The sequence below is a fragment of the Gossypium arboreum genome, chromosome 5 (genome assembly GCF_025698485.1).
Source record: "Gossypium arboreum isolate Shixiya-1 chromosome 5, ASM2569848v2, whole genome shotgun sequence".
Lineage (NCBI taxonomy): Eukaryota > Viridiplantae > Streptophyta > Magnoliopsida > Malvales > Malvaceae > Gossypium > Gossypium arboreum.
The window spans coordinates 11,443,684-11,655,334 of record NC_069074.1 but is presented as its reverse complement, the minus strand read 5'-3'; the positions used below and the strand labels follow the sequence as shown (position 1 = coordinate 11,655,334).

At 33.2% G+C, this 211,651-nt stretch overlaps 24 protein-coding genes, 6 long non-coding RNA genes, 2 other non-coding genes and 1 pseudogene across 49 annotated transcripts; 19 read left to right on the top strand and 14 right to left on the bottom strand.

Annotated features, from left to right (window-relative positions):
- Window positions 1-250: 250 nt before the first annotated feature.
- Window positions 251-1,568, bottom strand: LOC128292612 (proteasome subunit alpha type-5-like; annotated as a pseudogene).
- Window positions 1,569-2,885: 1,317 nt separating this feature from the next.
- On the bottom strand, window positions 2,886-5,308 carry LOC128293238 (uncharacterized). The gene is made up of 3 exons (XR_008283382.1): window positions 5,227-5,308; window positions 4,657-4,742; window positions 2,886-3,256 (listed from the first exon to the last, which is right to left on the bottom strand). It is a non-coding gene; the product is annotated as an uncharacterized LOC128293238 (long non-coding RNA).
- A 5,165-nt stretch (window positions 5,309-10,473) lies between these two features.
- On the top strand, window positions 10,474-14,931 carry LOC108452342 (protein LURP-one-related 11). 2 transcript variants are annotated; one of them, XM_053027743.1, is made up of 6 exons: window positions 10,474-10,823; window positions 10,932-11,171; window positions 11,256-12,317; window positions 13,601-13,748; window positions 14,184-14,456; window positions 14,550-14,931. In XM_053027743.1, exons 1-3 carry the CDS (start codon window positions 10,581-10,583, stop codon window positions 11,388-11,390), a joined length of 618 nt encoding a protein of 205 aa, XP_052883703.1. In that variant the 5' UTR covers window positions 10,474-10,580; the 3' UTR covers window positions 11,391-12,317; window positions 13,601-13,748; window positions 14,184-14,456; window positions 14,550-14,931. The 2 variants fall into 2 exon arrangements, with proteins under 2 accessions (XP_052883703.1, XP_017605607.2); XM_017750118.2 differs by lacking the exons at window positions 10,474-10,823; window positions 10,932-11,171; window positions 14,184-14,456; window positions 14,550-14,931 and having other exon boundaries at window positions 11,412-12,317; window positions 13,601-13,893.
- Window positions 13,887-14,755, top strand: LOC128279327 (uncharacterized). The gene is made up of 3 exons (XM_053027468.1): window positions 13,887-14,010; window positions 14,184-14,456; window positions 14,550-14,755. The coding sequence occupies exons 1-3, from the start codon at window positions 13,887-13,889 to the stop codon at window positions 14,753-14,755; spliced, it is 603 nt and encodes a 200-aa protein (XP_052883428.1).
- A 9,733-nt stretch (window positions 14,932-24,664) lies between the features above and the next one.
- LOC108453200 (subtilisin-like protease SBT1.5) lies at window positions 24,665-27,805 on the top strand. Its single transcript, XM_017751166.2, has one exon. The coding sequence runs from the start codon at window positions 25,046-25,048 to the stop codon at window positions 27,362-27,364; it is 2,319 nt and encodes a 772-aa protein (XP_017606655.1). The 5' UTR covers window positions 24,665-25,045; the 3' UTR covers window positions 27,365-27,805.
- A 10,385-nt stretch (window positions 27,806-38,190) lies between these two features.
- LOC108453457 (ethylene-responsive transcription factor RAP2-12-like) lies at window positions 38,191-40,819 on the top strand. Of its 2 annotated transcripts, none has more exons than XM_017751565.2 (2): window positions 38,191-38,724; window positions 39,876-40,819. In XM_017751565.2, exons 1-2 carry the CDS (start codon window positions 38,286-38,288, stop codon window positions 40,724-40,726), a joined length of 1,290 nt encoding a protein of 429 aa, XP_017607054.2. In that variant the 5' UTR covers window positions 38,191-38,285; the 3' UTR covers window positions 40,727-40,819. The 2 variants fall into 2 exon arrangements, with proteins under 2 accessions (XP_017607054.2, XP_017607053.1); XM_017751564.2 differs by having other exon boundaries at window positions 38,289-38,724; window positions 39,843-40,819.
- Window positions 40,820-42,000: 1,181 nt separating this feature from the next.
- Window positions 42,001-43,185, top strand: LOC108450930 (uncharacterized). 2 transcript variants are annotated; one of them, XM_053027981.1, is made up of 3 exons: window positions 42,001-42,637; window positions 42,785-42,874; window positions 42,978-43,185. In XM_053027981.1, the coding sequence occupies exons 1-3, from the start codon at window positions 42,080-42,082 to the stop codon at window positions 43,038-43,040; spliced, it is 711 nt and encodes a 236-aa protein (XP_052883941.1). In that variant the 5' UTR covers window positions 42,001-42,079; the 3' UTR covers window positions 43,041-43,185. The 2 variants fall into 2 exon arrangements, with proteins under 2 accessions (XP_052883941.1, XP_017604184.2); XM_017748695.2 differs by having other exon boundaries at window positions 42,785-43,185.
- A 3,126-nt stretch (window positions 43,186-46,311) lies between these two features.
- On the top strand, window positions 46,312-49,129 carry LOC108453169 (GDSL esterase/lipase 5). Its single transcript, XM_017751116.2, has 5 exons — window positions 46,312-46,703; window positions 46,885-47,006; window positions 47,576-47,806; window positions 47,988-48,243; window positions 48,785-49,129. Exons 1-5 carry the CDS (start codon window positions 46,427-46,429, stop codon window positions 49,030-49,032), a joined length of 1,134 nt encoding a protein of 377 aa, XP_017606605.1. The 5' UTR covers window positions 46,312-46,426; the 3' UTR covers window positions 49,033-49,129.
- A 4,332-nt stretch (window positions 49,130-53,461) lies between these two features.
- LOC108453170 (GDSL esterase/lipase 1-like) lies at window positions 53,462-55,265 on the top strand. Its single transcript, XM_017751118.2, has 5 exons — window positions 53,462-53,900; window positions 53,997-54,118; window positions 54,214-54,444; window positions 54,531-54,789; window positions 54,944-55,265. The coding sequence occupies exons 1-5, from the start codon at window positions 53,654-53,656 to the stop codon at window positions 55,177-55,179; spliced, it is 1,095 nt and encodes a 364-aa protein (XP_017606607.1). The 5' UTR covers window positions 53,462-53,653; the 3' UTR covers window positions 55,180-55,265.
- A 1,234-nt stretch (window positions 55,266-56,499) lies between these two features.
- Window positions 56,500-58,502, top strand: LOC108453171 (GDSL esterase/lipase 2-like). Its single transcript, XM_017751119.2, has 5 exons — window positions 56,500-56,945; window positions 57,037-57,158; window positions 57,342-57,572; window positions 57,662-57,920; window positions 58,068-58,502. Exons 1-5 carry the CDS (start codon window positions 56,699-56,701, stop codon window positions 58,301-58,303), a joined length of 1,095 nt encoding a protein of 364 aa, XP_017606608.1. The 5' UTR covers window positions 56,500-56,698; the 3' UTR covers window positions 58,304-58,502.
- LOC108453168 (developmentally-regulated G-protein 2) lies at window positions 58,442-62,678 on the bottom strand. Of its 5 annotated transcripts, none has more exons than XM_053028155.1 (13): window positions 62,549-62,678; window positions 61,983-62,060; window positions 61,815-61,882; window positions 61,336-61,412; window positions 60,866-61,046; window positions 60,515-60,571; window positions 60,348-60,422; window positions 59,994-60,125; window positions 59,736-59,906; window positions 59,276-59,389; window positions 59,015-59,185; window positions 58,736-58,856; window positions 58,442-58,650 (listed from the first exon to the last, which is right to left on the bottom strand). In XM_053028155.1, exons 2-12 carry the CDS (start codon window positions 62,050-62,052, stop codon window positions 58,761-58,763), a joined length of 1,212 nt encoding a protein of 403 aa, XP_052884115.1. In that variant the 5' UTR covers window positions 62,053-62,060; window positions 62,549-62,678; the 3' UTR covers window positions 58,442-58,650; window positions 58,736-58,760. The 5 variants fall into 5 exon arrangements, with proteins under 5 accessions (XP_052884115.1, XP_017606604.1, XP_052884114.1 ...); XM_017751115.2 differs by having other exon boundaries at window positions 60,006-60,125; XM_053028154.1 differs by having other exon boundaries at window positions 58,442-58,856.
- A 1,949-nt stretch (window positions 62,679-64,627) lies between these two features.
- On the top strand, window positions 64,628-68,554 carry LOC108450184 (uncharacterized). 2 transcript variants are annotated; one of them, XM_017747693.2, is made up of 9 exons: window positions 64,629-64,919; window positions 64,993-65,085; window positions 65,183-65,238; window positions 65,410-65,505; window positions 65,631-65,708; window positions 66,313-66,375; window positions 66,465-66,638; window positions 67,237-67,332; window positions 68,143-68,554. In XM_017747693.2, exons 1-9 carry the CDS (start codon window positions 64,739-64,741, stop codon window positions 68,215-68,217), a joined length of 912 nt encoding a protein of 303 aa, XP_017603182.1. In that variant the 5' UTR covers window positions 64,629-64,738; the 3' UTR covers window positions 68,218-68,554. The 2 variants fall into 2 exon arrangements, with proteins under 2 accessions (XP_017603183.1, XP_017603182.1); XM_017747694.2 differs by lacking the exon at window positions 67,237-67,332 and having other exon boundaries at window positions 64,628-64,919.
- A 2,126-nt stretch (window positions 68,555-70,680) lies between these two features.
- LOC108450506 (protein ELF4-LIKE 4) lies at window positions 70,681-72,656 on the bottom strand. 2 transcript variants are annotated; one of them, XM_017748162.2, is made up of 2 exons: window positions 72,154-72,656; window positions 70,681-71,287 (listed from the first exon to the last, which is right to left on the bottom strand). In XM_017748162.2, exon 2 carries the CDS (start codon window positions 71,255-71,257, stop codon window positions 70,913-70,915), a length of 345 nt encoding a protein of 114 aa, XP_017603651.1. In that variant the 5' UTR covers window positions 71,258-71,287; window positions 72,154-72,656; the 3' UTR covers window positions 70,681-70,912. The 2 variants fall into 2 exon arrangements, with proteins under 2 accessions (XP_017603651.1, XP_017603652.1); XM_017748163.2 differs by lacking the exon at window positions 72,154-72,656 and adding an exon at window positions 71,560-71,840.
- A 3,205-nt stretch (window positions 72,657-75,861) lies between these two features.
- Window positions 75,862-76,963, bottom strand: LOC108451939 (transcription factor MYB114-like). Its single transcript, XM_017749656.2, has 2 exons — window positions 76,675-76,963; window positions 75,862-76,594 (listed from the first exon to the last, which is right to left on the bottom strand). Exons 1-2 carry the CDS (start codon window positions 76,805-76,807, stop codon window positions 76,146-76,148), a joined length of 582 nt encoding a protein of 193 aa, XP_017605145.1. The 5' UTR covers window positions 76,808-76,963; the 3' UTR covers window positions 75,862-76,145.
- Window positions 76,964-81,537: 4,574 nt separating this feature from the next.
- On the top strand, window positions 81,538-95,274 carry LOC128293107 (uncharacterized). Of its 6 annotated transcripts, none has more exons than XR_008283164.1 (6): window positions 81,538-81,674; window positions 82,142-82,225; window positions 83,589-84,645; window positions 87,837-87,895; window positions 88,357-88,440; window positions 93,799-94,154. It is a non-coding gene; the product is annotated as an uncharacterized LOC128293107 (long non-coding RNA). The 6 variants fall into 6 exon arrangements; XR_008283165.1 differs by lacking the exon at window positions 93,799-94,154 and adding an exon at window positions 89,814-89,841; XR_008283163.1 differs by lacking the exon at window positions 93,799-94,154 and adding an exon at window positions 89,805-89,834.
- A 2,601-nt stretch (window positions 95,275-97,875) lies between these two features.
- On the top strand, window positions 97,876-100,100 carry LOC128292843 (uncharacterized). 2 transcript variants are annotated; one of them, XR_008282792.1, is made up of 3 exons: window positions 97,876-97,981; window positions 98,449-98,532; window positions 99,754-100,100. It is a non-coding gene; the product is annotated as an uncharacterized LOC128292843 (long non-coding RNA). The 2 variants fall into 2 exon arrangements; XR_008282791.1 differs by having other exon boundaries at window positions 99,745-100,100.
- Window positions 100,101-101,177: 1,077 nt separating this feature from the next.
- LOC108465606 (uncharacterized) lies at window positions 101,178-102,690 on the bottom strand. The gene is made up of 3 exons (XM_053027467.1): window positions 102,535-102,690; window positions 101,400-101,583; window positions 101,178-101,182 (listed from the first exon to the last, which is right to left on the bottom strand). Exons 1-3 carry the CDS (start codon window positions 102,688-102,690, stop codon window positions 101,178-101,180), a joined length of 345 nt encoding a protein of 114 aa, XP_052883427.1.
- Window positions 102,691-106,686: 3,996 nt separating this feature from the next.
- LOC108465605 (leucine-rich repeat extensin-like protein 3) lies at window positions 106,687-108,101 on the top strand. Its single transcript, XM_053028194.1, has one exon. The coding sequence runs from the start codon at window positions 107,168-107,170 to the stop codon at window positions 107,651-107,653; it is 486 nt and encodes a 161-aa protein (XP_052884154.1). The 5' UTR covers window positions 106,687-107,167; the 3' UTR covers window positions 107,654-108,101.
- A 1,583-nt stretch (window positions 108,102-109,684) lies between these two features.
- Window positions 109,685-113,561, bottom strand: LOC108465607 (probable GTP diphosphokinase RSH2, chloroplastic). 2 transcript variants are annotated; one of them, XM_017765977.2, is made up of 6 exons: window positions 112,253-113,559; window positions 111,974-112,159; window positions 110,938-111,398; window positions 110,650-110,808; window positions 110,211-110,562; window positions 109,685-110,091 (listed from the first exon to the last, which is right to left on the bottom strand). In XM_017765977.2, the coding sequence occupies exons 1-6, from the start codon at window positions 112,925-112,927 to the stop codon at window positions 109,783-109,785; spliced, it is 2,142 nt and encodes a 713-aa protein (XP_017621466.1). In that variant the 5' UTR covers window positions 112,928-113,559; the 3' UTR covers window positions 109,685-109,782. The 2 variants fall into 2 exon arrangements, with proteins under 2 accessions (XP_017621466.1, XP_052884153.1); XM_053028193.1 differs by having other exon boundaries at window positions 110,650-111,398; window positions 112,253-113,561.
- Window positions 113,562-129,152: 15,591 nt separating this feature from the next.
- LOC128293145 (uncharacterized) lies at window positions 129,153-131,202 on the top strand. The gene is made up of 3 exons (XR_008283222.1): window positions 129,153-129,249; window positions 129,715-129,798; window positions 131,168-131,202. It is a non-coding gene; the product is annotated as an uncharacterized LOC128293145 (long non-coding RNA).
- Window positions 131,203-135,320: 4,118 nt separating this feature from the next.
- Window positions 135,321-137,678, top strand: LOC128293159 (uncharacterized). The gene is made up of 3 exons (XR_008283242.1): window positions 135,321-135,417; window positions 135,881-135,964; window positions 137,325-137,678. It is a non-coding gene; the product is annotated as an uncharacterized LOC128293159 (long non-coding RNA).
- Window positions 137,679-153,701: 16,023 nt separating this feature from the next.
- Window positions 153,702-155,915, top strand: LOC108451210 (putative receptor-like protein kinase At1g72540). Its single transcript, XM_017748930.2, has 5 exons — window positions 153,702-154,267; window positions 154,370-154,505; window positions 154,618-154,754; window positions 154,848-154,971; window positions 155,050-155,915. Exons 1-5 carry the CDS (start codon window positions 153,887-153,889, stop codon window positions 155,613-155,615), a joined length of 1,344 nt encoding a protein of 447 aa, XP_017604419.1. The 5' UTR covers window positions 153,702-153,886; the 3' UTR covers window positions 155,616-155,915.
- A 2,585-nt stretch (window positions 155,916-158,500) lies between these two features.
- On the bottom strand, window positions 158,501-159,214 carry LOC108452227 (uncharacterized). Its single transcript, XM_017749992.2, has one exon. The coding sequence runs from the start codon at window positions 159,110-159,112 to the stop codon at window positions 158,663-158,665; it is 450 nt and encodes a 149-aa protein (XP_017605481.1). The 5' UTR covers window positions 159,113-159,214; the 3' UTR covers window positions 158,501-158,662.
- An 8,958-nt stretch (window positions 159,215-168,172) lies between these two features.
- On the bottom strand, window positions 168,173-168,254 carry TRNAS-GCU (transfer RNA serine (anticodon GCU)). Its single transcript has one exon. It is a non-coding gene; the product is annotated as a tRNA-Ser (tRNA).
- Window positions 168,255-168,643: 389 nt separating this feature from the next.
- LOC128292713 (uncharacterized) lies at window positions 168,644-169,765 on the top strand. Its single transcript, XR_008282645.1, has 2 exons — window positions 168,644-168,829; window positions 169,599-169,765. It is a non-coding gene; the product is annotated as an uncharacterized LOC128292713 (long non-coding RNA).
- An 882-nt stretch (window positions 169,766-170,647) lies between these two features.
- Window positions 170,648-170,729, bottom strand: TRNAS-GCU (transfer RNA serine (anticodon GCU)). The gene has a single exon. It is a non-coding gene; the product is annotated as a tRNA-Ser (tRNA).
- A 469-nt stretch (window positions 170,730-171,198) lies between these two features.
- Window positions 171,199-174,367, bottom strand: LOC108489918 (subtilisin-like protease SBT1.4). Its single transcript, XM_017794663.2, has one exon. It carries the CDS (start codon window positions 173,697-173,699, stop codon window positions 171,393-171,395), a length of 2,307 nt encoding a protein of 768 aa, XP_017650152.1. The 5' UTR covers window positions 173,700-174,367; the 3' UTR covers window positions 171,199-171,392.
- Window positions 174,368-175,010: 643 nt separating this feature from the next.
- Window positions 175,011-177,823, bottom strand: LOC108450134 (cation/calcium exchanger 4-like). Its single transcript, XM_017747623.2, has one exon. It carries the CDS (start codon window positions 177,523-177,525, stop codon window positions 175,549-175,551), a length of 1,977 nt encoding a protein of 658 aa, XP_017603112.1. The 5' UTR covers window positions 177,526-177,823; the 3' UTR covers window positions 175,011-175,548.
- A 9,737-nt stretch (window positions 177,824-187,560) lies between these two features.
- Window positions 187,561-190,308, top strand: LOC108452591 (protein NEGATIVE GRAVITROPIC RESPONSE OF ROOTS-like). 2 transcript variants are annotated; one of them, XM_053029053.1, is made up of 7 exons: window positions 187,561-187,686; window positions 188,017-188,105; window positions 188,260-188,332; window positions 188,977-189,536; window positions 189,632-189,812; window positions 189,920-189,959; window positions 190,035-190,308. In XM_053029053.1, the coding sequence occupies exons 2-6, from the start codon at window positions 188,100-188,102 to the stop codon at window positions 189,937-189,939; spliced, it is 840 nt and encodes a 279-aa protein (XP_052885013.1). In that variant the 5' UTR covers window positions 187,561-187,686; window positions 188,017-188,099; the 3' UTR covers window positions 189,940-189,959; window positions 190,035-190,308. The 2 variants fall into 2 exon arrangements, with proteins under 2 accessions (XP_052885013.1, XP_017605879.1); XM_017750390.2 differs by lacking the exon at window positions 187,561-187,686 and having other exon boundaries at window positions 187,956-188,105.
- Window positions 190,309-192,052: 1,744 nt separating this feature from the next.
- LOC108453260 (sm-like protein LSM1B) lies at window positions 192,053-194,913 on the top strand. The gene is made up of 5 exons (XM_017751266.2): window positions 192,053-192,597; window positions 193,329-193,397; window positions 193,482-193,597; window positions 193,706-193,768; window positions 194,587-194,913. Exons 1-5 carry the CDS (start codon window positions 192,537-192,539, stop codon window positions 194,662-194,664), a joined length of 387 nt encoding a protein of 128 aa, XP_017606755.1. The 5' UTR covers window positions 192,053-192,536; the 3' UTR covers window positions 194,665-194,913.
- Window positions 194,914-196,053: 1,140 nt separating this feature from the next.
- On the top strand, window positions 196,054-199,370 carry LOC108453259 (uncharacterized). Its single transcript, XM_017751265.2, has 5 exons — window positions 196,054-196,453; window positions 196,960-197,878; window positions 197,961-198,056; window positions 198,304-198,440; window positions 198,854-199,370. The coding sequence occupies exons 1-5, from the start codon at window positions 196,260-196,262 to the stop codon at window positions 199,029-199,031; spliced, it is 1,524 nt and encodes a 507-aa protein (XP_017606754.1). The 5' UTR covers window positions 196,054-196,259; the 3' UTR covers window positions 199,032-199,370.
- A 491-nt stretch (window positions 199,371-199,861) lies between these two features.
- Window positions 199,862-202,669, bottom strand: LOC108450734 (exocyst complex component EXO70A1-like). The gene has a single exon (XM_017748485.2). The coding sequence runs from the start codon at window positions 202,078-202,080 to the stop codon at window positions 200,230-200,232; it is 1,851 nt and encodes a 616-aa protein (XP_017603974.1). The 5' UTR covers window positions 202,081-202,669; the 3' UTR covers window positions 199,862-200,229.
- A 4,725-nt stretch (window positions 202,670-207,394) lies between these two features.
- On the bottom strand, window positions 207,395-209,656 carry LOC108451209 (pollen receptor-like kinase 3). The gene is made up of 2 exons (XM_017748929.2): window positions 208,270-209,656; window positions 207,395-208,147 (listed from the first exon to the last, which is right to left on the bottom strand). The coding sequence occupies exons 1-2, from the start codon at window positions 209,549-209,551 to the stop codon at window positions 207,567-207,569; spliced, it is 1,863 nt and encodes a 620-aa protein (XP_017604418.1). The 5' UTR covers window positions 209,552-209,656; the 3' UTR covers window positions 207,395-207,566.
- Window positions 209,657-211,651: the final 1,995 nt, after the last annotated feature.

Genomic DNA, 211,651 nt, shown 5'->3' with positions numbered 1-211,651 from the left:
ATGATGGAGGAAATGGAGAGAGAGAATGAGTAAATGGCAGCACAAGGCGATATGCATCCCTATCAGTAGTTCAGTACCATGGCAGTCAAAATTTTGAATTGCGTTTACCAGGAACCTTATGCTGCTTTCTCACGTGTTTTCTGTAACTTACAAGCTTGCGATCAATTATCCCTACACATGTTTAACAGAAATGTCAGTCCTAAAGGTTTAACCATTTATCTTTCTCTTGTGTTGTTAAATAATTGCATACTTACAAGCTTGGCCCATTCTCATCATGACCAGCAATGAGAGGAGATACCCCAAATGGTCGGGACTGCAAAGAAAAATGTTATTGTACGTGAATTAAGTATTTTCAGATAAAGCTATTGGAACAACCCTATATTAAATGGCAAAAGACACTGAATGCATACAAATAGATGTCATACGGGGGGTAGCCCCGTCTTTATTGGTTGCTAAGGTGAGCAAAAAAGAGCATAGACCAAAAAATCAAAATAGTTGCAATCATACAGAGAAAAAGATATGCAGCTGCACCATGGATTCTTCATCTCGAAGGGCCAGATCACAACGAGCTTTTTGTTGGGTTATTGGCCCACCATATGAGAATTTATGGTTCCGCGTGAATCAAAGAGATATCAGCATAAAGGTTCATTGAATTACAAATAAAAGGATAACGGCAATAACAACTATAGTACCTGAGTCTCGACTAGTGCATCAGTAATTAACCTACTCATAGCACATCCTATATACTCATCAATTTCCATAATCTTACTCAACAATGCTGGGTTCCTGAAATAGAATCCAGTAGCTAAGTGGTCTGAGATAAGTTGCAACCACTACATTCCTACAAATTCTAATATGCGTGAACATGCTTCATACCGAAAGAGATTTCAGTACCTATGAGGTCTGGGCTAAGTTTCAATCCTAGAGTGTTGACCCAACCACTGAAATGTTTGCAACTGAGGTCTTAGTAATTTGTTAAAGCAAACCCCCTAAGAGCCTAACAGCTAATCATCATTTCATTATTATTCATGGAACTCTACATCTTAAAAACGCTTCCTTTATAGTAAATGAATAACATTAGATAAAGTAAGAGTGCAGAGTAACAGTGGTGAAGGACTGCACTTCTCGACGGCCAGAACGACACCGTCTTTGGTCTTTATTCCAATTGCAGTTGAACCCAGCTGCCGTTCATTAAAAAAAAAAAAACCCATTTACATTAAAACACGAGTAAAAGCAAAAGACTACACTTAGCTAGCTGACATAAATATGATAATAAAAAACAAAATTTTCCCTTGAGAGAACTTTAATCAGTAAAGTGATTTTCCAAAGAAACAAATAGAAAAAAAAGTAGTTTTACATTGATGGCCTCCATAGCATATTCCACCTTCCCTGTTCACCCCACCGTCCTACTCACTCCTTCAGTTCAGACAACAATTACCAAAAGAAATTTATGAAAATTTAACAGTAAATAAATATGCTTCCATTTGGTGAGAAACATGTCGGATCGATTAGATTTAGACCTAATCCAACGAAAAACTACTACATGCCCATACAAAAGAGGGAGACATTCGTGCTTGCTTTTGTCATGAAAACAAGCCAGGTTAAAGCCGACACCGTTTTAATATAGATAGGATTCCCGTAACATTAAAGTATTTTAAAAGTAGGGAATAATAAAAATTTTGAACAAAAATAACAATTTCTACGTTGATATACAAACGGAGAGATGTACCGGTTTAACTAATAAGTGGTTAAGGGAATGGAAAAGGCTGAAAAAATATGTTGGCAGAAGTCATTTTCTTTCCATCTTTTAACTAACCTTATTTATACATTATAGAGAATTTAATTATATTATATACTACATATAGTTTAACCATCTAATTAAATACTAGAAAATTTTGGTTTGCGGTTGATTCAGAGATTTTTTTTTTATTTAAAAATTTTAATATGTAAAATTGAGAATTAAACCTTTTAAATAACTTATCAGATAATAAAAATATCTATTTACATTTCTAAAACCAGCCTTAAATGTTAAACCTTTAATAATAATAGAACTAAAACTAATTTTTAGTTTCTAGCTTAATCATTAGATTAACAATTTTTATTTATTTATCATTCATACCAAGTAAGGGTATCTGATTCATGAAATATAAAATTATATCCGGTAATAGAATTACTAAAATATAATATTACTTAATATATTACTGGACTTGTTATATTAATTATTTTATTGAAATGTAAAATTTTATTATTAATTGATGGAGTATAAGATTATCTAGTATCACATTTTACTAAATTACTCTTATACAATTTACTTTTTTTTTTGGTTTATTTACACAAATATTGTAACGCCCCCTTACCCGAGACCGTCGCCGGAGTCGAGCACGAGGCATTACTAAACTTATTTGAGCACTTAAACAAATTCGGACAAGCTGTCCAACTGCGTCATAGTTACTTAAAAATTCATATCTCGAGTTCTGAAACTCGAAATCAAATTCTGTAAATTTTTCCTTAAACTAGACTCATATATATATCTACTAATTTTTTTCTAGAATTTTTGGTCAGGCCAATTAGTACAGTTTATTAGTTAAAGTCTCCCCTGTTTTAGGGTTCGACTGCTCTGACCTCTGTGTATTACGAATTAGATATCTCCCTGTACAGAGTTTAAATAACTATGTCGTTTGTTTCTAATTAAACTAGACTCAATAAGGAATCTTTACATATAAAGCATGACTTCTAATTATCTTTTTACAATTTATGGTGAATTTCCAAAGTCAGAACAGGGGATCCAAAAATCGCTCTGTCCCTGTTTCACAAAAATTTAAACTTCTCATAAAATATAACTCATATACCTGTTTTGTCCCATCCATATGAAAATAGACTCATAATTCTTCAATTCCATATTTTATTCATCATCTAATTGTATCTCTACTATTTTTAATGATTTTTCAAACTCACGTCACTGCTGCTGTCTGAATCTATTTTATGGTAAATTTTGCCTATTTCATGGTTTCCATGGATTAGCTAGCAATTTAGCATACATAACACCAAATATGATCATTATTAGCCATTCCAATGGCTAATCATTACCAAGCATTTCCATACCACTCATTATCCATATCATATGACCATATATACAAAATGATTATAATGCTATACATGCCATACTCAAAATATACAAGCCATTATGCCAAGATGGTATACGGATAGTGTGAGTGGGCCTTCGACCGTTCCCGATTTCTGAGCTGGCTTGTTAAAACTACAAGGAATGAAAAGGAGGGAGTAAGCATAAATGCTTAGTAAGTCCATATGAAATTAATAAGCAATTACCAACATGCTTTTAAGATAAAACACCACAATTGTACAATTATACATACTCAGCTTAAACTGTTTTATCGAGATATATTTACTAAATAATTTATTTCTGGAGCTAAGAAACTCCAAATTAAGTTCCGTTAATTTTCATTGAAACTAGATTCATATACCTTTCTCCCATAAAATTTCCAGAATTTTTGGTTTAGCCATTTAGTACAGTTTATTCATTAAAGTTTCCCCTGTTTCGCTATCCAACAGTTCTGATCTCTCTTCACTAAAAATTATTTATCTCATAATTCGGGACTTGGATGATGTTCCCGTCTATCCCTCTTGAAAATAGACTCGATAAGGATTTTAAATATATAAATTAAAACTCATAATTATTTTTTTACAATTTCTAATGATTTTATAAAATCAGAACAGGGGATCTCGAAGTCATTCAAACTCTGTCTCAGAATAATTTAAATATCTTATAACATAAAATCCAATTGCATGCACCGTTTCCTCTATATGAAACTAGACTCATCAGGCTTTAATCTCATATTTTATTCAGCCCTTAACTCAATTTCCACAATTTATGGTGAATTTTAAAAGTTACACTACTGCAGTAACCCAAAACTGCCAAGGCTATATTTATTCATTCACCACTATTATTCACTAAATCCATACAATATCATTTCATCCATCATCGTAAGAACACATAATTATGCTTCATAAGCATAGATCCATAACCTCAATGTCATCAAGTATCAAGAACTTATTCCAAATTGTGTCATTTTCATAGTATTCACCAATTCTTAATCTTTTCGGGCCATTTTACATTTTCGTTCATAATCAAATTAGGGAACGATTACGGAATTGAGTACCTCATTATCACAATGCCATAGTAAAACTATGGTCTTGCACATAGTCACATATCACATACCGAGGCCATAACCCAGCCATGGTCTTACACGGATCACATATCACACTGATGCCATATCCCAAATATGGTCTTATACAGTAGCACATATCACACCGATGCCATATCCCGGATATGGTCTTATACGGAAGCACATATCACATTTGTCCGAAGCCATAGCCCAGCTATGGTCTTATACGGAAATCACATTTCACATGCTGTCATGGTCCAACCATGGTCTTTTCCGTCAATTCGTCTTAGCCACTGAATGAAAGTACTCAAGTCCGTTGTTCCATTTAATTTGTACTTTTATTCAAATATCATTTTACAATTATCACAGTTTAATGACATTTTATATGTAATAATATACTATATCATTCATGAAATTTTCATTTCAAAACATTAAATTACACATTGCATTATTAAAAATCATATGAACTTACCTCGATATAAAATATTAGCAATCGAGCCTATTCCTCGTAAACTTTATTTTTCCCTCGATCACGACTTGAATCTCGTTTCTCTTGATCTATAATATAAATTATTTCTACTCATTAGCATTTATTTGATTTATATTTCACTTCACAATTTATGCTGTTCAAATTTTAAAATTACACTTTTACCCCAAAATTTATAATTTTTACAATTTAGTCCCTGCTCAATTCACCCATCAATTGAACTAATTTTTTTCTCAATTAACACTTTTATTTTATCATTATAAACTAATTCACAACCTTTGATATTCTGAATTTCAACACCAGCATCTAATTCACAACTTTTTCACAATTAGGTCCTAAATACCATTTTCTATCAAAATGACTTAATAAAACAACCTTAATATGAAATTAGAACTTAAATTTCATAATAATTCATCATATACTGCCCTTACTCATCCAGGGTAACTTCCAATTTCACCCACCAAATCAAAAACTAATGAATTAGATGATTGGACCTAATTGCAAAAGTCTTAAAAATACAAAAAAAATATAAGAAAGGGCAAGAAATAGACTCACATGCAGTGAAATTGTGCAAAACCAGCTTAAAAGCTCTCTCCCATGGCTGTCTGGCTGAAATTATGAGAAGAATGGCCTAGAAATCTCTTTCAATTTCAATTTATTTGTTTAATTTTGTGAAATTTACCATTTTACCCTTAGCTCACCTGATTCCAGATTTTTTTTTTCTTGCTTATGCCGCCTCATCCATTCCCTTTTTGCTAATTTTCCTTTTAAGTCCTCCCTCATTTAACACTTGAGCTATTTAATCATTTTTTTCAAGTTTTGTACCTTTTTCAATTTAGTCATTTTTAATTAATTGACTATCCAAACGTTAAAATTTTCTAACGAAACTTTAATAATAATTTATTTACACTCCATAAATATTTTTAAAAATATTTATTGCTCGAATTATGCATTCGAGGTCTTGATACCTCGTTTTAGACCCAATTTATTTATGAAATTCTTTTCTCTCTCTCTTTTTTTTTTAACACAAAATTCACTAATTCAAAATTCTTCTAAATTCACACTTGACTCATAATTATTAATTTATTAAATTTTCAAACATACTTGTCGGGTTTAGTGATCTCAAATCACTGTTCCGATATCACTGAAATTTGGGTCGTTACAAATATTGAAGTTTGTAATTTTTTATGTCTTTCTTTAGTAAATTATTTAATATCCTTTTTTTTTCAAATAAATAAATTGGAATTGAGGAAGAGAGATAAGTATTTAGGATTTCTATTTTAATCAAACTTAGGGTCAAACTTAGGGTGGGAGAAAGAAGAAAATTAGAGTTTTTACATGTGTTATGGTTTAAGAGTAAATTTGATGGAAATGATTTAAAATTTGATAAATTTATTATTAAAAAGTAATATTCAAAACATAAATTAATAAACAAAACATTATATAATGGACTAAATATTAACTTTTCTCAACTTATAATATAATACATAAATATATAATTGAAGTTTTACTTAAAAATGTGTGACTCGAATAATTTAATTCATTAGGATTTATTATTATTATTTTATTTTGATTGAAGTAAATGGAATTAATTTCATTAAAAATGAGTTAAAATTATAAATATCACATTATCACCCGAACGTATAATTACTTAAGCAAATATGATTACTAGCTTAAGAAAATGTTTAAAATCTCATATTACAAAACCTTGCATTCCTGAGATTAAACACAACCTTAAAACAAACTAACTTCAAAAATACATATAATTGGACAACATACACGCAATTCTATACGACAGAAAGAGAAACAAATATAATTTATTGTAATAATTGAGTTGCAAAATATATATTTTGAGTCTCAATAATTTGATTAAAAATGTTACCAGAAAAATAATTTTGATTAAAAAACATTTATTATTAGGCCCTCGAATTCCACCTTTCAGTTATCTCTACTAAATACAGAAGTTTGAGGACATTTTCCTTGTTTATAAATATTAATACTTGAGAGAAAAATGTTAAATAATCAAAAACATGAGGTGGGTTTAAGATTGGATAAGACGAAATCCAAATATATAAAATCTGTTGAACCTAAATTCTTATCTGAATTGGATTGATATATCTATCAACCAAAATTCGAGACGTACGTGCTAATGATAATGGATTAAAGTTTATTATCTTCAAACCCTGACCTAATTAATGCCGATTGATGATGGCCATGGTCGTGGAGCAATGCCTTGTTGCGATCTCTAATCATCATAACCACGTACTTAGGGTTTAATTAATTAATCAATTTAATGAGGTAATGCTGCAGGGTTTCAGGTAAGGGATAGACATGGTTTTCCAGTTAAAGTCGAAGCGTGATTCACATTCCTCTTTTCTTTTTTGGCTACTACATTATTCTTCTTATTGTTAGTATTAAAAAATGGACATAGGATTTCAGACAAAGAATCTACTGTTTTTTTGGCAGTATCAGATGATCAAATTGGTTAACACAGCAACTACGAGTACGCTTTATTCCGCCCTCTAAATGCTGATTGAGGTGTAACGCACTTCTGCTTTTAATCTTAAGTTTTGGGATTAGGAGTTAGTTTCCAACATGTTTTTCTTTTGGGTAAATATCACATACAGTCATCCAACTATAAAAAATTTTCATTTTAGGCACCCCAAGTAAAATGTTTGCAATTTAAGCACCCACGTTATATAGTTCGGTCATTTTGGTCGCTCCCGTTAAAATCACAAGCGGCAAGCTGATGTCGCAGTTAAAAAATTTGGTATAATAACAAATTTAACCTTCAACTTTTACATATTATATCAATTTAGTCATAATTTTATAAAATTAACCTTCAAAATTATAAATATTCTCAATTTGATCCTAATTCTAAAAATTCAAGAAAAATACATAAATATTTTCCACAAATATAATAATAAATTTAAATTTTATATTAATATTAAAAAAATAATTATATTAAAATAAAATAAAAATATTCTCACTTCTTCCCCCTCCCCCTGAAAAAATCCGAGTTCGAAATGAAATATCATGAAAATGTACTTGAAATACATTGGTATGTCTTGTATATGTTATTTGAATTCATAAATGTAGAAAGTAAATGTATGTGAAAATATGAGATGATGATATCTGTACATAGAATTTATTGATGAATACGTACATCCAAATTTATATGATAGATTTTAGTGAACATTGAAATTGGGCTCAATAAGTGATTTGGTAATTTAAATCGTGATTGGTAGGAAGAGTTAATGAATTGTATATTTATGAATTGTTACACGTATTTGTCTGAAATACGAGGAAGTGATGGTAATTGATACATGAAAATATGAAACTATGATATATATAAAAATATGGAATATGTTTGATAAATGTGTTCATTCATAATTATGGAATTATGTACCTCATGTGTGCTATTTGCATAAAGATAATATTTCAAATACTTTAGTGAATAAAGCTTAAATATGAAATAGTATGAAATCGAAACAAATTGTTATGAAAATGTATTTAAATTATCTGTAAGTGTTTCGTGCTTCTCGATAATGCCTCGTACTCTATTCCGGTGACGGATACGGGTAGGAGGTGTTACACCCCCACCGAACCTCATCCACACATATGAAAGAAAAATTAAAGTCAAATAAAGCATAAAGTTTTACAATTCGAAGCAAAGTTTTTTTTTTTTTTTATCTTCATTCCTCTTCAAATATGAAACAACCAACATTACAAATCATGTCTCATTTCCACCCCTTCTTTTTCCCATTCACAATCTTCAATGCCCCAACCATATCGACTTTTGTAATGGCAATTCTAACCATTGCCTCGGCGCAGGTTAGTGAGGCGCCATCACCGTCGTTGGATGCTGGAGCTGGACTCTCTGTCGGCATTTCTACAGCCGCCATTGGCTTCTCTTTGATCATTTATTTTCTTGCTTTCTTCAAGTATTAAATTTATGGGCTTGTTTGGCTCTCCTCTCCAGTGGCAAGAACTAGGGGACCATGGCCCCTAAGGTCTAAGATTTTTCAATTACCCCATTTATATACATATTATAACCCTCTCAAATATAGAAGTAGGCTCCTTTAATAATTTTATACTATTAAAAGAATTATCCTTGATAAAAATATAGAGAATCTTTTTGAAGAAGTTAAAATTGAGGAGTAAAAATTGGAATATGAAAAGAGATATTTCACTCTTGGCACTCAAACTATTTTCCTCGTCCCTTCTCTTTGTAGCTGTCTCCACTTGCAAGTTGTGGAGATTTCGTCCCCACCTTAGCCTTCTCAAAGTTAACATTTTAACTCCACCATTGCCTTTTTTTGTGTGGTTTTCTTATATATATTTCATTATATGTATACTTATGATACTAATTTTTTACTTCGTTAGATTTATTGTAATAAAGTTGATTCTTTGAATAAAATGTTTACGTTATTATTTGTCTTTTTTATTGAATTTCTTTATTTTTGCAACGTGAAAGAATTTATTCTAATTTAGCGCAATAAAAGCAGAAATTTAAATAAAAGCAAGATTCCATTATGAGAGTAGATTGACGAGGGAGAGAGACGGTGGTCGGGAGTTCGGGAGGGGATTCTTATTTTCTTTAATATTAATATAATTATATTTATTTAATATTTATATAAATTTTAATATAAAATTTAAATTTATTACTATATATTTTTGAAAATATTTATATATATTTTAAATTTATTAGAATTAAGATTAAATTAAAATATTTATAAATTTTGAGAGTTAATTTTTAAAATTATGACTAAATTAATATAATATGTAAAAATTAAGGGCTAAAATTATTATATCAATTTTTAACTATCACGTAATTTTGTCGTTTGTGACTTTTATCCGGAGTGACCGTAATGACCTAATTATGTAATGTGGATGCTCAAGTTATAAATTTTTATTCTAAGTGCCTAAAGTAATTTTTGTATAACTGAACGATTATATGTATATTTTACTTTTTATTTTACAATTATAATTCCAACTAAACGTTTTTTTGAAAGGTGAATACTCAATTAATAAGATAAATACTCTAGGTTCTCAAACTTTTTTTTAATGTTTGAATAGGACGAATGGTTGATAAAATTTTACATGAATTTAATTATATAAAATAAAAATTATTAGAGCTGTAATAGAAACATTAAATAAAAAATAATTTAATTCAAATTAAAATTTTTGATATCATAATAAATTTAGTAATTAATTTAAATATTTCAATTCGAGGAATTTTGAGAGTCGTGCGAGTTGATTTTCAAGATAAAATAGTAAAAACGTTACCTTTATGAAATTTGATGCATCTGTGAAAAGTAAAATTATTTAAATCAGCTCGAACAAACAGGTCAATTCAGGAATCGATCGAGATATTAATTTAAAATATATTTTTAAACCGATTAGACCAAGAACCGACACGAAATAGTTGAATCAATTAAAAATAGGTTCAATAGGTAAAATATGCTAAAATTCATTGAGTTGAAATATTTTAAATTTTTTACATTGAACTGATTGAAGTAAAAACTTAATAACTTGACTAGTTGAACCTGTTTAAGAAAGATCAGTGAAAAGATAAGGTCGAAAAGAATAAAATATATATGTAAACATTCATGAATCTTAATTATATCACATTTTTTGAAGCTTTATCTCTTAAATGTTTAAAGAATATAAGTCAAGAAACAGAAAAACAATCTCTGAAATTTAATATACTTGATAGGGCAAAGTTGAGTTTGAACTCAAATCATTTATATATATATATTTAAAAGATACTTGCATTTTTTGAAACTATATATATAGGTATTTTCCTATATAATAATCATTAACCCCACGAACCAGTGCTCTAAAATCTGTATAAAACGTCGAGAGGTTTTTAGGACAGAAAATCCAAACCAGTAATTTTATTGCAGATGTTAAAGATCCATCCCCAACATGTCCCATATGTTCCTCTGGTCTCTGTTCCTTTCACCACATCAACGGAAGAAACTTTCACGATTTGGATGAAATCTCTGATTCTTAGCGGCAAAGGCTGCACCGTGTTCGACTCAAACGGCCGGATCGTTTATCGTGTTGATAATTACAATCGCAAGTACTGCAATGAAGTTTACCTAATGGATTCTGCCGGAAAAGTTTTGTTCACCATTCGAAGAAAGGTGAAGCATTATTTTCTCAGAATCATATTCAAAATCGTTGGACAAATGATTTTCTGAAAACTATATATAATATGGAAATCAATTAAGTTATTTCTTTTTGGGTTGCAGAAATTTAGGTTGATTAAAATCTGGGAAGGATTTGGAACATTCAGTGGAAAAGTTAACGATGAAGATAAAAACCCAGGTTTTGAAGTACGAAAAAGTTGCAGGATTTTAAGGTGCGACTCGATCTGTGAAGTTATTGTCGGGTTACATAGAGATCAACCGTGTCAACATTACCGAATTGAAAGCTGTCCAGGCAAATCAACGTTCCAGATTGTTGACAAGCTCGGCAGGCTTATTACGGAGGTAAAACTGATAACAATAGCTATAATTATTGAATGCTTTAAAGTATTGTTGACTAAATGGTGTTATTGCATGACGATGAAACAGGTGAAAAGAAAGCAATCTAAAAGTGGAGTTAGTTTAGGAGAAGTTGTATTGACAATGGTGGTGGAACCCCATATCGATCACTCTCTTGTAATGGGCCTTGTTGTAGTTTATAGTCTCATCAATGGTACAATGTGAAGTAGTCAAAACTTTACCCATTCCGACTCTTGCTGATGTACATCTTACTAATGTTTTATATATCTAAATAAAATCCAAATTACAGTGGTTATTGTGATTGATTATCACTTAATCTTCTATTATTCTATCCAAATCTACCTTTTGTTTAAAATTATGTAATAATTACTAATACTAGCGAATTATCATACTTTAATTTTAAATCTAATAATAACATAAATAATCGACTGATTACCTCTCCTAAACAGTAAACAGGCGCATAGTCAGTCTCTCTCTCGCTGCCTTTGCAGCTTTGCCGATAAGAGAGCCTAGTTTTTTTTTTCTTAAATCTCCCTAATTTTCCTTAAAATTTTCCGGAGAAACTAACGCTTGCAAATACCAAAAAGAAAAGACAAAAAAAAAAAATTTTAGTAACGGCCTTAAAAATACGTATCGAACAGAACACACGAATTTTATTCAATGTGGTGAAGATCGGCTTCTTTCATTCTGGACAGACAGCAACATCAAAACGACACCGTTGCACCGAGTCCCGAATCCTTCCTCCTGTCATCTCCTCCTCCCATGGCTGGTTCTCCCCTAAATCCTAAATCTAACATTTCTGCCTATTACCGGACCCGTGCCGCCCACCACGCCGTTGTAACGACCGATTGGCTTGCTCAGGCCCAGGCGGCTGTTGGCCGTCATTCCAGCGAAGATGGTTCGCTGGGAGGTGATAAGGGAGCTGCCCCAATTGGAGGAGGAGGAGGAGGAGAAGAAGGAAGCGGGAAGGCGTTTAGTGTTATTGATGAGTTCAATAGCTGGAGGAAACAGCCTGCTTTGGCTGAGGCTGTGTCGGCTATTCGCGCCCTTGCGGCGGTTATTAGGACGAGTGAGGCTACCACTATGATGGAGCTTGAAATTGAGCTTAAAAAGGCTTCTGATTCGCTTAAAGTGAGTATTTTGGTTATTATTTTCATTTTTTTAAAATGCTTTAGACAGTGGCCATTGTTTTAATCATGTCTGATGGATTTAATTATATTGCGAAATTTCGTGAAATGATAAATTTTAGTTTAGCTTTGCTTGTTTGAATAATTTTTAAGCTTATTATATTTATCGTGCTTTTATAAATCTTTCAGTGGCATTTTTTTTTATTATTTCGTCACCGATAGGTACATTAGGATCTTAAGAGAATTATATCTATATTTATGTTCCTCGTGGAGGTACAGTCAACATTGATTTATCCGTTGGCACATTAATCCGTAGACAGTTTTCACTCATAATTTCTATGTAAAGGAAGGTGCTTTTTGCTAGTTTTCTGTGTCTATTGTTTATTGTATTTTCAGGAGTTAGGACGCTGAAATTTGCAAGAGTCACAATTTTTTTTTTTTTTTTTTGTGTGTGTTTCTACTTCCCAAAGCAATAAAATGGTAACACCATGATGCAGTATGCTTGTCAAGGCCTAATAATTATACATTTTTGAGTTTATTCTTGAGTTCCCCATGGACATTATGAGTTGTATTGGCACCCTAGTTTCAGGAGTATATTATAAGTTGTTTGTGTTTCTTGATACAAAAGCAATTCTCTTTGTGATTTTTTTACCTTTGGCAATAGGCTTAAGTCCTTTAGAGTGGCTGGATAGATCTGGTACTGTTTGGCCAAAAGGATATGCATGTGACTAGTCCGCAAGCAATTCTTTTATGCTACTTCCAAATCTTAAATAATTGTTTGCTTAATCATGTTGTTAATTATCCTGTTAAAGAATGCCTTTTTAGGTGTTGAGCATTTTCTAGTGTTGAAGGGATGTTTTTGGTGGCATGCTATATCTATGAGGAAGCTTTGCACACATCTGTTGCCAATACTTGTAGTTATGAGTTATTGTATGCCATTGAATTTGTGTTAGATACATGTTATATGCTAACTCACTATGTTTTGGAGAATTTTAATGTCATGGTAATCAAAGAAGCAAAGCATTTTAATGGCATCAATTTTTTTACAATTAAAATGTCCACAAGCCAATGTGTATGAACTTGGGATGTGGAGTTCAGCTTATTGGGATATGGAAACTGATTAGTAAAATGTGGAAATTGTCCCAGGTAATACCACATTACGTTTGGTTTCCATGTTACAATACGAAATCTGATGGGAAAATTAAATTGCTGTCTGCTAATCATTTTCATTTAGTTTGCTGTTTAAATAATGTTGCCTCACTCTCAAGCTTATGTTTGCTTTGGCAGTCGTGGGACACAACCTCTATCTCGTTGACAGCTGGTTGTGATCTCTTCATGTTGTATGTATCAAGAACATCAGCTTTAGAGTATGAGGACTTTAATTCAGCTAAGTCTCGCCTGATCGAACGTGAAGAGAAGTTTGGGGAAATATCTTGTATGGCATTTCAGATAAATTGTGGCTTTTCTAGTAAATTGCTTCTCTACTGTTTCATTTCATTTTAATTATACTTGAAGCATTCCTGTTGTTGAAAGACATTATTGCCAAACATTGAAGGCTCGCAGGATTATTACAATGCTAAGTCAAGATTTTATTTTTGATGGTTGTACCATTTTGGTACATTGTTTCTCTAGAGTTGTTCTCGAAGTATTGAGGACAGCAGCTGAAAACAAGAAACACTTTAGAGTTTTCTGCACAGGTTTTACTTTCTATGTACCTTGTCATGTGCATGCAACTATTTCTTAACAGGATTAAACCAAATGTGCTGTCATCAAAAAAGAAGTCTAGTCATTTTATCTTTTTTTGCATATGTTCTACTAAGTTGTATCATATGGCGGTGTTTATGAACGAGTTCACATTGTTTTAATACAGAAGGAAGGCCAGACAGAACTGGATTACGATTTACTAACGAGCTGGCCAAGCTTGATGTTCCCGTAAAGCTTTTAATAGACTCTGCTGTGGCATACACTATGGATGAGGTGGACATGGTACTCTTTCGAGCTGATGGAGTGGTTGAAAGTGGAGGTATCATAAACATGATGGGGACATTCCAGATTGCATTGGTGGCACATAGCATGAACAAGCCTGTTTATGTGGCTGCAGAAAGCTACAATATAACTAAAAAGTTTCATTTCTTGCTCTCAGGTATTTGAATCCGAACAAAGAAATAGAACCTAGAAAGAAGGGTTCAGACTACCGGCTAGCATAACTCAGTTGTGAATTTCTTCTTCCTTGTAGTTTGCTCGACATTATCCTTTGGACCAAAAAGATATGAGTCCTGCACGACTCCCCATGATTTTGGGGTACCAATCCCATCCAAGGTTGAGGTAGAAACATCGGCTCGAGATTACACTCCTCCTCAATATCTTACTCTACTCTTTACAGATTTGGGTGTGCTTACTCCTTCCGTGATTAGTGATGAGCTCATTCAACTATATTTATAGTGACGCTTCAATGTAACTTCTTATTCTCAATTTGAATGTTTGTATTCAATGCTTTAGAATTCATTTTGGGGCTTTTATTTTTTTTATGTATTTGTCGATTGTATTTTGAGCAAAACAGTAAAAATTTTGTTTAATCCTTATAATGTTGACAATTTTATTTTGGTTTTCTATGAAAATTAGTCTTGTACGTGTTAAGTAAAAAAAAAAAATCTATTTGGTTTTCTATCAAAGGAATCAAGTTCAAGATGAGTCTGGATGAATAGTTGTCTAGATTCAAACGAATGTGGATAGTTGTTTATTCAGATTCATTTTAGATATGTTATTTTAAATAATTATTTTTTAAAAAATGTATCTATTTGTTAACGATTTTTTAAATATTTGCTTGATGCGGCAAAAATGTCATGTCAATATGCAGTCCATGTGATATGTTATGTATCACTATTTTAGTCAAAGTCAGTAAAAAATGTTGCGATCAATGTTAGTTAAAGGTTTCATGGATTAATTTTTTTTGCTACAAGAGTTAGAATTGAAAGTTTAATTGATATTTTTATTTGTTATTGATGGTGTTTTTTTTACTATTACTCCATAAACTATCTTTGAGGGGTGATTAGACCAGAAGAAATAGAAAGGGTGGTATTTTAAAATGATGCTCTAAAGCTGCCGGGATTGATAGCATGTTGTGGGATATTGTAGGTCCTCTCATAACTCAAGCATGCTTTGGTTTTTTATTGAAAGAATTTAAGACCGTAGATCACTCGTATTGTGAAAAATAAAATAGAATAAAATAAATAAAAATAAAGAACACATAAATTTTACGTGGAAACCCTTTCGGGAAAAAAACCACGGGCAGAGGAGAAGAAAATTCACTATGTCGAAAAATTTTTACTCAAATACAAGAGGAATAGACTATGTCTATTTATAGGCTTGCAAAGCCATATTCTAGTAGGATTGAAACACCTTATCCTAATCAATATAAAATAGATGGAGTTTAATAAGGTTTAAAACCTTATTCTAAAATAAAATAAAAGAAGTCTAGTTCTATATGGATTTTACTTTTATTTTATTTTCCATCGTATTTTATTTAAATAAGAATTTGGGTCACTTAATTCTAACAATCTCCACCTTGACACAAATTCTCAATGAACAAGTTCTTCATCGCGAACTTTCAATAAACAAGTTCTTCACCTCTTCCAAAAACCCCTTAAGGGTTTAACTTCAACAATGAACACCAACCAAGTCTAAGCAATGCTCAAACTTGGTTATAGGAAGTGACTTAGTCATCATATCTGCAGGATTTTCATGAGTGCTAATTTTGCTCACAACAATATCACCACGAGCAATAATATCACGAACAAAATGATACCGAATATCAATGTGTTTTGTTCTCTCATGAAACATTTGATCTTTTGTAAGAAAGATGGCACTGATTGTCACAAAATATCGTCTTTGATTTGAAGGTCTTCATTGAGTTCACTAAATAGTCCCTTCAACCAAATAGCTTCTTTACAAGCCTCAAGAATCGCCATGTACTCAACCTTCTTGGTAGACAAAGCGATCGTAGTTTGCAAAGTGGCTTTCCAACTAATTGCACAACTTCCGATTGTAAAGACGTAACTCGTGAGAGATCTTCTTCTATCAAGGTCTCCAGAAAATCAGCATCAACATACCCTATAACTCCATCTTTAGTTCTTCCAAACTGTAAGCAAACATTAGTAGTGCCTCGTAAGTATCTTAAAATCCATCGAATCGCTTTCCAGTTGTTCTTTACCGAGATTCGCCATGTATCGCTAACTGACCGATCGCATATGATAAATCGGACGTGAACAAACCATAGCATACATGAGAGATCCTCTCGCACTAGAGTATGGAACATGTGACATGTACTCAATCTCATTATCGATTGAGGAGATAAGGCCGATGAAAGTCCGAAATGGTCGCTAAAGGAGTACTAACGAAGCTTAGCACTCGCATATTGAACTCGCAAAGAACTTTCTCAATGTACCCTTCCGACTTAGGTACAATTTACTTGCTTTTCTATCTCGAGAATCTCCATACCAAGTATCTTCTTTGCTGGTCCTAAATCTTTCATCTCAAATTCTTCACTTAGTTGGGCTTTAACCTTTCTTATCTCTCTTTTATCTTTTGTCGCTATCAACATGTCATCAACATAAAGAAGTAGATACACAAAAGAACCATCACTATTTTTCTTAAAGTAGACACAACTGTCAAAACTACTTCTTTTGAAATCATGAGAAGTCATAAAGGAATCAAACCTCTTGTACCATTGTCTTGGTGATCTGTTTCAAACCGTAAAGGGACTTTTTTCAAAGAAGCAAACATAGTCCTCTTTTTCGAGTCTATAAAACCCTCTGGTTGTTGCATGTAAATATCTTCCTCAAGTTCTCCATGCAAAATGCGGTTTTACATCTAACCGCTCAAGCTCCAAATCATGCATGGCCACAATACCAAGCAAAGCTCGAATCGAACTATGCTTAACAACCTGGAGAGAACACATCTGTGAAGTCCACTCTTGGAATTTGATGTAACCCTTTGCAACAAGCCTTGCTTTATATCCGGGTTCTTCAACTCCGGAGTCCCTTCTTTCTTTTTAAACACCCATTTACAACGAATGCCTTTTTAACTTTAGGAAGTTTTACAAGATCCCATGTTCTGTTTTTGTGGAGTGATTCCATCTCCTCTTGCATAGCAAACATCCACTTTTCTCGAGTCTTCACACTAATCGCCTCGAATAATTAAATGGCTCTTGATTCGCATCTATATCTTCACCACATTTAAAGCATAAGCAACTAGATCAACCTCGGCATACTTCTTTGGAGGTTTAATTTCTCTTCTTGTCCTGTTTTTGGCGATAGAGTATTGCGGTGAAGAAGCAACTCTATTCTCAATTTTGTCTTGGCTTGAGGAGTTGATTCAGATTAACTCGATGCTCCACCGCTTTTGGTTTTCTTTATTGGAAGAGTCTTTAAGAGATAAGTTAGGTAGCATAGCAGTTTCATCAAAAACAACATCTCTGCTAATCACAACTTTTCTATTTTCGGACACCATAACTTATAGCCTTTTACACCACTTTATAACCAAGAAAACGCATTTAATGGATCTCGGTTCCAATTTTCCATTATCAACATGAGCATACGCAGACACCCAAAATCTTTAAATCGAATAATTAGCGGGATTACGGACCATACCTCTTGTGGAGTCTTTTTCTCAATGGCAACGGATGGAGATCGGTTGATCAAAAACATGCAGATGAGGTCGCTTCGCCCAAAATGACTTGGTAAGTTGGCATTTGACAACATACATCGAACCTTTTCCATGATCGTTCGTTCATTCGTTCGCAACGCCGCTTTTTGTGGAGTATGACGAACGTCAAGTGTCTCATGATCCTTCCGACTTGCACAATCTATTAAACTCATCGTAACGTAACTCTAAGCCATTGTGCATGCGGAGGTATTTTATCTGTTTTCCGTCTGCTTTTCAATCATAATTTTCCAAGACTTAAATGTGGAAAACACATCGCTTTTCGCTTGGGAAGAACGCCCAAACTTTTTCGGAAAAATCATCAATAAAGGTTAGCATATAATTAGCTCCACCTCTCGAAGGCACTCTAGACGGCCCCACGATCGAATGGATATACTCCAATGTTTCCTTCGTGTTATGGATTCCTCTAGTGAATCGAACTCTCTTTGCTTCCCAAAACACAGTGCTCACAGAAATTCGGTTTGCAAATTCCTTGCCCATTAAGAAGTCCTCTTTTGCTTAATTCTGCCATGCCATTCTCACTCATATGCCCTAGGCGCATATGCCAAAGTTTAGTAATATCATCATCTGACAAGGAAGAGGAAGCGACAATTGCATCACCGATATGAAGAGAACCTCAGAAAACATATAACTTGGCAATCTTTCTTTGCCCTTTCATCACAACAAGGGACCCTTTGGATATCTTTAAAACCCCACTTTCATTTGTGTATCTGCACCTTTTGAATCAAGAGTACTCAACGAAATTAAATTTCTTTTCAATTCGGAACATGCCGCACGTCACTAAGTGTTCGACAACTCCATCAAACATCTTAACTTTAATTGTTCCAACACTGCGATTTTACATGAAGCATTATTTCCCATCAAAACAACACCTTGACATCTTGTTTCATAAGTTGTAAACCAATCCCGATTGGGACTCATGTGGAAGGTGCAGACTGAATCAAGTATCCACTCCTCGCCACTTTAGAATCATTGATGAAGCAACTAGAAGTTCACCATCGCTGTAGTCTTCTACAACATCGACTTCACCGAATTTTCCGTTTGTTTTCCTTTTGATTCGCAGACCTCCTTTTAATCTTATTTTGTAGCTTATAGCACTCAGATTTAATGTGCCCTTTCTTCTTGCGAAGTTGCAAGTTTTACCTCTGTTTGAAGATTTCGATCTACCCTTAGATTTACCACGAGGATTCCGTTCTGTGTTCTACCACGATCATCATCAACATTCCGGTCTTGTCTCCCACGAACAATGAGACCCTCTCCCGAGAGTTGGGTTTAACCACAAGATGCTTCATCTTATCATACGAGGTTAAAGAATCATAAACCTCATCAACTGTGAGAGACTCGCGGCTATATAAAATCGTGTCTCTAAAGGTTGAATAAGACGGGCAACGAACAAAGTAGAATCAACCCTAGATCTTCCTTATCATCTTGAACCTCCATGGCCTCCATGTTTGAGAGAATTTCTTTAAACACATGTTAAGTGTTCGTGTATGACGCACCTTCCTCCAAACGATGAGCATAAAGACGCCGCTTCATATGCAACTTGCTTGTTAGAGTTTTCGACATACATATTTGTTCTAGCCTCTTCCATAATGCAATGGCGGTTTTCTTTTTCATCACATCCCGCAAAATTTCGTTGGACAAATGCGGATGTAATTGTGTTAATGCCTTTCGATCCTTACGCTTCTTCTCATCTCGTTAATGTCGAAGGCATCTTATCTATCCTAGCAGGGCATCCTCTAGATCCATCTGTGCAAGAAGCGCTTGCATCTTAATTTGCCACAACGCAAATCGGTGTTGCGATCCAACAATGAATTTCATACTTCAAAGATGCCATTACCGTGATCGAGATGAATAACCCTAAGCTCGATACCAATTTGTGAAAAATAAAATAGAATAAAATAAATAAAAATAAAGAACACATAAATTTTACGTGAAACCCTTTCGGAAAAAAACCACGGCAGAGGAGAAGAAAATTCACTATGTCGAAAAATTTTTACTCAAATACAAGAGGAATAGACTATGTCTATTTATAGGCTTGCAAAGCCATATTCTAGTAGGATTGAAACACCTTATCTAATCAATATAAAATAGATGGAGTTTAATAAGGTTTAAAACCTTATTCTAAAATAAAATAAAAGAAATCTAGTTCTATATGGATTTTACTTTTATTTTATTTTCCATCGTATTTTATTTAAATAAGAATTTGGGTCACTTAATTCTAACACGTATCTTGAGGATGAACGTAATGTCCAATTAGCCTTTATAATGTGGTTTATAAAATTTGAACAAAAGTTTTAGTGAGTAGATTGAAGGGCTAAGTCAAGATTGATTACACCATAAGGGAGACATATTATTGATAATCTTTTCTTAGGGGTTGAACTTATGCATGCAATTAGGAATACAAAATAAGGGAAGGGAATTTTGGAGGAATATCAAGTTTGTCCATGAATTATGGAAAAATCTTTATTTATATCTTAGTCCATCAAGTAGGAATCAATAAAAGCGGTGGTTTTCGAATATGTAGGAATCAAAAGAGTAGAGCGACCCCAAAACTCTTGGAATCTAGTTGGGATCCCTTTGTAACAAGAAAGTTTTTCCAACCCCTATTGATATATTGCAAAAATAAATTAGCACATTGGAAACCTTTATGTTTAACAGCAGGCAATGGTTGTAACACCTTGCACCCGACCTAATCGTTGGGTCCGAAACATGAAATGCCACATTTGTTGTCAAAGTAATTATGATTTCGTCTTTAATATCTAATCGACGATTCATACAAGCAAATAGGTTTCCAAAACTTAATTGAAATACATTAATTAAAACTCTTTTCAAATTAATGGTTAAATAACCGTTTGGTCCTTTGACTAATTGTTAATTTGGTCTTCAAGCATTTTTCAATTTAAAATTCAATAATGATTGGACTTTTACAATTTAGCCCCTGAGCTTTAATTAATGGTTTTCTCGGTTAAATTACTTAACCAATCTTTAATATATTTCCTACTAACTCTATAAATAGTTTTATTTTATCTTTTCGGACTCAGTTTACAGAAAAAGAGTTTCAAAATTGTATTTTCTGACATCAACTAATGTCGGGTCGTTACAATGGTATAGTCTCAATTTGCATCTCTCCCTTTGTATTGATTGTCTTATGTTAAAGCCCCAAAGTGTATCAATCAAGTGCTTTGAATGGTTAGGGTAAGGAACTAAGTATTCTCCTAGTGAAGGGAAAGATGAATTCATTTGAACACATTCATTGATATTCCTTATGAATCCATATGAAGTCAGTGTACACAAGCTTAGACAATTTGAAGAATACAAGGCATAGAAACTACACTTAACTTTGATTGGAAGTGGTTGTGGAATCGTGATATTCCTTATGAAATTGTGATTTTTCTTTAGCACTTCTTACAAAATGTAAAACTTATTTGTCAACTATGTAAGCAGAAGGATGAGGATGTGAATCACTTATTCATTAAAGGTTTGTTCGCACGCGCTGTATAGTTTGGACTGGGTTTAGACATTAGAATGAGAAGTATAAACGTAGGCAATGTAAAGAATTGGATATTATGGAAAGGGGTAGATGATGCAACTTGTATATTTAGTATTGGTGCGAAGACTATGTGGTTGATATGGAAATCAGGAATGAGGTGATATTTAAAGTTGCGAAACTTGATCTTTATAAACAAGGAATGAGGTTCAGAAATTGTCTACTACACCTATAGAGGTATTTCAAAATAGAAGTAGTAGAAAAAGGAAGGTAGTTTGGTTATAAAAGGATGCTCTAGTCATAGCAACTCCAGTATAGGTTGGTCAGGAATGAGTAGTAGTGATATTTGTTTAGTTGGCAAGAATAAGATGGTGCTACGGTAGGGATATATAATAATTGCTCTTAGAGATTTCAAGGATCATGTAATTGTTTGTCGATCTTTTTCTTAGAAAACTTAACGTTGATTGATGTGTTTGTTATGATTTTCACAATCGATGAAGGAGGGTTTATTGGGCAAGTGTCAAGGTACATTGGAAGTTAAAGCCGATTAGCTTGGATGTTTGCCGACTTAGTCAACAAATAAGGGTTGTGATATAATAAAGACAACATCCATTATCAGAGTCTATGTATGGATCAACCTCTTTCACAATTGATAAAAAAAATATGTTTTTTAGTCTACCTATGTAATAGAGTGATATTTATTACTATCTATTGCATGCTTCTGTCTTTTTATAATAAAAAAATCAAAATTATAACTAATTGTGGAATTTAAATGTTAGATTAAGGAATTCCATCTCCCTGATGCCATTGAAATATGGAACATTTGACCTTTTTAGTTGTTAATTAAGATGGAAAATGGTGAATTATAAATGAATCCTTCCCTTTAGTAGTATATATAATATGTTATTCCGCTAATAGTGAGGAATAGGCGACAATAATTGAAGGAAAGATTACTATATACAGACAGCTTTTGTCCCTTCAATGTTCAGACACTCTAAAATAACACTTGTCATTTCAAAAGGAATAGCTCTAGGGATAAGACCATGACCATGCAAATAATATAAATTTAAAAGCAAGATTTGTCTTAATCATAAGCTTATGAAATGCTTTTAGGTTGCTTTAATTTAGATTCATAACAAAACCCCTTTTTGACTTGAGGCCCATAACCCACATTCGTCTCCCTTTTTTATACTAATATGTTGAAGTTTAATAATAATAATTGCATTTGCATGTGATGTTTACCAAACCCCACTTCTCTCAACCTTTGTTTCAAATTGTTTTTAGCATTCCATTGGGGCCTCAATGTCTCTCATTTATCCCTTGTTAATGGCAATTAAGATGCACGTAGCCGACATGCTTTATCCAAAATCAATAACACTACTCAGCTCATGGACTGGGTAAACACCTCCATCCTTAGTAATTAAACCTTTATTAAAAGACTAAACTTAAGGTGTTATATAGAGGAAGTGAACACGTGGAATGCCACTTTGTTAATTTTTGCATCGTTCTTATCTTTTTTACTTTTTTCATTATGACTGTAGATGGGAAAGAAAAAGGGCATATAAAAATAGAAAAAGTGGTGATTATATTATATGGTTGGAATTGAAAGCAGAAATATTGAAATAATGGAAACTTTGTCTTGTGCACTGAAGAAAGTCAGATGAGTCCCCACCCAATGCCTTGGCTGTGCTGTGCTGTGCTGTGCTGTGCCTCACAGAATGTGCATTTCAACCCCCACATTTTACCACTCCCTCAACTATCCATAGATTTTAATTCATAACGCAACAAAAAAGTTTTGGTTTCATTATTTTTGTATTTTTCATTATGATCTCACACTGTCACTGACCTTTGATTAAAGGCATAAAAGAAATGATTCCAGATCCACTCACTTGGCTTTCTTTTTTATTTTCATTATTCTAAATTTTGATTCATTTCATCCACTTTTATCGTATACATCAATATCTTAAAAGTGCAGATTTGTTAAAGTAGATTTAAATACATTTGCTGTATCAGGCTGTAGCATGAACAAGGCGTAACCTAATCTCCCCACGTATGTCTATCAGCTTTTAAAGATGAAAACAAAAACAAAAAACTTTAAGCTATTATATAAAAACAATTTGATTAGTTATTGGAAAGTGTGAGGTTAATTAATAAAATAAAAAAATTCATTAATTTATTCCTATTCTACAATTTAGTAGAAGAAAATAATAAATTTTTGTCTTAAGTGATAAAAGATAAGTTCTATTAATACAACAAATACTTCTAATGAGTATTATAATTAGTTCTATTAATTTTATCACAACTCAAATATGATATATTTAGAGTGATTACAAATCTTAATATGATAAAAAATTAACTTGAATGGTTCAAGATGATGGGAAAAAACAATAAAAGAGCAGAGAATCTATTAAATTGGAAAAGATAATGACAAAACTATCTCTAAAATTATTTGTAAAAATAAGAGTACATGCCTAAGCAAAATTAAGAAATGTGCTATATGAACAGATAAAAATTTTAAAATAAATACTTATTAAATAATAAAAAAATAAAATTTAAGAAAATATGAGTTTAAAGTTACTAATAAAATTATTTATTATTCTAAAATATTATTAAAATAAAAGCATATTACTAAACAGAGCAGAGAGCTTTCTAAGAGAAATTGTCAAAGATTAATAGAATTTTAATAATGACAGACATCATCATTTATACATCATAAATTGTGAAGGTAATAAATATACTCATAAAATAAATGGGTAAAGTAAAAAGAAAAAAATAATGTGAAATGAATGAAAAAGAAAAAAAAGAGAGAATTGGTGGAAGAAAAAGAGGAGTAAGACTAACAGCTGTTGGAAAAAACAGAAGTGAAGAAGCAAAAAGAGAAAAAAGAAAATGAAATTTTATTAATTAAGATTATATATTAATATTAGTTTACCTACCAGTGTCACGGACCAAACTTCTGTTATCGTTACTAAATAAAATTTATCATTTATTAATTAATAGCAAGCAAGCAACGTAGGTGAAATATAAGGGGACTGTGAAGTCACGTAAACATAGTACATGATGACATGTAAAATGCGGGTCATTTCTTAATACAATGCAACATTATTTATTAATTGCATTTTTATTTTCTTTTTCGAAAAATGACAACCAATAAGACTTATTTAATAAGAATTTGAATAAATTATAGTGATAGAAAATAATGATTTTTCTTGGCAAGAAATCAATGAAATTTTGTTGGATTTATCTCAAAACGTTTATGGCATTACGAAGATTTGTCATTGTTTTTGTAGTAGGGACATTGGAATGTCAAAGTTTACCGACAAAACAACCATAGCAGCACAGCACAGCAAAGCCAAACCCCACCGCCATTACTGTTTCACTGCTTGCCCTACTGGATTCTGTATAGTAACGGCCACACAGTTCAAATCTCTCTCCTTTTTATGTAAGTTTTTGGTCCTCCCTCACTCTCCCCACTTCTCCATTAACGGACGGTCTCAAAGCTCCAACCTTTCGCCCACCAAATGGGGTTCTTTCTTTTCTTTTTCCTTTCGCTTCTCTCTTTAGCTTCTTCAGCTTCCAGAGTGGATCAGAAAACCTTCATCGTTAGAGTCCAAAACGAAGCCAAGCCTTCCGTTTTCACCACTCACAAGCACTGGTATGAATCTTCACTTTCCTCTGTTCTCTCCCCATCAACTCCTACCCAACTTCTTCACGTCTACGACAGCGTTTTCCACGGTTTCTCGGCTAAGCTTTCGCCGACTGAAGCCCTCAAGCTTCAAACGCTTCCCCATGTCATCGCCGTCATACCCGAACAAGTCCGGCACTTGCAAACCACGCGTTCTCCTCTCTTCTTAGGTCTCAAAACCACCGACAGTGCTGGCCTTTTGAAAGAATCCGACTTTGGGTCGGATCTTGTTATCGGAGTCATCGACACGGGTATTTGGCCCGAGCGTCAAAGCTTCAACGACCGTAACTTGGGTCCTATTCCTTCTAAATGGAAAGGCCAATGTGTTACGACAAATGATTTCGGCTCCAATTCTTGTAATAAAAAGCTTATTGGAGCAAGGTATTTTTGCAGTGGTTATGAAGCAAGTAACGGCAAAATGAATGAGACCTCGGAGTTTCGTTCCCCACGAGACTCGGACGGCCACGGGACCCACACTGCTTCCATTGCCGCTGGAAGGTATGTGTTTCCAGCTTCTACATTAGGTTATGCTAAAGGAGTGGCTGCAGGGATGGCACCTAAGGCAAGGCTTGCAGCTTACAAAGTATGCTGGAATGCTGGTTGTTATGACTCTGATATTCTCGCCGCCTTTGATTCCGCCGTGGCTGATGGCGTTGATGTGATTTCGTTGAGTGTTGGTGGTGCTGTGGTGCCTTATTATCTTGACGCCATTGCGATTGGTGCTTACGGTGCTGCTGAGAAAGGGATTTTTGTGTCGGCCTCTGCTGGCAATGGAGGTCCTGGTGGACTGACTGTTACCAATGTGGCTCCATGGGTGGCTACCGTTGGTGCTGGGACGATTGATCGGGATTTTCCTGCTGATGTTAAGCTTGGAAATGGGAAAGTGGTGACTGGAGCGGGGGTGTACAATGGGCGGGGCTTGTCTCCGGGTCGGATGTACCCGTTGGTTTATGCCGGATCCGGTGGTGGTGATGGGTATTCTTCTTCTTTGTGTTTGGAAGGTTCTTTGGATCCCGACTTCGTGAAAGGCAAAATCGTTTTGTGTGATAGAGGGATTAATTCCAGGGCTGCTAAAGGGGAAGTTGTAAAGAAAGCTGGAGGGATTGGAATGATTTTGGCTAATGGGGTTTTCGACGGTGAAGGCCTAGTTGTCGATTGCCATGTGTTGCCAGCTACTGCTGTTGGTGCATCAAATGCAGATGAGATTAGGCAATACATTGATTCCGCATCGAAGTCCAAATCATCAGCCACTGCCACTATTCTCTTTAAAGGGACTCGGTTAGGGGTGAGGCCAGCTCCGGTTGTGGCCTCATTTTCAGCTCGAGGGCCTAATCCCGAGACCCCAGAAATTTTAAAGCCTGATGTGATTGCTCCTGGATTGAACATCCTTGCTGCCTGGCCTGATAAAGTTGGTCCTGCTGGGATTCCATCTGATAACCGAAGGACAGAGTTTAATATTCTTTCAGGCACTTCAATGGCTTGCCCTCATGTTTCAGGATTGGCTGCTTTGTTGAAGGCAGCTCATCCTGATTGGAGCCCTGCAGCCATTAAGTCTGCCCTCATGACCACTGCTTACACAGTTGATAACCGTGGGGAAACTATGGTTGATGAATCCAACGGGAATACTTCAACAGTTTTGGATTTTGGATCAGGTCATGTTCACCCCACAAAGGCTATGAATCCCGGTCTGGTTTACGATATAACTCCGATGGATTACGTGGACTTCTTGTGCAATTCAAACTATACGATTAACAACATTCAAGTGATCACCAGGAGGAATGCAGATTGCAGTGGGGCAAAAAGGGCTGGCCATGTTGGGAATCTTAATTACCCATCATTTTCTGCTGTTTTCCAACAATATGGCAAGCACACGATGTCGACACATTTCATTAGGCAAGTGACTAATGTTGGGGACCCAAATTCAGTGTACAAAGTTACAGTCAGGCCACCTAGTGGCACACTGGTGACGGTAGAACCAAAGCAACTTGTTTTTAGGAGGGTAGGCCAGAAATTAAATTTCCTTGTAAGAGTGGAGGCCATGGCAGTGAAGCTCGCTCCTGGAAGCACTAACATGAAAAGTGGTTCAATTGTGTGGTCTGATGGGAAGCACAATGTCACTAGTCCCATAGTCGTGACAACGCAGCAACCTCTATAGTAATGAGATTGTGCTGCCGTTTTCCTTCTATAGAACTCTCTCTATATAAATATGTAATGAGACTGTGCTGTCGTTTTCCTTATCACAAAACGGGTGGTGCTTGCTTGTAATGCAAAGGAGAAGTTATAATCTGCAGAGTCTACTGGACGGTGCAGGTCTAATATATATATATATATATCTTTATTGTAGATCCAGAAGAAAGAATGTTTTGTAGAAATCGTGTCTTGAGAAGATGCCGAGGATAATGAATGAAAAAAGTTTCCCTCTTTTTTCATTTTTGGGACTCAATTCAGTTTTTTATTTTGATGTAAATTTGTGTATTGCTTACGTTGGTGAATGCACGTGGGAAGTGGGGAAGGTGTGTCTAGGTAGGTAATTGTCATGTACTATTGCCGGTCAAAAGTAATATAATGCATGTAAATTTTAACCGCTCTACAGAAAGGCCATCATAACAATGACCATGGTTAAGACAAAAATCATGTGGGTGGTTTTGAGCATATAGGTTTGTCTGCAGGTATTGGTGTGGGTGTAATTTGAAACCAAAGAAGATGACGAGCAAAAATGAAACATCCTTCTCAAACTGACACCGCCTTTAGCTGCTCATCATATTTCAATCATTATCAATTGAAATTAGAAAGCATTGCAGATGAACTATTTGGGAAATTTTCTGTTTTAAATGTTATGCATTAGTAGCACGCATGGAGCAAACCAAAAATGTGGAAACAAGCAAGTGTATTTTCCAAATATAGGAAGATCAAAACCAATTACTTGAGCAGGAGTGTTTCTTCTTCTTCTTCTTCTTTAAACAAAGTAACAAGGTGTATGTTGAGTTTGTCAAAATCCATGGTGTTAAATTGGCAGCACGATCTATTAGGCTGCCTTTCTAAAAGCCCACATAGTTAAGAGGATGTTTTTAACGCAATCGGGCGTTTAGAAACATCATAATTCTATATACCATTAAAATGAAAAGATTATACGGATGCAACTCAAATACACTAATGAATGGTGAGACCTATCGAAATGGAAACCGGTGACCTTAGATGGTGGGGGTATGACCATGACCGGAACAGTCAACACGTACAAAACAAGGTCCACACTCACATCCGTTAATTTAGAAATTTAAATTTTATATAAATCATAATCTGTAATCGTGATGTTAACAATGGATGGGGAAGATTTTGGACCAGACTTAGCATTATAGTTATAAAGAAGGCTGCTTAATGTAAAACCAAGCCCATGCAGAGCCTACATTGCTCCAATATCCCAATGAATTAATGCCTCTTGGAACGTAAATAATTGAATCCACCACATCACTTTATATCTAAATTGGGCCAAATCCAAGCGATTGGCTATTTTTCTAATCTTCATATCTTTTTTTTTTTTCAAATGATACTTAGATTACTTTTTTTCTTAAGTCGGTGTTTTCGTTAATCAGTTAATTAAATCTATTCTTTTTAAAATGATTAATTCACAAATTGATATTTAAATTATACATTTTTTTCTTTTTGGTATCTAAATTTTTTTTTTCAAATTGATACTTTTATTAATTAAATCGGTTGTTAAACCGATAAGACCTTTTTAATTTTAAATAACCAAATAAAAATTGGCATGTAGCAAACAAGACAAAAAATATTATTTTCTCTTAGATATATTCTTCTTTTTCTTTCTTCAAAACTAGACCGATTGTCAAACCAGTCAAGCCACTAGTTCTCAACTTGATCAGTTCACTCGGTTTAATCAAATAAATTATATGAAAAATTCATAAAAAATAAAAATATATATTTAAAAAATAGAAAAACCGGTTCAATTGTTTTTTTTCAGTTTGGTTCAATTAGTCTACACTAATTCGCAAGTCAATCAATCGGGCAAGAATTTTTCTCAACGAATATAATATTTTGATGAAAAATGAATAATGGAAGAATAATTGAAGTACCAAAATAATTGAAATACCACTCATAACAAAATAAAAAAATATATAGGTAGCAATTTAGGAAAAATATAATCTAGGTACTAATTTGAGAGTTAAGACATTTTTAAAATAAATTTAACGATTTAACTACAATTAAACTAATACAGGTATTAAATTAAAAAAATAGGTTAAGTTCTACTTGTGATAAAAAATTTAGATATCGCTAATGACAATAAATACTATAATTTTAACCCAAAAAAGAGAAAAATATAATTTAAATTCTAATTTATGATTTAAGCCTTCTATCTTTAATGTTTATTTAAATATAAATTCATCAAATAAACATCAGTGAAAAGACTTGGAATGGTAGTTTTCCTCTTCTCATCAATTGGACTTGGGGAAATCGCTTTGAAAACAGCAACGAAAGTTCCATCATACCATGCATTTTTGTCTGTTTAAGTAGATATTTTCCTCGTATATATCAACATTTTGATGTTGCAAAGCCGCCTTAAAAAATTACAAGTATTGCTGATTGCCGATCCTTTTGCCCAATTACCGTCAAAGAGTTTAAAGAAAACAAAGTTGAATGCAAATTCTAGAGCTTGGATTAATCAGTCAAGCGGGTACATATTCATGGCAAGTTTTTCTTATTTAATATTAATATTTATTTATTTATATATATTTTTGAAGTTTTAGAATTAAGATTAAATTGAGAATATTTATAAATTTTGAGAGTTAATTTTTAAAATTATGATTAAATTGATATAATATGTAAAAGTTGAGAGTTAAATTTAAATTTATTATTATATTGATTTTCTTTTATAGTCACATCAACTTATCATTTGTGATTTTAATAGAACTGATCAAAATAATTAAACTATATAATGTGGGTGCTTAAATTATAAATTTTATTTTAGGATTCTAAAATAATCAGTCAAGCGGGTATATATTTAGTGACGCATGGCAAGTTTTTTATTATTATTTAATATTAATATTTATTTATTTATATATATATATATATATTAGTTTTAGAATTAAGATTAGATTGAGAATATTTGTACATTTTGAGAGTTAATTTTTAAAATTACGACTAAATTAATGTAATATGTAAAAGTGTAGAGCTATATTTATTATTATATTGATTTTCTTTAATAGTTACGTCAACTTGTTATTTGTGATTTTAATGGAAGTGACTAAAATAATTAAACTATGTAACGTGGGTGCTTAAATTGTAAATATTTATTTTAGGTGTCTAAAATAAAAGTTTTAATAGTTGAATGATTATCTATATTAATTTATTTAAAATTAAATTATGTTGTCCAAAAAAATTGTAAAAAATATATATAATTTTAAATTTAAATGAATATTAGTTTTAAAAGTTGTCTTTGAAACTATTTAAAATTTTTATTAAGAAAAATGGATACATTAAATAACACAAATACTCTATAATTAATAATTTATAGAAAAATAGTTTTCAGCTCTGGTTAATTCGTTGATACTAAACTGAATCAAAAGCTTAAAAATATTTAGAGTGCACTCATTTAATAAAATTCATATTTATGGAAGCAACAACGGGACGAAAACTTGAAGAAATAAACTAAAAGCCGTAGTTTGACATGTGAAGAAGACTCGGCAGTCTTATCCATCCAGATGTTAGATAAGATCAAAGGGAATAATAAATTTCTCCAGTATCTCTCATGTCGTCGGCGAAGAGACAGCTCCAAAAGCGATACCCACCCTGTTCTGGTCCTACCTTAAACACTAAAAAACAAATTGATGAAGTTTATTGCCCACTTGCTCTCGCAGGGCTCGGTGGCGTCATTTCTTTAGCTGTCGAATGGTCATCACTCGACTCTAATTGGCGAGTCTTAGCTTCAATTTCAATGCTCTCCTCCAACCTATTATTAATTTTCATCACCAAAGCTTTGCTTTGCTGCAACTTGGATTTTAATTCATTGTATCATTAATCAAGAATAAAATATGGGTCCGCTGGATGTAACGTGTTGGTTATGTACTTTTCTTTAACCAATATTAACAATACTTCTTTTGTTAAAGTGAAGCATTAGGTAACAAGCTTTGCTCAAACTATTCCTTTCAACTTTTTAATTAAGGTTGTTAATTGGATTAAGTTACTTGAAAGGATAATCTTTTTTTTTTACCATTAAAGTAATTAATCTACCCGTGGTAGATAAACGAAGAGGAAGACTTCATGGCTATTAAGCCTTTTGAAAGGTCACTCCTAATTATGACTAGTCTGTTAATTAATAATAAAGAATTGAAACAACTTGTGTTCAGTGGCTGAACCCTTTCTTTCGACACCAAGAAGGAAAATATTGTTTTGTTGAGAAAATAATATCAATTAGCAATAAGGATAAGAAAAATAAAGATGCTGATTACGGATAATATATTATAGGATTTGGTTATACCAAATATTGAATTACGATCGTGGTATGATGAAAAGTTTTTGTTTTTTATTTTTTTTATTGAATTTAATTGGTTGATATAGAAATGAGGGGTGCTTTCTTTGCAAAATAGAAATTGTGGCTAAAATAATTCTTGAAACCGTAACCACAGTTTCAATCCCGAAATTAAAAGTGTGTAAAAGATAAAGATAAACATTGAGATTCTTTATGCAGTTTGATATTAGTTTACGTTTATGGGGCCTTATCCAGAATAATGATTCATTATTTTTCTCTTAATATAACCAATTATTTAAGTCTTAACCCTGTCCAACTTAGCGACTTCACAATTGTATAAAGACTAGACCACTCTCCCACTAAGCTTCTCCCTCGAAAGCTTAGTTTTGCAACTCAAGAGCTTGCTTACAAGAACAATACGCACATACACATTCTTAGCTTGAATAAATTTGTGCTCTCTCAAATTTTAGGTCTCTTGGTTACTCTCTATATTCACATCAACCTAAACAAAACTTAAGTTTTGCTTACATAAGTGTAATAATCTAATCAATTTCTATAAAGTAAAGTTAAAAATTAGCATAATATTATATTTTCATAAGAGTGTTGATGTGATCCAATGTTTTCAACTATAAAAAGTGATTTTACTAATTCAGCAAGTAACCTAATTTAATCCGCAAGAAATCAATTTTCAAGTCTTCAATTTCAACTCAATTGGTCTTCATGTTAGGGGTTCTGATTTGTCCAAATAACTGCACAACATATAGTTCAATACTTTTTTTTTCTAAAAAAAAAACAGCCTCAAAATTAACCTTACCTTTAAATGTGTCGAACAATCTTCACTTTTGGTAATTTTTGAACAAAACATATACAAGGAAAATAGAGCATCACAATCACATATTTTCCCTCAAAGTAACTCTCCCTTAGTAAAAACAATTTTCATTAAAATATGCATTAAGTACAAACTTGTTAATGTGATCCAAAACATGTAAGGGTACAAGATTATTAGATTGAGTGAACATTTGAACAAACAAAAGAAGAATCATCATACCAAATTAACGAGAATTGAAACCCTAAGTTTGTGGTTATTGTTGCCCAAAAAACCATCATACCACCACCACAACCATCATCACCATACGAACACCATATTACTCCTCCCTTTTTGTTCAATTATTGCAAAAGGATCACTGAAACTACCTGGCTAAAATATCTAGCTTCATGGCCAATAGTTTGTTGTTGCGAGCATTGAGGTCCTTCATCTACCTCTTATTGGCAACAATCTCATCAGAAAGCAAATTAAGGATCCTTTGAACAATAACAGTTGATGTGCTTGAGGAACAAGAAAATGTGTCAACATTTGTGCCAACGGTTTCAAGCACTATTATGTTTTCAGTAAGGGCTTCTTCCGTTTCAACATTCCCCAGGTTTAGGGGAGCATTTTTGCTTCTAATCACTTATGTGAGAACTTCAGCTTAGGAGGTAACTTCTCATACTTCTTAGTAGATTTAACAATTTTGTTATTTTGCAAAAACATGATGTGAAATATGAGAGATGGTTAAGGGAGACTAAGCTTACTATAAACCTTTTCAGCATGTTGATATATCTGAGTAAAGATCAAGTCTCTAATATCGAATTGGATTCCAACTCCCACCTTCCTCAGTAAGGCAATCATCTTCTTTGCCATATTATGCCTTTGACTGTTAGGAAGCCAATTCCTTGTGGCTTTGCCATAGAGGGCAACATAGGTTGGTTCCAGGGTAGAAGAATGAAGTTTGAAACCAGCAAGCCATGTGAGATGGACACCATTTGTAATCTGGGCAGCTATAGGTTAGGACATTAACATGATTTCTCGAACTGAGTTAGGACTCAGTTGATGGGTGACATCAACTCGATAAAAGACTTTATAAATAGTATAAATTATTAAAATAATACAAAAAATCTGATCACATATGTATACAAATAAAAATTACAAAATCTAAATACAAATGTAACATATTATTTTTTATAATAGATTATAAAAATTGATCCAATTTTTTGTTTCTCTATTTCAAAGCTATATATTTTAATTAAAATAATATAAAATCAGTAATTGTTAAAAGTAAGTGAACAGATAAATTTCAACTATCCAAAGCTTGAACCTTCAACAAGTGGATTCTTCTTTTCTTTCAAGTTTTGGATTCCCATATGTTTTTATTATTATTTTATTAGAGTCATTTTATTTCCATTTGAATACGTTGATATTAAGATTGTAACGGAATTAATTGTTAATATATCATAATATTTTATTAATATTGAAGTTAAAATTTTATCAGTTTATCTTTCATTGTTTATAAAAAATATATTATTATTTTCTTAAATTATATGATTCAATTCATAAAATAAATTAATAAATTTTCATTTTTAAATTATATGCAAGACGTTGGATCTTTTGACCAACGAAGTTACTGATTCATTCTTTGAGACTACGTATTTTTACGTTAAATGAGAAAAACGTTAAATAATAAAATGTACAATAAAAGTTTAAACACGTGTCCGCATAAATAGAGTATGAGAGTGGCACCTGATTTTTGTTCATGACTTTGGGTCTTAAATAGTTAAGTTCAAGACATTTTTATAATTTCATAATTAAATTGATAGTTTAGTTAAAATGATATAAATAAATTAAAGTACTTAAATATAATATATATAATTGAGCCGGTCACTAATTAAGAGCCACACTAATTCGATAAAGAGTTTAAATATAATATTTTTAAATTTAATTTTTCTTGTCAATAAAAATAATATATATTCTTACCATTTTACTTTTCTCTTCATTCTTTCCAAAACAATATATCAGATTAAACAAAGCCATAGATTATAAATACTATGAAAGGTATTGCATGATATTTATGACATCATTCTCGTTAAATACATTATAATTCCTAGGAAAAAATACATTATAAATTTATATCACGTTGAAAATGATTAAAGTTATATCATAAATTCAAATGTAATACTGATAAAGTCAAATCTGGCTAGAGCAAATCGTGTCGAAAATTCTATAGGTAGAGTGTAAACAGTAGCCTTTGAAATCAGAAGCTTCTGAAGACAACTAATTTTTCGATAATTGAAAGAGGGTATAGAATTGTTTGAGATCCAACTTAAAATTATCATGTTTATAATATAATATACTTTCAATTGGGATAAAAATGTTGTCGGTGGTAATTAATTAAATACTAGTCATACAATAAGTAATAAAATATATGAATTGAAATTAAAATTAAATAAATTAATTGAAAAAGTGCATATGCACTCCAATTACATTTCAATTTGTAGAATCATGTTTTATAAAAAAATTAAAATACTACAACATTAGATTAGAAAGTGGTTAACTATATAAATATTTAGGATTAGATGTGAAAAACGTAGAAACCCAGATTTTGTTTTGTAATTTTCAAAAGGCTAGAGAAATAATTACCACATTCCCACTACTTTTTTTCTCGGCCCGACATGCAATTTTGAAATATGAAATTTACCTGCCCCCTTAAGACTAGAGGATTTATCCAAATAAATAAAGGAAAAGTCATGTTTTTGCAACTACAACCCCCCTTTGACTTGCAGATCTCACCAAAATTTTCCTTCATCTGCTTTTATGGATATTATAATTTTCTAATTTCTTTAACACTAATAAATAAATCTTTATCCATTATTTATTCATACTGTCGTTTTAAATATTCAATGTTCAACTATCAGCCATTAGTAAACTTTTTTTTGATATTCACATATATATATATATATATATTATTTTTTGCAAAAAAATATGATTGTTGGTATTACCCCAAGTATGTGAAAGATTAGAACGAGCAAAGAGAAAAGAGTATAAATCAACAGTAGTTTGTTTCACTGAGAATGATTTGGAAAATAATTTTAGAAAATAATTTATTTTTCTAGAAAAGTTAATATTTTTATTGTTTGGCGATTTATTAAAAATATTTCATAAAAATTGTTTTCAATAAAACAAATATACATTTGAGATTTATGATAAAGAGTTTAAATGAATTAGTGAATTGATTACAAAGTGATGGTAAGGTGAAATTATAGTAAGTAATGAATCTTCATGATGTTAACGATTAAATTGTAAACTTTGTGAAATTTAAAATTGAAACAAGAGAAGTGATATGCATGAAAATTTGTTATGTGATATAAGATATTATAATGAATTATTTGATTAAAGTGCTTATATGATGAAAACTAAATTACATGGCAATAGGGACTAAATTGAAAAATGTACAAAAGTTTAAGTATGAAACAATTTAATATGTGAATAAGGAGATTATGATAAAAGTTTAATGAATGTGCTATGAGATAATGAAATATGCATGAAGTATTGTAAAAGTGAAATCGTGGAAAAATATGAAATTTCTATGATGACAATGACTAAATTGTTAAACTTGAGAAAATATGTGGATGAAATAAAAGAAGTGAAATACATAGAAATTTGATATGTGAAACAAAATATTGAGATAAATATGTGATCAAAGGGTAACAAAAAGAAAATTATTTAATATGATTAATTAGTGAATATTGAACTTTTATGACAAAAATTGACTAAATTGAAAAGTTATGAAAGTTTATAAGAAAATATTTGATAAGTGAAGAATGTAACAGAGAATGTAACATTTCGGTGTTTTGACCCAACGTTCGAGTCGGTATGGAGGTGTTACAGTGAACCTCTCCTTATCAGTTTGGAAAATATCTTACAGAAAAAATTTGGCTTAATGACTAATTTGGGCACTAACGTTTACATATTTTGTCAAAATAACCCTAATTGTATTTTTGAGCCTTTTTTTTTACTATCTACCTTTATTATTTTTTTTCAAAATGCTTTTTTCAACAGATTTTATGAAAATACTGTTAAAAAAGTTAGTGGGATGATGTGAAATTTCATATGTGAAACATTTTTAATGAGATGTAATCTATTACTTAGTAATTCAATAAAACAATTACATGTGAAAATAATAAAATAAATAAACTATACATGAAATAAAAAAAATAACTATTAATTTAAAGAAAATAAACGTAATTATCTAAAAAAATTCAAAAGAATGCACACATTCAAGTATTTTCAATTTGGTTTATTAATTATCTTTATAAAACCTCTCGATAAACAAATGCATGCATTCATTTTGAAACTTTTTTAGATAATTATGTTTATTTTCTTTAAATTAAGAGTTATTTTTTTATTTCATGTATGGTTTATTTATTTTATTATTTTTATATGTAATTATTTTATTGGGTTATTTAAGTGATAAACTATATCTCATCAAAAATATTTCACATATGAAACTTCATATCATTCCGTTAACTTTTTTAACGGTACTTTCATCAAATCTGTTAAAAAAGCAGTTTGAAAAAAAAGTTGGTAGCAAAAAAAAAAAGGATTATTTTGATAAACATGTAAACATGTAAATGTCTAAATTTATTAATCATTACCTAATAATTACTTTGATTTTAATGGGACAGTAAAATTTTGTGCCACAATACAAACAACTCAACACCCATTGTCGATGTAGTCTTTCTAAGAGTTGCTAAATGGAATAAAAAAATCTATTTATAATTGAAGTATTTGTTGTAACTTGTAAGTTGGCATTACTGATTAAGATTAAAATAGTAAAGATTTGTTAAGATTAAAATAGTAAAGATTTGTTCGGATCGAAATATCAAAATTTGAATTACAGTTAAATAAAAATTTCTAAACTAAATTAATATTGTATAATAAATATTGAAAAAATATATATTTTTAATTTAACTAAAGATAAAAATGTTAAATTAAGAGTTATTTAGTCATTTAGTTAAGGGCCAAGCCTTTGCCTACCTATTTAGTTACATCGTTGGTGAGTAACTTAACTCCCGTTTTCGAATTTATAATATATCAAAAATAAAATTTAATTTTACTAATTATTATTGTTGAGGCCACGAAAGTGTAAAAAAGAGAAGATTCACAAGAGCTAAGAGAGATTTCATGCCGAGAATTATGTTTCTCATGAGAGTTGGATAGGGTTTTAGCATCAGAGAGAATCACTCAAGTTTAGTGAAGGATACAATAGTTATAGGTAATGCGTGCGGCCAGCTATCCCCAAGCTTGGACACGTACCCGCGTGGGTCTGTCTTGGTATGCCATTTAAGTGGGCATGATAGCTTCCCAGTCATATAACGTAGGCTTTCTTGTTAGGTAAGAAATGCCTGATAATTTAGATTGGTGTTATCACTTGATGTAATCGAGATGCAGATAATGGTAAAACCAAAAATTGTTTTTGAAATGAATTTAAATTAAATTGTAATTTTTTATGAAATATAAAAATAAGTTAAAGTTTGAACAATAAATATAGTTGAAGTAATGAACATCTTAATTATCAGATTATTATATGAGATTTTAAATTGTATATTTTCGTAAGAATTAAAATAGATATTATATTAATTTATATATTTTTAATTTTTTAAAGAATTAATCTAGAATCTAATATTTTTGGATCAAAGTTCAATTTCCTCATCTCAAATTTGTAATTTTCACAAAAAGTATGGACGTAAAAGTAAAGTTACAACTCATACCCACCTCTGCATGAAATATAAATCGCCCACCATTGGAAATGAAGGCATCCATTTCAGTTCACTACCCCAACAACCCAAACAAGCCAAAACAAAAAGGAATCGTCTCTACTTCTACTTTTTACATAATCCTCACTTTCAATTCCCTCACTCTGATCAAGCCGCCATGTGTGGAGGTGCTATAATCTCTGATTTTATTGGTCCGGTGCGGTCGCGTCGGCTGACGGCTGACTACTTGTGGCCCGATCTGAGAAAATCGCAATCGAAAAAGGCTTCCAGTAATAGGTACTCGAAGCCGGCGATCGATTTCACCGATAATTTCGAGGCCGACTTTCAAGACTTCAAGGATGATGAATCCGATATCGAAGACTATGACGTTGATGATGTTTTGGCTGATGCCAGGCCCTTTGCATTCTCTGCCACAAAGAAAGCATCTTCTACTGTTTCTCATGGTAAGCAATGACAGCAATAATAATCTCTCTTTTTTTTTTTTGACCTTTGATTTTTTTTATTCTTTTGTAACAAATAGGTCCTTTTGCTCAAGCTCAGTCCTTTTGCTTTGTTGTATTTTTTTTTCTAGATTCTACTCGTTGCAGGATATTTTTTTTTTAAAAAGAAAGTTAAAACTAAAATTTTATAAATTTTTTGAAAAGCTCTTTTTTTTTTTTTAAAGTTAAAACTAAAATTTTATAAATTTTTTGAAAAGCTCTTTTTTTTTAACTGATTTTTTCCAATTGCTGGTAGGTTTTGTCTCTGGCTATGTGTATGAGATTTTTCCCTTTTCCTGCTGTATTTCTGTGTTTTATCTGCTTTAGAAAGGTAATTATTTTCATTTGCTGTTTAAAATTTGTTTGTAAGCAGAAAGGCATGAGGAAGAAAAAAATTATTTGTAGTTGGATCATAAATCTTAGCAACTTAACGTTTATTCAACTTGCAAAAAAAAGGAGGCCAAAAAAGAAATTTGAATAATTAAAGATCTGCAAGAACAGTGTCTTTTACCATAAAGCCCAAATCAGCTGAGTTTGAAGTTTCTCTATTGAGAATGATATTCCCTTTATAATTCTGGATGTTTTGGTTCTTGGGAATCTTGTTCGTTTTTCATTGTGCTGTTTGTTTTTGGTCATTATTGTCACCTTTCCTCGAGGGGTTAAAAAGAGGAAACTGTAATCTTATGTTTTTCAACCATTAGTCGTTTTTTGGACCTTTTGCTGAAATTAACTTCTAATTTATATTAAAAATGGAATTTAAACTGTGCTTTTTTCTTATTGTTTCAGTCTGACCGATCTGAATGGTTCTTAGATATCTACTTCCCTTTTGTCTTTTGGCGTTTGAAGTCATTTTTTTGTTCCTAAAATTTGTAGGAAACTGAGTTTCAAACCTCAAGTAATAGTTTTGTGGATCATAATTTCAAAAATATTTTTCTCATGATGTCCTTACTCTTGAAGTTCCTATGTTTTGTTGCCTGGTGGAAGTTTTCTTATGATTTATTGTTTTCATCAACTATAACATGTATTATAAGGTTCATGCATGTGTGTATTAGTCTTAAAACTTTTTGTTTTCAATTGTGAAGGTTCTAACTCTGTAAAATCTGTGGAATTCAAAGGTCAAGCTGAGAAGTCTGCAAAAAGAAAGAGGAAGAGCCAATATCGAGGAATTCGACAGCGTCCATGGGGTAAATGGGCTGCTGAGATCCGAGACCCGAGGAAAGGGGTTAGGGTCTGGCTAGGAACTTTCAATACTGCTGAAGAAGCTGCAAGAGCTTATGATTCTGAGGCACGAAGAATTCGGGGTAAGAAAGCAAAGGTGAACTTCCCTGATGAGATGCCACGCACCTCTCCAAAACGTGTGATTAAGACAAATGATGAGAAACCACTTCCCATGTCAAATTTGAGCCCTGTTGAACCAAATATCTACCAGAATTTCAATTGCTTGAACAAACCAGAGCAGGTCTTCTATGATACCGTGGGTTTCGTTGAAGAGAAGGCACCAATGGATCCATTTGCTTATGTGGACACTGTTCCTGCTGCTGTTGATGTTGGATTGAAACCCTTTGGCCAATCTGACAATACCCCCTTGTATTTCAGCTCAGACCGGGGAAGTACTTCCTTTGACTGTTCTGACTTCGGCTGGGGAGAACATGGTGCAAAGACTCCGGAAATATCATCTGCTCTTGAAGCTACTATGGAGGGTGATGATTTTTTGGAGGATGCAAACCCTAAGAAGAAGCTGAAACCAAGCTCTGAGAATGTCATGTCTATTGAGGATAATTCAGCAAAGAGTTTGTCTGATGAGCTACTGGCTTTGGACGATCAGATGAAGTACCCATTTCTTGAGGGCAACTGGGATGCCACCCTTGATGCCTTACTCAATGGAGATGCAAGTCAGTATGGTGGAGCTCTAACGGATCTTTGGAGCTTTGGGGACTTCCCTGCCGTGGCTGGTGGTCTTTTCTGAGAACATACTCTTACTAGTTTTTGTAAATAAGGCATGTTAGCCGGTTTTACCAATTGTGTTAATCTCTAACAACTTTTCTTTTTTCTGGATAAATTCAGTAATTTATATCTTGCCTTTTTTTTTTCTTGTTTACTGCACTTAAGGAATTGGTCAATCTGTTATGGAGTAAAACAGCTATACAATGCTTGACCCAAGTTACAATGGACTTTAAATTTGAGTGACTATCAGTGACCATGTGTGATTTAGGATGGAAGACTGAAAGCAGATGAAGGTGTAACCCTTGCTATTTGTTTCTCCCATAGTCCCGTTCCGGTACATTAAAATCGATCCTTGTAGGTTTGGCATCACATATATGTACGTGTATATAAAAAACTACGAAAATATAGCATATAAATTTAGAGCTTTGTTAAATTTGGAATCTAGTAGTAGGAAATTTCGTGTAGAATAGCCACGTGAAGCCATATACCTCGCAATGGAATCTGAAGCAGGAAAGATTGGGCAAAAAGAGGGAAAATATTCAATCTTCTGCTCTTTCTATCTCTCTTGCATGTGGGGAGCATCGCCAGTTTATTCTCTACATGGAACGTGTCGACACGTTAGGGTCAATTGTCTGTCATGGGATTTTGTTTGGTAGCTGAAGGTCAAGGGATTTAGCTATAAATTTTGTTTATTTAATTTAGCTATAATTGTGAGGTCAGCTTTGCTGGTGAGCTGGGTCCCAGTATCATGGGTTTATAGGGGGTGGCAGCCATAGGAAGATGAGCCCCCACTTCCCTGCCTGCATAGCAGGAATACTTTGTGAAGGACATGGTGAAAAAGGACATGAATGAAAGTAAGCTTGTAAGATGTCTGATTTTCCATAATAATGGCTGCAAAAGCAGCCCAGTAGCACACCACCACGACGCACCAGCATCCGCGGCCCTTTTTGCCCATACCAATAATACCCACTAAACAAACAAACAAAAAAACGTGGCCTAGTTCAAGTGCCTATGGGGATATCTGTTTAGTCATTACATTTCAGCTCCCTAGACATATCTCGGTCTTTCAACAATGGAGGCTGTACGGAATCGACATGTCCAATTATTAAGTTCATGCGGGAGGGAAACTTCAATAAAAGGATATACTTAAGACTGAATTTTTTGTTTTTGAGTCATTTCTTTGCATTCAATCTACCTCTGAAATCTATTCGTGGCTTTGGGATCCCATTAAGAAAGGAATAATAGAATGCTATAGTTAAAAGGAAAACATCAAATTCCTTCTTAATCTCCAAGTTGCAGCAACAATAAACTAAAGGTTAAATCAACACTTAAACTGTTCCATTAGTTTAACATAGTCCAAAAATGCAGGCTTATCATGCATGCACCAATGAACCATTCAGGTTGTTTACATTTCCGCCAACCATTCAAACAAGAATGTTTTCTCAGGAGCTGCTGTTTCTTTCTCTCCGTATATCTTCTAATCATAGTTTCCACCGTAGGTTTGGGTGGATTGCTTGTCGTATTCGTTTTGAAGCCTCAAAAGCCGGTGTTTTCAATCCAAACCGTAAGATTAGATGCGTACCAGTTGAACGTTTATTCCAACACAACCCTGTTTGTCTCGGCTGTTGCATCCATGGTTCTAAATGCTAGCAATCCTAACAAAATTGGCCTCAGATACAGCCCTTCAAGGCTTCAACTCTACTCAGAAGGACTTCCGATGGCGGTTATCCGAGTTCCCGGGTTCTTTCAACCCGCTCATAGTAACAATGTCAGTTTGACGACAAGGGTTTTGATTCCTTGTGTGAATGTTACCCAAATTCTGGGCGGGGCTTGGTTGCAAGACCAGCAGGGGCACAACATTGTTCCAATGAAACTATCAGGTGACATTAGAGTGAACCTCCATTTTACACACATAACCCTGCCAAAGATCAAGGTTTGTACTTGTAAATCTTTCACCTTGGATGATCATTTACCTTATGAATTTCTTGTTTCTCAAGTCATTCAAATGAGATGAAACTTAAATTTGCGAACCCTAAATCTTTTTTTTCTGACGTAGTGATTATGCATTATCATGTTACAGGTGGCCTTGGATTGTGACATAAGTTTCGAGTATAAGGAATTGGCCTTCTTAAACGAAGCTTATATCAAGAAACCACCTAAAGATCTACTTGTAAGTGTTGCTTCAGATATAAAATTATTTACGCAGTTTCCCTTGATTAACCATCAAGCTCTCTTGGATGCTATTTTGTTTAAAAAAATTCTCGACTTTGCAGGCATCTTTTTCAAATGATTCCAACTCCTTTCTCAAGAGATGTGCTTTGGCTATCTACGTATAAAAGAAATCGGCAGTTTCCTTGATAAGGAAGTTTCTTTTTTTTCCCCTGAATGTATAGAAGCTTTAGATAATGAGGCTGTGTATAATATTATATTAAGCCAAGAAAGATGTTGGGCAGAATGAAAGAATAAAAAGTTGTGTGGAAAGTCATTTAAAGAGTTTGGCATTAATTTTAAGGAAGTTTGTATAATTAAGATAGCATCATTTCGCACAATTAATTTAGAATAAATTTAGGTGTTAATGATGAATTTTTTAATTTTATATTTAATTTGTCAAATGTAGTTTTATAAATGTGTTTTAATTGAGTTTTAAGGTTGATTTTGTAAAATTAATTGTTAATATTATTAGTTAATTATAAATTTTATTAAAATAATTATAAAACTTGAATTAAACATTAAAAAGTTAATCTGTTAATTTAAGATACCAAAACGTATAACTTTTGTTAAATACAAGTGTCACATTGGACTAAAATAAACACAAAATTTAAAAAAAGTATCAAACTCATGTGCCAAATAATATATTAAATCTAATAATAAAAATAGAACCCATCTCTTAAATTCCAAGATAATTGAAAAATGAAAACATTCTAAATAAATTTAAAATTTGACTTTGTACGTATTATTTGGTATTTGAAAATTATATATATATATATATATATATATTCTAAATTAAAATGTAATTGAGGTTTTTATTTAAAATACTATTTGGAATTTTCAAAAGTTACAATTTTTTTATACAATATTAATGATAAGAGATGAGATAATACGATATGAATCTATGCAAAATGTGTCTGATAAAATTTTAATTACCGTTCTATTTAAATCAAGACCAAACATTACACATTAATCCAAATAATTGATACCAACATATTATTCCAATTTGACTTAGGGTTTAAGAGAGAAAATATAAAAGAAAAAGTATTTACTTCAAATGGAAGTTACTCAAAATTTATTAAAAGAAAATCATTTACTTAAATTAATAATATGCTGACACCAATTTTGAGGTGCTTACATTTTAATTGCCATCCCTCTAGGGAACCTTCCTCTTCTTTTTTTTTTCTTTTGCAAAATTTTTAAAATTTATTAGTGTATCTTTATTTTAATATTCGAATTTTTTTAACATCATTCATATATCTTTTATAATTCATTTTCGATGTCTATTATATCTAACATTTTCTCTTTGATCTCAGTCATTTATTATGTATACACAAATTTAAATTAGTCAATATTATCAATTACATCAAAGCTCTCCACTTCAAACTTAAAAATACTTCACCAAACCTCTGATCTATTATAAAACCTAAGTTATTTCTGTTCTTATCACACATGTCATCAACTGTTGTTTCTTAAAATTTGTGTCTAGATCAACAACTACCATTTTATGAATATTATGAGGGAGCTCGAGGTCTTTATAATGCTTTCCAAGATCCATAACTCCATTATTAGAGCCTTCAAACTACCATGGTAGTAAATAGAGTATCCTTTTCCATATCAGATAAAATAGTAGTGGCCTATACCACTACTTATGTAGCATTTCATCGTCGACGATTGCATTACAGGATCTTGACCTTATAGACTAGATTTTATTAACTTCTAAAGCATGCTTTATTGAGCCCTCATCACTACTCACTAGTGCCTGTTGTTGCTTTACCAGTAGGTTCTGCAGATAGAACTTGTTTGTAAGTTATGGAGTTACCATTTTTCTCCGCAGGCACTCTTATGTACATCCCCAAGAACCCTCCTAGCTCCAAAATGATCATCTTTATCCATATATGGTCACAGGTTAACACCAACTCGATAATATAAAAACCACATATACCATTGAGATTATGAACTACTCTCCCTACATTAGATAATGTTTGGCACCTCATGGAGTCGAATTTCAACCCCTGGTACTCCTCTTTTTGGGTATGAAATCGTCAGCAACATTCTCATGGATATTGTACGTACTCTTCAACCATTAATGAACTTGGGACAGAATGTTATTAACAAACGGTTAGTGGTGGAGAGAAGATGAGAGGAAATTCATGGGGTTGGAGCATGAAAACAAGAGGAGGCAAAACCAGTTGAATTGATGAAGAAGATGTAGTGATTCATGAACTTGAGGGTTGAAGGGAGTAATAAGAGAAAGGAGAGGGGGGAGGGAAAGGTCTTAACTTTCAATTGTTAGTGTCAACGAACAAAGAACGACTTAAACAGTCATTTTACAAGTGGATTTTACTCATAATCTTTTGAGGTAGATGGAGGGCTTAATCTAATGGAGCAAATATTATGGCAAAGACCCCTAGATTTCATCAACATCAAGTATGGTACCTCGCTTGATGGCTAAGGGATGGTCGAAATTGTAGTTGTGTGCAGAGTTGGTTGGTGGCTTACTAGTATTATAGATGAAAATTGGCAATTTCTGTCTACTCCTCATCATCTTCTGTTTTCATTTGTTGCTAACAAACTAGCTGCTAGAGTTGGTAAATGTAAAAACAGAAAATCATGCAATTCAGAAAATGAAAATTTTGTTTCAGGTATCCAGAGCAAGTGTATTTGGACAGGAATGGGCATTTAATAACCATCCATATTTCATAAGCTCATATATCATCCATTTTAAAAAATAAATAAATTATGAGTTTACTTTTGAAAACCCCTTAAATACGGAATATTATTTTAATTAAAAATACCCCTTTTGTCTCGCTTTCATAACATGGCCGCGAGCAACTGCCAAAAAATAAAAAAAAATCTTATATAAACATGACTACCTTCAATCTTCTTACTTTAATCAAAATATTCATTACTTTTATTAGTCAAAAATTGACGCTGGCATTTTATTTTTTAAAAACTATTTCCCCCTTCTTTTTTTTCACCTAAGAGTAGGTCATAATTCGTAAAGATGCAAAACCATGATTGTTCACATAGTCGGCTAAATGTGAAATTTTTTGTTCACTAAAAATCTCAACTTTATTCACATCAACCTTGCAATCTATTATTTCCTTTACTAATGTTGAACTTTAATGATTTTTTCCTGGGGGTTTTAATTCATTTTAATGTGAATTCCTTGGAAGAATATGTTTTAATTTATCAGAGTCCATAAAAAAAAATTTAGCCATTTATTTCAGTTTGAAGTTTAAATCTATAAGGAAAAAACTATTAATGTATGCTGTAGAATCTTTTTCTTTATCAAACTCACCAAAATGCAAACAGATATTATTATTATTATTATTATTATTATTATTATTATTATTATTATATTTGCATCTCATTTGAAAATTATGGTCTACCCCTTGCTATCACGCACATATATAGTTTAGTCATTTTCATACATCAAACAGAGACAAAGGCGATATAATTTAAAGACGGCAACTGCGTGATTAATGAAGCCAAAGGGAAGGCTTTAATCATGGCGAGACTTAGCTCTTTCTTCATCTTCAGCTTCTTCCTTCAAGTAGCACTCTTTGCAACATGTTGCAGAGGGGAATTAAAGGAGCAGCAGCATCAGCTTCCAAAGAAACACGTGCCTTTCTTCATCTTCGGTGATTCAATCCTCGATGCCGGAAACAACAACTATATCAACACTTCAACTCTTGACCAAGCGAATTTCTGGCCTTATGGACTAACTTTTTTCAACTACCCCACCGGAAGGTTCTCTGATGGCCGTTTAATACCTGACTTTATTGGTGAGTGAGAATATCGAGTTCTCCTTTTTCTTTCCCTTTGTTTTTGTTGTTTGTAAAAATGTTCAGTTTGGTTAACTAACAAATATTCTTTTTGCCTAACATGATCTTCTTTCTTGTCTCATCTTGAGTGTCTGCATTTTCTTCATTTTTTTAATACATATGTGTTTGTTTTGTATTGCAGCTAAATATGCAAAGTTGCCATTGATTCCACCATTTCTGCAACCGGGTTTTCGACAATATTACCTTGGGGTCAATTTTGCTTCTGCTGGAGCTGGAGCTCTTGTTGAAACATTTCAAGGATTCGTACGTCTTATCTTCTTCCTTATATTCCCTTTACTAGTGCATTTCAGTTGCATATAACAGTCTTATACATTTATCTATTTTTCTTAAACATTTAAAGATCGATCTGCTATGATGTATATAAGTAGAAGACATAAATCTATATTTATTGTAATGAAATTTTAGGAATCAAAATCAATGATATCCACAGGTTTGAATGTATAGAAACTGGAGATAGTCCTGACAAAAAACCTTATGGTGATAGTGAAATCATTTACTTTAATTGGCTGGATGCACCAACTGGCTTAGGGTCCACTAACCAATCCATTGATTTGCCAAAGTGAGGTCCAAAGATAACTTATTGGTACCCTGTCCCATCTTTACAAACACATCAAAGTAGAAACTTTGATTGTACATACATTTCCGAGGTCAACTTGTATATATATGCACACCAGCTGAGAGGCTCAGTGATGTATCAAACGTATGGCCATTAATTTTGTGAAAGGTTTTGATTGCAGGGTAGAAAAAAGTGTTTTTTTTTTTTCCTGCTGTCCTTTCTTTGGTAAATGGTTACTCCATTTTCACCTTTTCAGGTCATCGATCTTAAGACACAGTTAAGGTACTATTACAAAGTAGATAGTTGGTTGAGACATAAACTAGGAAATGATGAAGCGAAGGCGACCATGTCAAGAGCTGTTCACTTGTTCAGCATCGGAACCAATGATTACGCGAGCCCTTTCTTGACCAATTCTACTATCTTAAACAACTACAATAAGTCCACTTATGTTGGGATGGTAATCGGCAACCTTACAACAGTCATTAATGTAAGTAATTCTTCTTTGTCTCAATTGGATATGGTAGATGTTGTCCAAAATCAACATGGTTAACAAAGTTGTCTACCTTTTCGGGGTTATCATCCATCATGTTGTTTTCTTTTAAAAGTGATTGCATGAATTCAAAAACTGCGGAAAAGTTGTAAGCATCTTTGGTACTTAAAATTGATAGGGAATATATAAAAGAGGAGGTCGAAAATTCGCGTTCATCAACTTACCGGATTTAGGTTGTGTTCCGGGGATGAGGATAATCAAGTCCGGAAACAACGGAAGCTGCTTCGAAGAAGTGACGAGACTTGCAAGTTTGCATAACAAAGCTCTTTCCAAGCTCCTCTATGGGTTAGAAAAACGATTGAAGGGTTTCAAGTATTCGCTTTTTGACCTAAACAGTAATCTCAGACAGAGAATGGAACATCCTTCTAAATATGGTACGTACGGAACAGACATAAACATGCAAATTAAAGCAAACATTGCTTATTAAAAGCTATAGATTTTGCCTAAATTCTAAAAGGGCTTGATCATAGGGGGACCATCAATTAACATACATCTATGGTTTTCATGATTATATATTTTTAAGTTTGAACATGCTGTCAAAAAATTAAATTAAAAAGGCATTGAACATTGATTATTGACACCTAAAAGAAGATATGATGATTGGTCAAAAGAAATTTTCTAGAGGGGAAAAAGGCATAATTTAACAGCTTATTTGAAACCTCGAGATCTTGCGAAAGCTTGAGAGCTTATATATAGCCCAAAGCTCAAGGGGTAAATCATAATTTGGTAACCTTTTTCTAAAGGGTTCTTCATAAAGAGCCTATAGTAAAACCTTTTTTAATTATCATAATTAATTTTGGACTGCATGCATTACACAGTATATGTTTGTCTCCCGAGAAAAAATTTCTTACTGACTTCATAGAAATATAGAAAATTGCAAGTAATATTGGGTGGAAAATTTTTGTTGTGATGAAGGTTTCAAGGAAGGGGAGACAGCATGCTGTGGAACTGGGGAATATAGAGGAGTACTCAGCTGTGGGGGAAAAAGGCCAGTGAAGGAGTTTCAACTTTGTAAGCATCCCCAAAAGTATGTGTTTTGGGACTCTTTGCATCTCACTGAAAGCACTTACAAACAATTGGCAGATCAAATGTGGGGCGGAACAACAAGTGATTCTCATGATGTTGGACCTTACAATATCAAGCAACTATTTCGAATTCATTAAATCACATACATAATTAATTCTATATATAAATCACTGGGTTCATTTCATCAAATAAAATGTTCACTTCGGTCAGCATTTTTTTTTTTGACATATTAAAGATCTGTCTTTGCATTTTTTACAGCTTTTTTTTTTTGTTTGTCAAATTCACCTTTTTTTTTCTTTATTGGTTAATTTCAGAGAAGAGGTTTAGACTTGGGAGTCTAGTAATATTAACTAGAAAGGCTCATATATACCATGAAGTTGAGATTCATGTATTGCGTACCTTCAAATACTTCATGATAATGTACCATTAACCAAATAATTAAATATATGTAGATACATGTATGTGCAGTGTTTATCACTTTGTTTCCCAGTTACATGCTCTCCTCTGTGGAGAACAAGGCCTGTATGATGTGTTATTGGCAGCCTTAAATCCCAATTCGGTGCTGCAACTCCCAACTACTAATGCCGAGGATAAATTTTCAAGTATATCTCTTAACGCTATCACTTATGGTTAAAATTATGTGGAAAATAAGCAATCAATTTTTTATTCTATATTTTTATCTCCAACAATTAAATAGTTAATTATCACCAACAATTATATAGTTAATGAAAAGATGACATGACAACTTTTAAAATTAGGATAATAATAAGTTTAGCACATCATTTAAAAATTGTTTCAATTAACCTTAGTTCTAAAATAAATTCGCCATCAACGTTTACACATATACTAATTTAGTCGTTTGTTATAATTTTGCTTTTCTTTGAGACCCTTTTACCTAAAAAGTTAAAAAAAAAAACCTTAATATCATATTTTTACATTTTCTCGTGATACTCTCGTTTCTCCATCATTAGATTGAAAATTAATGACTAAGATGACTCAATCCTCACTAGCTTACTCTTAACCAATTTCACAATATTTGCGTTTGTGTTTTTTTACATAGGTTATGCGAGTAGCTTTTTTTATTGTTGTTGTTGTAATAGTTTTCGATAAACATACAAAGCCTCGTCGCTCATTCAATTACCCTACTATTAAAAGGAAAATGAACAGAACTTTTGAAATCATCAACGTTCGAAGTTGGAGTCACAATAAACTTAGTCGAGTCCGAGGATTAAATAAGTTGAATGACTTGGGGAGTTGGGAGTTCAAACTGAGTCATGAATTGAACTCACTTCATCCCTTTACGATGTCGTCTTTACATTTTTCTCCATGGTAAAATGAAGACCAACAACAAATATGTAGAAACAATGGGGTACTTGCTTTGCAAAACAAAAATCGTGACTACAATAGTGCTTGGAAGTTAGAATTGTGGTCGTAGTTTTAACCACGAAACTAAAAGTACAAAAACAATAAAGAAAAACATCAAAATTGTTTATGCAATTCAATCTTAGTCTACGCTGTGGGTTTTTACCTAGAGTAATGACTCATTATCTTTCTCACAGTACAACCAATGATTTAAATCCTAACATTAGTCTAACACTTAACCAATTTAGCAATCTCACCGTTGTTCAAATACTAGATCACTCTCCCACTAAGCTTTTCCCTCGAAAGTTTAGTTTTGCTGCTTAAGAGACTTTCTTGATTGCATACAGCAATAATGCACATACACGTTCCTAACTTGAACAAATTGTGCTTATCAAACTCTCAAAGTCTCAGTTTACTTTTAACCTAGACAAAATTAAAGTTTATATACCACTTAAGTTTTGTTTACATAAGAATTATAATTTAATTTCTTCTTTATAAAGAAGGTTAAAATCAACACAAGATACTACTTCCATAAGAATTTCGATTTAATTCAATACCTTCAAAGATAGAAAACGATTTTACTTATTCTCCAAGTAACCAATCTTAATTTACAAGAAACCAATATTCAATTCTTCAACTTCAACTCATTTAGTTTTCATGTTACGGGCTTTACTCATCCAATATCATAAAAAATAAACAGCCCAAAGTTTTTGTTCTAAAATTTGCAAACTCTGAAAATATTAAGTAAGGCAATAAAATAGTGCATAGTACTTGAAAATGTGGCCACTGTTTCATCTATAGAAGCAACCACGAAAATTAGCTTGCTTTCAAATGTCTCGATAAAATAAAACAACTCAAAATTTGAAAAATGCCCAATTCAATTGCTTCAAAATAAAAAGTTCCTGCTTTGTTAATTCAACCCAATTTTAAGTTTAGCAACTTCATATTTTTTAAGCTTTGATTTGTTTCATCAATGGTGGTAACTCAAGCTAACAAAAAATTAGATAATCGTCTTTGAGAGATATTAAATTCTCTTCCATTTGAAGTATAAGAAAAACAACGAAGTTGGGGATTATCTAGTTTAATAATAATTTTTTCAAAAAAAATTACTTTTTTTACCTAATTTACAAATTATGAATTGAATTACATTTTCATGTAAAAAATAGAATAAGTTAAGGTAATGTGTAAATATTAAGGGTTAAATTTTTTAAAAATTAAAATTTAATTGACACTATATATAAATATTGAGAGTTAAATTTATTATTATATCAATTTGAAAACTACGATATCATCATTCAATTAACGATTTAACGATTCATGACAACAAAAAAGGACAAATAGTTATATTTGTTTTTAAAGTATAAAAATGATATTTTAGTTATAGTTATATTTGTTATTTATTTATGTTTAATATTTATATTTTAAAAATATATAAAAGAAAAAGGAAAAGCTAATACGCGCGAGGAAATTGTGGGAAATTTTCTATTTAATCCTTGGATTGTGCATGAGAACCTCAATTCAGCATGTTCTGCTACAGATTTGGGTTTACGATGCTGTCATGTTTGATTCTGATAGAATAAATGTATCATTGTCACCCAAAATCATGGCAATTTCTTTCAGTAATTAATTTTTTTTCTATATTATTCTAAAAAAAAGAGAGCTGCAGAAGAAGCATATTTAAGTCAAGGGACAAGCACTAAAGAATTCTACTTGATCCCTAATGATACCTACTGACTAAAGTGTAAAATATGTAATGTTTAATTATGTTAATCACATGAAATGGTATATAAATTATATACATGAACGATTATATTCATACATGATTAAAATGGAAAAGAAAATAAGTGAAGTAATGAACTAAGGAAACTAGAGTGAAAGAGGTTGTGAAATTATGATATAACAGTATATTAATTTTTAAGTGTGGTAAAATGTTATGAAAATATGAAAATTTGTGCAACAATAATATTATGAATGGTATACGTGAAATTCGTGTTAATGAATTGTTTATGTAGACGAGATTTGAACTTGTTGAATATAGTTGACATGTTATACGAATATTTAAGTGCTCCTGTGTTTTCTTGCATTTCGATGCCTATGTTAATTACACTTCAGTGCTCGTGTGTCTAGCACTCCAGTGCCCATCTTACTAGCACTTTTGTGCTTCGTGAATCTCGTGTTGTATTCCGTGTATCCATCTTATTCATTCATGTCTACTATGAGGTAAGTAAAAATGATAAGTGAAAATGTGATCATGTCGTGTTTATAAGTTTTATTTTAAGTTAAATCTGTATAGTTTATTAATTGTGTTTATATATTTATTTAATTAAAGATATAGGTAAGATATGAATTTTTTTAAATACTTACTAAGCTATTCATGTTGCTTAATACGTTTGTTGTTTTAAACTTATAAATGAAAGACTGAGTTTGGGAAGTTTATTTTCAAGTAGATCAACTTCGCTCACATCTCATTAACTTATGCTCCAAATTTTAAGCCCCATTTTTAGTCAATCCAATTTTAAATCTAACATCTTCAAATTTTTTTTAAGTTTTGATTTGTTTTATCAAACTAATAAAAAAGAAAAAGAAAATAGTGATCGAGATATTAAGTTGTCAACCAATTGAGGTATATGAAAAACAACATAGTTGGGATTATCTAGTTTAATAATAAATAAATATTTTAAAAATATATTTTTTATGTTAATTTACAAATTGTGAATCAAATTATTTTTTGTGTAAAAATCGGATAAATTAAGGTGATGTGTAAATGTTGAAGGCTAATTTTTAAAAAATAAGGCTTAATTAACACAATTGAGGGATAAATTTATTATTATGTAATCTATGACATTATCTTCCCGTTAACCATTAATTTTAAAATCTATGACATCATCTTTCCGTTAACCATTAATTTTAAAATCTATGACATCATCTTCCTGTTAACCAATCAATAAAATGAAAAAAATGAATAATTAAGTAATTATTTCATAAAAGATTGGTTAACAATATAATTTAGAGAAGAAAATAGCCCAGTTGCCAATAAACTTCATTGGTTAAACATATTCCTCAATGTTGATAAAAATTGAAAAGTTAGTGAAATACAAAATAGTTGTTGAATTGAAAAGTGAAGGAAGTAGAAAGATAATGGTTATATTTAGTCAATGGATACATATCCAAATGAAGCCACCAAAATTTTCGTCCTATCACAATCCTTTCAATCTTATCACTGTTATATAGTTGAAATGTGTCATTGGTCGCTTTGAAATTTCAATTTGCAACTCTTTCTTCTTTTCTTTTCTTGAAAGCCACGCCTTAATCCGGTGAGGAATTTCTAGCATCTCACAGGACTGAAGCAGGCGGCTATATAAATGTCATGCAACCTGCAAAGAATAGAACATAAAAATGGCTAGTTTGAGGTTGTTCTTGTGTTTCTTTCTCTTTACTGCAATTTCTGTCAACATTGTATGCAGCCGTAGTCTGCAAAAAGATCATATCGCCTTGTTTATCTTTGGGGATTCAGTGTATGATCCTGGAAATAATAACTACATCGACACGACTGCTCGGGCAAATTATTATCCATATGGTGAAACCTTCTTCAAATACCCCACTGGGAGGTTTTCTGATGGTCGTTTAACTTCAGACTTCATTGGTATGACACAAATATATCTCAATTTTTTGTATTCCTTTTTCCTTTTTACTGAAATTATGAGTGTGGTCTTAGTGTTGTGGTTAATTTATGTTGCAGCCGAGTATGCAAATTTACCACTAATTCCACCATATCTTCAACCTGGGAATCATGAATTTACTGCTGGGGTCAACTTTGCTTCAGCTGGAGCTGGTGCTTTGTCTGAAACTAATCAAGGATTCGTAAGGGCTCTGGCAGTTTGGCTAACAATAAGTTGTATTTCAATTTCAGAGGATGTTGTTCGACATTGATTTCTTCCATCTTTAATTCAATCCAGGTGATAGATTTGAAAACCCAGCTAAGTTATTTCAAGAAGGTGGCAAAGCAGTTGAGACAGGAACTAGGTGATGCGGAAGCCATGGCCTTCCTCTCCAAAGCTGTTTACTTAATTAACGTTGGAAGCAATGATTACGTATTACCTTTCACCACAAACTCCACCGTCTTTCAGTACTTCTCCAAACAACAATATGTTGGAATGGTGATTGGCAATCTAACTGAGACTATCAAAGTAAGTTGCCCATAGTTCAAGCCTTCCCGGTTATGGAAGCTAAGATTCATGAACCCACTGTATATTTGATTCTGATGATGTTCCAGGAAATACATAAGGAAGGAGGAAGGAAATTCGGGTTTCGAAACTTTGGGTCAATGGGATGTATCCCATTACTGAAAGCACTTGTACCTGGAAATACAACAGGTTCCTGCTTTGAACAAGCAAATGAACTAGCCAAACTACACAACGCAGCTTTCACTAAAGCCCTGGAAGAGATGGAGATCAAACTAGTACAATTCAAATACTCAATGCATCATTTGAATATTTATCTTAGTGAACTGACGAAAAATCCCAGAAGATTTGGTATGCATCCAGCTATTTAAATTGAAGTTTCATGATTTTGACATTGAAGCATCAATGATGTTTATGAAAAAGCGACACAACCCCAATGTCAAGTAATAAAGGGAAAATGAAGCATATTCTAATGTAGATGTTTGTACTGATTTTGTTTTACAAGGTTTCAAGGAGGTAAATAAAGCATGTTGTGGAAGCGGTCCTTACAGAGGAATTTCGAGCTGTGGGGGGAGGAGGGGTGTGACAGAATACGAATTATGTTCAGACCCCACTCAATATTTTTACTTTGACTCGAGCCATGTTTCTGAAAAGGCCAACAGACAGATTGCTCAGCTGATGTGGAGTGGACCACCTAATATTACGGGGCCTTACAATCTAAAAGCATTGTTTCAACCATAATCATTTGATTTCATCCAACATCATCTTTACATAATTATTTAGTACAAATGAATAAAGCCATAGAAAAAGAGTGCCTAAAGCTAAAATCTTCTTGTACATATTCCAACAGCCTTATCTCCTTGCAAACTATGATTTAGGCAAATTTTAATCTGGATTTCTTTTTTTTTTTTTCTCTCTTCTTTCACACTTTCTTCGGACGTCAAACAATATATAATTAATTTTATTTATAATATACCATCAATGAAGCTCAAGGTTTTGTGAATTGGACCAGTAGGCAAATTGGTTAGACTATGAATTTTCGGTTCAATTGATTCGATTAGTTCAATCGGTTCAATGAAATAAATTAATAAAAATAAAAAAATATTAAGAAAAGATCAAACTAGTTCGACTGTCGATTTGGCCGATTCGATTGATTTATGAGTCAACCAATTTAACCCCTTATTTCGAACTGATGCCTTGACCGATTCCTGATCCAATCAGTCTAACTGATCAATTCGATCCAGTTCTGAGAATAATGACAAAACTTCATGCATTTAATTTAATATGGTATAAATATTCAAAAATTTCATTTATATCATAATTTCTACAATTTTAATTTTAAATCCTTGATTTTTAATTTACACCTAAGTAAACTTATGCCTAGTGCAACCGGTGGTTGAACTAATTAGATATCGGTTTGCTAGTCCAATTGGTTTGATTGGTTTGGTTGGTACGATCAATTCGACAGTAACTTTCGGATCTATTAAATAAATCATTAAAAAATAATATATTTTAAAAAAAATGGTTCAATCGGTTCTATCGCCCAATCAACCAGTTCGCATCGATTCTCGGGTCAACTGGTTTAATGCTTTTCTCCATACCGATAGCATAGTTGGTCTTCGATTCAAACAACAATGTTCAAAATCCTCCTACATAATTATTTTTTTTTAAAAAAAATAAAGGCTTAGAATTAGTTTAAATCCAAATCTAAATTTGAATTATCAAAACAATAAATTTGAATTATTTTAAAATCTTAAATTTCAAATATTTTAATTCTCAAATTTGGAAATAATTGAAATTTTGACTGTGATAACGAGGAGAGAAAATATATAATTATAATTAAATAAAATGATCAATTTTTATTCATAAGCTTACTAGTCAATGAGATGATATCGTTATTTATTGAATTAAGTGCATAAATATAAAGGCCTTAATAAGATATACTTAGTCGAATATTGACCTACAACAGCCACAGAAATCTTTTCATCCGTTGAATTTGCCACGAAATAAAGGAACCAAATCCTTTCAATCTTATCAATGTTTAATAGTTGAGTTGAAAAGTAAATAAGCTGCCATTCGTCCCTTCAAAATTTCATTCGCCCCCACCCTTTTTCCTTCTTTTCTTTCTTGCAAGTTGAAGTCATAATCTGGCGAAGTAACAGGGAAATTTCTTGCATCTCATGGATAGGACTGAATCTCCCTTCATTGGCAGCAGGCAACTATATAAATACCATGCAAGCTATAATTATTATGACATAAAATGGCACGTTTAGTGTTGTTGTGGTGTTTCTTTATTTTCACTGCAACTTCTGTCAACCTCGTATGCAGCCGTAGTCCGCAAAAATACCATACCGCCTTGTTTGTCTTTGGGGATTCGCTGTATGATCCTGGAAACAATAACTACATAGATACACTTATTAAGGCAAATTATTATCCATATGGTGAAACTTTCTTCAAATACCCTACAGGGAGGTTTTCTGATGGTCGTATAATTGCTGACTTCATTGGTATGACACAAATATATCCCCTCTTTTTTTTTTTTTTTTTTTACTGAAATTATGAGTGTGGTCTTAGTGTTCTAGTTAATTTATGTTGCAGCTCAGTTTGCAAATTTACCACTCATTCCACCATATCTCCAACCTGGTAATCATGAATTTACTTATGGGGTCAACTTTGCTTCAGCTGGAGCTGGTGCTTTGTCCGAAACTTATCAAGGATTTGTATGGCTCCTGATCTTAGTCTTTACTTTGGCACTCAGTCTGACTATTTGCTAATGCTTAAACAATAAATCAGCTTAATACAGGCTAAAATGTCCTCAAACTTGTTCTATTTCACTTTGTGAGGTTCTTGTTCGACATTGATTTCTTTTATCTTTTACAAGTTGCGGGTTTAATTCATTCCAGGTGATAGATTTGAAAACTCAGTTAGGTTATTTCAAGAAAGTGGTAAAGCTGATGAGAAAGGAACTAGGTGATGCAGAAGCCACGGTCATATTCTCCAAAGCCGTTTACTTAATTAACATTGGAGGCAATGATTACATATCATTTTTAACCTCAAACTCCACCGTATTTCAGTCCTCCTCCAAACAAGAATATGTTGCAATGGTGATGGGCAATCTAACTGAGACTATCGAAGTAAGTTGCATATGGTTCATCCTTCCCTGTTATGGAAGCTAAGATTCATGGACCAACTCACTGTATATTTGATTCTGATGATGTTCCAGGAAATATATAAGAAAGGAGGAAGGAAATTTGGGTTTCTAAACATGGGGTCATTGGGATGTGTCCCATCCATGAAAGCACTCGCACCTGGAAATACAACAGGTTCCTGCTTTGAACAAGTTAATGAAATAGCAAAACTGCACGATGCAGCTCTGCCTAAAGCCCTGGAAGAGTTGGAGACCAAACTAGTACAAGTTAAATATTCAATGCATTATTTGAATATTTCTTATAGTAAAAGAAGGAACAATCCCGAAAAATATGGTATGCATCAAGCTATTTTATTACGGTGCTTGATAGAATTTAGATAACCATCAAAAGAGAAAAGAAATAGAATCTTACAAAATCTCAAATATTGATACAAGGTAAAATGAAGCATATTCTAACGTAGATGAGAATTTTCTTTTCAAGGTTTTAAGGAGGCAAATATGGCATGTTGTGGAAGCGGCCCATACAGAGGAATGTTTAGCTGTGGGGGGAGGAGGGGTGTGACAAAATATGAATTATGTTCAGACCCTAATGACTATTTGTTCTTCGACTCTGACCATCTTACTGAAAAGGCAAACAAGCAGATTGCCCAGCTCATGTGGAGTGGAACACCCAATATCACGGGACCTTACAATCTGAAAGCATTGTTTGAAGTATGATATTTGATTTGATCCAATATCATCTCAACAAGATTACTTGTTTGTTGTTTACCTAAATAAAGCCTTAGCATGATTACTTGTTTGTTGTTTACCTAAATAAAGCCTTAGAAAGAGTGCCAAAATGCGAAATTTAGCTACTTGTTTCTTAACAGAGATTTCATAAGATTTATAAGACAAGACAAATCTCCTTGGTATACAATCTAGGCCTTCTTGTCTTTGAAGACTGCCCATGTTTTTTCTTTCAGAATACTGGTTTATAGTGTAAATGACCAAAATTTGCATCCAAGTACGTACTAAAATACAGCTACTTAATGGCAATATAATTAAGAAGTGAAAAATGAGGGAAGCTGGAAGAAATGGGAAACAGAATAAATCAGCCAGACAATACTAGTTGATAATATTACTTATACAACAAAAAAGGGCAACTCTTACTTCCTGCCGACATCTTTTGTCATGGTTAGGTCTTCAATGGAGCCTTTTTCTCTCTATCGGATATTCGTGCAGGACCTGTCGTATGTGATTTGAAGCGGCCTCTCCCTCCTTCCTCTTTTTCCTGGAAAAATCCGTATTCATATCGTTCAATTTTGTTTTACATTAAAAATACACTGGTGCATGCCCACAGCCAAGCAAGTTCTTAAATTGTTGGAATTATTATGAAGCCGTTCAGACAGCATTATATTAGTATGAACACGAGTTTACAGTTTCTAATACCTTTTTCTTGACAATCTGAACAACATCTTCATCCTGCAAGGAATGGCCAAGGCCACAGTGTTGAGGATAATGCCTTGCACTTGAGCCCCAGACCAGAACATATTTCACATCCTTTATCAAACTCCTATGAATGTGATTGCAGAAATCTTCCACCGAACAGCCACCCCTATCCTATCTCATCAGTCAGGCAAACCTCCAGCATTAATTTAAAGTATTAGACTATTATAGGTAAATGAAATTTCAAGAACATATGTGACATACAGCAGATAGAACCACAGGATCACTGAAATCAGGTTGCTGGCCTTGTGGCTTTGTATATACTCTCACAAGGCCCATCTCTTCCCACATCTTTGAAAGTAGTCTATCTAAGTTCAGCTGCACAAGCGACAGGCATATAGGTCAACATTTTTGTCAAATGCACCAAATATGGAACTAATAAACAATAATTAATCTGCAACTAATTCCGCCTTGTATTGTGTTCTTGATGTGTCGTAGACAGCATTATAGTGTCCTTTTAACATGGAATGGACAATGAACTTCATAAAAGCAAGAGGAAGGAAATCAAAGCAAGCATCATATCATATCAAAAAGTCATTGTCTTCTGCTCATATCACTGAAGATACTATCATTTTAAAACTATTAGCAGACTCCTTAACTTTGCTTCGATGTATTTATTATTGCCAAAAGCCCTTAATATTTAAAATAAGTTAGAAGAACATGCCTTCAGGTTGCAGCTGATTACAACAGAATTAGGCTGCCGGGCTAACTTATCCACATCATCAATACCAATGACATCTATCTTGTTGTAAACATATACACATTTGATGTATTTGCGGTTTCCTTCGATGACATCTATAAGATCATCCACTGTTGCATCCTCACGAAATAGAACCTGAAAAGAATTCATCAGGAATACCTCCAAGTAAGGAAACACCATTTGAAAGAATGAATAAATCAAATCTGAAGTTTAAAACATTACAAGACTGCAGACCTCTGCATTGTGAATTTTGTATTCATGTAGGATTTGATAACAGAGTTTTTCATCCACATGAGTTAAAGGTAATGTACTGTTGAAAGAGATGCCTCCAGTTTTCTTCTTTTTGAAATATATCTGCAAGAAACCCAAAATGAAGCAGACAGCAGTAATACAGAATTAAAAATTAATTTACTAGAATTTTCATATAACTTGAACGAGTTACTGTTATACAGTTCGTAATGTGCAAATTATTCATTTTTTCTTGAGGCAAACAGCAATGCAATATTTTTAAACACAGAAATGCACCTAATGCAGTAATAATGATACGACATATACAATGGTTACTGATGTACTTACTTGAGGCGGTCTCTTGTTTAAACGCAATCCCACAGCTTCCAGTTCCTTTGTTAATATTTGGCGATGACCCTCACTCTGGGATTTATAGTAGAATACACAGACACATGAGAACAAAACTCATAAAAGTCTTGAATTCAGAAAACTGCTCTTATGATATAGATACTTACTTTAGAGGCATCCAGAACCATAAGCACAAGATCCGATGACTTGGCAACAGCAATAACCTGAGAAATGAGCAGGCTCGTGAAAAATCTTGATTCCAAGAAACTACTCAACCAAACTAAGCAGAAGATTGGAGAGAACAAATCATAGATATGAACAGAGAGCAAACGAAAGACATAATATGATCTTATCATTTTGCTTAGTATGAACTCTGAATGCATGGGTTCACTGCCCTTTTTAAGCAAACAACATTCGGCAACAATTTTACCAATTACCTCATTTGGCTTACAATAGGTTCCATACCCACAGATGACAATACATATCACCAGGAAAAACAAGAAGCTGCAAAATTTTACCTGCCTCCCACGTCCTTTGCCTTCAGAAGCACCTTCAATAATTCCAGGAAGATCGAGCAGTTGAATCTTAGTATCATTGTAATGTATGATACCAGGAATGCATGTAAGTGTTGTAAACTCATAAGATGCAGCTTCTGAATGAGTTCCAGTTAACATAGTCAAAAGGGTAGATTTCCCCACACTGCAGTTGCATTACAAGGCAATAGTTAGCTCCCTTTTCAAAAAACAAATGTCCACATAGAGCATAAATGCATGTCTGTAAGTATATTCTCTTACAAATGGATGTTTGTACTGAAAGCATGGGATATATTTTCCTACACAGTTGTGCAAGTAGATGGAGCATGTAGGCTAGAGAAGGACGGCAGAAAGAAGGTACTGTGCTTTCTACGTTTGCAAATACATGTGTTGCTAATATTTCTTAATAACTTAATCCAAAAAAATAAGGAAAAGCATTCAAATGATAAAGGTACCTCGGAAATCCTATTAGTGCAACACGTCCATGACCAAATTTTGTAACTTCAAAACCGTCTCCACCTCCACTAGAACCCTGACCATAGATTCAAAAGGCAGCTTTAAGGAAAAAGAAAAGGAGAAAGGATATTGCATGACAAGTGCACAGAAAAACTACTGCAATTATAATAGGTTACCAGCCAGGCCATGAGCAACATTATCATTTAGATCACTTACAATATATCATATCATATATCTAGCCACCCAAGCAAGAAAAAAAGAACAACTTTGTAAAATAATTAAAATAATAGGAAACTGATAGGCCATTCAAGACTTGGGAAATATTAAAAAGACATAAAGATTGATTGTAACACCATTTGCAGGCACATTAAAATGTAGCAAATAAGAAATTGGAGAAAATCCAAATACGTATAGATCATATGCATATAAAAACAACAAATTTTAGAATCCATTCATGTTACATAAGAAATATTCCTACTTTCGGTGGCTCGAGTAATTGTGTCCTTAGCTTAGCAATCTTTGCTTTGAGCTGACCAAGATGGTACTCTGTGTATTCAGTAAAAATAAAATAATAGTTAACAGATTCAGTTTTTTGCATAGGATCAATAATTATAAAATATGCATTTAAGGAGATACAATCATATACCTGTGGCCTTATTTTTCTGGGTTCGAGCCATCTCGGCTTCGATTTCTTTAATCCTCTCAATAATCCCCATCTTTTTTCCTGATTTCAATGGCACAGATTTAGCTCCCAAAAGTGTGATTATAGATTTGTATAGACAGGATATCTGTAAAAAGGCTAAATTCTAACAATCATCCAAAACCAGTACACATTAAAGAAAAGCAAACTTTGACAAGAACCCGATTACACCACGAGACAAAAAAAGAACAATTTGGAACAAAAACAGAAGTACACTGTTTGGATAATGAGAAAATGAAGGGAAAAGAGAGAGAAACAATAGAATGTTGGAAGTAATTCAGTTCCCTTATCTTCTTTTCTCCCGATATCTCAATCAGTGAACCAAAGATTATGAGAGGAAAAGAAGCTGATTGCTGATTATACCCGATTAAAAGCAAGTTGGTATTAGAAACATCGAAATAGTAGTGCAAAAGAAAATTTACAACTTTCTGAAGCATGTGAAAGTAAGTTTATGAGCCATACAGAACTGATGGAAACAAAAAGAGAGAAAATTTGCCGAATGAATGACTCACCAGAACTGAGTGAAACGCGATCTCAATAGCTGAAAGGGGAAGAAAGAGAGAAAAAAGAAAAGGAAGAAGAATATCAAGTGGGAGCAGACAAATAGTAGGGCTTTGAAGTATGAAAAAGATGAAAATTGATGGACTTCACTTTGAAAGCCCAATTCTGGTATTAAAGAAAAGTACACTTGCTTTTTGGGCCAAAATAGTTTTCTCCAGTTAGCAAGTATCAAGCCCAGTAGTGATTATGTGGGTTTAACTCGCTGAACACTTAAGCCAGCGGTTTAAAAAATTCAGTCCAATTATGGTAATAATACCATGATGTCCTTATTTTAAAAGTTTTACTTTATTCAAAAAACTGTGCAAATTAATTTTTATACGTTAAATTAAAAAAGCAAACAGATTTTTTTGTTAAAAAATTTCATTTATTTTTACTGTTAAAAACTTGGGTCAATCAAACAATTATATGTGGCACATTTTACTTTTTTTAATCTAATATATAATGACTAATTTACTCATTTTTAAAGTAAAAAAGACAAAATACATTTTGCCTTGTAGTAGACTTTTACCGTCCAATTATACAATCAGCTATACTGTGTAAGGTGTAAACTTCTCTGCAAGTGACTATCATAGGCCTTACTGGGATTGGAGGAAAGCATTATGGAAAATCAACAGTTCTTCCCAAATTAAAAATTTATTATGGATAACGTGTTATAATCTTAACCCAACTCTTGAAATTTTATTTAAATGTCGATCTTAATCCAAAATTGAGTCAATGGAATATATTCTCTTCTTTTGTCCTTTTGCCAAAGCTTTTTAGGAGGTCTTAACCTTAGTGGAAACGAGGTTGCTTGCATTTTCTGCCTCTCGAAATGGCTGGATGAAATCTAAGCCAAATGTGTTTAAAATTAACTGTGATGCCTCATGTGAAAATCGAATGGTTGGTACTGCTGCTGTTATGAGAGATTACAATGGCTGGATGAAATCTAATATAGAAGTGCTATAGACTTTATGCTTCTTCAGCGGAAGCCTTGGCGGTATGCCTTGGAGCTTTCATTGCTGAAAATCTTATTTCTCCTCTTAACCCTAGTTTTTGTAATTATTGGAAATGTTATGCTGTGGAAATGGATATTGTCTCCTGGAGTGGTGAATGTTAATAGAGAGCAGCTGATTGGGTTGCGAACCCTGGGATCCCATCACACTATGTTACTCAAAAAGTCCCAATTTTTTCCCCTAATTTCCCAAAATCTCAAGTATGATGTTTACATGGTGGGATTTCATATCCTCCAGGAAGAATCAATTGTTTCCCCCATTTAATTTTATTACTTGTTTATGCGAGAATGAAATCGAACATTCCTTTAAGAAAATAATAAAAATAATAAAAGAAACTGGTCCTTGTGATTTAATATCCATCCTCTAAACTTCATGCTTCATGGACAATTTGCAAAGCTAACTTTAATAAAGGTAAATTGGATAAGTTTTTCTTCTCTTTTTTTTTTTTTTTTTTTAAATCCATAGCACAATATAAACAGATCATTCAAGAAAAATACAGAAACCATTTCCAATTGAAAACTTCAACAACAGATTTACATGCAATTGCAAAGCCAGATAAAAGGAAATATGGAAATTTAGGAGTTCCCGAACTCCAAGAACTAGAATCAACAGTTCAGAGAGACTAACAAAACTCCCATCTTTTAATATAAGCATCACTGAGATCCGCTTAACCCATCATTACTGGGCAAGGGAAGAGTAATACACGATGCTAACAAGGAGAGAATGCAGGTACATGAAATCAAAATTCCAATTACAGCAATATCTACTCATGCATGAAACTAAATACGGGGGAAATTCCTTAAGGATTAACTCCTGTTATAAAACATGAGCTGAATTTAAAAAGCTTTGATCTTCCATTTTTGCTGATCTAGGTGGCCAATTTACCACACAGTGGATCAACCTAGAAGACCAGAGAATCGAATATAAAAAAACCTAGAAAAATTGAAGCAGGTTATGATTTTATTTATAGAAAGATTGGACGGCAGGGATCTCGAATTTGAGAATCCAATGGTTCTGATAAAAATTTGACTTTACCAGGGATATACAAGGAATTTCAGCTATGGAAATAGAGAGTTATCGCTTACCCATGCAACGATTGGTCGAGGAAAGAAAAGAGAAAAGAAAAAATCAAAGGAAACGATAAGGAAAATGGCGGGTACTCTGTCTTCTTCAACTCTCCATTGCCAAACTTGTCTAGTTTTCACTTCCCAGAATCCATTGAGAACCTTGAATTCTTCTTTCCTCATAAACATCGAGAAGCGAGCTCTTATCCGTTGCTCCACCAAGAAGAAAATTGGATTCGTGGATCAAATTCTCGATTATATTGAAGGTTCTCCTACTGCCCTTCTTTCCAAATTAATTTTTACAATATTGTTTCATTTAGAGTTCTGCATTGATTTCAGGGGGTCCTAAGTTAAGAAAATGGTATGGGGCACCTGAACTACTACCAAAAGATGGACCGATCGTGGAAGATCAGGAGGAGGAGGACTATCCAGGTTATTTGTTATGGAAACTGGAAAGATATATCAGTATGCTTATAGTTCTTGGAGAGGATGAACCATTGATGAACTATTAATCTTTTTGAGTTTTCAGAAGATGAAGTCAGGGATGCAGTTTTAGTAACAGATGGGGATAGTGAAATTGGACAGGCAAGTTATCTTACTGATGATCGTAGATAATGGCCAAGTCTGTGGAATGCCTCCTGACTGAGCATGAACCGATAGTGCTAAGCCTGGACTTTTTTTTCCCTTATAGTCTCTTAAACTCTCTACTGGTTAAAGCAAATTGAGCTTATTGTAACTGTTTATTTATGAATGCAGATGATGATATTGTCATTGATTATTAAACGAACTAGAGTAAAGGCATTAGTGAAGGATAAACGCTCAGCTAATGAAGCTTTTGGAACTTATGTTGAAGTGAGTTCATGTTCTTTCAATGAAGTAGCGTTTAGAAAGGCATTTATATATGATTCACGTCATCGGCTTATTTAAATGATTCTTTATTCTTATACATGTTATATTTTGTTCTGCTGTGTTTGCAGTCAATATCTGGAGATACAAGTAACAAGGTATTTGTAAAGAAAGCTCTTCGTGGAGTTCGTGCAATCATATGCCCAAATGTATGTGAATCTCTGACCTGTCTTGTTCTAGATTTCTACTAAATCAGCATCTTGATGAATGGATGCTATAGTCTTAACAGTTTCTACTGTTGGGCTTTTGATTTTTGAAATCTGATCTTTTTGTTATTATTTGAATTAGTTGCTGGTTTTTAGGAGTAATGCCATCCTAGCTTCAACTAGCTATTTCCGAGGAGTGGGATTCTTTAATGTCGTTGAACTTTTCTGTATTTAAGCATGCAATTTCTTCAATAAAATTCAGCATTCATTTTATCTCCATCCAAACTTCTATAATGGCCAGTTTCTCCATCCTCTCTAGTAGCATGCTAAATGCTGCATTTACACATAGTTACTTGGATCAGAAAAACGTGAAGGATAACTAGAGAATCAACATGGTTGTGTGAAGGCTTGCAGATTATACATGCTTGGCAAGACTCCAGCCTGATATTTGTCGGAAAACTGTAAAGAAATCTAAACAAATAAAGGATTATCATTTTCCTAAGATAGTGAAAACAACTTATTGCAAAGTCTTTTATTGCTTTAGCATTGCTACTTTTGCTCTGGTTGCAATAAAGATTTTGAAAATTTTATTTATCTCGTCTTGCAGGAAGGTTTTTTATCAAGTATTGAGAGCTTTAAAGGTGTTGAACATATAGTTCTCTTGTCTCAGGTACTCTCTCTCCCTCTTCCCTGATGTTGCGTGTAAGCGAAAGGCTTTGGACAGTGATTATACATGATTGTGGTTTACAAAGGTTGCAGTTGTTTGTTTATAGAGCAAGCAGTGGTATTCAGGCTATTATGAAAAACAATCAAAGAAAGTTAGCTGAGAAAGATGAATCAGTACTGATGGCTTCAGGAATTCCATACACCATAGTTAGAGCAGGAATGTTGCAAAAAACTCCTGGAGGAACTCAAGGTTTCAGTTTTGAAGAGGTACGTCATTTTAGTCTTTTAAATAGACCAAACAATGCTACTTACACTAAGGTAATCCACTTTAGGGTTAGTTTGGCCAGACTTTTAACGTGGAAAAGGGCTTAATTAGAATACATAAACTATATTTTAAATATTTAAATATAACCATTAAATATTTGTAATTGGTATTTAAAAAAAAATTATTTTTAATTAATAATTTTAACATATTTGTAAGAAAAAAAAAGGAAAGAAAAGTACTATGTTATTAAGGGGTTTAGCACAGCCTATTTTAGTAACTCAGCCTATTTTCTTTTTGGCTTGTTCCTGGAAGAGGGCAATCCTGAGAAACTTAAGACAATGCTTATGGAACTCTAGAAATTGAGACAATTCAAGGTCGATATTATAGTATCTGGATTCATATATTATTGCTTAGCATCAACAAAAGAGAAACTTTAAAGGTTTCTCAGATGCTCTTTCCAATCACTCAATGAAGCTTGGTTCTTGATTCTTTGACTTCTAGAAACCAGAAAAGATATGTTTGTTGAATTTGAGAACACGAGAAACAACCATATTCATTGTAACAGTTACTAACAGTTCCTACTAACGCCACCATTAACAGGGCTGTTCAGCAAGTGGAAGCCTCAGCATGGAGGATGCTGCCTCTGTATGTGTGGAAGCACTTAAAGTAGTTCCACAAGCAAGGTTCACATTTGAGGTCTGTGAATAATCACGTCTGCATCTATAAGTGGAAAAAGAAAAAGAACCCCTACAATATCTAATTATTCACTGAATAATTCATCCTACTGCAACTTTCTAGTCAAAAGTTCAAGGCCACTCTGCCATTTTTCATTCTTTTATTCCTGGATTAAAAGATAAGACTAGTTTGAGTTATCTTGGTATCCTGTACCGATTAGTGGTGTCAAATTTATCTTTTGACATTCTTCGGCAAGCTGCTCTTTTCAAATGCATGTACAGGATATAGGTCCACGTGTCTGAACGGATATTAACAACTTTAGTGGTGTCAAATTTATCTTTTGACATTCTTCGGCAAGCTGCTCTTTTCAAATGCATGTACAGGATATAGGTCCACGTGTCTGAACGGATATTAACAACTTATTCCTTACATTTAGATCATACTCTCATACCCGTATCCATATATGTGCCCGACACATGCTGGGATGCAAACTTTGTTTAAGAAAAGATGAAGGTAACACAGACTGTTTAGTTAAAAGTCGCTTAAAAACAAAATAAGCAAAAAGATTTACTCCTTGGAATAAATATAGTCATCAACAACATGATGTCTGAAGTGACATGGGAACAGAGAGTGTCTGTACAAAGTGAAGTGGAACCGTTCAAAAGGCAATGTAAGAAAAGAAATAGAACAATACGTAATTGTTTACACAAAAACATTTCAATTCAAAACCACCTTTTCTTTTTTTATTTATTTTCTGTTTGCCATTTGTCTTATATTCCTTTCCATTCAAGTTATTGATATCTACTACAACTTTGTTTGTGTGAACCATAGGTTGTCAATGGAGGAGAGAAAGTTTCAGATTGGAAAGAGTGTCTGACTAGATTGATAGGAAAAACAGAGCAGTAGCTGCCATGACAGTGGCACCATATCCAAGCAAACACACAATGACAAAAGTGCACCCATTTGTTTCTTTTTCTCCCATCATGCGTTAAATTATTTGGTCATATTAAAATATGTTTGCCTGCATCTGAACTGAAAATGTTTCTATAAAGTTCTTCTGGGCAAACTGAAAGATTTCAACTGCAACAGCTATGTTGAATTTCAGGACAGGTTCATGTTCAACATCATGCTATATAGATATTACTTCTATTTTAAGATTTAAATGAAAGTTCACTTCTTTTATTGACATTCTGTATGAGATTTTTCAATTAGAAATCTTAAGTTTCAGTGGGTTTTATTTTAATTTACTTGTTTATAGAAATTATTCACAGAATAGTCGTGGAATGATGAAATAGTAGAAATAGTGCATGTGTGAGGAGTTGTTGCATGATTAACAAAGCCATGGGATCACAGCATTTTGGTGCTTAATTTGTTGGGGGGGAAAATTGTAGGCAAGATGTTGGGGCAGCAATGGACATGATTTTGGGTAGATCTAAACGTTAAGATTGCTTTAAATATAATAAAAATACAAAAACTGATCTGCATAAATTATTAAAATTCAAGAATATAATGCCAACATTTAACAAACATGATCTCTTCTTTTTAGTGCAATAAATCAATTAGTAGATTAAAATTAAAAAATGGAAGAGAACATAAACATAGAAAGCATACATTGGAGTACGGACACAATCTTACATTCTTTATTGTCTGATTCCTCCACTTCATGTGCAGAGTTGACTTGACTTGTCCAGACCCAATAGATACTATAAAATTCATCACTCCAATTATATTTGTGAAACATTTTTTTTATTTTTGATAATAAATTTAACTCAAACTCATGAATAAATATAAAAAAGCATGGCCAGCACTTAAACTTAAACCTCATTCTTAAAATAATAATATTTTCCATCTCTCCCCCCATCTATCCTTTTCAAAAGCCCTTTAGATTCTTTGGTTTTTTTTTCACATTGCAGAAAGAAAAGAAAATTATGTTATCTTTGGAATATAATTTATTCAGTTGATCACATTTGATTAGGTTAGGAGGTGACCCCATACTTTAAAGTCCACAAAAACTTACTGCTCCCGTTTGATGGCACTCTTAAAAGCAATCACATGAATGATGAATCCAATGCATCCTTTTCATTTTAATCATTCCAAATTCAATCCTTGTATAACTCACTAGCAAAACTCCAAATCAATAACTTGGCCTCAGGACATGATTCACGTTGAGGCAATGATTGATAAGGTCAAGATTAATCAGAAAATTTTGAGAATAAGTACCCAAATGGAATACCAGGCTGATGACCCAGATAGTGCTAATCAGCCTAATTTTTTTTCATTTAAATATTGCCCCAGATGTAGTAATTTATGGTTCAGGAATAAAGCTATGGCATAGTTTAACATATCTGTGATCCACTATCTAAAATTAATTCCTTTTTCTAAATATCACCAAAAAGGCTTTAGACATTATTGTTATGATATGAAGAGGCTAAATTGATTAAGTAGTATATAGTATTGGATTTATCTATTCCAAGCACATGTTTCAGACAGTTTGTGTCTGCTTTTGTCCTAGCTGTCACCAAAAACTATAATTAAACCATACAACCTGCCTTTAGTTTATGAGCCATTGAAGATGCAAGAAAACAAACGAGATTTCATATTTGCCATGATTGATTGTACAAGAAAACCCCAAAAAATCAAAGCCTATCTGATAAATCTCATTTGTTTTGTTACATTATATCTTTTTCTCTTTCTATAAGCATCTGTGCTTTCTCTTAAGAAACTTCTCAATTATTAGCACTTAATTTTCCTTTAAGTTCATCTTTTTTTGGAGAGGTTTATAAAAGAAAGTCATCATCCCCAACTTGAGGTTTAAGCTTATGGTGTTGTTTCAATCAAAATAAATTGAAATAAACTCGAAGCAAAAGCTGCTTTCTTCAGTTTGTCCCACAGCATCTTCAACCCCAAAAAGGCATGCATAATTACCAAATATGACTGCAGAATATATATATTGCTAGTATTTTCTCAGTTTCCCACAGCGACACAACTGAGAGAATTTATCCTCGAATATTATTCATTGTCTCGACATAGATGTTAGATAAGATTACTTATGAAGAACACAAGAGCTTCTAAACTTAAAAAGAAGCTACAAAAAGATGGGTTGTAAGAAAACAGTATATACCAACCCTTTACTACATGGGAAAAGAATAAAGTGTGGTTGTTGGTAGTTCCTATCAAAACTCTCTTAACAAATGAACATAAAGAGATCATTGGAAACCGGAAAATGCTCCAAAACTGTTTTATTTAATGACAGTTAAAGCACTCACAGACTTGCCTCATTAAACAAACAATTAAAGATGCAGACCAAGTACAGATAAGATAACCCTATACTCATTTATTAATAAAAAGAGGGGGGATTCCAGGCCATGATTTGCAGATGTTAAACAAAGATAATGCTTGATTTCCACAAGGCAGCATAGTGATACATTATTATGATGAAGCTTCAAGCTCTCAAAACACATTTCATACTCGCATTGAAAGAGTTAAAACAGAATACTTCCTCTTTTTTTTCGCTTGACTAAAATATCAAAACACCCCCTCCCTTTATTCCACAGCGAAAGGGAACATAATTTATGCCAAAAGTTTCAGTTTGATCAAATTTTTACCCAGATCTAATTCTCTTCTGACTAGCTTTTCCATCAGGTTCGTACATCCCGGCGGAATCACCTTCGGACGAAGCTTCCATCGACCTGGTGAAAGAGCTGGAGAGGTCAGCATAGAGATCAGCTACTCTTCTAATATTGTTATTCAACTCTTTAATTAACCCCACATTCCGACTCAAGTTATCAGGAATCTTTGACTCATGGTTTTGGTTAATCTCGTTGATTAGCAGCCTGTTTTGGTCTAGGATGTCTTGAACTTGAACAAAACTCTTTTGAAATGTTTGCAAAACCTTGCCATCCACTTGACCTCCATTACCAAAACCCGAACATATATCACCTTCCATTCCAACAGTTGCTTCTCACTTCAATCAATCCTGCATGAAAACAACAACAATAATAATGCACATCCAAATTAAGGCAAAGAAAAGGATAAATAGTTATGATGGCACTCGTTATTGTTAATCTAATACTCTAATACAGACAATTACTATAGGTTAAAAATAAATTAAAATGCAACATGGAAAGGCAAGGAATATATAGTCTCTCTATTTGGTTGCTGAAGAAAATGAATGCAAAAGAAAGATAAAACTACAGTTTTAAGACCTTAACTTTCTAATTGGGACTAATGGGAGGGAGAACATCTCACCAAAGGAAGATAAGTCAAAGAGTTTTAACAGCTTGGCTTTGGATAAAATGTCTGCAAAAGGATTTTCCTTTTGCTTTTCTCCACCTTTCTTAGCAACCAAGCAGAGATTCAGAGAGTGTGTGTGCGCGCGCATGTGAGGCAATGTATTAATCACAAAAAACAAAACAAAAAAAAAAGGGTTCTGTTCTGTTTTGTTTTGTTTTGTTGTTTAAAAGGAAAATCACTCCTTTGCCCAAAAAAATCAACTTTTTTACCCAAGTTCTTATTTTGAGAGACCCCAACAAAATCATACCCCTAATCTAAAAACACATCATTAAAAAAAAAAAAAAGGAAAGAGAAACAAATCTTTGGTGTAAAAAAGGGAAGAGACTGTAAGGAACTAGGGAGCAATTTCTTCGGCTGTTGCTCCAAATATAGAGTTATAAAGAGATGCCCATTTCCCTCAAAAAAAGAAGTCACCTTAAAAGGCAGGTAAGTGTATAATTATATATCAACATAATAAAGGAAAAAAAAATTTAAGTACCATTAAAAAGTTTAAAACAACATAAACAAAGAATACCAAAATCTGGGTTGATATGCATTTTCCATATTTACCTTGAAACAACAAGACATGTCGAGGGGTAAAAACCAGCAGAATTGGAATCTCTTCTTCAGCAAAATATGGGATTTTGGTATATTTTTTCTTCTGACAAAAAAGAAGAAGAAGATATGGGTAGTCTTTAAGAAAAGATTGGGATGGAATCTTCTTCTTATTGCTTGTGGAGAGATGGCTGAGAAAGATAGCAGAGATTGGATTAGATTCAACACAAAGGCCCTGAAAACATGAAACCAAGAAAGAAAGAGAATATAAGAATGAAAGATTTGATGAATTTGATTGATATGCTCTTTCTCTCTCTCTATCTCTCTATTAACGTTGTTGTAATGTTGGTTGCTCTCTCTTCTCTCTATGTTTTGTCTCTTTCTCTAGACTTTTAAAGACCAGTTAGGCAGAGTTTTTCCCTATTACCTCTTTCTTCTTTCTTTTTTCTTTTTTTCTTTTTTTGAAAAAAAAAATCTGGTTTTATTTGTCCTCTCCTCGTTTACTTCGCCTGCTGGCTGCTGCTGTCCTTTACTATATTTTTAGTTTGCCAGGTAGAATAACATTTACAATGCAATAATTACTAAAACAATCTCATAAAAATGTTGTACATTTTGAACTAAATAAATAAATCCCAATCAGTAAAGATTTTTGAAATTTTAAGTTGATGTCTTTTTCCCTAATTTTCTCTGAATTTTTAATCCAGATTTATTATAGTTCTAAGTTTGGTTTGGTAGATTATTTTTAAATTTATTTTGGTTTAGATTTGAGGTGATATTATTTTAATTAAGTTATTAATTATGAAATTATAAAATATTATTTTTATAATTAAAATTAAAATTATTATGATATCACTTTTATCTTTTTATATTTTTATATTATTATTGAATAAAATATTTATAAATTTAATTATTAAATACGTATTCAATAGATATTAAGACATAAGTTGGTTACCACTTCATTTAAATTTATTATTAAATATAATTTAAAGGCAAATATGTTTAGCGTAAAAACTTTTTTCACTTAGTGTAATAAAATTTAATTTTTATTACTGTATTGATTGTAATTTAATTTTATTTATATACTGTATTGATTAACTTTTATTGAAATTTTTTAAAAAAAACACATAATTCAATTCATATTACACAAATATGTTAGCATGTATGTGTATTTCCTTGTATTATTTTTAAGGGGGCTGGGGATTTTGATGCTTGTATTGGATTGGTTGAGCCCAAAATGATTTTTTTGGCTATTTAAAATATCAATACTAAAAAAAAGTTTTAGCGTATTAAAAGGTCTGGGCTAAGCCATCAAATCTCAGGCCCAATACATGGCCCATGAATATCTGATGCGAAAACCGAGTATCAATTTTATAATAAGCTAACTACAGACTAATGGGCCGACATGCGGCCTTCACTGTTTCATATCCTTTAATTTAGCCTCTCGTTATTTTTTTTTCGCTTGATCCCCGTTTTCCTCCTACGTTAAAGAAGCCATTTCCTCTTTAATAGTGTCGTGTTGGGTTGATTATGTGTAATTGTGTAAAAGTAAATATTAAAAAAAAAAAAAAGAAAAAAGAAGAAGTGCTTTTCAGTTTTCTGCACTTGGATTCAAATGGAACCCATTGCTGCCGTATGTGCAATAGACGGGGAAGGTGACATAAGATGAAAACTTTCACAGGGGGAATGCATAGTTTGAAACTAAATTGAAGTGATCGTAAATCATGAAACTTGACAAGGATGAGATATTCAGCAGTCCCACTAAGAATATCAAACCAGCGTGGGAGAGGGAGAGTGTAGCTAAATGATTAATACCCGTACTACTAAAATTCAGCTCCAAAACAATTTTAGATGATGAAAAACACGTGTGTGTTTGTCCTAGCAGATATCTTCCATGAATGAAATTATTATCTTGCTGGTAAGGTTGACCCTGGTAGCTTTTGTCTTTTGACAGTGTTTTTGTGTTGAGTTTCGTTGAAAGAATCTAAATTTGCAGGGGCATTAAAATAACACAAAAAAAAAGAGACAAAGGGAAAAGGTGATGAAAACGGGCTTATAGTAGTTTGGAATAGATGGGGATGGGACTAAAAGCCAATCTTTCCACTAAAGCACGGGCTAAGCCTCCGCAGCCGCAGGGCTGCTTTGCAGGCTATCTAGTATCTACTCATCTTGCACTAAATCCACCCCTATAAAAGATGGGAAAAGGGTGAATATGGAAAAGTTTAAACAACGGGAATAGATGGCCCATTATTCTGTACAACAATCTTTGTCATTTTCAAAAACTCCCACGAGCCTATTAAAGTTTAATGTCGATGCTTGCAGTTAAGAACATGATGGTATAGTGGGGTTTGCTTCCATTATCCGAGATAGTTGAGGTCATGTGATCAGGTGTCTTTCTGGCTTTTAAAAAGCGCTTTTAAATTATTGTTTAGCTAAGGCGTTTGCTATTTGGGAGGCTCTTTCGTGGCTAAAGTTATTACGTGTAGAGAATGTTATGATTGAATCGAATTATCAAGTGGTTGTGAATGCTATGACATGTCCTTTGGATGATGTGTCTAAGCTAAGTATGTTGGTTAATGATAGTTTGATGCTAAAGGAGTAGTGTCAGCAGTTGTCCTTCTATTGGACACATAGGGGTGCTAATAACGCGGCTTATTCTCTTGTTCAGATTGGCTCTCAAAATCAAAAGGAACTCATTGCCGTCGTATGTGCAATAGATGGAGAAGGAGACATAAGAAGAAAATTTCACGAGGGGATGCATAGTTTGAAACTAAATTGAAGCAATCGTAAATCATGAAACTTGACAAGGATCAGATATGCAGCACCTTCACTATCAATATATCAAACTTCCAGCATGGGAGAGTATAGCTAAATGATAAAAATCCGTACTACTGAAATTCAGCTCCAAAACAATTTAAGATGATGAAAAACACGTGTGTGTGTGTGTGTGTCAGATATCACCCCTTGTCCTAGATGAAATCTTTCATGAATGAAATTATCATCTTGCTCGTAAGTTCACCGTGGTAGCTTTTCGCCTTTTGGCAGTGTTTTTGCTGCTGTTGTTGAGTAGTCGTTGAAAGGATCTAAATTTGCAGGGCATCAAAATAGTCCTAACAAAGAGACAAAGGGAAAAGGCGATGTAAAAGGGAGTTTGGAATAGATGGGGATGGGAAAAAAGCCAATCCTATCCACTAAAGCATGGATTAAGTCTCCGCAGGACTGCTTTCCAGACATTTTAAGGTTATCTAGTGTGTACTTATCTTGCACTAAATCTGCCCCCAGAAAGGAAGGGAAAAGGGGGGGGGGGATATGGAAAACTTGGAACAACAACAGGAATCGATGCCCATTTTCCTGTACAATACAATCTTTTTCATCCTTAAAAGTTCAGTATAGTTTATGCCCTGTTACTTGAGTGGTTTATATGTTGTATTAGACTCTCTCCATTTTACAAGTTAGCTTTTGAAAATGCATATATTTGAAAATTGAGTATTGTTTATGTCTCGAAAGTGGCCTATACATATATACCCTAATAGGTTCTCTCTCCACCTTACAGTTCAGCTTTCGAGGTCGGATTTTACATGAGAATGTAATGAACCAAATGCCAATGGGTCATCATATTGGCTCAGCAGACTAACTGATAAAATCGAATCGGTAATGGTCTGAACCAAAGTTCTTTTGTTTGCTAGCTACCATATGAATGTTATTGTGAGATGAAAGAAGACTCCCTTTTTGTTTATTTTTCCAAAAGTCTCTTTGCTATATTAGACAACAATAGTAAGGGGTTCAACTTGTTGGTCTAATTGATTGACACCAATAACAAGAGTCTGTGCTACAGTTCACTATGTCGGCAACTAGGGCATATAGCCGACACAAAAAACGTATGTAGCCAAATTCAGGGAAGATAACAAGGTTTTACATATTAACATGGATTGCATCAAATTCATGAATCATGATGATAGAAGATAAACAAACAACAGAAAGCTCTTGGGGTTCCATCCATAAAGCTTCAGTTAAAACTTAAAACCGTCGTCAACTTCAAGAAACCTGTTCACCCACTCAAAGTTCCGGGTATCCACATTGGAGAAATCAAAGAAGTCATCCACATCGAAGCTTATATTCGACTCCCCAAATCCAGTAGATGTATTCTCTTCTCTCACTTGTTCTTTGGCATTCTCCACCAATCTCTGTTGAGCAAATTTGCAGCCTTGCCTAGCTGATGCTCCTCTGTGTTTCTCCTTCTGGTTCACTTTCTTGCTCAAATGAGAATTCCAGTAGTTCTTGATCTCATTATCTGTTCTTCCTGGTAACCTTCCTGCAATCAAAGACCACCTGTTCCCAAGGAGTTTATGAAGCCTAAGTATCAAGTCCTCTTCTTGGTCTGATATATTTCCTCTCTTGATGTTAGGCCTAAGATAATTCATCCATCTCAGCCTGCAACTTTTACCACACCTATTTAAACCTGCAATAAACAAAATAGGAAATAGACTTCAGTTCAGCCGACGTGTAGGTTATAAACAGTGACACTCAGAATGTTTTTACCTGCTATGGATGGAATTGTCTTCCACCTTTTAGCACCATGAACTGTAATAACCTCAGCCAATTTTCTATCTTCTTCAGCTGTCCATGCTCCCTTGTTGACGTCGAATCTCTTAAGGGACAAATTTTGCTCCATTCTTTAGTGGCCCAGATTTTTTCACGGGAGCATGTATAAAATTCCTTTGGATCCACTAATGCTTATATATGGACCATAAAGGGAAAGGGCGGTGTTTGTTCGGGGTTCACTGTGTTATCTACCCTTCTTGGTGTTTGAGAAGAATCTCAACTACCTCTTAAATATGTATTTATGCATGTATGCATGTATGCAGACATCAAGAGATGAAGGATGTAAGACAAATATGAAAAGGACCGCAGCGATGGCTGTGATGATTGAGTAATGAAAATGCTGTAAAGTTTGTAGAAAGCTGCACATATTTACGGCAAAGGCTGCAATATTACTGGATACTCGCATAGTGCGCCTGTGACTGATTTTAGAGGGGAAAAGAAACTAAATGGCAAGATGGCATTGGCATTTGACTCTTTGGGTGAAAAACTGAGTGTAAGTTAGATGGCTACAGAATAGTAATAGGCATGTGTGCTGCAATTGTACGAGAAAATTTTAATGACGAAAGGATAAAAACTATGGACACAGAAGTAAAAGCCAGATAAAGGAGGTGGTGAATATAGCAATTATTGGTTAATTAATAATCAAAAGTGCTAAAAGATTAGGAGCCTAATTTTGTCTTTATATTTACTTTTTCAAATTAATGAAGGTAGAGTGGGAAAAAGAATACTCCCATCTTAATTATTAGAGTGAGTGCTCCGCATAAACAAATTTTGTGATTGGCTGCTACTATGACTTGCTTTAGCTACCTTTATTTCCTTTTTATCTTATTCCATTTGTAGCATTCTCTGCTTTCATGTGTTTTTTATCTTCTTTATTATAATTAAAACTATTCTTTCCTTTTTCTTCTTCTTTTTTTCTTTTTGTTGTTAATCATGAAAAAAATTTATTACTATTTAAAGAAATTTATTACTTTGCTTGTACGAGGTGTCACTTCGTTGAATTTCTTTTATTTTCAAATAATCTATCATAATTCTCATTGATTGTCGATTTTTTTAATATTAGATCAAATTAATTTTATTTTATGGTTCAAATTCTTTCTCATAAATATTTTTAAACATAATAAATTTCTAATAAATAAAAAATAACGTGATATTTAAAAAACATTTTTATTTAGAATTTTAATTATCTGAGCTACTTTAAATATGAAATGTTTTTTATATCATAAAAATAAAATTAATTATAAATTAAATAAAATAAAATTCAATTGATTTCAATTAACCATAATTTTTAAATTTAATACTTGATTTAGATCAAATTTTTTATTTTTCTCAACCACACATCAATCAGGAGATCACATGTGAATGGGCAAGAAATGACATCAAAGTTTACCCAAAAACTTCTGCTGCAACATTCTATAATATCTGCAAAAACTCTAACAGGGCCCTCGCCTAGCTCCAAGCTCTTCCGCCGTACAAACTCAATCTATCTTCAAGACGAGTCCAAGTATAGCAAAAACTATCGACAGTCTTCCAAACCTACTCTAAGCACTCTCTCATCATTACTAACGACTCTCTACCCTTATACGAGTTGTCTCTCACTTCTTTATTTATTTTTACTGTTGATTAACATTTTAGACTATTGAATTTAAGATTAATTTTTTACAAGTCAAAATTCTTTAATTTCATTAATCTTATTCTTAACAAAAATCAAATCATTTATACTAATTTTGTTAATGTTTTTTAATATAAATTTGTCTTAATATGTTATTTATTTTCAAAATAGATTCATATCGAGTTAAGCACTTTAAGTCAATATTTTCATAAGAACTACTTAATAAAATTAGCAAAAGTGAACTAATTTATTAATTATAGAAGTTTTGTACTGTAAATTAATAAATTTTAAAGTTTGTAACCAATATAAAATTTGATACTAATGATTAAAACTACTGATATAATTTTATTTTAATTTTTAAAATTATTACTTACTTAAAAGACCTAAAATATAAATTACTCCTAAAAATTAATTAAAAATTCTATTATTCACACCATATACTAAAATAAAGGTTTTATATAAGATTTGGTAAGGTCATTTTCTTAATTTGACATTTAAGCTTTTTTAAGTCTAATTTAGTACATAAATTTAACATTTTTTTCCTAATTTGACACTTGGGCTTTTTTTTGGATCCAATTTGGTACCCGTACATGACAATTTATTTCTAATTGGGTACTTAAGCTCTTTTTTCTTGTCTAATTTGATATTTAATTTTGTTAAATGTTATATAATTTTTTTAACTGTTTTAGTTTCTATGAGGGAACAAAAATCATTAATGATGTATGATCAACATATGGCTAATACATGGAATCTAACGGCAAGAACAATTATATTTATTTGGAGTTTCCTTTGTTTCTCTAAACAATATGTCCAAATTTTACTCTTTTTTTTTATTGGGATTGAGATTACTTTGACAATTAAAGGTAGAAATGATTCAAGAGGGCACATGCTTAAAGCATGACCTGGTCTTCACAAAGGTCTCAATTTCACAAAATGCTGATTATACATTAATTATTTTTGCTACCTTATAAAATTAGCACGATTAGTATATTAAAATAAATTGTTTAACATGTGACAAATTTAGGTACCAACAAAATTTAGACATCAAATTAAAAAAAATCAAATTAAAGTACCAAATTGAATAAAAAAAACTTACCAAATTAAGTTGAATTCATATACCAAATGTTATATTAAGCATAAACTTCCAACTATAAACTTGTTTGACTTAATCACAATTTTCTTTAAAAAATTTTGTTGATTTATAAAAATGGCTATAATTAAATCTTCCTTGTAACGCCCCAATTTTCGGGAATCCTGTGAATGTTGGCATAGGTTTAATTATGTTAGTGGGCCTCTAGAAGGCCCAAGCTTAAGATAGAACCTGGTAATTTTAGTTAATTTTTGTTCCATAAGAAAAAGGGAGTGAAATTATGAAATAGGACCTATGTGAAAATGTTTGAAAATGCTATAGGCTAAATTGAAGTGGCCAAATAAATAGGAGTGCAAAATAGGAGGATTTGCATGACAAACCTCCCATTTTACATGAAGTGGCCAGCCATCATGTTGTTGTAGACAAAATGTGCACTTGATATCCATAATTTATGGTACAAATTGATACAAATTGATAATAAGTTAGGTAAATGTTCCATGATAATAGGTTAGGTAAATGTTCCATGATAATGGGTTAGGTAAATGTTTCATGATAAGAATTTCATGTCTTTTGTATTAAAGAATTAAATGGATGAAATGTGAAGTTTTATTAAAAGAAAAAGGGGTGAAAAGAACAAAGTTTTGTCCATCTTTGTTCATCATAGCTGAAAGTTAGAGAAGAGAAAGGAGAGGAGAAAGCTCTTGAGTATTCGGTCATTAGGAGGAGGAAAATTGAAGGTAAGTTCTTGGTACCTTGTTTCTATTTTGAGGTTCATGAGTTCTTCTTGATTCTACCTTAACTCTTGAAGCATATTTTGATTTTTAGTTGTGTTGTGAGCATTTAGTCATGAATTAAAATGAAGGAAATGGTTGTTGTTTCATGTTCTTTTGATGAAAAATGGAAGATAGGTGAAGTTGAGCCAAACAAATGAGCATGCATGTGCCTTAGATGCTAAGGGGAAAAATTGGCTAACATGTTGTGCTTTAGAATGATGAAATGGAGATTATACTTAAGTAAAATCATAGATATGTGATGATTGATTGGTGATATACATGTTTAAATAACAAGCATGCAAGTTAGGTGTGAAAGAGTGAATTTGGTAATAAATCTGCTTGGGACAGCAGCAGTAATGTGACTTTGGAAAATCACCATAAATTGTGAGAGATGAATTAGAAGCTGAATAAATTATGTAATTAAAGCTTGTTGAGTCTAGTTTCAAATGGAATAAACTAGAACATATTTTGAATTCTGTACAATGAGAATTTTGATTCGTAATGAAGAGTGGTCAGATTAGCCAAACAGTGAAACATGCGAAACTTTGAGAAAAATCTGGTATTGATTGGCCAAACCAAAAATTCTGAAAATCTTATGGATATAAGCTATATGAGTCTATTTTCAGGGAAAATTAACGGTACTTGATTTGGAGTTTCGTAGCTCTAGTTATAAATGATTTAGTGACTGTTGCTCAGGAAGACAACTTGCAGTGAAATTATTATTATGTGGTAAACATTGACAAAAATTTGTTAATGAGTTGCTTATTGATTTCTTATAAGCTTACTATGATCTGTAGGTGTGGTTGGCCGAATATTGTAAGGGGTTAATCGTAGTTCAGTATTTGAATAGTTAGATTAACGTGTTAGTAATCCAATTGTAGGCGGTTCGTGTGTGGATCTCGTCAAGATATATCGCAAAACAGTGTGTAACTAACACCCTCTTTCTTAGTCTGGATCGGCAAAAGTCGAAAAGCTGAAATGCCGAAAACCGGTATTGTAATAGCCCGATTTTGGGTCTAGTAGGAATAGTGGTTTCGGGACCACAAACCCGACGAAAAAAAAAATTATTTTTATTATATTTTTATAGTCTATAAATTTATGAAAATATTTCGTAAAAATTTCATTCGAAAATTTTGACGTTTGAGCACTCAATTTAGTCAAAAGGACTAAATTGTAAAAAGTGCAAAAGTTGAGTTCTTTATATATGAGGTGCCTAATTGTTGAGTTTCAAATTGAAAGTCCTTATGTGACAATTATTCCTTTAATAAGTTAGTGAATGGATATTTGTTTGGTATTTTTGAAATTTGGTTGAAATAAAAAGGGTAATTTTGTAAATTAATTAAAATAACCTAATAAGACAAATGATAGCTTGTTTCATTCTTTCTTCTTCAACCGTGGGAAAGAACTGAAAATGGCAGCCATGGATGAGCTCCATTCAGCCAAGCTTCTACGGATTATATAGGTACGGTTTTTGTCCCGTTTTTAATGATTTTCGTATTTTTGAGATCCCCGAAGCTTAAATTTTCTATTTCTACCAATTGATTGAAGAGAAATTAGAGTTTAAAAATTTACCCATTCATGATATGGTTGTGTTTTGATGATTTATAGTGGATAATGAATGTTTGATGTGTTAAATATGAGTTTTATTCAATGAATTTCGGTAAAAATGTCAAAAAGGGGCTAAATTGTAAAAGTTATAAATTGGTCATAAGTGTGTGAATTAGTGAAAATTTGGAGTTGCCATAGAAGAGAAAAATGTTCAGCATGTTTTAAACCTTATAGAAATTGAATAAAAATTAATTTACGAGCATTGGGGCAAAAATGCAAATATGCAAAAGTTTAGGGGTCAAAATGAAAATTTGTAAAAATATGATTTTTAGACCCATATGAATATTGTGACTGATTGGTAGGCTAAATGTGATGTTATAGATGATGAAAATTGAGACTTGGACCTAGAACGGAAAGAAATCGATTTATGGACGAGTACGTCCTTTTCACATTTGTGGTATCGAGGTAAGTTCATGTGTAAATAATGTAGCATAATGGTTATTTTTAAGTTATTGATGTTAATTATATGTTATGCTGAATTTTATTATGAAATATATGCTTTGTGGTTATTTTCGAATAAAATGCAAATTAAGTGTATTATTTGTTAAATATAAAGTGCTACCGAGTATTGGTTTCGGTATTTTACGGAAGATAGCAAGGAGACGTGTTCGAGGAAAATCCCGTTTGAACCTTAGGAATAGATTAGGATACAAGTGACATGTCACTAGAATGGTTGAGCATCCGAACTCGTTGAGTTGAGTCCGAGTTCACTTATGGATGTGGAATGTCCGAACTCGTTGAGTTGAGTCCGAGTTCGTGAGATGTAACTAGGCATCCGAACTCGTTGAGTTGAGTCCGAGTTCACTTATGGATGCGAACGCCCGAGCTCGTTGAGTTGAGTCCGAGTTCACTTATGGGCGGGTTACATGGTAGCTTGGCTACAAATATGGCACTTATGTGCAAATTATCCATGTATCCGAGTTATATTCCGATGTGTTCAACGGGTAAAATTTCTAGTGGAATGGAAGAACACTTAAGATGTAGGTGACGTATTGGTAAGTATTGTGAAATGGACATTTTGGACAGGTATGTACTTAACCTCGGGTTGAAAATAGATACAACAACGATAAGGTGGTAAGATCATGAATGAGTAATTTAGCCTTGATAGATTTGAGTTACTGCAGTAGTGTAACTTTGAAAATACACTAAAAATAGTAGAAAATGAGTTAGAGGCAGAATAAAATATGGGATTAAAGCTTAATGAGTCTATTTTCATATGAAAGAAACAGAGGAAGAAAAAGAATTCCATATTGTTTGATATTTGAATTCTTATGAAACAGGGTCTGAATGAATTCGAGATCCCCTGTTATAACTTTAGAAATTCACCAAAAATTGTACAAAAATTATTAAGAGTTATACCTTACATGAATGGATTCCTTATTGAGTCTATTTTTATGAGAAATAAACGGAATGGTCGTTGGAATTTTGTACAGGGAGAAATTCGGTTTGTAGTGCACAGGGGTCAGAGTGGTCATACCCTGAAACAGGGGAGACTTTAACTAATAAACTGTACCATTTGGCTTAACCAAAAATTCTGGAAAATATATGGAAGAAAGGAAAATAAGTCTAGTTTCAGGAAAAATTAACGGAACTTAATTCGGAGTTTCGTAGCTCCAGATATAAATAATTTAGTGACTGTTGCTCAGAAAGACAGCTTGTAGTGAACTTGAAAATATGTTGTAAACATTGATAAAACAAGTTAATGAGTTGCTTATTGTTTTCATATGAACTTACTAAAGCTTACCCCCTTCTTTCCCATGTTTTCTAGAGTTTCCAGGTTAGCTCGGGTTGGAGGCCGTCAGAGATATTATCACCCTATCGAGTTAACGTTATCGGAGTAAGTAAACTCAAGTGATTCGAGTCTATGGCATGTATAGGGTTTTAATGTGAGTATGTAATATTATGATTTAGCCAAAGGCATTGGCTTGTTATTAAGGTAGTATTAGTCATGTAAATTGGCCTATGTCGCTAATGACATTATGGGCCCATATGATTATTCTTATGCATGTATGTTATTATCTCTTGTAATGTGGCTTACAACATGTATGCCTAGACATTGAATTGAGATTCATGGATGAGCTAGTAACTAATGCAGGATTAAGTGATTGGTAAATAGTTAATAATGCTTCATGAATGGTTTGTGATGTAATGATAGTTATGTCTAGTATGTGGTAATGATATGGGCAAATTCTATAATATTTATTACATAAGAAAATAACTTGAGCATATCATGTTTGTAGATGTTTAAGAGCTCATTTATGCCACGTTGTATGTTATTGGATAAGTATGTATCTATGCATGTGGTGTGAGAGTGACAAAAGGCTTGATAATTAGACTATTTCGCCACACGGCCGAGCACATGGGCGTGTGAAGCCTTAACGCAAGAGATTTTCTAAGTTTTCATGAGTTCTCGATTGGGTCCCGAACCGCCTGAATGCATGTATTGGGCCTCGTAAGCTCGCATAAGGGACAAATTGCATGTGAAAAGAAAAGTTTTAATTATTTGAGATTTCATAGTACATTTAGTATGGAAGTGTTAGTAAAAGTCGGTAGCACCTCGAACCCCGTCCCGGCGTCGGATGCGGGCGAGGGGTGTTACATTTAGTGGTATCAGAGCATGGTTTAGTCGGTTCTCGGACTAACCTAGCGTAAGAGAGTCTTGTTATACATGCCATAGTATTACTCGTGATAGTGTGATATCTCTCGGCCCTAACAAAATTGTTGATTAAGACAGGAATGAGTTCCAACCGAGCAAATCTTGATAGAGATAAGAGTAAAGTTGAGATTATTGAATCATGCTTATGATATGCTGAAAATTTGGAAAGGTATGAAAAGAAATCCATGATTTTTTTTTTATATGAACTAGTTTTCATTATGTGATACTCTTGAGATAAAGTATGTGAAATAGTGGAGTAAAACACAGTTAAGTTGTGAAAAGCGCTTTTATGCATGTTAGTATTCATACGATGTTAAATGTCCAACTTGATTTGGCCAAGTGTTTAGGAAAAGAAAGAAATTTGCTTGAAATGACAGAATGTATGTATGAATGCTTTTATTGCATGATTAATAATCAGTATATACATGAGGTTGACATTTATGTCTAGATTGATGAAGTCAATATGCAATAATGTTATGCTTTATAATCTCAGTTACAGAATCATAAATGTCACAATAGCATGAAAGTTGTAATGAAAGATCAAATTGGGTGGAACGCAGGAATGAGTACGATCGTTCACTAATGAATTGACGGAAAAGACTATGGTTGGACCATGGCAATACATGAGATTTGTGTGCGGTGTAAGACCATGTATGAGACATGGCATCGGCATTGAGGCGAGGGCTAGTGTAAGACATGTCCAGGACATGCATCACCACAAGATGAGAGCGATGTAAGACATGTCAGGACATGCATCGGCCTCGAGATGATAGCCGATGTCGGACATGTCCGGGACATCGTCACTACGAGATGTGCTAGTGTAAGACATGTGCGGGACATGCGTCAAGACGGTTACATGTGTCGATGTAAGACACATGCAGGACACGGCATCGACACGAGATGGATGAGAGCTAGTACAAGACCATAGTTGAACTATGGCATCAAGTAGCGATGTACTCAAAACCATAAGACGTTCTCCAATTTGATAAATATTGGCAAGTGATTAAGACTAAATATGGGAATTTGATAAAACATTAAGGGTAATTTGAGAAAAGAAATGAAAGTTTGAGTTATGATAAATTCACTTATGTTTAGCTAATATTCGCATGAAATAAAGTTACATGTATTCTTGAGATATGTGAAAATGTGTTTATAACAAGTTGGAAATTTGAAATGTTTGAATCAATATGCGTAAAGTTATCTTTGTTGTTGAATATGTATTTGCTTGAGAGTCAAAAGTTTAGAGGCTTTACAATCTTTGCCCTTACGAATAGATTTATCGATGAGATTCTCGAGAGATATGTTGCATAAGATTGCAAAAGTGAAACTGAAGAGTACAAAAATGGAATAGTATGAGATTAGCGAAGACAGAATTAGTTAGAGGAATAATGTCGGACTTGCACAGATGTCTGAGTATGACGATTTCAATTAAACAAAAGTGATGGCTATCTTTCTCTTCTGAGTATTCTATGTTTTCCTCTATTCTGGGGAATACGTATGGTTATCCCTTTCTAGTGGGAATTCTATTATGTGAGGATGCTGGAGACTGTGATATTAGATGAAAAGTTCTATTGGTCCAGTTAGTTATGATCTACATTTCCCCATCTCTTCAGATTTCTATTCTGATATATTGGAATGAAGTTGACAGTAAAAATCTATGTAAGATTATTCTGATGTTCTATTGATTATGGTTTATATATGCGAGAATTATATTATCTCTATTATGAGAAATTCTAAAGCATACAGACAGTAGTTTCCTTCTGGTTTTCTCTGAGGGATTTTTCGGATCATCTTTATTATTTTCTTCTGGATTATATTCTCAGATTTCTAGTATAGTCTTTATATCTTGGAATTTCTTATATTAGCTTTTCTATCGTTCTTGTTTCGAGAATTATCAAGCATGGTTTATCTTTACGAGTAATCTTTGACTTGCGATATTAGAATCATTATGATTAAGCTTACGGCTCGACCATAGAAGTGTGGGGATTTCAAGTGTCGAGATTTCTTTAAAATTTCGGGGTAAAGAATGGTTATTCTACAAAAGTAAATCGAGTTATGTGCATTTAAGTTTATTCTCCGGTTCGAGAATACCGTTACGTGTTCTTTGGTAAGTAGTCGTACAGTTAGAAATGATGGGGTTTTATTCTTGAAAGTATGTTATGGAAACATATTAGTTGGATTTCTCTTGTTCGAGAGATGTTATAAGTATAGTTATCCTGATTAATAAAAAGACCACATCTATGAAGTTGGAATCATTTGATTCATGTTAGTAAAGTTTCTAAACAGTTGATGATCAGAGTATAGAAATGTGGCTATAAGTGGTAAATTAAACAAGTACAGCATGATTCGACTTTTAATTTGGAATTGCAGGGAGGATTTGATTTCTGGTTTCTATTACTATTAATTCAGAGTAAGATTTCAGTACTGAGAAACTCTGGGTATACAGAGAATTGAGTACAGAGTTCACAGCAGTATCTTGTTTATTCGTTCAAAGGATGTCGAATTGTCTATAGGGTAAAGCCGAATATCAAATGTATTCGAGATTATTATTGTCAGTGATGACAATGGGAAGAAAATGAGAAAGGACTGTTATGAATTTCGTATCGGGATGTCTCTCATTTCCAGGAAAAATGAGAGATGCAAGTTGAATTGTGAAAGATTGATGATGGAAGTCTGCATGATTATTTTAGTATGTACAGATATATTATTCAACAGATATGACTGAGTTGTATGTTTCTAAGTTTATGGTTCCAAGAATGTCAGTCTCCAGTGTTTCAAATTGAGCTCCGAGGTTTATACCTCAACTATGGAAAAGCTATAGGAAATCTTGAGTATGAGCTTGTGTGGAGTTGTTTTGTAAGTTGTGAGAAAAAGATATAAGTGACTCGAGAAAGTAGAGAACAACTTTTTCTGGTAAGATTTTCGGGGACGAAAATCCCTAAAGGGGGGAAGAAATGTAATAGCCCGATTTTGGGTCTAGTAGGAATAGTGGTTTCGGGACCACAAACCCGACAAAAAAAAAATTATTTTTATTATATTTTTATAGTCTATAAATTTATGAAAATATTTCGTAAAAATTTCATTCGAAAATTTTGACGTTTGAGCACTCAATTTAGTCAAAAGGACTAAATTGTAAAAAGTGCAAAAGTTGAGTTCTTTATATATGAGGTGCCTAATTGTTGAGTTTCAAATTGAAAGTCCTTATGTGACAATTATTCCTTTAATAAGTTAGTGAATGGATATTTGTTTGGTATTTTTGAAATTTGGTTGAAATAAAAGGGTAATTTTGTAAATTAATTAAAATAACCTAATAAGACAAATGATAGCTTGTTTCATTCTTTCTTCTTCAACCGTGGAAAGAACTGAAAATGGCAGCCATGGATGAGCTCCATTCAGCCAAGCTTCTACGGATTATATAGGTACGGTTTTGTCCCGCTTTTAATGATTTTCGTATTTTGAGATCCCGAAGCTTAAATTTTCTATTTCTACCAATTGATTGAAGAGAAATTAGAGTTTAAAATTTACCCATTCATGATATGGTTGTGTTTTGATGATTTATAGTGGATAATGAATGTTTGATGTGTTAAATATGAGTTTTATTCAATGAATTTCGGTAAAAATGTCAAAAAGGGGCTAAATTGTAAAAGTTATAAATTGGTCATAAGTGTGTGAATTAGTGAAAATTTGGAGTTGCCATAGAAGAGAAAAATGTTCAGCATGTTTTAAACCTTATAGAAATTGAATAAAAATTAATTTACGAGCATTGGGGCAAAAATGCAAATATGCAAAAGTTTAGGGTCAAAATGAAAATTTGTAAAAATATGATTTTAGACCCATATGAATATTGTGACTGATTGGTAGGCTAAATGTGATGTTATAGATGATGAAAATTGAGACTTGGACCTAGAACGGAAAGAAATCGATTTATGGACGAGTACGTCCTTTTCACATTTGTGGTATCGAGGTAAGTTCATGTGTAAATAATGTAGCATAATGGTTATTTTAAGTTATTGATGTTAATTATATGTTATGCTGAATTTTATTATGAAATATATGCTTTGTGGTTATTTTGAATAAAATGCAAATTAAGTGTATTATTTGTTAAATATAAAGTGCTACCGAGTATTGGTTTCGGTATTTTACGGAAGATAGCAAGGAGGCGTGTTCGAGGAAAATCCGTTTGAACCTTAGGAATAGATTAGGATACAAGTGACATGTCACTAGAATGGTTGAGCATCCGAACTCGTTGAGTTGAGTCCGAGTTCACTTATGGATGTGGAATGTCCGAACTCGTTGAGTTGAGTCCGAGTTCGTGAGATGTAACTAGGCATCCGAACTCGTTGAGTTGAGTCCGAGTTCACTTATGGATCTGACGCCCGAGCTCGTTGAGTTGAGTCCGAGTTCACTTATGGGCGGGTTACATGGTAGCTTGGCTACAAATATGGCACTTATGTGCAAATTATCCATGTATCCGAGTTATATTCGATGTGTTCAACGGGTAAAATTTCTAGTGGAATGGAAGAACACTTAAGATGTAGGTGACGATTGGTAAGTATTGTGAAATGGACATTTTGGACAGGTATGTACTTAACCCTCGGGTTGAAAATAGATACAACAACGATAAGGTGGTAAGATCATGAATGAGTAATTTAGCCTTGATAGATTTGAGTTACTGCAGTAGTGTAACTTTGAAAATACACTAAAAATAGTAGAAAATGAGTTAGAGGCAGAATAAAATATGGGATTAAAGCTTAATGAGTCTATTTTCATATGAAAGAAACAGAGGAAGAAAAAGAATTCCATATTGTTTGATATTTGAATTCTTATGAAACAGGGTCTGAATGAATTCGAGATCCCCTGTTATAACTTTAGAAATTCACCAAAAATTATACAAAAATTATTAAGAGTTATACCTTACATGAATGGATTCCTTATTGAGTCTATTTTTATGAGAAATAAACGGAATGGTCGTTGGAATTTTGTACAGGGAGAAATTCGGTTTGTAGTGCACAGGGGTCAGAGTGGTCATACCCTGAAACAGGGGAGACTTTAACTAATAAACTGTACCATTTGGCTTAACCAAAAATTCTGGAAAATATATGGAAGAAAGGAAAATAAGTCTAGTTTCAGGAAAAATTAACGGAACTTAATTCGGAGTTTCGTAGCTCCAGATATAAATAATTTAGTGACTGTTGCTCAGAAAGACAGCTTGTAGTGAACTTGAAAATATGTTGTAAACATTGATAAAACAAGTTAATGAGTTGCTTATTGTTTTCATATGAACTTACTAAGCGAAAGCTTACCCCCCTTCTTTCCCATGTTTTCTAGAGTTTCCAGGTTAGCTCGGGTTGGAGGCCGTCAGAGATATTATCACCCTATCGAGTTAACGTTATTGAGTAAGTAAACTCAAGTGATTGAGTCTATGGCATGTATAGGGTTTTAATGTGAGTATGTAATATTATGATTTAGCCAAAGGCATTGGCTTGTTATTAAGGTAGTATTAGTCATGTAAATTGGCCTATGTCGGCTAATGACATTATGGGCCCATATGATTATTCTTATGCATGTATGTTATTATCTCTTGTAATGTGGCTTACAACATGTATGCCTAGACATTGAATTGAGATTCATGGATGAGCTAGTAACTAATGCGGATTAAGTGATTGGTAAATAGTTAATAATGCTTCATGAATGGTTTGTGATGTAATGATAGTTATGTCTAGTATGTGGTAATGATATGGGCAAATTCTATAATATTTATTACATAAGAAAATAACTTGAGCATATCATGTTTGTAGATGTTTAAGAGCTCATTTATGCCACGTTGTATGTTATTGGATAAGTATGTATCTATGCATGTGGTGTGAGAGTGACAAAAGGCTTGATAATTAGACTATTTCGCCACACGGCTGAGCACATGGGATGTGAAGCCTTAACGCAAGAGATTTTTCTAAGTTTTCATGAGTTCTCGATTGGGTCCCGAACCGCTTGAATGCATGTATTGGGCCTCGTAAGCTCGCATAAGGGACAAATTGCATGTGAAAAGAAAAGTTTTTAATTATTTGAGATTTCATAGCCCATTTAGTATGGAAGTGTTAGTAAAAGTCGGTAGCACCTCGAACTCGTCCGGCGTCGGATCAAGGCGAGGGTGTTCTGGTATTTTGTAGATTTGCGAGTGTGCGAATGCTCGTGAGGTAAATCGATTAATGTTTTGGTAAACTGCAAAATTTGGACTGCAAAGTGCATGATTTACGTGCCCTCGATATTTTTGGGCTTAATGGGCCAAAATTGGAATGATGGGCCAACATGCCCAATTCGGTAAGAACCCTCGGTAGTGATTACATTAGTACGTGAAAAGTAGGAATATGCATGAAAACCCTAAAATAGATAAATTCTTGAAATACCTTTAAAAGTGAAAATTTACGTTTACCCCTAGAGATAAATTACCAAATACCCCAAGGTTAAATTGACCTAAATGCATGTTTGATTGTTGTTATTTCTTGCATGCCATGTTGTTATTATCGATGCATGGGATTGAGATATTGACAAAGGAAGTCTTGAAAGTGGCTTGTCCACGTCTTGGAGGCTTTGCCTCAACTTATGATAAGCGAGCGACAAGGTGCATTTGTGGAGTGTTGAAATTTGGGTGGGTTGAGCTATTCCCACATGGAGTGTAGGGCTGATGCAGGTGGAGTGTAGTGGTTGGTGGGTTGAGTAGTCTCCCAAATGGGCTTGCATATGTTATTGATGTTGCATGTATTTTGAAATGGGCCTATGGGCCATATCATTATCTGAATAAGGGCTCAGCCTAGTTTATTGTAATCTGAAAAGGGCTCGGTCCAGTACCACTTTATTACTGAATGGGCTTGAGCTGACTTGGGCTTTGAATGGGTTTTCCTTACACATCGAGTTTCCCAAACTCACCCTTTTATTTTCATCCACGCAGAAATCCCCAACCATAGTGGGCTTGGAGTCGTGAGGGAATTCGGAGTGGCCACCCGCTCTGAAAGTTTGATTTTCTTCTGGTGAACTGGACATCCTTTTAATTACGTTTGAGGTTTTGGGCTTTTAAATGTAATAAGGCCTGTAATAGCCCGATTTTGGGTCTAGTCGGAACAGTGGTTTTGGGACCACAAACCCGACGAGAAAAAAAAAATATTTATTTTTATTATATTTTTATAGTCTATAAATTTATGAAAATATTTCGTAAAAATTTCATTCGAAAATTTTGACGTTTGAGCACTCAATTTAGTCAAAAGGACTAAATTGTAAAAAGTGCAAAAGTTGAGTTCTTTATATATGAGGTGCCTAATTGTTATGAGTTTTAAATTGAAAGTCCTTATGTGACAATTATTCCTTTAATAAGTTAGTGAATGGATATTTGTTTGGTATTTTTGAAATTTGGTTGAAATAAAAAGGGTAATTTTGTAAATTGATTAAAATAACCTAATAAGACAAAAATATAAAAGCTATCATTTTTTTTCATTCTTTCTTCTTCAACCGTGGAAAGAACAGAAAATAGCAGCCATGGATGAGCTCCATTCGGCCAAGCTTTTATGGCTTATATAGGTACGGTTTTTGTCCCGCTTTTAATAATTTTCATATTTTGAGATCCCGAAGCTTAAATTTTCTATTTCTACCAATTGATTGAAGAGAAATTAGAGTTTAAAATTTACCCATTCATGATATGGTTGTGTTTTGATGATTTATAGTGGATAATGAATGTTTGATGTGTTAAATATGAGTTTTATTCAATGAATTTGGTAAAAATGTCAAAAGGGGTTAAATTGTGAAAGTTACAAATTGGTCATAAGTGTGTGAATTAGTGAAAATTTGGAGTTGCCATAGAAGAGAAAATGTTCAGAATGTCTTAAACCTTATAGAAATTGAATAAAAATTAATTTAAGAGCATTGGGGCAAAAGTGCAAATATGCAAAAGTTTAGGGTCAAAATGAAAATTTGTAAAAATATGATTTTTAGACCCATATGAATATTGTGACTGATTGGTAGGCTAAATGTGATGTTATAGATGATGAAAATTGAGACTTGGACCTAGAACGGAAAGAAATCGATTTATGGACGAGTATGTCCTTTTCACATTTGTGGTATCGAGGTAAGTTCAGTATGTAAACAATACCATGCTATACATGTATTTAAATGTTATCATTACATGAATTGTACAGATATTAATGTGTATGTAATTAATAGAAATATGATAAGACAAAGCCTTAATAGGCGAGGAAAAATCCCGTTTGAACCTTAGGAATAGAATAGGATCTGAGTGACATGTCACTAGGAATTATGAGTCTAGATGACTAGCTCGAGAATGAGCATTGAAATGTCATGAGATATGAGGTAGCTTTAGCTACAATTGAGGCACTTATGTGCAAAGGCTTTTCCGAGTATCTAATTAGTATTCCAAGTGTTCAACGGGCAATCCAAGGAAAGAGTTAATGATGGTCCCAATGAGGTAAGTCATTGGTGAGTATGCACTCGAGTTATGTTACGAGTTGTGCAAGTATGTATACTAATCCTATGAGAATGCCTTGATATGTGTGATGATCTATGATGCATAATATGTGTTCTTGCCATGATGGATAAAATGGTGTTGTATTAATATTATGAACAATGATCATGAATGAGTAATTTAGCCTTGACAGATTTGAGTTACTGCAGTAGTGTAACTTTGAAAATACACTAAAAATAGTGGAAAATGAGTTAGAGGCAGAATAAAATATGGGATTAAAGCTTAATGAGTCTATTTTCACATGAAAGAAATAGAGGAAGAAAAAGAATTCCATATTGTTTGATATTTGAATTCTTGTGAAACAGGGTCTGAATGAATTCGAGATCCCTGTTCTAACTTTAGAAATTCACCAAAATTGTACAAAAATTATTAAGAGTTATACCTTACATGAATGGATTCCTTATTGAGTCTATTTTTATGGGAAATAAACGGCATGGTCGTTGGAATTTTGTACAGGGAGAAATTCGGTTTGTAGTGCACAGGGGTCAGAGTGGTCATACCCTGAAACAGGGGAGACTTTAACTAATAAACTGTACTATTTTCCTTAACCAAAAATTCTGGAAATTTTATGGAAGAAAGGAAAATAAGTCTAGTTTCAGGAAAATTAACGGAACTTAATTCGGAGTTTCGTAGCTCCAGATATAAATAATTTAGTGACCGTTGCTTAGAAAGACAGCTTGTAGTGAACTTGAAAATATGTTGTAAACATTGATAAAACAAGTTAATGAGTTGCTTATTGTTTTCATATGAACTTACTAGCTTAAAGCTTACCCCCTTCTTTCCCATGTTTTCTAGAGTTTCCAGGTTAGCTCGGGTTGGAGGCCGTCAGAGATATTATCACCCTATCGAGTTAACGTTATCGGAGTAAGTAAACTTAAGTGATTCGAGTCTATGGCATGTATAGGGTTTTAATGTGAGTATGTAATATTATGATTTGGCCAAAGGCATTGGCTTATTATTAAGGTAGTATTAGTCATGTAAATTGGCCTATGTCAGCTAATGACATTATGGGCCCATATGATTATTCTTATGCATGTATGTTATTATCTCTTGTGATGTGGCTTACAACATGTATGCCTAGAGATTGAATTGAGATTCATTGATGAGCTAGTAACTAATGCAGGATTAAGTGATTGGTAAATAGTTAATAATGCTTCATGAATGGTTTGTAGATGTTTAAGAGCTCATTTATGTCATGTTGTATGTTATTGGATAAGTATGTATCTATGCATGTGGTGTAAGAGTGACAAAAGGGTTGATAATTAGCCTATTTCTGGCCACACGGCCTGAGCACATGGGCGTGTGAAGCCTTAACGCAAGAGATTTTCTAAGTTTTCATGAGTTCTCGATTGGGTCCCGAACCGCCTGAATGCATGTATTGGGCCTCGTAAGCTCGCATAAGGGACAGATTGCATGTGAAAAGAAAAATTTTTAATTATTTGAGATTTCATGGCCCTGTTTAGTATGGAAGTGTTAGTAAAAGTCAGGTAGCACCTCGAACCCCGTCCCGGCGTCGGATGCGGGCGAGGGGTGTTACATTTAGTGGTATCAGAGCATGGTTTAGTCGGTTCTCGGACTAACCTAGCGTAAGAGAGTCTTGTTATACATGCCATAGTATTACTCGTGATAGTGTGATATCTCTCGGCCCTAACAAAATTGTTGATTAAGACAGGAATGAGTTCCAACCGAGCAAATCTTGATAGAGATAAGAGTAAAGTTGAGATTATTGAATCATGCTTATGATATGCTGAAAATTTGGAAACGTATGAAAAGAAATCCATGATTTTTTTTTTATATGAACTAGTTTTCATTATGTGATACTCTTGAGATAAAGTATGTGAAATAGTGGAGTAAAACACAGTTAAGTTGTGAAAAGCGCTTTTATGCATGTTAGTATTCATACGATGTTAAATGTCTAACTTGATTTGGCCAAGTGTTTAGGAAAAGAAAGAAATTTGCTTAAAATGACAGAATGTATGTATGAATGCTTTTATTGCATGATTAATAATCAGTATATACATGAGGTTGACATTTATGTCTAGATTGATGAAGTCAATATGCAATAATGTTATGCTTTATAATCTCAGTTACAGAATCATAAATGTCACAATAGCATGAAAGTTGTAATGAAAGATCAAATTGGGTGGAACGCAGGGAATGAGTACGATCGTTCACTAATGAATTGACGGAAAAGACTATGGTTGGACCATGGCAATACATGAGATTTGTGTGCAGTGTAAGACCATGTATGAGACATGGCATCGGCATTGAGACGAGGGCTAGTGTAAGACATGTCAGGACATGCATCGGCCTCGAGATGATAGCGATGTCGGACATGTGCAGGACATGCGTCGGCTACGAGATGTGCTAGTGTAAGACATGTCCGGGACATACGTCAAGACGGTTACATGTGTCGATGTAAGACTTATGCAGGACACGGCATCGACACGAGATGGATGAGAGCTAGTACAAGACCATAGTTGAACTATGGCATCAAGTAAGCGATGTACTCAAAACCATAAGACGTTCTCCAATTTGATAAATATTGGCAAGTGATTAAGACTAAATATGGGAATTTGATAAAACATTAAGGGTAATTTGAGAAAAAGAAATGAAAGTTTGAGTTATGATAAATTCACTTATGTTTAGCTAATATTTGCATGAAATAAAGTTACATGTATTACTGAGATATGTGAAAATGTGTTTATAACAAGTTGGAAATTTGAAATGTTTGAATTAATATGCGTAAAGCTATGCTGTTGTTAAATATGTATTTGCTTGAGAGTTAAAAGTTTAGAGGCTTTACAATCTTCGCCCCTTACCAGAATAGATTTATACGATGAGATTCTCGAGAGATATGTTGCATAAGCTTGCAAAAGTGAAACTGAAGAGTACAAAAATGAAATAGTATGAGATTAGTGAAGACAGAATTAGTTAGAGAAATAATGTCGGACTTGCACAGATGTCTGAGTATGACGAATTCAATTAAACAAAAGTGATGGCTATCTTTCTCTTCTGAGTATTCTATGTTTTCCTCTATTCTGGGGAATACGTATGGTTATCCCTTTCGAGTGGGAATTCTATTATGTGAGGATGCTGGAGACTGTGATATTAGATGAAAAGTTCTATTGGTCCAGTTAGTTATGATCGACATTTCCCATCTCTTGATTTCTATTCGATATATTGGAATGAAGTTGATGATAAAAATCTATGTAAGATTATTCTGATGTTCTATTGATTATGGTTTATATATGCGAGAATTATATTATCTCTATTATGAGAAATTCTAAAGCATACAGATAGTAGTTTCCTTCTGGTTTTCTCTGAGGGATTTTTCGGATCATCTTTATTATTTTCTTCTGGATTATATTCTCAGATTTCTAGTATAGTCTTTATATCTTGGAATTTCTTATATTAGCTTTTCTATCGTTCTTGTTTCGAGAATTATCAAGCATGGTTTATCTTTACGAGTAATCTTTGACTTGCGATATTAGAATCTGTTATGATTAAGCTTCTGGCTCGACCATAGAAGTGTGGGGATTTCAGTGTCGAGATTTCTTTAAAATTTCTGGGGTAAAGAATGGTTATTCTACAAAAGTAAATCTGAGTTATGTGCATTTAAGTTTATTCTCTGGTTCGAGAATACCGTTACGTGTTCTTTGGTAAGTAGTTAAATGCAGTTAGAAATGATGGGGTTTTATTCTTGAAAGTATGTTATGGAAACATATTAGTTGGATTTCTCTTGTTCGAGAGATGTTATAAGTATAGTTATCTGATTAATAAAAGACCACATCTATGAAGTTGGAATCATTTGATTCATGTTAGTAAAGTTTCTAAACAGTTGATGATCGAGTATAGAAATGTGGCTATAAGTGGTAAATTAAACAAGTACAACATGATTCGACTTTTAATTTGGAATTGTAGGAGGATTTGATTTCGGTTTCTATTACTATTAATTGAGTAAGATTTGATCTTGAGAAACTCGGGTATCTGAGAATTGAGTCTGAGTTCACAAAGATATCTTGTTTATTTGTTCAAAGGATGTCTAATTGTCTATAGGGTAAAGCCGAATATCAAATGTATTCGAGATTATTATTGTCATGATGATGATGGGAAGAAAATGATAAAGGGACATTATGAATTTCAGATCGGGATGTCTCTCATTTCCGTGAAAAAGGAGAGATGCAAGTTGAATTGTGAAAGATTGATGATGGAAGTCTGCATGATTATTTTAGTATGTACAGATATATTATTCAACCGATGTGACTGAGTTGTATGTTTCTAAGTTTATAGTTCCAAGAATGTGGGTCTCGGTGTTTCAAATTGAGCTCGAGGTTTATACCTCAACTATGGAAAAGCTATAGGAAATCTTGAGTATGAGCTTGTATGGAATTGTTTTATAAGTTGTGAGAAAACGATATAAGTGACTCGTGAAAGTAGAGAACAACTTTTTCTGGTAAGATTTTCGGGGACGAAAATCCCTAAAGGGAAGAAATGTAATAGCTTGATTTTGGGTCTAGTCGAACGATGGTTTTGGGACCACAAACCCGACGAGAAAAAAAAAATATTTATTTTATTATATTTTTATAGTCTATAAATTTATGAAAATATTTCGTAAAAATTTCATTCGAAAATTTTGACGTTTGAGCACTCAATTTAGTCAAAAGGACTAAATTGTAAAAAGTGCAAAAGTTGAGTTCTTTATATATGAGGTGCCTAATTGTTATGAGTTTTAAATTGAAAGTCCTTATGTGACAATTATTCCTTTAATAAGTTAGTGAATGGATATTTGTTTGGTATTTTTGAAATTTGGTTGAAATAAAAAGGGTAATTTTGTAAATTGATTAAAATAACCTAATAAGACAAAAATATAAAAGCTATCATTTTTTTTCATTCTTTCTTCTTCAACCGTGGGAAAGAACAGAAAATAGCAGCCATGGATGAGCTCCATTCGGCCAAGCTTTTATGGCTTATATAGGTACGGTTTTTGTCCCGTTTTTAATAATTTTCATATTTTTGAGATCCCCGAAGCTTAAATTTTCTATTTCTACCAATTGATTGAAGAGAAATTAGAGTTTAAAAATTTACCCATTCATGATATGGTTGTGTTTTGATGATTTATAGTGGATAATGAATGTTTGATGTGTTAAATATGAGTTTTATTCAATGAATTTCGGTAAAAATGTCAAAAAGGGGTTAAATTGTGAAAGTTACAAATTGGTCATAAGTGTGTGAATTAGTGAAAATTTGGAGTTGCCATAGAAGAGAAAAATGTTCAGAATGTCTTAAACCTTATAGAAATTGAATAAAAATTAATTTAAGAGCATTGGGGCAAAAGTGCAAATATGCAAAAGTTTAGGGGTCAAAATGAAAATTTGTAAAAATATGATTTTTAGACCCATATGAATATTGTGACTGATTGGTAGGCTAAATGTGATGTTATAGATGATGAAAATTGAGACTTGGACCTAGAACGGAAAGAAATCGATTTATGGACGAGTATGTCCTTTTCACATTTGTGGTATCGAGGTAAGTTCAGTATGTAAACAATACCATGCTATACATGTATTTAAATGTTATCATTACATGAATTGTACAGATATTAATGTGTATGTAATTAATAGAAATATGATAAGACAAAGCCTTAATAGACGAGGAAAAATCCGTTTGAACCTTAGGAATAGAATAGGATACGAGTGACATGTCACTAGGAATTATGAGTCTAGATGACTAGCTCGAGAATGAGCATTGAAATGTCATGAGATATGAGGTAGCTTTAGCTACAATTGAGGCACTTATGTGCAAAGGCTTTTCCAGTATCTAATTAGTATTCCAAGTGTTCAACGGGCAATCCAAGGAAAGAGTTAATGATGGTCCCAATGAGGTAAGTCATTGGTGAGTATGCACTCGAGTTATGTTACGAGTTGTGCAAGTATGTATACTAATCCTATGAGAATGCCTTGATATGTGTGATGATCTATGATGCATAATATGTGTTCTTGCCATGATGGATAAAATGGTGTTGTATTAATATTATGAACAATGATCATGAATGAGTAATTTAGCCTTGACAGATTTGAGTTACTGCAGTAGTGTAACTTTGAAAATACACTAAAAATAGTGGAAAATGAGTTAGAGGCAGAATAAAATATGGGATTAAAGCTTAATGAGTCTATTTTCACATGAAAGAAATAGAGGAAGAAAAAGAATTCCATATTGTTTGATATTTGAATTCTTGTGAAACAGGGTCTGAATGAATTCGAGATCCCCTGTTCTAACTTTAGAAATTCACCAAAAATTGTACAAAAATTATTAAGAGTTATACCTTACATGAATGGATTCCTTATTGAGTCTATTTTTATGGGAAATAAACGGCATGGTCGTTGGAATTTTGTACAGGGAGAAATTCGGTTTGTAGTGCACAGGGGTCAGAGTGGTCATACCCTGAAACAGGGGAGACTTTAACTAATAAACTGTACTATTTTCCTTAACCAAAAATTCTGGAAATTTTATGGAAGAAAGGAAAATAAGTCTAGTTTCAGGGAAAATTAACGGAACTTAATTCGGAGTTTCGTAGCTCCAGATATAAATAATTTAGTGACCGTTGCTTAGAAAGACAGCTTGTAGTGAACTTGAAAATATGTTGTAAACATTGATAAAACAAGTTAATGAGTTGCTTATTGTTTTCATATGAACTTACTAAGCGAAAGCTTACCCCCCCTTCTTTCCCATGTTTTCTAGAGTTTCCAGGTTAGCTCGGGTTGGAGGCCGTCAGAGATATTATCACCCTATCGAGTTAACGTTATCGGAGTAAGTAAACTTAAGTGATTCGAGTCTATGGCATGTATAGGGTTTTAATGTGAGTATGTAATATTATGATTTGGCCAAAGGCATTGGCTTATTATTAAGGTAGTATTAGTCATGTAAATTGGCCTATGTCAGCTAATGACATTATGGGCCCATATGATTATTCTTATGCATGTATGTTATTATCTCTTGTGATGTGGCTTACAACATGTATGCCTAGAGATTGAATTGAGATTCATTGATGAGCTAGTAACTAATGCAGGATTAAGTGATTGGTAAATAGTTAATAATGCTTCATGAATGGTTTGTAGATGTTTAAGAGCTCATTTATGTCATGTTGTATGTTATTGGATAAGTATGTATCTATGCATGTGGTGTAAGAGTGACAAAAGGGTTGATAATTAGCCTATTTCTGGCCACACGGCCTGAGCACATGGGCGTGTGAAGCCTTAACGCAAGAGATTTTTCTAAGTTTTTCATGAGTTCTCGATTGGGTCCCGAACCGCCCTGAATGCATGTATTGGGCCTCGTAAGCTCGCATAAGGGACAGATTGCATGTGAAAAGAAAAATTTTTAATTATTTGAGATTTCATGGCCCTGTTTAGTATGGAAGTGTTAGTAAAAGTCAGGTAGCACCTCGAACCCCGTCCCGGCGTCAGATGCGGGTGAGGGGTGTTACAAGGCCGCTTATTTATTTTTGATGGTTTTTATATGTTTTATTAAGATAGGTAATATTTATATTTAACTGTTGAAATTGGATAGGTTTAGGGCGTTTTCAAAAAGCAAGAATTGATTTCAAAATAACACGAAAAACAGCAAAGCTTCCATAATGAAGATATTTTCCAAAATTAATCATTTTTCCTAAAAAGGACTTAATCAAATCAGTTTCCTAGAAATATACATGACGTTAAGGTATGGCAATGGCGGTTTGCATGTCTAGGATTGGATCCGAAGGGAGTTTGGTACTTAAGCAGTCCGATGGACTCACCTCCTCTTTTCCGGTTTCCTACCTGGTGCACACCTTCCATTCACTTTAACCTATAATGAAATCATCTTTTAAAACACTCAGTAAGTTTTCTTTCTGGATCGGAAATGTTTTGAATGCTTCGATGTGGCATGTCGGATTCGGCCATAACGTCTGGGCCGGGTTTGGGGTGCTACATTCCTCTTCCCCTCAAGGAATAAAACAAAAAAAAAATTAAAGGGATAAATATCGAAACTATACATGAATTTAATCTAAAATGTAATATTATACAAAAATTTTGATTTTATATAATTTTATATATGGAATTTTAACTTGATTCAATTTTCACAAATCATTAATAACATTCTTGAATTACATAATATTACATAGACAAAAATTTATATTAATCTAATATAAAGAAAATAAATATATGTATTCATTTATTTAAATGTTTACAATTAAACCAAAAAAATATTTATACATATAAACCAAAATAAAAATTCGTGAGTATAATTGTACAAAATAAAAATAAAAATCACTTATCAAATTGTATATTAAATCAAAATTTATTTATAATTTTTTTTCATTTTTCTTAAAATTCTTAGGATTTTGGGAAATATTATACAGAGAAGATCTGCTGAAGTCAGAAACTTCGAACCTCTTCTCCACTTCATGTTCTTACCCAACTCCACCACCATAATATCTTCCCTCGGTCTCCCGAGTCTCGCCTTCCCCAGATTTCGGAACTCACTGCACGAGATTCCGGCATGCCATGCAACCCTGCATTGCGCGCAGAACAGCCTATGAAAATTCGGATTTCAGACGCTCTGATTTCATCACAACATCAGGCCCTCCTCCATGTATCCGTTTGAGTCCGAGTCATGTTAATAGGGGTAAATATAGGTATAAAATAACTGATTATTACTGAATAATTGATATTCGGATAATTGATCATTCTTGGATATTAGATTCTTGAATAATCGAATATTCTTGAATAATTGATCATTCTTGAATAACTGATTGTCACTGAATGAATGACTGCTACTGAATAACTTAATAATTACTGCATATCTGATTTCACTGAATAATTGATATTCTATGGATAACCGATCAATTGATCGATACTGAATAACTAATTATTATTGAATAATTGATTGTTACCGAATAATCGATTCTTGAATAAATAATTATTCTGAGTGTTAATGAACATTACTGATTGATTAATTGCTATTGAAAAATAACAAATGATTTGAAATTTAAAGTAGACCAAAACATTGGTTGGAAAGTGAATGTTTGAATTCTCATTGAGTTTGAATAGTTTAATATATATAAATTAATATGTTTTATAATTGTTTAAGTGTTTAGATTATAGAAATACCACTGAGTGTATACTTAGCGTGCAGTTTATTTCCGTGCGCAGGTTAAGTTAAGGCTAGACTGTTGAATCAACATTTCAGGCCGATCCCGAATTCAATGAGGTAAAGTATGTTGAGTATTGATAATGGCATGTACCTAGGATGTTTAATGAGAGTCATTTAGGTTGTAAAAGTATTGATGAAATAAGTAAATTATGATTGGCAACAGTATATAGTATGAATTTTAAAATTTATAAAAAAATTTGTATTGATTCTAAATTAGTTTCAAATTGAATTTACTGTCCACTAACAGGGAAAGAAATCCTGGAAAGGGCAGTAAAAACTCTGTGATCCGAGAACCAGCAATTCGCAAAGTGCGTTCTCTCATTGGTCGAACACTTGTACAAGAACAATCGAACGGCAAAATTGTGGTTCTAAAGCAGCATTGCAGTTCACATCAGGGCATTTAACCATTGCTATGTTTTCGTGGATTTTGGCCTTTACGTATTTGCCAATGCAATCATTGCAGAACGAATGGGAGCAAGGGTTGCTTATAAACATCTCCTCGAATTGCAGAATGAAGGACTAATTAATGTTACCGAGGAGATGCGGTGTTTGGATTATGAAAAATCGAAATCCCATGCATTTTTCTTCCATGGGAAGATTAAATGACTTTTATTTTTTCTTTTTTCAAGAAACAGATTTCAACTTGGAGACTAACGATTTTGGATTATTAACGCCCATTCATATTCTATAGAAGATACTGTTTTTTTTTTCTTTTTTTCTAGCAAAAATTAACTCATTCTTTTAGACGTGTAAAAATGCGACACAAACTCATTACTGTCTCAGCAATCCATATAATATCGAATTAGATAACACTATTCTTGATGTTATGAAAATTACAGGAATGTGGATTATTTATTTTATGTGGAATCCAGATCAGTAAAAGCACTCGAAATGTAATTAGTTGTCTAATAATAGATATGATTTGTAAATGAGTAAAATAGAAAATGAATACACACTAAAGCGACAGCAGTTTGAGCCAGAAGCAAGTATAAGGAATAAAATAAATTTGTCATGTTTTTCAGTTTCATCTCTTAACTTAGATTTAGGTACGGTGGCGTTACACTCTAAAATTTTGCCATCTCATTATTTTTTTTAAATCATAATCTTTTTTATAATTTATAATAATTTTAGTGATGCACAATATCAATGAAAGTGGAGAAGAATGAGAGGCGGTGCTAAAGGAGACCAGTTCACCAATTCTAAGATTGAGAGCCGAACAAATAGAAAGACTCAAGATGAACGCTCGGCGTGTTAGGGTTTTAAGTGGGAATGAGTCCCCCTACGAAGTGGTATCTTGAGGTATTTATAGGAAAGATAAGGGCCTAATGAAGGGCCTAAGTCCAACCAGGTCCAAATTGAGCTAAGGATATAACAATAGTTCTCTCTAGTCAAGAGGTAGATTATATGGTGACTGTGTCTCGAGACCATCTATAAACTGCCCCCATGAGTGGTAGTTGTTGCAAATAAAGTAGCGGGGTGAAGGGGACAATTTATTGGTTGAATGACTAGGGAATATACGATGCGTTGTAAGGTTATTAAATTCATGTCTACCCCCTTTAGTAATACACTTTGCAGATGGTATAAATTTCGCTTTATAATTTATTGGATGGCATGCCCATTAGCTCGACAATCTGAAAATGTAAAACATATACTTGAGTGGTGCAATTGTCACTTAAAGAATCCGAATTTATACAATGGAAATGTGTCGTATATATATCGTGGAAGTGATTATTGAAAATGTAAAATAGAGGAGGTTCAAGTCATCCGTTTGTAATATAAAATGTAAGAGATGCAACCTTTCATTGATAATATGAAACATAAGAAAATGCATACTATCCGTAGGCAATATAAAACGTAAGATCTTGCTCCTAGATCCATGGGGAGGTTTGCGGTAAAAAATCACTGGTTGATGGCACTACCATAAGCCATCGCAACACAAGTATGTGGAGAATGAAGTCCTGCAGCGTCAAATCACAACCCTAGGCCAAGTTTACTTGGCTTAGATTTACGTGATGAATACAAAATCATAAGTATAACATGTAAAATTTATAGATTTAATATAAATATAAATAGTGAATGTGACCATTCAAGGGAGTCCTTTGCAGGTTCCCTTTCTAACAGTAATCATTATATGAACATACATATATGCAATGGGGTATAACCACCCATGAGAACCCTCAGGAATTCTCTTCCTCAAACTCATAGATATGCATATATAGGCAAGTATAAATAAGCATACCGAATGTTTACCGTTCGTGTGGTGTAGCCGCCTATGGGTGTGAGAACATAGACATTTGGTATCTTTATCTTTTAGGCTTTTGGTCGGATTATACAAGTAACAACAAGTTTCCTAAACAAGTTATCTCATTTCACACTTTTCATTAAATCAATTGAAGCAGATTTACAAGGAGCTAAAACCAACCGAAAATTAGAGATAACCAATGGAAATCCAAATTAGCAAAGTTGAAAGAGAAGGGCGTCGATTGAAGGCCGAAACAGCAGCAAACTTGAAGAAATTGCAACAACTTTGGAAGGAAATGAGCACGAGTTGTTCAAACTGTATGATTGCACTTAACAAGGACATCCCGGAGTCATTATTTGGCCAATATCATTTTAGGGAATTCATGCATCAAAATAAAAATGAAAAAAAGAAAATAATCACTTGATTGTTCTCACATTATTCAATCAGTGTCATTTTAGGCATTTCATCTACTTAGTTAAACAATGATATGCCATGTTCACATTTTACATTAACTACAAGTCATTGTTAGATGAATCCCATCACAGGATTCAAGTTTAAACTTATAATTAATAATGGTATAGAAATGATGGAAGGTATTTGCTCTATCTCATTTCATTATGCTGAATCTGAGAAAAACATGTCTATATATTCAGCCTTTAATCCACCCTTCAACCTGCAATCTAAATTTTAGTTATCAAGAACCAAATTCCTGCACCAAGCAACCTTACACAGTTGAAGTAACACGAACACCATAGAAATAAACAGAGTAATTTAACGAGAAATTAAGCGAAATGGCTCATCGTTATCATAATTTAATGAGAAATTAAATGGCCCACAGTTATCATACCTGCTACAGGAACATTATCAAAACTCTTTTGGTATTTGATCAACAGCTCTTCAATACTGATCTCAGCGTAGATTTCTGTAGCCAGTGCCTCTAAAGCTCGATTCCCATCTCTCAAAGGCTTCAAATACCTTGATGAACAGAAATTAGCTTAGTGTTTGGCCCAACGCACCCAAAGGCTTCAAATACCTTGATGAACAGAAATTAGCTTGGTGTTTGGCCCAACGCACCATAGTATCAATTAAAGTAGAAAAGAACCAGGGGCGGTGTCGAAAGTGGCCGGTTGACTTTAAGATGAATGTTTAGTGTATTAGACTTTTGAGTAGGGAAGAGTCCAATATCTTGACATTTATGGCAGACTTGAGAGAGTTCAAGTTTGATCAGGTCCATATTAAAGTAGGAATATAACAAATTTTTTAATATTTTTTGCATTATATATATTAATTACGAGAATCTAAATTCAAATATGAAATTGAAAAAAAAAAGTAAAATTCTGAAATTAATATGAAAGAAATAAAAAAATTAAATTCAAAAACTAAATATTATTTTAAGCCTAATAATTATTACCCAACAACAAAGGTGAAACCCAAAATTAAGCCCTCTCGCTCTTGTGCTGTACCATATGCCCATATGATTTGAGTGAGATGGTGAGAAAATAAATAAATAAATAACAAAAAGAAGACCCTTTTTAATGTTTCCCCAATCTGTCACCAACCTGTTTGACCCATTCCACGTACTAGCCCAAAAAAATTCTATCTATTATTGTTTTTAGTATTTTCCAAGAATTTAATAATATTATTATGTTAAAATATATCATAAGTCCTTATATTTTTTATAAAATTAAAATTTAATTTTTATACTTTTTATTTTTAAAAATTTAATCTCTATATTTTTCAGATTTTAAAATTAAATTGCACTGTTAATTTTTTTGTTTAATTTAGTAGTTTAATCACGTAATTAAATAAAAGGTAAACTATAGTAGAGGTTACCCAATTATAAAAAGTTATAAAATGGTCACTTAACTATTTAATTTTGTCTTTTTTAGTCATCAGCTAGCTGATATAAAAAATAAGAATACCTAAAAATCCAAGATAGTTGGGTGATCAAAAAAGACAAAATTAAATAGTCGAATGATCATTTTGCAACTTTTAATAGTTAGATGACAAAAAAAGAAAAAAAATTATAATTGGGTAACTACTAATGTAGTTTACCTCTAAATAAATAATATTGTAATGAACTTGAATTTAATAGAATAACTTTAACAATGTTAACCATTGAACTGGAATTTTGAAATTTGAAAAGTAAAGAGACTAAATTCAAAGAAATAAAAGTATAGGACTAAATTTTTAAATTTGTAAAGTGTACAAGGCTTATAGCATATTTTAACCATATTATGTTTATCCTTGTAAAAACCTCAAGTTTTGGTTGTCCAAATCCAAAATCCCCCTGTTTCTTTTGAATCTTCGCGAAAGAAAAAGACAAGCACAGGAGAAAACCCCATATTTCGATTCATTTCGTCGATCCTTCAAAACAGGGGGAGGAATCAGAAATACCCCTATTCATAAAAACCTATCTTTCTTAGCCTGAACCATAAAGTCTTGGTCTTTGGGGAAAAAGCCCTAGATTTTGAATTGGGAAGCAGAAGTTGATTACGTCAAGAATTTGGTAGATACTCATTGTGACTTATGTGCTTGATTTCTCAAAGAAAAGCAGTGATGCAAAAATCCAGCTCATATTGAAAGCCTAGTCCTTTCTTCTTCTTCTTCCCCTTTTTTGAAAGCTGAAAAGCAAAGGCAGGAATTTTTAATCGTACCCAAAAGCAAAAATGCATCAAAATCCTTGATTTTAAACCCAAAAGAGGTTGCATATTTGCTTGTCTTTTTGTTATGATGGAACCGCCGTTATCTCGATTGGTGATCTTAAGTTTCGGCCTTCTGTTTACAGTTTTTGCTTGTTTTGTTGAATCACAACCATCTAATGTAAGTGCGCCACCGCCGCCATCAGTTCCTCCTCCACCGCCGCCCCCGCCCCCTCCCCCGCCACAATCAGTTCCTCCACCACCGCCACCGGTTTCTCCGCCGTCGCCGCCGCCACCTTCACCATCACCTCCCCTAGCGCCTTCTCGCCCACCACCACCGCCGGCAGATCACCACCGGAATCATACTCATCATCCTAGACGGCGGCCACCACAATATTCACAAAATCACAAGCCTAGTACTGCGAACAAGCTCAATACTGGGAAAAAGCTTGGGCTTTTGTTCATCGGAATTGTTATCATCCTGCAATTTGGTGTTGCTGGGTTCTTGGTTTTCAAGAGAAGGCAGCTCTTGAAAGTTAATGGCACATACGAGACTTGCTCTTCTTCTTCATGAAATCACCGCCAAGTTTTTGGGTCTGCAATTCAATTCATTTTAGGGAGTTCTTTTATTGGATTGAGAAAAAAGAGTTATCTGCTGAGCTTAGAAAGGGATTACGTTTATTGTGGATATGGGTCCTTGTTGAGATCTTCTGTAAATGGGTAGTTCTTTTATTGACTTTTTTCTTTCCTCTTCTTTCCATCTTGTTGTTGTCGTTGTTTTGAATGTTGATTCTTTCCCTGGGTTTTTTAGTTCTGTCTACACGGCTTGTAATGCTACATAGAAGAAAAGCTTTCAACTTTTGCCCCAACTTTTCTTTAAATCTTTCCCTAACTTGTTTGACACTGTAACAATGTTAGAAATCATGGAAGAAAATGTAATGATTCGGTTAACATTTTCTTTTATCTTTTCCTTGTTTATCATGTACCTTGCCAACATGATTATATTGTTGTGTGATGCAAAATTTATTGGTTTAGTTGCTTCTGCTGCTCTTTGGAATATATGATAGAAGATATAATAGATTCAGCATAAGCTTCAAGGAAAGAGTAATGTTGTCTTAATGTAATAAATGATAAGTTTTCATGGTTTTTGTTTTCCTCATCTGGAACGGTTCTAAGATGAAACTCCCTTAGATACCTTGTTGTATGTTTCATAAGCATGGATATTACATAATTCAATAGGCCTTTTCCCCCCAAAGAGATGCTTTTGAGACTGATTTGTAGAATAATTAAGAATTTGTTAACATTAATAGAAGCACTAAGAACTGGCCTTTTGGATTAAATATATGAATGCTAGATCTGGGATGCTTGTTTATGACACTTCCTTCCCTCTGTGATGTATTGTTGTCTGGTTGCTCGTTTATATGGTTTTGAATATATGTACCATATGAATTGATGATATTACTGAATAAGTTTTCTATAACTGCACTGTTCGGTAATATCCATATGAAATGGTGTGCTTTCTCTTTCTGTGGTTTGGGATGTGAAGGTGGGTGATGAGATGAAGATACTTTTTGGTATTGGGAATTTCTAATTGGGAATTTCGAAGGTTGTGATTTGTTGCGTACTATTCATGAAGTTGAATTGTATTCATTAATTCTTTATAAGCTTACATCAAGAAATCTGCAACATACCTAGAATATAGCTGTTACATTTCAGTTGTCACTTGGCAACAGTCTACTTGTCCAAGTCAAACAGGCAAAACTGCTACATCCATTCACGTTGGTGGTCATCTAGGTCCAGTTACCTTTTCTGGCTGGAACAGTGCTATATGAATATGATGGAACTCTTTTTGAACCAGAATGGTTGGCTAGAGTGGGGTGGTAGCTCAATAACTAGCTTGATTATTAACCATGTTAGTTTTGATGTTATTGAAAGCTGAAACTACACTTTGGTTTTGCTATGCTAAGAATTTACTTTTTCAAAATTTAAAAGCTTGAGCTATACTGCTGCTGAGATGATTGATGATAATCTTGGCTTGTTTGGTGGATGGAACAAATAGCAAGTACTAACTCTATTTCGTTTGGTAATTTGGTTAGCCTTCAAGTTAGTCAATAGAGTGGTTAAGCCTTTAAAGGTAGCCAATGACTGTAAATTTGAAGAAGAAAAGCTTTTCAGGATTGGGGGAGTTTGCTTTTAAATTAGTTTTGGCATCCCACTTTTAAATCTTTTAATACCAACGAGGGTCAAATATTAGCAAGTATGAGCTGGTGTGTTGAGAAAAGAGTAGATTATCTTTTGTTGATGACAACCAATAAGTAACCCAGTCATCCAAGTTTATTCTTTGCCCCATTGCTTCTCTGGACATGATATTTAATTTATTATTATGTTGTTAATAACACTTAATGGAGAAGTCATGGTCATCAGGTGTCAATGACATGACGCCTAATTCATGTTTTAACATCAATGCCCCATTAACTCATTTTAAGTTTTCACATTAGAACACCTAATTCAGGTTTTAACAGCAAATCTATTCTGGGATTGCATATGGAGGACAGGATTGAGAAATCAATTGTTATAATTCGTTGTTGAAACCAGTTAGCAAATGTTTCCAGTAACTTGTTCCATATTATTTACCATTTATGCACAACGGGGAAAAAAAACCCTTCTTCTTTTTGCATTTATAAAGAAACAATCAAAACAGGGTCAAGTTCTTGAGGCAATCATACTACTAGCCGAACTGCCGGCACTGGAAACAGGGAGACCACTATTATACATGCGTTGGATCTCTTCCCTATACTCTGTCAAAGACTTGTCAGGAATGGCTGGTGTTAACTCCACTACATCACCCATCTTCAGCCTGCATGTAGGATCGTTTACTGGCTCATGGTTCAGCCTTGGCCTCAACTCTTCCTTCACGGTAAACCCAAATGGAGACCATCTTGAGTTCCCCAGCCCAGCTCTTTCCAGCAAATCCATCATTGTTGAGTTTGCAGGAAACTCTTGCACCGACATCTGCAAATAGGTGATGCATGAATTGTCATTTCTTTCTGGCACAGGTTCATCTCCCATGTTTACATTTAAGTGCGTGGCACATAAAGACCATGCCAACATGAAAGTTTATAGAAACATACCTTGTCATTTTCAATCATGATAACAAAGACAGGTCCATCGTCACAGCAGTGAGGCTTATAAGAAAATGGGCAATCATCCGAATGTGTAGGAAATGAGCAGGGAGGTTTGAAGGAATCATTATAGGCAATTGAAGATTGGTCCTTGCTCATTGTTTCACAGTGCCAAGTTACAACCCACCGAGCCCACTCAACCATCTGAAGTACAAATGAAGAGTGCTTGCAGTCACCCTCCTTATATCTCCAATGAGCTGCAAAGCCAAACTCAGCTTGCAAATGCATCTCCTTTGTTCGAATTTGAACTTCAAGTGGAACTCTGCCATCACCCATCACTACTGTGTGCAAGGACTGATACCTGCAGATTAAGATGGTGTTAGAAGGAACTTCTGCATTTATTGATTTCATCTACAAACAATTCCAGGGCATATAAGCTATAACACACCCATTAAATTTAGGGCGAGTTACATAGTCCTTCAGCTTTCCAGGTACTTCAGACCACAACTGATGAACTACTCTCAGTGCCTTGTAACAGTCATCCACATTTTCTACAATAACACGTAGTCCGCAGATATCATGGATCTCATCCATGGTCAACTTTTTCCTGCAAAAACAAAATAGTCTTATACAAACATAAAGATAGTCTCCATGTTCCTCTGACATCTTAGGGTGTTCATGCTCGTACAGTAAGATAGATAGATATACATAGCGAGGGAGAGAGACGAGAACATACTTCAACATCTTTGAATAAATGCTATATAAACTTTTATGTCGTCCAGAGATAACATGATAAGGAATTTCTTCATCCCTGAGCACTCTCTCGAGTTTCTCTATAGCAGAAGTAATCAATGCCTCATCAAAGGAGTCCACAACCCTGGAGGACAGCTCTTTGTGCTGATCTGGATCGAGATGCTTGAAGCATAGATTCTCTAGTTGCTCCTTCCAATTAGAGATTCCTAAACGATTGGCTAAAGGTGCAAATATTTCCAAAGTCTCCTTAGCGAACCTTTGCTGCTTGAGCAAAGGCAATGCATCTAGCGTCATCATGTTATGCAACCGATCTGCCAATTTAATGAGAACAGCTCTTGCATCCGCCATGGCAAGGAACATGGTGTGCATCCGATCTGCTTCAGCAGTCCTGCTAGCAGTATTGTTTTCTCGTGCTAGCTTACTCAGTTGGCTAAGCTTGGAGACCTATGTGAATGTCATAATAGAATAAGTAGAAGCTTATAATATCAAAGCTTTACTCAAAAGAATGTTGACTGAAATATGCAAGAAAATTACAAGGAACTTAAAATAACCAAGCTGCAGAGATGAGTATGCTGCCTATAATGTTCTCGATTGGAGAAGCTCATGCTTAGACCTAGATATTTTTACTTTTAACTAGGAAGCTAAGAACAAACTAAAAGATGAGAGTCCAGTGTTAATTGAATTACTGAGAAGTCCTAAGAACAACATATGCTACAACCACTGCCCAAAAGCCGAGTCAGTTCAACAGCTTCCACAATTATTCATTCATGGCAACCATAAAGCTATAGATATTTGCCCATTCAAATATGGTAATAGACTAATCAATCATATGAATGTCCTATGATAAGAGAAATTAATTAAACATAGCATCACAAATAATCTTTCATTCTTGTACCACCAGATTACCAATTGAACATACCAAAAATTTCAATGCCAGACAAAGCAATCCTAACAGTAAAAAGCATTTTGGCTAGTATAAACATGAGTAACGCATTACACAATGGAAATTCATGTCTCACCCCTTCAACTAAATCAGCAACAGCGGCACCAAATGTCCTACAGATATACTCATAGCTCAAACACGAGTCATCAACGGTGTCATGCAAAAGCCCTGCAGCAACTACATCAGAATTGGCACCAATGGAGGCCAACAACACTGCAGTTTCCACACAATGTTGCAAATAAGGATCACCACTTGCGCGCATCTACAAGACAAACAACTTCATATCACCTTTCAAACAATCTGAAAACAACAGAAAGTCAGGATCAAGAATAAAGTTTAATTTCTTTGTTTGTACCTGCCCTCTATGCGCCTTCTCCGCTTCATAAAATGCCTTCACTACCAGATCTTCACGGAAGATTTTGTGCCTCATTTGTGCACCTAAAAGCAACTCCGAATTCCCTTCCTCTGTGAAATTATCCTCCATAGTAAACGGTAATTCATCGGCAATACTTTGCGCCTCAAAACTAGTGGAATCATAATCAATGCAAGAACCTAAAGCACCCCTAATGAATCCATTGAACAACCCATTAGTCCCACTACGGAACGAGCCCTGAAAATTCCCATCTCCACCCTTTTCGCGCGCACTTCTCATAGGAGGACTGCTGCTACTACACAATACAGGGCCCTGAAACACCGATACCGGGCTCTGATTGGTTTTAAAAGAAGAAGCGCCGAATTTGTTGGTTGAATAACAAAATGAACAGCTTAAGTCCTTCAACTCTTCCCCTCTATAGGACCCTAAATCCTCTCCACCGCTGGAAAAGCTTGATTTTACCGAATGTGAGGAGAAGAGGCAGGATAGGCCACCGAGAATGGGTCTCTGGGACGACGTGGAAGCCGCCGTAGAGGAAGTTGAAGATGAAGATCTTGAATTCAAGTCGAAATCACAGGAATTAATGTTGATATGGTGTGGCGTGGAGCATACGCTGCCCGGTGGACTCGCGTAAAGAGCTATTGTTGAAACCGCCATGACCCAGGTACAAGCAGATCGTCTCCAAAAGAAATGTCCTGCTTTGTTTTCTAAATCAAACCCCGATCTTTCACTCCAGGGAAACAATGGTCTTCTCAGACACCAAACAAACCCACTAGTTTTCTCGAGAAAATAATCAAACCCAGAAATTTTATCTGGAACCAAATAATTTCTGCAATGAAAAAATTAAATTTTAATTTCCCCTTAAGAAAACAGTAAATTTCTCTAAAAAAAAAAGCCCAACAATTATCCCAGCACAAGGGTTTTTCTACTAACAAAAACCAGTTAATTTTATTAAAAGAGACCCAATTGAATCTCAAGTCAGAACTAAAAGGCAAAGAAATTTCATTAATTCTAGGGTAAATCTATATATAAAATATATACAGAGAAACCCCAGAGAATCAAGATGAATAATTTGAGTGAAAATCACAAATTTTGAAGCTACAGTATTTGCAAATATATATAGTCAATTTGACTATGTACAATTTACAAATTAGGAAAATATCACAATTTTTTTTCTTTTTTTGTAAAACGAAACAGTCAAAGACGCTTGAGATTGTTGAAATGAAGGCTTGAAAGAGAGAGCTTTCGATTCTTTTCCTTTGAATTTTCCTTTGAGGCGCTCTTTTTTTCTTTTTATCTGATTCCCTCTCCGCAGTTTCTTATTATAGAAAATTGCTTTGAGGCCAGGGGGAAGTAACAGTTAAATTACAATTGTATCCTTACAAATTAACGGAATTAACTGAATGGGGACAATGTGACAAGTCCCACTGTCCACGTTAAACTATATTTTTCGCTTTGGATAATCTAATGTTCTGGATTTTGGTTAATTAGGAAATTAATAGAAATGTAGAATTTTATAAAACAAAAGGCTTAAATTACATTTGGTCCCTGAAATTTACATTTTCTCCTATTTATCATTGTTTTATTAATCTAAAAGTGTCGCGTGTCTCTGTCATTAATAGTGTTGCAAAAAAGTACGAATTTTGTTGACGGGATGAAAATTCAAATATTACGTTGAAAAAAATACCATAAATACTAACTTAGAAAAAATGCAAAATTTAAAAGTGATTAAAGAAAATAAGGGCATGTGATCATGTTTATACTTTAATAATTTATATCTAACTTCTAGTCCAAATAAAAGATGGTTGACTTCATAAATATCCATAGTTATTGATTAAGGATTATTTTGTTTTCTGTTATTCATTGTATTGTCTTTACTAAATAATTTAATATTTATATAAACTTTTGTACAAACATTAAAGATAGATAAGATTATATGTCTGTATGTGTGTACAACCTTGCACTTTGTTCTTATCCCTTTGATATTGTTTTTAATCATGATTGAATTAAATTATTATATACTATAAAGGTAGTGTTGGAAAGGACAATGGCATTGGAGCTCAAAGTCAAGTGTTATTGCTTTGCAAGAAACAGCAAACCCCATGATTGTACAGCTTCTCAATGGCTGCCTACTTGCTTTTGGATGTCTACAACAGCGTCGACTGCACCATTCGTTTCGTACTTTTATATGTCAAAAAAAAAATCTCTTAAAGAAAATATAGTTTTTTTTAAATTTATACATTAAATTCTCGTTAATTAAAATAATTAATTAAAATTTTTCTCTGCAAATCTTTTATAATTAATCACGTTAATTATTAAAATAAATTTATGGACCAATCAAATGATAACATGTGACAGTTTATGATTTAATATAATATATTTTATAAAAATATTAAAAATCAGGAAAAAAATAAACATTAAAAATAATATTAAAATTGATATAAAAATATAAAATAATTTATAAAACTTTTAAGAAATATATAAAATTCTAACAATTTACATAAAAAATATAAAATTCTAATGAATTTTAAAAATTTTAAAAATTAATAACTCTTATCTACAATATTTAAATTTTTCTAAAAAGTATTAGAATTCTTAAAAAATATTAAAATATTAAAAAAATTAAAATTGATATCAACTTATAAAAATTATAAAAATTCATAAAAACTTGAATTGGACCGATTAGCCGAAATAAGTAAGGGTACCAATCCGGAAAAGTCATTAGACCAGTAAACTTGGAACTAGGCATTGAACCAATTTTTTTTAAATATTTTTATCGAATAAATATTTCATTATCTAATTATTAGCATATGTTAGAATGAAATATTCTAACCAAGGTTTTAGAACCGGACCGGTGGTCGAACCAATTAGGCCATCAATTTGCTAGTTTGACTAATTTGTCCAATTCAATTAAATAAAACGTTAAAAATATTAAAAATAAAAAATCGATTTAACCATCCCGTTCTCAGATCAACTACTCTAATGGCTTTCTCCGAACTGAAACTCTGGTTGATTTTTGCCTAATTGATCCAACCGACTCATCCGATCTAGTTTAAGTTTTATAATTTTTCTAAAATTTTTGTAAGTGTATATCAATTTTAATACCTTTGTATAATTTTCATGATTTTTATAGAATTTTAATACGCTTTTATAAATTTTAAATAGTTTAAATATGTTATATCAAATTTAATTTTGTAAATATTTAATAAATTTAATTTTTATAATTTTTATGATTTTTATAATTTATGAGAAAAATATTAGATTAAACCAAAAAGTACCACATATCAAGATCGATTAATCCGTCAATTTATTTTAATGACAAATATAGTCAATAACATAAACCGTCAACAAAAAAACTTAATTAATTGTTTTAATTAACGACAAATGTTTAATCGAGCACAAACTTAATACAAAGATTTAATTAATTTTTTGACACATTTTCTTACATATAAACCTTCTTTTTTATATATATTTTTATACCACCAATCCAATTTTGTTAGGAAGATGTAAACATATTTTTAGAATCAATTAATGTATTATTTTTGGAATGTAAAGGAATTAAAAATAAAGATAGAGGAAAAATGAACTTAAAGTTATTGTGAAACTGGGACAAAAAAAAATAACTACGAACTAAAAAATATGAATCACTATTAATAAAGATATTAACCAAATCATTAACAACCCAACGTCTGCAAACCATCTATTTTGACTCAATCAAACCCACATACAACCTTAACAATTATTTATTATAGTAGTATAATGGATGATTATCATATGAGGATTTTGTTATATTGTCACTATTTAATTATCAGACCAATGCATGTGAGCTTTAATTGAAATGGTTTTCGAATAGAAGAATGTGAGAATTTGAGTTTTATCGCATGTATCTTTTTTAGATTTATTTTAATTTAAAATTTTATTTATTTAAATATATTTTGTAATGGCAACTGTATTTATTCTTGTAACTTCAGAATAGATTTTTAGTTTATATTTTATCATAATAATAAAATACATTATTATTTTTAAATATCACCTCAATTAAAATAATAGCCTAAACTCCTTTTTCATATAAAATAAAATAAAGCGTCGATAAATATTTTATATATCAATGGTGAACTTTTTTAATTCCTTAATTAATATTTAAAAGAAAAATTATACCACACACAAAATGAAAACTTTCTTAAATTTCATGACCAGATATAATATATATATATATATATATATATATAAAGGATACTCATCATATTTTCAACTAGAAAAGTCAAAAATTATTTTTTGAAATAAATAATTGTTTGTTAATCTTACTTAAAAACAAATTTTAATATATCAAATAATAATTTATAAATTGTAAAATATCAATAAATGTGGAGCACAATGCTAAAGTACATTGCACTTTCAAGAGAGTGTAGGTATCAACCTGAAGACGATAATGTTGAGAGAGATAATTAGAAACCCCATACATGAATTGTGAAATGGACATAAAAATGCTCAAAAATTTTATGCATTGAGAATATTTTCTTATCCTTTATTTTATTAAAATATATAGATTAAAAGAATTCTATTTATTAGCAACATCGGTAATCTAATACCTATATTTAAATATTTTATTAAATTAATGTCACTCTTAACCGAATCACAAATTAAATTAAGAAATTACGAAATATTATTTCTTTAAATTATAATTAAAATTATTATATTGATACTTTTTATTTGTTCACACTTTTATATCATCTTTAAATAAAAAGAATTATAAATTATAAATCGTTGAATAATAAAAGAATTCATTATTACTCTACGTATATTTGTTATATAATAAAATTTAAAATAATTTTTTAACATAAATTACATTTTTTCACCTCACGAAGACAAAATCTAATTTCTTTAGCACAGGTTATTTATATTAAAAGGTTTGAAGATCTTGGCTTCATGGCAACTAGCAAGTAGCAAAGTAATTATTTTAAAATTTAAAATTTTTATTATAATTTATTGTATAAATAATTTAAAAAATCAAGCTAAATCACTTCTTGTCGTGTAAAAGTCAATGTAAATATTAATACCATTAACAGTTAAACACATAAACGTGATTGAATTATTCAAATTTAAAGGATACAATTTTAAATTATGAAACTAACGACGGATTACATTAAAAAATAATTTTTATATATTAGATTAAAATTAAATTAATATTTATGATAATAGTTTCATTTATTTTTATTAGTAAAAGGTACATATAATATTTGATTATTCCATCAGTTATGCTAATTTTAACGATATAAATAAATGAATATTTTTACAAAAAATAAATTTACTCTTTAACTAAATATATAGAAATTAATTTATTTATTTTCTAAATAGAAGAGATAAAATAAAATTTAATTCTTATTAAAAAAATTTCATGATACTTTTATCAAAATATTTTGATGAATTAAAACCTATCTCTAAGCTATACGACTTAATCAAGGAAAATAAAAAAATATAATTGATGATTTTCTAGAAAGGGCGGAATGGGAAATTAACAGTGAAGTGATTTTGTTGTGATGAATTCTTTGAACAAACTCAAGTCCACGATAAGGACTTCCCAGCTTCCAGCACACGATTTCCTCCGCATTTTTCTTTCTTTTATTAAAATTTTGGCTAAAACATTGTATTGTGATATTGAGAATTGGTTGGCCGCGCGTGGCGAGTCACCGGCAGCTGGCGTGTCCTCATAGTCAGTTTATGCGGCTGGCACATGTTGTTTATGCGTAAGGTAGGTTGGGGCACGGTCACGTCTGTGACTGGCTGCTTCTGTCCACGTGTCGTCTCGTGTGTCGATTCAATTCCGTGAATTTAGGGAGTTCCGTCCAGTATCTGGATCTCGCGAAATAAATGTATAAATATAAAAAGAACGTATATATTTTAGAGCAATCACGAATGTAACTGAAGATGATGCACCCGAAATATTCGATAATTATTATGGTTACAGCCACACCGCAGTTGAATTAGATGAATAACCCAATGTTTGACCCCAAAAGGGAAAACTTGCTTTATATTTGAATAGATTTGGTGCTGAGATATAACAGTTCAAAACTTGGTTGTGTTTTAATTTAAATGTAAAAACAAGGTTAGATTTGTAAATTGAGTGGATGGTTTTAATTTTGGATGGATTATTAGAGCTTTTACTATGGTATTTAATTAGGTTTTATCATGGTGATTTTAATTAGCTTCCATGTTTCCTTAACTTCCAAAGGAGCACTTTGCGCGCATGTATTCTCGAAGTAGTATCGTTTAGGAAGACCACTTTAAGGCGGTTCGTAATTTATAAAAGAAAAAAAAAATTTATAAAAGAAAAAAAAAAGAAGAAGAAGGTTAAATTCTGTTATTAGTCCCTAAAAATATTGTAAATATAAATTCTTGTCATTTATTTTACCAAGTTTTAGTTCTTACACTTTTTTAAATTTCAAAATTTTAATTATCACCAAATGATAACGGTTGAATTCATTAAGTTCTGCTATTTTAAATATTTGATACGGTAAACATATTATCATATCTCTATTATCATGTCAACTTATTATTTTCACGTATTACTCACTAAAAGTTAAATTAATGAATTAATACTATCATTTACGTTAAGTTTGAAATTTCAAATTTTAAAAATATAGGACTTGGAATGATCTAATTGGAGAATACAGACTAAATCTTAAAATGTACACATAATACATGACTAGTAATTGAAATTAATTGTTACTATTCGAGTTAGGACTAAATTTTCAAATTATACAAAAACTAAAATTGATAAAATTAAAATATAAAAACTAAATCCATTACTTTTGCATAATATAGAGTAACCATTATTTTTTTTTAAAAAAAAAGAAAGTATGGTTGGAATAAGTTGTATGTAATGTGGATGTTTGGAATGTGCATATAGAAATTATGTTGGGTCAAACAAAAGTAGTTAAACGCCGCGAAGAAATGTGATACAAGCAGGAGTTACTTGTGAAACACCAACACTCTTGGGTTTGTTTGGGATCTCCCTGGATTGGGTGTCAAACAACATAAGCCGCCGGCCCTCCATGAAAATCAGCTTCAAAATCCCAACTATATTTTCAGTTTGTGTTTATTAATTTGCTGCCAAAAGAAATAGTAAACCCTCCTATTAATTGCTGATTGCTGGTAGGACCTGAACCCATCATTATGATTTGATTTCAACTCATTTTCATCATTTACAATTTTATTCATCACCTAAAGGATTGGACGTTTTAAAGTTGTAGTATGATGAGCCCTGTAAAATGATATGCTCCAAGGGGAGATCTAAATGGATGGTCTTAACGCCTTTTTATTAGCTATCTAATGTAGAAGCCCAAATTGCCCGGGCCCGATTATATCAAAACCCAACTAAACCTCTAAACCCACTAAAACCCTTAACCCATGACCCATTTACATCTACCCAAACCCATTACAAAACCCAATTATTAAACCCAATTCAAAAGCCCATTAAGTCCCCCCAAAAAAACCTAACCCTAAAAAAAAAGAAAAAAGAAAAACCTAACCCAAAAAAAAAGAAGAAAAAAAAAAAAACCTAACCAAAAATAAAATAAAAAAACCTAGCCACCTAACCACTTTCCCACTTGCCCCATTTTTCCTCCCATTGTCTACCACCACCACCTACAAAATAGAAAAAAAAATAGAAAATCATGTAAAGATGGCTATAAAAAGCCATTCAAAAATCATGTAAAAGAGGAGGAGGATTTTACAAAGATTGAAAAAAAACAAAAATCCTTCAAATTTTGAACACAAAAGAAACATCAATAAAAGGTTGCATCTTTTCTTTTTTCCTTCTTTCGAATCTTTTTTTTTTTTTTTGTGTTGTTTTTCTTTCTTTATATATACATATATTGTTAAAAAAATTTTACCTTTTCCCGCCACTGTATGTGGTGGCGGTGGTCGACGACGGCGGAGATCGACGATCGACCGATGAATCGCCCCCTTGGCCGGATTTCCTTTCCCCTCCCTTCTCTCTTCTTTCCCTTCTTTTTTTTAGGTATTTTATATATATTATGTATATATTTTTAATGCCATTAGTTATATATTTCTTATGTATATATTCTTAAATACTATTATATACGTATATATATATATTTTAAATACCATATTGTGTATATATTATTATTACAAATTATTACTATTGTTAGTATTATTATAACTATTATTATATTAGTGTATATTTTATGTACATATGTATATATATATATTTTTGCACATATCATTATTTTATATTATTGTTGTAAATTTTTATGTATATATTTTTTATGTACGTTTCCTAATATTTTCTTTTATTGTAGATATTATTATTATTATTACATACTTTTATTATATGCATATATATATATATATGTATTTTATGTACATATTATTATTTTATATTATTATTACCAAATATATCATTTTTCCTATTTTATTATTAGTACATGATTTGTTTTTATTTTGTAAATATCATTATTATTGTTATTCTAATATTCTAGTATTCCATGTTAATATTTTTCATTAATGATATCATTTTTTTAAGTCCTTTATCTATTTTAATTTCTCACTTTAGGAATATTTTTCTCATGTTTTAATTAATTTCAAAAATAAGACAATGTACCAATTTAATATTAAGCCATCGATTTCATCGCTATGTTGGGTGAAATTAAATTGGCTTGTGTTAAAAACAGGACACCCTTTCTAAAAAAAATCGAAAACTAAAATTCTCATTTTTCAATCGGATCACGATTAAATATTATATTGAACTCGTATTTTTGAAAATCAAGTCAACACATGTTTGTGAGATACCAATTTTGGGCGTTGCGAGGTGCTAATACCTTCCTCACAGAATCGACTCGAACCCCAATTTTTATCTGGACTTTCACGTAGACCTAAATTTGGCCTTCTTTTGTTTTAAAATAATTAGGTGTCCGATCACACCTATAAAAAGGATCGGTGGCGACTCCTTTGTTAATAAAATCGAAAGTTGGTTTTCAAATGTTTAATAAATCGCCACAATTAGCGACTGCGAAACAAATTTTTTTACGTCGCTACATATTGGCGACTCCATCGGGGACAAAACTTGCGAGTCGAGTCGAATTAAACACGTTTTGTCAAAATTTTCAAATTTCCTTGTTCAAAGTAAATATTTGGTCGTGATCCGAAAATCTCGTTTTCAAAATTCATGCATTTGTATCGTGTTGTAAATATTTCTTCTAACTTGTTATTTGGTTGTTTTTCGTTTTCAATTTTTATGGTTTTAATTTTGGTTTAGTTTCTTTAAGTAAAACGTAAAGGTTTATGAGTTTTTTCCCACACACCGTGCACTTGCATTTTCGCATAACATGAGCTCTCTACCCGGGCTCCGTCCGTTTAAGTGAAAGTAAACGCTACGCCTTCGTGAGTTAACTTGTCCCTCCGCATAGGCATAAGTAAATGTAATCCTCGAATTGAACTCGTGAGCTGTGATGGGTTATGATCGAGGCTTCAGACTAATCTTAGCAGATGACAAGACGGACAATTCGAGTACCTATCTAGACCAAAACCGCATATAATAAACTATACGAGCCACCTAACTAGAGCCATGCCGAACCTCCGCTCGTTTAGTAGTCACCAAATAAGTACACGGAAAAGCACATCTTACCTTCTATTTCTTTTACATTTGTGCTTTCTAAGCAAGGGAATCGAGTCCATTGGACCAAGTAGCTTAATTTGTTAGATTTTCCACAGCTTTTTCTCTGTTTATATGTGTTGCGCTAACCAAGGTCGTTTATCGTATTTTATTTTTATCATGCATCGAAGGCATCTTGTTAGGAAGGTGTTGATTAAAGATTGGTTGCCAAAACGGGTTTCTAATGGAGGAGTCAATTATACGAGTGGACCAAACGTTGTGTAATACTCCTTTGATTAAGGAAATGCCTAAATAGGGCTATCTTGAAATTAACACCAAATTTTTGCATATTCATTCATGATGACATTCATTTAACATTCATGCATTCATTTATGCATTCATTCATTCATTGCATATTCCATACTCGTCATTGAGGTTAAAACATACAATTCGCTAGTTGTGCATACCATACGGAAACCGTGGACATTCCACGGAAAAGCGCCTAGCCTTTAAGAGAAGAGTTCAGGACTCATTGATGCAGGTATCCTATGATTCGATAGTTCCAGTAATGCAACTGGGAACCCATTCCCTAACCATACCGAAAGGGATATGAGCATAGTGGGGAAAGTGGACGAATGGAAAGTCAGAAGATGGATTACTGAAATAAAAACACCTCTGCAGAGAATCTGGGAGGTACTAGTTGAAAAAGGGTTGCTCTGTCGTTTTAACGGAATATTTGAAGGAAAATATGCAAAAGGTCACAGTTTTTGTGAGTTCCATGGCATTGAAGGGCACGACATTCAGTCCTGCGAGGAATTCAGAAATTTACTGCAAAATATGATGGATAACAAGGAGATTGGGATTTTTTGTAAAGCCAAAGAGGCCAATAGTGGAGAAATATGTGCCTCTGACAATTAATCATCAAGTTTCCCGTATAGCGCCGACCGACCGTTAATAATTTATTATGACGCGAAGAAGGAGCCGGTGAAACCAAAAATGATAATCGAAGTACCATCTCCTTTCCCTTATAAGGACAATAAAGCAATCTGGTGGAAGTACAATGTCAACATCGTTACACGAAGGTGAAAAGCTTGAAGCCTGGCGAAGACATTGGGGAAGTAGGTCATTTTACCCGCGATTGGATTGCTATTCTAAAGAAGTTGAACCAATAAAGAAAAGTAGCGACTTGAAGCAAAAAGGAAAGCGATGATGCACGAAGTCGAAGTCGAGCAAGAAATTCCACCGTGCAAGAAACTAAAAAGCACGTGAATGAGGAAGAAGCTCTAGAATTCTTGAAATTTATTAAGCCTGGTAGTATAGTGTGGTGGAACAATTGAGCAAGTAGCCGTAGCGAATCTCGGTTCTATCTCTTCGTTAAATTGAGCCACACCGAATGCTTTATTGAAGGTGTTAAATCAAGCTTATGTGGCCAACAACATATCGTCGAAAAGCTTGATATGTGGGTAAACAATCTGAATGCGGACAATTTCATCTCTTTTAGTGACGATGAGATACCGCCAAATGGTAGAGGCTTGGTGAAAGCGCCGCATATCACGACTCGTTGCAAGGGATACATAATACCAAACGTACTCATCGATAATGGGTCACGTTAAATGTCATGCCATTAGCCACGCTTTCCGAATCACCGATGGATTTGTCCTACTTAAGGCCTGTCATTCTATGGTAAGGGCATTCGACGGGACGAGGCGAAGTCATGGAAAAGATCGAAATCCCTTTGGAAGTGGGCCCTTACATTTATGATATCGAGTTCCAAGTCATGGACATTACACCCTCTTATAACTGCCTTTTAGGAAGACGGATCCATTCTCTTTGAGCGATTCGTCCTCTCTCCATCAAAAAGTAAAGTTCATCATGGATGGCTGTTTGGTCACAATCGAGGGCGAAGAAGACATTGTTGCATCTATCTCTGCTGATGCGCCATACCTGGAAGTAAGCAAGGACGCAGTGGAATGTTCCTTTCGATCTCTTGAATTCGCCAATGCCACTTTCGTCATTGAGGAAAGTAATTCGATACCAAAACTATCGAGAAATACCAGAATGGGCGTCAAGTTGACCGTAGGAAAGGGAGCTCGTGCGAGAAGAGGTTTAGGGAGACATCTGCAAGGAATAGTTAGGGCTTTAAAGCCAGTGCACCACAAGGCCCGATATGGTTTGGGGTTTCAGCCTGACATACGTCGAAGAAGAAGACAGTGGAAGAAGGATCAAGAAAGAAGAATTGCGAGAACTTTGGGCCGAGAAATAGAATGGAAGCCCATAACGTTCCCTCCTTTGTCAAGAATATTTACGTTTGCGGGAATGATATACCCAGAGCAGTATAGTGCACAAAGCACAATGATAATGATCGAAGAGGGTTTTCAGAATATCAGTATAAATGTCATTGATAAAGGAGTTGACGCGAGTAAAGACGTCTCAAGGATACGCCCTTGTCCCCCGGGTTTCAGGTTGAACAATTGGACTCCTGAGGACCTTCTTGTAGTTTATAAGTCTTCAGAGTAATGCTCAAACATTAACCCTCTATTGTGTCCTTAGATATAATAGAACTCTTTTGTAAGAGCTTGCATTCACTCTTTATCATTTAAATGAATATCAATGAAGATGCATTTTATCACGATCTTTCGCATTATCACTAATTTCATAATCTTCTCCTCATTTCATATCCTATCTGTACATTTGCCTCATACCATGCCAAAACATTTCGTTTGTTGGTTCCAATACTTGGATGCCCCTCTATAGTTTCCTTTTCCATTCAACTTTCAGGTGCTCAGATATCAATGGCATGAACAAACCCGTTACGAGTCCTGAAATCGATTTTGAGAAGGCTATTTGTTTAGGAGAATTCGAAGCCGAAGAAAATGCTGAAGACTATGTCTCGTCTCCTGACTTGCTAAGAATGGTGGAACAAGAGGATAAACAGATTTTGCCTCATCAGGAATCTGTTGAAACAATAAATCTAGAAACTGAAGAAAGGAAGCAAGAAGTGAAGATTGGGACTTCTATTTCAGGGGGCACCAGGCATAATTTGATTGCTTTGCTCCGCGAGTACAAAGATGTATTCGCATGGTCATATCAGGACATACCAGGATTGGATGAAGATGTAGCGGACCATAAGCTTCCATTAAAGCCAGAATGCAAGCCCATTCAACAAAAGCTAAGACGGATGAAGCACGAGATGTTGTTGAAGATAAAAGAGGAAGTCAAGAAGCAATTTGATCTTTGGTTTCCTACAAGCCCAAATATCCGAATGGGTGGCTAACATAGTCCGGTGCCAAAGAAAGACGGTAAAGGACGAATGTGCATGGATTATCGTGACCTAAATCGAGCAAGTCCTAAAGATAATTTTCCTTACCACACATTGATACGTTGGTGGATAACACGACAAAACATTCATTGTTTTCTTTCATGGATGGATTCTCGGGTATAATCGGATCAAGATGGCCCCGAGGATATGGAGAAAACTACCTTCGTAACAATGTGTGGAACATTCTGCTACAAGGTGATGCCATTTGGGTTAAAGAATCTTTGGAGCAACATATCGGAGGCTATGGTGACATTATTCCATGACATGATGCATAAAGAAATAGAGGTCTACGTCGACGACATGATTGTTAAATCTCGAGGGGAAGAAGAGCATGTAGTGAACCTCAAGAAGTTGTTCGAAAGGCTGAGAAAGTTTCAGCTAAAGCTTAATCCAGCCAAATGTACGTTTGGGGCTACCTCGGGGAAGTTGCTAGGCTTCATTGTCAGTGAAAGAGGTATCGAGGTTGATCCATATAAAGTAAAAGCCATTCAAGAGTTACCACCTCCACGCACGCAAAAGGAAGTTAGAGGATTTTTAGGGAGATTAAACTACATCGCCCGGTTTATCGCTCAACTTACCAACCAATGCGACCCAATCTTTCGGCTTCTTCGAAAACATAACCCGGGAGAACGGAACGAGGAATGCCAGGTGGCCTTTGATAAGATAAAACAATATTTGTCCAGTCCTCCAGTGCTAGTACCGCCAACTCCAAGAAGACCATTGATATTGTATTTAACTATGTTTGAAAATTCAATGGGTTGCGTACTGGGGCAACACGACGAGTCAGGAAAGAAAGAAAAGGCGATCTACTACCTCAGTAAAAAGTTCACTGAATATGGGGCAAAGTATTCATCCATTGAAAAATACTGTTGCGCTCTGGTTTGGGTAGCTCGGAGACTTAGACAATATATGTTGTATCATACGACATGGCTAATTTCAAAGCTAGACCCAATAAAATACATGATGGAATCACCGGCACTCTCAGGAAGAATGGCACGATGGCAGATCCTCCTATCAGAATATGATATTGCCTATGTAAGTCAGAAGTCGATAAAAGGGAGCGCAATAGCTGATTTCTTAGCGACTCGAACGACGGAGGAATATAAGCCCTTGAAATTTGATTTCCCAGACGAAGACTTAATGTGCATCACAGAAATGGAATCCGAGTCATCAAAAGAGAAGTCATGGAATATGTGCTTTGATGGTGCGTCAAATACTTTAGGGCATGGAATTGGAGCAATCCTGGTATCACCAGACGGGAATTATTATCCGTTCACTGCAAGACTGAATTTCTTCTGTACCAATAACATAGCAGAATATGAGGCCTGTATCATGGGACTTCGTGAAGCTATTGAACGAAACATTGAAATCTTAGAGGTGTACGGGGACTCAGCCCTAGTGGTTTACCAAATCCGTGGAGAGTGGGAAGTGAGGGACCCAAAATTGATTAAGTACAGTGATTTAGTAGCTGAATTGATCAAAGAATTCAAAGAAATAACTTTTCATTACTTCCCGCAAGAAGAAAACCAATTGGCTGATGCCCTGGCCACCTTGGCTTCAATGTTCAAAGCAAGTAAATAAGCAGAAATAATGCCCCTCAAAATGAGCATATACGAGGTCCCCCACCATTGTTGTAGCATTGAGAAAGAGGCAGACGGACGGCCATGGTTCCATGATATCTTAGAATATATCAAGAATCAAAGCTATCCCAAACAAGCGAATGAGAACGACAAAAGAACAATCAGAAGAATGGCAGCGGGATTTGTTCTTGATGGGGATATCCTGTATAAAAGAGGAAAGGATAAAGTACTTTTGAGATGCGTGGATGATGTTGAAGTCAGAAAGATACTTGAAGATGTCCATGAAGGAATCTATGGGACACATGCCAATGGTTTCAGATGGCGGAAAGATTATGAGACTCGGTTACTACTAGTTGACGATGGAAAGCGACTGCATTAGTTTTGCCAGAAAATGCCACAAATGTCAAATCTACGGCGATAAAATTCATGTAGCCCCTTCGCCCCTTCACGTCATGACTTCTCCGTGGCCTTTTTCTATGTGGGGCATGGATGTCATAGGGCTTATTTTCCCGAAAGCTTCTAATGGACATCGATTCATTTTTGTGGTCATTGATTACTTCACAAAATGGATAGAAGCCGCTTCGTTTGCCAATGTGACCAAGACTGCAGTTTGCAGGTTTTTGAAGAAGGAAATTATTTGTCAATATGGTTTGCTGAAAGAATCATTTGAGATAACGCCATGAATCAATAACAAGATGATGGAGGAAGTATCGAGCAATTCCAAATAAAGCATCATAACTCCTCGCCTATCGCCCAAAGATGAGCGAAACATTGAAGCATCCAATAAAAATATTAAGAGGATCATTAGGAAAATAATCGAGACATATAAAGATTGGCACGAAGCTTTCATTTGCTTTGTTTGCATATCGCACATCTGTATGAACATCTACGGAGCAACTCCTTTCTCTCTCGGCTTACGGAATGGAAGGCGTGCTACCTATTGAGGTTGAGATCCCTCCTGCGAGTCTTAATGGAATTAAAGTTAGAAGAAGCGAGAATGGGTTCGAGCTCGATATGATCGATTGAACCTCATCAAGAAAAACGTCTAAGAGCAATTTGTCACGGGCAGATGTACCAGAAGAGAATGATCGCGGCCCATGACAAGAAAGTATGACTAAGAGAATTCCACGAAAGAGAACTTGTGCTGAGAAAGATTCTCCCAATACAAAAGGACTTCTGAGGAAAATGGGCCCCAAATTGGAAAGGACCATACGCCGTAAAGAAAGCATCCTCGGGTGGAGCTTTGATTCTCACTGAGATGGATGGGAAGGAGTTACCAAATCCAGTGAATTCAGATACTGTGAAGAAATATTATGCTTAAAAAAAGAAAATCAAGATGAAAACCGAAAAAGGCATCTTAAAAAAAAAAAAAGAAAAAGAAAAAGAAAAGAGAGAGGATCAAGGTGAAAACCAAAAAGGCATCTTGATTAACACAAAGATTAGGATGAAAACCGAAAGGGCATTCTAATGAAACAAATGGGCTTAAAGAGCAAGGCATTTTGAGCAATGGGTCAAGCGGTGAGGCTCTGAGATTTGAAGCATTTAAAGCTCAAATCTTCTAAGCAAGAAGCCGCTTCGAAAAGATTTTGATTGAGGAACGAGGAAGAGTTCATGTGTTGAATATCTAGAGCATTTGTATCCGTTGAATACGATCCTTTCTTTCTTTTGACATTTTTACTCTCATTGGTTAACTTGCTTTGTTTGCCACATTTGAAATAGATGAATATGAAATATCATTTTTGTCCCTATCTGACCTTTTTCATGCATCTCATTATGTGTTTATTTACATGATAAATGGTGAAATAGCATACTCTAAACAAAAGAAATGTTAAGCATTACCTGGATGAAAATTTGATAAGCACAAGAGTCTCAAAATAAGAACAAAGTTCAATCGGGGGCAAAAGAGTGATATCTGAGAAACGTCGATTACTCGTGAAGCTTGAAGACAGGTATAAGGCCTGAAGAGAAAGTCGAGAATCAAAGCAATTGTAATAGCCCGATTTTGGGTTTAGTCGGAATAGTGGTTTCGGGACCACAAACCCGACGAAAAAAAAATATTTTTACTATATTTTTATAGTCTATAAATTTATGAAAATATTTCGTAAAAATTTCATTCGAAAATTTTGACGTTTGAGCGCTCAATTTAGTCAAAAGGACTAAATTGTAAAAAGTATAAAAGTTGAGTTCTTTATATATGAGGTGCCTAATTGTTATGAGTTTTAAATTGAAAGTCCTTATGTGACAATTATTCCTTTAATAAGTTAGTGAATGGATATTTGTTTGGTATTTTTGAAATTTGGTTGAAATAAAAAGGGTAATTTTGTAAATTAATTAAAATAACCTAATAAGACAAAAATAATAAAAGCTATCATTTTCTTTCCATTATTTCTTCTTCAACCGTGGGAAAGAACAGAAAATGGCAGCCATGGATGAGCTCCATTCGGCCAAGCTTCTATGGCTTATATAGGTACAGTTTTTATCCCGTTTTTAATGATTTTCGTATTTTTGAGATCCCCGAAGCTTAAATTTTCTATTTCTACCAATTGATTGAAGAGAAATTAGAGTTTAAAAATTTACCCATTCATGATATGGTTGTGTTTTGATGATTTATAGTGGATAATGAATGTTTGATGTGTTAAATATGAGTTTTATTCAATGAATTTGGTAAAAATGTCAAAAGGGGTTAAATTGTAAAAGTTATAAATTGGTCATAAGTGTGTGAATTAGTGAAAATTTGGAGTTGCCATAGAAGAGAAAAATGTTCAGCATGTTTTAAACCTTATAGAAATTGAATAAAAATTAATTTACGAGCATTGGGGCAAAAGTGCAAATATGCAAAAGTTTAGGGGTCAAAATGAAAATTTGTAAAAATATGATTTTTAGACCCATATGAATATTGTGACTGATTGGTAGGCTAAATGTGATGTTATAGATGATGAAAATTGAGACTTGGACCTAGAACGGAAAGAAATCGATTTATGGACGAGTACGTCCTTTTCACATTTGTGGTATCGAGGTAAGTTCATGTGTAAATAATGTAGCATAATTATTATTTTTAAATTATTGATGTTAAATATAGGATATGCTGATTCTTATCATGAAATATATGCTTTGTGGTTATTTTCGAATAAAATGCAAATTAAGTGTATTATTTGTTAAATATAAAGTGCTACCGAGTATTGGTTTCGGTATTTTACGGAAGATGGCAAGGAGACGTGTTCGAGGAAAATCCCGTTTGAACCTTAGGAATAGATTAGGATACAAGTGACATGTCACTAGAATGGTTGAGCATCCGAACTCGTTGAGTTGAGTCCGAGTTCACTTATGGATGTGGAATGTCCGAACTCGTTGAGTTGAGTCCGAGTTCGTGAGATGTAACTAGGCATCCGAACTCGTTGAGTTGAGTCCGAGTTCACTTATGGATCTGAACGCCCGAGCTCGTTGAGTTGAGTCCGAGTTCACTTATGGGCGGGTTACATGGTAGCTTGGCTACAAATATGGCACTTATGTGCAAATTATCCATGTATCCGAAGTTATATTCGATGTGTTCAACGGGTAAAATTTCTAGTGGAATGGAAGAACACTTAAGATGTAGGTGACGATTGGTAAGTATTGTGAAATGGACATTTTGGACAGGTATGTACTTAACCCTCGGGTTGAAAATAGATACAACAACGATAAGGTGGTAAGATCATGAATGAGTAATTTAGCCTTGATAGATTTGAGTTACTGCAGTAGTGTAACTTTGAAAATACACTAAAAATAGTGGAAAATGAGTTAGAGGCAGAATAAAATATGGGATTAAAGCTTAATGAGTCTATTTTCATATGAAAGAAACAGAGGAAGAAAAAGAATTCCATATTGTTTGATATTTGAATTCTTATGAAACAGGGTCTGAATGAATTCGAGATCCCCTGTTCTAACTTTAGAAATTCACCAAAAATTGTACAAAAATTATTAAGAGTTATACCTTACATGAATGGATTCCTTATTGAGTCTATTTTTATTAGAAATAAACGCAATGGTCGTTGGAATTTTGTACAGGGAGAAATTCGGTTTGTAGTGCACAGGGGTCAGAGTGGTCATACCCTGAAACAGGGGAGACTTTAACTAATAAACTGTACTATTTGGCTTAACCAAAAATTCTGGAAAATTTATGGAAGAAAGGAAAATAAGTCTAGTTTCAGGAAAAATTAATGGAACTTAATTCGGAGTTTCGTAGCTCCAGATATAAATAATTTAGTGACTGTTGCTCAGAAAGACAGCTTGTAGTGAACTTGAAAATATGTTGTAAACATTGATAAAACAAGTTAATGAGTTGCTTATTGTTTTCATATGAACTTACTAAGCGAAAGCTTACCCCCCTTCTTTCCCATGTTTTCTAGAGTTTCCAGGTTAGCTCGGGTTGGAGGCCGTCAGAGATATTATCACCCTATCGAGTTAACGTTATCGAGTAAGTAAACTCAAGTGATTGAGTCTATGGCATGTATAGGGTTTTAATGTGAGTATGTAATATTATGATTTAGCCAAAGGCATTGGCTTGTTATTAAGGTAGTATTAGTCATGTAAATTGGCCTATGTCGGCTAATGACATTATGGGCCCATATGATTATTCTTATGCATTTATGTTATTATTTCTTGTGATGTGGCTTACAACATGTATGCCTAGAGATTGAATTGAGATTCATTGATGAGCTAGTAACTAATGCAGGATTAAGTGATTGGTAAATAGTTAATAATGCTTCATGAATGGTTTGTGATGTAATGATAGTTATGCCTAGTATGTGGTAATGATATGGGCAAATTCTATAATATTTATTGCATAAGAAAATAACTTGAGCATAACATCTTTGTAGATGTTTAAGAGCTCATTTATGCCACGTTGTATGTTATTGGATAAGTATGTATCTATGCATGTGGTGTGAGAGTGACAAAAGGCTTGATAATTAGCCTATTTCGCCACACTACTGAGCACATGGGCTTGTGAAGCCTTAACGCAAGAGATTTTTCTAAGTTTTTCATGAGTTCTCGATTGGGTCCTGAACCGCCTCGAATGCATGTATTGGGCCTTGTAAGCTCGCATAAGGGACAGATTGCATGTGAAAAGAAAAGTTTTAATTATTTGAGATTTCGTGGCCTGTTTAGTATGGAAGTGTTAGTAAAAGTCGGTAGCACCTCGAACCCGTCCCGTCGGATGCGAGGCGAGGGTGTTACATTTAGTGGTATCGAGCATGGTTTAGTCGGTTCTCGGACTAACCTAGCGTAAGAGAGTCTTGTTATACATGCCATAGTATTACTCGTGATAGTGTGATATCTCTACCTAACAAAATTGTTGATTAAGACAGAATGAGTTCCAACCGAGCAAATCTTGATAGAGATAAGAGTAAAGTTGAGATTATTGAATCATGCTTATGATATCTGAAAATTTGGAAACGTATGAAAAGAAATCCATGATTTTTTTTATATGAACTAGTTTTCATTATGTGATACTCTTGAGATAAAGTATGTGAAATAGTGGAGTAAAACACAGTTAAGTTGTGAAAAGCGCTTTTATGCATGTTAGTATTCATACGATGTTAAATGTCTAACTTGATTTGGCCAAGTGTTTAGGAAAAGAAAGAAATTTGCTTAAAATGACAGAATGTATGTATGAATGCTTTTATTGCATGATTAATAATCAGTATATACATGAGGTTGACATTTATGTCTAGATTGATGAAGTCAATATGCAATAATGTTATGCTTTATAATCTCGATTCTGAATCATAAATGTCACAATAGCATGAAAGTTGTAATGAAAGATCAAATTGGGTGGAACGCAGGAATGAGTACGATCGTTCACTAATGAATTGACGGAAAAGACTATGGTTGGACCATGGCAATACATGAGATTTGTGTGCGGTGTAAGACCATGTATGAGACATGGCATCGGCATTGAGGCGAGGGCTAGTGTAAGACATGTCAGGACATGCATCGGCCTCGAGATGATAGCCGATGTCGGACATGTACGGGACATCGTCGGCTACGAGATGTGCTAGTGTAAGACATGTCCGGGACATACGTCAAGACGGTTACATGTGTCGGTGTAAGACTTATGCAGGACACGGCATCGACACGATGGATGAGAGCTAGTACAAGACCATAGTTGAACTATGGCATCAAGTAAGCGATGTACTCAAAACCATAAGACGTTCTCCAATTTGATAAATATTGGCAAGTGATTAAGACTAAATATGGGAATTTGATAAAACATTAAGGGTAATTTGAGAAAAAGAAATGAAAGTTTGAGTTATGATAAATTCACTTATATTTAGCTAATATTCGCATGAAATAAAGTTGCATGTATTACTGAGATATGTGAAAATGTGTTCATAACAAGTTGGAAATTTGAAATGTTTGAATCAATATGCGTAAAGCTATATTGTTGTTGAATATGTATTTGCTTGAGAGTCAAAAGTTTAGAGGCTTTACAATCTTCGCCCCCTTACCAGAATAGATTTATACGATGAGATTCTCGAGAAATATGTTGCATAAGCTTGCAAAAGTGAAAATGAAGAGTACAAAAATGAAATAGTATGAGATTAGTGAAGACAGAATTAGTTAGAGAAATAATGTCGGACTTGCACAGATGTCTGAGTATGACGAATTCAATTAAACAAAAGTGATGGCTATCTTTCTCTTCTGAGTATTCTATGTTTTCCTCTATTCTGGGGAATACGTATGGTTATCCCTTCGAGTGGGAATTCTATTATGTGAGGATCTTTGGAGGCTGTGATATTAGATGAAAAGTTCTATTGGTCCGATTAGTTATGATCGACATTTCCCCATCTCTTGATTTCTATTCGATATATTGGAATGAAGTTGTGAAGAAAATCTATGTAAGATTATTCGATGTTCTATTGATTATGGTTTATATATGCGAGAATTATATTATCTCTATTATGAGAAATTCTAAAGCATACGAGATAGTAGTTTCATACGGTTTTCTCGAGGATTTTTGGATCATCTTTATTATTTTCTTACGGATTATATTCTCGATTTCTAGTATAGTCTTTATATCTTGGAATTTCTTATATTAGCTTTTCTATCGTTCTTGTTTGAGAATTATCAAGCATGGTTTATCTTCTGAGTAATCTTTGACTTGCGATATTAGAATCTGTTATGATTAAGCTTACGGCTCGACCATAGAAGTGTGGGGATTTCAGTGTCGAGATTTCTTTAAAATTTCTGGGGTAAAGAATGGTTATTCTACAAAAGTAAATCTGAGTTATGTGCATGTAAGTTTATTCTCTGGTTCGAGAATACCGTTACGTGTTCTTTGGTAAGTAGTCGTACAGTTAGAAATGATGGGGTTTTATTCTTGAAAGTATGTTATGGAAACATATTAGTTGGATTTCTCTTGTTCGAGAGATGTTATAAGTATAGTTATCCTGATTAATAAAAAGACCACATCTATGAAGTTGGAATCATTTGATTCATGTTAGTAAAGTTTCTAAACAGTTGATGATCAGAGTATAGAAATGTGGCTATAAGTGGTAAATTAAACAAGTACTGACATGATTCGACTTTTAATTTGGAATTGCGAGGAGGATTTGATTTCGGTTTCTATTACTATTAATTGAGTAAGATTTGATCTTGAGAAACTCGGGTATCTGAGAGAATTGAGTCTGAGTTCTATGATATCTTGTTTATTCGTTCAAAGGATGTCGAATTGTCTATAGGGTAAAGCCGAATATCAAATGTATTGAGATTATTATTGTCGATGATGACGATGGGAAGAAAATGAGAAAGAATGTTATGAATTTCAGTATCGGGATGTCTCTCATTTCCGGAAAAAAGGAGATGCAAGTTGAATTGTGAAAGATTGATGATGGAAGTCTGCATGATTATTTTAGTATGTACAGATATATTATTCAACAGATGTGGTGAGTTGTATGTTTCTAAGTTTATAGTTCCAAGAATGTCGGTCTCGGTGTTTCAAATTGAGCTCAGAGGTTTATACCTCAACTATGGAAAAGCTATAGGAAATCTTGAGTATGAGCTTGTGTGGAGTTGTTTTGTAAGTTGTGAGAAAAGATATAAGTGACTCGTGAAAATAGAGAACAACTTTCTCTGGTAAGATTTTCGGGGACGAAAATCCCTAAAGGGGGGAAGAAATGTAATAGCCCGATTTTGGGTTTAGTCGGAATAGTGGTTTCGGGACCACAAACCGACGAAAAAAAAATATTTTATTATATTTTTATAGTCTATAAATTTATGAAAATATTTAAGTAAAAATTTCATTCGAAAATTTTGACGTTTGAGCGCTCAATTTAGTCAAAAGGACTAAATTGTAAAAAGTATAAAAGTTGAGTTCTTTATATATGAGGTGCCTAATTGTTATGAGTTTTAAATTGAAAGTCCTTATGTGACAATTATTCCTTTAATAAGTTAGTGAATGGATATTTGTTTGGTATTTTTGAAATTTGGTTGAAATAAAAGGGTAATTTTGTAAATTAATTAAAATAACCTAATAAGACAAAAATAATAAAAGCTATCATTTTCTTTCCATTATTTCTTCTTCAACCGTGGGAAAGAACAGAAAATGGCAGCCATGGATGAGCTCCATTCGGCCAAGCTTCTATGGCTTATATAGGTACGGTTTTATCCCGTTTTAATGATTTTCGTATTTTGAGATCCCGAAGCTTAAATTTTCTATTTCTACCAATTGATTGAAGAGAAATTAGAGTTTAAAAATTTACCCATTCATGATATGGTTGTGTTTTGATGATTTATAGTGGATAATGAATGTTTGATGTGTTAAATATGAGTTTTATTCAATGAATTTCGGTAAAAATGTCAAAAAGGGGTTAAATTGTAAAAGTTATAAATTGGTCATAAGTGTGTGAATTAGTGAAAATTTGGAGTTGCCATAGAAGAGAAAAATGTTCAGCATGTTTTAAACCTTATAGAAATTGAATAAAAATTAATTTACGAGCATTGGGGCAAAAGTGCAAATATGCAAAAGTTTAGGGGTCAAAATGAAAATTTGTAAAAATATGATTTTTAGACCCATATGAATATTGTGACTGATTGGTAGGCTAAATGTGATGTTATAGATGATGAAAATTGAGACTTGGACCTAGAACGGAAAGAAATCGATTTATGGACGAGTACGTCCTTTTCACATTTGTGGTATCGAGGTAAGTTCATGTGTAAATAATGTAGCATAATTATTATTTTAAATTATTGATGTTAAATATAGGATATGCTGATTCTTATCATGAAATATATGCTTTGTGGTTATTTTGAATAAAATGCAAATTAAGTGTATTATTTGTTAAATATAAAGTGCTACCGAGTATTGGTTTCGGTATTTTACGGAAGATGGCAAGGAGGCGTGTTCGAGGAAAATCCGTTTGAACCTTAGGAATAGATTAGGATACAAGTGACATGTCACTAGAATGGTTGAGCATCCGAACTCGTTGAGTTGAGTCCGAGTTCACTTATGGATGTGGAATGTCCGAACTCGTTGAGTTGAGTCCGAGTTCGTGAGATGTAACTAGGCATCCGAACTCGTTGAGTTGAGTCCGAGTTCACTTATGGATCTGACGCCCGAGCTCGTTGAGTTGAGTCCGAGTTCACTTATGGGCGGGTTACATGGTAGCTTGGCTACAAATATGGCACTTATGTGCAAATTATCCATGTATCCGAGTTATATTCCGATGTGTTCAACGGGTAAAATTTCTAGTGGAATGGAAGAACACTTAAGATGTAGGTGACGTATTGGTAAGTATTGTGAAATGGACATTTTGGACAGGTATGTACTTAACCCTCGGGTTGAAAATAGATACAACAACGATAAGGTGGTAAGATCATGAATGAGTAATTTAGCCTTGATAGATTTGAGTTACTGCAGTAGTGTAACTTTGAAAATACACTAAAAATAGTGGAAAATGAGTTAGAGGCAGAATAAAATATGGGATTAAAGCTTAATGAGTCTATTTTCATATGAAAGAAACAGAGGAAGAAAAAGAATTCCATATTGTTTGATATTTGAATTCTTATGAAACAGGGTCTGAATGAATTCGAGATCCCTGTTCTAACTTTAGAAATTCACCAAAATTGTACAAAAATTATTAAGAGTTATACCTTACATGAATGGATTCCTTATTGAGTCTATTTTTATTAGAAATAAACGCAATGGTCGTTGGAATTTTGTACAGGGAGAAATTCGGTTTGTAGTGCACAGGGGTCAGAGTGGTCATACCCTGAAACAGGGGAGACTTTAACTAATAAACTGTACTATTTGGCTTAACCAAAAATTCTGGAAAATTTATGGAAGAAAGGAAAATAAGTCTAGTTTCAGGAAAAATTAATGGAACTTAATTCGGAGTTTCGTAGCTCCAGATATAAATAATTTAGTGACTGTTGCTCAGAAAGACAGCTTGTAGTGAACTTGAAAATATGTTGTAAACATTGATAAAACAAGTTAATGAGTTGCTTATTGTTTTCATATGAACTTACTAAGCGACTTACCCCCTTCTTTCCCATGTTTTCTAGAGTTTCCAGGTTAGCTCGGGTTGGAGGCCGTCGAGATATTATCACCCTATCGAGTTAACGTTATCGGAGTAAGTAAACTCAAGTGATTGAGTCTATGGCATGTATAGGGTTTTAATGTGAGTATGTAATATTATGATTTAGCCAAAGGCATTGGCTTGTTATTAAGGTAGTATTAGTCATGTAAATTGGCCTATGTCGGCTAATGACATTATGGGCCCATATGATTATTCTTATGCATTTATGTTATTATTTCTTGTGATGTGGCTTACAACATGTATGCCTAGAGATTGAATTGAGATTCATTGATGAGCTAGTAACTAATGCAGGATTAAGTGATTGGTAAATAGTTAATAATGCTTCATGAATGGTTTGTGATGTAATGATAGTTATGCCTAGTATGTGGTAATGATATGGGCAAATTCTATAATATTTATTGCATAAGAAAATAACTTGAGCATAACATCTTTGTAGATGTTTAAGAGCTCATTTATGCCACGTTGTATGTTATTGGATAAGTATGTATCTATGCATGTGGTGTGAGAGTGACAAAAGGCTTGATAATTAGCCTATTTACGGCCACACGGCACTGAGCACATGGGCTTGTGAAGCCTTAACGCAAGAGATTTTTCTAAGTTTTCATGAGTTCTCGATTGGGTCTGAAACCTCGAATGCATGTATTGGGCCTTGTAAGCTCGCATAAGGGACAGATTGCATGTGAAAAGAAAAGTTTTTAATTATTTGAGATTTCGTGGCCTGTTTAGTATGGAAGTGTTAGTAAAAGTCAGGTAGCACCTCGAACCCCGTCCGGCGTCGGATGCGGGCGAGGGTGTTACAAAGAATGAACACAGATCCTCAACAATCGTGGCTAAATGGACATCGACAAACATGCTTAAGAACCTTTGCATAATCATGTAGGCATAAAAGCATTTAAGACAAACATGTGCATATCATGATAACATCATACATGGCATATATAGGTACTCCAACGAGCAAGAAATCTTGAATGAGAGTCGAATCGAATCAAAGGAAAAGACACGAATTCTACCAAAGGGCGGGTTTTGGTATTTTGATGTTTTTAATTCATGCTTTTCAAGGAAAATCAACTCATATTGCAAGAGATGAGTTGAGCCTCAAGACACGTTGAGGTATTTTTAATTGTTGTTTTCAAAATCAACTCATATTGCGAGAAGTGAGTTGAGCCTCGGACACTGTTGAGGTATTTTTAGTTTTAAATTGACTCATATTGCGAGAGGTGAGTTAAGCCTTTTAATTTTGTTTTCAAAATCAACTCATATTGCTAGAGGTGAGTTGAGCCTCGAGCACCTGTTGAGGTATTTTCAATTTTGTGTTTTAATCAACTCATATTGCGAGAGATGAGTTGAGCCTCAAGACACGTTGAGGTATTTTTAATTTTGTTTTCAAAATCAACTCATATTGAGAAGTGAGTTGAGCCTCGGGGCACTGTTGAGGTATTTTAGTTTATGTTTTAAATTGACTCATATTGCGAGAGGTGAGTTAAGCCTTTTAATTTTGTTTTCAAAATCAACTCATATTGCTAGAGGTGAGTTGAGCCTCGAGAACTGCTGAGGTATTTTCAATTTTGTGTTTTAATTTCAACTCATATTGCGAGAGGTGAGTTGAGCCTCGAGTCCTGTTGAGGTATTTTCAATTCTTTTCAATTTACGTTGTTCAAGAATCAACTCATATTGCGAGAGGTGGGTTGAACCTTTTAATTTCTACTTTTTCAAAATCAGCTCATATTGTGAGAGGTGAGTTGAGCCTCGGTTCACATGCTGAGGTATTTTCAATTTCTGTCTTTCAAAAAAAAATTCAACTCATATTGTGAGAAATGAGTTGAGCCTCAAGACATGCTGAGGTATTTTCAATTTCTGTTTTTCAAAAAAATCAACTCATATTGCGAGAGGTGAGTTGAGCCTCAGGACACGCTGAGGTAATTTCAATTTCTGTTGTCAAAAAAATCAACTCGTATTGTGAGAGGCGAGTTGAGCCTCAGGTCAAATGCTGAGGTATTTTCAATTTCCGTTTTTCAATTTCTACCTTTCAAAAAAAAAAAAATCAACTCATATTGCAAGAGGTGAGTTGAGCCTTGGCTCACGCGCTGAGCTATTTTCAATTTCTGTCTTTCAAAAAAATCAACTCATATTATAGAAGTGAGTTGAGCTTCAGATCACACTGCTGAGGTATTTTTTCAATTTATATTTTTCAAAAAAATCAACTCACATTGCGAGATGTGAGTTGAGCCTCAGGTCACATGTCGAGTGTAACGCCCCGTACTCGAGACCGTTTCCGGAGTCGAACACGAGGTGTTAACGGACTTAATTCATTACTTAAACAGCTCATACAATTCATTTTAAAATTTCCAGACAAGCTGGCTAACAGCATCACAGTCGCTTTAAAAATCATATCTCGAGTTTCGAAACTCGAAATCCAATTCCGTAAATTTTTCCTGAAACTAGACTCATATATCTATTTATTAATTTTTTTCTAGAATTTTTGGTCGGGCCAATTAGTACAGTTTATTAGTTAAATTCTCCCCTGTTTCAGGGTTCGACTACTCTGACCTTTGTGTATTACGAATCAGATATCTCCCTGTACAGAGCTTAAATGACTATGAAGTTTGTCTCTAATAAAACTAGACTCAAGAAGGAATCTGTACATATAAAGCATGACTTCTAATTATCTTTTTAAAATTTATGGTGAATTTCCAAATTCAGAACAGGGGATCCAGAAATCGCTCTGGCCCTGTTTCACAAAAATTTAAACATCTCATAAAATATAGCTCATATACCTGTTTCGCTTCTTCCATATGAAAATAGACTCATCAAGCTTCGATTCCATAACTTATTCATTATTTAATTCCATTTTTACTATTTTTAGTGATTTTTCAAATTCACGTCACTAATGCTGTCTGAATCTATTTTATGGTAAATTTTACCTATTTCATGGTTTCCATGGATTAGCTAGCAATTTAGCATACATAACACCAAATATGATCATGATTAGCCATTTCAAATGGCTAATCATTACCAAGCATTTCCATACCACTCAATAACCATATCATAAGACCATATATACAAAATGATTATAATGCTATACATGCCATACTCAAAATATACAAGCCATTATGCCAAGATGATATACGGATAGTGTGAGCGAGCCTCCAACCGTTCCCGATTTCGAAGTGGCTTGTCAAAACTACAAGGAATGAAAAGGAGGGAGTAAGCATAAATGATTAGTAAGTTCACATGCAAATAGCAAGTAACATAACTATATAAGCAAACATAAAACATCATTTGCATAATCATCACCGAGACATTCATATCACATTTTCTAAATATCATTCATCATCTTACGATCTTACCGTTGTTGTATCTATTTCCAACCCGAGGGTTAAGAACATACCTGTCTAAAGTGTCCATTTCACAACACTTACCAATACGTCCCTTTCATCTCGAGTATTCCTCCGCTTGAGTAGAATTTTACCCGTTGAACACATCGGAATATAATTCGGATACATGGAAAGTTTGCACATAAGTGCCACATATGTAGCCAAGCTACTATGTAACCCGCCCATAAGCGAACTCGGACTCAACTCAACGAGCTCAGGCGTTCGCATCCATAAGTGAACTCGGACTCAACTCAACGAGTTCGGATGCCTAGTTACATCTCTCGAACTCGGACTCAACTCAACGAGTTCGGACATTTGCATCCATAAGTGAACTCGGACTCAACTCAACGAGTTCGGATGCTCAACCATCCTAGTGACATGTCACTTGTATCCTAATCCATTCCTAAGGTTCAACGGGACCTTTTTCCCAATCATGTGTCTCAACCATCTTCTACGAAATGCCGATACTGATACTCGGTAGTATTTCACATTTTCCAAGTATATCACATAATTTGACATATTATCAAACAATTGTCACAAGTATGATATTTCATAATAATTATCATATCATTTAAATAACATTAAAACATTTAAAATAATAACTATGTTACCAACATTTACATATGAACTTACCTCGTATGCGAAAATGGCTACTTTTACCATTTCGTCCACAACTTGGTATTTTCCCCATTTTAGCCCGAATTTTAGTTTTCCTTGCTCTATCATTTAAAATATAGTCTAATTAGGACTCACATTATTCAAATTGACCCAAAATCATATTTTGAAAAAATTACAATTTTGCCCCTAAACTTTTGCATATTTACACTTTTGCCCCAAAGCTCGTAAATTAAACTTCAGCCTATTTTCTTATGTTTTATGACATGCTGATAATTTTTTTCCTTCTATGGCAATATCAAATTCTCACTCTAACATGTACTTATGACTATTAGGTATTTTTACCGATTAAGCCCTTTTGCTCGTTTTCACTTAAAACCGAGTAGCACAAGTTGTCTAACATAATTTAAAACCTCATATTCTATCATAAAACACCAAAATACACAAATTTCACCTATGGGTATTTTTCCAAATATAAACCCTAGGTTGAATTATTGCTAGCATAAGCTTAATCGAGCTAGGGACTCCAAAACATAAAATCATTAAAAGCGAGGCTAGAACGGACTTACAATCGAGCTTGGAAGCTTGAAAAACCCTAGCCATGGTTTCTCCTTGCTATATTCGGCCATGGGGTTGAAGATGAGCAAAATTGGCTTTTAATTTTGTATTTTAATTCATTTTACCCTAAATGACCAAAATGCCCTTACTACTAAACTTTCCAAAATTCCATCCAAGTCCAATTTTGTCCATAGACTTAGAAATTGGTAAATTTTCTATTTAAGACCTCCTAATTAATATTTCAAAACAATTTCATACTAGAAGCTTCTAGAATGCAAGTTTTACAAATTATTCGATTTAGTCCCTAATTTCAATTTAAGCACTTTATGCATAAAATTTCTTCACGAAATTTTTACACAATCATGAAATCATATCATAGACCTCAAAATAATCATAAAATAATTATTTCTGTCTCAGATTTTGTGGTCACGAGACCACTATTTCGACTAGGCCCAAAATCAAGATATTACATCGAGGTATTTTCAAAATCTGTTTTTCAGATTCTGTTTTCAAAAATCAACTCATATTGCGAGAAGTGAGTTGAGCCTTGGCTCACGTGCTGAGCTATTTTCAATTTCTATTTTTTTTTCAAAAAAATTCAACTCATATTGCGAGAGGTGAGTTGAGCTTTTTAATTTCTGCGAGAGTTGAGTTGAGTCTTTTAATTTCTGTTTTTCAAAAATCAACTCATATTGCGAGAGGTGAGTTGAACCTTCAGTCACATATCGAGAGAGTCAATTCATATTGCGAAAAATGAGTTGAGCTCAGGATCACATGCCGAGTAGAGAATAAAGATTGAAGCTGATTGAAGACGTCAGATTCTGTCTCCTTAAAGTTGCGATGGAGTTGATCGAGGTATCGAACTTGCCTTTTCGAGTCGCAGAAGAAAAGACCACAAACCTTATCTCACTGAAGCGATAGAAGAGTAGATTGAAGTTGTAGATCTCACCTTTCTGAAGTTACAGCGAAGTAGATCGAAGCCATACATTTCATATCCTTGAAGTTACATTGGAACAGATTGAAGCTACAAGGCATATCTCCGAATTTGCAGTGGATTGAACCAAAGCTACAAGATGTGGTGGACTGAAAAGGGACTAACTAAACAAGAAGAGTTCCAAAGCAAGTCAAGACCTAGCAAGACAGGGCAAATTTGGTCTTCTTTGAAAGTCTTTGCTCTATTATCGTTGCACGACAATGAGCAAAGAGGGCATTATAGAAGCCCAAATTGCGGGCCCGATTATATCAAAACCCAACCAAACCTCTAAACCCACTAAAACCCTTAACCCATGACCCATTTACATCTACCCAAACCCATTACAAAACCCAATTATTAAACCCAATTCAAAAGCCCATTAAGCCCCCCCCAAAAAAACCTAACCCTAAAAAAAAAGAAAAAAGAAAAACCTAACCCAAAAAAAAAAAGAAGAAAAAAAGAAAAACCTAACCAAAAATAAAATAAAAAAACCTAGCCACCTAACCACTTTCCCACTTGCCCCATTTTTCCTCCCATTGTCTACCACCACCACCTACAAAATAGAAAAAAAAAAATAGAAAATCATGTAAAAGATGGCTATAAAAAGCCATTCAAAAATCATGTAAAAGAGGAGGAGGGATTTTACAAAGATTTTGAAAAAAAAACACAAAAATCCTTTCAAATTTTGAACACAAAAGAAACATCAATAAAAAGGTTGCATCTTTTTCTTTTTTCCTCTTCTTTCGAATCTTTTTTCTTTTTTTTGTGTTGTTTTTTCTTTCTTTATATATACATATATTGTTAAAAAATTTTACCTTTTCCGCCACCATGGTATGGTGGCATGATGGTTGACGACGATGGAGATCGACGATCGACCGTGAATCGCCCCCTTGGCGGATTTCCTTTCCCCCTCCTTCTCTCTTCTTTCCCCTTTTTTTTTAGGTATTTTATATATATTATGTATATATTTTTAATGCCATTAGTTATATATTTCTTATGTATATATTCTTAAATACTATTATATACGTATATATATATATTTTAAATACCATATTGTGTATATATTATTATTACAAATTATTACTATTGTTAGTATTATTATAACTATTATTATATTAGTGTATATTTTATGTACATATGTATATATATATATTTTTGCACATATCATTATTTTATATTATTGTTGTAAATTTTTATGTATATATTTTTTATGTACGTTTCCTAATATTTTCTTTTATTGTAGATATTATTATTATTATTACATACTTTTATTATATGCATATATATATATGTATTTTATGTACATATTATTATTTTATATTATTATTACCAAATATATCATTTTTCCTATTTTATTATTAGTACATGATTTGTTTTATTTTGTAAATATCATTATTATTGTTATTCTAATATTCTAGTATTCCATGTTAATATTTTTCATTAATGATATCATTTTTTAAGTCCTTTATCTATTTTAATTTCTCACTTTAGGAATATTTTTCTCATGTTTTAATTAATTTCAAAAATAAGACAATGTACCAATTTAATATTAAGCCATCGATTTCATCGCTATGTTGGGTGAAATTAAATCGGCTTGTGTTAAAAAACGGGACACCCTTTCTAAAAAAAAATCGAAAACTAAAAATTCTCATTTTTCAATCGGATCACGATTAAATATTATATTGAACTCGTATTTTTGAAAATCAAGTCAACACATGTTTGTGAGATACCAATTTTGGGCGTTGCGAGGTGCTAATACCTTCCTCACAGAATCGACTCGAACCCCAATTTTTATCTGGACTTTCACGTAGACCTAAATTTGGCCTTCTTTTTGTTTTAAAATAATTAGGTGTCCGATCACACCTATAAAAAAGGATCGGTGGCGACTCCCTTTGTTAATAAAATCGAAAGTTGGTTTTCAAATGTTTAATAAATCATACAATTAGCGACCAAGCGAAACAATTTTTTTACGTCGCTACATCTAAGATATTGAATTAATTGAAAAATATTTTTTATTAATTTAATATTTTGATAATTTAAGATAAAAATTATTTAATAAAATATAATAAGTAGCATTTAATAAATAATATGTTCTGTTTAATTTATAAAATTTTAACTTAAATATAAAGATAAAATTGTATTTTAACATTCTCAAAATTTTATAATTTTCTTTATTCTTGAGAAAAGTCCTTTTTAACTTTGAGGATATTTTTCAATCATTCAAAATATTATTTAAGTGACATATATTATATTTCACTTTAATTTAATTAATCTTTTATTGTAAAATGTTTGACCAAATTTAATGTCATAAATTAAATTAAATGATACCAATTCAATCATTGAATCAATCATAAATTTAGATTTATGGGTGCCAAAATAGACCTAATTGTCAAGTTTAAAAGTAAAAAGTTATATTATCCTTTAAATATTAGTGAGCTGAGTAGGGAGTTAGTAGTTAACAGTTAGTAGTAGCTAGAGTTCACTTTAGTCAGTTATGTTAGTTGAAGTTTTGGTAGTTCTGTTAGCTACTCATTTATATAAACACAGTCATTTTCCATTGTACATATGATTTTTGAGTTGGAAATATTAGGTTCATTGTCTTATTTGTTAATATTGTTTCTTTGCTTCATTTCTCTGTTAGTAATTTTGCTAGTTCTTCTGTTTGCGATTATGGTATTAGAGCTATAGCATAATAGTCATTCGAGTCCTATTATGCATTGTTTACGTTGATTGATTAGTGTTGTTAGATTCTGAATTTTTTGTACGTGTTCAGATTGGTGTTTTAGGAGTTCTGGTTCAATAGCAGTTGTAACTCATACGAGCCAAAATAATGAATATTCTATAAATTGAAATGATCTTGGTGATCATACGACAACAAGGAGCTTCAATGGACAGCCTTCTTTTCAACCAGGTACAAGGTTGTTGCCTTCTTTTCAACCATGTATAACGATGTCTTCTCAGAATGTTAATGAATCTCCTTCCTTTAATTCATTTTCATGTCTTCTTTTTCGTCGACTTCTTTGGTTCACCAGCTCCCAAAGCATGAGATTGTAAAGTTGAATTAGAACAATTATGTCCTATGGAATCATCAAGTTAAATTGATAGTTGAGGGTGATAAATTGCTTGCTTCCTGGTTATCATCTACTGTTAATGATGATATATTACCTCATTTGATTGGTACCAATACTGCCTTTGCTGTGTGGAATGCTATAAGTAGAATGTTTGTTGCTCGTTCTTGCACCAAGATATCAAGTTTAAGGCATTCTAAAAAAAAAGGGTAGTCAATCTGTTAAAGAATGTTTGGCTAAGATTAACCTGATTGCTGATACATTAAATGCATCAAGGGGTACAGTGTCTGAGTAGGAGCATGTGAGTGTTGTTCTTGCGAGACTGTCAGTTGAATTTGAGTCTATACTTGTTGTTGCTTCTTTTAATCGTGAAAGTTTAACTCTAGATTTACAGATGTTAATTGATTGTGAAAATAGACAAAAATAATTTGCCTTGAGTAGTTCCATTCATGATATCTGGTTTAGCATTTGTCTGGTGCTAAGTCTTCAAAGGGTCTGCTAGATTCCTCCTCTCAACAAAATTCTTCTTACGAAGGTCATGCTCATTTTCGACAGTCAGATGGTTATAAGGTGAGAGGTGGTAAGAGCTCTTATAGGGATTGTGCACGTGGTCGATATGGCTACAATAGGCCACAGTGTCAACTTTTTGGGAAGATTGAGCATCTTGTCATAAAGTGTTATTATCGTTTTGATCATACCTTTTAGGGCCAGTATTCCACTAATTCACAACATTCTAATGGTGAGTATCTTAAAGGGTATCCAAATCAATCTATGCAGGTCAATCATTGTCTCCAGTTTCTTCCCTATGTTTTCTCCTTCACCTACTGGTGTAAATGCTCATGTTGGTTGTTCATTACCTATGTTTGCTCATTCTCCAAGTGAATTTCCAGCTTCTCTAATGATGCAACATGCTACTTCATATTTTAACGTTTTGAAGGATCACCTAGGGCTGGTCAGTCTCAACAAGTACAATATATTCTTCAGCCTTTGCCTCACTTTTCATCAGGTTTTGCTTCACAATCACAGATGTCTACTGCTGTGCCACATCAACCTTATGGTGATTCTATACCATATAAGAGTTGGCATCCAGATTCTAGTGCTACAAATCATGTCACTAATGATCTTCATAATCTTGACACTGGAATGGTTTATGTAGGTAAAGAAAAACTCTTTATGGGAAATGGCTCAAGTGTCTCTGTTACTCATGTGGGTAATGTTTTGTTGTCTTCTACTGATAAAGCTCTAAAGTTGTGTTATGTGCTTCATGTACCTAGTATTAAGAAAAATCTACTCTATGTCTCTTAGTTTGCTCGTGATAATAACGTATTTTTTTAATTACATCCTTCTTATTGCTTTGTAAAGGATATCAAGACAAAGATGGTTCTGTTGGAACTTGGAAGGGCACGTACATAACAAATTGTACAAGTTTGATCCAGTTCGAGTTATTAAGGTTTCCTCATCTGCTGGTGGTTCTGGTGATGAAATGCGTTGTAAAAATAGAGTACTGAACAATGTTGAGCTAAGTCATACAATTAACTTTTCTTTGTCTTCTACTTTGATGTTTGATTTGAAGCATAACAGACTTGGACATTCATCTACTAAGGTGCTTCAAGCTGCTCTTAAGAATTGCAATAATGTTGTACCTGACAATCATACTGCTATTAGTGTTTGTTCAACCTGCCAACAAGGAAAATCGTATAAACTTCCTTTTCCAACTTCTAGTACGGTATATGATGCCCCTCTTCAATTAGTTGTGTCAGATTTGTAGGGTCCTAGTTTAGTGGCATTTGATAGCTATTGGCTCTATGTTGCATTTTTAGTAGACATTTGGTCATATATGTTAAGGAAGAAGTCTGAAGTTGTTGATTGCTTTAGTAAATTCCAAAAACTTGTTGAAACACAATTTGGAACAAAAATAAAGGTTTTTCAAAGGGAATGGGGACGTAGCAGATGGAAATACATTGACTGTTGAAGATGAGAAACTCTATCGCAGCATAGTTGGGGCATTACAATACATTGTTATCATTCGACCAAGCTTTGCCAATACATCCGAAATGGCAAACGCCATTTTTCTGTTGACTACGAGATTGTCTGGGTGTTGTTTCTTTATCCACCTTAGCAGTAGCTCATAACATTAAGGCCTCCCACCACATACAAGATCAGGCCAGTGGGTGAATATTATTGAACTGACTAGCCAGTTAGTTAGTGGTAATTAGAGATCAGTTTAATCAGTTATGTCAGTTGAAAGTTTGTTGTGTTAGCCAGTCACCTATATAAAAACAATCACTTTCCATCGTACATATGATTTTTGAGTGGAAAATAATAGGTTTATTGTCTTCTTTGTTAATGCTGTTTCTTTGCTTCATTTCCCTGTTAGTAATTTTACTAATTCTTCTGTTTTCCATCATAAAATATTAATCACAAATATATATTATTTAAGACTTTTTCAGTCGCGTGTGATTTAATCTAATAATATATAATCACCTTTACAGATCAAATTACTTTTTTTTTTTTAAAAAAATTCCTTAAAATAAATTAAACTTTGGAATTTGACAAGTTTGAATCGGTTGTTAGATAACTTTTTTCTACTTTTTACTGTTTAAACTTAATTAAGGTAAATTGGATGCTTGAATGAATTAGTCATCGTCAAAGTATAAAGTATCATGATTGAGCAAAGGTTTCTGGTCTAAGCAACTAAGTATGTTTCGCATTTTGTGGGTTCATGACATAGACGACTAACATTAAATAACATACTTTTAATATCCTTTTTCACATAATTAAGGAAACCATTATAATCTATCTGTTCCTACGTGTGAAATGTCCTATAATTAATGTGTCGGTATATTACTTAATATTATCTAAAGTGAAATTGTTTCCATGGGATTTTTTCAGACACCAATTCTTTCTCATCTGCAATGATGTGTGTTTTCTTCATTATTATTCTTTTAATGAAATATTTCTTACTTTCTTTGTTCAAAACTTCATATGTCAAATTTCATTTAGTAATAATATACCTTTTTATTTTTTTTGTCTTCATTTAGTGCACCTTTCAAAGATTTTGGTAATCCAAAAATAAAATTTATTGAAAAAGATGTAAACGATTATCTTGTGTTTTTTTTTTTTGCCAGCAAATTATATATCTTGTTTATTAATTAGACGTTTGAAATAAAATCATGATTTCCTCATTAATTTTTTTTGAATATTTTGAATGATTTTTAAAAAGTTTGTAAATATTTATATATTGGTTCGTCAACCAAGATTTGTTGAATTTCATTACAAATTTCAGGTTTACCGTTTACTACATAGTCGTGATTTTTGTCTAAGACTCTACCATCCATGACTTGCTCGCCTTTTCTTTTCTTTTTTCTAAACATATAAAGTTTGGAATTTAATTCATTTTAATACATTATTATTAATGAATAGAGCTCATTTAATAAATGTTAAAATTATTTTTAACAATGATAATTAGATATACATAAAAAAAAGTTATTGGATCGAGATGCAACACAGAAAATAAGGGATGAAGCTAGAAAATATATTTAGGGTTAAAATTAAATTGTAATTTTTACAATTGTAATTAAATTGTAATTATCTTTATAATTTTTAAAGGATTGAATTAAAATTTTATCATTTTAAGGAGATAAAATACAATTTTACTTTTACTTATTTAAAATTTTAAAACTTTCAAAAACTTAAATAGAAAATTTTTCAGTTTGAGAGGGCCACTCCCCGATTTCGCCCATGAGAGAAGAATAAAATTTTTGTTTTTATATATATAATTTGGCCCTCCTTTGCCAATTACTACTGCAACATTTCAAGGTTGTTAAATTTAATTGTCTTGATTTTTGGTATTATTTGTTAAAATTAATTTAATTAAATAAATATTAAAATATTTAATTTTAACATATTATATAACATAAATTTAAAAATATTTACGCAATTTACTTTAGAAAATTTTATTTCTAAAATGGCACCAAATTTACTACTTTATCTCAACTTCTCTATTACAATATAGTCCAAATGTATAAAAAATTGAGGTTCCAAGAAAAAATGTCAAGTTTGACTCTTTCATTTTGATTATTTTTCCAGCCATCCAAGAATATATATATAAATATAGATTTATCTTTTCTTTTGGGTCAAATTTTATCCCTTCTTTACAACACTTTTCTCTTATTTCTAACCATTAACTACCATTAATTTTGTAACTACCAATATAAAATATTTTTATTAGTTTTCACTTTTTCATAAATATATTAGGTACAATATAAACAACTATTTGGATGGTGATTTTGTAAGGGTTGAAAACTTGAAATTATACTTTTGCAAAAAATAAAAATAAAAAATTTATGGGATATAGGTTATTTCTTAGTAGAATTATTTATGGTCGAATTATCTGTTTAAGTTTAAAGGTTTATCTGAAATTTAAGATTGTTTGACAAAAAATTAGGCCTAAAAAATAGGCTTGTGCAAAAAAATTAGGTATATTTAAAATATAGATCAAGCTCAAGTCTAAACATTGAAGGCTTGAGCTTGACCGGACCCGACCCGTTTTTGTAAGTTTGTATTGTTTTAAATTATGTTATTTTTATATATTATATAATTTATAACACATAAAAGTTAAATCTATAATGTAAACATTAAAAATGTTAAGATGACTATATAAAATTTCAATAAATAAAAAAAATAAATCATTAAATATTAAATTAAAAATAATATAAATATATTTTAATTTTTAAAAAATATGAACAAGCCTAAAATGAGTTTGGCTTAACTGCTTACAAATGTGAGCAGACTTGAGCAAAATTTTAGGCCTATTTTTTTTCAGGTTGAGTCAAGCTCAGGCATGATATCCAGGCAAGCATAAAGTACATTAATATCATGCCTAGACTTAACCTTGCCCATTATCACCTCTATCTCCAAGGTTCCTCCCTTTACCTTGATGTTGACAGGTATTTATTAAAGTTAAATCATACTTTGAGGTTTAAACTTGACAACTCTTTTCACATTGGGGCTTGAACTTTTTATTAAGGAAAGTTGTCAAATTCAAGTCTCAAATAGTGATTTAACCCTATTTATTAAGGAAAAATGATTGGGTATGGGCTCATCCATTGAATTATCTACTTCGTGAGTGTCGTGATAGGGCTATGGATGTCAACCTAGGGCATAGCTGGAGTCAACCTAAAGGGACTAAACGAGATGCATGTTGGATGAAATGGATTGACAAATGTCATAGGAAATCTTTCCGATATATCTTTTATGAATTGAGTGGGCCATGCTTAGACAATGTATTAAGGTCGAGCTTTCCTCACGAAGTCATGGTGAGGTTTGTCTTGTTGGGTTTTTGTAGTGATCAAATGTTTTAGGGTATGCTTAGTTGGGTGAAAAGTGGAGGGATGAGAGGAGGGAGTGAAAAAGTAGAAAGAAAATAAATTTTTAGTGTACTTAGTAGGGAAGAAAAGTGAGAGAAAATAAAATAATAGGGATGGTCATTTTCATCTTAATGTATAAAAATCAATCTTTTAAATTTGAATGATAAAAGGACAAAATTACAAAAAATAAGTGAGAGGTGTAAGTTTTAAATTATTTATTTTTCAAATATTTTATTTTATTCCTTTCATTTTCAATTTATCAAGCAATTGAGAGAAAGAAAATTAATTCATCTTTCTTTTCTTTTTTTCTCATCTTTTCTACCAAGCACACCTATAAAAGAAAAATTATATTTTCTATCAACTCTACCAAACTAAATCTTAACGAAGAGATCTAAAGAGAGGATAACACATCTTTAATATTAATTATTTTCATATTCCCTATTTTAGTATAATTTTATAAGTATACATTTCGATTTTGATTTTTATGTATTCTTGTAATTAGAGATATTGAAACAAATTAGCTTTATAAAAAAATTCGTAACATTAGCCAGCAAACAACTTGTTTAGTGACAATAACTTGTATCAATTGTACAGGTTTTAAGCTCATTGACAACTTGTGTAAAATCTGTATGTTGTTTCGGTAAAAGAGATGAAAAGAAAGAAAAAAAGGTCATGACATCATTGGGTATATTGTGATTTCATCAAGTGACCTAACCAAAATTATGAATTCAGAGTCAACAAAGTACAGACCCAACAATTAAAATATATTGATGTCAATAATAGAAACATTTGGTAAATTTTGCTTTGCTGGACTGTAATTTGCAGTCATTTTGGAGCTACTCACAAAATCTATTTCAATGACTCAGTTACGCGCACCCCCCAAAGTTGGCCATATTTAAAGCTTAAATGTGCTTTTTGTTGCTTAATAACATAGAAATAACGAAAAGGTAAAAGTTACAAGACAAAAGGCAGAGTCAATGGTCATTCCCTTAGTGCCATAGTCTCCCCTTGGGAAAATAGCAAAAGCGTGGTCTGCCAGATTGATACTTGTTATCCTTGCAGTTGTGAACAATTCAATATTCAACCAAATGTTACACCGAAAAAGATAGAAAGAGAGTTAGGAGACTTTTCTCACCCAAGATATTTGGTAGTATAGAGGAACTGGTGGTAGTGGTGATGGTCTCCATTTAAATATTGCCAAGTCACGGTGTTGAAATGCATATTAGCCATACATCGATGAGCTTGGCATTCAAAATAAATAAATAAATGGTGGGGACTTTGAATAGTATCTTCTAAAACCTGACCAATTATCAGCAATTTGAGAAACAAACAATGGAGAAGGTGAAAACTTGCCAGAATTAGTGAAGTTGATGAGCTTCACTGTAAACGCAGTTTCAAGTTTCAACCCTCTTGAAAGCAAGGCATTTGCCGTTCTTCAGGGTGGCAAGAAGCAGGAGAGGTTATAATATAATATATTACATAGCCAACTAATAACCTGGTTTTTGGAACTGCGGTCTTGGTTTAAATATACCACTAAAGCCGTATGATTTGGAATTAGATAGGAGTTATTGTTTCAAATTTACAAGCTGCTTGTTGACGGTTTTCTTAGAATACTCCAAGTGTTTAGGTAAATTATTAGGTGGTTGATCAAGACGTGTATGTATGTATTTGTTTAATTTATAAACAAATTGTAGGAAAATGTTAAGAGTCTTCCCTAACATTTGATATATCAGTTAATTAATATAAACCATAATTATATCAAAACTTTGGGAAAACCCTCAGGTTTTGATGTTTACCCTGGTTTCATATTTCTACTTCAGTTTCAATAGCTGTGGTTTCGGTATAAGAAAGACCAAATGGCAGAGATTATGGGGCAAATGGTTGAGTGTGAAAAGAGACCCAGCGCGCTCGAAGAATGGCTCATTTTTTTGGCTTATGAAAAATGGAGCTTCCATGTTCCGACTTATATGTCCCACACTCCCACCCACACAAGGGCCACATGAAAGTGCAGGGAAGAGCCAATAGCCACACGCCCACATAGGCAAATAGTACGCACTTTTTATAATATTGGGATTGGATCCTAACTATTCACAATCATCAGCTGGTCCAGATTACAGCCCTCCAAGAAACCTGATATGAAACTGCATAGAACCTCAAATTCATGCATGTGCCACAAAGGAAAAAAATTGATGACATAACGCTTCTGTTTTTAATAATATGAAACCCACCCAGAACCTTTTCTGCTGATAAATTATAGTGTTCTTTTCTGCCAAGTCTTCGAGGCTGCAGGGCCCAAAGTCAATCTACTTTCTGGTCAGTTTTGAGACTCTGATATTCAGATTTCATTATTTAAATGCAACTTCATTATCCATGAGCTATATAGGAGAGAAGACTAAGAAATTTTGGGATCAAAGAAGAGATGTTAGTTACTGTCTGCTCATCCATCTTTTAATTCAAGCACATATATTATATTATTATTATTCTTTCCTATCCTGCTCAGCCTTATTTAAACACCCTTTGAGCTTCAACTGGAAGCCTAACACACACCAAAAGAAACCATTCTATTAAAAATGATCTTCAAAAGGTATTTGTCATGGAAAAATATCCTCCCCAATTGCATCAAACCCCAGGTGCCATCCTCAGGGAAAAAAGTTCATCCCTCCAAACGAAGTCCTAGCCAAAGGCTATCTCTCTCTGATATTAGCCACTTTGGCTCTCCGTTGTCACTAAACGATCTGTCGAATTCTCTTATAAGCCTTCATGTGTTTACCCTCAAGGAGCTGGAACTGGTAACTCACAAGCTCTCCAAGAGTAATTTTCTGGGTGAGGGTGGGTTTGGACCTGTTTACAAGGGGTTCATTGATGACAATCTTAGGCCTGGCTTGAAGGCTCAATCTGTTGCTGTGAAGGTCCTTGATTTGGATGGCACACAGGGACACAAAGAATGGCTGGTGAGCATTTATATGTTACTATTTCAATGCTGTTCCTAATGTAAGTTGAGTTGAAGATAGTAAAATATGATCAGTAATTCTGAATTTTCTTTTTCCCCACAGGCTGAAGTTATTCTCCTGGGGCAATTAAAGCATCCCCACCTGGTGAACTTAATTGGATATTGCTATGAAGATGAGCACAGGCTTCTGGTATATGAATACATGGAACGTGGCAGCTTGGAAAACCAACTATTTAAAAGTTCGTTTTGCTCTTCCCTTTTCAATATTTGCAGTCAGCTTTCTAACATTGGAATCAATATAATCTTGTACACAGAACTGATAAATTGTATAATTCTTGCCATTTAATGCAGGATATGGACCACCATTGCCTTGGCTAACAAGACTGAAAATTGCTGTTGGAACTGCAAAAGGACTAGCTTTCCTCCATGAAGAAGAGAAGCCGGTCATTTACCGGGATTTCAAAACTTCAAACATCTTATTAGACTCGGTAAAATTACACCCCTTGGCCCTCCCTTAATAGATTATAATCATTAAAGACTAAAGGAGAAACTGAGATGATTATGGTTTGCTTCATTGTCAGGCTTACAAAGCGAAGGTTTCTGATTTTGGATTGGCAACTGACGGTCCAGCAGAAGAAGAAACCCATGTTACGACTTGCGTCATGGGCACCGAAGGCTACGCTGCCCCTGAATATGTATCTACAGGTACTTCAACAGTTCTACTGACATTAGTCTTGATTTCATAATAGTTTATATGACTTAATGTGGTTGCTAATTTTTCAGGGCATTTGACGACCATGAGCGATGTGTTCAGCTTTGGAGTGGTACTCCTAGAGCTGCTGACAGGGAGACGATCCGTGGACAAGACCCGACCAAGTCGAGAGAAGAACCTTGTGGAATGGGCACGGCCTCTTTTGAAGGACCCTCATAAACTCCACGGAATAATGGACCCAAGACTTGAAGGACAGTATTCAACCGAGGGGGCTAGGAAGGCTGCTGCATTAGCTTATCAGTGCCTTAGCAGCCACCCCAAATCCAGACCAACTATGCGCAATGTGGTCAAAGGATTACAGCCTCTCCTTCACTTAACAGACATCCCAATTGGCCCCTTCGTTTACATAGCCCCAACTCAAGAAAACAAGGAGCCAACTGTTCAGAAAATTGAAGAAATATACGAGAAGCAATTCGATGAGGTAAAAATGGAAAAAAAGGAAGACAAAAGCCGAATTCCGCGCCGAAAAGGTCGAAAGCATAGACGTCGGGTTAAACCATCAAGGTCTCGAGCTATGTACTCAGACACTGACTTGTATAGAACTCTAGGGTCTAGTTTGTATTCTCCCAAGCACTAGATACACGCAGGCTAAATAACCCATACTTTCAATCACAATGTACATTAAGGTTTTGGTTCTCTTTTCCCCCCCTTCCTTTCAGTGTTTCATCAGTCAGGAGATCTGAGGGAATATACAAGTTTACATTTTTTTGTTTGTTGTTAGATTTATTGTCACATTTTTGCCATAGGATCCTGATCCAGGCTTTTCTCCAGCAGTTTGTTCTTCATCCCCTGTACCAGAAACATCGATTAGCCCAAATTGTTGGTCAAGGATAAGTTTTGATGATAGATTATGTATCTATGTACGATTCACGTATAAGCTAAATATACGATGCTGTAAAATTTTCCACAATAACTATTTCAGGGTTTGTAACCAAATTCTGACTTTCCCTCTGAAACTTCTTCTTGAACTTACTTAAATGCAATTCCTTTGTGTTTCCTTGGGAGTTAGTTAATTAGTGCAAACATACCTAAAACGCTTGTGAATTGTATGTTAAATCTTCATTGGCTTCTGCTGTAGAATTGTAATTGGTCAAATGTACAATCCCACCAACCCCATCCTCAGCCTCAGCCTCTAGCCAAATGCATCGCACAAGTTTTTCATCATTTCTTCATCCTGGTTCAAAAAGTTAGGCGAACAGAAGAAATTATAGTTCACTTTTAAACTCTTGATGGCTAATAATTCTTTGTAAAACAGGAATTTGCCGATATCCAGTAGAAAATAAGACAATGAACAAGCATGAGTTTCATGACTGGCCGGTTGTTATCCACCATTCGTATGAAATCAATTTATGGACAGATTACCGATAACTTCACCCATCAATGTCCTAAACTTATTCTTAAATCGGTACATAAAAAATAAATATGATTTTTTTTTTCGCATTTTTTTTCTAGCTTTGCATCATTGTAACTTGAGGAAACTCGTTAACGTCAATATTGTTCGAAGAAAAATAAAATCTGCTAAATTGTATTGCGACATTTAATTTGAATCATGTAGATTCTTTGTTAGGCTTATAATGTGATTAAATTCTATTATTTGATCACCAGATAGAGACAGAAGCAACTATTGTGGATGACACAATAAGAACAAGAAAACAATGGTTGCCTGGGCTTAACACTTAATTGCCTGTTGAGGAGGAGGTCAGTGTGTCGTATTTTGATCAAGTAAGCCCAAATTAGAAGCCGATGCCACAAAGCGTAGAGCAGCAGCGCAAAGATTCACATAGAGCATATAATATAAGTGAAAACAAATATCTGAGCATTCACCTACAAAACAAAGTAATCTAAGCAAATTCTGACTCGGCTGCCTTTTTCCATTTATATGGCTGGTTCACCTACTCTTATGGTTAGTCTATATAAAAATCAGAATCTTCAAATTTTAAAAGGAATTTTTATTTTATATAGAATATTAATAAAAAATATTAAAATTAAGGATTAAATTTATTATTAAAACAATAAAAATATCTTTGTTAGTCACTTAGCAGTCGGATGATAAAAAAAGTAATTTAAAAATATTAATTATCAAATAATTATTTTTAAAATTAAGTCACCAAAATGAAAATTTATATATAAATAACTATTGATGTAGTTTTACTTTTTCTTTAAATACCTTCTTGTATAAGTTTAACCAAATACAGTTTTACATATATAGTAAGTATATGTTTATGGATTGTATAAGAAATTCATGGATTTTTCTTTTGAAAATTTCATTGCTTTATAATGTATTGCACAAATATTGGTTTAATATATAATTTCAGTATGCTTACATTAATAAAATATAATAAAATATATAAATTAGCCTTAATTGTTCCTCGTTTCGTTTCATATCATCACCAAATGAATTATTAACCGTCAATATTCATACTTTGATATTTTAAGGATTTTATAATATTTAGAACTTAAATTATAAATTCTTAATTCTTTATAAAAAGAAAGAGAGGTTAAACTGTATTTCGAAAAGATACTAAAATATACACATGTGACAACTAATAATGGAAACAAAGAAAACAATAGCTACAAGGCTAAGATAATGAGGCAATTGAGCAGAATGTTGAGGCTAGCTAGCTGTATGTATATATTGAGTTGATATTCAGTGAACCATCCTCAGTGGGATCTGATTTGGAGATAGTTCTATATTTTGTTTTACTTGGACAAAATCATTAACATCAACATGGTGGTCAGTACTCCATGTGGTTAACAACACCAATATATTAATTGTTTAATGAATATTTATAAGATATATATCAGCACATGATCATAAAAAGGCATGGCACTTTCTTGATCAAGAAGAATTCAAGGAAGGAATCCATCCATCATGCTGCCTCCAACATTGTCCTCTACGAACTCGTCTGAATGTCGGCTTTCACTCGTTATTGTGAAAGTTCTGCTGCTCTAATATTGAAGTCCTTTAGAAAATGATGTTCAGTTTTTCACCCTACTAACAGAGTAATAAATGCAATTAAAGACATTAGGGTTGCGATAAGAATACGATATCATATATTTAATAAACAAAGGTAAAAAACAATCGATAAATACCAATGGTTTTTCCTCCTGACGTAGACATAATGAATATATTTTTTATAAGTTGTCAAGTAATTCTCTATGCCTTGGAATTAGTTGTCAAGTCAAATACTGTTTAAGTTGTATAAAGACAGCAAAAGGATCCTTAGAATCCTATAAGTTGTATAAACACAACCAATGCATTGAATTCGTGGGTTTCCACCATGAACTTGTTAACGTATATTGCACTCATATTTCCTATCAAACCCATTCATAGCTTGGCAGGCATTGAAAAGCTATCAACTCTCTTACCCCTGCTTGTTTACTATTAAATTAATCACCAGTAAAAAAGTAACATTTTCTGGAAAAGCAATGGAAAGTTAAACACATAAAAGCAAAAAAAAATTTTCTAAAAAAAACATCATCGTCACTATCTTCTATAGCGTTTGATAACATGAGATGAGGCTGCGAAAGATCAGAAAGAAAGTTGGGAAAAAAAAAGAGTAAAATAACCCCCAAAAGGGGGGGGGGGGAAGTAGTAGATGAGGAAATTAAATACTAAAATGTTCAAAAGAACAAGGGTCGAGGACGATCTGAGGCAGTAGCGGAAGGGACGGTGGCGAAGGAAACACCCATAACCGGGATAGCGAAAGTGGACTCCATAAACATTCTTTGCTGTAAAGCCTCCACGGTTGAACCTGCTTCAACAATATCCTTGATCAAATCTCTGTAATATTTCTTGATCTTCCTCAACATGCAAGCATATCGCAGCTTCAGCCACCTTAGCCTCATTTTCTTCAAAACCCTGGCTATGGAAAGCCCTCGCCGTGGTTTCTTCCCACCGAGTCGAACTGTGGGTAACTTGTTGTGACGCCTCAGGCGTAGAAAGAAAATCCTCCGCCGTGCCTGGCATTGGAATGCGGTGGCTAAATGGGTCTGAGAGGGAGGTTTGGTGGTTTTATTCTGATCGACAGCCATGCTGGTGGAAGGTTGTGGAAATAAAGAAGAGAAGAACATTGAGAGAGTTTGTTTATATGAGACGAGAGAGAAAGAGTCGACTATATGCAGACAAAAGCATCTCAACCTGGCCCCCTGCTTGAGTTATGATTCACCGATTTACGTCATCATTTTTTAAACCTTTTTACGTTACATTATAATAATATATATGTTATATATTTAACATATGTAATAAATTTTAAAATATTTATATTTAGGTATGAAAATTTAGTTACGAGAGCTTGAATTGATTACAATTAAATCTATTTATTTTAAATATTTTTATGATGCATCAAATCTGATTTAGCATCATACATGATGCTTATGCATCAAATCGTTTCAAGGATTAATTTTCTCTCAAAATTTATTGGATTAGATTAATTGGTCAAATCTATTATGATATTAATTCAAAAATAATATCACATCAATTAATTGTAAATTGATAAGGATTAGTTTAATTAATTAAATCAATTTTTAATATATATTATAAATTTTAATATTTTTAATTGAATTGATTGGATTGATTCAACTAATAAACTAATAATTTAACTAATTCAATCGTCAATTTAATTCTAAAAATATTAATTTAAATGAGTGATTGAAGTATTACGAGAGAAATCTAAGAGCAAGTTGATGCTTATGATTTTCTTTATGTTTTCTTCTTTTGTGGCTGGCCATATAGGGTGGGTTTGGTTGGGCGATTGGGTGCAGTACGTTATGTTTAACCTACTTTTTGTCTTACGTTATAATATCTAGTCTTATTTTCACTACTGTTTTTACATTAACCGCAACGCACCACCAATTCAAACTCACCCATAGCCTGTTGGTTTTTATTTGTAAAGACCATTTTTTTATTATGACCTTTTCCGTTAAAAGAATCATCATCTTTATAGACTTAATTAAATGGAATAATTTCAATTTAATCTCTCAAAATAATTAATTATTTAATCTAAGTTATTTAACTTTATGGTTAGTGAAAAATATCATATTTTTAGTGAAAAATATCATATTCGTTCCTTTAAAATTAACATTTCAATTTAAAGTTTTTTTAAATAAAAAATTTAATTGTGCTCCTAAAATTTAACCGCACTTAAAATTTTCTTATAAATTTAAATATATTGAAACAAAATATATAGAATAAGATTTATTTTATATAAACAAACTGTTAATAGTCGAGTTATTTGAATCACAAATAAGGTTGGTTAAATGAAGATAGAATAACCTCTACAGTCTCTTTTTTTCTTTTATATATATACAAATGATGCTTAGAACTATCCATAATTCCTTCCTAACTCTTAAATAGGAGGATAAATGAGTTTCAGTGTGCTTAAACTCACTCCTCTTGCATAGACATTAATGTCAATACCAACCGAGATAAAACTTAGTCGATACCTCTATAGTCTCTTTCAATTTCGATATTAACCAATTTAATTATTTTAAAAAATCAAAGTAATTTAATTTCTACTAATTTCGAAAGAAAGCAACTAAGAACTATGGTATAAATGATTTTTTAAAGTATTTATATTGCATTAAATTAAATGTACGAACCTTCGTCATTGTTCTCAGAATCGAGTTGAACCGATCAGTTAGACTAATTGGATCGAGAATCAGCTGAGGTATCAGTCCGAAATAAGAGGTCAGATTGGTTGACTCGTGAATTGGCCGAATCGATGGTTGAACCAGTTTGATTTTTTAGAATACATTTTTTTATTAATTTATTCAATCGAACTGATTGAATCGATAGTTGGTAGTCTGATAGGTTCGCCCCTTGGTCCAATTCACAAAACCTTGAGCTTCATTGATGATATATTATAAATAGAATTAATTATTTATAGTTTGGGATTTGAAGAAAGTGTGAAAGAAATGTCCATGTTCTTTTAATAAATATTAGATTTTAAATTTCCAAATTTTAAAATGAATTTTAAAATTCAAAATTTAACTCTTATAAAATTAGATTTGGATTTACCCAAATTCAAATCCACTTTTTTATTTATTATCCAAACTAAAAGTTTGGATTTTCAAATCAATCTTTTTTTTTATCCAAATCATGGTTTCCAAACATGCGACAAGGAGATTTCCCTTCTTTTATTATTGTCTTACTATGAATAATAACATTATAAACATAACATGATTAATTGTCACATTTTCACTTTTCATTTGTACTTAGCCCATAAATAGATATGAATAAATAAGATGAATACACAATAATACAACATGAGATTCTCGGAACACATAAGTGTTAGTAATATGGGCACTGGAGCACTGAAGTGCAAGAAAACACATGAGCACTTAAATATTTTTACAACATGTCAATTACATCCAATAAATTCAAATATCATCTACATGAACAATCCATTAACTCGAATTTCACATATATTATTCACAATATTATTATTTCACAAATTTTCATATTTTCATAACATTTTACTACACTTACAAATTAATGTACTATATCACATCAATAAAACATATATCATAATTTCATAACCTCTTTCACTACTTTCCTTATTTTCTTTTCCATTTTAATCATGCATGAATATAACCATTCATGTATATATATATATATATTTCTTTCATGTGATAAACATAATTAAGCATATCATATTTTACACTTTAGTACTTAGGTATTAAGAAGAATCCTTTGAGTATTTGTTTCTTGACTTAAATATGTTTCTTATGTGAACTTTTTCTTCTGGAATAATATTAAAAAAAAAATAATTGTTGAAATAGTGCGAGTTTTTTAATCAAAATAATATGAATTGCGCATGAAAACCCCAAATCGACTTTACGGCTGATAACTTGAGATGACGATGATACATTTATTTTATCATAATCAGATTTAGCCACATCGTAAACCCAAATTAACAATCGACATGCCGGTTAGTGGATCTCATGCACAACCTAAAATTGTGTGCTTCTTACTAATTTCTGCCGTACCCGTATTAATTAATTAATTAAAATAATTAACCCGCCAATCATTTATAAACTACACCTAATTGCCATGTCACCACCTCATCCACATGTTAACATTTCTATGCTCTCCCTTCCTGACAATTTCATGTTGGTTAAAATACACCATAGGTTTCTGTGCTAACTTTGCAAACCAATTCCTCTACTTTTTAATTTTCAAAGTTAATGTATAATTATTAACACTATTAATTTTTTTATTAAAATTATTGGTGCGGCATTGTAAAAAAAAAATTCACTTTGTAATAATGTAACTAAAAATGATGTTGTATTGAACTTGAATTTAACAAAATAATCTTAACAACATTAACAGTTGAACTTAAATTTTAAAATCTAAAATATAGAGGCACAAATTTTTATAAATAAAAGTACAATGATTAAATTCTAAATTTATGAAGAGTGAGGGACTTATGACATATTTTAACCTTTTATTTTCTCCTAAAAATATGATGTAATTTAGCTAAATCCATGGTTTTAAAAACTAGATTTGTGGTCGAACAAGTTAAACCAATGTTTATCGATTTAATTGGTTCAATTATCAATTCTGTTTGAAGTAAATAAATTATTAAAATTTTAAAATCAAAATAAAATAAAATCGATTCAACCATCAATCAATTTTTATCTTGATTCAATTGATTTGTAGTTTACTAAAAATTCAATCTGTTAACATACCAATCGTTTCCTAATTATATATTTACAATTCAAATTTAAGAATAAATAAAATAAATATATATTTACAGAAAATTTAAAAATAAAATGAACCAACTCTTGTCTGCACCACCTTTGCTAACACAGTTTGGCTATATATATGGTATTCTTAAGAATTTTCTCTACTATCATACTAATTAGATAATAATATATAGATATAGAGACGCGGTGTGGGAGCCGAAGACAACAACTTTTTTCCAAGAGCTTTTTATTTCATGATACTAACGTTACGTTTGGTTTATTGTAATAGAATAGGGTTGTAATTGAATAGAGTTGTAATGGAATAGAATGTCGATCGAATTCAACTGTTTGGTTGAATGGAATGGAGTAGAATTGTAATAGAATTCTTGTGTTTGGTTGAATGGAATGATGTTGTAATAGAATAAGGAAAAAGGCTAAAATGACCAAAATACCCTTAATGTAATTTTTGTTGATAGATAATTATTGTTATTAAATTTTAATAAGATTATTGTTAAATATTTTTAATAAAAATAAAAATAAATAATTTAATCATATTTTAACATAATTATTATTAAATATAATTTAATAAAATAATATATAATTTAATAACATTATAAATATAATTTTAATAATAATTTTAATATAAAATTATTATTATGAATATTTCAATGCCTAATATATTTGCTTTAATCTAACCTCTCACCTATTCTCTTAAGTCACAATCGCCAATATAAAAAAATAAGTTTAACATACGCTATGATAATCCTCTAATAACATTTTATTTTAATAGTCAATTTTAATAGAAAACATATTTTTATATTTTATTTTATCCTTTATAATAACATGATAACAAAAAGTTTGCAGTGCCAGCTGACCAAAAACTTCTATTAGGCTTGACAAAAGAACAGATACATGAAGTGATGCCAAATAATAGCAAATTTCAGCCATAATAAAACTGTACAGAAGCTGTCCCAAATGATACAAATGCTCAAGCGATTACATTTCCCAGTTCAATATGATCCCATCATGAAACATAAAATTCGATTTTAAGAACTTATCTGCTGATTTTTTGAACTGAATGCTCCTATCTTTCACAACCTCTTGCAAGTTTCCGATTTTTCGGGTTCAACTTCATAAATTCTGCAAATTATGAACAGATAAGGAAATCACATTCTAGGAATACCTGCAAACAGTATAGCAAAATGAGCATCTCCTGTATTCTTTAACAAGAGTGAAAAATCTATAGCAAGCTTCTAAAGTACCCGAAACGAATACTTGGAAAACAAAACAAAAGAATGTAAAATAAAGAAAAAGTACACCTCTTACGACCTGACAAAAAGCCATTTTCTTTCTTGGACAGGTAGCCGATTCGATACACCAGTCTTGTTTATGTAATTTTATATGTTTCAATAAAAGGAATTGATCCAATTTTGCATTTCCTACTCTGTCCTATTCAACATTTGCATCAATGCAACACGCGATAGAAACTTGCAGTATTAAAGGATTCTATTTGAACTCCAATTCTTCTCTATTATGATCAATGTGCTTCTATTTCACACTATCTAATGAACTGCTCTAACTTCAAATCCATGCCAAATTGTTCAAATCACCAACCAAATAAAGCGATGTCGATGATGCAAGAAAAGAGAATCTAATTTCTTCTATGGAAAATAGACATTAAACAAAGCTAACAAAAACAAAGATGGAGACAAGGCATTAAAAAGCTTAGAGAAGGATAATATTGACCAATTATTGTTCTTTGTTTCATTGTGCTCGTAGATATGCATAAAGAATGTGGTTAATTCATTTGGAGGACATAGATTGGATGTCACAATGAATATCAATAATCACTGTATTTAATCCAGCATGAGTTTATTAAAATGCTTGAGAGAATCAAGAGACCTTTCTTCCTTTTTTAAAGCTACTTCCAACTCTTTTGTTCATACCAAATAGACCTTAATGGCATATTTAGGAACAAATTTACCAGTGCATATTTTAACAGAAACAATGACAAGGAAGACAAACCATAGCAGTGCATAGATCCATGTTATACTGGATCTAAGCATAAAAGTCAATTTTCTAGGTACTAAAAATCCAATAACTTGTCATTCTGCTAAGTTCTTCATCTTTGCTCAATTCAACAAATAGAATATGGCTTCATACAATTTACCTGGATATAACTAGCTCCAAAAAAAACACCATTTCCCATTTGAAACTGAGACCTGTAGTCTTTACCCTGTATAAGGAAAACAAAGATGTCACAAGACAAAAACCAAGATTGTATCCATGGCAGCAAACACCAACAATACAAACATACAAGTTCTATCATCTGGATTTAACCAGTTGGTTAATGAAAAAGGTCCCAATACCAAAATCTACAATTTCTAACCCTATCCACAGACTGCAGTCTTTGCAACTAAAAAAATTCCATTTTTCTTCAAAATTCAAGAAAATTATAGAAAAATAATTGCTGAACCAAATTGTTTAATGTGATCACGGGTGGTCAATCTTAGAACCCCCAAGGGGGACTCACACAGAGAGAGAGAGAGAGACTTGATTATCCTCCTATCAAACCTACCAAAGAAATATCTATTCCTAAATCAATTAAAGAAACTGATGCCTAGAATAGCGTGAAATTATTAGCCAAAATGCATCCACCAAAGCAAGAGGCATACCCAAGTATTTCAATCATTCGCCTTAGAAGATCAAATTCAAGCGCTGGGAATAACGGCAATTTCTAAAAAGAGTTCGCAACTATGCGACCAAAGGACCACATGTCAATATCTCATTGTATATCCGAACAAGGATCAAGGTTCAAACTAAAACAATCATAACAGAAGACATTGAAATCAAAATCAATGTACTGAATCATCAAAGATAATAACAAATCGCAACTACAGAATACCTTTTAGAGTGAGTGTTTTCTAATATTACTTCCAAAGACTAAAAGATGTGATAAATAAAAAGTTATATAGGTTGCAACTTGTTAAAGAAAACATCGATAGAAAATAAGACCAAATATTCTATATCATTATTTGAAAGATATCAACTTCACATAGAAATAGAAAGATCTTAGTTATACTGCAGATACTCAAGCAAATAAGTTATCTTGCCAATTTAGATGCAGATACTCAAGCAAATAAGTTATTTTGCCAATTTAGATAGAGTTCCATATCATCCAGGAAAAAAGAGTTAAATACCTTAAAGATAATCTGAGATATTACAATGAGTGCAAACCTACCTTTATCTCGTTTCTTTCCAGTCCATCAACGGTAAAACAATGACAAAGGCAGACAAGCCTAAACCAACATTTTCAACAATCTACTTGAGGTTTAATGTTTGGTATTTTATGCCCTTCCTACCTTATGTTATACTTATAATAGATCAAACAATGATACAAACCACAAACAGTTGAGATGAAAGAAAAAAGATCTCATTAAGGAAACAAAATTGCAGTAGTAAGTTGTTATATCAACAGAGAACACCTTCAACAAATTCGAACTATATAAAAGGTCGGGATAAATTTTCGCACCCATAATGAACATAAGCCACGATGATTCACATGATAAATAACTCGAACTCCAAAGGTTCATTTAAAACACGAGGATTGGTTATGTCAAATAAGTTCTGCTGATGTTCATTCCACCAAAGTTACAGTTCAGCAAGTCATTGAAGATGAGAAGAGATACTACAAGGAAAGAAACAACACCATGATCCACCAAAAGACAAAAGCGGTAAGCAAGATCAAGTGATAGAAATGAATTAATGCTATAAATCCATGTCAAAAGGATACTGATACCCAAGAAGAACTTCAAGAGACCTATAATAATAGCTCTGCAGAAGAAAAGAAGAAAACACAGCCATAAGACCCTTGTGAGCATGACAACAATGAACAGTATAAGACGCGATAGTGATAGTTGAAAAAAAAATTCAAGACTGCGCAACTAAAAAAATTCCATTTTTCTTCAAAATTCAAGAAAATTATGGAAAAATAATTACTGAACTAGATTTCTCAATAATAATTGAAAAAAATCAAAAGGAAAGAGGAAAAACGGAACCAATAATACAAACATAATTGAAATTATAAAACAAGAAGGGGAAGAAGTTGAACTTACAGAGTTCTCACCAAGGAAAGGAGGCTGCGGAGGTGGGGAACGAGTCGAAGATAAATCTACGGTTCGCAGTGACGGAATCGAGGGAGCAGCACTTTTACAATAACGACCGAATTGACGGTCGAGGGGTGAAGAAACACAGGGTAAAATTGTCTGAGGGAAAATTTTTGCTATTACATCCATCGTTGAATGGGCTATTCTTAACTCCCTTCGCCGAATGATGATTCGGTAAATTAGACAAATAATAAAGGAATAGCCATTCGCCGAATGAAGAAAACGGTGAACCAAACTATGCCATAGCTGTTCATCCAAGAATAAGGAGGGAATGGCTATTCCATTCCCTCCAACCAAACGTGCTGTAATAGTATTATTACTTTTAGGCTTAGTTTGGATGGGAGATTGGGTGCGGTGCGATGCGGTGCGTTTAGTTTACTTTTTGTCTCATGCTACAGTATCATTACAGTATCTAATCTCACCGTCACCGCTATTTTTATATTAATTGCAGGTAAACGCACCGCCCATCTAAACTCACCCTTAGTCACATTTAGAGGCATTGCTTTTACAACAATGCTCCTACACAATTCAGCGGGTAACAAAAAATCTAAACGATTTGAGATAAAAATGTGGAGCATTGTCGCTCTTTGGGCATGGGATTTGTAACTGTTACGGTCATGGATTTTAATTTAATTTCTCTTCTTCATCTTTATTTTTTTGGGTGCGGGAGAAGTTTAACATTATATTGTTTGATTTTGGTGCATATATATTGTGGTTGATAACTGCGCAATTTGTAGGAAACATATCATGGATCTTTGTAAGTATTTTTTATTCGTGTCTTTTTGTTTATTATTATTTTTAAAAATATGGGTTGATTTTTTAAACCATATGTATGTTGTTCTTAATTAGCCATTAGTTGCTGAGTCAATCAAGCTAGTGTCACAAGCGAGGAGTGTATTGTTTCATGGGCTATTAAATTTCTTCTTCGGAAATCCTTTATATTAATTTGATCAATAGTTTTCGTGCTTATTGTTCATTATTTACTTGTTTTGATTCGAAACTCAAAATTTAAGTAAAAAATAGTAGCAAGTTGGAATCAAAGCTTTGTTGCTCTTCTAAGTTAACATTTAAAACTCACTTGAATTGTCACGTAGGAGCACCGTTAGGGAGGTAACAAAACTTAAAACTAAAGTGATCACTTTGTAACCGAACGATAATATAAGTGACTAAAACATAATATTTCAAACAAAAATGACTAAAATGTAATTTGAGGTAAATAAAGGTGACTATTTTTAAAATTTACCCATAAATAAATAATAATTGTAATAATAAAATCAAACGACGCCTGAGAGATTCGAACTCTCGCGGGGAGTCCCCATGTACTTAGCAGGCACACGCCTTAACCACTCGGCCAAAGCGTCATTGTTAACAGAAACTTATCTAACAATTTAAATAAGTTATTCCTGGAAACTCGAAACTAAAAAACCGTGAAAATGTGAAGTACAACACGTTTACAAATAAATTTTAAAATCATAATCCCCAAATCATTTTTTGTTAGGTTAGATTATGTTTTCAAGTTGCTTCATTTTCTCAAATTATATGGTTCAGTCAATTAGACAAATTATATAAGGTTTTTAGGTAGCTCTTATTTATTATTATTTATACCCTTCCAAACTTTAACTAATTATTTAGTGCTGATATTTTACAGTTTTAAATCAAATAAGAATAAAATATCCCTCAAATCATTTTGAATATTAATTTGTTTTTATTATTATTATAAAGCCTCCAATGCAGTTTCATCAGTGGGTAACAAGAAATCTAAACGATTTGAGATAAAAATAGCGCTGTTGCTCTCTAGGCATGGGGTTTGTAGTCTAATTTCTCTTCTTCATCTTTATTTTTTTGGGTGCGGTTTAACATTATATTATTTGGTTTTGGTGCACAGATATTGTGGTTGATAACTGCACAATTTGTAAGAATCATATCATGGATCTTTGTAAGTAATTTTGTTCATCTCTTTTTGTTTATTAATTTTCTTTTAAAATATGTCTTGATTTTAAATTACATGTATGTTTTTATTAATTAGACATTGAATGTCAAGAGGCGAGGAGTGCACTGTTGCATAGGGTATCGAATTTTTCTCTAGGAAACCCTTTGTACTGAATTGATCAATAGTTTTCATGTTTGCTGTTCGTTATCTATTTATTTTGATTCGAAACCCGAAATTGAAGTTGAAAACATTAGCAAGGCGGAATCAAAGCTTTGTTGCTCTTCAATGTAACTTATATTATTAATTATACTTTACGTATTCTACATCGTGTGTTAGTAACGTAGATCTAGCCTCTTACTTGTTGGTTCAGTGCAGGTATTGATGGTGAGATTGAGATTGTAGATAAACTTGATATTGTTTTATGAAACTAAACAAATCATGCAGAGCAGCTTGAAGTTTTAATGACCCGAGTTTGCAGGGTTGTGGTTGTTTATCCTATCATGTCAACAATTTCTTGTTCAGCTTAGATCAATCTGTCTCACACAATAGATTTGAACCTGCTTCATAACTTTGTGTTGCCATAGGTGTCTGTAATCACACCTTCCACTTTCACTGTATTAGCAGATGGCTGAAAACTCGCCAAGTTTGCCCACTGGGAATGCATTAGACTAGTCCTTATGATTTCTCTATTTTTAAAAAATATTTTTTTACTTAATCTGTTAAGTTGGGTGCCTGATGTTTCATGTTCTCATATTGAAATTCTGTCTTTGCACAGATAACAGCGAGTGGGAATTTCAAAAGTACGGCCATTAGAATCTTGGCATCAATGAAGTTAAAAAGAGGGCAGAGTCTATCTTCTATATTAAACAGAAGTCAAGTGTGCAGTTTCCCAAGTGTAATTGATCAAGATTTCTCTGTTCATAGAAGGTTTTTGATGCAAAATTTTCATATTTTATAGTTACAAATAGTTTCAATATTATAAATATTAAATTGAATAATTAACGACCATATTAATTTAAAACCAATTAAATGGACTAACTAGAATTTGGCCTTTATAATCTCAATATGATTGACAATTAAGAAATCAATATTAAACTGGTTGCACCTCAACCTCTTTAAAAACAAGAGTTGTGATATTAACCTTCCAAGTGTGGAGTTAAATAGTAGTATTTAAGCTGGTTCAAATTTGCATACCATTATTAAATGAAAAGAGAATTTCAAAAAAATTAAAATTAAATATAATTAGTGATGTCACAGTGCGTGATACGTATGACACTTAAATCCCATATACTTCATGGGGGCGACTGACTAAAACTTCCTTCATCCAATAGCTGTTAGTCTCCGTTTTCAAACTTTCTTGATCAAAACTATGTGTTATCTGATACTGCATCCCGTCCAACATGTTTCACAATGCCTTTCCAAACCCCAACCACCTACAAGCAGCCTTTCGAATTTTCACTTCATTACTATTGTACTTTTCATTATCAATATTAATATTATAATAAAAAGGCTACTTGAGTTGACATCACTACACTACATCAGTAAAATTACATTAATATTTAAACTGAAATCACAATAATAAAAAACTAAGGGATTTTAATAAATGAAAAATACTTTTATATTACGTAATTACTTTCTATATTTTTGTCATGTAACTTTTGTCAATAATGATGTACATTTATTATTTTATCAATTAATTTATTTTCACCCACATTTCCAATAACTACCATTTTATAGTTATGCCTTCAATTTTGCGCAATTAACAACAGTCCAAAGAGAAAGCGATGCCTTCTAAAAATGGATATAGAAAATGAAAAAAAAAAACGACGCCTGAGAGATTCGAACTCTCGCGGGGAAACCCCATGTACTTAGCAGGCACACGCCTTAACCACTCGGCCAAAGCGTCTTTATTAACACGAGCTTATCCATGATTATAAATAGCTTGTTTCTGACCGTGAAAATGGGAACTACAACACGTTTACCTGTAAGTTTTAAAATCATAATCGCCAAATCGTTTTTTGGTATAAGTAGTTAGGTTAGATTATGTTTTCAAGTTGCTTCTTTTTCTCAAATTATATGGTTCAGTCAATTAGACAAATTTGATCACATTTTTATGTAGCTCTTATTTATTATTATTTATACCCTTCAAAACTTTAAACAATTATTTAATGCTCATTTTATACAGTTCTAAATCAAATAAGAATAAAATATACTTAAATTATTTTGAATATTAATTTATTTGTTTTATTAATAGAGATTGATGTTATTTTTGAGTTAAAGATTTATTGTTTTTTATTATAAAGCCATATTAGAAACATCTCAAATGGAATGAGTGGTTGTGGATGAATGATTGAGCTGTTTAATGGTGGAAAAACTTGGCAATAAATAACTTAGGATTTTCATTTCAGAATGGTCCTTGGATAAACTATCAACATTACAACCATTGATCTATGATGATAAAATTGCCAATGCATATTGATAAAAAAGGTACAGGCGCCTCCTCGTTTAAGCTATGGTAGACAAGGGGCATTTCTACTTTATTTACACCATCTCCGACCGAATCTGCAAATCAAATGGAATCCTTGAGTCCCTGAGCCCACCTAACAGCAATCGGACTCCTCACGAGATGAACTCCGTCACTCCACTCGATCGACCCGAATGCTTGAAAGGAATCAACAGCATGCAACCCCGAGCCATCACTTGCAAATGTGATCTCATAGCTCAGTGTTTTGTTTTCACCGCTGAATTCAAGCTTACTTTGGGAAACATTGATTTCAACACCGGCTGGAGCATTCACTTTCGCTGTATAAACAACATCGACTGAGGTTCCGACATTCTTCACAGTCCTTTTATACTTAACTACATGATCATTCGAATAAAAAACAACAGAGAATGATGGGTAATTAAGGTCTCCCGGTGAAGCCAATTTCCCTTCACATATATCTGAACCAGTAGGTCCTCTCACAAATACCGCAATCCTGTTTGAGTCGTAGCCGATGGAGCAAAGGAATGCAATGTAGTCGTCGTTGTCGATATCATACACCAATCCCGGATTAAGAGCTCGGTTGGGGTCGACATGGCCGGCTCCATGAACAAAAGGTGATGATTCTTCTCCGGTTGCAAGATCCTTAATGGTACTTCCCGAGTTATCTAAAGTGTAAGCGGTTGTCATCAAGGCAGATTTTATGGCAGCTGGTGACCAATTGGGGTATGCCTTTTTAAGCAAAGCAGCCAATCCACTTACATGAGGGCATGACATTGAAGTACCTGAAATTATGTTGAAGTCAACTCTTCTTGGATCGATGTCCAAATCTGTTGGTGCAGCGAAACCAGTCCATCCTGCCAAGATATTAACACCAGGGGCAATGACATCGGGCTTGAGAATTTCCGGGGTCAAGTGGTTTGGACCGCGGCTCGAAAATGCGGCAACCTTTGGGGCTGGTGGTGAAGGGCCAATCACTGTACCACGGAACAAAATTGTAGCTGTTGGAAACGGACTTTTTTTGACGTACTCCCGGATCTTATTACCTGCTATCTCGCCGACCATGGTGGCCGGAACAAGATGAGCATCGGCTATGAGTTCTTCACCACTCTCAGCAGTGTTTGCCTGTATCATTCCTAGCCCACCAGCAAGCTTCACCGCAGCTCCTTTCTCAACTCTAGCGTTCCCTCCCCTGTCACAAAGAACGATTTTGCCTTGGACCTTTGATGGACTTATACCCCCCATATAGCAATACCTGTTTCCAGCATCACCAGCATAAACCAAACGAAGCTTGAAATCAGGCAAAGGGGGACCATAGTACAGTGAAACCCCACCGAAAATCCTACCATCACCGAGAACCGCATCTGCTGGAAATTCCCGGTCAATCGTGGAAGCCCCTACTGTTATGATCCAAGGCGCAATGTTAACAGCAGTGTACGTTCCAGGACCGGAATTTCCAGCAGAACATGAAACAACAATACCATGAGCAGCGGCACCAAAAGCCCCAATTGCAATAGAATCATGGTCATACTGAGGAGCATATCCAGTGGCTCCCACAGATAAAGAAATCACATCAACACCATCTGCAGTTGCTTGGTCCATAGCCGCTAGTATATCGGAATCAAAACAACCGAAACTCCAACAGATTTTGTAAGCAGCGATCCTAGCTTTGGAAGCCATACCACGAGCCTCCCCGCGAGCAAATCCGAAAAGGCTGGCGTTAGAAACCACAGATCCAGCAGCAGTTGAAGCAGTATGCGTGCCATGACCTTCAGTGTCTCGTGGAGACTTGGATTCTTTCGTTTCATCAATTGAATGGCCAAGATGAGACTGGTAGCCTTTGTAAAAGGCTCTTGCACCTATTACCTTCCGGTTACAAGCTGAAGCAGGGAAGTCAGGTCCTGTTTCACATATACCTTTCCAAGTATCAGGAACAGGAGACAGCCCGGAGTCGGTAAAACTAGGGCGTTCCGGCCATATTCCGGTATCTAAAACTCCGATTATAACACCGTCGCCATAATAGGAGTTTTGCCAAAGACCAACACCATCGGAAAGGCCTAAAAAATGAGGGGTTCGAGTAGTGTGGATCTGACGAACCTGTTCCGGAATCACTGAAAGGATTCCGGGAAGTCCCCTGAGCTTATCTGCCTGAGCGGCCGTAAGGCGAGCGGAGAAGCCATTGATTACACGTTCGTAGGTGTAGAGTAGCTTGATCGGGTGAGGGGAAGGAGGGAGGGAAGCGAGGATAGAAGAGTACCAGTGATGGTGAGAGGAGAAAAGGGGCGGCTTGTGTGATTTGGACACGTGGATGATGAAGTTTTCTGGACCGTCTGATGAGGAGGAGGAGAAAGGGATGCAAAGGAGAGAGAGGAAGAAGAAGAAGGAGATAGCCATGGGGATTGCTCTTAAGTTTAATTATCTTCCAGGGAAATTGGAGAGACAAGTATAATTGAACGACTAGCCCAGCTCAGTCTCAAAAGTAAAGAAGAAGTAGGATGTAGAGTCTAGCATTGTCCACGTTACACAAGCCGACAAAACTCGGTAAATTTCGACGGGATTTTTTGTTTTCTCTTTACAAACAACTTCCCGTGTTTCTTGTAAGACATAGATTTCTTCTGGACTAACAGTATTGGCTACCATTTCGTGGTGGGTCCATCCACGATGAATATTGCCTCTAAAAATTAGACTAATTTGGTTGAGAAATGGGATAAGATATATTTAAACTTTTTGATGACAGAAGGCAAGGTGCTGGGATGTTAAGTAGAATGGATGATTTTTATAGGGAAGAGGACACATAAAATTGATAGGCTATAATCATGCAAATATCTTTTGGTTAATCAGAGTTAATGAAAGTTTTAACCTCGACTGCGAATAGAGGTAAGTGTTGAGTTTTGCGTTGAAAGCAGGCGATTAATTCTCAACATCTTTGATGCTTAGAAGACTGATATTTTTCCGGTTGGTTGGTAAGTTCTAAAACCATAATAAATTGTTATCGTTAGTAAAAGAAACCCAGAAATTTAGATCAGTTGTGATAGTGGAATAGCTTTATGAACTAACTATGTGGTTTACACAGTGACCAAACTTCTGTCGCTTTTATGCAGTTATGGCGTTGGGGAAGGTTGATAATACTTGTGCAGTTGTGGGTCCAAAGTCATCATAAAACAGCTAATATTACACTGCCATGAGCTTCCATTCCATAACCAGTCACCATAAAACTGAAATATGGGCCTCCATTCCATCAACCAAACAATAAGTAGAGGATTTCATTAGGATGAAGGAATGAAAAACAACTAGTTTCAAACTAAACCAACAAATTTTGCTGCTGGATTCATTGAGATGCAAGTAAAGTGGGCGTAGAAATCTTCTTTGACTTCTTCGTTTGCCCACCCACAATAAATGAACTAGACTCAATCTTGAATAAGAGATTACAGATACTCGAAATTGAATCTTATACATGCTTGATAGTACGAACTAACTAATATGAACCTGAAGCAGAGTTTTAACACATGAATATACAGCACGACAAGAAGTTATCCTCTTTAGGCACATTTATTCAAGAAGATGCTTGTATTTTGTTGTCGGATATGACGTTCTAACATTGGTATAATTATCAGGGATTTATGTCCTCCATTTTGCACCTCTTATTTATGCCGTTAAGCCTAATTTTCTGTAAATGAATGAAAAGGAATGATGGGAGCTTATGAATACGAGAGACAGTCAAATTTCATTCTATTACAAGAAACTTATGCACTAAATACTTAAATACCTAATTCTCTCAACAGGGGATACATGCGAGGAGGAGCTCCCAGTATATCAGTAAATATATTCACTCTACACGAGCTAGTTGAAGCACAATCTTGCCTCTTTCCTTGCACAACCATTAAATGGGTTTATCAAGTGAAAGAACGAGCAATGGGAACATTAAACATGACTCAGCTCAAGAGAAGGGGGAGGGGGACATTTTCCTACAATTAATAGAACATCAAATACAGTTTTGACTCAATGACAGATTTTTTCCAGCAAATACTGGGACACGATGAATTCCGCGAGGGCACATGACCCACATCTGTTGCGTTCGCCTGCAGTTGTTGTGTCCAGAGATATAACAATACCTTTGTCTTCCATAGAAACATGACGGTCAATGGTTGTAGGAAACTGGGACATTGATAAGTGATTCAATCTCACCACTCTTTTCTAACATGTTGGTAGTACGTGGTCCTTCTATTTACAACCAAAACAAAATTCAACTTAAACCACCAACTGATACAAATCCCAGAGCACTGCTCAACCTGAGAGAAAGAAATATCACATAGAGCATTATAAGACCTGCTCCTAAAATCTTGCTAGGCCGCATGTCGCTCCGAGGCAAAACTATAAGTGCCCAGATTAGTCCTGACATGAGAAACCCTATGGTAAAGAACAAGCTGCTATCTATCGGAATCAAGTATGGAGAAGGACTCTTTGACCAAGCTCCGAGCAGCATGGAGATACCCAAGCCAACAAGTGTGTTGAACATGGGACCTGCATAGCAGCCAGAAAAGGCAATCTGCACGCCATCTTCACCATTCATTGCTAGTGCAACATTTGAAACCAAATCACCCATTGAATTGCCCCATGCCAGAATAGTTACTCCAAGAATGGATGGATTAATTCCAAAAATTACACCAAATGTTACCAATAGAGCAACAAGCTCATTAGCAATCATATAAAACCACACAATGCTCATAAAAAAGCTCCCCAGTACCCAAGGAATTAAAAACCTCTGAGGTGGATGATCAGATAATGTATGCTTATATGCAAGAATACCAAGAATGCAACCAACTGCAACACCAATACACCATGCAACAACTCGAGTGTGAGAGCCCACATCATCCTGGCTATTCCACAGAAAAGCCATTAGAACAGGAGCCAATGAAGCACTAGCTACAGCATATGGTTTTGACCATGATTCCTGCTCAACTAAAGGAATTGTTAGTCGCCTTGGAACTGTCAGTGGCAACTCAAGGAGAGAAATTAACTTGGAACATGAGAATGATGAGCCATTAGTTTCCATGCCTTTTTCTGTCCAACCCCATGGAGGCCTTTCTTCATCGGCTGAATTGATCTTCATGAAGTTATTTGAATATATGGCAACATTTGAAGCCCACATCCACTGTGGAAGGGAACTAGGGAGTTGGGGTGGCTCAATTTCTGTGTCCATTTCAAGCAGAGAACTATAAGCAAACGTCTCCTCTTCGCTTCCTTGTAAAAATGGACTTCCATGTACGGGAAGCAAAGGTGTAACAACATCCAGTTTCAACCCCCGTGCATGTTTTCTCAAGAGCTCATTTGCAGCCACAGAAAATGCATATATCACATATATCATGACAAATGCAATGGCACCAGCAACACTCACCTTACCAATGACCAACATCATCATAAGCGAGATGAGTGTAAACAGGAAGAAACAGATATCTCTAATAAAGCATCGTGTATCAATCTGGATCCTCTTCTCTGCTACACAGAGGGAGACAGTCCCTACAACAACGCAAGCAACAAAAACTGCACCACCCAACACACTATTAAGACCCACTTCACCTGTATCTGTCCCCAAAAATGCAGCTATACTGGCAAACACATCCGGTGCCCCATTTCCCAGTGGAAGGAGTGAAACCCCAGCAACAGTTGGAGGCAACCTAAGCAGATGTGAAAGCTTCTCCAATGAACAGCAAAAGTAATCTGCTGCCGTGTTGCCTAACAGATAAAACAAAGCAGCAAGCCAAAAACCCAATACCACATACCCCGCTATCCTAAATTCTCCGCAACCACAATAGAAAAACTTAATGTAATCAAAGAATCCATCTGAAGAACATTGGGGATGAGCTTTCAAGAACTCACATGGATTAGCAAAACCCGTATGATCAAACAATCCATAACACAAAGCGGGGTTGCTCGAGCTTACGTTCAAATCATTCTCTTGAGCATTCTTTTCAGCTAAAGTTGATGAATTTGCATCAAGTTCACTAATTTTTCTACGAATAACACTAAAATGGTCATACCCATCAGTGAAACCAGGTCCTTGAGTCACATGGTTAATAAGCCGAGACGACCGGCGAATATGAGGGTTTCTTAAGAAATCAACCCGGGTGTAGAATAGGAAAATCAGAATCAAAGCAGATAATCCATTGAAAATTCCACGAAATTTGGGATTTTTCGAAGCATAGAGACAATGATTCCTCATTAAGAAACTACTCCAAATTTCCTAGAAAGTGGAATTAGACTAGGGTTTTCAACGAAAGGAGCTATGAAACCCCAGCCCTGGAATTAAGAAGAGAAATTGAATTAAGGGATTCGATCACTTACCGATGACCAAAGCAGCAAACTTAATGATTTTCGAGAGGAAAAAGAAGCGAAGATCCCAAGATTTAAATGTAAAATGAAATTTGATGATTTTTTTTGGCGGCTTTTAAACGGGTAAGTTCGTTGTTGAGAGAGAGAAATGAAATCAGGAAGAGAAGGAGAGTTGGTCGGTAATTTCTCAAGATTTTGATTTATTTGTTTATTTATTTATTTATTTATTTTTTGGGTAAAACAAACCCAAATCCGGTTTACCTGTTAATAGTCGGGTTATCAGCCTCCGTTGGTTGAATTAAGATTTTAATAATTCATAATCAAATCAATTTAATTTGTTTATTTATCAATTTGATTTAGAAGTAAATTTTATGTGTATGGCATGCAACATTAAACAAGTAAAAGTTAAATATAATATTAATTTATTTGATGCAAAACAAAATAATAATAAATTATTATAATTATTTTATATCTATAAATATAGATTGATTTTAGAGATGCGTTATAACTTTTTTATTGATGAAATCAGGCCTCAAATATTTGTTTCTCAGTATGGAAGGGCATGAAAGAGACGAAGACGTGAATACAATTTTATTATTGATGGCTACTAGAATCTTTATAATAGTAACCTTATTGTTACGGATGATGATAGTGAAGACTGTTTAAATTTTTCTTCTTGTTTCTTTTTCTTTTCCCTTTATTTGTTTTCTTTTTCATTTTTTTTTAATAAAATATATAGTAAAAAACTTTTAGTCACAAGTTATCTCCACTCTCATTCGATCAAAACTCTAGAACTCGAAGAGAAGATACAAACGTTGCCATGGTAAACTCCTCTTAAATAAAATTAAACTACTTCTAGGGTTTTCATTTGTTTCTTTGAGTTTAATTTATGTCCTGCAAAAGTAATAACTAGTCTCGTGGTTGATGTGTGCTATCCAACTCTAGTCGTCTTTTCTCGTTGTTGGAATATAAAATATTTTATGAGTTTTTTTTATTCGTATTTCATAGGTTGTGTCATGGATTATGCAGATCAAAAATAATATATTGAACATTAGTGTTTATGGTGAAATAATGAGGCTGTAGTAGGTTTTGATATTTTAAGTGTTTAAATTTATGTCTTGATGGATTAATTAATGGTTAAAATATGTTACAAGTTTTTATTTTATTATATATTTGGAATTTATTTTTTTACTTTTATTTTTAAGAATTTAAATATTTTATTTTATAAATTTCAAAATTTTAATTTTATTTGTTAATATTATTAATTTTTTGTTAAATTCAAATTTATTATAACAATTGTTTATTTTATTACATAACTATTAAATGAGTATTTTATTATTTCAAAATATTAAATAAATAAATTTAATAAAATTTTAATGAACATTAACAATTAGACCTAAATTTAATGATGCATCAAATCGAATTAATTGGAGTTGAAACTTACTGTATTGAAATCGTATGAATGTCGGCGTTATTGTGAAAGTTTTACTACTCTAATATTGAATTCCTTTATTATATGATGTTCAGTTTTTCACCCTTTTAAGATATGGTTTATAAACAAAGTAAAAGAAGAAATGAGAAATACCAATGGTTTTTCCCCTGGATGTAGACGTATTCTTTTGTGTTATTGTATTGCTAAGTAATTCTCCATGCCTTGGAATTAGTTGTCAACTCAAATACTGTTTTAGTTGTATAAAGAAAGCAAGAGGATCCTATCGGTACTAAAAACACAGCCAACGCATTGAATTTTTCGGTTCCCACCATGAAAACAACCCTGCTTTTAAAAAATTAATTTATTTGTTTTATTAATAGATTGATGTTATTTTTGAGTTAAACAAGAACAAAAAGCAATAATAATATCCTGTTCAGTAGCAGAGGAGAGAACAGGAGAGGAAGATTTAAGTGGTTTGATAACAGTATCACAATCGAATTCAAAACCAACTTCATCTCAACATTTCCCTTTTGCTTTCAAGCTACTAACTCGTATGGCAACAAGATGTTCTGCGGCTTCAATGGATGCAGTAACATGCCCCGTGGCCCCTAAATACAACTCCGACACAAATTGACTCCAAGATAGATTGAAACAGTACTGTTGCATTTAATAAAATGAAGAGAGGGAGGAGACTTGATGTCGATCCCAAAGAGAAGAATCTACCACAGGGTCAAGTAGTCATTTCGAAACATGAAATCGTGAAGCGCGACTTCCCATACCCCAACCGGATCAGGTAAAGCATTATCAAAATCCAAATGGTTGCGTGCTTTTCACAAGTGCCAATAGAGATACGCCACAATGATCCAAAAGAGGGGAAAGGAGGTTGAGATGCTATCCCACCATTCTTTAAGGCTAGAGAACCCCTCCCGCCAGGAGCAATAATGGAATCCCGAAGCAGTGCGTGCAAACCAAAAGAAGAGGTTAATGTTTTTCAAAATTAGCAAAAAGTAGTTTTGAAAAGCTAAAATTTATAGCTTGTAAAATCACTTTTGAGCTAAATTATCTGTATCTATCAAAGGTAACTCCATTTCATTTCCCTTTTAAAATTTTTGTTTAAAATATTTGAATTTATAAGGATATATTTGTAACCCTAGCTCAAAATTTAAAAAGAAACACGCACATTTCAAAAGCTTTTGTTTTTCACTTGCATTTTTCATATGAAAGAAGTATTAAAACAGCAGTTTAAGCAGTAGATGTGCCTAAAGCATCTTGGCTTAGCAAATGCGCAATTCCAGGCAAAGGAATATCAAAAGTTTGTAGTTGCAAACCCATATCAAAGCCCTGTTTTGCAATTTTTCAAAGCAACGCTAAACTGACGTGGGTGTTAGGAAAATCCCAATCTTAGCCTACTTTGTGCTTCCGCCATTACCTATCACTGTTACTTGAGGTGGGTGTCCATGGCATGAGGGTGAACTCCGTAACAGTATTGAATAATCTTTTCAGCTGGGAAACCTGTTTCCTTGAAACCCCTGCTTTTGTAGTTCATCATCATTGCCACTGGATAGTTGGGCATTTGAGCTATGCTTGGAATTATACTAGCAAAATTCAGCCAAGTCAATATTTATTCGGTGCCTTCTCCCGAAAATCTCAGAATCCAAATACGTTGTAGCTTGAAAACCTTCACCCAAAACCAATTATCAAAGTTCTGTCCAGGGAAAAAGAAAAACCGAAGGTGAGAAATGGTTTTTATAGGTGAAAAAAAGATCCATTTTCGTGAATTCTTCTGTCAGCTCAATGTAAATTACAACTGCTCATGCAAAATACAGAGGAATACAAATGCCAACAAATTATGCTTTAATTTTCAGATATCAAGTGTTTGTTTCCCATGGAGGCTGTTTCCCATGGAGGCAAACCCTCTAATTTTCGAGTTCATTATGCTTATCTAAAATGCAAACTCTATACTATCTTCCTATATAAATATGTACAATTCATGTTTATTGAAAGGGATCGAGTTTAGGCAGCTAATTAATGAAACGCAAATCTTGAAGCCTAATTTAACATGGGTGGAATTTGATTGGAATTTCTTTTTTTGGTATATAAAGAGAGATGAAGGCCTTGACTCACAAAAATTTATATACAAACCTTCCTCCTATAAGTGATTTCCATACGATCGCTCAAAAGTTTGTTCCCTATCCTCACACGTGGTTGATCAAAGATGAAAAAGCTCGATAATTTGGAATTGATCCAATTAGTCATGTGATTAGCTAATGAATTTGTTTCTTGGTATATGAGTCTAATGATGTCTTTTTACTGTTGGCTTAAAGCTCATGTATACTCTTAACTATATTGAAGTTGGAGACTCACCTTTCACTCCTTTAAGCAAGTAAACAAGAGTGCTACTATCGGGTTCTAGGATAACTTTCCTATATCTTTTATTCCAATGATAGGATAAGTCTGGCATAGCACCCTCATAGTTCGGCTTGAGTAATTGGATAGACGCCAAGGTTTCAACTAAAGCTAGCAATCCATTGTCTGTTGAATTAATCTCGAAACAAGCCTCCAATCGACACTCTTTTATAGTTCATTTTGACCGCACCATTTGCATTGATTTTAATCCACCCAATTTCGGGAGGGATCCAATGATAGGTGGTAAATTGATGTATATAATCACAATCTTTCCATATTTGTTTTAGCTTACTTTTGAGTGAAACCGAATCATTTTAGTATTAAATTTTTTCATGGTTTGCATATGGGTATAGTTGCGTTTTCATGTTTGTTTTAGCATTTTAATGTCATTTTAGTAGTTAAATGGTAAATGGTGCTTAAGGTGTGTGTTTGAATGTGCAAGTGAGTTAGAGGCCAAAGCTTGGAGAGTTGAGCGAAACAGAGAAGCACGTCACGGCGTGAGGGAGCTTGGCACTGCAACATGAGAAACTGTTTAGAGATACCCTAAAATGATTAGATTCGAGGTTACAACATTGAAGGATCTTGAGGTCGCGACCTGACTCTCTGCTTAAATATGAAGGAATTGAGTGAGCAAAGCAACACCCCGACATTGTCAACCTGAGGGCGTGATGTTGGATGAACAATATTTGGAGGTGTAGCAAACAATGAGTGACGCCACGACGTGGAGTTGTTGGAAGCGAACGTGGAACTGCTGGAAGTCGCGGTGTTGTCTTCTTAAGCCATGACGTGTAAACCTTGAAATCGCAACGTCATCATCCTGAACTTTACTTGGGAGAACATATCTTCGTCACGTCGCGACATCTTGAAAATGAAGATCGCAAAGTCACGTTGCAGATCTATTGTTACTAACAGTTTCTCTGGGGCATTTTAAGGGAAATGTACATTTCAGCTTATAAAATGCTTAAATTTAAAGAGGGTCAAAAGGTCTTTTAGCTCATGGAAATGAAAAAATACCTTTGTATCATAAATGAAGAAGAGATGGAAGAGATTTTTTAGAGAGAATTTGTAGAGTCTTTCATATTTCTTTGTAAAGGCTTTGTAGAAAGTAAGATTGTTGTAGGATTTGCAACTCTTTCTTATTGATGGCAATGTAAATGGAAATCAAAACAAGCTCTAGCTTTGGAATTGGACTATCGTCCATGAATGAGATACCTAAACTCTTGTTCTTATTCATTTTTATCAATTGAATGTTTAGTATGGCTGCTTGTATTTTGAATTCTATGTTGTTCTAAATTCTCTTGATTGGTACTAGCTGTTAATTGAAGTTAGTATGCGTGTTTTTAATTAATTGATTGTTTAGGGATATTAAATTGTTTAGTAAACTAGAATTGAGATCTCTAGCTGAAGACTTAGATAAATGAGATGGAGAGGAAATTCTATTATGTATAAGTTGATATGCTTGCGTCGAATAACTCTTAAATTAAGATGGAGTTAAGAGAAGATTTCTACGTACTTACGAGTAACAACCAATGTAACCAGGACATATATGTTAGTTGTGTGAGTAGCTAGTTGACCAATCGACAATTTCTTTGTTTAATTGCTTAGTCTAAAACAAGAAAGAGGGGAGTTAAATTAGTTTACTTGATTGATAAGCTAGGTTAGTTTTCTTTATGAACTTTATTCTATTTGCACTAGTAATTTTTAAGTTAATTAGATCAATAATTGTTTAGCTAGTGTTTCACTTGACCTAAGCATAATACCCAATCAATCCCTGAGAAAAAACAATCATTCGAATACTTACTTGAGTGTTTCATTGTAAATCACTATTCTATAACTTAAAATCGTCATTATCTTGGTTTAATTGTTAAATCTCTAAGGTTTGTAAGTATGTGCATGAGCAAGTCATCTAACCAATTGATCTAACCACCCGTTTGAGCTTCCTCATAATGATACATTCATTATAAAACGTTATTCTTGACCGAGTGAAACAATATACAATTAGATCATAAAGTTAAAGCTTTCATTATTAAAAATTCAAGCAAAGATAATTTTCAAGTAATTATAATCAACTTGAGCAATAAATTCAAGCTCCACGAGTCGGATTTATGAATCCCAATAATTTAATGCGTAATGAATCACAATATATGGGTTTTTATTTAATAACCACTTCCCTTTGATACAAGAAAATTAGTGGATTATAATGTATTGACGACTGTTGCATGGACATGCAACAAAAACCAAACACATGTTACTTTCCACATGCTATTAAACACGTGGACACATTGCGAATTATATATTTAGATTCAACTATCCATCAGTTTTATTAATTATGAGAATAGATATCGTTTTATTATTGGACGTATGTATTTATCATCATGAATCCCTTTTGAATACGTATTTAAGTCGCTGTTAGCACTTAAAACCCTTAAAAATAATCCTAGTTAGTGGCCTCAAATGAAAGAAATTACCTTTCATTATTGAGGACGAAGGGACGTGCTTTCTTACAAGTTGCAATCCCTATGTGTTTTAATAAATCTTAGGATTAGTTTAGCAATAGTTTTGAAAAGTATTTTTAAAAAGTGCTATGAAAAAGTATTTGTAAGAAATATTTTGAAAATTTTGGTTTAAGATTTGAGTGTTTAGCATTGTTGTTAAAAAGTATTTTGAGAAATAAAATATCCATTTTAAATATAGTATTATCAAGTAACAAATATGTATTTAAATAATATTCAAATTAGTTAATATTATTATATTTTAGTAAGAATATAAAAATTATTATAACTTGTTAATATTTTAATATATGAAATATAAATTTTAATTAAAATATATAAACTATATTTAAAATTAAATATAACCGTTAAATATTTGTAATTAGATATTAACACATTTGTATTATTTAAAAAATATTTTATTTTAATTAATGATTTTAACACAAATTAAGCATCAAGAAAAAAAATATTATGTTGTTGGAGGGTGAAAAGTAATAAGTACTAAAAGTGCTTTTATGAGATAAAAGTTTAAAATTTTAATTTTCCTTTTCAAAAGTGCTTTGAAAATTAAAAGTATAGTAAAAATAACTTGTTTAATACAATTTTTTCTAAAAATAATTTTTAAATCAAATATATTTTTTAAATGCTACTAAATAAACTCTTAAATTACTTATTACGCTTAATTTTGAACTTTTCAAGTTATAATAAAATTACCAACACTTTTTATATTGTATAAAATATATTAAAAATAATATTAATTATATATGTGATATATTCTCATGCTAGAAAACTTAAAATTTCTGATTCAATTTTAAATGAAATTGAATCTAATTTCCAAGGATAATTTCTTTCTAAAATTATTTTTTCATATTAAATATTATATATAATATATTAATAAGTGTTAGATATAGTAATAAAATGTATTATATTTTCAAGTGAAAATGTAAATTCAAAAATATAATTTTAAATTTTAAATATGATAAAATTCAGAAAGAGAATCTCAAACGACTATAAAATATTTATAAAAATATTAAAAAATAAGATTATATACAATAAATAAATATGTAGCAGATTCGTAATCATGGCCCTTCTGCCAAAACACAAACATTTGCTTAATCTTAATGCAAAAACAAAGACCTTATCTTACTTTTTGTTTAATATTTGATTAATCAAAAGAACTGAAGTAGATCCAATAAAAGGCGAGTTAGTCAAAGCTCCACTTCCATCGAGGATTGAGCTCCACATCTCCGGAGGCCTTTGTTTAGGTTATCCGATGTGTCCTAAACTTTCCATATTTGGTAAGTTTTGCAATTTTTAGTTTGTTTCCCAATACCCAAGAAAACTAGTTGCCATCTTCAAATTTCTTTTTCTCTTTTTAAAACTAATATTATTACTGTGTGCTCTAATTTTTTTGGTTCAAAATTACTGTGTACTTTTAATCTTGGCGGGCGTGTTCCTTGAATTTTGTTACCCTTTTTCATTTCCTTATTATTTATACGAATCTCCAGGAACTTACTTCTCTTCACCAAAAAATATATCTTCAATTTATTAATTTAAAACTTTTTTTGTTATACTATCAAAGTCCAAGTAAAATCTTTTTAGTCCAAAACATTCTTAATTTGATTAAAATATTTCCTAAAAGACTTAAAACTTGTTTGATTAAAAAATATTTTCAATTGACAAATGTAAATATATTGGAAATGGTCTGTGTTTAAATATAATGAGAAAATTTATAAAATCAATATACGAAAACCGATTCTAATAATATGTCAAATGGCGGGTCTGCATTGGATGGTTGTGGAAAGTCAACCCTGTCCTTTTGGTACACGTGTTAGTCCGACAACAGATGATGGGATTTCACTTTGTCTTTGACTGCATGACACGTCGCCTACTACTGTCACCGAACCTAACCCATTCCGACCTTTTCAGACAGCCACTCTGTGATTGGCTGGTTGGAATAACTTTTTATTCAATAATAAAATATTGATTAATGAAGATTGAATAATATGGAAAATGAGCATCCAATGTCGCACTAGTTATTTTATTTTAAAATTTAATATTTTTATCTTGATTTGATTGTTTTTCGGATAAAAATATTGATATTATTAAAATATATATATAATAATTTATAAAAAAAATTTGGCGCCCAATGCATTAAAATAATAATCTCGTTAAATATGATAATTATTTTTATATAAATTTTATGCTCAACTATATCTAAATTAATACTATTTCTTATGGAAAAAACAAGAGTAAAAACACATAAAAGTTCATGTAAATGCAACAATAAGATTTTACATTCATTTAAATTTCTACTTTTCCCTTATAATATACGCATTAAAGTCTGTTTTTCTTTATATTTAAACTGAACTAAATATAATCCTTATTTCTTTATTATAATGCATTCACCATACTCAGTGTATTCTTTTTATATTACTAGCAAATTCATGACCCTCAGAACAAATTTGTTGTATTTTCAATATATTTTTCATAAATAATTCATTTATCTTCGTAAAGTAAAATAATATATAAGGATTAAAAACATAAAATGAATAATTTATTTATTGATAATTAAACAAGTAGCTTGTATGAGTTTTACTGTAGTTATTTATCAATTTAAAAGCAGAAGTCAGCTTGTCGAGTATTAGACATGAAAATATGAAAATTGAGGAAGCTGCGGTGTTATAAAAATTTGATTAAATTTAAATATCGTCATTTACAAAATTAAATGTTTAATCGAGTTTATCGTTTTTGCTTATCTAAACCTTTTGTACAAATCCACCCCGAATGGCAGTTCACCTTTTTGGGTGTAAAGTAAAGAAAAAGACATAAATGATGTTACAAATCGAGAACCTTTATATACCCAAAATCTTATTGAATGACAGGAACCAAGTTTTGGTTTCGACCATGAAGTGTTTTGTTTCTTTTTGGAGTTGGCCAATTTCCTGCTGGAAAGTTTATTGATGATGTGGTTTATTGATGATGTGTCTAAAACTGTTCTTTGGTCCTTGTCATTTTTCTTGCTGGAATCAAACATTAATACTAGACCTACGCCATTGTCTAGAAACGCACTTGAGATGAGAGTAGGGTTCCCTTAAACCTCATCCTTAATTAAGGTTCTCCGTTGTGAACCATGTTGCTTCCTGCTTACATGTCTGGTTCATTAGCTTTTAGGTCCTACTCGGATGAATTTGGCAGATAATGGTTAAAAAAAAAAAACACTGAGAATGCTAGTGATAGTGAATGATTCCAAATACAATGCGATGATAAATGGATTGCTTTTTAGTTTAAGAACACGGTGGAGAAAACTCATGGGTTTTGATTTGAAAGCTCGATGTCACTGAAAACAAACAAGAAAATCATTATTTTACGTATATCTAAATTTAGAATGACACATAAAGCACTCCGTTAAATAATTTAGGTTGTGATAAGCTGCCTAACTGTGTCAAACTTCCGTTTTCAAATAGGCAATAATTTTAAATAAAATTTTTTCCAGGCTAGCTTCTAGTTGATATAACATGAGCAAGGTGAAATATTTAAATTTATAAAACCTATTTGGACGATGATTATAAATATTTGTTCCTGCAAGAATTGACGTGACGGACCATGAAAAATTATGTTATAACATCAGAAGGAAACAATATATATAATTATATAAGTTGTAGGAAAACCCTTGGCAACAGTATCTCGATAAATCTCATTGTGTCGCTCCCAGAATCGTTAGGTAATAAATAAAGAGAGATTTGATTCTTAAATTTTAACTAACAGTAGTATATTTTTGTCTTGAAAACTTCATTTTTTACGTGATCTAATGGACTAAACCGGAGCCACGAGGGCGCCAGGAGCCGGATGTTCTTGAACCCTGCCCATTGTATTTCCGAATCACGTGTTATTACATAGATATGGACATACATGCATTGATTCTATAATATATTATTAAGCTCATTAAATTCATCAAAATCTTAGCTAGCCATTTTCTTTTATATATTTCGATGCATAGCTCTATTCTCATTGGCTAGTAAGATACGCCTCCTTTGCACCCGAGTTTTTGCAGATTCACTTTTCCACCACCATCTTCTTCCAAAGATTCGGTCCAGAGTAAGCTCTCAAGCTCGTTCCTAAAGGGCACATCTCAGAATGAAAGTAAGTTTCTATTTACTTGGATCTCAACGTACGCTTGCTTTGTTGAGAAAGGAAGTGAAGATTTGTGATTAAATTTACATCTACAAGTGGATTCAAAACCGCATGGTTTTGATCAAGTTTTTTTTTTTTTTTTAATTCAAATGTTTGATTGTAGTTCTTCGGTTGGGTCCAAAATAAGCTTAATGGGAAACCGGGGCGCAGTAAACCACAAACAGATTCTGCTACTAGTAAGAATTCTATTTCTTTATTTTTTTCATTGTAATCTGCACTCGCCGTAAAAGAAATAACTACAATAGTTTTTATTCGAATCCAAATTTATCAACAGTCACTTAAAAAAGGTGACTGAAGGAAACAATCCGAAATTTCTTTTTTGACTTTAATTATTCACATGTATTTTTCATGTTTATATCATATCTTTTCTTATTTAGATAATATATATGGGCTAAGGTTCTTCTCATTTCATCCCGTCACATCCAATATAAATATAGAAATACCCTAGATTCAATTTGGCTTGAATTAAGATGTTAAAAAACAACATCAGGGGCTGCAAACAGGGGTGTGAAAGTGAAGTAATTTACTAGTTTCCACAAACATTTGAGTCAACAGGGATACGCACGTGAAATGTGATTGTCCGATATTTTGTTTACGAGGGGCCCATTCTAATTCAATTTCCCCACAATAAAACTCTTCGAACTTTGTTTTTAAAACCAAAACAAAAAGACAGGGGATCTAAGTCTTTGATAAACTCATAGTCTTTGTTGTTAAAATCTAAAACAAAATCCATGGGACAAGTAGTACATGCTGCACATGTGATCTTTCGACAACCTATACTGTTTAACAACTCGTTTCCTGTTGTTTTTTTCCTTGTAAGATTACATGAAACAAGAGCCTCGACAAGAGTTCAGCGATTGGCCTCATGGATTGTTGGCTATAGGAACATTTGGCAACAATAATGACATGATAGAAAATCCTCCATCCCAAAACACCGCCCGACAAGATCCGTTTGATATTCGCGAGGAACACGAGCCGTCCTCATCGGAGGATTTACACGAATTTACGCCCGAAGAAGTCGGGAAACTAGAAAAGGAATTAACCAAACTCTTGTCCCGAAAACCGGCTTCTGATGTTAAAAAGGAACTAGCAAATCTACCATTGGATAGGTTTCTTAACTGTCCATCGAGCTTGGAAGTTGATAGGAGGATTAGCAATGCGGTTTGCAGTGATTCAGGGGATAAATCAGATCAAGAAGACATTGATCGAACCATTAGTGTTATCCTCGGCCGATGCAAAGACATTTGCGCTGAAAAAAACAAGAAATCGATCGGCAAAAAATCGCTTTCTTTCCTTTTGAAGAAGATGTTTGCTTGCGGCAGTGGATTTTCACCTGCCCCGAGCTTGAGAGATGTGCTGCAAGAATCGAAAATGGAGAGGGTAAATTAATTAAGAATTAAAAATTGATTTTATGTATTAAAAAACTTTATGATTAGCTGCGAAATATATGTATAATGTTTTATTTCGTTCAACAGCTTTTGAGGGTAATGCTTCACAAGAAGATTTGCAATCAGAACCCTTCTGGAGCATCAGCTGTGAAGAAATATTTAGAAGACAGACAGTCTCCGAAAAGGCGAAATAAATTAAATAATGAAGATGAAACCCAGGAGAGGAAGAGTGAAGATGGATATAAATGGGTGAAGACAGATTCTGAATGTATGTTCTTGTTGGGTTTTCATCCATTATTATTAACCAAAAACATGAACAAACAAATGTTATTTATTTACTCTTTCTTCTTTTTCTTTTTTTTTTTTGTTTTGCAGATATTGTTCTGGAGATCTAAAAAGCACCGAGATTAATAAGGTTAGAGGAAAACCTTCCGTTTTTCACATAAATCCTTGCCAAAGTCTCCATTAATTACTAACTCAAACTTTGCAGGTTCCTATGTCAAGAACTTGAATGGCTACCTTCACTGATTCAGGACAGAAATTTTAGAGTGAATCTATGAATCATTCGTGATATGTGGTGTCTCAAAAAAAAGAAAAAAAAAGTGTATAATTCAAACAGGGATCTGTATTTTGTTCTAGCTGTGCTTTTCCATTTTTTTTGATGGTTGTAACTATGGATGCAGACATGCATTGCAATGCAGCCCATGTTCACGAGGTATCTGCAATAGATATCTATATTTCCCTAGCGGAGCTTAACAGTTAGACATTATTTGTTTTTATCCCTATTTTATATTCACTCATTTTCTTTTTCTCCCCGTAGGCTAATTTAGGATTTTTTTGAAAATCCAATTTTTCTAAATTTTGAAAGAACATTGTAAAAAAAAATACATTTCAATAATATTTAAATTAGTTAATATGATGAAATTTCAATAAAATATAAAATAATATTTAATTTATTATTAATATTTTGATATATAAGTATAAATTTTATATACTTTTAAATTATTAATATTATTTATTTATAAAATTTAATTTGAATATATAATTTTTATATTAAAATATAATCATTATAAATTCAATTGTATAATTTTATATACATTAGATTATAAGTGTTAAAAAATATTATTTGATTTAAAATGTTTTTACAAATGCAAAAATTAAAATTTATAACATTTGCGTTTGGGTTAAAAAATATTTTTAACATTAAAAACGATTTGTTTAATAATGTTTATGATTCTAAAGCAATTTTGAAAAGTAACAAGAAACAAAGTCTTAAAGAGTCAACAGTGCTTTTGAATATGTTAGTTTAAATATATTGGGAGTCCCTGTATCTTTCAAATTTAAAATTAAAATCCTATAATTTTAAGACACTGGGTTTTTTATTATATAATTTTGATACGTTCATCCAAACTCTAAAATTATAAAAAGGTAGAATAACTTTTTCAATTCTCAATTTTTCTATTTTTGAAAATTTGGTCCTTATTTTAAATGTACATAAAAATTACTAAAATATATTTTTCTTTTGTATTTTCAATCAAAATCCTAAAATAAAAAAAGTATATATAAAAGTAAAAACTTTCTAGAAATTGTTATTTATTTCTTGAATGACAATATTCTCTCAAAAATTTAAGCTATATTCATTTAATAGTATGAAATTGGATTTCCATATAATTTTTGAATTAAATTAAAAATATTTGTTCAAATCTAATTTTAATACGTATTGAATTAATAACACAAAATTTTGAGATATTTTATTTATTTATTTTTGGTGAAAGGAGAGAATTTATTTTTATTCAATAATTAAATAACACTTTTTTAAATTTAGGAAATTTTGTAATTTTATGATTTTTAAAAAATAAATTTTAAGTAATTTTATTGTTTCATATTTAATGAATTTTTTAAATAGAGTTTAATTGAAAATATAAAAACTTTTTATGTTTTATAATTTTTAAGTAAATTTAGACTTCTCAAAATTAAAATATAAAAATTTAAATTTAAATTTTAAAAGAATATTTGGAAAATATACTTATTGAATTTTTTTGTTAACAAATTGATCATATTTTACACAATGAAAAGTATTTTTGACAATCATCAATTATATTGGAATAAATAAAACAAAAATTTGAACGCTTAATTGTGAGTTTAAACTTTATAAAACTTTTCTATGTTCTTTTTATAAAAGAAAATTGGTGTTAAATATTTTTTTGTCTGGTGGGTTTTGGAGTTACATGAAAAAATATTTTAAACTATTTTTTTTAATTTTATAATTAGATTATAAAATTTGTAAATATTAAAATTAAATTTATTGAATTTTTAAAATTTGAATTAAAATGATAAATATTATAAATTTTGAGGGTTAAATTTATTATTAGGTTAATAAAAAACTATTTCACGAAATGATCAAAATATTTAATTTCAAAAGGTTAGATAAGTAAATCTAAAAATTAATAGTTGAGTGATTAAAATTAAATTAAATTCATTGTTGAGGGACTACTATATGGTTTAGTATTGATTTTACGTAAAGAAAAGGAAAGGGGATCTTTAACAGCAACAACTTAACCTAATTCCCAATCCGTTTTCCTAGTTGTCTCTAATTTTCCCGCATTTTCTCGGGCTTCCTCTCAATTTTCTCTCTCTTCCGGCGAGATTGGATCTAAGTGCTCTGACATATATATATTTTTACTCCAACCTCACTTGGTCCCTTCAAACCGGAAGAGAAACCCCAATTTCTTAACTTCCGAGGGGTTTCCAGTTAGGGTTTTACTGGATCTACCACTATTGGAATATTTGGTTTTTGGATAATTCGTGATATTTACGGCTTTGGGTTGCTTTTGTTTTTCTTGGAGGGGTTTTATTTGTTAGATTTCTGGAGCTCGGGGTTAGATTTAAAAGGGAAGAATTTGAATAGCCAATGCCATATTTGGGTAATTGGTATTTGAAAGGTGTATTTTTAGCGTAATTTTTTTTGGAGAGACCGAAAAAAAAGTGATCAATGTCTTGGGCAGGCCCTGAAGATATCTACCTTTCTACTTCTCTTGCCAGTTATCTTGACAGTATGCTCTCTCTCTCTCTCTCTTTTGTTTTTGCTGTTAAATATATGGCGTCTTGGTATTAATTATTTCCAGAAACTGTCTTGTTTTGTTTTGGCATTGGCTTTGAGATTTTTAGTAAGTGTAATTATTCTGCCTTACCTTATGTTTATATGATGATGGGTTGTTGAATTTCTTATGTATCGTTAATTTCATTTAGGGTTCCTCTTGATTTAAGTGTTTACTATTCGGCAATCTACTGTGGAATTTGGATTTTTTTATGATGTTTTCTAGGATGGTTCATGTTTTAGTTATTAGACAAAAAGTTTGGAGAAGTTATCAGTTGGAAGTTTGATTTGATTCTATAAGGATTAAGTAGGATTTGGAGATGGATATCTTCGGGATTTCATGTGGAAGAAAACTGTAATTTTTCAATTTTCAAGGAATTGGCCAGTTGCGTAATTATTGTATTGATAGTCATTTTTATCAGCCATGTAAATTATGATATGCTGATGAACTGTGTTGAATTGTGTCTGATTTTATGCTTAATTGTTCTTTTTCTTTTTTTGGAGCTTTTCTAAAATAAGGTTTCCAAATTTCCTTGACATCTTATTAGTTTAGTCGTCGTTTTCTGCAAAGCATAGATCTTTTGTAGAGCGTTCAGAGGTAGTATTAGAGTCTAAGTTCAAACATATGTTTGGAGACTATTCTGTGTTGCCAGTTGCTGACATCTCACTCTTTCATATATGATGCAGGAAAACTTTTAGTTCTGCTGCGAGATGGACGGAAGCTCATGGGAACATTACGTTCATTTGATCAATTTGGTACCTAGTTCTTGTCACCTAACTCTTCTGGGCTTGACATGCTACCATTTTTATCTGTTCCTCAAAATTTTAAACTTGTTTCAGCCAATGCTGTTCTTGAGGGTGCTTGTGAAAGGGTTATTGTTGGTGACCTTTATTGTGACATCCCTTTAGGTCTCTATGTAATCCGTGGGGAAAATGTTGTCTTGATTGGTGAACTGGTATGAGTATGACTTAGCTAATCTATCTTGTTTCATTGACTTCCATAAGCCTTTTGCTTTAATTTGTAATCTCATTTTGGTATCTGTAATTTGCATTTGATGTGTTAGGACTTGGAGAGAGAGGAACTTCCTCCGCATATGACTCATGTTTCTGTTGCAGAAATTAGAAGGGTGAGTTTTTAAGTCATTTTGCTATAACAGTTTCCCCAAGAAATAATTGGTTCACTGAATACCCATAAGTTCCTCATCTTCTTTACCCCTTCCCCAAAAAAAAAAAAAAAAAATTATCTTAAATGTTTCTATGTGGAAAAACAAAAGCATAAGTATTGATAACTTTTGAAATCAAGATGTTCAGATTCTTAGATACGTTTAACTTTTAAGCTTTAAGCATGGGGATGGTGGAAGGTAATGATCCTGTGCTGATAAATGATATGGGTAAATGGGGGAGCTTAACCAGGTATTTCTTATGATTCTGTCCATAAATTCTGGTGTTTGTAATAAGGAAGAATAAGTTAAGGAAATTCTAACTACTTATAATGGTAAAATATGGAAAATCATTTGTTTGGAGAATTATCATCTCCATTGCTGATAGAAAGCAGATGTTTGTACTTATAGTCTGTTCTTTTGATGGTATTTTTATCAATATGGGGTTAACTTTCTTGGTTAACTTATTCAACCATAAGAATAATTGAAGTTCGAAAGAAATTCATTGTACCAGGCTTCATCTCTGAACCCAGTTTCTTGGGAGGGATTGGCATGGTTCCTAATGATATGAGTAATAATGTTTCACCGGATGCCCATTATACATACATGCATACATACATATACAGATTTCTAGTACATTTTACGTATCAATTAAACTAAATGTCTGAACACAGTTAATTATTCTGTTTTCTGGCCAAAAAAAAAAAGTTTACTAAATAGATTTATATGTTAAGTATTTTGTAGTTGGATATTTTCATTAATAAATAGCATTGTAACTTATGCAGGCTCAGAAAGCAGAAAGGGAAGCAACAGATCTTAAAGGTACAATGAGGAAAAGAATGGAGTTCCTTGATTTGGACTAACTCAAGTTTCCTGCATCCCGTTTTAGTGATCCGCAAGTTTTATGGCGGTTGATGGTGTAGGAGATGTGTAGGCTAGAAGATGGTCCATCTCTCTTTGTTCCTCTCATTCCGTTCTCAACATTCGGTTCTGTAACATTTGCAAACAATGTACCTGCCTTTAATTTAGTTTTGTTTTTGCTTTTAGTCACTTATGGGAAGTCTTAAAGTTATTGTGTGTTCTCTGATATGAGTACTTTGCACAACAGTAAACCTTCGTCTGTTGGTATTTGCTGCTAGACTAGACAAGGGTGTCTGCATAAAATAAAGGAAGCGAACCTGTAAGGAACGTACCTCTTTAAGAAGAAAAACAAACAAAAAGAAAGGGTTTATGTACTGTATGATCGCTAGTACAGTTCTTCCGTTTAATTAGAAATGGTATAAAAAAAAGTTGTTGAGAAAAAAACTCAAAAGAATCAAGAACTGGAATCCACAGTGTCAGTCGCATTAGATCAAAATTTAGGCTGATTTACGGGGAACACTTGAAAGCCAACGCATGGTAAGGAAAACGAGACAAACAAACATCAAGTTGGAAAGAACGAGAACTCTGGAACTTCGAAGACAGTATTGTTGGCACGAAGATGGCAATTAATACAGAGGCAGTGAGAAAGGATTAACAAGAAAGAGGAGTTTCTTTTCTACTTTCAAGGCGACCCAGTCAAAAACTTTAACACTATAGTGGGTAGTAAGTTCAAGGTTAAATTCTGCTATTAGTCCCTGTATTTTGTAAAATTTATGGATTTAGCCTTTGTACTTTAATTTGATCAATTTTTATATTTATACTTTTTGAATTGGCCAATTCTAGTCCCTGCACTTTTGAATTCCTGACCCAAACAATATTCCTTAAGTTTGCTTGTTTAAATTTAATTACTAATCATGTACCATACGTAAAGTTGTAGAATTTAGTTTATATTTTTTAATTGGATCATTCTAATTCGTGAATTTTGAAATTTTAGTTTTGACACAAATGGTAGTCGTTAATTTATTAACTGAATTTTTAGTGAATAATATATGAAAATAAAAAGCTAACATAGTATTACATATATGATAATATGTTTGGTGTATTAGATTTTGGAAAAAAAACAAAACTTAATGAACTTAATAGTTATTATTTGGTGAGGATTGAAATTTTAAATTTTAAAAAGTACAAGGACCAAAAGTGACCAAATTAAAGTATAAAGATTAAATCCACAACTTTTGCAAAGTATAGGGACTAATAGCAAAACTAAAGTTCAAAAGTAAACAATATTATTGGGAACAAGATTCTAGCCATGGTAAAAGCTCTATAATCTTACATTTGACCCAGAAGTGTTTATATCTAATGGTCAGGATTGAAATTGTCTTGAAATTTGGTAGTTCCCCACTGTATATTATCACTCTCACTCTTGCCACTATACATTTCTAGTTATACGAATTACCAGCTCCTTTTACTTTGGTCTTTTAGCTGTCACTAGCTGTCCCCTGAAGAAACTAATTTCTCATTTCACTCTGCAAATCAGCAGATCCAACCAAAGTATCCATTTTTCTTTTCTGTTCAATAAATAGAACTTCGGATAGCAATGCCGAAGCTTCGAAATACACTTTTGTTTTTCTGCTTTGTTTTCTTCAGTGAAGCTTCAGTTCATGAGTACAATGGACAGAAATTCGTCAGTAAAGGCAATGCATTCGTCGTCCATGGCGGTAGCGAAGGCATTTATTCTTCTTTTGCTGACACCCACAATGTAACTGCCATTGCTGATGACTCTTTCGTCCGGTAATTTCTCGATTTCCCTTTTCTTTCATCTTTGGAGTTCTCGTTTTTAATGAACTATCTGCTCATTATAGATTTTAGATCTCTTTAATTTTCTGATGGTTTTAGTGGGGTTTTGGTTTGAATTGTGTGGGATTTGAGAATTGGTAGGATCTAGTGAATTAGAATTGGGTGGCAAAACGAATTTGAGTTGAAACAGTGCTGACAAATTTGAAGTTCATATATTTTGAGTAAAACGAAACAAAAATATCAAACTTTTTGAACCTAAAGGAATGAAAGATCTAATTTTTTTTCTCAATCTTGCTGAAATTTCTTTAGTTCAGTGGTCTGCTTAAGTCAATTTTGACTTAGTACTAACTATTAGAGAGGCTAAAGAAAAAGGTTATTTTGAGTACATTCCTAAATTGCTATCGACATGTGTTTAGTATTTGAAAGCTGAGGAACATTGAAATTTTCCTCTTTAGCCTTTTTCTTTTGCATCCTGAATTTGTGGCTAAATCTTGAAACAGTCTTGAGAAGATTACATTCCGTAGACCCAAAGAATCTTCTAACTTTAGCTCGCACTCAATCCAAGCAATCGTTTTTGAGGTGGAAGATAGAGAGGCGATTGGGGGTTCAGCTTATGGGGGACAAAGAGCTGTTTGTTGCACCGCAGATCTTGCAAAACTCGGTGTCTGTTCAGAAGGAGAAATTATTCATCGCCCTTCCACAAAGAATCCTGGCTGGCCTAAAGTGTTCGCCGTCTCATTTAGTGAAGATGATGAGGTTACAACATTGCCATTGAAATCTATACAAATTACGAAAACCGGGATGTATAACTTGTACTTCATTCACTGTGATTTAAATCTTAAAGATTTGACTGTTGAAGGGAAAACTGTATGGAAAAACCCTACTGGCTATCTGCCTGGAAGAATGGCACCTCTGATGAACTTCTATGGCTTCATGTCCCTCGCTTTTGTGATCCTCGGAATCTTTTGGTTCCTGCAATACGCAAGATTTTGGAGAGAAGTTCTTCCTTTGCAAAATTGTATAACATTAGTAATAACCCTTGGCATGCTTGAGATGGCTCTTTGGTATTTTGATTACGCTGAGTTCAATGACAGTGGAACCAGGCCTGTTGGAATCACCATGTGGGCAGTCACCTTTGATACTATTAAACGTACAATTGCACGGATTATTATTTTGATGGTTTCCATGGGTTATGGTGTTGTGAGACCTACTCTTGGTGGCCTTACTTCAAAGGTAACCATGCTTGGAGCAACCTTCTTTCTGGCATCTGAAATTCTTGAGCTGGTAGAAAATGTTGGTGCTGTGAGTGATCTTTCTGGAAAGGCAAGACTATTTTTGGTTCTTCCAGTTGCAATCTTAGATGCCTTCTTTATTCTTTGGATATTTACTTCTCTGTCTTCAACTTTAAATAAACTTCAGGTATTCTTTTTCTTTCTTCAACTTCATTGGCAGATCAAGTTAATAACAATATATGAAATTTTCTCACTAATGGATGCAACAGGCTAGAAGGATGGTGGCAAAGCTGGATATATACAGGAAGTTCACAAATGCATTGGCAGTAGCAGTTATTGTCTCTGTCGGTTGGATTTGCTACGAGGTAAATCAAGTCCATTATCTTTGATGCTTTCTTTAGGCTGCTTTATCAATAGACTTCAGCATATAATGTAGAAGAGCAAAGAACATGCTAGCAATTTAAGTGCAGTCTCGTATCTTTATGATGGGAAGTATAAGGTAGAGCAATCAAAAACTGCAACATATAGTGTGACAAAAATATAGCATTTTAGAAATGGCATCATTATCAAAAACCTGTTGCACCTGACAACTGCGAAACTCTGCCTTTTCAGATTTACTTCAAGGCAAATGATGTTTACAACGAGCAGTGGCAGAATGCTTGGATCATCCCAGCCTTCTGGCAAATCTTGTCTTTCTCTCTGCTATGTGTCATCTGTGTTCTTTGGGCTCCTTCTCAGAATTCTACACGGTAAATATCAAACTTATTGAGCCCTAAGCTTCTCTTTCTGCCTTTCCTTTTCTGCTACGGTTGTTTATGAACTGTTTTATGGACATTCAAAATGAAAGAAGAAAAAACTTCATACTCACACCCTCAATTGTTTAATATATTTCCTGATCGTTAATAAAGGTAAAACTTGGCAACTATTTCCTGATCGTTAATAAAGGTAAAACTTGGCAACTTGAGATGTCTGTGTAGGCTTGATTACTTGTTTAATTTGTAGCTAGTTCCTCTGTGTTACGGAATTTAAAGATGTATGGCTGTTTTATATTGTGGCTGATGTTCCCGCATATTTTAGTTTCGGTGTCGATCTTTGAGAATTTTATTTCAATGTCTTTGCAGTTTCTTATACATTCACCCTTTTGTTATTCCGATCTTAATAGGTATGCTTACTCCGGTGAAGCAAATGAAGATTTTGACAAAGATGATACTAATTTGACACTCATAAAACCCTCTCCAACACCTTCAAAAGAATTTAGAACTGCACCAGAAACTAGAACGGTGCAGGGCAGCAATGGAGCATCCTCTAATGGTGATTTGGAAGAAGACAAGACAGAGTGACATAAAAACCCCACCTGTGAATCTGTGATTCTTAGAACTCGGTTCAATACTCAGATTCACTTAAATCAAGGCCTTGTTATAGTTGTAACAATGATCCCACTTTTTTTTTTTTTTTTGAACTGTAATGATATCAGGGTGGCTACCATTACAACCAAACAGCAGATGTTGAGCTTTATCTTTCCCTCCTTTGATTTTATATTTTATATATATTTTTGGTTTTACCCCAAAAGTTTTCATCAGTTAGTTGTTACCAGGGGAACAGACAATCCTAGTATGCCTTTTTTTTTTTTTTTTGATGTTAATATAGTTTGTGACATGTTATTTAACATGTTTTTTTTGTATCGAACATTATCTACTAATGTTGCAGATCAATGGATACCATACTTAACCGGGAAAGCATGTACCATGACAATATAAAGGAGGTTCCAGCAGTTGAGAATATTGGAAAGGATTGTAAATGCTGGTATTTAAAGTTTATATATCACCTCTTAAAAGGTAACTATAAATCAACTATATATTAAATTAGACTAAATTTCAGATCCATTCAGTTGTCCCTGATTGCTAAACTTCAGATCAACTATTCTTGGAAATTGGGCTGATCTTTGGTTCCTAAACCGTAACATGGTTTTGTGATTGGGGAATTTGAGGAACTTTCCGGGACCAATATTTATCTGGCAGTTGTCTAATAATGGAGCTTTTTGAGAGGTCTGCCTAAGGAGCCATCTTATGGTTGAATTTTTCAAGAAAAACTCAGTTCTCGTGGCCAACTATTTTATATTTAGCCAAGTTGCAGACGTCAAATTGTGATCAACCCAGTGTGAGAAAACATCTAAACAGGGGGAAAAATGCTTCTCATATCATTAAAACACGTACAGAATTACAAGTTTCAAATACAACAATAACCATATGAACAAATGGAACAAAATCTAGAATGGGGTTAAAAGAAAAAAAAAAACACCAACATAATGCTGACAGTGCAGAAAGCATTCAGGTTCCAGGAGGCCTGGCTATTCTGGAAAGCTAACACCTGATCTTTGTTGCTTCCTCAACAGTGGAAATGATTCGATCAACAATTGTTAAACAAATTGGAGAGCTCAAGGCAGCCACAGATTTACCAGCACCACCATCACCCGAATACCCTCCACAAAAGAATTGAAAGAATGTCTCCTAGTTTCTACAAAGCATTCATGATCAAGTGCTAGGACGCAGGGTATCCCTCGAATAAATCCAACACAGCAGTTTCCAAGTCTTCAGCTGAATACTTGATGTAATTCTCAGGGTGTTTCCCACTCTCTATATGGCTCCTGAACCGCCCCAGAAATGACCGATATGCTGGCAGCAACTTCTCGGATATAGAAATCCTTAGTTCCTCCCTAAGCTGACCATCGGGTATCAACCACATGGATTGAGTCCGATGAACCTCCTCGAACATAGCATTGAAAGTCTTAAACCTTTCCCTCAATGCAGTCTTGGACACCCCAGAAGAAAAACTTCCACTCACATGCAACCCTTCATCTCTCAAACAATACAAAACACTGACCCAGGTTGCTCTCTGGTAACTCGTGGCGGCCTGCCTAAACTTCCCAGTCAACTTCCTCAAACAATCATCCCCAATCATTTCCCTCAACTCGGGTGACCCTTTAACCTTCTGTACGATGTAATGAACATTATTCATCATAAACAGATGTGCCAAAGATACATCTCTGTAATGCTTGGACTTCCCATCCAAATTGAATTGCAAAACCACAATAATCCAAATTAAATGCAAAGCTAAAGGAGTTTTCCCTTCCAACTCAGTAAACTCCATATCCGGGGTTGATGGATCACCAGAATACCTCGAACCAGTCGATGGTTTCGACATTATAAGCTCAATCAATGTCTGTTTATAATCAGATATTAAACTGATGTAGTTCATGACATACCTTGTCAAAGGGTGAATCGTCCCACCAGGGACAGGGACCCTAGAAGGCTCTCTTAAAACTGCGTTTTCAAATTCAGATAAAATCCCCCGGGCGGCCTCAGCTAACCTGGACAAAATCTCGGCAGCCTGAACTCGAATTGAATCCGATGATTTCGAATCGAAAACCGCCTCAATATCAGGCAATAACTCCATCAAAGCATCGTGTAAATCGAGTATCTTGAAAAGCTTTTCAGGAGATCTCCTACTTATACTTATGGCTTCTGCGAAGTTAAACAACTGAATTGCGGGCCCTTTAACTGTCTCCATGAAACACGCGTCATCAATATCCGTTCCCACACAATCGAAGATTTGCTCGCAAAGCTTCTTCTCGCTCGCAAACAAAATCCTGACGCAAACTCTGGCGGTTCGAATCCAGCGCCGAATTTTACCCTCCAGAGCTTCCCATTCAAGCCTTTGGACATCTCCTATGCTTAGCTTCTCGATTCCGAGTTTCCTGAAACTGGAGTCAACGGACGATTTCCTCACGCTGCCGTACACTTGAATACATTCGCGTAAGTACCCAGCCGCAATCATCCTCATCGCAATCGCTTGTAAATCGCAAATCGCTTCGGCCGGCATCAGATCCACTTCTCGAATGCTGCTCGAAGTTCGGTAAGTCGAGCTATCCGAAGATTCACAGTGGTGAAGCTGAAGGAGATTGTTCCTACTACTGCCACTATCGTCGCTTATGCAGTCTTCATCATCTTCGAGGTCGTGATGAGTGGGAGTTGATGATGAAAACGACGTCGATGAATCGAAGAGGGAATCGATTTCTAAAGCGGAAGTGTGAATGATGAGAATGTTGCGGAACTCGTCTTCGAGACGAGCCATGGCGATCTGGATTGTGGTCTTGACTTTTGACTGATTATCAGCGTCGACGTTGTGGGAACAGTCTGAGATTGATGCGCTGGATAATGACCGTTGGATTTCATCGACAGCTTGGAGGTAAAAATCAGCTTCTTGACGATCCGTACCGAAGATCATCCTCTCTCTTCCTACCTCCGATGCCGTTGAATCCCACCGTAAGATTATTTTCTCCGCCGATTCGTAGCCACTATTATCCTTAGTACTATTCGCCGGCGTCTCCATAACTATCTTTCACGAATCCAAAATAGAAAATGTAAAATTTGCAGAATTTTTTTTTTAATTCCTCCTTTCCTTTTTAAATGCTGGAAAAAGGTTTTAGCAAAAGTAAAATAATTAAATTTGAAATTTCTTCGATTTCTTTAGCAATAATATTGCAAAAAGGTTATAGCTTTAGGTGTCTACGGCGGTGTAAACGGTGGAGGTCATTGTCGGGACCAACGAAGGATTTGCTTTTCTAGAGAGCTTTTTCTTTTTGGGAAAAGAATGCGGTTTGTGTGATCCAGTATGGCAGCTAATGGGGATTTTTGTCTGAACCTGAATTTTTTGAGAAAAAAAAAAAGAGAAGTAGGTTTCGTTTGTGGAATTTTTGAAGGATTATTTAATTTATTTGCTATTATTATCATTACTGTATGATTTCCAATTGACTTTCTCTTCTTTCTTTTTTTTCTGGTTCCTGTCTTCGCCGCCGATTGGGAGGATGTTTTTTGTCAATTACCGGCGCCATTGGCATGAATTCAGCTCCTTCTGCCTTTTTAATTGAAATCATAGAATTTTGGGTGGGCTCACATTATAAGATAAGGGGTCCCAAACCTAACCCAAGCGGCCCTTGTTTTTAAGGTTTTAATGGGTCCAAGGCCCATATTTTACATTCCCTGCGCGATTGGTTTTGCTTCTCCCACGTGTTTCCCTATTTCGAGTTTGATATAATAAATAGGATATGTAAAAACTCTACAAGTACACCTACCTTTTATTGGAGTGAACGTAAGAAGTATGATATTGAAAAAAGGAAAAATAAAAAACATAAGTATAATACTCTTGATGTTCACCCGACTCAATTTTAAATTTAGATAAAATTTCAAATTAATTGTATTAAATATCTTTAATTTTTATTCATTTTAACTTAGTCTCAATTTTTAAAATATTTTGATTATATCTTTTAATTGTCGATGTTATATCAATAAGGTTCTTCTGTTTTTTTTTAATAATCTCATTATAGGTTCTAATAATTTCTATTCTTTCTAACATAATGCTTAAAACTACACATAGCACCTCCCTCACTCATAAATAGGAGAATAATACACCTCAAAAAATAATACATGTCCATGACGCCTTAGCTCTGTTGACAAAGGCAAAGTTCTTGGGTCCTGTATCTAAGTTCAAGATCTACCATACCCAATTATATGTGTAGGTTTTCGAGCGCCATCATGTGCAATTATCATGATTGTTTTAATCGAATTTGTTGGTTTTAGTTTTGATTGTATCAGTTCTTAGTTCGTTTATGTAACACGCCCTACTCGTATCCATTGTCGGAATAGGGTACGAGGCATTACCGGAGTTTACTGAATATTTTCAGATAATTCTGAGTCATTTATTATTCATATTTTGAAAATAATCATAACGTCTCTCTATTGGGCCCTCGAAGCCCCAAACATACATTAGAAACCAACCAGAATTAAATCGAGATCATAAAAAAAAAATCGCAAAATCTTAAATTTTATTTTCATCTAAGTACTTACCATTTCAATGTTCCTTATAATTAAACATGTTACCATTCAACTAATAGCTTGGCACTTGTCTAAGCGTCAAACAACATCATTGTTAGTATACTTGCACATATTTCATCTAAATTCAACATTGATATACATATTTTCTTGACATATCGCACTTGAGTTTAATAATAGTCTCAACTTACATAATTTCCTTGTATCAACATATCAAAGATAATCATATATGTACATGTCATGAAACATATCATGCTCTTACTGTTTCTTCATAAGCATATATCATTCATTTCATTATATCAATATTTCATACTCTATCATTTCCATATATTTTATGTATATTTATTCGGTAATAGTTCATATCAAACTCAATGTAAATTATATTCCATGTACTTATACTTATTTCTTTTATCTATCTTCATAATTATTTCATACAACTATTTTGCACATATATTTCTATATGACCAGTTCTTGTAAACATTTCACACAACCATTTCATATAACCATTTGTCATCTGATACGTATTACCTGAATATTAATTGTTCAATAGATGTCATAGCGTCTCCCATCCACGGTCTTATTTATCTTTGACAGGATGCCATAGTGTCTCTCAACTATGGTCTTACTCATTTTCTATCATCTTGCCATGGTATCTTTCAACTATGGTCTTATTCTTTTCATGTCACGTTGCCATGGTATCTTTCAACCATGATCTTATTCATTTCATGTCACGTTGCCATGGTATCTTTCAACCATGGTCTTACACATTTCATATCAAAGAGCACACTCCAGCGAACCTCATCCTTACAGTGGGATTACCAGTCCAGGCTAAATCCCCTGTAATATAAACTCATAGAGTATTGTCGGGATTACCAGTCCAAGCTAAATCCCCTGCAACGATAATTACTCTAATGAGCTTGGTCTGAATTACCAGTCCAGGCTAAATTCAGACCCTAATTCGGATTACCCGTCCGGGCTAAATCCATTTTCCACATATTCTTCGGGAGGGCTATATCAGGATAGGATCACCCGTCCGGGCTAGATCATTTTTATCGTCAAATCTTTTTCAGAGATCCATCGAATTTTCTTTTCTTTCAAACGAGATTTATTTTCAATTTATATCGAGTATTAGCAATATTTCATCAATTATCATGAATTGAACATTCAAATCATATTATCATCACATAACCACATATTTCAAGTATTTAAAATACAATTCAAGTTACACAAACTTACCTCATTGCTTGTTTGTGTTTATAATTTCATTAACCCGATATCTTTTCTTTTCCACGATCAAGTCTCATATTTGAGTCATCCGGATCTTTATAAATAAATTTGATCATAATTTTCATTCATTTCATATTCTAATGCATTTAATTAATGATTTGGGAAAAAATACTATTTTGCCCCTAAACTTTTAATTAATGACGATTTCAACCTTAGGGTCAGGAAAATAAAATTCTTGCAATTTAATCCTTATTTTCAGCTATTATTCTCATACATATTGCTAACAGTCCATGAATTCTATAAAATATCAGAATTTTTCATAATTTCAACACTTTTCAATTTAATCCCTAAAACATGTTTTTCCCCTATCTTGAACTAAATTAATAATTTCATTAAATTTTGTAATTTAAATAATAAAATAATCTAGTTCATGCAATTTGGTCATTTCTGATATTTTGACAAAATTGCCTATAAAGTTTTACTTTTATTCAATTTAGTTACTGAGCCTAAAATATGCAAATTAGCCATGCTAAATGAATATTCATATATGTTTTCCTCCTCCTCCTCTCCATTCCACATCCTTAATGTATATAACACATTTGTAAGTAACATTATCTATATTTTTATTATTATTTACTTTTATGAATATTCAAGCTGTCCATTTGTGTCATAGTTACTAAATTATTCATATCTGGAGCTATAGAACTCCAAATTAAGATCCGCTAATTTTTCCTGAAACTAGACTCATACATATTATTACCATAAAATTTTAAAAATTATTGGTTTAGCCAATAAGTACAGTTTATTCTTTAAATTTACCCCTGTTCTGCTGTCTGACAGTTCTGACCCTTCTTTACTAAAAATTAATTATCTCCTCGTACAGAATTCAAATAATGTTCTTGTTTGTTTCTATTAAAAATATACTCATTCAGGATTCTAAAAATATAAATTTGAGCTCATAATTATTTTTCTCAAATTTTTGATGATTTTCCAAAGTTAGAACAGGGGAACCCGAAATCATTCTGACCTTGTCTCACAAAATTTATTATATCTCATGATTTACAATTCCATTGCTTACATAATTTCTTCTATAAGAAACTAGACTCAATAAGTTTTAATTTAATATTTTATTAATTCTATAATTCGATTTATACAATTTTTGGTGATTTTTCAAAATTAGACTACTGCTGCTGTCCAAAACTATTTTAGTGCAAGATATTATTTACCATATTTATAACACCCTTATTTTCTTTCTCTACACTATTTCTCATTACTTTCTCTTACTTTCTCTTCACTAACATATTAAGAACATAGGACAATATGTAAGGAAACTCTACATTAACATTAATCCCATGCTTTTTCAATAATATCAAACTTAAAAATATATTAAAATCATGATGTTCTTACCTTGTTCTATTGATTTCAATATTCATCTTGATTTTCTCTCGTCTTCAGCTTCCATTTCTTGAATCCAACTTGATATTCTAACTTCTCATAGTCTCCTTAACATTTTTCTCTCTTGGTAGCTATGAAAATTCTTTTGATTTTTGGGTGAAAATGGTGAATTTTTGGTAAAAGGACCAAATTATAAAAAAAGTAAAATTTTCTTTCTTTCTCTCTTTCTCTCACGTTAGTGTATGGGAAATATGGATGAGAATTACTCATCTTTCTTTCTTTATATACTAATAAAATAATAAAAAAATATCTTATTAAAACATTAATAAAATAATATTTATCTAATTAAATAATTATAAAATATCAAAATATCTCTAGCATCATTATTACTTTCTAGATTTATCTCTCTTCTAATTGACCATGTTTCCTTCATTACTTTTAAAATTTCATCTTTGAGTCATAATTTAATTTGGTAAAATTGTAATTTAGTCCCTCATAGTTCTTCATCTATTCAATTTAGTCCTAATCCATCCATTTTCCTTAGTTTCTAGATCATTCCACCCTTAAAATATTTACACTATTGGTCCTTCAAATTTTTCATATTTACACTTTAACCCCTCAAATTTTGAGTATTTACTCTTGTGCAACAAAACTTTTCTCACTTTTACAATTTAATTCTTTCTTTAATTAATATATCATAATATACTTCCCAATATTGATATCACTCAAAATTTCCTTTTGTCACTTTATTTCCTTATTTTACTATATCACGATAATATTTTACTGTAAAAATTTTGAGATATTACAGTTTATGTTATAATAATTTGATTCTATGTAATGATTAACTAAAATAATCTCTTTTTTATTTTTAAGAAGTATAATTAATTATTTAAAATTTATTACTTAAATTTTATAAAGTTACCAAACCCAACATTGTTGCTTCTGTAAATTTCAATTCAGGCGGTTTTTGTTTTATTTTTTGAGTTTTTTATTGTTAAAGGTATTGGTTTTAGTTGAATTGTTTTATCTGATCTGATTTTGATAATATTGTATTATGTACATAAGCATGCTTAAATTTAAGCTTTACAATGGTAACAATATCAATTTTTCAGCAACTTTACTTTTATTATTAATAAATTATAATAAAATTGAAAAATGAATTTGTATGCTTGTGCCAATTTTAATAAATTAAAATATTTTAAATTATAATATAGATCAAAGTTAAAAAAAAAAGTTTAAACTGTGATAATAACCCAATAATTTAATTGCAACCTAAAAATTCTACAGTAATGGCATTGTTGAAGCCACTGCAACTCAATCTCCATTCAGAATTATATACTAAGTTCAAATCACAAAATCCAAAACTCACTCTACGCTTCCTTCTACTTGTATCTCTTCTATCATTCTAATGGTTTCTTTAATGTCTAATCGCTTCTCGGGACTAGTTTCAGTGCAAAGTGCGCCTACACGAAGGAGCTTCTCCATGCTGCCCACTGAATTTCGGCACCCCTCCATCCCTGTATCAAGCAACTCAGCCTGTCTCCCTTCTGAAAACGCGGATGCCACCCATTGGACTATATCAGTTCCGCCTTTGCTATCGTTAAGACACTGGCAAGGGATTTCTCCTGTGAGGATCTCCAGAATTATGACTCCTAGGCAATATACATCACTTTTAGGAGATACTGTTTTTTGTTGCACGGCTTCTGGGGTTTTATAAGCACATAGGGCCTGTAAACCGTCGATGTTTACTAATGGGTGAAATCCATAGTCCGAGAGAAATGGATGATTATCGGGGTCGAGTAGAACATTGCTTGATTTGAGATTACCGTGAGGCACGTCACGTAAAGGAAATTCCTTGTGGAGATAATCGAGTCCCTCCGCTATTCCTCGCACAATCTTCACTCTGGTCGGCCAATCAAGTTCACCACCAGATTTCCCACCATCACCTGGATGATTTCATTTTTTTTTTTTCTGTTAGAACCCATGAATGGCATGGTATTGCGTTTAAGGAACATATGCAAAAGATACCCAATAAAAAAAAAGTGCAAAAGATGTAGATGATTCGTACCATGCAATTGGTAAAACAAACTGCCTTTAGAAAAGTACTCGTAGACAAAAAGCTTTTCTTCTTTACGGTAATGGTAAGCTAAAGGTGGCAAAACATTAGGGTGTCGTAGATTTCCGAGCTTTCTAACTTCTGCATCAAACGCATCATTCCCTAATGCATTCATTTGGCGCATCCTTTTCACCACCAATGCCACTCCATTCGTCATCTTAACCTTATAAGAGGACCCCAACGATCCATTTCCGAGCACTTCCGCCGCGGATTTCAACAAATCTGGCAACCCAATAACACCCTTTTCATCGTTCACCATGACTAGTTCTGCTACAGTACTGGGCCTTCCATGATTAGAATCTTTGCGGGTCGAGCATGCACTCTTTACGCTTTCTTCTTTTTTATCAGTTATAACGGAAACCGGCACCTCAACTGCGTCATTAGAGTTTCCGGTTTTTAGCTCCTTTAAATCGTTTTGTTGCTTCTTTTTCCTCCATCGAAACGCAAAGAATATAATCGCTATAAATAGAACGGCTCCTAACGTAATCAATGCAGTAACAATGGTTTTGGAAGTTGGCTGGTCTGCCTTGCTACACTCAACGCCGACCTGTTCTCCGCAGAGTCCCGGATTCCCCGCGAACGAATCTGCATTGAATTTCGACAAACTAGAAGGAATCTCACCTTCGAGTTGGTTGTTTGATACATTCATGTACTTCAAAGTTGGGTTATCAAAAGCCGGAATTTGTCCACTAAATTGATTGTTTTCTAGATGCAAGTCAATGAGACGAGACAAACGAGGCAATGAAACTGGAATGTTCCCCGTAAATTTGTTGTTTGATAACCAAACTTTCTTCAGCGAACCCATGTTGTCAAAATACTCGGACGGAATCACACCCGAAAATTGATTCATCGACAAGAACAATACCTTCAAACTACCCAAACGATTAATTTCGGGAATGACGTCTGTGAAAGAATTGTTAGCAACACTGAAAACACGCAAACTCTGGATCTCAACCAACGCTTCGACATTGATATACCCCGATAATCCCATCCCTTCGAGACGCAAACCCGTGACGACGCCATTAGAGCAACGCAATCCTTCCCAAGTTCCTTGGGAACCATTGCAAGGGTTGGAGCCTGGCACCCAAGAATCAAGAGCACCGGCATTGATTAAAGATTCCTTGAGCCTCAACAAGGCCTCGGAATCCGACGCAGAAGATGCCAATGGCGATAGGACGACGAAAGATGACGACAACAAGAGGGGAAATAGCCTGAAAAACCTAGCCACCGCCATTAATGAGGCCTGGGGATGGTTTTTGGCAAAGTATTTTTAGTGGTATGATGGTGGGAGCTCTTGTTGTGCAAAATTTTCGTATTGGCTTTGTTATCATCATAGTGTCCGTTCGTCCGTTTTTCGTAATGGCTTTGAATTTTTGTTGTTGTTGTTATTGTGCTAATTTTTCGTATTGGCTTGTATTATTGCTCTGCTATTTTTAGTAGACCATCAACTAAAGCTGCCGAGGGTTAAGTCCAACTCAGAGAAATTTATTTTTACTTTTAAATTTGGTTTCCTACATTTTCATTTTAAATACCAAATCAGTGAACTCATGAAGAGATCTGCGTACCCTCAAATCATTTACTTTTTATTCAAATTTTTAGATTTTAGGGATTTAGATTTGTCTTCACATTTTAAGATTTTTTTTCTTTTAATTCATCTTATTGAGACAAAGAGTTGAGAGAGCATGTTATCAAATTAAATTTATATCTATATTTATATTAGGGTGATTCATTTATATCGGTGTAAAATTAAAATAGTTTTACAATTTTTACATCACTTCTAACCATTAAATTTATCAATATAATTGTACTTATCATGCATATAAATTTTTAACCGATCGATATCTTAATCATATTTATCTAAAATATCGTATATATTAATATTTTTAAATCATTGAAAACTGTTTACATAATATAAATAATTAATATTTTTAATTTATATCAAATTTAACATATGCCTATATAAATGAAATGTAAAATATAATAGTAAAATTGTTAAAATATTAACCATACATATAAATTTGAAAGGATGTAAAACTATTTATTACAAAAACAAGTTTATTTATGGGCCTTTTCATCTTGTCAAAGTGATGGGCTTCTTTCTAGGCTCAATCAGGTACTAGAGTCTACAACCATATTTAGACAAAAGAGCATTTATGGTATGATTAAAAGCCACAACTTTATACTAAAATTTCAACTAGATGTGTAAGCATAAAGCGATGTTTGGATTGCCGGTAGGGTCAGGCCTCCTAAAATCAAAATATAGCATTTTTTTTGCCTTATAAAGTTTATAAAATTATAAGTTGATAAATGATTAAATTTTCACCTTTACTCTTAAAAAAGTTTAATTTAGCTCTTTTAATATTTATCGATTCTATTTTGGTCACTTAACTATTAATTGTTTTTATTTAATTACTAAATTTTGAAATTAAATATTTTAATCACTCTCTCATTGTTAGATGTGTAACGAAAAAACTGATATGGGCTATTTTATTGATCAAATAAAAGTTTTAGCCCTCAATATTTACAAAATTTATCATTTTAATTCAAATTCTAAAAATTCAATAAAATTAGCTCTAGCATTTCCAAATTTTATCAATTTAATTATAATTCTAAAAAATTAAATATATATATTTTTTTAAAAAAGTGGCCCATAAATTTATCCGATACTTACTGGTTATATCAAAGCATATTATTTTGTTTGATCTTGTGTGTTGTTAGAAGTTACGAGCTTAAAGTATCAAAGTTTCCTTGCATTTCTTCATTTGTACATGTTTATACTTGTAGTTCTTCGCATCCTTTTTGTTATTGGGATATCATCTTATTATTACAGGAGAATGCAACACTAATACAAAAAATAAAATAAAAATATCCAGGCCTTGACAAATGCTGCTGATAAAGCTGATCGGGAAGTCATCATCATATTAAATTAAAATTAAGTTTTAAAAATTAAAAATAAAAAAAATGTAAAGAGAAGATAAAATGCTATTCATTAAAATCTTTAAAAATAAACTTATAGTTAATAATCTTAGCTTAGTGGTAAGGTTAGGGTACCGAAAACTTTAACATTCTAAATTTGAGTCTCCGTATAAAGTATAAACCATACGTAGTTTCTAAAATTCTAATTTTTTACATAAATTAATTTAAAATACATTATGTTTAACACATGGTTGCTATTTAGATTATTTATTATTAATTACAAATTCTTGAATATAAAGATTAAAGATAAAAATAATATATTTAGAATTTAGTCCTTTTATTTTTATTTCGATGAATTAGTTAATCTATTTTTCAATTTAAAATATAAATTCAATTGTTAAAACTAATAAAATTCTTA

Excerpts from the sequence above, each read along its gene's own strand:
- LOC108452342 (XM_053027743.1), top strand. The coding sequence starts at position 10,581 with ATGTTAAAGATCCATCCCCAACATGTCCCATATGTTCCTCTGGTCTCT. Across the intron at positions 10,824-10,931 it reads TGTTCACCATTCGAAGAAAG|AAATTTAGGTTGATTAAAAT; the intron begins GTGAAGCATTAT and ends TTTGGGTTGCAG. Across the intron at positions 11,172-11,255 it reads TCGGCAGGCTTATTACGGAG|GTGAAAAGAAAGCAATCTAA; the intron begins GTAAAACTGATA and ends ACGATGAAACAG.
- LOC128279327 (XM_053027468.1), top strand. The coding sequence starts at position 13,887 with ATGCTAAGTCAAGATTTTATTTTTGATGGTTGTACCATTTTGGTACAT. Across the intron at positions 14,011-14,183 it reads CTTTAGAGTTTTCTGCACAG|AAGGAAGGCCAGACAGAACT; the intron begins GTTTTACTTTCT and ends GTTTTAATACAG. Across the intron at positions 14,457-14,549 it reads GTTTCATTTCTTGCTCTCAG|TTTGCTCGACATTATCCTTT; the intron begins GTATTTGAATCC and ends TCTTCCTTGTAG.
- LOC108453200 (XM_017751166.2), top strand. The coding sequence starts at position 25,046 with ATGGGGTTCTTTCTTTTCTTTTTCCTTTCGCTTCTCTCTTTAGCTTCT.
- LOC108453457 (XM_017751565.2), top strand. The coding sequence starts at position 38,286 with ATGAAATATAAATCGCCCACCATTGGAAATGAAGGCATCCATTTCAGT. Across the intron at positions 38,725-39,875 it reads ATCTTCTACTGTTTCTCATG|GTCAAGCTGAGAAGTCTGCA; the intron begins GTAAGCAATGAC and ends TGGAATTCAAAG.
- LOC108450930 (XM_017748695.2), top strand. The coding sequence starts at position 42,080 with ATGCATGCACCAATGAACCATTCAGGTTGTTTACATTTCCGCCAACCA. Across the intron at positions 42,638-42,784 it reads TAACCCTGCCAAAGATCAAG|GTGGCCTTGGATTGTGACAT; the intron begins GTTTGTACTTGT and ends ATCATGTTACAG.
- LOC108453169 (XM_017751116.2), top strand. The coding sequence starts at position 46,427 with ATGGCGAGACTTAGCTCTTTCTTCATCTTCAGCTTCTTCCTTCAAGTA. Across the intron at positions 47,807-47,987 it reads ACCTTACAACAGTCATTAAT|GGAATATATAAAAGAGGAGG; the intron begins GTAAGTAATTCT and ends TAAAATTGATAG. Across the intron at positions 48,244-48,784 it reads GGAACATCCTTCTAAATATG|GTTTCAAGGAAGGGGAGACA; the intron begins GTACGTACGGAA and ends GTTGTGATGAAG.
- LOC108453170 (XM_017751118.2), top strand. The coding sequence starts at position 53,654 with ATGGCTAGTTTGAGGTTGTTCTTGTGTTTCTTTCTCTTTACTGCAATT. Across the intron at positions 53,901-53,996 it reads TTTAACTTCAGACTTCATTG|CCGAGTATGCAAATTTACCA; the intron begins GTATGACACAAA and ends TTTATGTTGCAG. Across the intron at positions 54,445-54,530 it reads ATCTAACTGAGACTATCAAA|GAAATACATAAGGAAGGAGG; the intron begins GTAAGTTGCCCA and ends ATGATGTTCCAG.
- LOC108453171 (XM_017751119.2), top strand. The coding sequence starts at position 56,699 with ATGGCACGTTTAGTGTTGTTGTGGTGTTTCTTTATTTTCACTGCAACT. Across the intron at positions 57,573-57,661 it reads ATCTAACTGAGACTATCGAA|GAAATATATAAGAAAGGAGG; the intron begins GTAAGTTGCATA and ends ATGATGTTCCAG. Across the intron at positions 57,921-58,067 it reads GAACAATCCCGAAAAATATG|GTTTTAAGGAGGCAAATATG; the intron begins GTATGCATCAAG and ends TTTCTTTTCAAG.
- LOC108453168 (XM_053028154.1), bottom strand. The coding sequence starts at position 62,052 with ATGGGGATTATTGAGAGGATTAAAGAAATCGAAGCCGAGATGGCTCGA. Across the intron at positions 60,126-60,347 it reads TAAACAAGAGACCGCCTCAA|ATATATTTCAAAAAGAAGAA; the intron begins GTAAGTACATCA and ends GGTTTCTTGCAG. Across the intron at positions 58,857-59,014 it reads TTCAGATTGTCAAGAAAAAG|GAAAAAGAGGAAGGAGGGAG; the intron begins GTATTAGAAACT and ends GGATTTTTCCAG.
- LOC108450184 (XM_017747693.2), top strand. The coding sequence starts at position 64,739 with ATGGCGGGTACTCTGTCTTCTTCAACTCTCCATTGCCAAACTTGTCTA. Across the intron at positions 65,506-65,630 it reads CTTTTGGAACTTATGTTGAA|TCAATATCTGGAGATACAAG; the intron begins GTGAGTTCATGT and ends CTGTGTTTGCAG. Across the intron at positions 65,709-66,312 it reads GTGCAATCATATGCCCAAAT|GAAGGTTTTTTATCAAGTAT; the intron begins GTATGTGAATCT and ends CTCGTCTTGCAG.
- LOC108450506 (XM_017748162.2), bottom strand. The coding sequence starts at position 71,257 with ATGGAAGGTGATATATGTTCGGGTTTTGGTAATGGAGGTCAAGTGGAT.
- LOC108451939 (XM_017749656.2), bottom strand. The coding sequence starts at position 76,807 with ATGGAGCAAAATTTGTCCCTTAAGAGATTCGACGTCAACAAGGGAGCA. Across the intron at positions 76,595-76,674 it reads GACAATTCCATCCATAGCAG|GTTTAAATAGGTGTGGTAAA; the intron begins GTAAAAACATTC and ends TGTTTATTGCAG.
- LOC108465606 (XM_053027467.1), bottom strand. The coding sequence starts at position 102,690 with ATGTTTATAAGCAACCCTTGCTCCCATTCGTTCTGCAATGATTGCATT. Across the intron at positions 101,584-102,534 it reads TTTGCCGTTCGATTGTTCTT|TTTCATAGGCTGTTCTGCGC; the intron begins GTACAAGTGTTC and ends TGAAATCCGAAT.
- LOC108465605 (XM_053028194.1), top strand. The coding sequence starts at position 107,168 with ATGATGGAACCGCCGTTATCTCGATTGGTGATCTTAAGTTTCGGCCTT.
- LOC108465607 (XM_053028193.1), bottom strand. The coding sequence starts at position 112,927 with ATGGCGGTTTCAACAATAGCTCTTTACGCGAGTCCACCGGGCAGCGTA. Across the intron at positions 112,160-112,252 it reads AGAAGGCGCATAGAGGGCAG|ATGCGCGCAAGTGGTGATCC; the intron begins GTACAAACAAAG and ends TTTGTCTTGTAG. Across the intron at positions 110,563-110,649 it reads ACTCGCCCTAAATTTAATGG|GTATCAGTCCTTGCACACAG; the intron begins GTGTGTTATAGC and ends CTTAATCTGCAG.
- LOC108451210 (XM_017748930.2), top strand. The coding sequence starts at position 153,887 with ATGATCTTCAAAAGGTATTTGTCATGGAAAAATATCCTCCCCAATTGC. Across the intron at positions 154,506-154,617 it reads GGAAAACCAACTATTTAAAA|GATATGGACCACCATTGCCT; the intron begins GTTCGTTTTGCT and ends CATTTAATGCAG. Across the intron at positions 154,972-155,049 it reads CCCTGAATATGTATCTACAG|GGCATTTGACGACCATGAGC; the intron begins GTACTTCAACAG and ends CTAATTTTTCAG.
- LOC108452227 (XM_017749992.2), bottom strand. The coding sequence starts at position 159,112 with ATGTTCTTCTCTTCTTTATTTCCACAACCTTCCACCAGCATGGCTGTC.
- LOC108489918 (XM_017794663.2), bottom strand. The coding sequence starts at position 173,699 with ATGGCTATCTCCTTCTTCTTCTTCCTCTCTCTCCTTTGCATCCCTTTC.
- LOC108450134 (XM_017747623.2), bottom strand. The coding sequence starts at position 177,525 with ATGAGGAATCATTGTCTCTATGCTTCGAAAAATCCCAAATTTCGTGGA.
- LOC108452591 (XM_053029053.1), top strand. Across the intron at positions 188,333-188,976 it reads ACAAACAGATTCTGCTACTA|ATTACATGAAACAAGAGCCT; the intron begins GTAAGAATTCTA and ends TTTCCTTGTAAG. Across the intron at positions 189,537-189,631 it reads AAGAATCGAAAATGGAGAGG|CTTTTGAGGGTAATGCTTCA; the intron begins GTAAATTAATTA and ends TTCGTTCAACAG.
- LOC108453260 (XM_017751266.2), top strand. The coding sequence starts at position 192,537 with ATGTCTTGGGCAGGCCCTGAAGATATCTACCTTTCTACTTCTCTTGCC. Across the intron at positions 192,598-193,328 it reads TCTTGCCAGTTATCTTGACA|GAAAACTTTTAGTTCTGCTG; the intron begins GTATGCTCTCTC and ends TATATGATGCAG. Across the intron at positions 193,398-193,481 it reads ACGTTCATTTGATCAATTTG|CCAATGCTGTTCTTGAGGGT; the intron begins GTACCTAGTTCT and ends AACTTGTTTCAG.
- LOC108453259 (XM_017751265.2), top strand. The coding sequence starts at position 196,260 with ATGCCGAAGCTTCGAAATACACTTTTGTTTTTCTGCTTTGTTTTCTTC. Across the intron at positions 198,057-198,303 it reads TCGGTTGGATTTGCTACGAG|ATTTACTTCAAGGCAAATGA; the intron begins GTAAATCAAGTC and ends CTGCCTTTTCAG. Across the intron at positions 198,441-198,853 it reads CCTTCTCAGAATTCTACACG|GTATGCTTACTCCGGTGAAG; the intron begins GTAAATATCAAA and ends CGATCTTAATAG.
- LOC108450734 (XM_017748485.2), bottom strand. The coding sequence starts at position 202,080 with ATGGAGACGCCGGCGAATAGTACTAAGGATAATAGTGGCTACGAATCG.
- LOC108451209 (XM_017748929.2), bottom strand. The coding sequence starts at position 209,551 with ATGGCGGTGGCTAGGTTTTTCAGGCTATTTCCCCTCTTGTTGTCGTCA. Across the intron at positions 208,148-208,269 it reads TTTGTTTTACCAATTGCATG|GTGATGGTGGGAAATCTGGT; the intron begins GTACGAATCATC and ends GAAATCATCCAG.